Source organism: Oncorhynchus nerka, linkage group LG13 (genome assembly GCF_034236695.1).
Source record: "Oncorhynchus nerka isolate Pitt River linkage group LG13, Oner_Uvic_2.0, whole genome shotgun sequence".
Taxonomy (NCBI): Eukaryota; Metazoa; Chordata; class Actinopteri; order Salmoniformes; family Salmonidae; genus Oncorhynchus; species Oncorhynchus nerka.
This window is the reverse complement of record NC_088408.1, coordinates 69,821,384-70,090,988: the sequence shown is the minus strand read 5'-3', so window position 1 is coordinate 70,090,988 and position 269,605 is coordinate 69,821,384. Positions and strand designations below refer to the sequence as shown.

Here is a 269,605-nt window from a genome sequence, read left to right as displayed (position 1 = left end):
AGAGCCGGAAGGCGGGCTGCCTTCTGAGAATTCGTAGGCGATCAAATAAACCCCCACTGCCTTCCATTCTACTAGCAAACGTGCAATCTTTGGAAAATAAAATCAATCACTACCAACGGGACATTCAAAACTGTAATATCTTAAGCTTCACGGAGTCGTGGCTGAACGACGACATTGTCAGCGTACAGCTGGCTGGTTATACGCTGTATCGGCAGGATAGAACAGCGGCGTCTGGTAAGACAAGGGGCAGGGACTATGTATTTTTGTAAATAACAGCTGGTGCATGATATCTAAGGAAGTCTCAAGGTTTTGCTCGCCTGTGGTAGTTTTTTTCATGATAAGCTGTATCGTTTAGGTTGTGGCCAAGAGTTTTACCTAGAGAGTATTTTTTTGTAGCTGTCTGCATACCATTACAGACTGAAGCTGGCACTAAGACCGCACTCAATGAGCTGTATTCCGTCATAAGCTGTCAACGCTGATATGAATGATTCGGGAGACAGGCGCAGGAATGCGTAATAGTTTTCTATTATACCAAAATTACAGCGTGACATGTAAGGGCATGGGGACGAAGACCAAACAAACACTATACAAAACACGGGGTTTAAACCTAAACAAAAGAGCAAGGAGTACCTCGAATAAATAACACAAGCGCACAATGAGTAACACGGGACGAGACCCGTAATCACCTGAGCAATCCACAATGGCATGAAAGCCAAAACACACAGCACAGGTACTCAAACGCACCAACGGATATGAGAACAATAATCAACAGGACAATGGTAAACCAAGGACACACTTTTATAATTACTAATCACTGGGAATAGAGGCCAGGTATGCGTAATGAAAGTTCCGGAGGGATCCGTGACATAAACAAACAGGAAAACGCTCACCCAGACGGGGACTAATGCAGGGAAACTTAAATCTGTCTTAACAAATTCCTATCAGCATGTTAAACATGCAACCAGAGGGGGGAAAAAAACTGTACCACCTTTACTCCACACACAGAGACGCATACAAAGCTCTCCCTCGCCCTCCATTTAGCAAATCTGACCATAATTCTATCCTCCTGATTCCTGCTTACAAGCCAAAACTAAAGCAGGAAGCAGCAGTGACTAGATCAATAAAAAAGTGGTCAGATAAAGCAGATGCTAAGCTACAGGACTGCTTTTCTAGCACAGACTAGAATATGTTCCGTCATTCCTCCGATGGCATTGAGGAGTACACCACATCAGTCATTGGCTTCATCAATAAGTGCATCGATGATGTCGTCCCCACAGTCACCATACGCCATGGATTACAGGCAACATCCACACTGAGCTAAAGCCTCGAGCTGCCGATTTCAAGGAGCGGGACTCTAACCCGGAAGCTTATAAGAAATCCCGCCATGCCCACAGACAAACCATCACACATGCAAAACATCAATACAGGACTAGGATCGAATCGTAATAAACCGGCTCTGACGCTCGTCGGATTAGGCAGGGCTTGCAAACCATTACAGACTACAAAGGGAAGCACAGCCGAGAGCTGCCCAGTGACACGAGCCTACCAGACGAGCTAAACTACTTCTATGTTCTCTTTGAGGGAAATAACACTGAAACATGCATGAGAGCACCAGCTGTTCCCGGAAGACTGTGTGATCACGCTCTCCGCAGCCGATGTGAGTAAGACCTTTAAACAGGTCAACATTCACAAGGCCGCAGGGCCAGACGGAATACCAGGACGTGTACTGCGAGCATACGCTGACCAACTGGCAAGTGTCTTCACTGACATTTTCAACCTCTCCCTGTCCGAGTCTATAATACCAACATGTTTCAAGCAGACCACCGTAGTGTTCTTGGGCACAGGGACTAAGATAACCTGCCTAAATGACTACCAACCCGTAGCACTCACATCTGTAGCCATGAAGTGCTTTGAACGGCTGGTCATGGCTCACATCAACACCATTATCCCAGAAACCCTAGACCTACTCCAATTTGAATATTGCCCTCACATATCCACAGATGATGCAATCTCTTGCACTCCACACTGCCCTTTCCCACCTGGACAAAAGGAACACCTATGTGAGAAGGCTATTAATTGACTACAGCTCAGCCTTCAACACCATAGTGCCCTCAAAGCTTATCAATAAGCTAAGGACCCTGGGACTAAACACCTCCCTCTGCAACTGTATCCTGGACTTCCTGACGGTGGTGGTAAGGGTAGGTAACAACACATCCGCAATGCTGATCCTCAACACATGGGCCCCTCAGGGGTGCGTGCTCAATCCCCCCCTGTACTCCCTGCTCACTCATGACTGCACGGCCAGGCATGACTCCAACACCATCATTAAGTTTGCAGATGACACAACAGTTGTAGGCCTGATTACCGACAACGACGAGACAGCCCGAAGGGAGGAGGTCAGAAACCTGGCCATCTGGTGCCAGGACAACAACCTCTCCCTCAACATGATCAAGACAAAGGAGATGATTGTGGACTACAGGGAAAAGAGGACCGAGCACACCCCCATTCTCATCGACGGGGCTGTAGTGGAGCAGGTTGAGAGCTTCAAGTTCCTTGGTGTCCACATCACCAACAAACTAACATCGTCCAAGCACACCAAGACAGTTGTGAAGAGGACACGACAAAACCTACTCCCCCTCAGGAAACTGAAAAGTTTTGGCATGGGTCCTCAGATCCTCAAAGGTTTTACAGCTGCACCATCGAGAGCATGGTTGCATCACTGCCTGGTATGGCAACTGCTTGGCCTCTGACCGCAATGCACTACAGAAGGTAGTGTGTACGACCCAGTACATCACTTGGGATACCAGGCGGTGTCAGAGGAAGGCCCTAAAAATGGTCCAAAACTCCAACCACCCTGGTCATAGACTGTTCCCTCTGCTACCCCACGGCAAGCGGTACTGGAGTGCCAAGTCTAGGTTCAAGAGGCTTCTAAACAGCTTCTACCTCCAAGCAATAAGACTCCTGAACATCTAATCAAATGGCTACCCAGACTATTACATCGCTTCTCTCTCTGTTATCATCTATGCATAGTCACTTTAATAACTCTACCTACATGTACATATTACCTCGACTAACCAGTGCCCCCCACACATTGACTCTGTACCGGTACCCCATTGTATATAGTCTCGCTATTGTTACTTTACTGCTGCTCTTTAATTACTTGTTACTTTTTATTTCTTATTCATATATATATATTTTTTTAACTGCGTTGTTGGTTTGGGGCTTGTAAGTAAGCATTTCACTGTAAGGTCTACAGCTGTTGTATTCGGCGAATGTGACTAGTAAAATTTGATTTGTGAATTGTTAGATATTACTGCACTGTTGGAGCTAGAAACAAGCATTTCACTACACCCGCAATAACATCTGCTAAACATTTGTACAGTATGTGACCAATACATTTGATTTGATTTGAATTCTACAGCTGTGGAACGTGTTTGTTTTAAATTCCCGAAGCTATGGGCAAACTAAGTAAGAGTACATTCAGTTGTATTCATGCAAGACAATTGACAATGAGACAATGCATGTAATATCCTGTTGACAACTGAATAGGTTGGTCATATTCTTATCTCCAATAAAAAAAATGTAACATTCAATGTGTTTCTGTGTCTGCCACCCTGCTCATACTACACAAACACACAAACCAGATAATCACCACTATGGGCTATCTTGTTGATGTAATTGAAAGTACCGGCATTGAACATACTCCACATAGTGTACAGGGTATTATCCTTTATGAAATAGATTTGGTACTAAAATGGGTAAATCTAATCCACTTCTGAATATAAAACTATTGTAAAAGATGAATACTGTTCACTTTCAATTTAACAAGACAATTGATCTCTCAGATTTACACAGGTTGCAACTGAATGTGTAAAATATCAAATGAAGATAAAGAACAATGGTTTTAATAGATTTTGTAAACATGGAACAAAACCTTAGTGTGGGATACAGTTACAACACAATTATTATATTTCGGACTAATCATGGACATTCAGACTATAGGTTTAGCTGGATAGGGTCTTTCAGGGTCTTTTTTTAGGGGATATAGAAAAGTAGAGCAGGCTGTAGCCAGAACTGGCTTGCTCACACCCTCGCTCCAGCGCCTGCGTCAATCTCTTCCACATGACCTCAAACTGCACCATTTTGTTTCTCTCCGTTGCCCAGACACTTTCAACATGTTGGTAATAAAGCATTTGACCTTTCCATTGTGTTAATAATGGAGGATTGGTTGATTTCCAGTTAAGTATGTTTTTTTCAAAATGATTGACGAGAAATGCATCGTACAACCCATTGGGTACCTCACTGTACCCTCATTTGCCATGTCTTGAAATATGCAGATATACAGATTAAAAGTTGCTTGTAGGAATCTAGAACAGGTTTTCACACAGGCAGAATGGCCCTGGTCTGAGACTTCTCAGAGGGCTTTCAGCAGTCTGTAATGTATATTATGCTGTTTTAACACCATCTACAGTGGGAGGATGTAACCTAGTCTAGATGAGACTAGCAACACAGTTTGTAAAATAACCTTGGCCTAGAGATAATTGTATAGCTTTGAAACAACCAGACACTGTTAGAGGTGATTTCTGAAGGGACAAATATACCCTGCCTATTCCCCTCCCCAATATCCCAATTTGAGCCACACATGAAAGAGGAACCTACATGCCAAGTATATAGCATATATTGTGTTCCCTACAGGTTATAGAGAAGAGCAGAAGCGCTGAAGACCCCAGTCGTATAGTAGTCATCCTTGCCCTTTTTTCAAATAATGCACAATTTCTTTCAGAAAACTGTAAATTAAAAAACTATTTGGTATCCACATTTGGTTTGCAGCTGGAAAAAAAAATCTGAATAATTTACCAAATCTTAGCTTATTCCACAAAGAAATCCTAAAATGGCCCAGACAATATTATAGGCACCTTCTAGAAGTAGTTACAAATAATTAGATTTCAAGCAGCTGATTGTCCTTTACTTTGGAATTGAACTCGCATGTGGTGGTTGCAGGTGCCTGCAATATGAAAAGCATGCATTCAACCAGTTTGAATAGAGAAACGGACTCATTCTCCTGTTTTGCGTCACTGTGTATACTGCAATGAGCATGGAGAAAAGAAAGAAAACCAGAGTATTATCTGAGGTGGTCAGACACAAGATTGTAGCCAAGCATGGACAATCTAAAGGCTTCAAGTCAATCTCCAGAGACCTTGATGTTCCTGTATCCACCATGTCATGACGTTGGCCTGGGGGTAGGTTTATGACAGTCATAAATACCTCTTCCCCCCTTTTTCCTCTCTCTACCCTATTGATGTTACATTTGCAAACCCCTTGGTTAACATAGAGATTCTGGTAACATCAGAAGGTGGAGGGAAATGAACTATATTCTGGTAATCCGACCAATTGAACATATGCGGTGGTACTTAATGAATATGATGTCAGTTCGGTTGTCATCTGAGACATTCTCATCGATGATAGGATGACAAACTCTACAGTGGAATGTCTACACATTAGAGTTATCGGATTCACATGGAATTGTTGTTCAATTTAAATGTTTGAATATAAAATTATTGGTGAAGAGATGAAACATAATTTTAGCTTCCAAATGAGAGATTTGGGTTTTCATAAGATTATGGCTCTGCTCAATCAGTGGCCTGCCCCTGTGAAGGGACATGGGTTGTAAAACTTTTCAAACACGCCCTCCTCTCCCGTCCTATATAAAGCCTTGACGACAATATAACCTCCTGTTCCGAGGATGTGAGGACGACGGTCCGATGTCAGAATGGTCCAGATAATAACTACAGAACGAAGCCAACATCAGCGTGAGCTTTGGTTGCGAATGGTATGAACTTTGAACTCTTATTCACTACAGAAGTGATACCTCCTAGCCGTTGAGTTAGCAACAGCAGCTGCAAACGAGGGTTAGGAAGGAACAGTCAGAGTATCCCATCTATCACACAATGATGTTACTACAACGTATCCAATTGACCACCAGAGACATTCTTCAAAGGACAAAGGACTCGGTTTGGCAACACGGCCTTCCATCTACTGAAGCGCAGCTCAGAGTAAATATTTATTGCATTTTCCTTTTCCAAATGGGCGGTAATTTAGAATGCATAAGATACTGTATTTACGATAGCACAGCTTCTTCCGTTGTTACTCAGTCTTCCCGCTCTTTCACTCAAACCCAGCCCTTTTCTTTTGTTTAACTAGTTGCTCCTACCCTCTACTTTTTTGAACATTTTGTTAAAAATCGCGCAACATTTCAGCGCCCTGCTACTCATGCCAGGAATATAGTACGTTCATATGGTTAGAATGTGTGTATAGGAAACCCTCGGACGTTTTTAAAACTGGTTAAATCACGACTGTGGCTATTACATAACGTGCGTTACATCGGAAAGCGCAGGAAAACCTGATCACAGAAAATGGAAATAAATATCCTTGCGCCACTTCCAGCAATTGTTAACAGTGAGCCGAATTAGATAAGACCGAGCATTCAACTCCCACAGTATCCCCATGTAGTCGAGTATCTTGTGAATTTAATCCTCTTTGATTCTTGGTTGAACCGAAAGAGGGGCACGACGTACCTCCGGTCTCCGCCCAGATCATTCCGGAAGAGCTCTCTCCTGAAATTTTTTCCAAGACGACAGCTAATGATATGTACATCGCCTACGGATGATTTTTATCGCTTATTAACGTTTACTAATACCTAAAGTAGCATTACAAACGTATTTGAAGTGTTTTGTGAAAGTTTATCGTCTACTTTTTGAATTTTAAAAATGACGTTACGTTGTGAAATCGCTGTTTTTTCGTTTATCACACAGTCTACATATAACGATATCTTGGCTTTATATGGCCCGATTTAATCGAAATAAAGACCCAATAGTGTTTATGGGACATCTAGGAGTGCCAACAAAGAAGATGGTGAAAGGTAATGACTGTTTTCTATTTTATTGTGCGGTTTGTGTAACGCCGAAATGCTAATTATTTTGTTTACGTCCCCTGCTGTGCTTTTCTGTTGTAGTGTATTGGTGCATGCTATCAGATAATAGCTTCTCATGCTGTCGCCGAAAAGCATTTTAAAAATCGGACTTGTTGCCTGGATTCACAACGAGTGTAGCTTTAATTTGATACCCTGCATGTGTATTTTAATGAACTTTTGAGTTTTAACTAATACTATTAGCATTTAGCGTAGCGCATTTGCATTTCCAGAGCTCTAGTTGGGACGCAAGCGTCCCAGGTAGAGGTAAGAGGTTAACAAGCTGTCATATCTGTTCCGCCCGCTAGGGACGTTTTCCTTTATGAAGTAATTTGTAATCAAGTTATGATTAATTATGTGTATGTGGAATTCTGTGTGATTAGTTAGGTATTTAGTAAATAAATAATTATACCCAATTTTGTATTGCTGATTCAACTTGTTAGCCAGGGTTCGTGAAGATAACCAAGAATTTACAACTTTCAGATGAGACTGAATTAAGGTGACGATTAATATTGACTGCTATTGATGTAAAATATTACTAGGTCTTTAAGAGTTTATTCGGAAGATAACAGCTCTATAAATATTATTTTGTGGTGCCCCGACTCTCTAGTTAATTACATTTACATGATTAGCTCAATCAGGTAATATTAATTACCGAGAAATTATTTTATAGAATAGCATGTCATATCACTTAATCCGGCATAGCCAAAGACACAACAACCATTTGTAATGTTATCAAGAAGTTTAAGGCCCATGCCACTGTAGCCAACCACCCTGGACATGGCCGCAAGAGAACACTTGATAGAAGATTGCAGCGAAGGATTTGAATGGTGGAGAAAACACCTTGATCACCTGCCACACAGATTCAAGCTGACCTTCAGACACAAGGTACAACAGTTTCAACTCGCACCTTCTGTCGCCAACTCAATGAAAGGGGGTTATTTGGTAGGAGACCCAGGAGGACCCCACTGCTGAGAGAGAGACATAAGAAAGCCTGACTGCAATTTGCCAAAACACACCTGAACATGCCAAACACACCTGAGACCAAATGATAGCTTTTTCGTAAAACATCTCTATGTTTACAGAAAACTAATTGAAGCCTTCAAAAGAAAAGAACACCTTCCCTACAGTCAAACATGGAGGTTCAGTGATGTTTTGGGGTTGCTTTGCTGCCTCTGGCACTGGATGCTTTGAACGTGTGCATGGCATCGTGAAATCAGGAGAATACCAAGGCTTTTTGGAGCGCAATGTCGGACCCAATGTCAGAAAGCTTGGTCTCTGTCGAAGGTCATGGGTCTTCCAGCAGGACAATGGCCCCAAACACACTTCAAAAAGCACACAGGAATGGTTCAAGACAAAACGCTAGACTTTACTTAAGTGGCCAGCAATGAGTCCATATCTAAATCCCATTTAAAACTTGTGGAGAGATCTGAAAACCGCAGTTGAAGAGAAGGCACCCTTAAAATATGGAAAAAACTGGAGCAGTTTGCACAAGAGTGGGCCAAACTGCCAGTACAGAGGTGCAGGAAGCTCACTGATGGATATAGGAAGAGCTTGATTGCAGTTGTTGACCAAAGGCTGTACTACCGAATATTAAGTAAAATGTCAATAATTTTGTCAATGTCATTTCTGTTTATGTACTGATTTAAATTAATAGATTAAGTTCTGGATCAAAAACAAAGTTTCTGTAATATTAACAGTCAAATAAAGAATTGTGAAGACCAAATACACTATATATACAAAGTATGTGGACACCCCTTCAAGTGACTGGATTTGGCTATTTCAGCCACACCTGTTTCTGACAGGTGTTTAAAATCGAGCACACAGCCATGCAATGTCCATAAAACAGTGGCAGTAGAATGGCCTTACTGAAGAGCTCAGTGACTTTCATCGTGGCACCGTCATAGGATGCCACCTTTCCAACAAGTCAGTTCTTCAAATTTCTGCCCTGCTAGAGCTTCTCCAGTCAACTGTAAGTGCTGTTATTGTGAAGTGGAAATGTCTAGGAGCAACAATGGCTCAGCTGCAAAGTGGTAGGCCACACAAGCTCACAGAACGGGCCTGCCGAGTGCTGAAGGAGCATAGCGTGTAAAAATAACCTGTCCTCGGTTGCAACACTTACTACCAAGTTCCAAACAGCCTCTGGAAGCAACATCAGCACAATAACTGTTCGTCGGGAGCTTCATGAAATGGGTTTCCATGGCCGAGCAGTCGCACACAAGCCTAAGATCACCATGCGAATCTGCATTTGGCGAATGCCAGCAGAACACTATCTGCCCTAATGCACAGTAAAGTTTGTGGAGGAGGAATGGGGATGAATTGTAGCAACTGTACAACTGTACCTACCTACAGATTATGGACTATTTACTCTTGTAGTATTTCTCCAGTAGGTTTCCTCAAGGAGAAAGCCTCCATAAACCAGAAACACTATAGTAAATAATACAGGCACGTCTGCAAAACCCTACAGTTCACAAAAACACTACTTGAATTACTACAGTATATATTTTTACATTTGAGTTATTTAGCAGACATTCTTATCCAGAGTAACTTTCATTAGGGAGTACATACATTTTCATATTTGTTCATGCTGGTCCCCCATGGGAATCAAACCCACAACCCTGGAGTTGCAAGTGCAATGCTCTACCAACTAAGCCACATATGACCACATTTATTTTACTACAGTATTTATACTATAGTTAACTGTAAACACTACTATACATATTACAGTATTCATTGTAGTGTTTAAAAAAAAAACTGTGAAATACTACAGTGAATACTATTTTTTTTTTTATCATTTTGGGCCAGATCTAACAACTTGTAATTAATCTTGTAAATGTTCTAACCTAAATTGATAATATTGCAGGAGGATGAGCAGCATGATGCTTCTAGTCCTGATGGCTCCACAGAGAGAGAGAGATATGTGGTAGAACAGTGGAGGTACACAGATCACTGTCATCACTGGACTAGCTTTTCTGTCAGAGGGTCCAATGAGAGAGGAGGCAACAAGGCAACCCACTGGAAGCCCTGTGGAAGCAGTAACTAGGCAACCACAGCTACATTCCAAGGTCTATCTCTCAGTCCCACTCTCATGATCAAAGAGAGGGAAAGGTCAGATGGAGAGGCCACAGCTTAAATATGAAGGCAACCATGGACACTGCACTTTACCAATACGATTAGATCACAATATGACAAGAGTCGTAATTCACCTGTTTATTTTTATTTACTAGCTTCATGTATTATTTTTCATTATGCTGACTGCAAACTTTATTTCCCTTGTAGATGGAGACATTATCAGTATACAAATACGTGTGTTGAAAGCACAGGTGGTACCCACTGCTGTTACCAGCAGGTGTTCTAGAGGAGCTGGAAACATCACCAATAGACAACAGCACCACATAAATTAATCAACAGGTTTGCACGGCTCTGATGTTCATTTTAGTCAAAAAAACGTGGTACATAATGCATTGTTTAATCTGCCAGTTAAATTAGAAAATAGAATACAGGTGAGAAAATAGCAGATCTATATAGACAGTGGTGAGATGCTGTGGCACAGTGGTTTGGGGTGGGGATGAATGTCATAGAAAATGTCATATGAGCCTTTTCACTTGAGCCACTGTGCTGTTTCTTACTTGGTATTCATTAGTCAAATTACAATAAAGTACATCGTTATAGACGTGAGAATGTAGGCTGTGCAAATGGCATAAGAGAAAGTTACCACTTTTCTTTCCATATTCAGTCTCATTTTTGCAGTCTCATTTTTGCAGGGGGTGGGTGATCATTGGATGGCTCAGTCATTCTTACCTGTGGAGATCCATAAATGAAGGCCAAGACCTGCTATTACAATCAAATGCCACCCCCGTGGGGAAATGAGACTCATCAAGTGGCAGCTGCAGCTTTCTAGAACAGCTCATTTCAACTGTCATTACCCCTAACAATACAACAACACAAAGAGACAAGACAATTTGGACTAATCGATTAGGTTTATTAAGATTTTGTGTTTGCGGAGACGTAGATGAGTCTTTCTGCTACCGCAGTCTTGAGATGAGTGTGATCTCTGAAAATGATTTCTGTGGCAGGTGGACGGAAAGCAAAGGTTCTCTTACAAATGTCCCTGTGTTCCATTCATCATAAACCATCTATTGGATACACTCTTTCCCAAGCAACTAAAGCCATCAGAGCAGCCAGGGCATAAGGGCATCAGGAAATGCCTAATAAAAAGATATGGCATTAGGACAACTCTACAGCAAGACCGATTACCTGGTAAATATTGACTGAGCCAATATGCGAGTGTGACCCCAAATGACTGTCTCCATGTTTCAATGCAGTCACACGTTTTTGCATGTATAATACCAGGATTAGAATTCAAGAGGCAGAGCTGCTTTATGACCTCTTCAATTGCCAAAGACAAAGGAGAATACACTTCAAATACAGTGCCTCTATTTGTCTTACACAGACGTTAGGTTACACACAGGCCAATGTGACTTTACTATGTTACCACAGGAGATATTATTGAGAATTCATTAACATTTGAGATTAAGGCCTGTGACTGGACGATCCCCTGCTGTTTCAGACTTAAGGATGGGTGGGCTAGTGCAGGCCTCCTACATCCCATTCCTCGTGTGTTTACGTATTTCTCATGCTGGGTACCTGCTTCAAAAAGGAAAACAGACGGTGTGGTTATGTTTCATTGCTTTACTTGGTTTCAAAATACCCACACAACCCTGTCATTTAACATACACACACTTGCCATAACTATCCTTGACAGTCCGTACAAAACGTCTTCATCTCAGCAAACTGTTTACAGGGCAAATGCAGATCAGGCTAATTTGGTAAGTATCCATAGTGGCCCCGATAAGTGATAAGAAAAACAATCCCAAAAATGTATATAGATTTCTATTTCTGGGACTCTTGAATAAGTATGTCAAACTCAACTCTGTAATCATATATCACTGAAGAGCACAGAATGTGGTTGCTTTCTCATCTGTGAATGATGCATAATTTATGAATAATCTTAAAAGCATATGTTGTCTCATGAGAATTGTTTAGGTGAAGGATTGACAGTGTAAGGAGGAGGAACAGAATGCTTGAGAATCGTAAAATAGTATTCTAATATTCTTGACTGTATTTGTGAGTGACACGGAGAGGAAATAGAATAGAAATAGATACCAAATAGAAATGGATACAGTATACAGGTTTTGGGCACAGTTTTACTGCTTGGTCACAAATAGTCATTAACATCCTGCATACATTTATTTTAATTTAGAAAACACTTATCTCCAGCACCCCCAACATTATTATTAAATAGAATAATAAGGTTGGGTGGAACAGATTTACAGATACTTCATATTCTTGTAGTTCTGTATTACAATGAAGTGCTAATAAGATAGCTTGAAGTGCTAGTAGAAGTGATGATGGTGACCCTAAACAGACATTCTAACCTTAGAGGAAGTGCAAGTTGGTCAGCAACACAGCTGAACTGTTCAGAGGTAACATAACATAGCGTTGTCCGGGTTAGGGAGGGTTTGGCCGGTAGGGATATCCTTGTCTCATCGTGCACCAGCGCACCAGCGACTCCAAGGTTGCCAGGTGCACGGTGTTTCTCCGACACATTGGTGCGGCTGGCTTCCGGGTTGGATGCGCGCTGTGTTAAGAAGCAGTGCGGCTTGGTTGGGTTGTGTATCGGAGGGGTAAAAAAACAACAACAAACGAAAAAAAGAAAAAAACTTCAATCATTCCCTGCCATGTACACTATATATACAAAAGTATGTGGACATCCCTTAAAATGAGTGGATTTGGATATTTCAGCCACACCCATTGCTGACAGGTGTATAAAATCGAGCACACAGTCATGCAATCTCCATAGACAAACATTGGCAGTAGAATGGACTTACTGAAGAGCTCACTGACTTTCAACGTGTCACTGTCATAGGATGCCACCTTTCCAACAAGTCAGTTTGTCAACTGAGCTGTCCCGGTCAACTGTAAGTGCTGTTAATGTGAAGTGGAAACATCGAGGAGCAACAACGTCTCAGGGGCAAAGTGGTAGGCCACACAAGCACACAGAAAGGGGCCGCCAAGTGCTGAAGCGCATAGCTCGTAAAAATCGTCTGTCCTCGGTTGCAATACTCATTACCGAGTTCCAAACTACCTCTAGAAGCAACGTCAGCACAAGAACTATTCGGGTTTCGTGGCCGAGCAGCCGCACACAAGCCTAAGATCACCATGCGCAATGCCAAGCGTCGGCTCGAGTGGTGTAAAGCTCGACGCTTTTGGACTCTGGAGCAGTGGAAACAGTGTTCTCTGGAGTGATGAATCACGCTTCACCATCTGGCGGACTAATCTGGGTTTGGCAGATGCCAGGACAATGCTACCTGCCCCAATGCATAGTGCCATCTGTAAGGTTTGCTGGAGGAGGAATAATGGTCTGGGGCTGTGTTTTATGGTTCGGGCTAGGCCCCTTAGTTCCAGTGAAGGGAAATCTTAACACTACAGGATAGAATGACATTCTAGACAATTCTGTGCATCCAACTTTGTGGCAACAGTTTGGGGAACTGAAATGGCCGTTTCCTGTTTCAGCATAACAATGCCCCCGTGCACAAAGCGAGGTCCATACAGAAATGGATTGTTGAGATCGGTGTGGAAGAACTTGACTGGCCTGCACAGAGCCCTGACCTCAACCAAATCGACCACCTTTGCGATGAATTGGACCGCGGACTGCGGGCCTAATCGTCCAACATCAGTGCCCGACCTCACTCATGCTCTTGTGGCTGAATGGAAGTCCCCACAGCAATGTTCCAAGATCTAATAGAAAGCCTTCCCAGAAGAGTGGAGGCTGTTATAACAGCAAAGGGTGGGTCAACTCCATATTAATGCCCATGATTTTGGAATGAGATGTTCGACGAGCAGGTGTCCACATACTTTTGGTCATGTAGTTTATCATCTCCATTACCTGAATCTATAAAGACTTAAACTGAACTGCATCTCTGCCTCCGCCTGCTCTTTACCTTGAGTCCCACAGTAGATGGGCATCACCATAACCCTCACCTAAAACTTAATCACTTACGATCTTGTAACTGAGGAATATTGTGTGACAAGCTCGAAACCAAACCAAGTTTTGGTCAATGTTTCACTTGGCACCCCTATTAGGGAGTACATGCAGGAAATGTATAAAGCACCCCTCGGTCATTTTCAGGTGAGAGGACATTGGGGAAAGTGTGTGCAGGAGCTATAGTGTGAAAGGCTGTCATCAAGGCAAAGGGTGGCTACTTTGAAGAATCTCAAGTATAAAATATATAACACTTTTTTGGTTACTACATGATTCCATTTGTTCATAGTTTTGATGTCTTCACTATTATTATACAATGTAGAAAATAGTATGAATAAAGAAAATTAGTAGCTGTGTCCAAACTTTTGACTGGTACTGCAGAGTTAAATGGCGGTGCAATTTTGTTTCGCCCCATTTCCCTTTTCTTTGTGAACAAATGTGCAATGCATTTTCCAAACTGTGAAAGGCAACAATATGCAACATAGCATCTTAGTCTGCCGGAAAGCCACACGAAGAAGTTCCGGTGAGAGCGTTGTACCTGGAAGGTCCTTTGTGTGTGTGTGTAAGCTGCACGGCGTCGTTTGCTGTTGGTTTATTTCTGTGGCCAACCACTTTGACCATGCTGTCTTGAAATGTTTGGGGTGTGGTCGATTTGTTCTGAATGGTACGTGTTGAGTTGAACCATTAGTGAGTTTATTCATGTGTGACAATATTCAAGATGTTTATTATGTAAAGCCACTGCAATAATCTCCTTTTGTTTTCAGTTGGTTTGTTTGGAGAGGCTATTCTGGTTTGAGGTCCAAGCAGTTTATTGGCAGCTCCCTCCTCCAATAAGGTGACTGTCTTTAAGTAAAGTAATTTGTATTTCTGGATTTCACAAGACTGGGCAGGGGCGCAGTCATGGGTGGGCCTGAGAGGGCATAGGCCCACCCACTTGGGAGCCAGGCACACCCACTGGCGGAGCCAGGCCCAGCCAATCAGAATGAGTTTTTTCCCCCACTAAAGGGCTTTATTGCATACAGAAATACTCCTTAGTTTCATCAGCTGTCCGGATGGGTGGTCTCACAGGTGAAGAAGCCGGATGTTGAGGTCCTGGGCTGGCATGGTTACATGTGTTGTGAACAAATTTGTGCACAGCATTTGAGAAAAATAAGCTTTTTGTGCATTTGGAACATTTCTGGGATATTTTATTTCAGCTCAAGAAACATGGGACAAACACTTTAGATGTTGCATTTATATTTATGTAAATGCAGTAGTTAACTGTTTATTTTCTACCATCAGAAGTACAGTATTGTTTGTCACTGTTTTTGGTCATTTTGTGAAATTGGTCAGCTGAATTTCCGTGAAAGCACGTTTGTATTTAAGAAAGCTATCTAGTGGAAGTAACAGATCTAAGTCATTTTGGTGTACTCTTGTTAATGCGTGTTATTTATCTGTGTCAAACAAGCAGCTAATCCTCTAAGTTTGAATAAACATTGTTTGTTTTGATATCTGCCTCTGTACTGTTTCCCTTTAAAGCTACAATTTCTAACTTTTTGGGATACCTGACCAAATTCACATAGAAATGTCAGTTATAGATATTTCATTTCCATTGAAAGCAAGTCTAAGAAGCGGTAGAGTGCTATTTCTATGCTTCCAAAGTTTAGTTTTCCATCTTTTCATTTCGGTTTTGTACACCAGCTTTAAACAGCTGAATATACTATATCTTTGGTTATGGAAAATATATCTCACAGAGGTTTAGATGGTACAATGATTCACTACACAATGACTGCTTGTTCTGTAACAAACTAAAAATGAGGTGATCTATTAGAATTTTTGCATCCAGGAGAGGTTGCATTGCTTGTTGGCAACCTTGTTATTTACAAAGTTTTTGGAACAGATTCCTGTTGGAACGTTCCACAAATTAAACCCACCCACCAGGAAACGTCGGAATGTTTCTGCATAGTGCATCTTTAAGAGTGTTGGGCCAATAACCAAAAGGTCACTGGTTTGAATCCCCAAGCCAGCTATATGAAAAATCTGATGTGCCCTTGAGCAAGGCACCTAACCCTAAATGCTCCTGTAAATGTAAAAAATTCTAAAGTAAGCACTACATTATCAAGAGAGACTGTAGTATACTAAATCATTCTATAGTAAGCACTTCATGATTGAGGGGGATACTACAGGGTATAGTATAAAATTATCCAGTATACTACACAGTACTATAGTAAGTACTACACAATTGAGGGATAATACAGTGTATAGTATTCAAGTATACAACACAATTCCAAAGTAAGCACTACATGATTGAGGGATACTACCGTATTGTATTCTAGTATACTACACACTTCTAAAGTAAGTACTACACATAATAAAGTTTGTAGTATTCTACTGTATACTACAAACAGTCTATAGTAAGCACTACATGATAGTAGTATCCCTCAATGTAGAGTATAGAATTCCATAGTAAGTACTTTTTTTATGTGGGACTTTTAAGCACAACCACTCTCTCTCTGGGATGTGGATATAATTGACTAAACTGCTGTAAAACCTGTATTTGGTAAAGGAGCTGTATTTTGTAAATGATTCACACTCTAAATCATGGTGAAATACCTTGGAATAATAAGAGTGCTAATAAACATTTTACATTACTTTGTTATATCTAAGAGCACCTGGAGAATGGAAAACTCATGAAATGCAATACAATATAACTTTTTTATTAACATTTTATTTAACTTTTGTATAGCTACTGTAACATCTATTGGTATTGTAACTTTTCATTGTAAAAGATTATCGCTGTAGAAAGGAATACAGAGAATGTAGAACACTTCATCTTGCTTCTAAAAGCTCATTGCTAACTACGCAGTAGATAGAGAACGTTCTTTGCACATTGGATAACATTATGCAGAGGCTAAGAGCCATATATTTCAATTGACATGTTTTCATAATAGGAAAACAGAAACGCAGCTATCTTACAAATGTTTAGACAAAATATGGCCTGATATTTGCACTACTGTATATGGCAAACTGGACTTCATTTTACACTACAAATCTAGTAATAACTAAATATTGCACACATTCATGAATGAGTTCCAGTTTGATCATTTTGAATAAACATTCTTGCAACTGCCAAAAGGTAATGGATGAAAATCTGTTTACGAGAGTAGATTAGAGGGAGAACAGATGGAAATGTTGAATGATTGATTCCAAATTAATATTATAAACCAATTGTCCCACATGGCAATGCAAGAGACATATCGAGTTCAATGCAGACAATGCATCTAAACATGGCACTAGGTATATTACTGTGCATACAAAGACTCAGTGGACCTCAGTGAGAGAGCAAGGATATACAGTAGGATATTGTTCCATGTGCTGCATTCATAAAGTACAGTGTATTAATTTACTGCTCTCTTTCTTTTGTTATATGGTGCTTGATATATGGTTGTTGGATAGCACATTTTATTATCAAAGTCAGCTGCTTAGACAGTAATATATTTAGCAGTAAACCTTAGTGGGTAGAATGTCCGTGACGGGCACTCTGCTTTAAATCAGTAGTTCTCAATGTCAGTCCTTGTCAGTCTTTCCTTGTTGAAATTCTATAACTCTGTTCTGTTACATTGGTATGTTTACAAACCAATTCTGAAGACTTCATTAACATGATGTGATCTTAGCCAAATCATTTGCCATTGTAAAGATCACATTATTCATATCTATGAAGGAAATTATTGACAAATTATTTTGGAAAACTATCCCATTAAACCCTCATCAATATCACAAATTAACCATTGGAAGTGGTTGGCACTTGGCATCCCTTAACATGCATATTCCATGAGTCTCGGAATGAGGGAAGGAATTACACAAGGAGGGCTGGAAGGATAGTGTGAGCTGGATAATGAAAGCAAATTCTGTAAAAACATTGAGAAAAACACAATCTCAAAATGACACATTATTCTAACATCCTACTGAGCACAAACTGATGGAATCAACGTTGTTTCCACATAATTTCAACCCCCCAAAATCTGTGATGCCATTGAATCAACGTGGAAAATTTGCTTGGAATTTTAAAAGGTCATCAACGTAAGAGCATTTAGTAAATTATTCAACCAATTTTTTACCTAAATCCAATGACATGGTGATTTTTTTTGTTGATTTCACATTGAATTCACGTTAGTTGACAACTCAACAAAATGTAAGTCAAAACTAGACATTGAACTGATGTCTGTACCCAGTGGGATGGCTTTGTGAGTGGACCCCTAGAATTCCTTAAATTATAATGTGCTGCAACGCAAGTTTAAATATTACAACACATCTGGTTACACTATAGCTCTGGTATTCAGACGTTTTTCACAGGGCACATTTTATTTGCCAAAAAGTCTGTAAATTTAGATTTTTACATCAACAAATCACCTTCAATTCATTAGATTTCCCTCTCGCTTATCAAACTTTAGACAACAAATAAAATACTGTGTTTCTAAATAAAGTTCCGTACAATATTATGTACTCATATTTTTTTTATGCCAAAAACAATCCCCCACAACCCCCTCCCAACTTTACATATTCTATAGAGACCTAAATAATACATTGAAATATTGTGTTGGTGTAAATCCACATATTTTACTCCACAGTGTTTGCACTGGAGAAGACCTTTGCACCTTCATAAACTCATCGACTTCCTCTAAGGCCGGGGGGTGTCAAACTCATTCAATGGAGGGCCTAGTGTCTGCTGTTTTTTCTTTTTTTCCATTCAATTAAGCCCTAGACAACCAGGTGACTGGAGTTCCTTACTAATTAATGACCTTAATTAATCAATCAAGTACAAGGGAGGAGCGAAAACATGCAGACACTCAGCCCTCCACGGAATGAGTTTGACACGTGCTCTAAATTGTATAAACACATACAGTGCCATCAGAAAGTATTCATAATCCTTGACTTACTCCACATTTTTTTGTATTACAGCCTAAATTCAAAATGGAATAAAAATGTTAAAATCTCACCCATCTAAACACAATACCCAATAATGACAAAGTGATTTTTATTGAAAATGAAATACAGAATACAGTGTCTTTCTGGGTAAGTCTCAAACACCTGGATTGTGCAACATTTGCCCGTTATTATTTTCAAAATTCTTCATGCTCTGTCAAATTGGTTGATGATCATTGCTAGACAACCATTTGTAGGTCTTGCCATACGTTTTCAAGCAGATTTAGGTCAAACTGTAACTCGGCCACTATGGAACATTTACTGTCGTCTTGGTAAGCAACTCCAGTGTAAATTTGGCCTTGTGTTTTAGGTTATTGTCCTGCTGAATGGTGAATTAGTCTCCCATTGTCTGGTGGAAAGCAGACTGAAGCAGGTTTTCCTCCATGATTTTGCCTGTGCTTAGCTCCATTCAGTTTATTTTTTATCCTGAAATACTCCCCAGTCCTTAACGATGACAAGCATAACAATAACATGATGCAGCCACCACTATGCTTACAAATATGGAGAGTGGTACTCAGTAATATGTTTGGGTCAAATCCAAACCAATACAATACTTTGTATTCAGGACAAAAAGTTAATTGCTTTGCCACAATTTTTGCAGTATTACTTTAGTGCCTTGTTACAAACAGGATGCATGTTTTGGATTTTTTTCTTTCTGTACAGGCTTCCTTCTTTTCAATTAGGTCAGAATTGTGGAGTAACTATAATGTTGTTGATCCATCCTCAGTTTTCAGCCATTAAACTCTAACTGTTTTAAAGTCATAATTGGACTCATGGTGAAATCCCTGAGCCGTTTCCTTCCTCTCTGGCAAATTAGTTAGGAAGGACACCTGTAGGTTTGAAGTCATTAAAAACATGTTAAACACTTTATATTACTTGTTAAGCAATTGTTTACTCTTTTCACTCCTATTTTGGATTACCATAACAAAGGGATTGAATACTTATTGACTCAAGGCATTTCATCTTTTCATTTTTAATTAATTAGTAACATTTTTGAAAAAACATCATTCTACTTTCATATTATGGAGTAGGCCAGTGACCAAAAAAAATCTACATTTAATCAATTTAAAATTCAGGCTGTAACACCACACTCCTTGACTTTTTCCACGTTTTGTTGTTTTACAGCCTGAATTTTAAAATGGATTAGATTTTTTTAATCACTGGCCATGTTTTGTTAATACTTTCTGAATGCACTGTATCTAATTGAGGACACTGTAAAATCTATTTTAGGTCACAGTGTTCTTACTTTTCCATTTCTCTCCATGCCCACCGAAGAGACCAACCATTGATTGTTAAGACACAAAACAATCCCCTGTGACTAATTTGAACAACTCCAGCCATGTCAACCCTTGCTCCAGCATTAAGCTCAACAAGTCAACCTTCAATGGATGCGGCGCAGGTCCTAATCCAGGCACTTGTCATCTCCCGTCTGGATTACTGCAACTCGCTGTTGGCTGGGCTCCCTGCCTGTGCCATTAAACCCCTACAACTCATCCAGAACGCCGCAGCCCTTCTGGTGTTCAACCTTCCCAAGTTCTCTCACGTCACCCCGCTCCTCCGCTCTCTCCACTGGCTTCCAGTTGAAGCTCGCATCCACTACAAGACCATGGTGCTTGCCTACGGAGCTGTGAGGGGAACAGCACCTCACTACCTCCAGGCTCTGATCAGGCCCTACACCCAAACAAGGGCACTGCGTTCATCCACCTCTGGCCTGCTCGCCTCCCTACCACTGAGGAAGTACAGTTCCCGCTCAGCCCAGTCAAAACTGTTCGCTGCTCTGGCCCCCCAATGGTGGAACAAACTCCCTCACGACGCCAGGACAGCGGAGTCAATCACCACCTTCCGGAGACACCTGAAACCCCACCTCTTTAAGGAATACCTAGGATAGGATAAAGTAATCCTTCTCCCCCCCCCTTAAAAGACCTAGATGCACTATTGTAAAGTGGCTGTTCCACTGGATGTCATAAGGTGAAAGCACCAATTTGTAAGTCGCTCTGGATAAGAGCGTCTGCTAAATGACTTAAATGTAAATGTAATGTAATGGATGGTTAAGACAATGGGGATTGAAGTTCTATACTTTCTCTCTCCTTTTCTGAATGGGTCAGGACTGTACATTCATGCTAATTGATCCTTTGCTCAAGGTTGACCCCTTGGTGACCTCTGTGCTGACAATAGAAAGAGGGAAGCTCTCATAACTCTCTGGTGACCCCCAGCAGCGGCAGTGGTATAGGGTAGATTTTAGCTCTTTCTGGAAGTTACTGTTGAGAAAGCCGTAGATTATGGGATTGACACAGGTGGAGGCCATGGCTGTGAGGTGGCAGGCAGAGAAGATTATGTCATGCTGGCAGGATGGGATGGCCTGGTGGTTCCAGTCAAACAAGGTATTGAAGATGTTGAGCGGGAGCCAGCAGAGGGCAAACACTACCACAATGGAGGCCAACATGGCATTGATCCTCTTTGACCCCTTGGCTTTCTTCTGACAGTTGTCCCTGGCTCGCTCCACCATGTATTTTCTCTGTCGGAGACGCAGGAAGATGCGCAGGTAGCAGACCAGGATGAGGATGAGGGGAAGGCAGTACTGGAAGAGCAGCAGGGAGGTGGTGTAGGCCAGTCGGTTGTGCTCTGAGGGCCATCGCTCCATACAGATGAAGTGGTCAGTGAAGAGATTGAACGGGAGGCTCATGTTCTGGAAAGGACTGTTGTCGAGGACGTTGAAGAAGAGGAAAGGAAGAGAGATGAAGCAGGCCACTAACCAGGTGAAGGCTACAGCCAGGTAGGAGTGGCGCACCATGGGCTTCCATCCAGTGGGGTGGATGATGAGTTGGTGGCGCTCCATGGCTATGAGGACAAGGGTGAAGATGGAAACCGTGACAGAGATGCACTGGACAAAGGGTGTGACCTTACAGAGTGCCTCCCCCAGGATCCAGCGGTCCATCAGGGTGTAGATGATGGTTACAGGCAGGCACACAATGCACATGAGGATGTCAGAGATGGACAGGTTGGCGATGAAGATGTTGGTGACATTCCGCATCTCCTTCTGCCGTGTGATGACAAACACCAGGCAGGTGTTACCGATAAGGCCAACCGCGACCAGTGCGCTGTAGGCAACTATCAGGAAGGTGGTGCCACTCCAGAAGGAGGTGCACTCGTCTGTGTCGCCCCAAGGCATCTCTTTCCACCAGGAGTGATGACTGCTATTGTTCACATGGGACACCTCCATGCTAGAAGTCCAAACTTGTTTTTTTAGACTGGGATCCAAATGTATTAGTATGTTTCCCTTCCACTTCAATATATTGTCTGATGTCTTTATTGTATGTTTGAGTTTGCGGTGGTTTTAATCATACCGGTACTCTTAGTAATGGCTGGAACATTGATTGCAGTCTTTTTGCCGTCTGAAAGAGAACACAACAATCAAAAGATTAAATCCTTCACCAAGCTGATTTCCCAAATGCGAATGAAGCTATTTAATAACCCTAGGAGAAATAAATTACTTGTCTTTGCAACCATGTTAATTCCTGTTCTGAAAACTGCTGGCTGCAGTAAAACAATATTAAAATGTAATATAATCTTTGCTTTCTATAATATCAGGTTCAATGGTTTCCACTTTGGTGCATACACAATGTAAATTGAAATATAAGAGAGTGAGTAGATACGCCAATATATTTGAAATTGTTCAAAACAAAACTTAGCCTTGGCTATCATTGCAGTATTCATTCGTGTTTGTTTTGGCTCTTAAAGTGCTTGTGTAAGCACTAAAATCCATTTCTTAGAGTAGACTATTGCAAAACAGAGGAGAATGATGTGAGAGGTTCAAGATGCGGTGACTGAAAAACATGCAGATGTACAGTATATCTCTGTCTACTTGAGTACTAGCAATTATAACTAAGGATGCATTAACAGCGTATCATCAAGCAAGCAGCATGGAGGAATGCTGAAATGTGTTATTATCAAAAGGCCTCATGATATACAGTAAATCATCTCAACCCCCAGAGCAAAGACAAGGCCTTCCACAGGCGGTACATTTCCGTGACAATAACCGTGTCAATGACTTGCCATCAGAATAAAACATAAGACATTTAAATGAGAAGATACTTAAAGGATATAATCCTGCTGGGTAGCATATACACAATGGATATACAGCATTTCTTCCTCTTTCACAATCACAATTTAGCTAATTAACACTGGAGTGATAGATGAGCAGATGATGATATGCAAGTAGGAATACTGGTATGCAAAAGAGCAGAAAAGTAAATAAAAACAATTTGGGGATGAGGTAGGTAGATTGGGTGGGCTATTTACAGCTGCAGCGATCGGTTAGCTGCTCAGATAGCTGATGTTTAAAGTTAGTGAGGGAAATATAAGTTACAGGGATGTTCAGCCCAAGGCTACAACATTGCTCCTGAGAGCAATTGAATTTGATTAATTTCACGTCTTGGGAGCTAGCAATTCAGGATAAGATCAGCATTCCATTCCAAAATCAACCCATGTTCTTTTACTGCAACAATATCAATTGCATATTTCAAAGCACAGCAACCTCTTGATTTTAATTGAAATAAGATATGGTCATTATTATTATGCTTATCCTCATTGACACTCTTATTACAAAGTGACATTTCCCAAGCATCCATTGTGGATAAATGCACCTTTTGATGTTAAAAAGGCTGTTTCAACACCCCTTTTCTAGTAGTTTGTTGCCCAACATCCCTTATTTTCACCATAGTGGTACCTACAAGTCACCCAACTTTCTCAGCCAATCACGGCTTAGCTATTCCAATTCACTGCCCCTCTATGTCAGAGTGAGCATCCCTAAATTTTCCTACGGCTTGACTATTTGTGTGTGTGCGTGTGTTCAAATACAAAGCCTTGTCTCATACACTAGATATAACATCAGTGGTGTAAAGTACATAAGTAAAAATACTTTAAAGTACTACTTAAGTTGTTTTCTTTTTGGTATGTGTATTTTCTCCCCTCTTTCTCCCCAATTTCATGGTATCCAATTGGTAGTTACAGTCTTGTCCCATTGCTGCAACTCCTGTACGGACTCGGGAAAGGTGAAAGTCGAAAGCCGTGCGTCCTCCGAAACACAACCCAGCCATCCCGTACTGCTTCTTGACACAATGCCCACTTAACACGGAAGCCAGCCACACCAATGCGTCAGAGGAAACACCGTACACCTGGCGATTGTGCCCGTGTGCATTGCACCCGGGCCTGCCACAGGAGTCACTAGAGTGTGATGGGACAAGAACATTCCTGCCGGCTAAACCCTCCTCTAACCCGGACGACGCAGGTCCATTTGTGCACCGCCCCATGGGTCTCCCGGTCGCCAGCTGCAACAGAGCCTGAACTTGAACCAGAATCTCTAGTCTAGCCTTAGACCACTGCAGCACTCGGGAGGCGCACTGCTTCACTACATTCCGAAAGAAATGTTCTATTTACTCCATACATTTTCTCTGACACCCAAAAGTATTCGTTACATTTTGAATGCTTAGCAGGACAGGAAAATTGTCAAATTCACACCCTTATCAGGAGAACATCCCTGGTCATTCCTACAGTCTCTGATCTGGCGGACTCACTAAACACATGCGTCATTTGTATATGTCTGAGTGTTGGAGTGAGACCCTGGCTATCTGTAAATAAAAAATAAATTAAAATGGTGCCCATCTGGTCTGCTTAATATAACGATTTTGAAATTATTTATACTTTTACTTTTGATACTTAAGTACATTTTAGCAATTACATTTACTTTTGATACTTAATGGACCATTATATCTGGAATAAACCTGCTCTAAAGACTTCTGGACAGACTTATGGCGGCTGAACCTTATCCACTGGCACCTATTGCCCATTATTTATGGTCCTCCCGTACCAGCCCTTTGAATTTAATTAGCTCATGAAAAATATTATCTCATGTTAATGTATCTGCTTTTATTTGAGCTCAACAGATGGATTGCTATTCAGTGAGAAATTAAGTTATTTATTGATCTAAATGAAGTAGCCTTGAAAAAACCACTTCCACCTGGGGTTTAACCAGGGTTGTTTCTAATGATTATGTTGACAGTCACACTGTAGATTCTGTGATGCTATATAACCCTGATTGAAATTGAATTCCCAAATGGATGGTGGTTCGTGTAGGAAGTGTTGGTCCCACGTTTCATGAGCTAAAATAAAAGATCACAGAAATGTCCATATGCACAAAAAGTTTATTTCTCTCAGATTTTGTGCAAAAATGTGTTTACATCCCTGTTAGGGACCATTTGTCCTTTGCCAATATAATCCATCCACCTGACAGGTGTGGTATATCAAGATGCTGACTAAGCAGCATAATTATTACACAGGTGCACCTTGTGCCACTCTAAAATGTGCAGTTTTGTCATACAACACAATGCCACAGACATCTCAAGTTTTGAGGGAGTGTGCAATTGGCTTGCTGACTGCAGGAATGTCCACCAGAGCTGTTACCAGAGAATTTAATGTTCATTTCTTTACCATAAGCCACCTACAACAATGTTTTAGAGAATTTGGCAGTACGTCCAACATGCCTTACACAGACCATGTGCAACCACACTACCTCCACATCTGTCTTTTTCACCTGCGGGATCATCTGAGACCAGCCACATGGACAGCTGATGAAACTGGGTTTGCACAACCAAAGAATTTCTGCACAAACTGTCAGAAACCGTCTCAGGGAAGCTCATCTGTATGCTCATCGTCATCACTAGGGTCTTGACCTTACTGCAGTTTGGCGTCGTAACCGACTTCAGTGGGCAAACGCTCACCTTTGATGGCCTCTGGCACGCTGGAAAAGTGTGCTCTTCATGGATGAATCCAGGTTTCAACTCTATTTGGTAGATGGCAGACAATGTGTATGGCGACGTGTAGGCGAGCGGTTTGTTGATGTCAATGTTGTGAACAGAGTGCCTCATGGTGGCGGTGGGGTTATGGTATGGGCAGGAATAAGCTACAGACAATGACCACAATTGCATTTTATCATTGGCAATATGAATGCACAGAGATATCGTGATGAGATCCTGACGCCCATTGTCGTGCCATTCATCCGCCCCCATCACCTCATGTTTCAGTATGATAATGCATATTCCCATGTCTCAAGGATCTGTACACAATTCCTGGAAGTTAAAAATATCCCAGTTCTTCCATGGCCCGCAAACTCACCAGACATGTCACCCACTGAGCCTGCTTGGGATGCTCTGGATCAACGTGTATGACAGCGTGTTCCAGTTCCTGCCAATATCCAGCAACTTCGCACAGCCATTGAAGAGGAGAGGGGCAACATTCCAAAGGCCACAATCAACAGCCTGATCAACTCTATGCAAAAGAGATGTGTCGCGCTGCATGAGGCAAATGGTTACACCAAATCCTGACTGATTTTCTGATCCCACGCCCCTACCTATTTTTTACATTATCTGTGACCAACAGATGAATATCTGAATTCCCAGTCATGTGAAATCCACAGATTAGGGCCTAGCGAACTCATTTCAAATGACAGATTTCTTTACATGAACTGTAACTCAGTCAAATCTTTGAAATTGTTGCATGTTGCGTTTTATATTTTTGTTCAGTGTAGTAAGGAGGGGATGGTGAGTTCATCTCAGCCTATGCCTCCCTCCAGTCCCTCGACTTCTTGGCACTGACGGAAACATGGATCACCACAGATAACACTCCTGTGTTATCTCCTACTGCTCTCTCTTCGTCCGCCCACGTGTTCTCGCACACCCCGAGAGCTTCTGGTCAGCGGGGTGGTGGCACCGTGATCCTCATCTCTCCCAAGTGGTCATTATCTCTTTCTCCCCTTACCCATCTGTCTATCGCCTCCTTTGAATTCCATGCTGTCACAGTTACCAGCCCTTTCAAGCTTAACATCCTTATCATTTATCGCCCTCCAGGTTCCCTCGGAGAGTTCATCAATGAGCTTGATGCCTTGATAAGCTCCTTTCCTGAGGATGGCTCACCTCTCACAGTTCTGGGCGACTTTAACCTCCCCACGTCTACCTTTGACTCATTCCTCTCTGCCTCCTTCTTTCCACTCCTCTCCTCTTTTGACCTCACCCTCTCACCTTCCCCCTCTACTCACAAGGCAGGCAATACGCTCGACCTCATCTTTACTAGATGCTGTTCTTCCACTAACCTCACTGCAACTCCCCTCCAAGTCTCCGACCACTACCTTGTATCCTTTTCCCTCTTGCTCTCATCCAACACTTCCCACACTGCCCCTACTCGGATGGTATCGCACCGTCCCAATCTTCGCTCTCTCTCCCCAGCTACTCTCTCCTCTTCCATCCTATCATCTCTTCCCTCTGCTCAAACCTTCTCCAACCTATCTCCTGATTCTGCCTCCTCAACCCTCCTCTCCTCCCTTTCTGCATCCCTTGATTCTCTATGTCCCCTATCCTCCAGGCCGGCTCGGTCCTCCCCTCCTGCTCCGTGGCTCGACGACTCATTGCGAGTTCACAGAACAGGGCTCCGGGCAGCCGAGCGGAAATGGAGGAAAACTCGCCTCCCTGCGGACCTGGCATCCTTTCACTCCCTCCTCTCTACATTTTCCTCTTCTGTCTCTGCTGCTAAAGCCACTTTCTACCACTCTAAAGTCCAAGCATCTGCCTCTAACCCTAGGAAGCTCTTTGCCACCTTCTCCTCCCTCCTGAATCCTCCTCCCCCTCCCCCTCCTCCCTCTCTGCAGATGACTTCGTCAACCATTTTGAAAAGAAGGTCGACGACATCCGATCCTCGTTTGCTAAGTCAAACGACACCGCTGGTTCTGCTCACACTGCCCTACCCTGTGCTCTGACCTCTTTCTCCCTCTCTCTCCAGATGAAATCTCGCGTCTTGTGACGGCCGGCCGCCCAACAACCTGCCCGCTTGACCCTATTCCCTCCTCTCTTCTCCAGACCATTTCCGGAGACCTTCTCCCTTACCTCACCTCGCTCATCAACTCATCCCTGACCGCTGGCTACGTCCCTTCTGTCTTCAAGAGAGCGAGAGTTGCACCCCTTCTGAAAAAACCTACACTCGATCCCTCCGATGTCAACAACTACAGACCAGTATCCCTTCTTTCTTTTCTCTCCAAAACTCTTGAACGTGCCGTCCTTGGCCAGCTCTCCCGCTATCTCTCTCAGAATGACCTTCTTGATCCAAATCAGTCAGGTTTCAAGACTAGACATTCAACTGAGACTGCTCTTCTCTGTATCACGGAGGCCCTCCGCACTGCTAAAGCTAACTCTCTCTCCTCTGCTCTCATCCTTCTAGACCTATCGGCTGCCTTCGATACTGTGAACCATCAGATCCTCCTCTCCATCCTCTCCGAGTTGGGCATCTCCGGCGCGGCCCACGCTTGGATTGCGTCCTACCTGACAGGTCGCTCCTACCAGGTGGCGTGGCGAGAATCTGTCTCCTCACCACGCGCTCTCACCACTGGCGTCCCCCAGGGCTCTGTTCTAGGCCCTCTCCTATTCTCGCTATACACCAAGTCACTTGGCTCTGTCATAACCTCACATGGTCTCTCCTATCATTGCTATGCAGACGACACACAATTAATCTTCTCCTTTCCCCCTTCTGATGACCAGGTGGCGAATCGCATCTCTGCATGTCTGGCAGACATATCAGTGTGGATGACGGATCACCACCTCAAGCTGAACCTCGGCAAGACGGAGCTGCTCTTCCTCCCGGGAAGGACTGCCCGTTCCATGATCTCGCCATCACGGTTGACAACTCCATTGTGTCCTCCTCCCAGAGCGCTAAGAACCTTGGCGTGATCCTGGACAACACCCTGTCGTTCTCAACTAACATCAAGGCGGTGGCCCGTTCTTGTAGGTTCATGCTCTACAACATCCGCAGAGTACGACCCTGCCTCACACAGGAAGCAGCGCAGGTCCTAATCCAGGCACTTGTCATCTCCCGTCTGGATTACTGCAACTCGCTGTTGGCTGGGCTCCCTGCCTGTGACATTAAACCCCTACAACTCATCCAGAACGCCGCAGCCCATCTGGTGTTCAACCTTCCCAAGTTCTCTCACGTCACCCCGCTCCTCCGCTCTCTCCACTGGCTTCCAGTTGAAGCTCGCATCCGCTACAAGACCATGGTGCTTGCCTACGGAGCTGTGAGGGGAACGGCACCTCAGTACCTCCAGGCTCTGATCAGGCCCTACACCCAAACAAGGGCACTGCGTTCATCCACCTCTGGCCTGCTCGCCTCCCTACCACTGAGGAAGTACAGTTCCCGCGCAGCCCAGTCAAAACTGTTCGCTGCTCTGGCCCCCAATGGTGGAACAAACTGCCTCACGACGCCAGGACAGCGGAGTCAATCACCACCTTCCGGAGACACCTGAAACCCCACCTCTTTCAGGAATACCTAGGATAGGATAAAGTAATCCTTCTCACCCCCCCCCCCTTAAAAGATTTAGATGCACTATTGTAAAGTGGCTGTTCCACTGGATGTCTTAAGGTGAACGCACCAATTTGTAAGTCGCTCTGGATAAGAGCGTCTGCTAAATGACTTTGTAAATGTAAATGTAAATGTAATGGTGTGGGTGACTGACTGGTGTCTGTGGGGGGTGGGTATTGTGTATTGTAGTTAGCATGATCTATTGACACGAGGGGTGGGTTGATATAGTACCTTGTTTGAGTGTGTGTTGGTTGGGACAGTAGTCAAATGACATACACTGACTAGTGTGATGACCTTGACAGAAGCTTTAGTAGTACAGATCCTGTAGACTCAACATCATCTGACCCGGAGGAGAAAAAGACTGCATGGGGCTGGCAAGAGCCAATGTGAAGTTCTGCCACACCAGCTGCCATTGTCGAACACAAGATGAGGTTCACTAGCTGAAGAACATTGAGGACCTGCCTTGAACATTCAGCCAACCCAACACCCATTGTGAGTTAGACTGATGTTGTAGTATAATATAGAATGCCTAGTATGCTTACAACTGCATTGTGGTATATATGTACATATACACACTTTTTTTTTTGAATATATCTTTATTATTCCCGCAAACCCTACCACCCCTCCCTCAATTGGAATAACTAATAAACAATAACACTTAGGCTTCTACCTTCAGTTTATACATATTATACACATTTTACAGACACAATCTATTTGACAATAGTTATATTTTGTTTGTTTTTAGTCCTTCCTCTATTTCTGATGTCCATCCAGTTTGATTTTTATTTGTAACTGTGCTATTTAACCATTTCTAAACCTATACACATTTTACAGACCCTGTATGTTTTGCATTGGTTATCTTGTTGTTATTAGTCCCACCCTTCAGCTCCATTCAACCCCTCCCATCTATCTCTTAACACCATCCATTTTGGATTTCTATTTGCTATATATTTTTCAACTGTGCTGTGATGCTTCACAAAAGTACTGAACCTTTCTATTCTCATAGCTTCTACAGATTGTGAATTAAAGAAACATTTTAGCTAAAATAATTATTATATTATTGATTGATTGACTATGACTTTTCAAATCACCCAGTATGGCTATCTGCAGAGTTAGTTCTAGATAAATGTTGCAATTCTTCATTCATTCTTGGACCTGTGACCAAAAACGCGCTACGTATGGGCAGTACCAAAATAAATTATCTAATGACTTTGCCACCTTGCAGGAACATCTGCAGAGCTTGGGAAGATTGTATCCCCCATATTTATAACCTTCTACCGGTTGAAAGAATTTTGAATAATAATTTAAATTGAAAAATGTGAAGTTTTGAATCTGGCATTGTTATGTGTGTTAATTCATAAAGCATGTGCCATGGAATCGGTACATCGAAAATCTCTTCCCAACTATTTTGCAATTTATATGGCACAGCTGTCAATTTTTTAGTCCTTAAATTAAATTGGTATATGTTTTATTTATCACAATTTTCTTTTACCATTAATTGTCTTAAATGTAGGGCCGACAGACAAGTTCCTTACTTCCCCCCGTCTACTTGCCTCTTCCATTTCTGTGGTGATGCTGCAATTAGTTAGTTGTAATTTTGGTAGACCAGACATTTAAACTGAAATTGCAACCAACTTTCTAAGGCTTGTTTAAAAAATATCTATATTTTCGAGATTATTTTGTTTTCAAATAACCGAAAGTAAGCAGTTGTAATCTGAATAAAGGGAAAAAGGCCATTCTTGAACATGGGTTGAGACATTCTTACTAATTTACTAGATAACCATTTCAGATTTAAGTATAACTTTTGTATTACTGATGCATTTAGTTCGAGGTCTAATGCTTTAATATTTAATCATTTCTTCCCTCCGAATTCATATTTGTTATATAAATAGGCCCTTTTAATTTTGTCTGGTATGCCATTTCACATCAAATTGAATATTTTTTTGTTCATATAATATAAAAAGCAGGTCACTAGGTGTAGGCAAAACCATAAGCAAATAGGTAAACTGTGATATGACTAAAGAGTTAATCAGCGTTATTTTTCCACAAATAGACAGGTATTTTCCTTTCCATGTAAGCAAGATCTTATCTATTTCTATAAAAATGTATTAGAGTGAGATCATTTCTTTCTTTTGGGATTTGCATACAGAGTATGTCCACATCCCCGTCAGACCATTTTATTGGTAAACTACATGGTAATGTAAAAGTTGCATTTTTGAGTGATCCAATGCATAATATATATATATTTTACCTTTATTTAACTAGGCAAGTCAGTTAAGAACAAATTCTTATTTTCAATCACGGCCTAGGAACAGTGGGTTAACTGCCTTGTTCAGGGACAGAGCGACAGATTTTTACCTTGTCAGCTCAGGGATTTGATCTTGCAACCTTACAGTTACTAGTCCAACGTTCTAACTACTAGGCTACCTGACACCCCATAGTACACTCATCATAATTTGGTTTTAATCTAGCCTCTATGAGGCTGTGGAGGGATTCTAATTGTGGTTTTAAAAGAAAACATGAATCATCAGCGTACAATGACACATTTGTTTTTAAGCCACGGATTTCTAATCCCTTAATATTATTGTTGGATCTAATTTTAACAGCTAATATTTTGAATGCAATAATAAATATATATGCCGATAGTGGACAACCTTGTTTTACTCCTCTTGACAGTTTAAAACTTTCTGAGATGTAGCCATTATTTACTATTTTACACCTAGGGCTACTATACATAACTTTAACCCATTTTATAAGAGATTCTCCAAAATTAAAATATTCTAGGCATTTATATATGAACTCCAGTCGTACTTTATCAAAAGTCTTTTCAAAATCAGCTATGAAAACCAGGCCTGGTTTCCCCGATATTTTATAGTATTCTATTGTTTCCAGTACTTGTCTTATATTATCTCCAATGTGTCGTCCATGTAAAAAAACTGTCTGACGAGGATGAATAATATCTGACAATACCTTTTTAATTCTATCCGCCAAGTATTTAGCTAGGATTTTTGCATCACAACACTGAAGTGTAAGAGGCCTCCAATTGAGGTTAAAACATGTTAATAATGGTCCTCTGAGTATATAAAAACATTGGTATACTTCTACTAGTATGCCATCCAGCCCTGGAGTTTTCCCAGCCTTAAAGGCTTTAATTGCATCAAGAAGTTCCTCCTCTGTAATTTGGCCTTCACATGAGTCTTTCTGTTCAGATGTTCATTTTACATTATTAATAGGAAAATAATCCATACAATTAGCTTCGGTTAGTGGAGATGGAGGAGACTGAAACAAAACATATTCTTAAAGTTCTTCCTTTACTTCCTCTTTCAAAATATCATTTGGTGAACCGTGTGTGACCCCATCATTTGTAACATGTTTCAATACATTTTGTTTGGTAGCATTTCTATGTTGAAGATTGAAAAATAATTTGGTATATTCGTCCCCATATTCCATCCAGTTTGCTTTATTTTTATAATATATTACGCTGGATCTTTCTTGAATAAGTTTCTCCATTTGTTGTTTTTCCTCTAACTTATTCTGTGCCTCTATGGTACAGTTTTTATTTATATCTAACTGTGCTGTTAGTCCTTCAATTTCCTTTGTTAATATGGATTATTTTGATCTAAATTGCTTTTGTTTTATTGATGAGTACTGAATTGCATGGCCTCTAAAGGCACATTTAAAAGGGTCTAATACGGGGATCTGCTGTACCTATGTTATGTCGGAAAAAGTCAGTTATAAATTCTTCTGTCCTAGATATATATATATATATATATATATATATATAAATAAGTTATCATCCAGTAGGCTTTGATTACATTTCCAATATCCTCGCCTATGTGGAAATTCTGCAAGAGTAATATAAACTCAGCAAAAAAAGAAACGTCCCTTTTCAGGACCCTGTCTTTCAAAGATAATTTGTAAAAATCCAAATAACTTCACAGATATTCATTGTAAAGGGTTTAAACACTGTTTCACATGGTTCAATGAACCATAAACAATTGACGAACATGCACCTGTGGAACTGTCGTTAAGACACCAACAACTTACAGACGGTAGGAAAGGTCACAGTAATAAAAACTTAGGACACTAAAGAGGCCTTTCTACTGATTCTGAAAAACACCAAAAGAAAGATGCCCAGGGTCCCTGCTCATCTGTGTGAACATGTCTTAGGCATGCTGCAAGGAGGCATGAGGACTGCAGATGTGGCCAGGGCAATAAATCAAAATGTCCGTGCTGTGAGATGCCTAAGACAGCGCTACAGGGAGACAGGACGGACAGCTGATTGTCCTCACAGTGGCAGACCACATGTAACAACACCTGCACAGGATCGGTACATTCGAACATCACACCGCGGGACAGGTATAGGATGGCAACAGCAACTGCCCGAGTTACACCAGGAACGCACAATCCCTCCATCAGTGCTCAGACTGTCTCAATAGGCTGAGAGAGGCTAGACTGAGGGCTTTTGGGCATGTTGTAAGGCAGGTCCTCACCAGACATCACTGAAAACAACGTCACCTATGGGCACAAACCCACCATCGCTGGACCAGACAGGACTGGCAAAAAGTGCGCTTCACTGACGAGTCGCTGTTTTTTCTCACCAGGGCTGATGGTCGGAATCGCGTTTATCGTCGAAGGAATGAGCGTTACATCGAGGCCTGTACTCTGGAGCGGGATCGATTTGGAGGTGGAGGGTCCGTTATGGTCTGGGGCGGTGTGGCACAACATCATCGGACTGAGCTTGTGGTTATTGCAGGCAATCTCAACTCTGTGCGTTACAGGGAAGACATCCTCCTCCCTCATGTGGTACCCTTCCAGCAGGCTAATCCTGACATGACCTTCCAGCATGACAATACCACCAGCCATACTACTCGTTCTGTGCATGATTTCCTGCAAGACAGGAATGTTAGTGTTCTGCCATGGCCAGCAAAGAGCCCGGATCTCAATCCCATTGAGAACGTCTGGGACCTGTTGGATCGGAGTGTGAGGGCTAGGGCCATTCCCCCCAGAAATGTTTGGGAACTTGCAGGCGCCTTGGTGGAAGAGTGGCATAACATCTCACAGCAAGAACTGGCAAATCTGGTGCAGTCCATGAGGAGGAGATGCACTGCAGAACTTAATGCAGCTGGTGGCCACACCAGATACTGACTGTTACTTTTGCCCCCCCCCCCTTTTGTTCAGGGGCACATTATTCAATTTCTGTGAGTCACATGTCTGTGGAACTTGTTCAGTTTATGTCTCAGTTGTTGAATCTTGTTATGTTCATACAAATATTTACACAGGTTAAGTTTGCTGAAAATAACACAGTTCACAGTGAGAGGACGTTTCTTTATTTTCGGAGTTTACATGCCAATTATGTGACGATCCGACCGCATTCTGTCCCCTATCAACACTTTTTTTTTTTTTACTTTTGGTGCCAGCGAGAATGACATAAGAAAGTAATCAAGATGACTAGCTTGATTAAGCCTCCGCCATGTATATCTCACTAGGTCATGGTATTTAAGCCTCCATATATCCACTAATTCCAATATATCTATGACATTCATGATTTCCTTAAGTGCCTGAGTGTGATAGTTTGCAGTGTGATTTCCTTTACGGTCCATAGGGGTTTTTAAAACCATATTAAAATCCCCCACCATAATAATATAGTCTAGTGTTGCTTGTAGAGTTGATACATTCTCATATATACTTTCAAAGAAGCTTGGATCCTCATTATTTGGAATGTATAGGTTAATAAGCCCAATCTGTTTATTGTCCAATAACATATTTAATATAATAATAATAATATCTGTTAGGACATTTTGCACATTGGGATCAAAATTACTGTTAATTAAAATCATCACCCCTTTTGAATTTCTTTGCCCATGGGAGAAATATAATTTGTCCCCCCCAGTCCCTTTTCCACAAAACTTCATCTAAAATTGTTGAATGAGTTTCCTGTGAACAATAGATATTAAATCGCTTCTCTTATAGCCAGGTAAATACTGATCGTCTTTTCTTGTTATCTGCCAAGCCATTACAATTATAACTGGCTATACTTATTTCACCACTTACCATAATGAGACACAAGTTTCAATTCTATTTATCAAAATGTATGTTTGTAAACGTACCATTAAAAAGTAACATGATGATTGCCTATATATCTGTACCATGATATTTGCATTGCTACTAAGTAAACCTCCAATTGGTCCCCACTATTCCACCTGCTAAAACCCCTCCTCATCCCAAGTTGGGTTGTGATCCCAATGCCCGGCAGACCACCCCCAACCCCCCAGATCCCATAGCCCCGAAGAGACCGGGACCCATCCTTCGAAAAGAGCACAGAGTGCCACCCACAGAACAGGAGGAGATCAACCGCCAAATGCATTTCCATCGCCCTCACCTCGATTTGTATTATATATAGCCATTAAAAAAAAATATATATATATATATATATATATATTTTTTAAATCCTGTTTATCTTATTTTCCATAATTAGCTATTAATATATTGTAGTAATGTAGGCAATTTATGCAAAGGATTTTTACCTCTCACCAGTCTCGCCATTACCAAAATGACATTATGGCAAGCAATTATTATATTAGCAATCAATTATTGGGAATCATCCTGTATTGTCCCTAACATCTTTTATTCCCTCACAACAGTTGTGGGATACACACACACACACACACACACACACACACACACACACACACACACACACACACACACACACACACACACACACACACACTCATACACAGTCAACCCCTTTCCCCAACAACAACCATAGACTCAGATTCTCAACAGTTGCACCACTTTGCAGTTCTGGAACTAGCTAGCCAACTATACAAGTAACACAATCACTTCAGACTGAAGCTGGAAAGACAGCAAGATGGCATGTCAATAGAAAAACTGTTGTACATATATATATGTATATATATATATCCATAGAAATTGTGCTGATTCACGAATTCGACTGGCTGAGAAAAGACGACTGTCTGTCTTATCTCGACTCCTTCATTACTATGGGACACAGTGGGGATCGAATTTCAATATTGCAACATTGTTGCAAACGTTGAAGATAATGTTTTATATGCTTTTCACAGTGGAGATTAAGTTTCTAAATTGAATAGCTGGGCAGTGGATCTGCCCAGAGAAGTAGTAGTAGTAAGTGTGTATCTAGGTAAAGACATAAACAATGGCATTTTTTATTAATGTACTGGCCATGTGTATGTTGTCTAGTATATCATGGGCTGGATAGGCTCTAACAATGGAAATTCCAAACCCCCCGTTGTATAAAAAAGGGACTTTACTATGTACATATTCAGCCACTTCCTGCAACATTGTAATGCATTTGCCAACACATGATGCCATACAGTCCCATAAATGTGTGTTGAATCTTGAAATTGGCATTCTCAACTAAATTTTATTATAGCCTGACTATAGATACCCAAAGAGCGGATATCTCATTGAACTAAAGCAAATACAGACAGGGGGTAATGAGGGGTGTCATGATGCAGATTAAGTTCTTTGAACCGTTTAGCTTAGACACACAGAGTGAGTTAGCCTGCATCATACTCAATACAGAGTTGAACATCAATAGGGAATATTATTGTTTTTGAGGCATTAATTAACGCATTAGTTCAGTAATGGCCTTTTTCACTGTTTCCTAATGTAATATATCCCAACAAATATAACAATAGCCTATTATATAGGTCCTCAAAGCAATTGTTTTAGCCAATCGGTATAGGCTAAGCATAGCCAATAGTTTATTGTTTGACCGAATATGAGAATAAAAGTAGAAAACGTTTGCTGAACGTTTCTCTACATCTCACTGAGATTTTCCTTGGCCCCCATTGACTATTCGTAAGCTATAGTCTACAGTTCCGTCTCATCTGCCAAATGATGCAGACGCACAAGGAACGTCTCCTTTTGAACATTGAAGGCACAAACAGTGTGACAGTATAATAAATTATCACCCCACTCCAAGTGTAATCTAAATAGAGGGGGGAAGACATTGGCTATTGTCTAATTTAGCAACTTATTAACTGTAATTCAATAAAGGGCTTCAACATCTTCTGAGCCTATAACAAATAGCTTCTCCCAACCATGATACATGCGCTTAGTCCCTTCGACTACACATCTGCCCACAGCTGGAGAAAACCATCTGAAGACCTAACTTCGGTCTCTTTACTTTGCCATTCACATGGTTTAATAAATCATTCCTGGCGTAATTACAATGCTATAAAAATAATAATGCATTGCCAATAGGATATTCTAAGCTTACCTTTTATTGTATCCCCCTTTCCCGAACTTCACACTCAAGGTCCGGTTTGCAGGAGGAATGAATATTGAGAATCTCCACAGAAGAGATTTTATCAAGCATGCACAGGAAGGTAGGAGGTGGCTTGTCGATATCAAACATAACATGGTGATCTCTCGTAAAGCGTTAAAGCGACCATACAGTGAGAACTAAACAAAGGATCTGATTTCTAGTGAAATAATTTGCCCATCTGATAGGCTGACGTAGAAGTTCATTCTCTGTGATAATGTGACACTTAGTTTTATGTATAAAAAAAAACAGGACACACCATGGTCAGGATCATTTGTGAGCAGACACTAAAAATATATGGTCTGTATCTTTTTAAAGTGAATACTATAGACACAGCAAAATGAAAGCATCTATAGCAACATCATGTCATGAAAGTTGAGTCTCCTCTCCTCATTCAAAGCTAAGCAATAGCATGGATATATCGTGAATGAGTTAGAGGCTAGGAAAAAAAGTATAGGAAAAAGTGTAGGCTATCACACACTCTCAACTGGTGAAAGTCATCACATCCCAGAAAGTTTTGTAAGAAGGTGAGTGATGAAAAGAGTCCCTTTGTGGCCATTCTATAAGGAATTCTGACCTCTGTTTAAATCAAATGTTATTTGTCACATGCTTGTAAACAACAGGTGTAGATTAACAGTGAAATGCTCCCAACAATGCAGAGAAAGAAAAATATTTAAAAACACATAAAAAATAATAACACAAGTAATATACACAATGAGTAATCATACATGGGGTACCAGTACCAAGTTGATGTGCAGGGGTATGAGGTAATTGAGGTAGATAGTAGTGGTAAAGTGACTAGGCAACAGGATAGATAATAAACAGTAGCAGCATTGATGAGTCAAATTAGTGCAAAAATGGTCAATGCAGATAGTCAGGCTAGCTATTTGGTTAACTATTTAGTAGTTTTATGGCTTGAGGGTAGAAGCTGTTCAAGGTCCTGTTGGTTCCAGACATGGTGCATCGGTACCGCTTGCCATGTGGAGGCAGAGAAAAGAAGCATTGTATGTGTGTGGAACATATTCATTCCTTAGTGATGTGTTGACCAAGGAAGTTGGAGCTCTCAACCCACTCCACTATAGCCCTGTCAATGTGGATGGGGAATCCGTTACCTGTCATCCACAATCAACTCCTTTGTCTTGCTGACATTGAGGGAGAGGTTGCTGTACCGGCACCACACTGCCAGGTCACTGACCTCCTCCCTATAGGCTGTCTTATTGTCGTTGGTGATCAGGCCTTACACCGTTGTGTTGTAAGCAAAGAGAATGATTGTGTTGGAGATGTGTATGGCCACACAGTCGTGGGTGAACAGGGAGTACAGGAGGTGACTATGCACGCACCTCTGAGGGAACCCCATGTTGAGGGTCAGCGTGGCTGAGGTTTTGTTACCTACCCTCACCACCTGGGGCAGCCCGTCAGTAGGTCCAGGATCCAGTTGCAGAGGGAGGTGTTTAGTTTCAGGGTCCTGAGCTTAGTGATGAGCTTTGGTGGGCACTATGGTGTTGAACTCTGAGTTGTGGTCAATGAACAGCATTCTCACAAAGGTGTTCATCTTGACCAGGTGTGAGAGGGCAGTGTGGAGTACAATAGAGATTGCTTCATGTGTAGATCTGTTGGGGCGGTACACAAATTGGAGAGGGTTCATGGTGCCTGGGATGATGTTGATGTGAGCTATGACCAGCCTTTCAAAGCATTTCATGGCTACAGATTTGAGTGCTACAGGGTGGTAGTCAATTAGACAGATTACCTTGGTGTTCTTCGGCACAAGGACTGTGGTGGTCTGCTTGAAACAAGTTCACTATATAATACAGTTGAAGTCGGAAGTTTACATACACTTAGGTTGGAGTCATTAAAACTATTGTTATTGTTAACAAACTATAGTTTTGGCAAGTCGGTTATGACATCTACTTTGTGCATGTCACAAGTAATTTTTCCAACAATTGTTTACAGAGAGATTATTTCACTTATAATTCACTGTATCGATTTTCCAGTGGGTGAGAAGTTTACATACACTAAGTTGACTTTGCCTTTAAACAGCTTGGAAAATTCCAGAAAATGATGTCATGGCTTTAGAAGCATCTGATAGGCTAATTGACATCATTTGAGTCAATTGGAGGTGTACCTGTGGATGTATTTCAAGGCCTACCTGCAAACTCAGTGCCTCTTTGCTTGACATCGTGGGAAAATCAAAATACACTGCTCAAAAAAATAAAGGGAACACTAAAACAACACATCCTAGATCTGAATGAATGAAATACTTTTTTCTTTACATAGTTGAATGTGCTGACAACAAAATCACACAAATGTATCAATGGAAATCAAATTTATCAACCCATGGAGGTCTGGATTTGGAGTCATACTCAAAATTCAAGTGGAAAACCACACTACAGGCTGATCCAACTTTGATGTAATGTCCTTAAAACAAGTCAAAATGAGGCTCAGTAGTGTGTGTGGCCTCCATGTGCCTGTATGACCTCCCTACCACGCCTGGGCATGCTCCTGATGAGGTGGCGGATGGTCTCCTGAGGGATCTCCTCCCAGACCTGGACTAAAGCATCCGCCAACTCCTGGACAGTCTGTGGTGCAACGTGGCGTTGGTGGATGGAGCGAGACATGATGTCCCAGATGTGCTCAATTGGATTCAGGTCTGGGGAACGGACGGGCCAGTCCATAGCATCAATGCCTTCCTCTTGCAGGAACTGCTGACACACTCCAGCCACATGAGGTCTAGCATTGTCTTGCATTAGGAGGAACCCAGGGCCAACCGCACCAGAATATGGTCTCACAAGGGGTCTGAGGATCTCATCTCGGTACCTAATGGCAGTCAGGCTACCTCTGGCGAGCACATGGAGGGCTGTGCGGCCCCCCAAAGAAATGCCACCCCACACCATGACTGACCCACCGCCAAACCGGTCAAGCTGGAGGATGTTGCAGGCAGCAGAACATTCTCCACGGCGTCTCCAGACTCTGTCACGTCTGTCACATGTGCTCAGTCTGAACCTGCTTTCATCTGTGAAGAGCACAAGGCGCCAGTGGCGAATTTGCCAAACTTGGTGTTCTCTGGCAAATGCCAAACGTCCTGCACGGTGTTGGGCTGTAAGCACAACCCCCACCTGTGGACGTCAGGCCCTCATACCACCCTCATGGTGTCTGTTTCCGACCGTTTGAGCAGACACATGCACATTTTTGGCCAGCTGGAGGTCATTTTGCAGGGCTCTGGCAGTGCTCCTCCTGCTCCTCCTTGCACAAAGGCGGAGGTAGCGGTCCTGCTGCTGGGTTGTTGCCCTCCTACGGCCTCCTCCACATCTCCTGATGTACTGGCCTGTCTCCTGGTAGCGCCTCCATGCTCTGGACACTACGCTGACAGACACAGCAAACCTTCTTGCCACAGCTCGCATTGATGTGCCATCCTAGATGAGCTGCACTACCTGTGTGGGTTGTAGACTCCGTCTCATGCACCGCCAGCATTCAAAAGTGACAAAAACATCAGCCAGGAAGCATAGGAACTGAGAAGTGGTCTGTGGTCACCACCTGCAGAAACACTCCTTTATTGGGGGTGTCTTGCTAATTGCCTATAATTTCCACCTGTTGTCTATTCAATTTGCACAACAGCATGTGAAATTTATTGTCAATCAGTGTTGCTTCCTAAGTGGACAGTTTGATTTCACAGAAGTGTGATTGACTTGGAGTTACATTGTGTTGTTTAAGTGTTCCCTTTATTTTTTTGAGCAGTGTAAATCAGCCAAGACCTAAAAAGTCTGGTTCATCCTTGGGAGCAATTTCCAAATGCCTGAGGGTACCACGTTCATCTGTACAAACAATAGTACGCAAGTATAAACACCATGGGACCACGCAGCTGTCATACCGCTCAGGAAGGAGACACGTTCTGTCTCCTAGAGATGAACGACTCTGCTCATCTATCACTCCAGTGTTCATTTTCTAAATTGTAATTACTTCGCAACTATGGCCTATTTATTGCCTTACCTCCTCACGCCATTTGTACACACTGTATATACATTTTTTTTAAATGTTATTGACTGTACGCTTGTTTATTCCATGTGTAAATTCTGTGTTGTTGTTTGTGTCACACTGCTTTGCTTTATCTTGACCAGGTCTCAATTGTAAATGAGAACTTGTTCTCAACTAGCTTACCTGATTAAATAAAAGTGAAAAAAAATAAACAAACATTGGCAGTAAAATGGCCTTACTGAGTAGCTCAGTGAGTTCTAACGCTTACTTCCATAGGATGCCACCTTTCCAACATGTCAGTTCGTCAAACGTCTTCCCTACTAGAGCTGCCCTGGTCAACTGTAAGTGCTATATTTGCGAAATGAAGACTAGGAGCAATAACGACTCAGCTGCGAAGTGGTAGGCCACACATGCTCACAGAACGGGATTGCCGATCGCTGAAGCACGTAGCACGTAAAAATCGTCTGTCCTCGGTTGCAACACTCATTACCGAGTTCCAAACTGCCTCTGGAAGCAACATCAGCACAAGAACTGTTCGTCTGGAGCTTCATGAAATGGGTTCCGTGGCCAAGCAGCCGCACACAAGCCTAAGACCACCATACGCAAAGCCAAGCATCGGCTGGAGTGGTGTAAAGCTCACCGCTATTGGACTCTGGAACAGTGTAAATGCGTTCTCTGGAGTGTTGAATCAAGCTTCACCATCTGGCAGTCTGACGGACGAATCTGGGTTTGGCGGATGCCAGGAGAATGCTACCTGCCCCAATGCATAGTGCCAACTGTAAAATTTGGTGGAGGAGGAATAATGGTCTCGGGCTATTTTTCATGGTTCAGGCTAGGCCCCTTATTTTCAGTGAAGACAAATCTTAACACTACAGCATACAATGACATTCTAAGCGATTTTGTGCTTCAACTTTATGGCAACAGTTTGGAGAAGGCCCTTTCCTATTCAGCATGACAATGCCCCCATGCACAAAGCGAGGTCCATACAGAAATGGTTTGTTGAGGTCAGTGTGGAAGAACCTTTGGGATGAATTGAAACGCTGACTGCGAGCTAGACCTAATCACTCAACATTAGTGCCTGACCTCACTTGTCCCCGCAGTAATGTCCAAACATCACAATGCAATGCTCTCTATGGGCGTTAGGTAGCTAGCTAGCAAACAGAGCTACACACAATAATACCAAAGACAATATCAGCAAGTAACGTAGCTAGTTAGCTGTCAAATCGCCTAAACAAACTACACTATCAATTTAGGAGTCTAAAATCTCAACTTGCAGATCGATGTGCCTCACAAAGTGGAGTTTAACATTCACAACGGCAGATATACTTTTGAGGAGATGTGAAACATTGCCCATGCTACATCACGCTTTCCTTCAAGGAGTGAATGGGAGTCTATTGGGCGCTAGCTCATAAACCCAACATGAGCACAAATTTCGTCAACAAGAAGTAAAACATTACAAATCTTTTCTGAGATGTTTTAATTAACTTGCTATCTGTAGTGTCGCATAGCTTTGGAATCGTGACATTACGTACTTTCAAGGAAAATAGGCACGTTTCTTGACATACATACTGACTTTGAGAAGGAATTGCTTGAAGATTAGCTTAGCAACCGCATGACGCAGGATGACAACATGAACGCGATTGGTCAACAGTCTGCTGGGTGGGGCGTTTATCTGTTCCTTCATTCATTGGATCCCTATCTCATTTTTATAATACATCTAGCAATGACACCATGCAATGCACCCTGGACTAAAGAGGCAGACAAATATGACAAATGTGCTAGACCCTCCATTAAATTATACATTTCTTGAGGTAGGAATATGGCAAAAATATGATCAATGGCTCATTCGAGAGAAGACATCCTCCTGAGTTATGACATTGGCCGGTATTGAAATCTAACATGTATGATAGATGTTTTCGTGATCTAAAAGTCGTATTCCTATTACCTTCCAGTGTAGTGAAAGAGACTTTATCATGGTGCTATGTCCTACCGGACGGATTTCTGCCTGCTTGTACGCCAATAACTCAAATACACATGAAAAAATGAAATGACCCAGGGAATGACTCAGATGCGCAACAACAATATAACATTCAAAATGGGTGATCCTTCCATTAATAAAAGGGGCTGACGAGGTAAACTCCTCAATGTTATCGTCTGAATCCCGGAAGCTTAGCTTAACATCTGCTTCATCGCACCACTTATGTATTGAGCACGTCACTGGTACTTCCTGTTTTGAGTTTTTGCTTATAAGCAGGAATCAGGATGATAGAGTTATGGTCATATTTTCCAAAGGGTGTTATGTCCGTCGTCGGAATGAGACCAAAGCGCAGCGTGGAAAGTGTACATCTTTCTTTATTTTAGATGAACACCAAAAAAACAACAAAAGATCAACAAACGTAAAGTTCTGCAGGGCTAATACAGCTACTGTGCAAAAACAAGATCCCACAAACTCAGGTGGAAAACAGGCTGCCTAAGTATGATTCCCAATCAGAGACAACGATAGACAGACAGCTGCCTCTGATTGGAAACTATACCCGGCCAACAAAGAAATAGAAAACTAGAATGCCCACCCAAATCACACCCTGACCTAACCAAATAGAGAAATAAACAGGCTCTCTAAGGTCAGGGCGTGACAAAGGGAGAGCGAGTGAGAGCCTTGTATGCGTTTCTGTGTGTGGAGTAAAGCTGATCTAGAGTTTTGTTGCCTCTAGTTGCACAGGTGACATGCTGGTAAAAATTTGGTAAAACTGATTTCAGTTTCCCTGCATTCGAATTACAGACCTCGATAAGGGGCACTTCTGTATCTGCCTTTTCTTGTTCACTTATGGCCCTATACAGCTTGTTGAGTGGAGTCTTAGTGCCAGCATCAGTTTGTGGTTGTAAATAGACAGCTACGAAATATATAGATAAAAACTCTCTTTGTAAGTATATATAGTATGATATGCAGCTCATCACGAGGTATTCTAACTCAGCCGAGCAAAAACTTGAGAAGTCCTTAAAAGCTTTTACTGCAATGGGCTAAATCAGGGGCACACAGATATTTTCTTGGTAGTCTTAAAAAAATCTACTTTGATACAAAAGTATAAACCTCACATACATGGTTATGGGCTTATCAAAAAGAAGACACCTGTACCATATCAGATATAGAGTTTAAATGTATTCAATTTTGTTCTCTAGTGACTCTAGTTCCCATAGCATAGCTTACTATATCCATCCCTCCAATTCCACCAGTTTCCCCGTGTTTTCCCAAAGGTCAATTAAACTGGTAAGAAAATATTGCAGATTGTCAATCCTCCTCAATGCTAAAACGGTAGGAGGCTAGGTTAGGATTTGAGAATTACAGCTACCATGCCCACCTATATAGCCTACTGGTGTCAAACTATGTGTCTCACATCCTTCAACCTTGAAACAGCATCACAAGACATGTGGACAGATCATACAGGCCTTCACAAAGAAAACAATTTAATAAGTATTTTGTACTTATTAGCCAGAAGATGACATGTTCACACTCTCCCCACGCACTTCCCCTATAGAGAGATGTGAAGAGAAGGAGGGACCTCCTGCATAAGTCAGACTGAGTGTGCCTGAAAACCAGACAGACAGAACATCCAAAGAGCCCTCTATGGACATTAACACACAGCATGGTGTTCGCATAGAGCGTAGATGCAGGTGTCATCTTCCTGAACAATTAAGTAATACCAGCACATCTCTCACATTTAGGTTCCTGTTTAAGAACTGCATTAAAATACAAGAACAAGGCTGTTGTCACTGGTGCAAAGTAAAAAATGGACAATATTTTCAATATTTAGTATACAACATATTTGAAATGAGATATCAAAAATGTAAGTGTCCCAAACGGAACAAATTATTTTCTTTGAACATTGGGAAGAGAGAGTGTGCATGCTCCTTTGCTGATAGAAAGCAGATGGACTTGGGGAGTTGTCAATGTTGTCCCAATGAGCAAGCACTAATACTCTCCAGCAATGAACTGTAGAGGTGTGTACTGTGCAGGACTACGGCTCTTCTCCCCTGCACAATCTCCACACCTGTCACTCATATGGCCATCCCTCTATCCACACCCATTTTTAAATGGCCTTTCTGTGAGGAAAGACAGACATGAAGGAGCATTATTTCAGAATAAATTAAAGTACATGTTTTTCTGGGTTAAGATCATAGTCTGAAACAGTGACTGTATGTACCGTTCTCTAAAATTGACTAGAGCTTGAATGTAAAAGGTAATGAAAGGATAATAATTACACAGTAAGAGAACATTGACACATTGAAGACTCGTGTTCAATGTGATTTCAGGACATGATCCACTTCTAATCCACAAGAGATGGGTGTGGCAGGGCTTGCAAACTATTGCGGATTACAAAGGGAAACCCAGCCGCAAGCGGCCAAGCAACACGAGCCCACCAGATGAGCTAAATGCCTTTACGCTCGCTTCGAGGCATGCAACACTGGATCACGCATGAGAGAGCACCAGCTGTGACTGTGTGATCTCACTCTCCGTAGCCGAAGTGAGTAAGAACTTTGAACAGGTTAACATTCGTAAGGCCGCGGGGCCAGACGGAATACCAGGATGCATACTCAGAGCATGCGCTGACCAGCTGGCAAGTGTCTTCTCTGACGTTTTGCATGTACATTTTAGTCATTTAGCCGACGCTCTTATCCAGAGTGACTTAAAGGAGCAATTAGTACTAAGTGCCTTGCCAAGAGCACATCAACAGATTTTCCCCCGGCTCGGGGATTCACATTTTCAACCTATCCCTGACCTGATCTGTAATACCATCTGTAACACCAATTGTGCCCAAGGACACCAAGGTAACCTGCCTAAATTACTATTGCCCCATCCTTTGAAAGGCTGGTTTTGGCTCGTGTTAACACCATCATCCCAGACACCCTGGACCCACTGCAATTTGTATACCGCCCCAACAGATCCACAGATGAGGCAATCTCTTTTACACTCCACACTGCCCTCACCCACCAGGACAAAACAAATACCCATAGTGCCTTCAGAAAGTATTCATATCCCTTGATTTATTCCACATTTTATTGTGTTACAGCCTGAATTCAAAATTGATTAAATTTAGGGTTTTTCTCACCCATCTACATTTACATTTACATTTAAGTCATTTAGCAGACGCTCTTACCCCATAATGACAAAGTGAAAACATGTTTTTAGTCATTTAAGAAAATGTATTGAAAATGAAATACAGAAATATCCAATTTACATAAGTATTTACCTGACAGGTGGTGCCTTAATTGGGGAGAATGGGCTCGTGGTACTGTCTGGAGCGGAATCAGTGGAATGGTAACAAATACATCAAACATATGGTTTCCAGGTGTTTGATGCCATTCCATTTGCTCTTTTACGGCCATTATTATGAGCCTTCCTCTCCAGCAACTGAGTTAGGAAGAACGCCTACGTCTTTGTAGTGACTAGGTATATTGATACACCATCCAAAGTGGAATTAATAACTTCACCGTGCTCAAAGGGATATTCAATGTCTGCTTTAAAAATATGTATATTTAAAAAAACTCTACTACTCTGTGCCCTTTTTGCGAGAAAAACCTTTGTAGTTAAATCTGTGTTTGAAATTCACTGCTCGACTGAGGGACCTTACAGATAATTGTATGTGTGGGGTACAGAGATGAAGTAATCATTCACTAATCATGTTAAACACTGTTTGATAAGCACATTTATACTACTGAACTTATTTAGGCTTTCCATAACAAAGGGGTTGAATACTTACTGACTCAAGACATTTCATCTTTTCTTTTTTTATTAATTTGTAAACACATCTTCCACGCTGACCATCAAAACAGGACCCCCCCAGGGGTTTGTTCTTAGTCCCCTCCTGTTCTCCCTGTTCACCCACGACTGTGTGGCCGTGCACAACTCCAACACCATCATCAAGTTTGCTGACGACACGGCGATGGTAGGACTGATCACCGACGACAATGAGGCAGACTATAGGGAGGAGTTCAGAGGCCTGGCAGTGTGGTGCCAGGACAAAAACCTCTCCCTCAACATGAGCAAGACAAAGGAGCTGATCATGGACTACAAGAAAGGGAGTGCCGAGCACACATCAGTGGGGCTGTAGTGAAGCGGGTCTAGAGTTTCATGTTCACACACACCCACACAGTTGTGAAGAGTGCACGACAGAGCCTCTTCCCCCTCAAGAGGCTTAAGAGATTTGACATAGGCCCTCAGATCCTCAAAAAGTTATACAGATGCACCATTGAGAGCATCTTGACTGGCTGCATCACCTCTTGGTATGGCAATAGCAAAGCACCTGAGGGTGGTGAGTGCGGCCAACTACATCACTGGGGCCGAGTTCCCTTCCATCCAGGACCTCTATACCAGGCGGTGTCAGAGGAAGGCCCAGAACATTTTCAGACGCCAGCCACCCAAGCCATAGACTGTTCTCTCTGCTAATGCAAGGCAAGCGGTACCAGTGCACCAAGTCTGGGACCAACAGGACCCTGAACAACTTCTACGCCCAAGCCGTAAGACTGTTAAAAGAAGACTTCTAAATAGCTAGTCAAATGGCTACCCAGGCGTTACCTTCTTAAATTGACACCGCAACACACACACACACACACACACACACACACACACACACACACACACACACACACACACACACACACACACACACACACACACACACACACACACACACACACACACACACTTTCACACTCACCACATAAGCTGCTGCTATTGTGTATTATCTATCCTGTTGCCTAGTCACTTTACCCCTAACTATATGTACATAGCTACCTCAATTAACCCGTAGCCCTGCACATTGCCTCGGTATTGGTACTTCCTGTATATAGCCATGTTATTTTGACTCATTATTGTTATTTGTTATTCACTGTGTATTTATTCCTCGTGTCACTATTTATATATCTGTTTTATCTTTAACTCTGCATTGTTGGAAAAGGACCCGTAAGTTTAGTCGACTTCTTTTTTTTACTCTTGACAAACCAATGTGGATCTGGAACATATCATACAGAAGTGAACAAAGAAAGGACAGTCTGTTTTCAACACAGTTATCATCTCATCTGTAATGAAAGGGGGAATGGTATCATTCATGAAAGAGGCCATTTGTATTAAAATATTACAACCTCAGCCTCGGTATCAGCATGTCCTTGTAGAGAATAATACTGACAATTAGATAATGAGAAGAGTATTCTGTCTTCTGTCATGGTAGAAACTGGGAAGGACAGGAGAAGGGTGGATATTCTTTGTCAAGCATGAAAGCATGAAATGATGAAAAACTGCAAGTAGGTCTTTGTACAGAGAAACTTTCCGATATCTATGAAAAAGACAAGGTTATGTTAGATTTGATGAGCAGAAGTATACACACTTGATAACAACCTGCCCAGTTGATCATCTATGTTGATTATCATTGATAATGTATCGAAAGTGGTACTAAATGTGCTCAGAAATGTACTCCACAAAATGGGCAATAGTCACACTGTTTTAATAATGTCAGCATCAACAACCAACTGTTCTGGAACAAATCACCTCTCCAGGGATGAGGTAATATTTGGCGGAGACACATATTACATAAATAAATCGTTGGACATGAGATTGTTGAAAATAATTATGTGTCGCTGGCAGTGTAAATGAATATTTTTTTATCCTTGAATATCAGCCCTGCTATTTACAGTTGAAGTCGGAAGTTTACATACACCTCAGCCAAATACATTTAAACTCAGTTTTCACAATTCCTGACATTTAATCCTAGTACAAATCCCCTGTTTTAGGTCAATTATGATCACCACTTTATTTTAAGAATGTGAAATGTCAGAACAATAGTAGAGAGAATGATTTATTTCAGATTTTATTGCTTTCATCACATTCCCAGTGTGACTGAAGTTTACATACACTCAATGTTTTAGGTAGCATTGCCTTTAAATTGTTTAACTTGTGTCAGACGTTTTGGGTAGCCTTCCACAAGCTTCCCACAATAAGTTGGGGGAATTTGGGCCCATTTCTCCTGACAGAGCTGATGTAACTGAGTCAGGTTTGAAGGCCTCCTTGCTCACACACACTTTTTCAGTTCTGCCCACACATTTTCTATGGGATTGAGGTCAGGGCTTTGTGATGGCCACTCCAATACCATGACTGTGTTGTCCTTCAGCCATTTTGTCACAACTTTGGAAGTATGCTTGGGGTCATTGTCCATTTGGAAGACCCTTTTGCGACCAAGCTTCAACTTCCTGACTGATGTCTTGAGATGTTGCTTCAATATATCCACATACATTTTCATACCTCATGATGCCATCTATTTTGTGCACCAGTCCCTCCTGCAGCAAAGCAACCCCACAACATGATGCTGTCACCCCCGTGCTTCACGGTTGGGTTGGTGTTCTTCGGCTTGCAAGCCTCCCCCTTATTCCTCCAAAAATAACGATGGTCATTATGGCCAAACAGTTCTATCAGACCAGAGAACAGTTCTCCAAAAAGTATGATCTTTGTTCCCATGTGCAGTTGCAAACTGTAGTCTGACCTTTTTATGGTGGTTTTGGAGAAGTGGCTTCTTCCTTGCTGAGCTGCCTTTCAGGTTATGTCGATGTAGGAGTTATTTTACTGTGGATATAGATGCTTTTGTACCCGTTTCCTCCAGCATCTTCACAAGGTCCTTTGCTGTTGTTCTGGGATTGATTTGCACTTTTTGCACCAAAGTACGTTCATCTCTAGGAGACAGAACACGTCTCCTTCCTGAGCGGTATGACGGCTGAGTGGTCCCATGGTGTTTATACTTGCGTACTATTGTTTGTACAGATGAACGTGGTACCTTCAGGTGTTTGGAAATTTAACCATAGGATGAACCAGACTTGTGGAGGTCTACAAATTTTTGTGGAGGTCTTGGCTCATTTTCCCATGATGTCAAGCAATGAGGCACTGAGTTTGAAGGTAGGCCTTGAAATACATATACAGGTACACCTCCAATTGACTCAAATTATGTAAATTATCCTATCAGAAGCTTCTAAAGCCATGACATCATTTTCTGAAATTTCCCATGCTGTTTAAAGGCACAGTCAACTTAGTGTATGTAAACTTCTGACCCACTGGAATTGTGATACAGTGAATTATAAGCGAAATATTCTGTCTGTAAACAATTGTTGGAAAAATTACTTGTGTCATGCACAAAGTAGATGTCCTAACTGACTTGCCAAAACTATAGTTTGTTAACAAGAAATTTGTGGAGTGGTTGTAAAAAGAGTTTTAATGACTACAAGTGTATGTAAACTTCTGACTTCAACTGTATCTTCAAGAAATATCATTCTCTTTACGTGCTGAATTATTCTGTTATCATTAGATGCTTCATTACTGGTATTGCTTGTTTCTCTGTAGAGCTCCTCGCTATATGAGACACATTGCAGTTCCCACCAAGTGGGTTATCCTTATTGGCACCATGTGTAGGGTGTTTGCCTTTTACGGCAGTGACCCAGGTTCGCTTCCTTTCCCTGCCGTTTGCTACACTAGTGTCAGAAGTGGGATTGTAGCCATGAGGCCGTTGGAATGCAAGCCCTGGACGTGTGAGGGGACTGAGTAGTCAAAGCATGGGGACATGCAGTCCTTTTCGGAGGGGGCAGTGTAGTGATCCTCACTGCATGAGCTACGTTACATCTCTCACCCATATATTACATTTACATGACATTTGTCATTTAGCGTATCTTACCCAGAGTGACTTAGAGTTAGTCCCGAGTGGTGCAGCGTTCTAAGGCACTGCATCTCCGTGCTAGAGGTGTCACTACAGACACCCTGGTTTGAATCCAGGCTCTATCACAACCGGCTGTGATTGGGAGTCCCATAGGGTGGCACACAATTGGCCCATTATCTTCTGGGTTTGGCCGGTGTAGGCCATCATTGTAAATAAGAATTTGTTCTTAATTGACTTACCTGGTTAAATAAATAATTAGCCCGTTCATTGTAGGATAGCAAATGAAGAATGCTGTTGTAAGTATAAGTTTGACAAAATGTACAGTTCATTTGGAAAGTATACAGACCACTTTACTGTTTCCACATTTTGATAGCCTTACTCTAAAATTGATTAAATTGTTCCCACGTCAATCTAAACAAAATACCCCATGATGACAAAGCAAAAACAGGTTTTTAGAAATGTTAGCAAATGTATTCCAAATAAAACACTGAAATATCACATTTGCATAAGTATTCAGACCCTTTACTCAGTACTTTGTTGAAGCACCTTTGGCAGCAACTACAGCCTCGAGTCTTCTTTGGTATGACACTACAAGCTTGACACATCTGTATTAGAGGAGTTTCTCCCATTCTCTGCAGATCTGCTCAAGCTCTGTCAGGTTGGATGGGGAGCGTTGCTGCACAGCTATTTTCAGGTCTCTCCAGAGATGTTCGATTGGGTACAAGTCTGGGCTCTGGCTGGGCCACTCAAGGACATTCAGATACCTCTCCCAAAGCCACTCCTGCATTGTTTTGGCTGTCTACTTAGGGTTGTTGTACTGTTGGAAGGTGAACTTTCGACCCAGTCTGAGGTCTTAAGTGCTCTGGAGCAGGTTTTCATCAAGGATCTCTCTGTACTTTGCTCCATTAATCTTTCCCTCGATCCTGACTAGTCTCCCTGTCCCTGCCACTGAACAACATCCCCACAGCATGATGCTGCCACCAGCATGCTTCACCGTAGGGATGGTGCCAGGTTTCCTTCAAACGTGATGCTTGGCCTTCAGGCCAAAGTATTCAATCTTGGTTTCATCAGACCAGAGAATCTTGTTTCTCATGGTCTGAGAGTCTTTAGGTACCTTTTGGCAAGTGGACATTCATGTGCCTTTTACTGAGGAGTGCTCTATCTGCTTGGTGGAGTGCTTGCAGAGATGGTTGTCCTTCTGGAAATTTCTCCCACCTCCACAGAGGAACTCTGAAGCTCTGTCAGAGTGACCATCGGGTTCTTGGTCACCTCCCTGACAAAGGCCCTTCTCAACCAGATTGCTCATTTTGGCCCTGGTCGGCCAAAGAATGATGGAAGCCACTGTGTTCTTATGGACCTTCAATGCTACAGATTTTTTTTAGTACCCTTTCCTAGTTCTGTGCCTCGACACAATCCTGTCTCGGAGCTCTACAGACAATTTCTCCAACCTCATGGCTTGATTTTTGCTCAGACATGCATTGTCAACTGTGGTTCCTTATATTGACAGGTGCCTTTCCAAATCATGTCCAATCAATTGAATTTACCACAGGTGGACTCCAATCAAGTTGTAGAAACATCTCAAGGATGATCATTGGAAACAAGTTTAACCTGAGAGATTTTGAGCCTCATAGCAAAGGGTCTGAATACTTATGTAATTAAGTTATTTTTTTATTCTGTTTTTTATTTGTAATACATTTTCTAAAAAAAATCTAGAAATCTGATTTCACTTTGTCATTATGTGTGTGTAAATTGATGAGGAACATTTTTTGTTTAATCCGTTTTAGAATAAGGCTGTAATATAACAAAATGTGGAAAAAGTCAAGGGGTTTGAATACTTTCCGAATGCATTGTATATACAAAAAAGAATTGGACTGACTGAGATGTCTTATTTAATGCCAATTATGTACCAAAACTATTTATTTAGAGGGAAAGATCAGCACAATATGGTATATCCCCTGAAACAGCAGCACATGAATCCTCAGTTGAAGTGATCCTTGACTCCAGTGTTGTGGCGCAATCCTATAATTCCCCTGAGGCTGTAAATTACCCTGGCCTAGAACGGAGGCCAAAATGCCTCTGGCTCTCGGGGATGACAAATAGCTCCCTCCATCCAACAGATCACGCCTGACATTGAGCTCACTCTGATGCTCCTTTGTTCTAATAGGCCTTTTTGGAACACATGAGATGTATTTCTCCAACTGCTTCTGATGATAAGGATGAAATAAAACAATAAATGTATTGTAGCATTGGAGGGCCCACTCTGTCTAACTAACTGTATTGGTAAGGAGAATAAGGAGACAGTCAAGCCTGCCAGGGCTCGACATCCAGTGTCTCATACCAAGTTAAAACCCTTCTGTCCACTCACTCACTGAAAGCCATGTCCAAGTGGATTAGAACAGGGCAACTCAACCCCCCATGATCTTCCTGAAGCAGCTGGACAACCCTCCATTAACTCCTTGTGATCCCTGAATCGTTACAATATATAACTTGGAGTTACTTAGGCTAGTGGTTAAGAGTGTGGGCCAGTAACTGAAAGGGAGTTGGTTCGACTCCCCAACGTTGAAAAATCTGCTGTTGTGCTCCTGAGTAAGGCATTTAACTGCCAACAACTGCTCCCGGGGCACAGATGATGTTAGTTAGGTGTGGCAGCCCCTGCACCTCTTTAATTCAGAGGGGTTAGGTTAAATGTAGAAGATACATTTCAGTTGAATGCATTCAGTTGTGCAACTGAATAGGTTTGAGTTTGAGTTTATTTTATTTTTACAGTGCAGGGACAGGGACAGTGCAGTTATCAACATTTCAGTAAAAGTGCCGGTTTTAGCCAGCCGGCTAATTTTCACCAGCAGTCCCTGGGCAGGTTGTTAAAAACAATTACAATATAGACAATCATTGAGCAGTGAGCACACACAGAGCAACATAGGACAAGCAAGACATAGCCTACAGACAGAGCAACATAGAACAAAAAGCAGCAAGACAAAATTCATAAAAGCAACAAAGTGTTTCCACACCTCACAAGCTACAGACAACAGACAACATGGAAAGCGGCAATACACAGCTAGGGATTTTGTTCACAAATCTGATTGACCTTTAGCCATGTATTCATACATTTTGTGAAAGTGTGATAGGTGGTGCAGTTATGTGTGTCTGATGGCAGTGTATTCCAGACATGGGAAGCTCTCACAGAGAAAGCGGATTTACTAAAGGTGCTTTTCCTTAAGGGAACTATACAGTCACATCTCATGGCAGACCTTGTGGATCTGCTGCAATATGTTTGGGTTTTCTGTTTAACAAAAATACTGAGTGGAGGGGGAGCCAGGCCATTTAGTATCTTGAATACAAGACATGCGTCGGTGTATTGCACAAGATGTTACCAACTCAGGAGCTCATGCTTTCTGAGGATGTAACAGTGATGATGGCTATTGGGCTTCCTATCAAGCACTTTGAGAGCCTGTTTGTAGACAGACTGAATAGGTTTTAATGTTGTACAGCAAGCTTGGGCCCAACTAGTCAAGCAGTATGTTAAGTGGGGGAGTATCATAGATTTGAAGTACAGTTTTGCTTCCTCTGTAGTCAAGCAATTTCTTATAAATCGGAAATGAGCTAGGTTGAATTTGGTTATCTGAATGACCTTTTTCACATGCTTTTTAAAAGAGGTTGGAATCAAGTATGATGCCAAGGTACTTAAAATCAGATACCACCCAGAGCTTCTCCCCTGACACAGACATCTGGCTTAGTAGCATCTGTTGCCCTCTTTGTGAAGAACATGCAAACAGTTTTTTTCACATTGAGATGCAAACACGAGTCACTGAGACACTTTGTAACCTGGACCATTACAGTAGAGAGTTCTTGTGCAGCTTGTTGTTTGCTCTTTGCATGCACATATATCACTGTATCATCTGCATACATTTGAACGTCAGACCCAGTACAGACAGAAGGCAGATCATTAATGTACAGGCTGAACAGGAGGGGCCCCAGTATTGACCCTTGGGGCACGCCCACATCATAGCTAAGAGTGGGTGACAGCTCATTGCTCACTCTGACACACTGAGTTCTGCCTTCAAGGTATGATTTCATCCATCTCAAGGCATCGGGGGGGAAAGTTGAACTTGTACAATTTTGTGATGAGAATCTCATGGTTAACAGTATCAAAAGCCTTCCTTAGGTCCAGAAACACAGCCCCAACAGGTATGTATCCCCTTTCCTAAACTATCATTGTAATGGAGCAGTGACCGTTTGATCACACCCCAAATGTTGTCAATATCACCCAAATAATGTAGTTTCTTACCCAGCATTGCATCATTATGTCTCCTGTCTATACATAAAGTAACACATAATGCAGAAAAGAAGAGAAATCAACACAAAATATTAGCATAAACAGTAAACAGTTTTGTATTACATAGTTTTATTTAATATAGAGCCTGTTATCCCCCTAAGGTCGACATCCGCGCACCTGCAGAAATCAAATTAGCATAATAAAAAAATCCCCATTAAAATCTGTCAGCTTAGGCTGAAGATCAGTTTTTTTGCATTGGATGCTGCTGTCTCAATCCACAGCATTCACCTATGTAACACTTCCGCTTCTCCAGTGAAAGGTGACAGAGCTAGAGCGGTGTTTGTCAGACCATGAGATATCCTGAAAATTGGTCTTCTCACAAAATCGTCTGAACGGTTTGGCCCCTCTATGGAAAAATGAGACACCCACAAACACGATGGTGTTCTCCGTTTTGCTCTACCACCCCCACAAGCGTCTTGGGACTCGTCTGAAGTAGGTACAGCCGAACTGCCAACTGTCTGTAGTGTCCAAACCGTTTGGGCTACACACTAATATGACCCCTCTGTGTAAAGGTGAGACTCTCATGAACACGTACGTACATGTCGGTTTCACTCTAGGATTGCTCACAGGCCTCACAAGACTCGTCTGAAGGTCCCCCAGTACCAGTCCAAAAAATGTATGGAAGTATATATTGAGACTGTTTAGTAAAAAAAAGAAAGGGGTTAAATACATGTACAAATACATATATAAAAATGATCATAATTTCTTTCTTATATCTAAGAACAAGCTTCCTTTTGAGACTCTGTTGTTCCATCTGTTCTTCAATGTGTTTGTATGGGCTAAGGTAAAAAATAATTGTTCATCAAATATTGTTTTACTATATTTTTGGGACACTTCAAGGGGTCTTAAAATTCAAAATCAAATAGCAAAATGATCCTTGGTATGACCTTATTAAAACATGTCCAACAATTCTGGCTTAGACAGGGCATAGACTCTTATGGCCCTTTAAGGCTGTCATTTTGTTTTTCTGTAATTAAATAAAACATTCAGAGCCCATGGTATTGAGGGGACCAAGGGAGAGGAAGGGGGAGAGAGAGGGAAGGAGAGAGAGAAAGAGATATAAAGAGGGAGGGAGAACGAGAGAGAGTACAAACTACGATAGGGTTAATTAAAACACAATTACATTAGAGAATGAAATCAATCTATCATGCATTAGATCTGCTGATCATACACAACTAATTCATATAAATGTTCCACATCTCCTTCCTGTTATTTTTAGAACACTACATAAGTATTCCATGCAGCTCCAGTCAAGTAAAGTTGCATCCACAGTTCAGTGGCTCAATGGACAACCATCTGGCCTCATTGTTGGTCATATATATTTCATCTGAATCCTTGTCCCCTTTATGTTCAATAGCCTGATTTTCTGTTTTTTAATTAGGTGATGTGTACTGCAAAAATTACACCATCCCAACACCAAATTGAGGTGATAGATTTCACAACTGAAAATAGACCAGTTCTTGGGAAAAGAGGGGTGAGAATTGGCAGGAAGCAGATGGTATCATCCACTATGATGGAGCAGGAGTGGACAAGTTAGTATTGATTCTCAGCAGCCTAGTTTAATTTGAGGCCAGATCCACAGACACATGGCAGATATGACCAGCTGGATGCTGAGGTTCCTGTGCACAGTAATAACCTTGGTAATATCCAAATTAAAAGCTTATTCAATTTGGTACCTGATGATTTGAAAGAAGTAATCTATTTTCATAAGTCATAATCATTGTTAGTCTGTAGCAGCACATGGGCTTGATAACAGGGGATAGTTGCTAATGGTTACATTGTCAGTGAGATTACTGGTCCAAAAATAATGACTTAGAAAATTAGAGAGAATTACATTGTTGGTCCAAATAGGGATTTGGGAGTATTATTGCTGTATAAAACAATCCAACAGAGAAAACATGAAAGACAGGGCTTTCGAGACTGCCACCGAGACTGGCAGTCATTGTCTTCACAGTTTCCCTGACCCCACCCCGTTATGTACCTTTTCTTCTACAGACAGATGTAGACCCAGAGTCCAAATCCCTTTCAGACTCCTGTTGCTTTGGAGAAGAGCAGTGTTGCAGGCAGGCAGCCCTAAGTAATTCATTTAACACTTCCACTGGGAAATGTAATTTTCCTGCCACCACATGGTCGCTGCATGCGGAAATTTACTAAAGGAGAACTCATCAGCCACCACATATGACAGCGCCTGTCTCTCAGGGAAGTCATAAACTGGCACAACAATTACAATATGGAAAAGGCTGGTAGGGGGACGTGGAAGCCTAGCTCAGGGAAAGAGCAGGACAACACAGAGATAAAAACAATAGCAACAGTGTTATCAGGTAACCTGGCACATTAATGGCACAATGGGCTCTATTTCCAGCTGGCGCTAAGAAGGTGCAAGTGTCAAACACACGTTAGTTTGTAATTTCGTAATGTAAAAACTGGCGCACTGACATTTTACAGCCCTAAAGCCAGGTTTGTCAATTTATTTGTGTAACATCAGCCCGCTTGGGCTGAGGTGGGAGGGGTGGCAATATTTGAGGTGTGCCCTTAAAAACAAGCACAAAAGTGACAATTTCATGCAGTGCTGATGGGGAAAAAAGCAGGTCATGTAACTGACAGTTAGACTTACAGGTTATGTCGTTGTCTTTTGTTTGAATTGTTTATGTGTCCGCTGTGCGGGGGAAATTATAATACAAGCGGAACTACGTAGCTAATACTGTTGTAACGGGGATCCTTATTGTAGCAACACACTTTTGGAGGGAAGGCAATCCTGCGCTGCGTTAGCTAAGTTTTCATGTCATCGGGTGTAGTTCATAAAGGTTGAAGAGTGTATGTTAGGATGAAGTGAGAACTCAATGCTCTTCACGAGCAAGAGAGAAAGAAGAATCTCATCCAGCTGTAAAACGTCTACAAGATTCCCAAATCCTGGTAGACCCTGTCATCTGCCAGATAAGAGTTTTGCACCTACCTGCAAACTAAGAAGAAAATCTCCACATAAGGAAGCATCGTGAGGCAACATAAGGTCAAGACCAACAGGAAAGTCAGACACGCAAGTACAAGTCAAGGTGTTTGAAGGTGGTCCTAGCCTTGTGAACAGCTAATAAGAGACTTTAAGATTACAATTCGTAAGGACTGGAGATAGTTGTCTATTTCATAAAGACTCTGGTATTATGCATTTGCTCTTTCTATCTTAATGTATCACTGGTATGTGTATTACTGAAAAATATTATTTGATACTTACTAAAAAATATATAGTCACAAACATTAAGGGTCAGCGTACACCTATTAATTCTATTTTCACCTGTAAGTTAATAGTGTAATTGTTTGGTAAGGTGTTTGTTCAAGCCTTTGTTACAAGCATTATACATGTTTATACCACATACTGAGTTTTAAATTACAGGGAATTAGAGTATAAATTACCTACTCACTTATCCAAACCTTAGCTAGAATTGATTTGACTTGATTTAGAATGTCAGAAAGAGGTAGTTTCACTAAAGGTGATAGAGATGGGGTGGGTCAAGTTGAGCAGCTGCAGCAACACCTCGCAAACTTCGAGCCTTCATCAGAACAAACAGAACAGCAGGAAGAGGCCCAGACTGGTGTGGAGTCACTTCGGCCAGTGAATGATGATACAGAGGCTGCTAATGAGATAGCACAACAAGAGCCACGAAAAGGTGAGAGGGTCCGCAGGTTAACTGAAAAGGGCAGAGAACTGCGCGACGAAAGGTGGAGACAGCTCGAACATCGTTTCAGGGTCAGCTATGAGAAGTGGAAGGCTCTGGTAAAGGAAGCAAAACTGTCACTGACAGGCTGTTGCTCTGAAGACCTACTAGAAGACCTCTTAAACAAGATTAGCCATACCTCTACAGAGCTAAACCTTGTCTATGTAAATTTGCGTCAAATCGACATTCCCGACAACGATATACGACGCAGAGTTGATACTTGTGAAGCAGTTACAATGTCTATTATCAAGACTGTAAGGTGTCATTTAAAAGGCAGGGAAGAAGGTCAAAGTAACCAGATAGAGTTGCACTGGAAGGACAGCAATTCCTTGTGCATGTCTGAACTCTCACATAAGTCAAGTCTCAACTATCAGCCCTCAAGTGCTTCCTCCCAGTCTCAAAGCAACTCAAAGGTCAACTCCAGACGCTCAAGCGTGTCATCTGTTAAGAGACAAGAGGCTGCGGCGGAAGTTGCTGCTAACCAAGCAGCTTTAGAAGTATTGGTTAAGCAAGAACGCCAACTAGAAGAGCTTCAGCGACTCGAAGATGAAGATAAGAAGAGGACAGCGGAGCAAGAAGCTGAGGCTGTGAAACGCAGCTTAGAAGAAGCTAGGCTGCGAGTCAAGTTAGAGGTAGAAAATGCTGCCAGACGAAGGACACTAGAAGACAAGCGTAGAGAGTTAGAGCGCCTAGAAGTGCTCAAGAAACTAAATGCTGCCAAGGCGCGAATGCAAGTGTATGAGCAAGATGAAAACTCAGAGGACGAGAAGAGAGAACTACTCTCTAACTGCAAATCTGTGAAAGAAGTCATGCACAGAAGTGGCTCATTTCACAGTCTCTCACCACAACATGTTGTGACAAGCACACAGCAAGAAGATGGCACCAAGACCATGTTCAGGTTACTAGCGGAATCAATCAGTGAAAGCCGCCTCCCCATACCAGAACCAGTAACATTCAATGGAGAACCACTCTCGTTCACTGACTGGAAGGTCTCTTTTCAGACTCTGATAGACAGGAAGAACATACCAGCAACTGAGAAGATATATTACTTGAGAAAATATATTGGTGGGCCTGCCAAGAAAGCCATCGAAAGTTACTTTATGTTAGGAACAGAGTCAGCCTACTATGCTGCATGGACCATTCTTGAAGAAAGGTACGGAAACAAATTCCTCATCGCCAAGTTCTTCAGAGATAAGCTCAATGCATGGCCTAAGATAGGATCCAAGGACAGTCTTGAACTTAGAGACCTTGTAGACTTTCTTCGCAGCTGTGAGGCTGCTATGTCTCAGAATAAGGGCCTGGAGGTGCTTAATGACTGTAATGAAAACCAAAAGATCCTCGCTAAACTTCCAGATTGGCTAACTTCAAGATGGAATAGAAAGGTCATAGACATCTTAGAAGAAACTGAGATCTTTCCAAGCTTCAGTCAGTTTGTGAAGTTTCTCACGAGAGAAGCAAAGATCGCTTGCAATCCTGTGACATCCCTTCATGCTTTGAAACCAAGCGAAGATGGAAAACCTAAGACGCCAAGGATTCAAAACCCCGGAGCAAGGGTATTAGCAACTAACTCTGATGAGAAAGATACTGTTACTAGTTGTGTCTTCTGTGAGAAGTCAGGTCACAGTCTCCACAAATGCTAGAAGTTCATGGATAAGCCCACCGCAGAGCGACAGAAGTTTGTTCAAGAGAATAAATTGTGCTTTGGCTGTTTAAGGCCTGGGCATCGCTCAAAAGATTGTGATAACAGGAACACCTGCGACACGTGTCAGAGGAGGCATCCATCCTGCCTGCACGAAGATCGTACTAAAGAAAGGTTATGGGATAGGAAGACCTCACAAGATAAGGGGACAAGAGCGTCAAGTGAGGCCATATCTAACAGAGTCGTAAGGGACATTAACAACACTCACACCTCCACAATCATTCCAGTATGGGTGTCAACCACAAGTGAGCCAGATCGTGAAGTTCTTGTGTATGCACTTCTTGACACCCAGAGCGACACCACTTTTATCCTTGAAGAGACAACAAAGGCTCTCAATACAAGGAAGGAGCCAGTCCAACTGAAACTCTCTACAATGGCTTCAAGGAATACCATTGTGCCCTGCCAGAAGCTGTCTGGTTTGCAGGTCAGAGGGCTTTACTTGGAGAAGAAAATCCCTCTGCCAACGACCTACTCGAGAGAGTTTATTCCTGCAAACAGAGATCATATTCCTACTCCAGAGACTGCAAGAGCATGGTCTCATCTTGAACACATTGCAGAGGAGATTGCTCCTCAACAGAGCTGTGATGTCGGTCTCTTAATTGGCTACAACTGCTCCCAGGCTCTCCTTCCAAGAGAAATTGTGTCTGGTAAGGGAAATCAGCCTTTTGCTCAGAGAACAGATCTTGGCTGGAGCATAGTCGGCTATGGAAATCCATGTATCGACTATGGCGACCCTATTGAGTGAGTCATCGGGTTATCGTTAGACAGGTGATGCCAAGCCTCCAATCTTCTTCCAACCTCACAAATCAAGTACACTATGTTTGTAGAACACGTGTAAGAGAGGTAATCACAACACTGGACATTATCAAGACGCTTGAATCTGACTTCAACGAGAGAGCTGCAGAAGAGGACCTCATATCTCAAGAGGATATCCGGTTCCTGAAGAAAATGAAAGAGGGCATCAGACGTAAGGACAATGGACATTATGAGATGCCGCTGCCGTTTAAGGAAGAAAGACCCAATCTGCCGAACAATAAAACATGTGCAGTTCACCGACTCAAGTGCCTGGAAAGGAGGCTAAGGAGAGACAAGCAGTACTACAAGGACTACACAGCATTCATGGAAGAGACTATAGCTTGTGGAGATGCTGAGAAGGTCTCTAAAGAGGAAATTAACAAGCATCCAGCATGGTACATCCCGCACCATGGGGTTTATCACCCACAAAAGCCTGGGAAGATACGAGTCGTCTTTGACTGCTCAGCTAAGTTTCGAGAGACGTCCTTGAATGATCATCTCCTTACCGGTCCAGAGTTGACAAACACATTGCTGGGCGTCCTTTGTCGTTTTCGTAAGGGGCCAGTTGCAATCATGTGTGACGTAGAGCGCATGTTCCACCAGTTTCATGTGAAAGCAGAAGACCAAGATTATCTACGGTTCCTTTGGTGGGAGAACGGAGATCTAGAGTCTCAACCCTCAGTGTATCGTATGGAGGTCCACTTGTTCGGCGCAGCTTCATCTCCTGGTTGCGCCAACTATGGTCTCAAACATCTTGCTGCCGAAGGACGAGGAAGCTTCAGCGAGAAGTCTATCCAGTTCATAGAAAGGAACTTTGATGTTGATGATGGGTTGACGAGCGTATTGTCTGAAGCTGAAGCGGCCCAGCTGGTGAAAGAAGCAAGAGAGCTTTGCAGCATCGGCAAACTTCGGTTGCACAAGTTTATCTCTAACAGCAAGGAAGTTATAGCCACAATTCCCAAGGAAGAACGTGCCAAGGGTGCCAAAGACCTGGATATGGCTCTGGGTGAACCACACATGGAGAGAGCGCTTGGTGTACTGTGGTGTGTCGCATCAGACGAGTTCCAGTTTAGAGTAGTTGTCAAGGAACGCCCACTCACAAGAAGAGGAGTGTTGTCTACAGTAGCCTCTGTATATGATCCGCTTGGGTTTGTGGCACCCTTTGTCCTGGCGGGGAAGCAGATCTTGCAGCGGATGTGTCGTGACAAAATCGACTGGGATGACCCCCTCCCAGATGACCTACGTTCCCAGTGGGAATTCTGGCTCCAAGGTCTACAAAACTTGTCTGAGGTAAGGATCCAACGAAGCTACTTGCCATCAAGTTTCAAGGAGGTGCAGAGTTATGAGCTCCATCACTTCTCTGACGCTAGTACCTCAGGTTATGGAGAGTGCTCATACCTCAGAACAATCAGCACCGCAGGAGAAGTTCATTGCTCCCTAGTTATGGGGAAGTCGAGAGTCGCCCCCTCCAAGGTTACGACCATACCACGACTGGAACTTTCAGCAGCGGTGGTAGCTGTTCGAACAAGTGACATGCTCAAAAAGGAGCTAGAGATACAAGGTCTACAGGAATACTTCTGGACCGACTCGAAGGTAGTTCTTGGCTACATCAACAATGAAGCCAGAAGATTCCACGTCTTTGTAGCTAACCGTATTCAACGCATTAAGCAAAGCACAGATCCCGAACAATGGAGATATGTGACCTCTGAAGAGAATCCTGCGGATCATGCTTCCAGAGGTCTCACATCAGAACAGCTCATGGCTTCCAACTGGTTCACAGGTCCAGACTTTCTTTGGCATGAAGAACTTCCCAAAGGACAAGTCAAGGGGGAAGAGTTCTCAGACAATGATCCAGAGCTGAAATCCCTGGTCCATGATACCCAAGCAAAGGAAGAAAGATCATTACTAGATCACCTTCATAAGTTCTCAGACTGGGCAAGAGTGGTAAAAGCTATTGCCAGGCTCAAACGACATGTCAAGGAAGCCATAGGCTTAAAATTGAGGTCCAGTGAAGCTACAAGCATAGAAGAAAGGAGAGAGGCAGAGCTCACCATTATAAAGATGGTTCAAGAAGCAGCCTTCTCCCATGAGATACACAACCTCAGGCACCAGAAAGACATCAAGACCAAAGATAAAGCAAGCAAGTTGCATAAATTGAGTCCATTTCTGGATGAGCAAGGTATCCTCAGGGTGGGAGGTCGCTTGGCTCATGCAACTCTTCATTCCCATGTGAAGCATCCCGCAATCCTGCCAAGAGATAGCCACTTGTCAGTGCTGCTCGTCAAGCACTATCATGAAAGAGTACGACACCAAGGACGTGGAATGACGATCAATGAGCTGCGATCCAACGGTATATGGATCCTAGGATGCAGCAATGCAGTTTCCTCTCACATCTACAAATGTGTGAAATGCAGGAAATTCAGAAGATGTACAGAAGGGCAAAGGATGGCAGATCTTCCGAAGGAACGCATGGAGACCGCGCCTCCCTTCACATACTGCGGGATGGACTGCTTTGGACCTTTCTATGCCAAGGATGGAAGGAGAGAGTTAAAGCGTTATGGGCTCCTATTCACTTGCATGGGCTCCCGAGCAGTTCACATTGAAATGCTTGACGACTTAACCACCGACGCTTTTATCAATTCCCTGCGTTCATTCATTGCCATACGTGGTAATGTTCGTCAAATCAGATGTGATCAAGGCAGCAACTTCATTGACGCAAGACGCGAGTTTGTGGACGCCCTGAAAGAAATGGATCAAACACGACTGAAGGAACTTGGATGCGAGTTTATCATGAACACCCCATCTTCAAGTCACATGGGTGGTGTTTGGGAAAGGCAAATCCGCACGATACGAAGTGTCTTAACATCCACTCTTGATCAGTCAGACGGAAGACTCGACACCGCTTCTCCGCGTACCTTTCTCTATGAAGTCATGGCGATTTTAAATAGTAGGCCCCTAACTACGGAATATCTGAATGATCCATTAGGTCCAGAACCTCTCACGCCAAATCACATCTTAACAATGAAGTCCACAGTTATCTTACCGCCACCTGGACAGTTCATCAAGGAAGATCTTTATCTCCGCAAGAGATGGCGCAGAGTACAATTTTTAGCCAATGAATTCTGGACAAGGTGGAAGAAAGAGTACCTCCTAAACCTCCAACACAGACAGAAATGGAGTAAAGACAGAAGAAACGCAAGGATTAATGACATTGTCATTTTGCAAGATGATACTGCACCACGCAACCAGTGGAAATTGGCAAAGGTTACAGAAGTGTACCCGGGACAGGATGGCCGGGTGAGAAGATTCAAGTTACTGATCAGCGACTCAACCCTAGATGAGAGAGGTAAACGCATCACCAAACCCACCTATCTGGAGAGGCCCATCCATAAGACAGTCACCCTCCTGGAAGCCGATCAAGAAACCTGCAGACCCCTTTCACAGAAATCACCGGTGATTGGTGGGAGTGTAACTGACAGTTAGACTTACAGGTTATGTCGTTGTCTTTTGTTTGAATTGTTTATGTGTCCGCTGTGCGGGGGAAATGATAATACAAGCGGAACTACGTAGCTAATACTGTTGTAACGGGGATCCTTATTGTAGCAACACACTTTTGGAGGGAAGGCAATCCTGCGCTGCGTTAGCTAAGTTTTCATGTCATCGGGTGTAGTTCATAAAGGTTGAAGAGTGTATGTTAGGATGAAGTGTGAATTCATGCCAGGAATAATAAGTGTGAAGTTTGATTTCCTCCCTTCTGTAATAAGCAGCCAATGAGGTATTTGTTCCTTTATTCATGTGTTTAATCTGAACCCGTTATAACGCCGGTTAAACTGTTATGTATGTAAGCACTTCAGAGTTATACCAAGCTAATAAGTCACTCGTAAGATAAGCTTGTAAGAGTGTGCTTAACTGTATTTTTCATTTACTTTATAGTTCTCACGGAAGGTGATAATTCTGACTAAAACTACAGAATAAAGCCGCCAGTTAAAATCAAGGAACGGTTGTGCTCGTGGTTACTGAAGGGAGCTACAGGTCATAATGGTAACACAGTTGATTTTAACAGCGGGAGCACAGCCTATCCAGTCATGATGCAAAGCGCCCACATAAGGAGAAATTTGCCTTTTGTGCCAGTGAACCGTAATATTTAGAAACATAAAAAACTGTTTTGTTTAATTTGATTCAAAACAAGCAATAGCCTCACCTCCCCTTAATCAAGGCTGGTTTAGCAGCATCGTAGGTGTCTTTATCCTGGCCATTAGCCAAGTAGCATATGAATACAGGCGTTTTAAATGGTGTACTGAGAGTGCTTTGAAATATTTGAAATTTTGCCCTCTTGCTTTTTCATTATTCACAAATCACATACCTGCATACTTCATACAGCGCCCCTCATCCGATTTCCAAAGACACACTACTCTAAAGGCCAAACTATTCATTCCTCCTATAATGCCATTTCAACTGCAGATTTTTTGGGGAGAATCTGCCTTGAAATAGGCAAAGATACAATTGACCTATTATTTTGTATAGAGTTGAATGTTATATGTAAAGACATTTAGGCCTACATGTGCACACTGTGCCATGGAACGAGAGGAGCGATTTATGATATCATGATTCTGACCCCATCCTATTTAGAAATATTGTCGTTTTAAAAAACAGATGGCCTGTTTTCCGTTTCATATCAAGCCCTCCATAGGCTACCCTTACCCTAGGCTACTAAGGCTGGTTCCATGAGTACGGTGCAATTGCGGCCCACAATTTGGGGAGGAGGCGGGGGACGATACCAACATGCAGGAACGCCCCTAATTGCGGGCCGCAATCACACACCATTGGGTTCAACAGCAATCGGTTATTGCATTTTTATGTTGGCCTTGCAAAGTAGCATATCCATAGAAGGGTGTTTATGCTAGAGATATCTGTTTTTTTGCATGGTCTGCATCTCAGTCCACCGCATCCACCTATGTCGCAGTTCCATATCTGCTGAGACATCCAGAAAATCGGTCTTCTCACAAAAACTTCTGTAGCATCCAAACCGTTTTGGTTACAAACTGATATGACCCTACTGTAGAAAGAGGAGACTCCCACAATCCCCACAATGTCACGGGACTCATCTAAAAGTAATCCATACAAATGAATGGAAGTATGGGGTTAAATATGTTTTCGACTTGTTTCGACTCAGCCACGAGCATCAGTGAGGTTGGGCGATTAAGCCTGGCTCGCAGTCTGCGTTCCAATTCATCCCAAAGGTGTTCGATCAAATAAAATAAAAGGTTATTTGTCACATGCGCTGAATACAACAGTATTCAGTGATATGTTTAATCAACAGTGCAGTTCAAGAAATAGTTACGAAAATATTTATTAAGTAAACTAAAGTGAAAATGAATAAATAAAATCAAAACGTAACACAAGAAAATTACATAACAATAACAGGGCTATATACAGTGCCTTGCGAAAGTATTCGGCCCCCTTGAACTTTGCGACCTTTTGCCACATTTCAGGCTTCAAACATAAAGATATAAAACTGTATTTTTTTGTGAAGAATCAACAACAAGTGGGACACAATCATGAAGTGGAACGACATTTATTGGATATTTCAAACTTTTTTAACAAATCAAAAACTGAAAAATTGGGCGTGCAAAATTATTCAGCCCCTTTACTTTCAATGCAGCAAACTCTCTCCAGAAGTTCAGTGAGGATCTCTGAATGATCCAATGTTGACCTAAATGACTAATGATGATAAATACAATCCACCTGTGTGTAATCAAGTCTCCGTATAAATGCACCTGCACTGTGATAGTCTCAGAGGTCCGTTAAAAGCGCAGAGAGCATCATGAAGAACAAGGAACACACCAGGCAGGTCCGAGATACTGTTGTGAAGAAGTTTAAAGCCGGATTTGGATACAAAAAGATTTCCCAAACTTTAAACATCCCAAGGAGCACTGTGCAAGCGATAATATTGAAATGGAAGGAGTATCAGACCACTGCAAATCTACCAAGACCTGGCCGTCCCTCTAAACTTTCAGCTCATACAAGGAGAAGACTGATCATAGATGCAGCCAAGAGGCCCATGATCACTCTGGATGAACTGCAGAGATCTACAGCTGAGGTGGGAGACTCTGTCCATAGGACAACAATCAGTCGTATATTGCACAAATCTGGCCTTTATGGAAGAGTGGCAAGAAGAAAGCCATTTCTTAAAGATATCCATAAGAAGTGTTGTTTAAAGTTTGCCACAAGCCACCTGGGAGACACACCAAACATGTGGAAGAAGGTGCTCTGGTCAGATGAAACCAAAATTGAACTTTTTGGCAACAATGCAAAACGTTATGTTTGGCATAAAAGCAACACAGCTCATCACCCTGAACACACCATCCCCACTGTCAAACATGGTGGTGGCAGCATCATGGTTTGGGCCTGCTTTTCTTCAGCAGGGACAGGGAAGATGGTTAAAATTGATGGGAAGATGGATGGAGCCAAATACAGGACCATTCTGGAAGAAAACCTGATGGAGTCTGCAAAAGACCTGAGACTGGGACGGAGATTTGTCTTCCAACAAGACAATGATCCAAAACATAAAGCAAAACCTACAATGGAATGGTTCAAAAATAAACATATCCAGGTGTTAGAATGGCCAAGTCAAAGTCCAGACCTGAATCCAATCGAGAATATGTGGAAAGAACTGAAAACTGCTGTTCACAAATGCTCTCCATCCAACCTCACTGAGCTCGAGCTGTTTTGCAATAAGGAATGGGAAAAAATGTCAGTCTCTCGATGTGCAAAACTGATAGAGACATACCCCAAGCGACTTACAGACTTATGTTTGAAGCCTGAAATGTGGCAAAAGGTCGCAAAGTTCAAGGGGGCCGAATACTTTCGCAAGGCACTGTATATAGGTGGTACCGGTACCGAGTCAATGTGCAATGTACAGGTTAGTCAAGGTAATTCGTAAAGTGACTACGCATGGATAGTAAACAGCGAGTATCAGCAGTGTAAAAACAAAGGGGGGTCAATGTTAATAGTACTGGTGGATTAATTGTTCAGCAGTCTTATGGCTTGGGGGTAGAAGCTGTTAAGGAGCCTTTTGGTCCTATACTTGGCGCTCCTGGGCCGTACGCACCACCCTCTGTAGCTCCTTACGGCCAGATTCAGAGCACTTGCCATACCAGGCGGTGTGCAGGCCAGTCAAGTTATTCCACACCGATCTCGACAAGCCATTTCTGTATGAACCTCGCTTTGTGCACAGGGGCATTGACATGCTGAAACAGGAAAGTCATTCCCCAAACTGTTACCACAAAGTTGGAGGCACAGAATCATCTAGAATGTCATTGTATGCTGTAGCGTTAAGATTTGCCTTTATTGGAACTAAGGGGCCTAGCCCGAACCATGAAAAACAGCCCCAGACCAATAATCCTCCATAAAATATTAGTTAGCACTCTGCATTGGGGCAGGTAGCGATTTCCTGGCAAACGCCAAACCGAGATTTGTCTGATGGATGGTGACGCATGATTCATCACGCCACAGAATGCGTTTCCACTGCTCCAATGGAGGCAAGCTTTACATCACTCTAGACGACGCTTGGCATTGCGCATGGTGATCTTAGGCTTGTGTGCGGCTGCTCGGTCATGGAAACCCATTTCATAAAGCTCCTGACGAGTCTTGTGCTGACATTGCTTCTAGAGGGAGTTTAGAACCAAGACAAACCATTTTTACACTCTACGCACTTAAGCACTCAGTGGTCCCGTTCTGCCTACCACTTCATGGCTGAGCCTTTGTTGTAGACATTTCCACTTCACAATAACAGCACTTACAGTTGACCATGGCAGATCTAGCAGGGCAGAAATGTGACGAACTGACTTGTTGGGAAGGTGGCATCCTATGATGAGGCCACGTTGAAAGTCAGTGAGCTCTTCAGTAAGGCCATTCTACTGCCAATGTTTGACTATGGAGATTGCATGGCTGTCTGCTGGATTTTATACACCTGTCAGCAACGGGTGTGGCTGAAATAGCCAAATCCATTCATTTGAAGGGGTGTCCATGTACCATTATATAGTGTATGTACTAGAGGTCGACCGATTATGATTTTTCAACGCCGATACCGATACCGATTATTGGAGGGCCAAAAAGGTTGATACCGATTAATCGCCCGATTTAAAAAAAAAATACAACAATACTGAATGAACACATCTTTCAACTTAATATAATACATCAATAAAATCAATTTAGCCTCAAGTAAATAATGAAACATGTTCAATTTAAATAATGCAAAAACAAAGTGTTGGAGAAGAAAGTAAAAGTGCAATATGTGCCATGTAAGAAAGCTAACGTTTAAGTTCTTTGCTCAGAACATGAGAACGTATGAAAGCTAGTGGTTCCTTTTAACATGAGTCTTCAATATTCCCAGGTAAGAAGTTTTAGGTTGTAGTTATTATAGGAATTATAGACTATTTCTCTCTATACCATTTGTATTTCATATACCTTTGACTATTGGATGTTCTTATAGGCACTTTAGTATTGCCAGTGTAACAGTATAGCTTCCGTCCCTCTCCTCGCCCCTACCTGGGCTTGAACCAGGAACATATCGACAACAGTCACCCTCGAAGCAGCGTTACCCATGCAGAGCAAGGGGAATAACTACTCCAAGTCTCTGAGAGCGAGTGACGTTTGAAACGCTATTAGTGCGCACCCTACTAACTAGCTAGCTATGTCACATCGGTTACACCAGCCTAATCTCGGGAGTTGAATTGAAGCACAGCAAAGAGCTGCTGGCAAAACGTATGAAAGTGCTGTTTGAATGAATGCTTACGAGCCTGCTGGTGCCTACCATCGCTCAGTCAGACTGCTCTATCAAATCATAGACTTAATTATAACATAATAACACACAGAAATACGATTCTTAGGTCATTAATATGGTCGAATCCGGAAACTATCATCTCGAAAACAAGACGTTTATTCTTTCAGTGAAATACGGATCCGTTCCGTATTCTATCTAACGGGTGGCATCCATAAATCTAAATATTCCTGTTACATTGCACAACCTTCAATGTTATGTCATAATTACGTACAATTCTGGCAAATTAGGTGGCCCAAACTGTTGCATATACCCTGACTCTGCGTGCAATGAAGGCAAGAGAAGTGACACAATTTCACCTGGTTAATATTGCCTGCTAACCTGGATTTATTTTAGCTAAATATGCAGGTTTAAAAATACATACTTCTGTGTGTTGATTTTAAGAAAGGCATTGGTGTTTATGGGTAGGTACACGTTAGAGCAACAACAGTCCTTTTTCGCGAATGCGCACTGCATCGATTATATGCAACGCAGGACACGCTAGATAAACTAGTAATATCATCAACCGTGTGTAGTTAACTAATGATTATGATTGATTGATTGTTTTTTATAAGATAAGTTTAATTCTAGCTAGCAACTTACCTTGGCTTACTGCATTCGCGTAACAGGCAGGCTCCTCGTGGAGTGCAATGAGAGGCAGGTGGTAAGAGCGTTGGACTAGTTGACTGTAAGGTTGCAAGATTGAATCCCCGAGCTGACAAGGTAAAAATCTGTCGTTCTGCCCCTGAACAAGGCAGTTAACCCATCGTTCCTAGGCTGTCATTGAAAATAAGAATGTGTTCTTAACTGACTTGCCTAGTTAAATAAAGATTAAATAAAGGTGTAAACAATTTTTTATTTTTAAATGGCCAAATCGGTGTCCAAAAATACCGATTTCCGATTGTCATGAAAACTTGAAATTGGCCCTAATTAATTGGCCATTCCGATTAATCGGTCGACCTCTAGTATGTATCCATTGATTCTTGAAGAATATAAGCTTGTTTTATGCCAATGTTTGTCAACAAAGTAAATGTAAACAAACACTCTAGCCTCAAAACATGGTTAAAATTATAATGTCGATATCATGGATGCAGCCCCATCCCTCTGTTTTTTTGCCCCTTTAAATGATTTGGTCCAATAATGCAGTACCAAAGGTAGACCTAGGCTATATTTAGCTTATTAAGGACGTGCCTCACACATACAATACCATTTTTGGGAGCCATTTTTGGGAGCCTAGTTTTTTTTTATTAAGGAGAAGCGTGATGCATTTTATGAAGGCAAGGCGTGGCTCGTTGAAGCCAATTACAACAATGTTGACTGCCAACACTCCAAACATTATTGAGCAAACGCTGGATTTTTTTGTTGAACTGTTGTTATTACGCTTTACTGTAGCCTATGCTATTTAATCAACAGTAGTATCAATCCACAATGGATCAGGATGGACCATGCCCATGGCCGAATCGGAGTATATGATAAAGCAAAGACAATCAATAACCTACAGAACTTACATGCAGTATTAAGGCATGAAGTGTATTGATTGGCCAGTGAGTGGCCAAGCCCTCATCACACCTACCTGTTTATTCATCAAAACCTAGCCCTTTCAACCGCCACCGGCTATTGCACTCATAATTCCAGCTGTGAAAAGAGCAAAAATATTTCTGACACTCCCCAGACCTATAGTGCTACAGCCAACGATTAGATTTAAAATTGGGTTAGGTTTGTTAAAGTAGTGTCAAAACCTTGTCTTCTTCCTGACTTGACAATCTGATTATCTTCTATGAAATACTACAAGAGGGGAGTGAGTAGACAATCCCACAAACTTCCTCAGACGTGAATATATTCACCATGAGCCATCAAGCTTGTTGTTGTTGGAAGAAGTGTTTGTGCATTCTTACATTCGATGGCTCTGATCTTTACAGTTGCCCCTCTCCTGGCTTTGACTCTGCCGTGAGTCATGGAAATGTCCTAGCCTTTCCAAAGCTGACACTAACCTCTGCTACTGACCTCTAAGCTAACCAAAGGAGCACACACAGCAGAGAGACTAAGACAGCAGTACTGTTATTTCTATCATCTGGAGCCTGTGAGCTGCCATAGTTCTGCATGATGGCTTGTGTCAAAAACACTCAGGTCAGACATTGTTTCAAATATTTACTTAAACTGACTCTTTGTGAATTTAGTTTAAAGAGATAAGTAATTCCAATAGTTTAAACACGGAACAAAAAACTGTAAACGTTTTTTTAAACAGATACCATAGCTATTTCCAGAAGAATACCCGTGATAAACAGAAGTTGCTTTTACACAATGATTTATGACAATGACAAATGTAGCAAATGCATCTGTCCAAATCAAGACTGATATGGCCCAGTAAAAGAGGAGGAAAAGCCCACAGTTTATAACTTGGAGGGAGAGAATTATGTATTACTCGGAGAAAGCCAGCTGAGACAGAGTAGGCTTCATCAAACACCGGTCCTCTGAGCTGTTGTATTATAGGATGTCGTTGTGGAGGAGAATTGATTGCACATTCATAATCACCGAGCAGTCATACTTCAGTCTCTACCCAACCATTCCTCTGATTTACACCACCACAGGGAAGAAAATTGGTCCATTGTAAAGCATATTGGGCTCTGTTTATTCATTCCAATCATTCCACTTCGTGAAACAAATGAGCACTAGACTAGGCCTATTTGCTAAAATCATCAGTGGACCAGGTCAATGACTTTCAAATATGGATCCTCAGCACAGGAGGTTGGTGGCACCTTAATTGGGGAGAACAGGCTCGTAATGGCTGGAGCAGAATAAGTGGAATGGTATCAAATACATGAAACACATGGTTTCCATGTGTTTGATGCCATTCCATTGACTCTATTTCAGCCATTATTATGAGCCGTCCTCCCCCCAACAGCCTCCACTGATCTTCAGATACACAAGACGTTACAACATTTAAAAGTAGAGATGGTTGGCGGGGGTTCAGTGACTGATTGATACTGAACATGGGTTCTAATGTACAGTAATAGTGGGTCCTTATGCCAACTCTCCTGTACATGGGTGACTAGTTTGCATGGAAACCATCTTATATGGCTTGAAGACTGTCTGTGAATGGCAGTGCTGGTACCCACCTGTCCTGTGCTAATCAGTTGTATTGTCCACAGATCTGCCAGTTCCTCAGACTTCACAGTCATCCTGAAATATAGTAGCACCGTGTTGTAGAGGAAAGCACGGTTGGTTCACCCGCCTTTCAACAAGCCTTAGGAATACGCCTCATTACTTTCTATTGTATGTTTAACTGGCAGGTGATGCTGCAGACTCCTCTACTATGTTCTCCAGAACTCGTAAAGTCTTGAGGACCTGATGATAGCAATACAATACTATTTTGACAGACAATCATTATGTGAAATTTATCATTTTCTTTGCATGCCGTAGTTGCCTATTATGAATAGATTAACTTTCTGGGGTGTTTTCTCAGACACAGATTAATCCTAATCCTGGACTAAAAAGCGGGATCAATGGTGATTCTCCATTAAAAATGCTTTTTTGTCCTGGATTAGGCTTAATCTGTGTCCTGGAAACCATCCCTTTATTTCCAGAATTTACACTTAGTGAACAGTGACAGACACTTCACAGATTTACAGTCTCTATAGCGCTATTATATTCTTATACCAGAACTTTGTTAAATAATCCAATCTGATTGGCTGAAGGGCATTCTATACAGTAGGTGTTCATTATCCACATGGTTGCAAGAGATAAGCTCTGGAGTAGTTCCAGCAGAAAAGGATGAACATTTTGCAAAGCAATTGGCAGTTAATAGCTCAAACAGTGTCTTATTTTGTTGGAAAGCATCTGCCAAATAAATAGCCTTGAAGTTGAATGTAATTGATTTCTGGCTCACTGTTCCTATAGCTTTCACTTGTACAGTTATTTTCCAACAACAACTGCATCTGTACACAAGCTGAACTGCCCTTCCTAACAACTGATTATATTTTTACCAGCTTGGTTGGACTGTACTCTCATTAATGAATCTGCCAGACATGTGACCTTGAGACAGGGCCGACAACAACAACCTGTCCACATTCTCACAAGTCAAATAAAACAATAAGACGAGAGAGAAGCCAAACGCCATGATAACATTAGAGTCCTCTCCTCGGTCTAGTAGTCTGACTTTCAGAATGACTTTATTTTGCTGAACTGTTTTACACAGCCATGCCAGGACCAATGTCAACCTATATAATTCTAAAGTAATTATTCAAGCACTGTTCAATCAACCACCTGTGAGGCAGGCAGATCCATCCAGTGGAGCTGCATCAGCTTCACCTTTCAGTTTCAATGCAATCAGCATAACATAATTTATTAATGTGACATGGATTTCTGTGGGCCAACTCAAGCCATCTCGAATCTATGAATAACATCTACCACATTGCCTGTGGGTCTATTGGCTGGAATATTGGTTGACAGGATACTTTGCAATGCCCTCTGTTACCTCTGGCCTCTCTTCCTACAACTATAGATGGTGACACAGAAGACTGTGTCAAGCTGTTACAGTGAGAGGATGAGAGGTGGGAAGGAAATTGATCAAATGAGACAGAGAACCAACCAGTGTGCTGATAAGATTGAAGACCACCAACAATTGAAGACCACCAATGTGTATGGTGTTGTGTACCATGCTGTACAAAAATAAAATTAAGGTGTCATTATTTCAAACCAGTGAGCATTTAATAATCATAACTGTTTACATGTAGCATACAATGTTTGTGCTTCCTGATACAGCAAACCTTTGGATTGCCATCCATCTTTGTAAACCACAGAGCGTAGTCAGAGGCTGAACATAATGAGCCAACATTTCACAATCAGGATGAATGGAGCAATGGTTATCTTTGGAAAATACATTATGAATGTCTCTTTGTGAAACATCATTTGTTCTAATTTCACTGCAAGATAACCTGACAATTGACACACAGACAAACAGATTACAATTGCCTCATGTTGACAAAATCATGTACCCTTCTGTCATTGGTGATTCTGTTCCTGATTAAACAATGGTTTAATTTTACCAGTGTACTAACTCTCTCGCATAGCACACAAGAATAGGACATAGGACGGAGTATAAATAGCATTATGTCTGGGAAAGCAATGGCATAATCAAGGCCATGGGAAAGTGAATGGTAATACAACTGATAAGAGCTGTGATTACATTGATACATGCTTAAACTACGAATAAAGTAAGCATAGGGACATGTGCTAAAGAAAGAAATATACCAGATGAGGACTGTTTGAGGGCTAGAACTAAATGATGGATCATGCCAAATCAGTTGGAAAATGTCTGTCTCACATGTCAGGAAACAATGTAAACTGTATGCAAATGAAAGCTTCCCCAGAAGATGAATGAGATTGTAAAACCAAAGCAATAATACCTTGATACAACAGGACAAGCAGCCTTAGGAAACATCTGTATGAGCTTGTGCAGAGTTGAGCTCTCATTATCAAGCTAGAACAACCTACAATGTCTAAACAGTTTGATAAAATCTTTCTGAAATTAAAAGTATTTATTTACATTTGTGATCCAACATACACTATGACTAATACATGCAGTATTGATATTGCACTTATGAATTCAGATTGTGTATAGGCAATATTGTTAATCATTATCATTATAAACATTGCATTGACTGACCATGACCACTGACTGACCATTTGAATAAAACATAAATAAATCTCTCTCCAGTTACATTGATCAGTAAAATGGAGATTACAGAGCATATCTTTCATGAGACATTGAGGATGTGACATATATAGATTGAACCTTTAGCTCTGTGGGAACTTGATGAGATCTCAAGGGATATAGTCTGGACTCTGGATGTGAAATAGAAATGGCAACTTCTGTCTTGAATCCAATGGAGGCAGCTGGGAACATTGGTATTCATAACACAGTAAACATGGATGTGAATATCATTCGCCATACAAAGTTGCCAGGTTGATTACAGTCCACAATAACTGTACCACCATATTTGCTGTAAGCAACGGGTTCTTTCTTTGGAAATGATCTAGCTAAATGTCCGTTTTTCTCTTTCTTTAAATTACATTTGTAACAAAAACATGAGATAAATCCACAAGTTCACTCCAACAGACTTTCATCATGTGATCATAAAAAGCATGTCATTCTGTGAACATTTCTGTGGAAATTCTCCAGTAAATGGGTAGAATCTCAAAAATTCCCTGTCTAAAATAGAGCCATTGGGTGCGTTCGAGCGGATCACTTTTGTCAAGACGTTGACCATCGTCGGTCGCCACCTTTCAGAGTGTGTTGCATTATGGACAAAGAAAATGGGTCCGACCTCCGACTACTCGTCGACTGTATGAACTTTATAAAAATCATGTGATCAAAGGTCATGCAGATTCTGATGAAGTCACCTTCAAGTCGCTACAATGCAGCCATTAGCTGCATTATGGGATGCACTATTTGTCAACCAATCATTAGAGTGTTTTTTTAGGGACGGGCATTCCAAGTCTTTTCGATGAGCTGGATCTTTTGGATACGTTCACCTAGAAGAGTAGTTAATTTGGCTCCTAAACGGGTCTTCGTTCAGTAGTGCATAGAAATGGATGGAAAAAAACATGAAAAATGAGTCGCTCTCCTCACTACCTATTGTTCCTGCAGTGAGGAATTAACATCTTCACAGAAAGTTTTTCTAACTTATCCACAGATAATCGTCCGGAGTTCAAAAAGCAGTAGTAGCTGTATGGAAATCAGGCAGCCAAATTAATGGCTCTTTTCCGGATGTGGACCAAAAAGATCCATTCAAAATGAGCAGTTGGTTTTTGTTTGAAGCATGTGAACTTGGCCAAAAACGTGACTGAAACAGGAACAAACTTTGTCCGGATTCTGAAGCTACAAGGTATACAAATCATCTCTAACCAATAAATTGTACACACATTGTTTTCAGTTTGTGAGTGTGTGGTATGGGGTGATGGAAAAGTTTGTCGACATTTATAAAGAAGCACTTTTATCAACAAGGTTGACACTGCCGTGCTGATTTGAGGTTTGCTGTTGGAAAATCACTAGCGTCCCACTTTCGGCAGTCACAGATGCAGCTCCCCTGACTGACTTCACTGACAATTTGTGTCTAAGCTTAATGCTCGAACACACCCATTGACATAAACACAGGGTTGATAGAGAGGACATTTGTTTGAGGAAAGAGCGTCCTCTTCTGGTAAGTCAACTAATGGGCATACGTCACATTTATTCCGCATCTGCCACATACAAGAAGTATATTTCCTGTAGTCTATCCGTTCTTTTATATCTCAGTGAGACAATCACATATTGTGTCGCTTAATTTACATTTCAGACAAGCCTACTCACATTACATAATACCCTGTATAGTGCACAGGTGACAGTCTCCCCTCCTCAGTTTCTTTCACAACATTAGCACGAATCACTGTGAAATCCAGCACAATAGGTACGCTATGCATTATTTCTGTAAAACAAACATTTAAGATAGTCATGCTTTATCATCCACTGACATTAGTGCGCGCAGAAATAATATTGTAGACGGAAATGACCTCACACGAAATGGGCGCATGAATAACTGAAAGAAACAGTAAACACGGCTGGCTAGCTAGGTATTTTTTATTGTATTTTTCCCCTAGTTATTTAACCACATTGTTCAAATGGTAATATTGCTTTAGTTTCAACTAAAGTGAAAGTGAAAACAACGTAACTATTTTTCAAACGATTTGCAATGGCAGAAGAATGATATCGCAGAGCTGTGTTAATGTTAGCTAGCTAACTTAGCTTGCTGCTACGTTCGAAACGTCTGTTTTTTGAGAGTTCTGCTACACAGCGTGCTTGTGTAATAATGACTCATGAACTAGCTAGGTAGTATACAGTATATAACTAGACCATCTTTGGGTAGCTGTACCATTTGTCACGTGATGTCTGTTTATGCTAGTGTTGTGATGGGTATCGGAGAGGAATATCGTAGGAATTCAATATAGCTAGTCATATAAGAAGTAAATCCTGTTATTCACTAGCTAGATAACTAGCTATTAACCTGGTGGTCTGTCACACTACTATTACCAGTGTAGTTCGTGATTTACATTCGTCTTGCTAGATCTTCAGATATGATTATAAATGGAAGAAGTATCTAGCATGATGATGTGTGCATGGGGTGTTAGCTAGCTAGTTATGCAACTGTAGCTACATGATCGTGTTTATTTTTCCCTTTCATGTTTCATCTCACCCAACCACATCAGCATGTGAAACATCATGGGAAGAGTGAGTATTAGCTAGTACTAGTGTGCCTAATGTGAGACAAGGAATAATCAGCAATGGCCGATGATGGGGAGCTGAACCAAATGGGGAGCCCCACCAGCTCATCTGGCCAATGTGGCCGCCAGACATATCGAAGTTGTGCCCATTCCCGCAGCCTGTTGGATGGGCTGTTTGGCTTGAGGCAGGGTGGCATCCTGTTTGACGTAGTACTCATGGTGGAGGGCAAGCCCATCCAAGCCCATCGTATCCTCCTGGCTGCCGCATGTGACTACTTCAGGTAGGCCTGTCTGCCTGACACTACTTTCCATCTGCAAGACTTTAGGCAGTTCTCGCTTTGGGGAGAGGCTATTTCTCCCCTAACCCTGCCTGTGTTTTCTCCAGAGGGATGTTTGCTGGAGGTCTCAGAGAGACGCAGCTGACAGAGATTCCAGTGCATGGGGTGACCTACACTGCCATGACCAAACTTCTGGACTTCATCTACACATCGGAGCTTGAGCTAGACCTGGACAACGTGCAGGAGGTCCTGGTTGCTGCCACTCTTGTACAGGTATGTTCTTTTTTTGTGTGTCCTTTGGATCAAAGTCATATGTCTTGGGCTGTATCCCCCGGTGATCTTTGGATTTAATATTTTGTAGATTGAGGAGGTTATTGGCTTTTGCTGTGACTTCCTCTTTTCCTGGCTGGATGACAGCAACATCTTGGAAGTTGACAAGCTGGCTGATGTGTATGGGCTGCAGCAGCTGGGGGCCAAGGTGCACTCCTACATCCTGAGGAACATTCAGACGTTCTCTCGCACAGAGGTGTACCGCCAGCTTCCCCCAGAGAAGGTCCTCAGTGTGCTGAGCAGTGACGAGCTGGAGGTCAGCTCAGAGAACGAGGTGTACGAGGCAGCTTTGCACTACCACTACAGCCCAGAGCAGGTGGAGACAGACCAGGTGTCCCTCCAGGTAAGGCCAGCTGGTTAGTCAGCCACTCGCTTTGAGACATTTGAGGCTGTTTGCCCATGGTACTGCCGTATATCAGAAGCAGTAAAAGAATGCATGCCCTCCGCTGGCCATTTTGTACTACATGAAAATCCAATAACTTTGAAAGCTGTTTCACGTTTGGCCACCAGGCTTGTATAGATACATGGCTGGTGAATGGCACCATGATATCAGAGAGGAACAAACTCAGATGGGCCTTTGTGTAGGGATGTGTGGAACAGACTGTTCTGCACCATTACTCATTCTCCCCCTCCCCCAGGACAATCTGAGGATGCTCGAGGCAGTGCGTTTCTGCCTCATGGACAAACAGGTATTGCAGAGACTGTTTGGGCGGCTAAATCAGTGTCCACTGAAGGACTTTGTGGCAGCTGCACTGCGTTACCACGAGCAGGAGCTTTGGCAGCCCATCCTGCAGGGCCCCCTCACCCAGCCCCGTTCCAACTTCAACTGCATCCTTGGCTTCGGAGGTATGTTCTCCTCTGGCTCACTGACTGAGAGCGAAGAATTGTTCCAGGTCTATCACCCTAGCTGGGGTGAGTGGAGGACACTCACGGCTGCTCAAGCCCCCCGCATGTCCAACCAAGGTATCGCTGTGCTGAACAACTTTGTCTATCTGATTGGGGGAGACAAGAACACCAGTGGCTTTCGTGCAGAGACTCGCTGCTGGAGGTGAGACACAATAGCATAGGCAGATCCACTCTAACAGAGTATCGATCTGATCATTAGGTCTGCTGTCATGATCTACTGTGTGATTCTCTTAACTATCTACCATACAGAGCATAATGCAGTGTCTAACAATGAAAGAAGCTACTGTATAGAAGTAAAACTGTATTCTACCCTACTTAGCAAAAAGGCAGTAACTGCTCATAGCGTGGAGAAAAATGCTTTAATTTACCTTAGTTTCACAGTAACTTTACTGCTAAAATGACCCCCATTTTCTCCAAAACAAAATACAATAGAGGCAGGATACTTGTCCACATGATTAAGCATGTATTTAAAGTAGCAAAAATGACACTCAATTTCAACCAAATTAGCAGTTACTGCCTTTTTGCTTGGTAGGGCAGTATTGGGGCGGCAGGTAGCCTAGTGGTTAGAGTGTTGGGCCAGTAACTGAAGGTTGCGAGATTGAATCCCCAAGCTGACAAGGTAAAAGTCTGTCATTCTGCCCCTGAACAAGGCAGTTAACCCAATGCCGTCATTGTAAATAATAATTTGTTCTTAACTGACCTGTCTAGTTAAATAAATAAAAAAATATGCATTGCTATTATAAAAGAGTAGGTTACATGCATAACAACAGACAGGTGTCAGCTCAAAATGCCATCTGACTGATAAGTTGTTCTGTGTTGAGTTCCCATGTAATTGAATTTGAACTCTAATTTGCTCAAAAAGGTCTGTTTACTGCTGACTTAATTTTTCCTTGGAACAGTCAGAAGTCTTGTTTTTCTTTGGATTTAAATCACTGCAGTTGAAACTTTGCAATAATTTTGCATGACAAATATCACAAAAATGCACGTTCAAAATATTACTAATTGCCAATTAATTAGCATTCCCCTTTTTGCCATTAATTAGCATGTCCTCCTTTTGACATTTGACATGAATTAATGAAAAGACATGATATTTGATCTCAAGCACTCAGTCTCCTCCTCTTAGATATGACCCTCGCCACAACATCTGGTGCTCCATCAAGCCCCTGCAGCGGCAGCATGCAGACCACTGTGTGTGTGTGCTGGACGGACACATCTACGCTATTGGGGGGCGCGACTACAGCAATGAACTGGAGTGTGTAGAACGCTACGACCCACACACCAACACCTGGGAATATGTGGCAGCCCTCAAGAGAGAGGTATGATCACGTCATGAAGAGCATTGTCCATAAGAGGGTGCTAGATATTCACTGATATCTATTTGTCAGTGTATCAAAGTATGGAGGGAGAAGGGGATTTATGAGGAACCTTCCCTTGAGTTAAACAACAAATAGGACCAATTCACAATTTGTGAGAATAATCAAATAAATATGGATTTCCTCCCTGAATGAGCTATTCTTGATATTCCGTGGCCCTTTGTTCTTATTTTTTTAATGTTGAATACTAGTCTAATCTTCCCTCTAGGTGTATGCACACGCCGGAGCAGTCTTGGATGGCAAGATGTACGTCACTTGTGGGCGGCGGGGAATGGCGTACCTGAGAGAGACATACTGTTATGACCCCCAGCACAACCAGTGGGCAGAGTGTGCAGAGGGGCCGGTGGAGCGGGCATGGCATGGTATGGCTGCTGTCAATGGACGGGTCTATGTCATTGGTGGCAGCAATGATGAGCGCGGGTACCGCCGAGATGTTCTCCAGGTACCGTACCTCCACTTACCAATGGTATTCAAAGTGACTGAGCAACAATTTGTAATGCAACAAAGGCTTGAGGTGTGAGATGTAAAGTAATGTACTAAGTTACTGGTCTCTTATCCAGGTGGCATGCTACAGCCCAGCAGATAACTCTTGGTCTGTGATGACTCCTCTACCAGCTGGTCATGGGGAGCCTGGTGTGGCAGTACTTGGCAGCCTCATCTACATACTAGGTGGGCGCTCTCATGACAAGAGCAACCGTATGAAATACGTGCACGTGTATAACACAGAGGCAGACCTCTGGGAGAGTGGGACAGCATTCGAGGACCGTATCTCCGGCCTGGCAGCCTGCGTGGTGCTCCTCTCCCGTGCTGTGATTGATCAAGCCAAGAACTGGGAGCAGCGCACCAAGGCATCCTGGGAGGAGGTGGATTTGGACAACTCTGAGGACTGACTGACTGACGTGGTACTGACTGTGGAGGAGGAGACTAGAGCAGTGTTCAGAGGTGGCATTGAACTGAATCTGAGGGGAATCTGTTATTTGCTGAATCTTTTATTTTGCATGCAAGGCTGAATGAATCCTTGTGGTATTTCCCTAGCTTGTTTGATACAGTGGTGATGGGAGGGTAGTCTCTCCCTGCATGTTGACCACGCTGAGTGCCTCTGAACCAAAGTGTTAACCAAAACCTTTTGCCTTTTTCTCTTGTGTTGTTGCTCCAACATCTGTACTTCTGTAGGCCTTCTCCAGTCTTTGCAGCTTGCCCTCACTTTGACCTGAAGACGTTTCTGCGTGTGTGTCTGCCAGATTGACAGATTAAGGTGACTTTACCACTTTGGTCTATCACTGCTGTTCCCCCTTTACTTTATACAAAGAGGAGAAGAAAGAAATGGCCTTTTTTTGGAACACTTCCTCCACAAAATCATACAAATGTTTCACAGCTCTTCAACTTAACATTACAACCAGTTCAAATGAGGCACAGAGGGATATTCATTGACTATGCAATAATTTTATGAGGAGTACTCAAATGATCACAGTTAACAAAATCTATAATCTCATATTTAGTTTGACATTTTAGACCAAATAATAACCTTTGCTTTTACAATATCATTAGATATATAATATTTCATTTGTTTAATGTTGCACTTGTGAAGGAAACAGGCCATTAATTTGCCAGCTTGGAAACCGAAACTGTTTGTCTAGTTCTGTTGAGCCGGATTCATGGTTTATGTTCCAATATTGGCCCTTATAACCACGGGTTATTACTATGATATCATGAGAATGGCATTTACTCATCATGAACTTAAAATGAATAATGATTAATTTGTCTTATTTCCACACTGTGCCTTGTTTTCTCTGTTACACTTAAGACGGGGTTTCCTGTTTGGTTAGAAATGGGCCTTTAATAATGTGCCTCTTCTATCACAGTTTATCAAATTGTTGTTGAGGAAAGAAGTCACTAATTGTTGACAGTGGATTTGAATAAAGATGTAGTAAACATGTGATTATACTACAGTTGGTACACATGAAATCATCCAGAATATTTTACCCTGCATCTCCGTAATAAAAACAAGATCATATTCTAAACCCCAAGACAACCGTTTGCCTATATATGTGACTTTTTACAGAGCAGCAAATAATTGTTCAGAGTGATTTAGTGAATAATTACTACTAATTCATGTAGTAATCATTTATTTATTTGCAATTTCCTTTATGTCCAAAGGAATTCTTCTATATACTGAGATTTACATGGTATTGACCAGGCCTGAGTGGTTGTCTGTCCTCTCAAGGTGGTTGTTGTTGCCTATGTCCTTCATCCCTCCCAGTCTCAGCTAGTTCCTCTCCATTTGGTCCTATAGCCCATTGACTTTATGAAGCTTGACTGCTGCTTTCTTCTCCAAGGCTGTTTCATCTGCAAACCCCCATCATCCCCCAGTCAGTTCCCCCCTCTTTATTTCACACTGTCATGCCAGTCCCTGGTGTGTCGTTTTGGTCTGCTGATGTGCCTTCTTGTTTTGGACATCCAGTTCAGCTCGCACAAACTGCTACGTTTTCATGGTGTCCATAAACAGCAATCTATTCATTCTGACACCACTGACCACCTGGGGAATAATGAAGACACATGTCACATATTTGGCATTGTCAGAGAGAGCTGAGGCCTTTACACACTTTAGAGTTAAGGTCGATTTAGAGCTCTTTGCTTGTCCATTATTAGAGCTATTAAAATGCTGACATTTCCTGGGTGGTGCTATCTTGAACAGTTTATGCAGAGTGGAATGTTGGATGTGAGTGTCTTGGGGGTTGTTACATAAGATAAGTGTTTGTGCTCTGAGCTCTGTCCTGTCCTACTGCTGGTGATGAAAAAGGAAGGTTGGGACAGACCTGGGGAGGCAGCTCTGCACTTGAAAAGGGTCCTGCTGACCATTTGACATCTGTCAGGGGAGGAAGTGGGCCGGGCCTAAGTCCAACCCCCAGAACATCACACTCCTCCACCCAGTTAGGTCATGTTGAGGAGCATACATGGATGTAAACTATCTATCAGCACTAACATCAGCCTGTCTTCTGATTATCTCAGTCGACTATACAGCATGTGTTCTGTATGACCGTTCATTGATATCTGTTTGGCTGTAGAAATGAGCACAGTATTTAGATTATAGTCCAATAAGACAAATGCCCTATCAGTTATTTAACATCACAGATGTTGCTTGCTATTCTAATATTATTTGTAAAATGAGAACACTGGGGGAGTAATTCTTTGTGGTGATTTGGGTCACAGTTATGCAACACTGGGTCACTTTGTTTTCCACTGCACTCCCTATGAACTCTGGTAATTGAACCTAAAACATTGTGTATTTTGACTTCCAAGTTAATTTTCATCATGTTAAATCAATTTAGTATATTGAAGAGGTGTTCTTAAATCAGTATTTTTTTAAAAATTCCAGTAGCGGTACATAGCTGTACTTATGTCTGTGGTACTGCTGATAGCCCTGTCCTGACAAAAAAAAAACACAAACAGGATATTGGGGGAGTTAAACTTTAAAAAAAAATCTTCTTCCTGTATTCTCCTGTCAGCCATAGCCCAAACCATTTCCCACCCTCAAGTACCAACAGTCTGCTGACTCAGCATCTCCTCCTAGAACAAAGAATGGGGAATGGAATATGCTCCTGGCATATCTCTACTAGACTAGAGAATAGATCAAATAATGTTGCAATTCACTCCACAAAGTGCTCTCACTTGGATTGGATCTCATTTGATAGCTGGGGCCCCAGCGATCTATGACTGTCCAGGATATTTTAATTTCATTACAGTGATCTTCTCTGCCACTACATTTCCGCCACATCAACTAATCACTAATGACTGGGATGACTCTACTGTGACATGACTCACTGAGATGGGAGATCAATTCTAAAGTTAAATTGGGACCTTTATACAGAACGTCCTCTATTCTTCTCCCGACACTAACACTGTCAGATAGGGTAAACAACGTGTGCATCATGTATCAGCTGGGTAGAGTGAGTTCATCAGGAGAGGAGGGCGGGAGAAAGGGAGCCAAAGATTTTCCTCACTAATGTCACAAAGAGCCTACTAATGAATTGAGCTGAGTAAAAGCCCTTGGCAGCATTGTCCCCTGGAGGACGACTCCCACCCTCCCTCCCGGGCTTTACGGCAGTCATTAGCAGCTGACATCCGTGAAAAGGGGCCATCAGGCTGCTCTGTGCTTGCTGCTGTGAAAGGAAGCCAACTGCCCCCAATTTTCATGCTCTTAACGCTCGTTCAGAGGGAGAAAGATGACTGTGGCATGTTTTATTATGCAAGTGGGTAAATCTCAGCAGGTGAAGTCACTCCCCTGGCCAAAGGCACAATAGTGCAGGGTCTTTAATGCATGCTGAGCCAAAGGAAACGGGAGTGTGGTCCTCGTTAGGTCAACAAAGGTAAAATACAAACACCAGAGTAGGAAGTGTTGCTATGTGATTTTCAAAAGTGCAAAGGCACAGATGAACAATGTTATGGAGTGTGGATAACAGTTTACCATCTTTAATTCTATATCCTATCAACCTGGACTTGCATTAGGTCATCTATTTTGACCTCGAAATCTGACAGCAATAATCAAATCCGAGAGAACTGAACTCATAGAAAACAGCCAGTGGAAAGTCCTGATATCCCAAGAAGGGAGATTGATCAAGGCCCAAATTCAGTTCAAGGCTCGTTCAGAGGGAGAAAGCGCTATGACATACTTTTTTTTTAAAGGTAATTTATGCTTTAGCCGACCTGCGCAGAGTTTACCATTAATGTGATCTCCACAAACGTTAAGGAAAATGCCTTTAAAAGTTGCGTTGACTGCTGTATTGTCATGCACTATAATGCACCAGGCTCCCAAGAAATTAATGCTTCATTAGCTTTGAAGAAAACAGTGAAAAACAGTTAGAACTTTTTTTTTATTCCATACAGATGACATTAACATATCAGTAAAGCAATTTATTACACACAAAATGTTTTTATTTTTTACAAAAATATTTACCAGGGAGAAACTAAATCCAAACACGAAATAAATAGACAATTCAGCAATAAACATACATTTCACTGGGAGGAACGCATACATTTTTCAGGCCTTAGGCCTAAAGACAGTTGTGATATCAAACCAGTCCACACCACTACTCTGGTAAGTCATTCTGAAGTATATTGTCTCTGTTCCACTCCGTTATTCTCTCTGCTGGTTGGCATTTCTCCTGACCCAGGTCCTTCTCTTTCAGCCCCAGCATACTGTAGTATGGCCGTGAGCTCTGGATCAGCAGTCAGGGTGTGGTGTTGGACTTGGGACAGAAGAAACACAGGTATGACGGCATAGTAGCATTTATGAGGTCTCGCTGAGTCACTTGTGAGACTGCAGTCCTTCTCTTTTGGGAGAAACTGAGGAGCTGCTTTCACCAGCACGAGTAAGAGAATAGTGGGTACTGGCTCCACTCAGCCACATTGCCATGGTGATATCCATGGTGCACAGCCGGGGTACTGTAGTCAGAGGGCAGGTGGTGAGGGGGAGGGTACTGGACGGGGCTGGGCCCGCTCCACTGGCCCAGGGTCTGCTCGGTGCTGTAAGGGGTGTAAATGTGGTGGCTGAGGACCCCTGGCTTGCCTGCCTGGGCCATGTTGAGCACCCCTGTGTAGTCCTGGTGATGTCCTGCAGAGGGCTGGGTGCCACAGGGAGATGGTCCGATCTCATGGGTAGAGGGCTTGGAGGCCTCATGCTCTGGGACTGTGGCTACATCAGAGACTCTGGACTCAAAGCTGGCGCGTCCAGAACCCCCGTTGCTGCTGCCAACGCTGGAGGAGGGAGATGGAGACTTCCCGTATTCATGGAACCTGAGGACAGAAGAGAAGGCAGGGTGGTGGTCAGTGTTATCTGCTTTGATGACAATGTAGAAGTGAGATATACAGCAGAATGAACATGAAAGATAGCATGCTGTGGTGCCTACCTGTAAGGCTGGTATGAAGCTGGGGCTGGTACTAGCTGCTCTGCATTGTACATTTCTCTGGCGTCAGGTCCAGGGGGTGAATCTGTCCGGACGTGGTGGCCATGCTCCCTCTCAGGCCCCCAGGGGGAGTAGCGTTCCTCTTTCACCACTTCCTCCTCTTTGGTTTTGGGGAGTTCTGCTTGCTCTCCTTCGTATCCTTCAAATGATGACCTGGGGAAGTCTGAAAAACACACATGACATCAGACCCACTAAGCTCAGGGAAGAACTATTTCTACATGAAGGGATGAGTAATTTGGTCACCAAGTGGTGAAATCCAATACCAGGAGGACTGTCCTCATCTGACTCTCTGCTTAGACAATCAATTTTCTTTGCTTTATTCTCTGGGCAGGCTGGGTTTCTGTTAGCGCGCCTGCAGCGGGAAAGATAATAGGGCCGATCATTAGTGAACTTATATTCAAGACAAGCATATAATAGAACAATAGTTATAGTAACTATTCTACCTTTTCGTATTAGTTCCTTCGTCTCTAAAGCCTTTCGCAAATGGGTTGTGGTCGATTTTCAGCTTGGTTATCTAGGGGAGAAAGAGTTGCTTTAAACACCTAGTGCCTTGTTACCAGATGCTTGCTTGGGGAAATAAAGGGTAGTGCCCTGCTCTGCCAGTGACTGCAGTGAGACTGACCTTAGTGTTCTGGTAAGCAGTGACGGAGGTGAAGGAGGTCTCGGGGAAGGTAAAGGTCTGGAATACACTCCAGCGTACACTGTACATGTCGTCTGCCTGGACAATGTGGAAGCGCGGGTGGTAGCGATGCATGGAGTGCAAAATGATCTGATAGAGATGCACAGTTAGTTTAGTCACTGGAACAATGACAACGCTTAATATCATCAAAGTTAAATAATTTGCCAATGCTCATAGAAGAAGTCTATATCTATTATTACAGAGCTTGACAATGCCTTCTTACATGGCCATGTTGGTCTAGGGTGTTGTTGGTAAGCTTGAGCTTGAGGAAGGACACGGTCTGTTTCATCCAGTGGCTCCCAGGGGCTGGAGAGTCTGGATGCAGGTACGTCCGGCAAGGGGGCTGTGGCTCTGCTTTCCCAGCCACTTCCCATTTCTCTTTATTCCACTGGAAGGAGACCAAGAAATTGAGTAAAAACAAACTTTGTTTATCTGTCATACAAGGAGGGTGAGGTGATTTTCAGAGGATCCCTGCCTAACTTTAAGGAGGCTAAAAGAGAGAGTGATAGTTTGGCTTGCACCACCCACAGAGAGAAGGGGGCAAACAGCAGGGGATAGAACAACAGGAAGAGATAATGCCCTGTGATGTCCAATGTCAGAGGGGTGATGAGTAGAGGCTGGAGTGGAGCTGGATCTCGTCTGGAGATGCTGGCCATTAGAGAAAAGCTATCGCTAATGTCAAGATTGTTTTTTACAAGCCGGGGTTGTGTCATTTCTAAATGTAAAATTCTCCATGATTTCAATGATTTTGCTCATGAAAGACAATGGATATGTATTAAAGTGCAAACATGCTAAAGGTTCTTACCTTATACCTGAAACCATCCACAGGAACCATGTCAACCAGCAAGATGTACTTGGAACAAGGCATCAGCCCAGAAAGGTTGATTTTACAGTGTGGAAACATTCTCCTGTAAAATACAAGGATAATCATTATCATGACAGTCCACACAAAAAAATGCTACTTCTTGAAGCAATTTCGATCAAGTACATTGTAATTGATCATGGCAGATAGAATTGGAAGCTGTGGTTATCTTACCTGCCCGGTTTAGTGATAATCATCTCTGTTCCAATTTCATGGAAAGACTTCCAGAGTTCTGGGTCCTCCAGAGTCATCCTGATGTTGCCTTGGTGATAGGCGTCGGGACCACCGGGAATAGAGGAGGAGGGTGGAGCAATAAAGTTGGACTTCATGTCTAAGATGTAGATGTGGAAACCATCATTAAGACACAGCCATAAACCAAAACTGATGGATGACTAGCTGATCAAGATGAGAACTGAATAGGCCGGGATAAAGAGGAGCATTTCATATACACAGAGTAGACTAAGAATACAACCCGAACTATTGATATAGGCAATGAGAGCTTATGACTTGAATGTGTGATGTCCCAAGGGAGGTTTGATGACAAAAAGAGCTTCAGGACCAACACTCACCTCTGATGGACTGCATTCTTTAGACGAGTTGGTGCAACAAGAGGTGCGCCAAAAATATAATGTATCAGTAAACTGGTTCAGTGATATCCAAAGTAGTTCACAGTCCCTCCTTGGTGCTGCACATCTGTCTTGGGCTTTCAGTATATTCCACTGGTGCCGGAAGCATAAATTGAGGGGTGGTAGGTCCAATAGTGTTCTAACAGCAATCACTTCGGGCACTCTAGAACTGTTCAACTGGAGGACAAGGTGTCCCTGACTTTTAAGGAGATCCCAGGGGTGGGAGTGGCCAGGAGAGAGAGCCATTCCCAGGCTTTGAAGTGGCACAATGATGAGTCAATGTCCCACTGTGATTGGAGGGTTGTGGAAATCAAAGAGACTTAACAGGGCCTTGATACCGTCTCCACAGGAAGGGGGACGGAGGAAATGCATCTTTATTAACTGCTAAGAGACTTTTAAACAAATATGGACAGGCTTCCCCACTGGAGAACGGGGCCTGCAGCGGCACCAAAATCTGTGTAAATATCATTCACACAGACGTAATCACACACAGAAAGTCCATTTAGTGTCCTCATGCAATGTGATAAAATAGCCATTATAATTCATTTGACACAGTTAATACAAGTTCAGGGAAGTGAGATCAACCCTCACAAAATATAACATTTGAGTCGGGGTTGCAAAGCTACTGATACAATTAGGGTTGCAAAGCTACTGATTTTCCAGAATTATCAATAATAACAATAATTACTTCATTTTGGTATTAAACAGAAAATCTATGGCAATCTAACGTAACTTTGCTAGTTTATAATTGAATAACTTTTATTAAAACTTTTTTAAATATATCCATATATAGTATTCCTTTTTGTAACTGTGTCCATATTGTCCATCAGTTTCTAGTAGATAGACCATATGGTTCAAGAGAAAATAACCTTATTATTAAAAAAGCATCTAATCAACAAATATTATTTTGTGCACTATTGAAATTTTATGTGCACAATTTAAAAAAATTTTTTAACCTTTATTTAACTAGGCAAGTCAGTTAAGAACAAATTCTTATTTTACAATAATGGCCTACCCCGGCCAAACCCTCCCCTAACCCGGACGATGCTGAGCCAATTGTACGCCGCCCTATGGGACTCCTGATCATGGCCAGTTGTGATACAGCCCGGGATCGAACGAGGGTCTGTAGTGATGCCTCTTGCACTGAGATACTGTGCCTTAGACTGCTGCGCCACTCAGGAGCCGCCCAAAACATAAAAAGGACATAAAAATCATTGAAAGATACCAAAATGGTAGTTTACTGGTAAACTTCGAAAGTTTCCAGGACTATATATATATACCCTCCCTTTGCAACCCGTGTCACATTCCTTAATTCATGTTTTTGCCAAACGCCAGCCCAGACACTTTGTTTACTATAATGCTGAGGGATGGGGCTGGAGAAATGTAACCATTCTCAAATTCATAGATGGAGCTATGGAGTGACAGTTCATGAGATCAACATGATAGTTTTGAACATATTTGGAGCTATATATTGCTTGTTAACAGATACATTGTTTACAAACAATGGAGTAACCTTGTATTTTGGGTTTTGATGGGGTAAGACAGTTATATTCTTCCAAAATTAATGGGTATATATCATTGATTGAAATTACCATTGAACAGCAGTAACTATTGCTGAATGTAGCTTTAATTCCTTTTTTTATGATTACCAAAATAGTATGTTGAATGAACTTGTTCACTTTGAACTTGTGTGCTTCTGACAATAAAATGTAAGAAATGCTATCCCATCTTGAGTCACTCTTCCAACACAGTTATAACATAACTGTAAAATATACACGTGTCATATGTATATCATTTGCACTATTGGTTGAAACAATGACTTAATCTTGCCCAAACAGGGTCTCTGCCATGTCTCATTCTCCATCTGAGAAAGTGAGGAGTGTGTGAGGGACCAATAAACCTATAATGGTGTAATAACTTACAATAATACCGGTGTCTTTCTGTAGGTGAGTCTTACCTGGGGGTGAGCCAGGTTGGGTGTTGGGGCTGGAGGCAGTGCCCTGGGGTTGTGTATTGATCTGTCTAGACAGGACAATGCTCCGATAGATAATCTCATTAGGGCAGTTTCCCTTGTAGGCCACAGTTTCTCCATGCGGAGAGGCACTGTATGGGCCAGCAATTAACAGTCAGTTAGCACCACAGGGCCAAGGCACCACAGCTTGAAAGAGACAGAGGCAGAGACAGAAGGAAGGCTGGGCACAACCTCCCCTCCATTCCAAAGGAGCCCTCCCTCCCACACTCGCCATCTTCCAGGCAAATCCGCAAGCGTCCATTGGCTATGTGTCCTGCATTCACCTGTATTTGCCTCTGTTACCACAGGCTAAACAAATGCTAAACAGAGAACCATTCGCAGTACTTCAGCAGGGTTCCTCCTCATCTCCACTTCCTCTGGCACTTAAAGTTCCTCAAATACCCTCAATAGATCTACAAACAGGTCTTACTCAGCTTTGTTCTACAAAACCAAGCAGTTTTCATACAGTCCCTATACAATTAGTCAGTCTCTCATTGTATGCTTATGTGGGCATATTGCATACAGTTCCTCCAGGGGTAGTATTGTATGGTCCAAGTTTCCATAGTATTATTGTGAGCCCAATTGTCTTTGTAATTTGCGTCTGTGAATCTGTATAAGCCTATCACAGGAGGTTGGTGGCACCTTATTTGGGGAGGACGGGCTCGTGGTAATGGCTGGAACAGAATCAGTGGAATGGTATCAAACACATAGTTTGTGTTTGATGCCATTCCATTTACTCTGTTCCAGCCATTATTATGAGCTGTCCTCCCTCAGCAGCCTCTACTGAAGCCTAAGTTATCATGTGGGAGACCATACTGTAAGTATGGAACCCCATTTGTGAGAAATACTAGAATAGTTCTAAATTGATCTTGATACCTTAAAAGGTCCATAAAGTTAGCCCTTTGGAAATGGCTGTATTAAACCAGGCAACTAGAGAAACATCCCTCTAAGGAATAGCAGTTAAACAGGCCACAGGAGAGGTTTACAACTAGAAAGCCTGGGCTGTGAGAATATTGACTGGCTATTTTAAAGAGCTTAAGTTGAGTCAATGTATATTTCTCCCTTTACTCCAACAGAACCACTCAGAGAGACCAGCATTGGATTTTCACAGCACAGGTCCTCACGTTGACTCTAAAAGGCTATTTTGGAGGGGGAAAAGACAGATGTCACATGCATAACTGGTTCCACCAATCCCCCTGCATAGAGGGCCAGCCTGCTAGTAGCACTCTGAGCTTTAGGAAGTGTGATGTGGTTTCAGTCTCCTTAAATGTGAAACCAATTGTTGCTGAGGAGTTATTAATCACAGGTTCAATGTTGCTCTCCTCACTTTGCACTTCTGAGGACAAATGCATATTCGCGGGGCCTCTTGTGCCGTCTCCCTGGCGAGAGCTTTCCAGCAGGGGCTTCCTACCAGTCACCCAGCATCAGTCCTCTCAGAGCCGTGTCATGAGAATTCAAAACAAGGATGGCTCAGCTATTTGTGTGATTACAAGAGTGTGTCTTATTTCAGGAAATGGAGAAGGGACCAATTTTGACGTGGCATATTTTAGGTAATCATGGTTTAAAGGCTTACAGGGAAGTCTAATGTGAGCATGTCACTTTCAGAGCTAAGGTGTACATTTCAGTGGTGGCGGTGTCAATTCCATTATGCAGTGAAGATGGAGGTGATAGCCAGGTGTGATAGCCAGGCTGTTGTCCGTGGCAGAGGATACAGGCCAGTCAGGGTGGCAGGTGAGGGTTTACTATTATATTTGACAGATGCTGCTGTTTGCTATATTTAGACGTGGGTAACACATCAGGGGAATTGTGGCCTTGAAGACAATGACTGAGTTAAGAACTAGTGTAGCTAACTATAATCACAGTGAAGTGACCCAAATAGTTGTTATTCAATCTCTTTGAATGTTTTTAATGAGTCAACACTGAAGCACTGGGTTGTAGATCTATGACAAAATATGTCAAACAACATAAATATTCCCTTTATTCTCAACATAACGTATGAAAAGAAGAATAAAGACCACCCCTAACATGATCTCTACACTGGATGTAACAAAGTTGTAGAAAGTAATACCATTGCCATAACAGACATGGGATAGAGATTCAGAGAAGGCAAACAGTAATTTACAGTATATAAAAATGAACTCAAATCAAATTTTATTTGTCACATGTGCCAAATGCAACAGGTGTAGGTAGACCTTGCAGTTAAATGCTTACTCACAGGCCCTTAAACAACAATGCAGCTAAGAAAAACACCTACAATTAAAAACATTTAAAGTAAAGAATTAAAGAGCAGCAGTAAAATAACAATAGCGAGGCTATATTCAGGGGGTACCGGAATAGAGTCAATGTGCGGGGGCACCGGTTAGTCGAGGTAATATGTACATGTAGGTAGAGTTATTAAAGTGACTCTGCTCACTCACCAAGTTTGTGTCAATAGAGCTAATGTTTCTTGAATGTTCTCCAAGTCCGATGAGCCTACTAGGGCCCAACCTCCCTGCAAAGCATTGGTCCTCAGAGCGGTCTATGGCGGGGCCGCTGGCCAGGCCACTCTGTCTGCTCACTGATAACCTTTACCACTGATGCTCTACCTCCCAGGTGTCAGTCTCTGGCCATTTGTTTTAACTGTGCAGATCCCCTTGTGCTGAATAGTTAACAGCTGCCAATACACAGCCGGGCCCAAGGATCAGACGGCTATCCTCCAGCCCAATAAAGAGCCCCTGCAGTGGGCCGACGAGAAATCTCACACCTTTGGCCCACATTAACTATGCAGCATGCCCTTTTGATGCCTTAATTGGTTACTTTGAGGGTTTGTATAGGTAGCAGTCGCTGGCTAAAGACAACCTGATGTCAGTGGTGCTCCAATCCCTTCTGATTCAGCCTACCGGTACATCACCTCAAACACTGGAAAGACTCACCTTTGTTAAACCTGACATCAGGGCTATTAGTTTTGTCATTTTGTGATTGTTGGCTGACAACTTCATCTCAAGTGCAGTTTGTTTCAGCTATAAACAACAACTATGATGTTCTTAATCAGTGAATCTTAAAGATGATTGCACAATAACACAGGATACATTCTGAAAGGATTAAATTGATCTAACATAGTGACCACTTTTTCTCTGCAAAACACTGAGCACAGAAGAAAACTGTCAGTGAGGCACTTCGGAATTAGTTTAAATGCAATGTTTGTGACTTACATTTGCATTCTTTAGATGAATACTCTAGATAATATAGTCAGGCCCATAATTAGTCACCCTTGATATATTGTATGCTCATAACATTTGGTAAATGATATATTATAATAATACAATTGCTCAAAGAGATTTTGCTTCTGTTTTTCAACGCCAAACCCACCACTACTGTGTATGGCACCACTAGCTGTATTGTCATGTCATCTGAGCATAGCACCGGTTCCAATCCAAGTGCCAATGTCGTTAATCAAACTCCAGGTGGTGCTATGGTCAGATTACATGAAAAACACGCTTTTTTTGGCCACGTACACACACCAGTAGTGGGTTTGACGTCGAAAAACGGAAGCATATGCAGAAAAGTACCTCATATGGTAAAATATGGTGGTGCATCTTTGATGTTATGGGGATATTTTGCTTCTACTGGTCCTGGGGTCTTTGTTAAGGTCAACAACATCATGAACTCTACCAAGTACCAGGACATTTTAGCTCAAACATGGTTGCTTCTGCGAGGAGGCTGAAAATTGACCGCAAGTGAATCTTCCAGCAAGACAATAACCCCAAACACACATCAAAATCCACAAAGAAATGGTTAATTGACCATAAAAATCTAAATTTTGCAAAGGCCATCTGTCTCCGGACTTGAACCCCATTGGAAACCATGAACCCCATTGGAAACGAGTGGCGCAGCAGTCTAAGGCACTGCATCTCAGCGCAAGAGGCGTCACTACAGTTCCTGGTTTGAATCCAGGCTGTATCACATCCGGGCGTGATTGGGAGTCCCATAGGGCGACGCACAATAGGTTAAATAAATAAAAAACGTTTCAGAAAAAGGCTGTCGTTTTCCTTGTAGGGTGCTAGAGTACTGAAAACAATATACTTTTAAACAAAATCTCATTCTCTGAGCAATTGTATTAATATAAAATAATATTTATTTTTAAAAAATTGAGCATGCAATATAGCTCAAAATTTGTATTATTTATTTTAATATTTTTTGCTCATCTTTATCAATGGTGACAATTATGGATCGGGCTATAGGTAGGTACAGTTGAAGTCAGAAGTTTACATACACTTAGGTTGGAGTCATAAGGTTGGAGTTTTTCAACAGCTCCACAAATTTCTTGTTAACAAACTATACTTTTGGCAAGTCGGTTAGGACATCTACTTTGTGCATGACACAAGTAATTTTTCCAACAATTGTTTACAGACAGGTTATTTCACTAACAATTCACTGTATCACAATTCCAGTGGGTCAGAAGTTTACATACACTAAATTGACCTATTTTAAACAGCTTGGAAAATTCCAGAAAATGATGTCATGGCTCTGGAAGCTTCTGATAGGCTAATTGACAATTTGAGTCAATTGGAGGTGTGCCATGGGAAAATCAAAAGAAATCCGCTAAGACCTCTTTTTAGACCACAAGTCTGGTTCATACTTGGGAGCAATTTCCAAATGCCTGAAGGTACCACGTTCATCTGTACAGACAATAGTACGCAAGTATAAACACCATGGAGCCACGCAGCCGCCATACCGCTCAGGAAGGAGACGCGTTCTGTCTCCTAGAGATGAACGTACTTTGGTGCGAAAAGTGCAAATCAATCCCAGAACAACAGCAAAGGACCTTGTGAAGATGCTGGAAGAAACAGGTACAAAAGTATCTATATCCACAGTAAAATGAGTCCTATGTCAACACAATCTGAAAGGCCGCTCAGCAATGAAGAAGCCACTGCTCCAAAACCGCCATAAAAAAGCCACTGCACATGGGGACAAAGATAGTACTTTGTGGAGAAATGTCCTCTGGTCTGATGAAACAAAAATAACTGTTTGGCCATAATGACCATCGTTATGTTTGGAGGAAAAGGGGGAGGCTTGCAAGCCGAACAACACCATCCCACCCGTGAAGCACGGGGGTAGCAGCATCATGTTGTGGGGGTGCTCTACTGCAGGAGGGACTGGTGCACTTCACAAAATAGTTGGCATCATGAGGGGGGAAATTATGTGGATATATTGAAGCAACATCTCAAGACATCAGTCAGGAAGTTGAAGCTTGGTCGCAATTGGGTCTTCCAAATGGACAATGACCCCAAGCATACGTCCAAAGTTGTGGGAAAATGGCTTAATAACAACAAAGTCAAGGTATTGGAGTGGCCATCACAAAGCCCTGACCGCAATCCTGTAGAAAATTTGTGGGCAGAACTGAAAAAGTGTTTGGGAGCAATGAGGTCTACAAACCTGTCTCAGTTACACCAGCTCTGTCAGGAGGAATGGGCCAAAATTCACCCAACTTATTTTATTATTATTTTACCTTTATTTATACAGTTTTTTCTCATTGAGAATCTCTTTTCCAAGAGAGACCTGGTCCAATAGCAGCAGGGGGAACAACGTTTCAGACAAAACAACTTACATACACTAACACAACATTAAACAAAACTATAAGCACACATACAATACAACAAAAACATTGTACATTAAAAGCACGAAAGTCTTGACTAAAAACAGCTGGCCTAAAAACAATTACACTCTTCTATGATATATATATACGTCGATCAAGTGTTTAAACTCCACCAACGAAACTAGATCATCAAATTTTAAAATGTTCAGGAGAGAATTCCAGGATCACGGAGCTAAGTAACTAAAACTATTTCTACCATGACCTGTTCCAATTATTGGTACTGTTAGAAGCATAAGAGAATGGGACCGTAATTCATATTTATTTACCAACCTGACTAAAAAAGAACAGAGATAAAATGGCATTTCACCCAATATGGTCTTATAAATCAGTGTATACCAGTGTTTAAGCCTACTCAAGGTCAATGACGACCAGCCAACTGTAATGAACCTGAGGGCTGCATGTTATCACTAAAATGTAAAACCGCCAGTAATGTACATTGTACATTGAGGCCTTCCTGGCCTCAAAAGAAAAACAAGCCGTATGCCGGTAATAAACACCTATTTTCAGCTTGAGCTTCCTTATCAAGTTCTCTACATACACAGTGAAGCTCAGCTTATCAACCCACACCCCCAAATATTTGTACACTTTAACCTGCTCTATAGTATGTCCAGCCAATGTAGCAATGGCATGATTAGTAACATGCCTGGCATTTGAAAATACCATGCATTTTGTTTTACCCGAATTTAGAACCAGCTTTAAATCATACAGATTCTGTTGTACGATATTAAATGCTCTTTGGTCATTTTCAAAGGCTTAAGATAAACTACTACCACTTTAATAAAGAACAGTATCATCTGCATAAAAATTAACATCCGCTGTTTCAATAAGATCCCCAATGTTGTTGATATACAAAATGAACAACAGTGGGCCCCAAATATATATCCAAACCCTGCGGAACACCTTATTGTGGGAAGCTTGTGGAAGGCTACCCGATATGTTTGACCCAAGTTAATCAATTTAAAGGCAACGCTACCAATTACTAATTGAGTGTATGTGAACTTCTGACCCACTGGGAATGTGATGAAAGAAATAAAAGCTTAAATAAAGCATTCTCTCTACTATTCTGACATTTCACATTCTTAAAAGAAAGTGGTGATCCTAACTGACCTAAGACAGGGAATTTTCACTAGGATTAAATGTCAGGAATTGTGAAAAACTGAGTTTAAATGTAGGTGGCTAAGGTGTATGTAAACTTCCGACTTCAACTGTAGTTAACTTCTTCCTGTTGACAGACAGACTGAACTGAACAAATCACTTACCAACCCCCTCTGCCCTATCAAGGCTTGGAGAAGAGAGATCTCCAAACTACAACCTAGTGGATGGGGGATCACACATTTGGTCCACCTCATAAGAAAACAAACCTCAAATGTAGCTTTCCTGACAAAGGGGCAAATGACAAACTCACAGCACTTCATAAGAAACTTCTGGAAGTTGCTAATGAAGGCTAATGACTTCCCTCGTGTCAGAGACTTCACACTGAAGTGTACGAGCCCTTTGACTAAAATGTCAGAGAGACAGGGTGGTCTCAACTAGAGGAGATTATGGAGATAGAAAACATGATTGATACACAGGGGACATGTTGGTGGAAAGAGTGACACTTTGCCACAGGTTGTTTTGTTTAGGTCAAACTTCACTGGAATTGTAGTCTGTAGAACTAAATGACATTGAGGTTGTCTTGCCAATTGGTCTAAACTACTGTATACATACAGCTTTTGCAACCAATACATAACCATTACAGCTGCCAGAGGTTGAAGTTCAAACTAAATATGAAAACAAACAGAAAATGTAGGTAATTGAAATAAGAGTTAAAGAGCAAAGACCTGGTATGAGTGTATCAAGTATATTTTTGTTGTGACATCTTTAATGTGGCAAGTCAATATGTAGAGAACAACAACTCCCCAGCCTGAGCTAAGGTTGAAGAGCAGAAGAAAAGCCTTGAACCCAAAGTCACCTTTCAGCCATTCTATATTCCCATAAGAAGCTCAGCAGTAGAAATACAAAACAGTATTTTACACCAAAAAATACAAACATCCATTTACAGATAGTCAAGCAAGACTTGTTTGGGCGGTGTCCTTTACAATTATTAATTCATAATTTCCTCCTTTTTAAAAAGTCTTGTTTTGACAATAAACATACAGTACATATCCTTTTTATAGAAAACAATCTGTAAAAAACATTATATTGTCTTCTGTACAACTGACTAGCTATCCCCATTCAGAGTTTACTTTGAATTTAAACCTATTTACCAAAACTGATCCATCGGGAAGGCATTTTGCCTGAATTAGGAACATCCACACCTTCCCTTACAATGCCAGTGAATTCAGTTAATAAACTGAAGCACAACTGATTAAGTTAAATTGAATTTGTTTCCTAAATTGACTAGAATGGATATGTACTTGTGTACTACCCCAATGCTAAATAAAAACACCCAAACCCTATAAGAGTTGCCTCATTGGAAAATATGTTTTAAGTGTGATGTACAAAAGCTAATTCAGGCTAATCCAAAACATCTCTCTGTCTATTATCCTGAGCAATGCTGGTGACAAGACCTCTTCCTGGTAAAGACTCCTCCAAGCTACAAATCCACACAGAAACAAAGGACAAAATCAAACGAGACTTGAAATAATACAGTGGAGTACAAAAATAGAACAAACAAAAGACATCACACGTGGAAGTGTAAACATATCCATTCTGCTACAGGTTATTAACTTTGGAGAAGTAGGTTCCTCAACATTGCGTTAGGAGGCCCATATAAAAGCCTGGTTTGCAGCTGATGGTCCTCAGTAAATCGTAGTGTCCATGAAAATACAGGTTACATACAAATGTGGGTTTCTTGCAGTTTAGGTTCTTATATCAATGTGTATGGACAAAAGTTGGCTGGCAACAGTTGTATGTTGCCATGGCACATATCATGTTGAAGTACCTCAGTGTGGGATGTTGCATCCCACCAACAAGGATGTAGCTGCAGTTGAAATATAGTAAAAGCAGGCAGAATTTTTGACCCCATTATATATGAAAGATGCATAAATCACAGCCAAGGATGCCAATTGCATTGAAGGCTAAGAATTTGTCTGCATAGCAACAATCCACAAATTCTGACCATTTAACTTACAGTAAGTGTTGATCATCATTCTACACCCTTTCCCATTTTCATGTGAAAGGCTATGGAGACCGGTGTGATGAGTGTAAAATGGCACTTTGCTAAATTGTTGTTGAACTAAAAACATCCCCAGTCATCCACAGTTGGACTTTTCCCATTCAATACAAGATAGACCAACTGCATCAACACAGAGACACTAGCTGCAGTGACATGTACCATTCCATTGTTTCAAGACAAGGTGGAAGGGTTGGCGGTAGTCAGGTCTAGCTCAAATGAGCAGCCTGGGTTTGTTCACTCTTGTAGCTGTGAGAAGGGGACAAGTGGGTGGGGGGGCACAGCTGGTCAGTAGCTCAGATGTCCATGTAATCATCCTCCTCATCTCTCATCTGATTCACTCTCCAGAGAGGACTCCTGGCTGGAGGTCTCCTGCACCTCCAGGGCTGGCTGGCTCAGCGTCTCCTTCACTGTGGCCGCCGACTGGGAGGACAGGATCACGTTCTGGACAGGAACAGGGGACAAAGACAAGGAGGGGTTTAGTCTGACTGAAAGACAGTTTAACAGACAGGGTGAAAAGATAGAAAGTGGCCAGAGATCGATCAATTGATGGAATTGATAGATAGAGCGATAGAAGGGGAAAGAGAGAGGAAGCGGGAAAGTACCTTGAGTCTCTGCTTGGTTTCCTCGGAGATACTTCCTTTGGGGGAGAGCAGGGTGGGTGTAGGCGGGGTGACGGTAATTTCCGGGGGGAACTTGGTGACGGTGGAGGGGATGAAGAGCTTTGGCATGTTGGGGGGGATGCGGGAGCGCACACGACTGGGGTCCAACATCTTAGACTGCTCACTGCCGCCATACAGCTGCTGGTCTGAACATTAGAGATATAGAAAAAAAATGTATTTGACCTTTATTTAACCAGGTAGGCTAGTTGAGAACAAGTTCTCATTTCCAACTGCGACCTGGCCAAGATAAAGCATAGCAGTGTGAACAGACAACAACACAGAGTTACACATGGAGTAAACAATAAAGTCAATAACACAGTAGAGAAATAAAATAGTCTATATACAGTGTGTGCAAAAGGCATGGGAAGGTAGGCAATAAATAGGCCATAGGAGCGAATAATTAAAATTTAGAAGATTAACACTGGAGTGATAAATGATCAGATGATGATGTGCAAGTAGAGATACCGGTGTGCAAAAGAGCAGAAAAGTACATAAATAAAAACAGTATGGGGATGAGGTAGGTAAATTGGGTGGGCTATTTACAGATGGACTATGTACAGCTGCAGCAATCGGTTGCTCTGCTCAGATAGCAGATGTTTAAAGTTGGTGAGGAAAATAAAAGTCTCCAACTTCAGCGATTTTTGCAATGCGTTCCAGTCACAGGCAGTAGAGAACTGGAAGGAAAGGCGGCCAAATGAGGTGTTGGCTTTAGGGATGATCAGTGAGATACACCTGATGGAGCGCGTGCTACGGGTGGGTGTTGCCATCGTGACCAGTGAACTGAGATAAGGCGGAGCTTTACCTAGCATGGACTTGTAGATGACCTGGAGCCAGTGGGTCTGGCGACGAATATGTAGCGAGGGCCAGCCGACTAGAGCATACAGGTCGCAGTGGTGGGTGGTATAAGGTGCTTTAGTAACAAAACGGATGGCACTGTGATAAACTGCATCTATTGGAAGCTATTGGAAGCTATTTTGTAGATGACATCGCCGAAGTCGAGGATAGGTAGGACAGTCAGTTTTACTAGGGTAAGTTTGGCGGCGTGAGTGAAGGAGGTTTTGTTGCAAAATAGAAAGCCGACTCTAGATTTGATTTTGGATTGGAGATGTTTGATATGAGTCTGGAAGGAGAATTTACAGTCTAGCCAGACACCTAGGTACTTATAGATGTCCACATATTCTAGGTAGGAACCATCCAGGGTGGTGATGCTGGTCGGGCGTGCGGGTGCAGACAGCGAACGGTTGAAAAGCAAGCATTTGGTTTTACTAGCATTTAAGAGCAGTTGGAGGCCACGGAAGGAGTGTTGTATGGCATTGAAGCTCGTTTGGTTGGCCGAGGTTGGATTAGCCAGGAGGAAGGCATGGCCAGCTGTTGAAAAATGCTTGTTGAAGTTTTCGATTATCATGGATTTATCGGTGGTGACCGTGTTACCTAGCCTCAGTGCAGTGGGCAGCTGGGAGGAGGTGCCCTTGTTCTCCATGGACTTTACAGTGTCCCAGAACTTTTTGGAGTTAGAGCTACAGGATGCAAATTTCTGCTTGAAAAAGCTGGCCTTTGCTTTCCTGACTGACTGCGTGTATTGGTTCCTGACTTCCCTGAACATTATGAGAACTTCTAACAAGGATCCTGTCCTCCACTTACTAGAATTCTTACTTTCCCGCTTGGTATTTCCTGGTTGTAAATGTTCTTACCTAAGCAGGTTTGTGTGGTACTACAGGAAGCAGGCTCGTCATGGGGCCAGCCTGCAGCCTCCTGCCCTGTGGACACAGTGGCCAGCTTCATCTGTTGGCACAGATGAGACTCCTGCTGTCTGTAGGACAGTCCTTCTGCAGGCTCCTCAAGTTCATCTGGAGAAACAACCACGTCACATGACCTGGCTGGGTCACAATCCATACATCATCCAAACACACCAGCATAGAGAAGAAAGACAAGATGACAGGCTCTCACTCATACTTCTGAGGTTAGCGGAATAATCCATTTCAGACTGATTTAATATGCAGTGCACTATACTATAACAACAATGTTTGTAATGACCAACATTAACATGAGCTTACTGGAACATAAATGTAATTTCTATACACAGACAAACACTGGTTTCAAATATTGTTCCAGGCTGCCATAACAGACCCCGCAATGAAAGCTGGAGGCAGATAGGATATATGAGGGAGGGTAATGCCTCAGCCTGCCTGCCTGTGAGAATAACATCCCCATGTAGCAACGTACAATAGCGCTAGCAGCACTGACAACAAATACAATAATCCCACTCCCTCTCTACCCAACCTCTTCATTCAGGTTGCCTGGGAAACCATTGGTAGATTGCAGTGCCAAGCTGCCCAATGCTGAGCACTGATCTCCTTAACCTCATGTATGTGTGTGCGCGTGTGTGTGTGTGGATGATATCCTCCTTGAATCCTTAAAGATTTCATGTACTCAACAATCAGGATTGTAAACTAAAGAGGCTTGACACAGTTGTGTCATACAGAAACAATGCATCATCAGGAGAACAGTGTTCAAATTTAAAGACAGATCATTATTTTATACACTTCCATCTGCAAGTGTCAACTGATGTACTATTACCAGGGAGACATAAGTGACTTACTAAAACAGAAACCATTCAATCAGTTCATAGTGTACAGTAGTTACGTAACACAGCTCTGAGTGGGCAAGTGTGCCCCCTGCTGGCTGTCTATATAATTACAGCGAGAGAGCAGCTTTGACAGTCATTTATCCTTCTCCCCTAGAGCAGCAGGTACCACGCAGGGAATCAAACTGCAGATACAGCACAGTGAACACAACCAGTTTGCAGCAAAATTACTGCGGGTGTTACAAATCAATTCACATTACACTATATTCTCCAAAGAGGAACTACACAATTGTAATTCAAATGTTTGATGACCATGTCCTCTTTGTAGCAGCATACTTTAAACTGCTTTAGAGTCTGTTTTCAAACAGAACAGGCAGTTTCACTGCTGTGCATTGTGAAATGTACTGAGATGAGGAGGGATGAAACCGACCTGTTTGGGGGTTGAAGGCCATAGTTGAAGCAGGGTGGATGGGCAGGGGGGCTCTCCTGTGCTCGGGCTGCTCGTGGGAGCCGCTGGCTGGAGGTCTGGGCACCTTGCCCAGGGGCTCGTACTGGAGTTTGGCTTGGCTGTCCTGGATCTGGATGGACAGAGGGTGGCAGGCAGTGTGGCTGAGCAAGACCGGGGTTGGCAGAGAGGCAGGGAAGAAGATGTCGCGGTTATCCTTAGTGTACTTGGGTGTTGTCGGGGCATCACCGGCAGACTGAGAAAGATAAAGACAGAGTGTGGTAATAAGGAGGAGCGCCTGACCTTGAGTGCCCATCTGCAGTAGAATCTTCTTTCCCCTGTACAGATACTGTAGATAGAACACTGAGAACTGCATATCTGCTTCCCTGGAGGGAAAAATGTCCCAGACAGAACCACCGTAGAAATCGGTTGAGTCAACATAGCTGATACCATCTCACTGTTTACAGTTAGATGATACTATTACGCTGGCTTTATGCTAGAGCAGTGTCCTGTGGAGGTCTTACTTCTCTGTGTTGCCAGAAGACACCGACCCTACCGGGTCTGAACACAATCATGGTTGCTTTAAGACACAGTGGAGCCGGTGCGAGATATGGGTCTGAAAACGTACCTCAATGCAGGGATGGGATATGCCACTTTACTCCAAATTGTACCTTCGAGGCATCAATGTAGATAAAGGTAACATTTGGAGTACAGTGGCATATCCCATCCCTGCACTGAAGTACGTTTTCCGACCCATATCTCATGCCGGCTCCAAGGTGTCTTAAAGTAACCATGATTGCGTTCTGTCCCCAGTGCAGCTCAGTGTAAATGGTCGGTATCTTCTGGCATGTTTTGAGGACCAATCAAACACAAGAGCTGCACAAACAACTGCTGTCATGGCAACCAGGAAGAACACAGCCAATGGCAAACGGTATGAATACAGATTCTGTTCAGTTTCCCCTCTGAAAGAGGAGAGCATTGGACTGAATACCATCTCTTCTTTTAAAAGTACCCGAATAGGAGGGAGACATTGGATAACTGGGAAGGAGGAATTAGAGGCAGGGCACTGATAATGATATACAGAAGTATATAATAGTATCATGACTTATTTCCAAGTTATGGCAATGTGACTACCAAGCACAGCCATAGCTACATATCAAGTTGAAGGCCGACCGGACTAAATTATCCTTATCACTGCGATTTTAAAATAATCAGTTCAAGGACATACACGAGTGTACAAAACATTAGGAACACCTGCCCTTTCTATGACATACAGTTTCCCATGTGTATCAAGAATGGTCAACCACCCAAAGGACGTCCAGACAATTTGACAACTGTGGGAAACATGGGAGTCAACATGGGCCAGCACCCTGTTGAGTGAGTCCATGCCCCAAGGAATTGAGGCTGTTCTGATGGCAAAATGGGGGTACAACAATGCAATATTAGGTGGGTGTTCCTAATGTTTTGTACACTCAGTGTACATCTGGTGTATTTTTAAAATTATTATATATATATATATATATATTCTACACATCTGGTGTATTAAAAGCAATTAAATTGTTTATGACACAATACATACACACAAACGACAGCATGCAGACGCATTCAAACATCCACATCACCACCACTGCCCAGACCTGCCTGCTCCACACCCACATCTCCAGTGCCTGCATCACTCTCTGCCACATGGCCACAAACTGCACCATTTAGTGTCTCTCCATCGCCCACGCATTTTCAACATTTAGATAATAAGCCCAGCATTTCCAGACGGGAGATGACAAGTGCCGGATTGCTTCCTGTTGATTTCAGTCCACATCACCACCACTGCCCAGATCTACATCCAGTTGTTTGCCACATCAAGATGATTGACGCATTTTCAAAATTTAGATAATAAAGCATTTATCATCCAACCCAAGATGATTGGGTGGGGTATCTCACTGCACCCTCATATTACATGTCTTGAAATACGCAGACAGACTGATTAAAAGGAACATTTACATTGTGATACTTCTGACAGCCAACTTTCTAGCTCCGCCCATAACTTTTGGACTTTATAACATTCCCAGTAGACATGGATTATTGAGTCATTGCTAGTTTTACACTTAAGACATGGCTGCCATTGTGCTGTAGAATTTGTGAATTTTGTCTCTTGAAAAATCAATTATATACATGAGTTTATACTGGATTAAGTGTGAATTTTCAATAACTGTAGTTTGTAAGTTATGTTCCAACATTCCCTCCATCTTCTGCCAATATCAGTTATTTTTTGTCTTGGTTCCAATAGTTTATATTTTTTAGAAGAGATTGTCAGTTGGATAGGCTCTCTGCAAGGTTTTGTATATCTTTTCTATTACATGAATATCCTTTTTCTGACTCAAATATGATTCCCTTAAGATTGCTCTGATGTCGAAGAGATTTCACATCGAAGTTGTGATATAAAACGTTTAAGTTGCATGTACTTGAAAATATGTACATTGGTCAGTCCAAAATTGATTTTTAATTCTGTAATTGAAATAAATGTATTTCCTATTACCAAGTCATTTACTGTTTCTATGCCTTTAGTTTTCCATGTGTACCAATTTATCGGTGAATTCTGAAAAGCTATCCAAAGATTGTTCCATAGGGTTGTGCTTTTAGGGAGTAATATTGGTTCCTGTAGAATAATGTGTCATTTTCTTCCATATTGTTATAGTGTTGTTAACTATTAAGCTGTTAATGTTTTTAGCTTTATCCTTTGAAAATCGACATGTGAAAAAATTCTGGGGATGAGCATGTGCATGTTGCTCCTCTCTTTAGTGCAAGTAAAAGCCTTAGCGAGCTGATACAATTCCAAGTCTGGAAGGTTAAAACCACCCTCAGACTTAGGAATATGTCAAACTTTCCTTTTTATTTTATGAGTTTTATTTGCCAATATTAAGTCTTATGACGAGTATACTTTTTAAAGAATGTCTTCGGTGGGGTAATACCAAGAACAAATATAAAATCTTTTCGATCCAAGCCATTCTGAAGAGCTTTATTTGTACCTGTAAGATTTATGGGAAGATTGTTCCATTTAATTAGATCTGCTTTCATATTGTTGAGTAATGCGATAAAGTTATCTTTATATATTTGTTGTCACTTATTAAGCATCCAAAGTATTTCATATTTTTGTGGTCCATTTAAAGGATTGCTGTAGATGAGCTATTATTTTTCTTATTACCATTATTTAGTTTTATTCCACGTAAATGTAATATCTTTTTGTATTCAGATGTATTTATTTTTTTTAGCAAGGGGGCATCGAGTTTTCAATATTGGTCAGGTATATCAGGAGATCATGTGCAAATAAGTTTAGTTAAAATTCATGTTTACCAATACCTGTTACATTTGGATCCTCTCTAATTCTTTCTGCAATCGGTTAAATTGCCAGTGCAAACAGGAGGGGTCAGAGAGGACAACCCTGTCTTGTATCCCTTTTTAAAGCAATTTCAGTTGTATTATTTGTGTATATTTCTTCTTTAGGACATGTATATAATATGTTTTATTTATTTATTATTTCAGCTGGAAAGTTGAAAATGTCATAATTTTTGAATAGAAAAGGCCATTCAAGCCTTTTCGGCATCAACAGCCATTATTGATAAATCTATATCTCGTTTCTTAGCATATTGTATTAAGCTGAAACATGTTCTTGTATTCGTTTGGGTCCATTTTTAAAATACACTTTTTGAACTATATGTATCAGGTTTTTTTATATTTTTATTTCACCTTTATTTAACCAGGTTGGCCAGTTGAGGACAAGTTCTCATTTACAACTGCCACTTGGCCAATATAAAGCAACGTGTTGCGACAAAAACAAACGTACAGTCAAAAACACAAAACAAAAGAAAAATAGAAACATCTATGTAGTGTGTGCAAATGTAGAAGAGGCAGGTTGCAGGAGAGCATGTTCAGTCCATAGATGGAAAATGAGATAAAAAATATATATGATGAAAATTATATATACAAGGGACGGACAAGACAATCAAAACAGACATCCCACTGCTACGCCATCTTGGAGGTCTGGTAAGACTTTTGCCATTGTATTACTTATCAGCTTTTCATTGTGACAATTTATTAAACTGGGTCTGTAAGCAGCAGGGGACTCTCCAGATGTTCCTGGTTTTATTATAACTGAAATAACTGTTTGATACATGGAACCAGGAAGCACTGAACTGAGTGACATGTGTGCTGTCATTTGTGTAAATAGGGGCACTACTTTGTCCCAAAATATTAAATAGAATTCTATGGGAAAGCTGTCCAATTCCTGGGGCTTTTTTCCCACGCAAATCTTTTAACAGTGTCTAATATTTGTCTTTGGGTGATTTCCGTTATTCTTTTTTGTCAGCTGATAATTTCTTCAGGGTTGTTGAGTCTAAGGCGGCTGTAGGATCAGTCAAACGGTTGTTTAATTCTGATTCATATAGATTTTCATAGAACCTTTTAAAATGGTCAATACTCATGTATACTGTGTGATTATAGGTGCAAACTACTAGACGATGGAAACTGCATAAAGCAAGCTGTGCCGTATTTGTTCTATTGTCCAATTGCAGTTGTTCCCCCCTTTTAGTCTTAAATTCATATGAACAAGTACAGTACAGGGTTTCTGTAATTCGACGGGTCATTCATCCTCCATAGGGTCTCAGGTTGGAAAACCTCATAGCCCACTGAGTGTTTATCAGACTTATCAGAATTGAACATACAGTTCAATACAGTTGATTTTACCTTCATTTAAGTAGACAAGTCAGTTAAGAACAAATTCTTATTTACAATGACGGCCTAGGAACAGTGGGTTAACTGCCTTGTTCTGGGAAGGACGACAGATTTTTTACCTTATCAGCTCGGGGATTCGATCTTACAACCTTTCGGTTACTAGTCTAACCACTAGGCTACCTGCCGCCCCAGTTCACATCATTGCCCTACTATGTAAACAGAGGACATTCTGAAAAGGAAAATGAATAACTTAAGTGGGGTAAGGAAATGTTCAGCCTATAACTAGTTGGTTATAAATTACACATACCATTTGATTAGCTAGATGATCTCGAGTTGATAGCAAGCTAGCTGGTAATTAGCTGGCTGGCTTTCTATGGGCTGAACAATGCTAGGTAACATTAGTTACTACTTTTTATTTTCTTTAGTTGCTACTTGCTAGCCGCAAGATCGTAATGTTTAACAGGATGCAGTTGTCTAATATGTCACTCGTTTTAGTATAGACAGGTTGTTATGTTTTGAAAATGTGTGTGATGATTTGTGTGCTCTATTCATGTTAGCAGCAAACGATGCCCAAACTCCGAAGGTTTGTGCTAGCTACTGTGTGTTTACTGCTAGCTACTGTGTGCTGGCTTGAAGCGGAAGGGCTGGAGCAGTCCTATGTAAAACAATAGATCCTGATTCATTCAGTCTTGAAGTCTGAGGACACAGTCTCTTCATTATCGTCACTTCTTGCCGACACATCAAAGCAGCTGTTCCAGAACTCAAGTCAAGGACGTATAGAGGCTAGTGTTAACAAGACTATGCAGTACCGCGGTCGACCTTGAACTGCCGTGGCTTCAATGATAGGGGACAGGGGCCCTTTTATTTATTTTATTTCACCTTTATTTAAGGCCCTGACCTCAAGGGGGCCCCCATTGATTTTGTTAGTCACTCTCACTCAGATATCATATTAACATAGCATAAGTCATGGCAAAATGTGTAGAATTGCAGGAAATTAGCTGTAAAACTTCAACAACAAAAAGTTTTGTAAAGCAAACTTGTGTTTACCTTTTGTTAATAAAATACCTTTTCTGCAAACAGATCCCTCTGTACTTATTAATAGTTTTTAATCCCAGTGCAGAGTTAATGTGTAGCAGATAATTGTAGAGCTAACAGGCTGTGTTTGTTGATCAACTGTGGTGAATGAAGCAACCAATGTGATAATGGCTGCAGTACTTATTGCTTTTTTCCCTGTTTTCCAAATAGCATTTTATAGATTTTAAATTGTTTAGAAATGCAGTAAATGAGCATTCAATTTTCCTAAAAGCCCAGAACTCATTAAAACTCAGACACTGGCTACAAGGTTGCCACAAAACAACCGCACTGCTAAAGCTAACTCTCTCTCCTCTGCTCTCATCCTTCTAGACCTATCGGCTGCCTTCGATACTGTGAACCATCAGATCCTCCTCTCCACCCTCTCCGAGTTGGGCATCTCCGGCGCGGCCCACGCTTGGATTGCGTCCTACCTGACAGGTCGCTCCTACCAGGTGGCGTGGCGAGAATCTGTCTCCTCACCACGCGCTCTCACCACTGGCGTCCCCCAGGGCTCTGTTCTAGGCCCTCTCCTATTCTCGCTATACACCAAGTCACTTGGCTCTGTCATAACCTCACATGGTCTCCTATCATTGCTATGCAGACGACACACAATTAATCTTCTCCTTTCCCCCTTCTGATGACCAGGTGGCGAATCGCATCTCTGCATGTCTGGCAGACATATCAGTGTGGATGACGGATCACCACCTCAAGCTGGACCTCGGCAAGACGGAGCTGCTCTTCCTCCCGGGGAAGGACTGCCCGTTCCATGATCTCGCCATCACGGTTGTGTCCTCCTCCCAGAGCGCTAAGAACCTTGGCGTGATCCTGGACAACACCCTGTCGTTCTCAACTAACATCAAGGCAGTGGCCCGTTCCTGTAGGTTCATGCTCTACAACATCCGCAGAGTACGACCCTGCCTCACACAGGAAGCGGCGCAGGTCCTAGCACTTGTCCAGGCACTTGTCATCTCCCGTCTGGATTACTGCAACTCGCTGTTGGCTGGGCTCCCTGCCTGTGCCATTAAACCCCTACAACTCATCCAGAACGCCGCAGCCCGTCTGGTGTTCAACCTTCCCAAGTTCTCTCACGTCACCCCGCTCCTCCGCTCTCTCCACTGGCTTCCAGTTGAAGCTCGCATCCGCTACAATACCATGGTGCTTGCCTACGGAGCTGTGAGGGGAACGGCACCTCAGTACCTCCAGGCTCTGATCAGGCCCTACACCCAAACAAGGGCACTGCGTTCATCCACCTCTGGCCTGCTCGCCTCCCTACCACTGACGAAGTACAGTTCCCGCTCAGCCCAGTCAAAACTGTTCGCTGCTCTGGCCCCCCAATGGTGGAACAAACTCCCTCACGACGCCAGGACAGCGGAGTCAATCACCACCTTCCGGAGACACCTGAAACCCCACCTCTTTAAGGAATACCTAGGATAGGATAAAGTAATCCTTCTCACCCCCCTTAAAAGATTTAGATGCACTATTGTAAAGTGGCTGTTCCACTGGATGTCATAAGGTGAACGCACCAATTTGTAAGTCGCTCTGGATAAGAGCGTCTGCTAAATGACTTAAATGTAAATGTCTGGATAAGTCAGCTGATCTACTGATAACATAGCTCACCACAATGGTATTTGCTTCTCAGGATCCCACCTCAGGGATTTCTAGTCAAATCCTGCTCTGAGTCATTAATAACGAGGCTCCCTGGGGGATTCACACAGGCTTCAACAAACAAACCAACCAACCCCCCAAACTCCAACTGCAATAGACCCACCACACAGCACAGCACAGCTCAACACAGACCAACAGCAGCAGCTCCTACAGGTTTCCACCGCTAGCTGTGAAGCTTCTTATTTCAGGAATTATACATAAAAGCATTAGAACACAATAAAGACCCTTTTCTCTGAGAAACAGTACCTGAGAGCACTGCAGCAGACTCTGTGTAGCCTAGTTCGTATCCACCATTCGTTGTGTATCATATGAAGACTGCTTACAGCCAGACTGGTCTCAAAGTCAGATTCAGACCATGGATGGTCCCTTCTGCAATTACTGAGATGGGGTTTGAAAGCAGCTTATCAGTTCTGTGTAGGTCATCTCCTGTTCTGATCATCTTTTTATTATTATCACATTTTAATGAAATTGCCTCTAAATAAGTTCAAGGCTGTCATTGTTTCTTTGAGAGCCAAAGCTCCATATTGTTCCTTGACTTAGTCTGTGAATGCAGCAGGTGGCACTGAAGTGTTTGAGATGTGACCGGACTTTTTGATAAGGAGGGCGTAACTCTGAGTAGAGTACCAATGAGACAATGGTCAGAGGTACAGGTGAGGGAAAACAATGGACGGACACAAAATAGACCCTCACAAAATAGTGCAAATAAGTCTAAAGTAAATTAATGGGGGAAACAGCAAGATATTATGATGAATCCTCTCAAAACACGACTAGCAGATCCTCCCACCCACACGAGTAACGCCCAGGTCCCTGCAGGGGAGTTACTTAGCCTTATGCCAACCTCTCCCCAGGTGTGAACTCTGACTCAACAAAGAGCCTAGATGTACAATAACAACTTCTGTACTTTAAAGGTGCTATACATATATTTTTTTATTTATTGTAATTTCATAAAATGTCAATATATCTGCAGTTAACTCGGGCTCTCGAGTGGCGCAGTGGTGTCAGACACTGCATCTCAGTGCAAGAGGTGTCACTTTAGTCCCTGGTTTGAATCCAGGCTGTATCGTATCTGGCCGTGATTGGGAGTCCCATAGGTGGGCGCACAACTGGTCCAGCGTTGGCCGGGGTAGGCCGTCATTGTAAATAATCATTTGTTCTTAACTGACTTGCCTAGTTAAATAAATGAATTAAAAATAGTGGAATGATTGTGTTCCACAGTATTACTTACCCGCCAGGGTTGTGATATTCGCCAATTGATTTCTCTGGCCGGAGCGGCATTTGAAAACACTATTCAGTGTAGGGAATCATTGAACCATCTAAGTTGCTGTGAAATATTTAGCAATTCACCTAGCAATAGGTTGCATTCCAACCAAATCTTATCCTATTTCCCCGTAACATGTTGGAGACTTGCGCTTGACCCTTTATTTTCGGTTTTGGTCCATCAGCTTCAAATATATTTATTGGTTATTGGAAATATATTTCACAGAGATGTAGATGGTACAAGGATTCCCTACATTATTCAGCGCTTGTTTTCTCACAAACTAAAATTGAGCGAACAGCGTAGCATTTTAGCAACCAGGAAAAGACCAAGCGAATGCCACTAGATAATACAGCCAAAGTCAGAACAGCTTTCCCATTTTGACAAGAGATGACTCTCCAGCGGGAGAAATCAATAGGCAAATATCACAGCCAATCACAACACTGGGGGGTTAGTAATACTGTGAAATATCATTCCACTATTACTGCAGATAGATATTTTATGAAATTACAATGCAGAAATAAAAATAAATCCTGGGTAGCACCTTTAAAAATGACATAAAATGAACACCCCCACCTGCCAAATGTGGGAAGATTTTGGCATTGGCGGGTAAAATATTTTACCAGCCACGTTGGCGGTTGGTCAGGGCTTCACACTTAGAGCATTTGTGAATAAAAATAGTAAAGTATGATCACATTTATAGTAAAATAAATGGAGAAGCTGTTCTCAAAAGTAAGACGTTTTGTTTTATAGCTGGTGAATTAATCACACAGTCAAAGAACTACGAATCCTATATAGCCCTGTATCCCCCTTTCCCTTCCCCCTTACGCTGCAACACTGCCTGCATGGGGTCTATACTCAGGTGAAGAAATAAGTGAAAGATACAATTTTAGAAGTGCACAAGCATAAAAGTTGGTCTAATTTACTTGAAACGGAAGTCTACTACAGTGAGACTTTGTCCTTGTGTTTCTTGGCTATTTACACTGTTTTGTTTACCAGCTAGGTTGTTTTTCTATGTTTGAGTTTCAACTGCTAGGGAAGAGAAGACAACGCTTCTACTAGTCCTGTGGTCACCAACCTAGTCGATCGCCAAACATTTATGTAAAAACGATAATGCCCTGTGTCCTATATTTTTTTATTCGTCTCGAGCTGTTGGCATTAGGTACACCCAATTCATGCGCCGGATAGCAAACTGTTGCCATTTTGAACCATTTCAAGTGTCTGAAGGTACAAACTCTGCCTTCCCTGCGTGCCCAGAGAGCAAATCAAGTGCACAATAGGTTTACCGCTGGCCAATCGGATGGTTCAGATCACCGTGTCTGCAGTAATTTAGAAGGCATAAAAGAAAGCAACAGAAAAATGTATACTGTGAGATTTCAAAACCATCACTAGAGAGAAATTGTCAAGGAATCCAGAAGATATCTGCTGTTTTTATTTATTTATTTAACAATGCATCGGCAGGGCAATTCAAGCAAGCCAATATGCGGTGATAATATATTGGGTCTATCGCTTACTGGACAATCTTCATTGCTACAGTACTGTTTTTAAATGGTTAATGTTCCATAGTCTTGTGTTTAAAACAAATCTGAGTGGTAGATCTTGGCTTGCAATTTGACTCAGAAAAGGTCGGTGACAGGCACAAACATGACTAGTCACGCTACCACGGTAACTTCCCGCCCTTTTTTTAATGTCTTTTTTATTTAACAAGGCAGTTGAGAACAAATTCTTATTTACAATGACGGCCTAGGAACAGAGGGTTAACTGCCTTGTTCAGGGGCAGAACGACAGATTATTACCTTGTCAGCTCGAGGATTCGCTCTAGCAACCTTAGGGTTAATAGTCCAAAGCTCTAACCTCGAGGCTACCTGCCGCCCCTAAACAGGCAGGTGAACATTTTTGGCTCATCTGTGATATTTTGGACACTAGTTACTTCTTACTAGTAATACATTTAATTGTTTTAGAAACATGTTGATCAGTTTGTGTATTTTGGCTGGTACAAAATCTGTGTCTGGTAGATATTGAAATCTATTGGGTTTTCCTTTGAATTAAGACCTAGACAGCCAGGTGAGGGGAGTTCTTTACTAATTCATGACTTAATTAATCAATCAAGTACAAGGGAGGAGCGAAAACCTGCCTCCGTGGAATGGGTTTGACACGTGATCTAGGGCAAGTTTTCCCAAACTCGGTCCTGGGCCCCCTCCCTGGGTGCACGTTTTGTTTTTTGCCCTAGCACTACACAGCTGATTCAAATAGTCAAAGCTTGATAATGAGTTGGTTAATTTAATCAGCTGTGTAGTGCTAGGGAATAAGAAAAAAAGTGCACCCAGCAGGGGCCCCCAGGACTGAGTTTGGGAAACCCTGACCTAGGGGATGCTAGGCTACGTTGTAGGAATCTTCCGTCTCAGGTGTGAACAGGTGACAGGGAGTAGGTTGCAGTGAGCAGAGGATCACCCAGAAGTCATCTTCTGCTCTTCTGTATTATCCCTTCCAAATCATAACCACTAGAATAGTGACTAGACCTTGAATACAAACGATAATGTCAATCAGGTCGAAACATGGAGAAGTGAGAAGAAACCCATGGGTAACCTGGATGTGGTGTGATAAATGGGACAAACTGATTACAGCGGACCTCATGCACACTTATGAAACCCTCCTGCTTGGATCCAGCATCAAAATCTGATCTACATCATGACTTGTAATGCACATGCATACACTGAGCTTTTATAAGGCCATGAGTCATGACCACAATCCTCATCTGTATAAATTATGCTAAATAACTGTCAATTGCGAGCTATGGTAGCCTACCCATCGTTTTCTCCCTCCAGTATAGTGTACTGTGGTTTAAGTCACCACGACAACAGGATGAGAGATGCGGAGGCAGGGCTGTGGGGGGGCATAAATCAGTCACAGACAGCAAAATAACTGATGATTTTATAAAGAATGTGAGAGATGAACACAAAGCTCAGCTGTGATGATTATAGGTTAGGGTAAGCATCACACTCACACAAAGCTATTATAATGGCCTTTTTTCTAGTTTCACGTTGGATATAACTTGCATTTTAATGAATTGAAAATCACTGTTGTGTCTAGAGTTTCTGCATCTGGCGACAGAAGAAACTTGTGTTAAACTTTCCCCATAGAATGTAGCATTGCCTTTCATGTGCAAATAAGCAATGCTGTGCATACCAATGAAATACACAGTTCAAACCAATAAACATTTCTGCAAAGTGTGAAGACGAAGAGGACAAAAGGGAATATTCTTAATGCACAGGTACAGAGAAGACTTCAAAAGCCCTGGGATCTACCCGGCTAGTCCTGTGGCTGAGAACACTGCTCATCTTACTACAGACAGAGACTGTATGTTAATGGGCCACACGGTCTCACGTTGTGAAAAGGGAGAAGAATGTCAGTGAGTCCATTAGGAAACTCAATACTCTGATCTAGTTGACTTCTTCTGCAGTCAGTCACTGCTGCGCTGCTCACCCATGTAGCTCTGCAGGCATCAAAATCAAACAGCACAGCACCCAAATAATAAGGGCAAACAGAACTAGCACAACTCCCCAGCTAGTTATCTCCCTCAGTTAGGCTACAGTGGTAAACAAGGTTACAGTGAAAGGGTCCAAACAACTGTCGCCTTGTGTCATCAAATCTTCTTTGTTATTACCACAGACGTCTTTCCTATATAGCAAGTCACTAGCAGTCAGACATTCCCAGGAGTGCATGATTAGGTTTGGCTAAAGTAATTGAAACTCAACTGACACATATGCAAACGGGTGCTTTGAAAACAATGGAAAGTTGTCAAAAGATAAGTTACAGCAGGCTTAGGGGAAAAGAGTGAAATGGCATGGAATGTGCAATGCAAACAGAGGAGAGGAAAATACATGCGTTAACATCTAGATAAATAAACAAACATGCATCAAAATGATTAAGTATCTCTTTAAAAACGGTTTGTTTCCAGATAACAAAGAGGTGATAGAACAGAATATGTGATGATTAACAATCACTGAATCAATGCTGTTCCAATACTTATTGAGTAGCGTACTGTATCATTCCCCCAGGGCATCTATCCATGGCTGGCAATTAGAGCTGCACAATTCAGCAAATTCACATCGAAATTGCAGTATTGACAACTGCAATATTTAAGGTTGAGTGGTATCCAGATGTTCATCTTAGTAAGGCAAGATGGCGTCGACAGAGATAGTCGCCTCGCTTCGCGTTCTTAGGAAACTATGCAGTATTTTTATTTGTTACATATTACTGTACGGTCGGAATTTGAAGCACAAGCATTTCACCACACTCGCATTAACATCTGCTAACCATGTGTATGTGACCAATAAAATTTGATACTATCATACCGTTTCTGTACCATACTGGGGTAAACAGTATTACCCAATGTGCACACAAGGGGTGATATGTTTTGATGCAAAAAAAAAAATTTATCTTGATACAGGAGGTATTGAATGTCTTTGCTGTAACCATTTTAATTTCAACATCTAGCCACTTAGCTAGCAAGTTAGCAAACCAAATGCATAGCTGTAGCCCTGAGATGGATATAATCTTAGATTTCTTATATACAAAAAAAATAAAAATGCAACATGCATCAATTTCAAAGATTTTACTGAGTTACAGTTCATATAAGGAAATCAGACAATTTAAATAAATTCATTAGGCCCTGATCTATGGATTTTACATGACTGAGAATACAGATATTCATCTGTTTGTCACAGATACCTTAAATAAAAAGTAGGGGCGTGAATCAGAAAACCAGTCAATATCTGGTGTGACCACCATTTGCCTCATGCAGCGTGATATCTCCTTCACATAGAGTTGATCAGGCTGTTTGTGGCATGTGGAATGTTATCCCACTCCTCTTCAATGTCTGTGTGAAGTTGCTGGATATTGGTGGGAACTGGAACACACGGTTATATGCGTATGCTGAAATGGGTGACATGTCGGATGAATACAGTGCATTTGGAAAGTATTCAGACCCCTTAACATTTTCCACATTTTGTTACCTTACAGCCTTTTTCAAAAAAAAATAAATTAATGTTTTCTCCTAATCAATCTACACACCATAACGGCAAAGCGAAAAGAGTTCATATTTTTTTGCTCATTTATTTGAAATAAAAAACAGAAATACCTTATTTACACAAGTAATCAGACCCTTTGCTTATGAGACGCGAAATTGAGCTTAGGCGCATCCTGTTTCCATCAATCATACTATTATCCCAGTCTGCTGTTCCCACATGCTTCAAGAGGGCCACCATTGTCCTAATCCCAAGAAAGCTAAGTCAAGGACCATATCACCTCCACCCTACCTGACACCCTAGACCCACTCCAATTTGCTTACCGCCCAAATAGGTCCACAGACGATGCAATCTCAACCACATTGCACACTGCCCTAACCCATCTGGACAAGAGGAATACCTATGTGAGAATGCTGTTCATCGACTACAGCTCAGCATTTAACACCATAGTACCCGCCAAACTCGTCATCAAGCTCGAGACCCTGGGTCTCGACCCCGCCCTGTGCAACTGGGTACTGGACTTCCTGACGGGCCGCCCCCAGGTGGTGAGGGTAGGTAACAACATCTCCACCCCGCTGATCCTCAACACTGGGGCCCCACAAGGGTGCGTTCTGAGCCCTCTCCTGTACTCCCTGTTCACCCACGACTATGTGGCCAGGCACGCCTCCAACTCAATCATCAAGTTTGCGGACGACACTACAGTGGTCGGCTTGATTACCAAAAACGACGAGACGGCCTACAGGGAGGAGGTGAGGGCCCTCGGAGTGTGGTGTCAGGAAAATAACCTCACACTCAACAAAACAAAGGAGATGATCGTGGACTTCAGGAAACAGCAGAGGGAACACCCCCCTATCCACATCGATGGGACAGTAGTGGAGAGGGTAGTAAGTTTTAAGTTCCTCGGCGTACACATCACGGACAAACTGAATTGGTCCACCCACACAGACAGCATCGTGAAGAAGGCGCAGCAGTGCCTCTTCAACCTCAGGAGGCTGAAGAAATTCAGCTTGTCACCAAAAGCACTCAAACTTCTACAGATACACAATCGAGAGCATCCTGTCGGGCAGTATCACCGCCTGGTACGGCAACTGCTCCGCCCACAACCGGCTCTCCAAAGGGTAGTGAGGTCTGCACAACGCATCACCGGGGGCAAACTACCTGCCCTCCAGGACACCTACACCACCCGATGTCACAGGAAGGCCATAAAGATCATCAAGGACAACAACCACCCGAGCCACTGCCTGTTCACCCCGCTATCATCCAGAAGGCGAGGTCAGTACAGGTGCATCATAGCAGGGACCGAGAGACTGAAAAACAGCTTCTATCTCAAGGCCATCAGACTGTTAAACAGTCACCACTAACATTGAGTGGCTGCTGCCAACACACTGACTCAACTCCAGCCACTTTAATAATGGGAATTGATGGAAACTGATGTAAAATATATCACTAGCCACTTTAAACAATGCTACTTAATATAATGTTTACATACCCTACATTACTCATCTCATATGTATATACTGTACTCGATACCATCCACTGCATCTTGCCTATGCCATTCTGTACCATCACTAATTCATATATCTTTATGTACATATTCTTTATCCCTTTACACTTGTGTGTATAAGGTAGTAGTTTTGGAATTGTTAGGTTAGATTACTCGTTGGTTATTACTGCATTGTCGGAACTAGAAGCACAAGCATTTCGCTACACTCGCATTAACATCTGTTAACCATGTGTATGTGACAAATACATTTGATTTGATTTGAGTCCACCTGTGGTGAATTTAGTTGATTGGACATGATTTGGAAAGGCACACACCTGTCTATATAAGGTCCCACAGTTGACAGTGCATGTCAGAGCAAGCCATGAGGTAAAAGGAATTGTCCGTAGAGCTCAGAGACAGGATTGTATCGAGGCACAGATCTGGGGAAGGGTACCAAAAAATGTCTGCAGCATTGAAGGTCCCCAAGAACACAGTGGCCTCCGTCATTCTTATATGACCAACTGGCAAGTGTTTTCACTGACATTGTCAATCTCTTCCTGTCTGAGTCTGTAATACCAACATGTTTCAAGCAGACCACCATAGTCCCTGTGCCCAAGAACACTAAGGTAACCTGCCTAAATGACTACTGACCTGTAGCACTCACATCTGTAGCCAGGAAGTGCTTTGAAAGGCTGGTCATGGCTCACATGATTACCATTATCCCATAAACCCTAGACCCACTCCAAGTTGCATACCACACCAACAGATCCACAGATGATGCAATCTCTATTGCACTCCAAACTTCCCTTTCCCACCTGGACAAAAGGAACACCTTTGTGAGAATGCTATTCATTGACTACAGCTCAGTGTTCAACACCATAGTACCCTCAAAGCTCATCAATAAGCTAAGGACCCTGGGACTAAACACTTCCCTCTGCAACTGGATCCTGGACTTCCTGATGGGCCGCCCCCAGGTGGTAAGGGTAGGTAACAACATCCGCCACGCTGATCCGCAACACGGGGCCCCTCAGGGGTGCGTGCTCAGTCCCCTCCTTTACTCCCTGTTCACTCATGACTGCACGGCCAGGCATGACTCCATCATTAGGTTTGCCGATGACACAACAGTGGTAGGCCTGATCACCGACGAGACTTATTCTTATTTGTTATTCTTTTCTCATACTTTTGGGGGGATTTTCTTAAACTTAATTGTTGGTTAAGGGCTTGTAAGCATTTTACTGTATTCGGTGCACGTGACAAATAAAATTAGATTTTATTTAAATGTCAGAAGTTTGGAACCACCAAGACTCTTCCAAGAGCTGGCGCCCGGTAAAACTGAGCAATCAGGGGAGAAGGGCCTTGGTCAGGGAGGTAACCAAAAACCCGATGGTCAATCTGACAGAGCTCCAGAGTTTGTCCGTGGAGATGGGAGAACCTTCCAGAAGGACAACCATCTCTGCAGCACTCCACCAAATCAGGCCTTTATGGTAGAGTGTCCAGACGGAGCCACTCCTCAGTAAAAGGCACATCAAGGCCCGATTTTTCTCCAAAAGGCACCTAAAGAGTCACAGACCATGAGAAACATGATTTTCTGGTCTTATGAAACCAAGATTGAACTCTTTGGCCTGAATGCCAAGCGTTACATCTGGAGGAAACCTGGCACCATCCCTGTGGGGATGTTTTTCAGCGGCAGGGACTGGGAGACTAGTCAGGATCGAGGGAAAGATGAACAGAGCAAAGTACAGAGAGATCCTTGATGACACGTGCTCCAGAGCGCCCATGACCTTAGACTGGGGCGAAGGTTGAGAGGATCTGCAGAGAAAAATGGGAGAAACTCCCCAAATACAGGTGTGCCAAGCTTGTAACGTCATCTTCAAGAAGACATGAGGCTGTAATCTCTGCCAAAGGTGCTTCAACAAAGTACTGAGTAAAGGGTCTGAATACTTGTGTAAAGGTTACATTTCAGTTTATGAGGTACTGTGTGTAGATTGATGAGGAAAACCTTTTTTTAAATACATTTTAGAATACGGCTGTAACATAAACAAATGTGGAAAAATTCAAGGGGTTTGGATACTTTCCGAACGCACCGTATATGCAGGTCAGGAAGAACTGGGACATTTTCAGCTTCCAGGAATTGTGTACAGATCCTTGCAACATGGGGCCGTGCATGATCACGCTGAAACATGAGTTGATGACGGCGGATAAATGGCACGACAATGGGCTTCAGGATCTATTCCAGGTATCTTTGTGCATTCAAATCACCATCGATAAAACTCAAATGTGTTCGTTGTCCTTAGCTTGCGCCTGCACATACCATAACACTACCATAAGGGACTTTGTTCACAACGTTGACATCAGAAAACTACTCGCCCACAAGACACCATACACATGGTCTGCGGTTGTGAGGCCGGTTGGATGTACTGCCAAATTCTCTTAAACGATTTGAGGCGGCTTATAGTAGAGAAATGAATATTAAATTATTTGGCAACAGCTCTGGTGAAAGTTCCTGCAGTCAACATGCCAATTGCACGCTCCCTCAAAACTTGAGACATCTGTGGCAGTGTGTTGCGTGACAAAACTGCACATCCCTATTAGTGAGCATTTCTCCGTTGTCAAGATAATCCATCCAATTGACAGGTGTGGCATATTTTACATTTACATTTAAGTCATTTAGCAGACGCTCTTATCCAGAGCGACTTACAAATTGCATATCAAGACGCTGATTAAACAGCATGAGTATCACACAGGTGCACCTTGTGCTGGGGACAACAAAATGCCACAGGATGTCTCATGTTTTGAGGGAGCGTGCAACTGGCATGCTGACTGCAAGAATGTCAACCAGAGCTCTTACCAGAGAATTTAATGTTCATTTCTCTCCAAAGTCGCCCCCTGGCTCCCCAGTTGGTGGGGCTAACACCCAAGTGGGTAGGCTGCGTCTCTGCCCAGTCATGTGGAATCCATAGATTAGGGCCTAATGCATGCATTTCTATTGACTGATTTCCTTAAATGAACTGTAACTCAGTAAAATCTTAGAAAATTGTTGCATGTTGCGTATATTTTTGTTCAGTGTAGTTTTACAGACAAAAAATACCTGTGTGTTGGAGTGGTGTGGGTGTACCCCAACAACAGATAGGTGTGACCGTATAATGCTCATAAAAAAATATGAACGCTAGTAGACCACTGAATGGCCAGATAATTTAGATCTTAACATCTCGTGGATGGGAAAGACAAGAGGCAATGAACCTGAAGTTTAACTTGAATTGTGTGACTTCTCCACACATCCCTCGAATAGCTTCAATCAAAGCCCAGATGTATAAATGAGGTCCTGGCTTTGGAAGACATCTCCAGTCAGATGAACAGATGAGAATATGATATCTGGGGCAGATCTATTTGTGCAAAGTGCTTTGATTCAACTCCTGGGATGTGATATACACTCAGTGGCTAGTTTATTAGGTACACCCATCTAGTACCGGGTCGTACCCCTCTTTGCCTCCAGAACAGCCTGCATTCTTTGTAGCATGAATTCTACAATGTGTGGCGTTCAAATGCTGCTCAATTGGTATCAAGGGACCTAACATGTGCCAGGAAAACACTCACCACACCATTCCACTACAGCCACCAGCCTGTACCATTGACACCAGGCAGGATGGGTCCATGGACTCTTGCTGCTTACACTAGATCTGGACTCTGCCATCAGCATGACGCAACAGGATCCGGGAATTTGTTGAACCAGGCAATGTTTTTCCACTCAAATTGTCCAGTGTTGGTAAGTGTGTGCCCACTAGAGCCGCTTCTTCTTGTTTTTAGTTGATAGGAGTGGAACCTGTTGTGGTCGTCTGCTGCAATCACCCATCCGTGACAAGGACCGACGAGTTGTGTGTTCCGAAATGCTGTTCTGAACACAATTGTTGTACTGCGCAGTTTTTGGCCCGCCTATTAGCATGCACGATTCTTGCCATTCTCCTTCAACCTCTCTCATCATCAAACTGTTTTCACCCACAGGACTGCCACTGACTGGATTATTTTTGTCTGTCACACCATTCTCAGTAAACCCTAGACACTGTCGTGCGTGAAAAGCCCAGAAGGCCGGCTGTTTCTGAGATCCTAGAACCGGCGCGCCTGGCACTGACAATCATACCATGCTCAAAGTTGCTTAGGTCACTCGTTTCGTTCATTCTAACGTTCAATCGAACAGTAACTGAATGCCTCAATGCCTGCTTTATATAGCAAGCCACGGCCACACTGTCTGTTGGAGCAAACCATTTTCGTGAACGGGGTGGTATACCTAATAAACTGGCCACTGAGTGTACGTACCACAGGAGGTTGGTGGCACCTTATTTGGGGAGGACAGGCATCAAACACATAGTTTGCAAGTGTTTTGATGCCATTCCATTTGCTCCGTTCCAGCCAATATTATGAGCCGTCCTCCCCTCGGCAGTCTCCACTGGTATGTACATATTGCATGTTTACATTTGTGAGTGTTGTATTTGTATGGGGTCCATGTAGGTGTAGGGTATATGTATGAAATGTAATGTACTTTGTGTTGATGTGTATGTGCACTGTGTTTGTGGACCAGGTCATCCCCCATACCTGTCGTTGTGCTGACGTGGCCATCTGTATCTGGCAGAACTTCACGGCTTGGTCCAGCGCCACGTCCTCATCCACCTGTCCACACCATGCGGGAAGAGAAGAGAACAGAGACAATCAGAGCAGAGCAACACACCGTTTACACAGCCACCTTAGCACCGCTGATGCTGCTCTGGGTAGCTAACAGATATGGAAAAAGGCCTTTCTCAGAGTGAATGTGGCCGTGGCAACAGGAGACGGCGGCCCTCAATAGGCCTCTCTCTGTGAAGGCTGGCTGCTCTCTATCTGCCAGACTGTAGATGTCTGTGTGAGAGTCAGGAAGCTGATGCTGCACAGGAGAAGCACACATGAAAGCTAGTCTCCATGTTCACCTCTCCCTCAGACACTCTACACCATTATGTGGTGGTGTGGTGGTAAACGCTGTTTGGTTCTGCATTGACCACACGCTGTAGGTGGAACCCTCTAGATTGTAATATGCTGCTGCCACAGGAAATGGCCTGTGGAATGAGTCTAGGGCTGTGACAGTCATGACATTTTGTCAGGCAGTAACTGTCATGCAAATAACTGCCAGTCTCACGGTCATTGACGTTAATTAACATAAACCAGTTTAGCGTTGCTGGGCGTCCACCCTTAGCCTACAAGCCACTGAAGAAGACCTTTGGAACATCTACAATTTAAGAAGTCGAAAAAAATCTATAATTAATACAGCCTACACCATCAATAAATCCATTGTTCCTTTTAGGCAGGTCTAAAGAAACAACCTATGACAGGAAGAACATTTGACCCATTTCAGAAGAACAGAACAGCATATTCTGAGTAATCCTTACGTTAAGCCCTGATCTGGCTATGCCATATGGCTGAGGGCTAGACTAGTTAATTTACACTAGTTAATTACAATATTTGCTTATAATTCCTGTGGCATTTTATAGTACGAAGACTACAATTGAAGATAGCTGAATAAAATAGAAAGGATATTTTTCCCAAAAATGATTTCTGAGGGACATATTTACATTTACATTTAAGTCATTTAGCAGACGCTCTTATCCAGAGCGACTTACAAATTGGACACATGCGGCAATTGTGTTGAGCGGTTAACAAATATATATGCTATATGCTTAATTTAGTTATTTATGCAACTTCAGTTGTGATACAAACCTTAGGATATATTAGAAATTAAAACATGTAGCCTAAGGCTGCATGATGTGACTAATGACAATTTGAAAAAAAGTTGCATGAAAGGAATGTGCTCGCTTTGCTCTGTTTCTTGCACAGGCTGCACACACTTCATCAGTCTCTCATTCACAATTTGACAAGTACATCAGACTCATCTGAATTAATTCTGGCCTTTACATATAGCCTACTAATATGTGTGGAATTGTTTTTGATTAATGTCATCCATAGCCTGCACTTAAATAGTGAATGGAGGTTACGTTTTTTAATATGCCAGGTAGGCTACACCGGTTGTAAAGTGGATGAATGTGCTTCATTTTAAGAATTGAGAAATAAATATGGCAGCACGCGAAAGCTGGAATCCTCTTTTAAATAATGTCCAGTCAAAACTCTTTTCATACTCGATTACGCAATGGCTGGGCTTATAAGAACAGTGTCACTGGGCTCTGTGCTCTCCAACCCTGTTCCAGGGACCCTGGGCCTATAGGCTATGCTTAGAGTTATTTGGCCACTTTAGGTGTCATAAGACAAACGTATCAACATATATTAGGCCTTTGCTACATGATGCATGAGAGTTTTAAAAAATGCATTGATATAGTGATAATATTCTTACCCATCAGACTATTCTCGATTTAATCGTGTTTTTACAAACAGTGCATTAGGAAAGTTCTCAGACCTCAACTTTATCCACATTTTGTTACGTTACATTACAGCCTTATTCGGAAATGGATTAAATAGTTTATTATTCCCTTATTAATCTACACACAATACCGCATAATGACAATGTAAAACAGGTTTAGACATTTTTGCAAATGTATTAAAAATAAACTTAAGTACTCAGACCCTTTACGCAGTACTTTGTTGAAGCATGTTTGGCAGCGATTTCAGCCTCATGTCTTCTTGAGTATGACGCTACAAGCTTGGCACACCTGTATTTGGGGAGTTTCTTCAATTCTTCTCTCCACATCCTCTCAAGCCCTGTCAGGTTGGATGGGGAGTATTGCTGCACAGCAATTTTCAGGTCTTTCCAGAGATGTTCAATTGGGTTCAAGTCCAGGCTCTGGCTGGGCCACTCAAGGACATTCAGAAACTTGTCCAGAAGCCACTCCTGTGTTGTCTTGGCTGTGTGCTTAGGGTCGTTGTCCCGTTGGAAGGTGAACCTTCGCCCCAGTCTGAGGTCCTCTGGAGCAGGTTTCTATCAAGCATCTCTGTACTTTGCTCTGTTCAGCTTTCCCTCAATCCTGACTAGCCTCACAGTCCCTGCCTCCGAAAAACATCACAGGATGATGCTGCCACCACCATGCTTCACTGTAGGGATGGTGGCAGATTTCCTCCAGACGTGACGCTTGGCATTCAGGCCAAAGAGTTCAATCTTGGTTTCATCAGACCAGATAATATGGTGTTTGTTTGGAAATGTTTCTCATGGTCAGAGTCCTTTAGGTGCCTTTTGGGACACTCCAAGTGGGCTGTCATGTTCCTTTAACTGAGGAGTGGCTTCCGTCTGGCCACTCTACCATAAAGACATGATTTGGTGGAGTGCTGCAGAGACGGTTGTCCGACTGGAAGTTTCTCCCATCTCCACACAGGATCTCTGGAGCTCTGTCAGAGTGACCATCGGGTTCTTGGTCACCTCCCTGACCAAGGCCCTTCTTCCCCGATTGCTCAGTTTGGTCGGGCGGCCAACTCTAGAAACAGTCTTGGTGGTTCCAGGGTTCTTCCATTTACGAATGATGGAGCCCACTGTGTTCTTGGGGACCTTCAATGCTGCAGAACTGTTTTGGTACCCTTCCCCAGATCTGTGCCACAACACAATCCTGTCTCAGAGCTCTAAGGACAATTCCTTGGAGCTCATGGCTTTGTTTTTGCTCTGACATGCACTGTTGACTGTGGGACCTTATATAGACAGATGTGTGACTTTCAAAATCATGTCCAATCAACTGAACTTACCACAGGTGGACTCCAATCAAGTTGTAGAAACATCAAGGATGATCAATGGAAACAGGATGCTCAATTTAAAGTCTCATAGCCAAGGGTCTGAATACATACGTAAATAAGGTACAGTTGAAGTCTACATACACGCAAGTTTTAGTCATTAAAACTAGATTTTCAGCCACTCCACAAATTTCCTGTCAACAAAAAATATAATTTTGGCAAGTCGGTTAGGACATTTATTTTGTGCATGACACAAGTCATTTTCCATAAATTGTTTACAGACAGATTATTTCACCACTCCAGTTGGTCAGAAGTTTGCATACACTCAGTTGACTGTGCCTTTAAACTGCTTGATACAATTATGTAATGGCTTCAGAAGCTTCTGTTAGGCTAATTGACATAATTTGAGTCAATTGGAGGTATACCTGGGGATGTATTTCAAGGCCTACCTTCAAATGCAGTGCCTCTTTGCTTGACATCATGTGAAAATCTAAAGAAATCAGCCAAGACCTCCACAAGTCTGGTTCATCCTTGGGAGCAATTTCCAAGCGCTTGAAGGTACCACACCACGTTCATCTGTACAAACAATAGTATGCAAGTATAAACACCATGGGAGCACACAGCCTTCATACCACTCAGGAAGGAGACACGTTCTGTCTCCTAGAGATGAACGTATTTAGGTGCGAAAAGTGCAAATCAATCCCAGAAACAGCAAAGGACCTTGTGAAGATACTGGAGGAAACTGGTACAAAAGTACCTATTTCCACAGTAAAACGAGTCCTATATCGACATAACCTGAAAGGCCGCTCAACAAGGAAGAAGCCACTGCTCCAAAACCACCAGAAAAAAGCCAGACTATGGTTTGCAACTGCACATGGGGACAAAGATCATACTTTTTGGAGAAATGTCCTCTGGTCTGATGAAACAAAAATAGAACTGTTGGCCATAATGACCATCATTATGTTTGGAGGAAAAAGTGTGTGCGAGCAAGGAGGCCTACAAACCTGACTCAGTTACACCAGCTCTGTCAGGAGGAATGGGCCAAAATTCCCCCAACTTATTGTGGGAAGCTTGTGGAAGACTACCCTTAAACGTTTGACCCAAGTTAAACAATTCAAAGTCAACGCTTCCAAATGCTAATTGAGTATGTAAAACCTTAGACCCACTGTGTACGTGATGAAATAAATAAATAATTCTCTACTATTTTGACATTTCACATTCTGAAAATAAAGTGGTGATCCTAACTGACCTAAGACAGGGAATTTTTACTAGGATTTAATGTCAGGAATTGTTCAAAACTGAGCTTAAATGTATTTGGCTAAGGCGTATGTAAACGTCCAACTTCAGCTGTATCTGTAAAAAAAAAAAAAAGAGTATAAATTAGCAACATAAAAAAAGATATGTTTTGCTTTGTCTTTGTGGGGTACAGTGCATAGATTGACGAGGAAAAATTCATTTAATCCATTTTAGAATCGGCTGTAACGTAACAAAATGTGGAAAAATGTAGCACGCTATTCCCGCGGTTCATTTTCATGCCAGCCAAGTAGGCTACTCAGGTTGTGAACCAATGTTCTTAATATTAGGAAAGTTGAGAAATAAATATACTAGACCTAGCCTATAGAAAGCTCATGGGATCCTCTTTTTAATAGAGGCCATCAAAACTTGCGCAATTGCATAGGTTATAGAAATGTTACGCAATATGGGCTTGTAGGAACACTTCTTTAATTCCATGCATCAATGACTTGGCAGACCTGGGAGCCAAATACTGGGAGGACTGCAAGAGGCAGCACTCTGAGACAGAGGTTGGTTACACTGGAGAGCTGTCGTTTTGGATGCGTTTTAGAGGAAGCCCCCCCCCTCCCCCCTTAGCGTGGTAGAGTGGAGGAGTGGGCTATTCGAGAACTTTTCTAGCATAACAGACCTATGAGGGCTTGCCTGAGCACAAACATGTCAGATTAAAGCTGAGCCAAAGCTAACAAACTTTTGACACAACCTGCCAACTGCTCTTGCTCTGTACTTTATATTCATGGCTATTGGCTACATCACTGAACTGTAAAACAGATCCAATGGCATGAAACAAAACTGCTGTGCTGCGCAAAAGCCTTGTGGAATTGGGTTAGAAGCTAACTTTTAAGAGATGGCTTGTATTTGGAAAGTGAGAAGCAAGGTGACGAATTTGGCACTAATACTGTAATTTCGCTTCCCTAAAAACATGTTAGGGAAAAGCATGTAGTGTCACTGACTCAACTGTACTAAGAAAGTTGTGTCAAGGCTTGCTCACTTTGTTCAGGAGATATGTAAGCCCTATTAGAGTGTGTCAGAACACTGTCATGTTACCCCTTTCCAGCCACAGGGGGAAAAAAGTAATTTCCCTTGATCGCAAAACATGGGAAGCAAATCTCAGCCAAAGTCTCAGCACACTTTCCAATGGTTTCAATATTATTAACTTGCAAAATAGCATCCGTCAGTGTGCGTGTGAGAAAGAAGAGAGAGAAGTGACACTGAAAGAAGCTAAATAGAGCGAGGGATGTAGTAGCTAGCCATCTCCCTCTCGTCAGCTTAGTCGTAGCCCCTCCATCCTCTGTGGCCTCCCACTCCAGCTCCATCTCTGTGGCTTGACACATAGCCAATGTCATACCAGGTTCCCCACGGTCAGCATTGATCACTAGCTATGCGTCTAGAGGCTGATGAGAGCTGTGCTCAAACAACACCCTCAATGCCAGCCAACAGAAAAGGAGAAGTTGGCTCAGATGCAATACACAAAGTAACTAATCCCTCTATTATTTGATCAGTTCTGCTATGCAAGTGGAAGAAATTATTAAATTAAATCAACTCAACATTCCGGTTACAGTGCTGCAATAGAAATGTCCCTTTTTTCTCAGTCTATCAAACGGAATCTCAAGAACTAGTAGGGTACCTACTTAATACAACAGTGTCAGTTCTTGGAAACAGAAGTCCAAACTGAATCAGAAGTTTACGTTTAGCTTCAGAGTCAGTGAGCGGGCAAGACCATGACTGGTTCTACACAAGCAGTGCCAGTGCACTAGAAAGGGTCCCAATCACAAAGCACAAAATCATTTTGCTGTCTTGACCAACCATAGTAAATAAAATGCACAACCTTCACCTTTCAAACAGGTAACAGTTGTCTCAGAAAAACAGGAAACCAGTAATTTAGTCAGTGAGCAATAAATCTGTGTTGTCTGCTGGTAAGACAGAAATAATAAATGGGTCATTCTCTCTGTCTGAATCCACGAAAGCCATTACTGGGCCACGTAATACAGAAGACCTTTCATCGGAAATGATCAATTCCATCACTGTTGGAAAATAAGACATTTAGAATAATTGACATTTAGAATAATAAACACTTTGTACAGTTCCCTATAAGCTAGGTCAGGATTTACAAAATGTAATGAAAACACCAATTAAATTTAGGGTGAGATGTCCTAATGCTTATAATGACTTATTTTGCATTTTTAGTCACTTCGCAAACGAGAGAGCAAATACAGAGCAATTTACAGGAGCAATTATGGTTAAGTGCCTTGCTCAAGGGCACAGGCAGATTTTTCACCTAGTCGGCTTGGGGATTCAAACCAGCGACAGGCCCAATGCTCTTAACCGCTAGGCTGCCTGCTGCCCTTTTATGATTATACTTATGCTTATGAGCTGTAAATATTAATAGTGCTATTTGTGTTAATATCTTAGTTAATACATGTAGCACTGGGAAGATGATTAGGCTAAAAGTGGTCTCGTGTGCTATTTGGTTCCTTATGAAAGTATTTTATAGCAGTTGCATGAGTAGGGAAAGTCCCCTCTGTGTTTCAGGTCTCTTTGCTAAATCAATATCAAAAGGGATTTCCCAAAACCATTTCCTTTTTCAGTGAGTATATATTATGTGTGCATGACATGGCACAGTTATAAATCAATTGTTGATGGGAGAGAGAAATGTGGCTGTAAACGTGACGGTAAACAGGGGAGTTTGCGACAATTACTCATAAAAGTACAGCATACCTGCTTGATGAGCATGTATGTCTCTGACATGATCTTCTCAATGCGCCCCAGGTCGTAGGTCATGACGTTCTGGCCCTGCTGCCACACCCGGTAGGCATCCAGCAGAAGAGTTTCGCCTGACTCCGCGTCATCCAGGAGCTTCCTCTTCCTGCTGGGCCTGCATAGCGCCCCCTGAGCTAGTCCCTGCTCTGCTCCGCTGGCTAACACTGGGCCCTTAGCTACCGGGCACTGGAGCTGCTGCTGCTGCTGTCTGGAGCTGATGCTCAGGTCCTCCAGAGAAAGCTCCGGTGCGCGGCTGCTCTCAACCACTTTCTCCCCAGGCACCAGGACAGTTCTGGGAGACTCTGTGTATGGTTGTCTGCCCTGTGAGTCTGTGGTCTTGGAGAGACGCCCCCAGTGGCCAGCATCCAGCTCCATGGGCTCCTCTGGCCCTGCTCTGGCCCACTCACCCACAGCAGCCTCCACCTTCCCAGATGGAGTTCTCTGCTGCTGATCCCCCCTGTTTCTGTCTGTGGCCAGCAGGGCTGGCTGTGTCTGAGGGGTCTCCCGGGACCCAGAGTCAGGGCCTGGGGCAGTGACCTGGGGTTCCTCAGTGAGCTCAGGCTTCTTATGCAGTGCATGACTGCTGTCCTCTGCACTGGGCCTGTTGGACGTGTCCGCGGTTGTCATTTCCCCCATGGAGGGCGCAGGCACTTCGGAAGGCTGCTCTGACACCTGAGAAAGAACAGAGCCCGTCACAACACAAGTAAGAGCATGCTGAAACTATAAACTACGGAGCTGCTTTCAGCTCCTCTCCAAGTGTGTAGAGTGCTTTGGTTGCAAACCCCTGTGAGTTTGTTCAGATTGTCCTCCAGGAATTTTACAGCTAGGAAAAATGCTCTCTGGGCCAAAACCTGATGATCCACATCCCGCAAATACTTCCTTTAAGACATGAGAGAGAGAAAGGTAAGAGAAGAGTAACAAATTCACACAAAAAACACTAGAAAAAATGGTTGCCATGAAAAACAGAGAAACATGGTTGAGTCATGAGAGATCCTTACTTTCCCTGGTCAGGGGTTCCCTGGAGCATGAAAGAGAATTTTATCAGTGTGTCGTGGTCCTTCAGCTGAGACAGCACCTCCAGCAAGAGGACGATGGATCGGTTCATATGAGATGCAAAACTGCCAGGGCGATCAATCTCATCCACTGGAATATGCCAGATGCCCTGAAGCAGGAAGGAGGGGAAGAAGAGGGGGAGGAGGAAAAGGAGGAGTCGAAGAGGCAACAGTTCACTAACACTGTTTGGTAGCGTGTCATGGAGACCGGCTTATGTATGACCTCACCTGTCAGGCTAACTAGAGTTCTGTTTCAAAACATATTTTCCACTAACACACTCACAAGGCCAACAGATCCCTGACATGAGCTTTTCAATGTGCCCCACTGGTGGGTTTTCAGTTTAATTAAAAAAGTGCAAAAGCTCAACTGAAAAGTGGATGTACCTGATATTTATTTTTACATACATGGGATTTATTTTACACAGACTGATAGTGAAGGAGGGCAAGAGAAAAGGAGAGAGGGAGAGAAGTGTGACAGTATATTGTTTTAGGCAATATATTAACCACCATACCTCTCCATGTATGAGCATATTACCCAAGATCTGCAGTGCAAGTTTCAAGATAATGATTTTATTTCACCTTTATTTGATCAGGTAGGCCAGTTGAGAACAAGTTCTCATTTACAACTGCGACCTGGCCAAGATAAAGCAAAGCGACACAAACAACAGAGTTACACAAACAAAGGTACAGTCAATAACACAATAGACAAATCTATGTACAGTGTGTGCAAATGTAGAAGAGTAGGGAGGTAAGGCAATAAATAGGTCATAGAGGCGAAATAATTACAATTTAGCATTAACACTCGAGTGATAGATGTGCAGATGAGGATGTGCAAGTAGAAATACTGGGGGTGCAAAAGAGCAAGAGGATAAATAACAATGTGGGGATGAGGTAGTTGGGTGTGCTATTTACAGACTGGCTGTGTACAGGTACAGTGATCGGTAAGCTGCTCTGACAGCTGATGCTTAAAGTTAGAGAGGGAGATATACGACATTTTGCAATTTGTTCCAGTCATTGACAGCAGTGAACTGTAAGGAAAGGTGGCCAAAGTAAGTGTTGGCTTTGGGGGTGACCAGTGAAATATACCTGCTGGAGTGCGTGCTACGGGTGGATGTTGCTATGGTGACCAGTGAGCTGAGATCAGACGGGGCTTTACCTAGCAGAGACTTATAGATGACCTGGAACCAGTGAGTTTGGTGACGAATATGTGGTGAGGGCCAGCCAACAAGAGCATACAGGTAGTAGTGGTGGGTAGTATATGGGGCTTTGGTGACAAAACGGACGGCACTGTGATAGACTGCATCCAGTTTGTTGAGTAGAGTGTTGGAGGCTATTTTGTAAATGACATCGCCGAAGTCAAGGATCGGTAGGATAGTCAGTTTTACGAGAGTATGTTTGGCAGCATAACACAGTGTCCAAAGAAGGGCCAGATGTATACAGAATGGTGTCGTCTGCGTAGAGGTGGATCAGAGAATCACCAGCAGCAAGAGCAACATCATTGAAATATACAGAGAAAAGAATCAGCCCGAGAATTGAACCCTGTGGCACCCCCATAAAGACTGCCAAAGGTCCGGACAACAGGCCCTCCCGATTTGACACACTGAACTTTATGTGAGAAGTAGTTGGTGAACCAGACGAGGCAGTCATTTGAGAAACGAAGGCTGTTGAGTCTGCCGATAAGAATACGGTGATTGACAGAGTCGAAAGCCTCGGCCAGGTCGATGAAGACGGCTGCACAGTACGTCTTTTATCGATGGTGGTTATGATATCGTTTAGGACCTTGAGCGTGGCTGAGGTGCACCCATGACCAGCTCAGAAACCAGATTGCCTAATGGAGAAGGTACGGTGGGATTCGAAATGTTCGGTGATCTGTTAACTTGGCATTCAAAGATTTTAGAAAGGCAGGGCAGGATGGATATAGGTCTATAACAGTTTGGGGTGATGCGCTGTTGGCCGGGGTAGTCAGGTGGAAAGCATGGCCAGCCGTAGAAAAATGCTTATTGAAATGATCGATTATCGTAGATTTATCAGTGGTGACAATGTTTCCTAGCCTCAGTGCAGTGGGCAGCTGGGAGGAGGTGCTCTTACTCTCCATGGACTTTACAGTCTCCCAAAACTTTTGGGAATTAGTGCTACAGGATGAAAATGTCTGTTTTAAAAAAGCTAGCCTTAGCTTTCCTAACTGACTGAATATATTGGTTCCTGACTTCCCTGAAAAGTTGCATATCGCGGAGGCTATTTGATGCTAATGCAGAACGCCACAGGATGTTTTTGTGCTGGTCAAGGGCAGTCAAGTCTGGGGTGAACCAAGGGCTATATCTATTCTTAATTCTACATTTTTTGAATGGGGCATGCTTATTTAAGATTGCGAGGAAAGCACTTTTGAATTAGTGCTGGTGAGAGGAAAGTAATGGCAACAGCTAAATGCGTGCTCATTTTACTCACGCAACACAGAGAACACTGATCATGTGCATGGGTCCTTCAATAAACACATTTTTTAACATACAGAATTATGAAGCAAACATTCTGGCCAGCTGGTAGAGGACCATGTTTAAATATCCTTTAGGACCAGGGGTGAAAATAATGCGATTCATTCCACTTTCACCCCTGCTAAGGTCTATAGGTAACGGCATGCACAAACCTGAATAAACTCTGGGTTTAGGTGTTATTACAGAGAAACAACAGGTTCTTTCATGTATTCACTGGACACGGGCTGGTAAATTAAATATTTTGTGCTGCACATCGACCTGAGACGTACCCCACACCAGTGTGTCGCCAGTGGTTTATGTTAATGTAAGCCCTAGTGTAATGATTATGTTTCCACGTCAGGAGTGTGACACTAGACTTGGAGCGAGCAGAATCTACAACCTCTGCATCATCAAGACAGTTGCTTCGTGAGAAGGTGTTAAAGATCACAGTTATCCATTGTTATGTAAATGAAAACTGAAAAGTACCAAGTGCCTTGATCCGCTGGAGCCATGGCCCAGTGAGACACGGCTGTCAGCGGTGTAAATCTCAAATGGAAACTCGCCACAGTATTTCTTTGTGTGTATGTAGCATGTGCACAGCTTAATGCTACTGCAGACTCCTTCAGGCACTGGGCTGCTAATAGGGCTGACACCAGCAAACAATTAACAGGGGGAAAAAATGGGCAAACCCACAGGAAAGAAAGAGAAAAAGGAGGTGAAAAGGCAACTGTGGAATTGGAAAATGGGAGCCCTAATGAGAAAACGGAAAGAGTTGCTGTAGGGAGAGACAGTGCCTGAAGAGTGGAGGTGGGGGTGGACTGGGGACTGACCTCAGGCAGGCATAACAGATCCCGCCCCAGGCAAGCAGCCTCATTAGCGGTGTGTTCTGTCTGGGTTCAGGTTGGTTCAGGGAACCAGAGAGCAGCAGCACATCAAACACACATTGACTTTTTCATTTCAATATCTCTGAAGGATTGGTAAGTCTTCAGAGCACGAGGAGTATCACAGGTAACGATCAATCAGATCTGAACACACGTTATCATTTGACAGCATATGTGACGACCAAAAAACCCAGTGCACACGTCATCCCAGCAGGTGTGTACAGGCAAGGTTCGGTGCTCCACAGCAGAGCTGACTATGTGAGCTGAGCGCTGATTATGTTCTATGTGCAATTTAAAAAAATACTTTGTAATGAGCAGCTTAGAGGTGTATACGAAAGGGAGGAGAAGCTGGACATATCATGATGAAATAAAAATACATGATATGCCTCCACAGAAGCAACTGGCCCGCCCCAACACCTGAGAGCCTCTTCCTACCAAACAGGTCCACATTGTCTGTTGACATTTTCACAGCCTTTGGTGAGAAGCCAGGCAGGAAAGAAATGCTAAACATAACAGACTTAAGAAATGAAATTGCATTCCTGAGTCATCTGCCTCGTGCAGTCAAGAGACAAAAGCCATTTATCAATATTAATGAACATCCTTCAATAATGATCAGGACAATCTGGAAGAAATAGGACAGGCGATGTGATACGTTTGTAGATCAGAGCTCTGCTGGATGGATGTATGTGGACACCTCTTCAAATTAGCGGATTCGACTAATTCAGTCACACCCGTTGCTAACAGGTGCATTAAAATTGAGCACAGACATAAAATCTCCATTTATAAACATTGGCAGTAGAATGGCCCGTACGGAAAAGCTCAGTGACTTTCAATGTGGCACCGTCATAGGATGCTCCCGAGTGGCGCAGCAGTCTAAGGTACTGCATCTCAGTGCTAGAGGCGTCACTACAGACCCTGGTTCGATTTCAGGCTGTATCACAACCGGCCGTGATTGGGAGTCCCATAGGGCGATACACAATTGGCCCAGCATTGTCCGGGTTAGGGCTTGGCCTTCATTGTAAATAAGAATTTGTTCTTAACTGACTGGCCTAATTAAAGGTTAAATAAAAAATAAAAATGACACCTTTCCAACAAGTCAGTTTGTCAAATTTCTGCCTGGCTAGAGCTTCCCCGGTCAACTGCAGGTGCTGTTATTGCGAAGTGGAAGCGTCTAGGAGCAACAATAGCTCAGCCGCAAAATGGTAGGCCACACAAGCTCACAGAACAGGTGCTGAAGTGCGTTGCGCATAAAAATGGTCTGTCCTTGATTGCAACACTCACTACTGAGTTCCAAACTGTCTCTGGAAGCAACATCAGCACAAGAACTGTTTGTCGGGAGCTTCATGAAATGAGTTTCCATTGCCAAGCAGCCGTACACAAGCCTAAGATCACCGTGTGCAATGTCAAGCATCGGCTAGAGTGGTGTAAAGCTCGCCATTGGACTCTGTGGAGCAGTGGAAATGTGTTCTCTGGAGTGATGAATTATGTTTCACCATCTGGCAGTTCGATGAACGAATCTGGGTTTGGCGGATGCCAGGAGAACCCCACCTGCCCGAATGCATAGTGCCAACTGTAAAGTTGGGTGGAGAAGGAATAATGGTCTGGTGCCGTTTTTCATGGTTAGGGCTATGCCCCTTAGTTCCAGTGAAGGGAAATCTAAACGCTACAGCATACAATGACATTCTAGACAATTCTGTGCTTCCAAAATTGTGGCACCAGCTTTCAGCATGACAATGCCCCCGTGCACAAAGCAAGGTTCCTACACAAATGGTTTTGAGCCCGGTGTTGAAGAACTTAACTGGCCTGCACAGAGTCCTGACCTCAACCCCATCGAACACCTTTGGGATGAATTGGAACGCCGACTGTGAGCCAAGCCTAATCTCCTGACATCCATGCACAACCTCTTTAATGCTTGTGGCTGAATAGAAGCAAGTCCCTGCAGCAATGTTCCAACATCTAGTGGAAATCCTCCCCAGAAGAATGGAGGCTGATCTAGCAGCAAAGGAGGGTAAGAACTCCATATTAATGCCCATGATTTTGGAATGAGACAAGTGTCCACATACACTACATGGCCAAAAGTATGTTATTTGGGCTGGGAATTGCCAGGGACCTCACGATACGATATCACAATACTTAGGTGGCGATACGATATGCATTGTGATTCTCACGATACCATATGTATACAAGAGACAATGAAAAATCAAGTTTTGATTAGTCAGGGGGAACAAAAGCACTGAAAACATGTTGGCTCACTATTTAAAAAGATGAGAATGAAAAATACCTGAGTTTTGGCGCAGGTACAGCCAACTAGCAGTAGCTAACGCTACAAAACGCTACAAATCGATACTTGGGAGTCAAATACCCATATAATATATGTTACTGTATTGATTTCCCCTCCATCACTATATGGTATGTAGTTCAATCATGTAGAGCTTTAAAAGGGGATGTTGCACAATATATTTCCACAAATCTAAAAACATATTAATGATATTCAATATAAATGGTCTTTATGCAAAAGTTTATATAAATCAATATATTCTACACTTCTATTTTCACAATTTGAATTACATTTATCAAAAACTCATATACCAACAATACATTGCTGCTTTGATGTCAAAGAGGGAACGGCCTGGTGGTAGTGGGTGTGACTGCAATACTGTTTACCGGCATGCATGTTTGGCCGAAATGCGAGAAGATGGGAAGAATGTGTGACTGCTTCTTGAAGATGAGGCGGGCAGACTGGGTCAGGGGAACCCATGGCGTTTCAGTTATATGCAGGGTTCACTTTGTCCCAAACGATTAAGATGGCTACCAACAGTGGAAGTGGCTCCAACATGGCTATGGTCCAAACGTGAAGTAGACAGCCCTCTGCCCTCAACCCCCCTTGAAGGACGTTTTACATCGTCACATCAGTGTACCTTAAATGTCCCTTGCCAAAGTGAGGGAGAGTGATGATCGGAGAGGCAATGTCCTTGGTGGAAATCTTGAAGTTGAGCCTAAAAACAACCAACCTAAAGCTATTGATGTACCTAGCAAGCTAACGTAGTCATCACTCCTGTCAGGTATCTAGCTACAGCCATAGCTGCCTAGCTAGTTTCATAGTTCAGTCATTTATTCCAATACATTTCCCAAATCCCCCAAAATGTGTTTATGAAGCTACCTAGCTACGTTTTATAGGCTCCTCACTATCAGTCTGAGCCACTGAGCGTCATATTCACATTTGCCACTGCTAAAATCATTGTCATTTAAAAAAAGAATTGCTAGCATGTTGATAAAATGTTACACTTTGTGGCCACCGGAGTTGGACACGTTACTACAGTTTGCATTGAATTGTGGGTCTTACCAAATCCGCAAGTGATCAATGTTGCTCATTCGCTCCCTTGAGCTAAATCAAGGGCAGAGGGGGCAACATTTGTGAATTTGACTGCCAATTAAGATGGCAATCAAACTGCATCCGGTTTCGACTGGGATTCCCCCGAGGGAGAGAGCTGATGGGGTAAAAATAACGAGATTGAATCACAGCCCATGAAGCGGAGGTTAAAAACCTGTTCTGTTCCCACAGTCAATGTAGGCTCCAAGTCCAGTGACAGCACTGGTGTTACTACAGCACGAGGGCGGGCGGCTTCGGTGAATCAGGCAGGTAGGTACTAGTGCCCAAAGACTTTTGTCATGTTGCTAGTAGATTATAATTATTTATTTTTTAAACATAGCCAGCTATCTACGTTCACCTGGCCATGCAAAACCAACTGGCGCACTCACACAGAGCTAGCATGGTGTTTGGGGATGGAATAAGCTAGCTAGATAGCAAGCTACAAAAACTCCAACAGAATACTAAACCAAATAAAATGGTCAAATACCAATTATATTAAATGTCATTGTTTAATTCAAGTTACGTTTTTATTTTGGCTGAACTGCCTGATCTTTATTGGCCGATATAACTTGCAGAATATCATAATAGCCCATGTTTGTGTTAACCATTATAACTGGATTTACTGCTGCAAGTAGTAGCACTAGCGGTTAGCATGTGGCTAGCTCTAAATACCATCGGCCAACAACAGAGTTTTAGCCAGTTTGGTTATAGACATTTAATTTCTTACTATGGATGGCAACGGTTTATCTTGATTTTGTTTAACAGTACGAGAAATGCTCATGTGCTGAACTGCTAATAAGTAATGTGTTCCAACGCTGATAAGGGTTAGCTAGTAGAGTTAAGCCAGGGGTGTGAAAGCGGCTATGCTAATACAGAATAAATAAATCCCAGGATATGGTCAGATGAGTTAAAAAAAAAAATACAAAAAAAACCTCAGACTTAATATGTGGGTTTTCACCATCTTGTAGACATTGTCTTCACTCCTGCTCGTGTAGTGCTCCTCTTTACATCACATTTACAAACAAAAAAAATATACCTGACCACACATGACTTCCGGGGCCGACAGAGATGCAGTATTTAGTTTTTTCCCCGTGTTATTTCTTACATTGGTACCCCAGGTAATCTTAGGTATTATTACATACAGTCGGGAGGAACTACTGGATATAAGAGCAACGTCAACTCACCATCATTACGACCAGGAATACGACTTTCCCAAAGCGGATACTGTGTTTTGCACACCACCCAGGAAAACAACGACGACGTAAAAGGGGCAGACGAAGCGGTCTTCTGGTCAGGCTCCGGAGATAGGCACATTGCAAACCGCTCCCGAGCATAGTACTCGCCAATGTCCAGTCTCTTGACAACAAGGTTGATGAAATCCGAGCAAGGGTTGCATTCCATTGAGACATAAGAGACTAACGTTCTTTGCTTCACGGAAACATGGCTCACTCGAGACAAGCTATCGGAGTCGGTACAGCCAGCTGGTTTCTTCACGCATCGCACCGACAGAAACAAGCATCTTTCCGGTAAGAAGAGGGGCGGGGGGTATGCCTTATGATTAACGAGACGTGCTGTGATCATAACAACATACAGGAACTCAAGTCCTTCTGTTCACCTGACTTAGAATTCCTCACAATCAAATGTCGACCGCATAATCTACCAAGAGAATTCTCTTTGATTATAATCACAGCCGCATATATTCCCCCCCAAGCAGACAAATCGATGACCCTGAACAAACGTTATTTGACTGGAAACCACATATCCTGAGGCTGCATTCATTGTAGCTGGGGATTTTAACAAGGCTAATCTGAAAACAAGACTCCCTAAATTCTATCAGCATATCGATTGTGCTACCAGGGCTGGTAAAACCCTGGATCATTGTTATTCTAACTTCCACGACGCATATAATTCCTCTCCAGGCCTCCTTTCGGAAAAGCTGACCACGACTCCATTTTGTTGCTCCCTGCCTATAGACAGAGACTAAAACAGGAAGCTCCCGCGCTCAGTTCTGTTCAACGCTGGTCCGACCAATCTGATTCCACGCTTCAAGATTGCTTCGATCACGTGGATTGGGATATGTTCCGCATTGCGTCAAACAACATTGATGAATACGCTGATTCGGTGAGCGAGTTTATTAGCAAGTGCATCGGTGATGTTGTACCCACAGCAACTATTAAAACATTCCCTAACCAGAAACCGTGGATTGATGGCAGCATTAGCGCGAACCACTGCTTTTTACCAGGGCAAGGTGACGGGAAACATGACCGAATACAAACAGTGTAGATATTCCCTCCGCAAGGCAATCAAACAAGCTAAGTGTCAGTATAGAGACAAAGTAGAGTCACAATTCAAAGGCTCAGACACAAGAGGTATGTGGCAGGGTCTACAGCCAATCACAGATTACAAAAAGAAAACCAACCCCGTCGTGGATGAGGATGTCTTGCTCCCAGACAGACTAAACAACTTCTTTGCTCGCTTTGAGGACAATACAGTGCCACTGACACGGCCCACTACCAAAACCTGCGGACTCTCCTTCACTGCAGCAGATGTGAGTAAAACATTTAAACGTGTTAACCCTTGCAGGGCTGCAGGCCCAGACGGCATCCACAGCTGCGTCCTCAGAGCATGCGCAGACCAGCTGGCTGGTGTGTTTACGGACATAATCCATCCTTATCCCAGTCTGCTGTTCCCACATGCTTCAAGAGGGCCACCATTGTCCCTGTTCCCAAGAAAGCTAAGGTAACTGAGCTAAACGACTACCGCCCCATAGCACTCACTTCCGTCATCATGAAGTGCTTTGAGAGACTAGTCAAGGACCATATCACCTCCACCCGACCTGACACCCTAGACCCACTCCAATTTGCTTACCGCCCCAATAGGTCCACAGACGACACAATCACAACCACTGCACACTGCCCTAACCCATCTGGACAAGAGGAATACCTATGTGAGAATGCTGTTCATCGACTACAGCTCGGCATTTAACACCATAGTACCCTTCAAACTCGTCATCAAGCTCGAGACCCTGTAGAGCTGGGTACTGGACTTCCTGACGGGCCGCCCCCAGGTGGTGAGGGTAGGTAACAACATCTCCACCCCGCTGATCCTCAACACTGGGGCCCCACAAGGGTGCGTTCTGAGCCCTCTCCTGTACTCCCTGTTTACCCACAACTGCGTGGCCATGCACGCCTCCAACTCAATCATCAAGTTTGCAGACGACACGACAGTGGTAGGCTTGATTACAAACAACGACGAGACAGCCTACAGGGAGGAGGTGAGGGCCCACGGAGTGTGGTGTCAGGAAAATAACCTCACACTCAACGTCAACAAAACAAAGGAGATGATCGTGGACTTCAGGAAACAGCAGAGGGAGCACCCCCCTATCCACATCGACGGGACAGTAGTGGAGAGGGTAGTAAGTTAAGTTCCTCGGCGTACACATCACGGACAAACTGAATTGGTCCACCCACACAGACAACGTGGTGAAGGCGCAGCAGCGCCTCTTCAACCTCAGGAGGCTGAAGAAATTTGGCGGGCTGTATCACCGCCTGGTACGGCAACTGCTCCACCCACAACCGTAAGGCTCTCCAGAGGGTAGTGAGGTCTGCACAACGCATCACCGGGGGCAAACTACCTGCCCTCCAGGACACCTACACCACCCGATGTCACAGGAAGGCCATACAGATCATCAAGGACAACAACCACCCGAGCCACTGCCTGTTCACCCCGCTATCATCCAGAAGGCGAGGTCAGTAAAGGTGCATCAAAGCAGGGACCGAGACTGAAAAACAGCTTCTATCTCAAGGCCATCAGACTGTTAAACAGCCACCACTAACATTGAGTGGCTGCTGCCAACATACTGACTCAACCCCAGACACTTTAATATTGGAGAAATTGATGTAAAGAATGTATCACTAGCCACTTTAAACAATGCCACTTAATAATGTTTACATACCCTACATTACTCATCTCATATGTATATACTGTACTCGATACCATCTACTGCATCTTGCTTATGCCGTTCTGTACCATCACTCATTCATATATATTTATGTACATATTCTTCATCCCTTTATACTTGTGTGTATAAGGTAGTTGTGAAATTGGTAGGTTAGATTACTCGGTTATTACTGCATTGTCGGAACTAGAAGCACAAGCATTTTGCTACACTCGCATTAACATCTGCTAACCATGTGTATGTGACAAAAATTGATTTGACATTTCTCCAAAAATACAAATGTAAAGTGCTAAGTTGTATTGGGACTTTTAGTTAGAAGGATCAAACAAATCAGGATGTTTAACAGCAACCTAAGTCTGGAATCTTCCTTTAAACGTTCAATGCACAGCTTACCAAATGCATCCAAACAAGACTAGGAGTAGTATGGCTGGTGAGGGGGTGATCTGGGCTCTGCTCACTTCGATAAACAGATCTAAGGGAGGTGTGGGGGGGGGGGGGTCCCCCATGGGCACAATAAATCTGTTTAGGCAGATGTGAAGCCATGGCTTTGCACAGATTATGCTGTAGCACAACAGATATAGCAGATATACATGACTTTACCATCAATGATTTTGAAGCATATTTTTTAGGGAGGGAAAATTTTAGCTTTGGCTTGGAACATAAAGTTAATGTGTCACTCAGGCATCAAGAGTGGGGTAGAATTTCAAGTTAGAGAAAAATATCCATCTTAAAATAATGTATTTCTCCTATAGACTTCTTAAAATGTGACGTTTCAGGAAGCATTTGATTTTTTTTAATCAAAATGTGGCTTTGGGCAGAAATGCATTCTGGAACATGTGAACTTTCATGCGACTTAATAACAAACTTGTTTGCCATCTGTAAATACAAATAATATTGTGAAATGACGAGCCTATTTGGTTTAGTCATGGAAAAAGACAGGAACCTTCCCCCTAACCATGACTGGCTGAGATAATGGATGGGCTGGACATGCCGAGAGAGGAGTTGGGATTGGTCTGCCATGTAGCGTGCTTCTCAAATCACATTTTATTGGTCACATACACATGGTTAGCAGATGTTATTGCGAGTGTAGAGAAATGTTTCTGTTCAGCATGAGCTGCTCGGTATGTGTAGATAATACTTGCTATCGCAGCTTTTTTGAAAGATATAACGTTAGCCATGTAGAACTGCAAAAATTAGGCTACTGCTCACAACAACATTGCTGCCCTGAATTTAGCATGCGCTATCGACAAATATCAGTGGGAAAAAGTTGTGATGGACTACTTTCTGCACAAGGTCAGTGTCAACTCAAGTGACTTGACACAACGTGGGCCAAACAAGCTGTACAAGTAAAATGGAGTTAAAGGGGTTCCAGTCTGCCATGAAGCATTCATCCACATATCCAATATTTTCTTTACCAAAAAACCCGATACCGATATTTACAATTTCAGCGGCCTTTTAAACACTCTAGTACAGTTAAATAGTTGACACACACACACCAAAAAGTTATTTTGTTGGCATTTACATATGTCCTCATTGCCAGTAAAACATAATCAAAACCTATTTCTTTCACTTAATTGCTGTGCAGTTTCGTTGTTCATTTGTTCAGTCGTTTCATTCTCAACCAGGATTTCATCATACATGTCAAACAGTGAAGTTTCAGCTCTATCTATCCGTGGCCTCTTCTGTCGTGGGTCCTCTTCGGTGCGCACTGTCACGGTGTCCATTTCCATCTTGTCCAGCTGTGTCTAACATTTCACGTAAACCCTGTTTCGTGTCGGCATCAAAGTAGCGGTCCTTGTACCTAGCACAGAGCATTGTGGCGACACAGTAAAGAGTCTCAGAGAGAATGCCACCGAATCGCTTGTTCACAGCCACAAGTAGAGTACTTTTGCAAGTTATTAACCCCACGGTCTGTGTCGGCAGTTTTGTTGAACAGGCGTTTCAATGCCACGACAGAGGGTATTATGTCTGCTGCAGACGCAGTTGATGAGCTTATTTCGCGAGTCAGTTGTTCAAATGGCGCTAGGAGTGTGTTCATGTTTCCAAGTTTCAAACATGTTCTCAAATGACATTGAAATGGCAGCAGCGGTATGAGAACCAGCACATTCTTGAGCAATACGGCTTTCCTCAGTACGAAATCCTCATCGACCCACTGTGCTGTCAGACTCAGCATGCTTATGGGGCTGAAATTGTTGGTCCAAATGTCAGTCGTGAAGCTAATAGCAGTGATGCCCATAGCAAGTAGCTCATGGATGTACATTTCAACAATACTGTGCAACTCCGGTAGGGCAACATCTGAAAAACAGCGCCTACTTGGTAGTGTGTACCGGGGCTCGAGGTGCTCGACCAGTCGGCGAAAGCCCACATCATCAACGACAAAGAACGGTTGATTGTCAAGAGCAATGAATGCCATTATCTTGCCGTTAATGGATTTCGCTTTTGAGTTGTCTCTTGTTTTGCTGTTTTTTCTGCTTTTGTTTTAAGTAGTCGCTGAACGTCTGGGGGTGATGCACTTTCAAATGAGTAATTAGGTTTGTGGTATTGAAAGATTTCACTTTCTCCCCTCCTTGGGAAATAATAGCAGCACAAACGTTGCACATGGCCTTTTTGCTATCTTCAGTTGAAACTTAATAATAGATCCACACCGCAGACATTGTGGGCTAGGTTAGGAATGCTGTGTTGCACGTGTAGCGCTGTATTTTGTTTTGCCGTTATTACGTCATCTAGCTACGTTATATAGATATGCACGCCAGCTTTGACATCAGTTTTGCACATCGACTTTAAACTAGACACCGATGCCAGCATTTTTAGCTAATATTGGCCGATTCTGATATCCTTACCGAAATATCATGCTTCCCTAGTTTTAATAAAATCAACTATATACATTGAGCTTGTTTGATGCTTTAAGTGTTACTGTTTGATGAAATAAGACAAATTACTCAGAGGGAGCCAGAGATCAAGATGACCATAAGAGAAAAACCTGACCTAACCATTCTCCTTACATTACAATCCTGACGTTGCTGGTAATAGGCTACATGAGGAGTCTGTAACCTTTCTCATGTGGAATCTTACCATTTCTACCGATCCATCTTACCATTTCTACCGATCTGCGTGCCAGTTATGGTTTTCATAAGCACATTTGTGGAATAGTTTCAATTAATTTATAATAATAATGTCTTCATATCATTGTCACATGGTTAATCAAAATTCTATCCAAATCGAAAAACCTAAAAACGAACTTCTATTAACATTTCCAACAATGTAAAAATAGCCTACATAAATCCAACAAATAAAAACCATTGCAGCCAGCAGGTAGAAAATATCCTGATAAAAATAAATATCCTATAAATCACATTGGCTACACATGGCCTGTCTGCAACGGACTTGAAATATTGTATCAACTATTAACTTGGGTCCAGCCCAAAGCTCACGCTAGAGAACTTTATTGTATAAAAAATTATTTCTGGGCCCTCAGGAGTTTCCCGTACCAGTGAGCTTGTGACAGATACAACTTTAGGCTATTTGCGCAAGAGATAAGAAGCAGTGCTTAAGATGGGCAGGAGCTCACTGGAGCTGAGTACCGGCATCTCAAATGTTCTACCGTTTGAGCTCCTGTTCCTCTTATAGAATATTAGCTCAAAAGTATTATGGATTCCTGCACCTAAATATAAATACTACCAGCACCCAAAATGAGTACCTGAACCTATTTCAGTCCAAGCCAAGCACTAATAAGAAATGAAATCAGGTAGGCCTATTTTATTATGTTTCCACTGGATCAGACCATGACATTTGTCCTTTTCAAGGGAAGTGGTTATCGAAAGGGAGAGAGCCGGAAAGATTTTACAAATAAATTGAGGAACTGTCATTCTCAATGGATGTAAAAATAGACCATTTGTTTGCCATTGGAGGTGAAGAAAACATTACTTTAGTGGTGGTGCATTAAGCCAATACAGAAATACTTTAGTCCTACTTCTATGCGTAATCAGGTGCGCAAGGAATCATTTTGCAACATGAGACATAATCGAGGTGGTCGGTCACAAATGGTTAACAATATTCCTAAAATGGTAACCAGTAACACTTGTTTGTGTGCCTGTTGATGTTGATGAATCCTCCTTGGTAGAAGTGAAAACAAATATTTGACTCAAATGAATTACATCCAGTTTCAAAAATGACATGCCGCACCGCTGATTATCAACATTACATTTTTCTTCTTCTAATGGAAGTCAAGATTTGCTACTTATTTGTTGCTCTCTGCAGCAATTGTTTACAAGCTGTTCAGGGGTAAATGTTATTGTTCTCACGGTCTGTGTGAGAGATGGAGATGCGTTTACACCCCTGGCCCACGCACAACACAAGCTCTATCACAGGGAATTCACAATGTATCATTTGGTCAGGCATTAAACATCGCAACATAATAATGACTGCATCAATTATTCAGGCAGACATGAAAGAATTTGCCTTCTGCTTATGTTTTGTCCCTAGCAGCCAACCTTGGAGCTAGAATCCTTAGTTACTACATCATATAATTAATATATATATATACATACATACTGTCATGACGTTGGCCTGGGAGTAGGTTTCATGACAGTCATAAATACCTCTTTCCCCCTTTTTCCTCTCTCTACCCTACTGATCTTACATTTGCAAAACCCTTGGTTAACATATATAGTCTGGGAACATCAGAAGGTGGGGGGAAATGAACTATATTCTGGTCATCCAACCAATTGAACATATGCGGTGGTACTTAATGAATATGATGTCAATTCGGTTGTCATCTGAGACATTCTCATCAATGATAAGATGACAAACTCTACAGTGGAAAGTCTACACATCAGAGTTATTGGATTCACATGGAATTGTTCAATTTAAAATTATTATTATTATTATTAGTGATGGGATGAAATGTGATTTTAGCTTCTAAAATGTGAAATTTGGGTTTTCAATAGATGGGGCTCTGCTCAATCAGTGGCCCGCCCCTGTGAAGGGACATGGGCTATAAAACTTTTCAAACACGCCCTCCTCTCCCTTCCTATAAAGCCTTGACGACAATATAACCTCCTGTTCCGAGGACATGAGGACGACGGTCCGATGTCAGAATGGTTCAGATAATAACTACAGAACGAAGCCAACATCAGCGTGAACTTTGGTTGCAAATGGTATGAACTTTGAACTCTTATTCACTACAGAAGTGATACCTCCTAGCCATTGAGTTAGCAACAGCAGATGCAAATGAGGGTTAGGAAGGAACAGACAGAGTATCCCGTCTACCACACAACGACGTTACTACAATGTATTCAATTTACCAGCAGGGACATTCTTCAAAGAACAAAGGACTCGGTTTGGCAACACGGCCTTCCATCTACAACCAACCTACCGAAGCGGAGCTCAGAGTAAATATTTATTGCATTTTCCTTTTCCAAATGGGCGGTAATTTAGAATGCATAAGATATAAGAATGCATAAGTCTTCCCGCTCTTTCACTCAAACCCAGCCCCTTTTATTTTGTGTAACCAGCTGTCATATCTGTTCCGCCCGCTAGGGCCATTTTCCTTTGACGTAATTTGTAATCAAGTTATGATTTAATTGTGTGTATGTGTAATTCTGTGTGATTAGTTAGGTATTTAGTAAATAAATAATTAAACCCAATTTTGTATTGCTGATTCAACTTGTTAGCCAGGGTTCGTGCAGATAACCAAGAATTTACAACTTTCAGATGAGACTGAATTAAGATGACGATTAATATGGACTACTATTGATGTAAAATATTACTCGGTCTTTAAGAGTTTATTCGGAAGATAACAGCTCTATAAATATTATTTTGTGGTGCCCCGACTGACTCTCTAGTTAATTACATTTACATGATTAGCTCAATCAGGTAATATTAATTACTGAGAAATTATTTTCTAGAATAGCATGTCATATCACTTAATCCGGGCATAGCCAAAGACACACTAATTCTTGAAGAATATAACTTATAAATGCCTCATGAGCTTAGTTCAACTGTTGTACCCCATCATAACCCAAAATATAAGCTTGTTTTACTCCAATGTTTGCAAACAAAGTAAATGTAAACAAACACTGTATAGCCTCAAAACATGGTTAAAACTATAATTTTGCTATCGTGGATGGTCAGTCCTTGCATACATAGTCAGTCCTTCCATCCCTCAGCTTTTGACCAAAAACACAGGCAGGGTGACCGCTTTGTTAGTGCGTCAATTCCAGATTTAAAATTCCAGATTTAAGAATATAGATAAAACAAGAAAATTAAAGACAGACCGTTAAAGGTCTATTCTCCCTTGATGCTAGGAGTCCTAGCATGCATAGATCAGCTTGGCCCACACCACCCCTCCTTTCAGATGGAACCGCTCTAACCCTCCATGCATGGGACTCTCAATCCACAATACGTTATAGTGTAGCAGGTAGCCTATCAAATAACACCACCACTGTGATGCAAGAGACCATATTCATCTCCATAGTGGGACCATGCTTTTCAGAGTTGTCCGGGATTGATCATGTTTCCTGGGGAGGCTAGTTATCCCTCATGTGGGTTACATTACCATGGGTTACACTACCAATCAATTTAGTCAGTAAAAGCCTAATAGTCTAATTCATAACACTCTCAATAAATATTACAACCAACTTCCCTACTGTTCAGTCATTTTTGCAATCATTGTCCGCCCCCCCCCCCCCCCACGATAAAATCGGGGAGGGGACTGTGGATCCATCTCCGTACACTAGCACGTTCGTCACAAGCAATATCTAAGATTTTGACTAAATTTGGCATAGAGACCCGGCATTTACAAAATTACACTGATTGGCCAAATTGTGGCGCATTAAATGCCATAGAGACCCGGCATTTATAAAATTACACTGATTGGCCAGCTTGTGGCGCAATAACAAGCAATGGAGAATGCTAACTTTGAAAGGTCACGCCCCTAACACCGTTTGACCTAAAGACATGACATTATGTACATAGGTCCCTCTCTTCACAAGGAACACATTTGCCTCAAGGACCCATAATAAGGTGGATTTTCAGCCATTTAAAATGCTACTCTGGCAACGAATGACCAACCTGCACGAAATTTGCTACATGGTCATCAATGGACAAAGGTCTCAATGCAATATTTTCCAGACTAGTACCTAAAACAACATGGCCGCTATTGACCAATAAACATTCACGTTGGAGCCTCCCGGGTGGCGCAGTGGTTAAGGGCAATGTACTGCAGCGCTAGCTGCGCCACCAGAGACTCTGGGTTCGCGCCCAGGCTCTGTCGTAACCGGCCGCGACCGGGAGGTCCGTGGGGCGTCGTCCGGGTTAGGGAGGGTTTGGCCGGTAGGGAAATCCTTGTCTCATTGCGCACCAGCGACTCCTGTGGCGGGCAGTGCGCGCTAACCAAGGTTGCCAGGCGCACGGTGTTTCCTCCGACACAGAGGTGCGGCTGGCTTCCGGGTTGGATGGCGCTGTGTTAAGAAGCAGTGCGGCTTGGTTGGGTTGTGTATCGGAGGACGCATGACTTTCAACCTTCGTCTATCCCGAGCCCGTACGGGAGTTGTAGCGATGAGACAAGATAGTAGCTACTAAAAAACAATTGGATACCACGAAATTGGGAAGGAAAAGTACATTTAAAAAAATTAAAAAACATTCACGTTGGAGTGTTCTGGCACATAAATGCATATAAAACCGGTAAAGGATATTGTTATAGTAACACAATTTGGTACATGTTGCAAACACTGTCAAGACAACATGTGCAAGAACATTGACCACCCAGTGGCGCGATAACAGGCACATGTTGATCTCTCTTGATCTGTTTGACTCAGAGTGATGAAATTTGGCACATGCTCAGGGATAGGAGTCTAGCTAACCTACACAATATCTCAGACCCACTGGCCTGATTTTGAGGGAAATTTGGGTGAATGAATGAGTCTTGCCATAGAGAGCCGCCATTTACAAAATTACACTGATTGGCCTAAGGAGGGTGCTGCATTATACGTGGGGGACGACATATTTGTTGCCTTGTTAGGCTTTTATTTTCTGCTTGTTGAGTACCTCCCCTCCACTCACTCCCTCCCTCCCCCCCAGCTCCCCTCACTCCCCCTAGCCAAGCCATAACTCATTAATCCCCTCCACATGCCTACTTTATGTCAGAACACATCACCTCAGGCTCAAACAAACATCTCACATCGTTAGCTCCTATCAAACCTTTACACCCTGCAGAACAGCAAAACCAACAGTTAAGGGGAAACACTGAAATAGCAACAGGAAATTACTTTTACTACGCACTTTCTTACAATGAGTTTTCCATTTAACTCCAATATTTATTTTTTCACTCTCTCTCTGTACAACACCATGCTATTCTTGAGAAAAGACATGCGTAGAGTAAGCAATCTCTGTTGCAAGCAGGGGGCTCAACACAACTCTTCCTCCTTCTCCATAGGCCAACTCAAATGACTCACACCCCCCCCCATGCCTTGTAGAATTACTACACTAACTCCACAAATGGTGGAATTCCACTCACATAAACAAGATTATACAACCATGTGCGTTTTCCCCAGTAAACAGAGAGTGAGAAAGAAAAAGAGAGCGAGAGAAAGGCACGAAACGAGAGAGAGAGAGAGAGAGAGAGAGACACTCACCATCACCAACGAAAGCTACTCCACTCGTGTCTGTGTGTATTCTTTTGGATGGTTTCCTGCTGGCTGTAGCAGCACCAGAGCCCCTGGCAGCACCCCCCACCCCCCACCCACAGAGCAACTCACACTCAGATAGCGGGGGGTGGATTGCAGGCAGGCGCTGGGGCTGCGAAAGCTGCAGGAGAGAAGAGCTGCGCACGGCAGAGCTGGAGAAGGAGGAGAGGAGGGGGGCAGCCGCCTGGACGAGGAGAGGAGAAACGGTGCTGGCGTCAGGGCCCAGAGACTCAGCATGCCAGTGACAGACGGGCTGACTCGCTCCTCTCTCTTTTTCAAACCATGCCATCTCAAAACAAAAACACCCACGCACTCTCTCTCCCCTGACCCCAGCCTGCTCGGGTTCTTTCCCTCCACTCGCACTCTATACACATCCTAGTGCCCACCCCTTTAGACTGTACCCATCCAATCAGAGACAGGTTGACTTACTCCCACCCATAAGCACACACCCACACAATACACAAACAGAAGGGAGAGAGAGCACTGAGGAAAGAGAGCAAGAGCAACAGGGAGAGGGAGGAAGAGCGCTAGTGAGAGCAGCAACAAGGAGGGGTAGAGCACGATCACGCAACAGCAAGAGAGCAACAGGAAAAGAGAGCGAGGAAGAGTAAGATGGAACTGTAGGCGGGAGGATAGAGAAGGAGTTGTAGGCGGGAGGATAGAGAAGGAGTTGTAGGTGGGAGGATAGGAAGGATAGGCGGGAGGATAGAGAAGGAGTTGTAGGCGGGAGGATAGAGAAGGAGTTGTAGGCGGGAGGATAGAGAAGGAGTTGTAGGCGGGAGGATAGAGAAGGAGTTGTAGGCGGGAGGATAGAGAAGGAGTTGTAGGCGGGAGGATAGAGAAGGAGTTGTAGGCGGGAGGATAGAGAAGGAGTTGTAGGCGGGAGGATAGAGAAGGAGTTGTAGGCGGGAGGATAGAGAAGGAGTAAGTAAAAAGAGGAATGAGTGTGTAGGCCAATACAAATGACTTTACACATCTGCAGGACTAAAAAGAAAGCATGCCTGCAGCAGGAGGCCAGTGTAACACAGTAGCACACGGACAACAAGCCTCGCCTCCTTCCCTTCCTCTCTTTATCTCCTGCTGGCCCACAAACATGCTATGCAAACTAGTGATGTGCCGTTCATAGAGAACAAAAATGACATGTTTAAGAACGGATTATGGATGGCATGGTGCAAGAATGAACGCATGTAATTGATTATTTAATGTTATGATATCATGGATACATATTTGTACAACCAAAACATACACACAGACTTTGCTCAACAAACTAACTCGAGAACTAATTGTTTTGGGGTGCTGCAGTTTGAACGATATTGTGCTCATCACCCTCACTGCAGTCAAGCAATGCATTCCCGCCAAAAGTTGTTAACAATCTAGTCCGGTTGCAGCCACAACTAGATGCCATTTCAAGATGTATCAAGAAATAGTCTTAGTTGTATGCCTAGAAATCAATCAAATGTACATTGTTTGAAGCACACTTCTACAAGTCAGTCACAAATGACAGCTCCATTAAGCCCCTTATGGTGACCAGCATGTGAACAAGAGGTTTGTAGAATCAAGACGTTTTCAGTTCAACCTTCGCTGGTAAGGGGTCCTGTGTGCTCTGGGCATTACGGAATCAACTGAACAAAATTTGTCAAAAGATTTTTGACAAAACGAGTCGAAAATATCAGAGTCAGTAAAAAGAGAGTCGAACTTTCATCACTAACGCAAACACCTTCCTGCTTCCTGTTGTTAGTGTTAAAAAACAAACATAAAAATCTGCTGACATGAGCTCTCCAGCAGGGAGGGTAGACAGACGGTACTGCAGAGGAGTAACTGCTACAACGCCAGATAGGACCTCAGAGAAACCACATCAAAATAGTCCATATATTACAACATATTCCCCGGCCTTCACACTCCTCCCCTCCCCTGCCTGCCTGCTCATACCAACTAGTTATCCTAGGCTAACAAAACATACCCAATTAACACTATAGTTTATACAAGTACTGGGCTCAAGAACACGTTGTTTTATAGCCACAAACACACTTAGCTAGCATCTCAGCGCAATGAAGACAACAGTTTAAAGTGAGGATAAAAGACACTAGAAAACAATGTAATTCCTCTGAATTAGGATCCAGTAAGATGACATCCATTTTGTCTGGAGCTTGCAGTAGAGTGCATGTGTGGGCGGATGAATATGTAAGCACATACGTGTGGGGGCAACACCATGCCTTAGCAAGCACACTGTGACTCTGCAGGATCACAGAGCAAATCAGAGCAGTAAGCCCTGCACAGTACAGCAGAGCACAGCCTGAGGGAGCAGACCAGAGGACTGACACCTTTATTACTGAGCAATTCCACAATAACAGAGTGATGCTGAAACTCAGATTCTTCCCTTTAAAATGCATGCCAAACAGTAACCAATGATGGCAAAGTTAAAAAAACCATAAAACTCTACGCACAAGGAAAATTGTTAATAAGTAGTCCTTGTGCATAGAGTTGTATGGTTTAACTTTGGAATCATTGTATTTTGTTGGGCATGCATTTTAAAAGGGAAAAATCTGAGTCGGGATTGTGTCTAGGCACAGATCTGGGGAAGGGTACCAAAAAAATGTGTGCAGCATTGAAGCTCCCCAAGAACACGTTACCCTACATCATTGTAAAATGAAAAAGAAGTTTGGAACCACCAAGACTTCCTAGAGCTGGCCGTCTCTGCAGCACTCCACCAATCAGGCCTTTACGGTAGAGTGGCCAGACGGAAGCCAGTGGTGCCAGGAAAATAACCTCACACTCAACGTCAACAAAACAGAAGGAGATGATTGTGGACTTCAGGAAACAGCAGAGGGAACACCCCCCTATCCACATCGACGGGACAGTAGTGGAGAGGGTAGTAAGTTTTAAGTTCCTCGGCGTACACATCACGGACAAACTGAATTGGTCCACCCACACAGACAGCGTTGTGAAGAAGGCGCAGCAGCTCCTCTTCAACCTCAGGTGGCTGAAGAAATTTGGCTTGTCACCAAAAGCACTCACAAACTTCTACAGATGCACAATCGAGAGCATCCTGTCGGGCTGTATCACCGCCTGGTACGGCAACTGCTCCGCCCACAACCGTAAGGCTCTCCAGAGGGTAGTGAGGTCTGCACAACGCATCACCGGGGGCAAACTACCTGCCCCCCAGGACACCTACACCACCCGATGTCACAGGAAGGCCATAAAGATCATCAAGGACAACATCCACCCGAGCCACTGCCTGTTCACCCCGCTATCATCCAGAAGGCGAGGTCAGTACAGGTGCATCAAAGCAGGGACCGAGAGACTGAAAAACAGCTTCTATCTCAAGGCCATCAGACTGTTAAACAGCCACCACTAACAATGAGTGGCTGCTGCCTACATACTGACTCAACTCCAGCTCAATTTAAAAAATGGAAAATGATGGAAATGTATGTAAAAAAATGTATCACTAGCCATTTTAAACAATGCCACTTAATATAATGTTTACATACCCTACATTACTCATCTCATATGTCTATGTATATACTGTACTCTATATCATCTACTGCATCTTTATGTATATTTGTATCACTAGCCACTTTAAACTATGCCACTTAGTTTACATACCCTACATTACCCATCTCATATACTGTACTCGATACCATCTACTGCATCTTGCCTATGCCGTTCTGTACCATCACTCATTCATATCTTTATGTACATATTCTTTATCCCTTTACACTTGTGTGTATAAGATAGTAGTTGTGGAATTGTTAGGTTAGATGACTCTTTGGTTATTACTGCATTGTCGGAACTAGAAGCACAAGCATTTTGCTACACTCACATTAACATCTGCTAACCATGTGTATGTGACAAATAACATTTGATTTGAGTCAAAAGGCACATGGGGCCACGTTCCAACAGGACAAAGACCCTAAGCACACAGCCAAGACAAGAGTGGCTTCGGAACAAGTCTGGGGGGGGCGATTTGATCAATTTTATAATAAGGCTGTAACAAAATGTGGAAAAAGTCAAGGGGTCTGAATACTTTCAGAATGCACTGTAGGTTATATCTACAGGTACCTGACAAAATAAAGGAAACATCAACAGTGTCTTAATAAGGCGTTGGGCCACCACAAGCCAGAACAGCTTCAATGCTCCTTGGCATAGATTCTACAAGTTGCTGCAACTCTATTGGAGAAATCAGACACCATTCTTCTACAAGAAATTCCATCATATGGTGTTTTGTTGATGGTGGTGGAAAACGCTGTCTCAGGCACCACTCCAGAATGTCCTATATGAGTTTTCGATTGGGTTGCGATCTGGTACCTGAGACGGACATTCACTGACCACTCGAGCCAAGTGGATGGGGCCATTATCATCCTATGAGGGCATAGACATGGTAGCCAAAATAATATCCTGCCCAGCATTTTTATACTTGAACCTAAGCATGATGGTATGTTAAGTGCTTAATTACCTGTGTGGAAGCACCTGTTTTCAATACACTTTGTATTCCTCATTTACATTATTTTGGCAGTTACCTGTATATCTATGCCATATCTAATCCATCATATTATTGTCCATCTACAGCTGTGTTTCCACTGGGGATTCATTGTCATGGTTGATTTATTTGTAGCCTAATATGTTTCAATGTACAAAGAAGACGTGGAAATTAGAGTGGAAATCACACAATCCAACACAAGTAGAAAAAATGTCACGATTGATTGAAACGCTCAACTAGAAACAAATTATTCTCTTCTATGTTCATATCCCTACAATTAAACTTGTTCAGTTATGGCATTAAAGCATTATTCGATTAACAACATTTGGAATTGGTGCAACAGGATTATTGTGCTGACATGATCAGTTATTAGAAGGCTTACCAGTCAAACAGAAACCTTGGCATTGATCAGCGCAATAAGTTATGCAACAGTCACTCCCAACTGAGCTGGAACGTGTCAAAACAACAGATCATGGGTTAGGCGACACTTAATGGTGGCCCAGTTGATAACACACCAGCTGAACCCAGAGGAAAACTAGGCCAGTCAGACCTACATTACACTATAGGACAGAGTGACCTACAGAAAACTAATTTCAGGTGGCCTGGCCACCCACTGAAGACCAAGTCCCATCATGTAAGCTTACCATCTCATGTCTGATCTAGCCACACTGTACTGTAGGCCTATGCTATCATTTCCCATCCAGTCATTTGGCCATTCTGTCACTGAGGGACCACAGAACAGCAATGACTGTCCCCTCTGTCTGCCATACAAAAGGCACAACACATATTACCGACAATGATTGATCTGTTGGTCAGGCTCGAGGTTCAGTGATACCACTGGGCAGGCCATGTCAGACAGCAGCTGTAGGGTGGCTCGCCTGCTTATTTTCATGATTGAGGAGTGTCTGGCAAATTGAGCACCCCCCCACCCACACAGTTCCCAAAGACAAGAGTGTGGCACCCTGAGCAGCGTGGCTTTCAGAATCTTATTTTGGCTACAATTAGTATTTTAGGGTGAGGTTTATTGTGCCCTTTAATAAAGAGTCTGACTGTCAGTGACTAACACTCGGTTTGTCAGGCAGGGTAGCTTGCTGAGTCCAGATGGAGCCAGGGCTGTGCTGCATGCTCCCTCCATCAGCCTAAGCATGGCTTTCACACACTGTTCTCAACAGCTTTATGGAGAGGATACCACAGCCGAGGTCCCTCCTACTACACCAGCTCAACGCAAGATACCAAAATAAGACTAAACCCTAATTTAACATAACACGTAACTCTTTAGACTTCACAGTAAACATTGCATGTGTGTCAATAGGATCTTGCATGAAAGTTCAAATTGGACATGCAGATTTAAAAATAGGATTCGGACCAAAATGTCTTCCTCTCCCATAATAAGGCTTCGACGTGACAAAAATCTAACATGACGAAAATGTAGCTACCACATATCCATTTCATGATGCACACTTTAGAGAAGCACTAATAGCTGCTTCCACGGGGCTGTCATTCAAGTCAATTTGAAAGGAGGTTCAGTGTCTTCAGAAAATATTCATACTCCTTGACTCATTCCACATCTTGTTGTGTGTTACAGCCTGAATTCAAACATGGTTAAATAGATGTTTTTCCCCTCACCCATCTACACACAATGACAAAGTGAAAACATGTTTTTAGACATTTTAGCAAATGTATTGAAAATGAAATATAGACATATCTAATTTACATAAGTATTCACACCCCTGAGTCAATACTTTGGCAGTGATTACAGCTGTAAGTCTCTAAGAGCTTTCCACAACTGGATTGTGCAACATTTGCTCATTATTATTTTCAAAATTCTTAAAGTTCTGTCAAATTGCTTGTTGATCATTGCTAGACAACCAGTTTCAGGCCTTGCAATAGCTTTTCAAGTACACTGAACACGACATGTAAAGTGTTGGTCCCATGTTTCATTTCATGAGCTGGAATAAAACATCCCAGAAATGTTCCACTCGCACAAAAAGCATATTTCTCTAAAATGTTGTGCACAAACTTGTTTTCATCCCTGGAAGTGAGCATCTTTCCTTATATTAAGAAGCTGATTAAAAAGCATGATCATTACACAGGTGCACCTTGTGCTGGGGACAATAAAAGGCCACTAAAATGTACAGTTTTGTCACACAACACAATGCCACAGAAGTCTCAAGTTGAGGGAGCGTGCAATTGGCATGCAGACTGCAGGAATGTCCACCAGAGCTGTTGCCAGAGAATTTAATGTTAATTTATATACCATAAGCCGCTTCCAACATCATTTTAGAGAATTTGGCAGTATGTCCAACCGGCCTCACAACCGCAAACCATTTGTAACGACGCCAGCCCAGGACCTCCACATCCAGCTTCTTTATCTGCGACTTCAGTGGGAAAATGCGCACTTTCGATGGCCACTGGCATGCTGGAAAGGTGTGCTCTTCACAGATGAGCAGATGTGTGGGAGAGGAGTTTGCCGATGGCAACGCTGTGAACAGTGCCCCATGGTGGCGGTAGGGTTATGACATGGGCAGGCATAAACTACGGACAACGAACACAATTGCATTTTATCAATGGCAATTTGAATGCACAGAGATACCATGACGAGATCATGAGGCCCACTGTCGTGCCATCACCTCATGTTTCTGAATGATAATGCACAGCCACATGTCACAATGACCTGTACACAATTCCTGGAAGATGAAAATGTCCCAGTTCTTCCATGGTTTGCATACTCACCAGACATGTCACCCATTGAGCATGTTTGGGATTCTCTGGGTCGATCTGTACGACAGCGTGTTCCAGTTCCTGCCAAAATCCAGCAACTTCGCACAGCCATTGAAGAGGAGTGGGACAACATTCCACAGGCCACAATCAACAACCTTATCAACTCTATGCCAAGGAGATGTGTTGCGCTGCATGAGGGAAATGGTGGTCACTGGTTAAAAAATAATGTTAAACACTATTATTGCACAGAGTCCATGCAACTTATTATGTGACTTGTTTAGCAAATGTTCACTGCTGAACTTAAGGCTTGCCATAACAAAGATGTCAAATACTTATTGACTCAAGATATTTTAGCTTTTCATTGTTAATTAATTTGTAAAAATGTCCAAAAACCTAATTCCACTTTGGCAAAAACACTCAATTTAATCAATTCAGGCTGTAACAACAAAATTAGGAAAAAGGGGTGTGAATACTTTGAAGGCACTGTAAATTACTGGTGTGGGGAAGAGATGACCACAGTCATCTCTTCTACAGATCCTCCAGACCTAATCATCCTACCAGGCACACAATAGAGCAAGCCCTCCCTCCACATGGGCTTACATTCATGACAGTGCTACCTAGGATTCCACAATTAGGCTAAAAGCAACCGTACCACAGCATGCTAAAAAAATATATGTTAAACTTGCTGCATGGATCACGGGGAATAAAAAGAGTTGCAGTATGGGGAATGATCTTATAGGACTACAACAAATGTAATGAGATGGTGGACACGGAGTATGTCTTTCCCAAAAGTACACTTTTTATTTTCAAGATTTAAACAACTGATGCGATGTTAGAATGTCTCAGTTCTCCCTCCATTGTTTTAGCCATTAATAAGGGTCTCTTGGTGCAGTATGTTATTGCTATAAGTCGAGGAGGAAGTCTATTGGATGACATGCCAAATGAATGCGGAACTTACATTTACATTTCATTTAAGTCATTTAGCAGACGCTCTTATCCAGAGCGACTTACAAATTGGTGCATTCACCTTATGACCTCCAGTGGAACAGTAGTGCATCTAAATCTTTTCAGGGGGAGGGGGGGTGAGAGGGATTACTTTATCCTATCCTAGGTATTCCTTAAAGAGGTGGGGTTTCAGGTGTCTCCGGAAGGTGGTGATTGACTCCGCTGTCCTGGCGTCGTGAGGGAGTTTGTTCCACCATTGGGGGGCCAGAGCAGCGAACAGTTTTGACTGGGCTGAGCGGGAACTGTACTTCCTCAGTGGTAGGGAGGCGAGCAGGCCAGAGGTGGATGAACGCAGTGCCCTTGTTTGGGTGTAGGGCCTGATCAGAGCCTGGAGGTACTGAGGTGCCGTTCCCCTCACAGCTCCGTAGGCAAGCACCATGGTCTTGTAACTTGAACTCTAAACATTTCCTTCCAATCATTTACTTCTGATTTGATGTGAAATTGTTTGAAATTGCTGTTATTCACTTTTGAGTTCTTGTAAAGTAAGGTCACAACAAATCTACCAAGTTTCAAAAGCGGGAATAATTCACATTTATTCCTAGAGTTCCGGGAAATAGTGCAAAAAATCAGAAGTGCCCATTTAAAGCGTTTAAAACCAAGATATGGTCACTACGCCAGGGTTCTCCCAAAATAAGATTGTCGCTGCGCCACATTGCCATCTTGGCAGCTCTCCACTATGTAAAAAGACTTCACAGCAAGTGAAACTGATATTTAGTAATGATAGCCAATGACATTGTTGTGAATTGAAAAACAGGCAGTGTCACTCAGAGCGTTATCATGTTCCTCAATTAATTCAGCACATTTCAGCAGTAGGCCATCTCAAAACACCCCGAGTAGGCCATAGCGTTGTCGAATCATACAGACTTTGCAACGGCAATAAAACAAAAGTCAAATGACCAAAATTACTAAGCTTGCTAGATAACCTCCAACAAATGACAGAATATCTCCTATTTGGCTAAATTGAGTTGATTATACAGATAGCAGGTCAGCTCATGAATAACAGGGACATGGAGAGGAAATAGTTTAAATAGCAAGGTATCTTAACGGGGACCAACTCTGTATAAAAAAAACAACAACGTCCATATATCTTCTCTCATATTGTTTGTTGATCACACATTTTCTACCAAAGCTCTCATATGGGAAGCAATACAAGACAGCGCAGAAGAGAGAATACAGTAGACGGCACACGTCAAACATGTGATTTATGACCCTATTTTATATGCCCATATATGGACATCCTGCAGGACATCCTGTCAGGAAGTTCTCACGCTCTCTAGGGAGTGCCCATATATGTACATCCTGTCAGGAAGTTCTCACGCTTTAGAGTGTTTATTTAACCAGATATTGACAGCTTTAAAGGAACAGATGCACTATGATTGATGTGTAGGGACCTCGTTGAACTGGGGAATGTGTTTTAACATTTCAAAGAGTATGGCCCCCCCCAGTTGTACTGACATTAGGGCTGTTGTCTATGAAACAGGAATGTCCGGGTTTATTGGGGGCAGCCGCATTATAAATAAGAGCTGAACACTACAAGGGACCTCGATAAACCCCAGAAAATACTATACAAGAAATTAAAATAAACCCAGAACATTAACAAATTAAACATGTCTCCTAGGCCAATTGTAGGTGTACTTTGTGCCTCGTGTCAAGAACACAATGACAAAAACATTGAAGACATTCTGTGTGATGCCCCTGATTGTTTTAATGAAGTGCAGGATATGAGTGATGGACATATGGGTTACATTTTCCAACCCGAGGATTCAACTGTGAAGATTTTCACAGACAGCGGCCACAGTCCCCTTTATCAAACAAAACCTGGGAGTTTTTCTCCTGCGCTGCATATGAGAGAATGGCTTAAGATACGGCTGGCGCTATGCCAGATCGAACACGCCCTGAGTGGGACAACCCTGCCCGGGTACGCGCTGGAAGAGGAAGTGTGCAGGCGAGATGATTTGAAAGCCATAAGAATCTCTTCAGTGGCATATAGTCCAGACTCCAAAGTGACAATTAGCATGTGCCCAATTCAATAGTTCCAATGCTACAAAATCGGTTAGTTCGTATGTATTTTCCAAAGCCTGCAAGGATGTGAACCATCTTGTGCCTGTCTTTAGCTTTAAGTGGAGCTGGCCATGATAAAACAGCTGGACAATCTTTTCCAACATCGTGAACAATTACGCCGCTGGGCGCTTCTATCCTTAAGATAGACCCTGGGTCTAAAGGCAAGACGTTCGATCTATCCAGGTAAAGAAAACATACTGAACCTGGAGTGTGCTGGACATCGTGCAGGGAAGAGACACGTTCGGGAAGATGGGGAATTAGACACAGACAGGTGTCTGGGTTAACCATATAGCCTCCCCCTTTTCGGTAAGAAAGGAATAGTACAATTGTTTAACTAATTATAACACGTTTAAAAGGTCTGTACTAAATAATTTAATTAAATAAAGGGTTTTAAAATTGTATCTCACCTTTAACGAATGGAATCTCAGTTTCTCTCTCAGTCTGTCTCAGAGAAAGGCTTTCTGGGAAAGGTGTGTGTTTCAAAACAATGTTTTCTTTCTGCAGTTGTTTTAAAACAATGTTTTTTTATATATATGAAGTCTTTCCTACAACAGACAGTTATAAATATAATCATTTAAAGGATATTAAAGTCTAGTATTGTAATAATTATACACTGCTCAAAAAAATAAAGGGAACACTAAAATAACACATCCTAGATCTGAATGAATGAAATATTCTTATTAAATACTTTTTGCTTTACATAGTTGAATGTGCTGACAACAAAATAACACAAAAATGATCAATGGAAATCAAATTTATCAACCCACGGAGGTCTGGATTTGGAGTCACACTCAAAATTTAAGTGGAAAAACACACTACAGGCTGATCCAACTTTGATATAATGTCCTTAAAACAAGTCAAAATGAGGCTCAGTAGTGTGTGTGGCCTCCACGTGCCTGTATGACCTCCCTAAAACGCCTGGGCATGCTCCTGATGAGGTGGCGGATGGTCTCCTGAGGGATCTCCTCCCAGACCTGGACTAAAGCATCTGCCAACTCCTGGACAGTCTGTGGTGCAACGTGGCGTTGGTGGATGGAGCGAGACATGATGTCCCAGATATGCTCAATTGGATTCAGGTCTGGGGAACAGGCGGGCCAGTCCATAGCATCAATGCCTTCCTCTTGCAGGAACTGCTGACACACTCCAGCCACATGAGGTCTAGAATTGTCTTGCATTAGGAGGAACCTAGGGCCAACCGCACCAGCATATGGTCTCACAAGGGGTCTGAGGATCTCATCTCGGTACCTAATGGCAGTCAGGCTACCTCTGGCGAGCACATGGAGGGCTGTGCGGCCCCCCAAAGAAATGCCACCCCACACCATGACTGACCCACCGCCAAACCGGTCATGCTGGAGGATGTTGCAGGCAGCAGAACGTTCTCCGCGGCGTCTCCAGACTGTCACGTCTGTCACGTGCTCAGTGTGAACCTGCTTTCATCTGTGAAGAGCACAGGGCGCCAGTGGCGAATTTGCCAATCTTGGTGTTCTCTGGCAAATGCCAAACGTCCTGCACAGTGTTGGGCTGTAAGCCCAACTCCCACCTGTGGACGTCAGGCCCTCCTACCACCCTCATGGAGTCTGTTTCTGACCGTTTGAGCAGACACATGCACATTTGTGGCCTGCTGGAGGTAATTTTGCAGGGCTCTGGCAGTGCTCCTCCTGCGCCTCCTTGCACAAAGGCGGAGGTAGCGGTCCTGCTGCTGGGTTGTTGCCCTCCTACGGCTTCCTCCACATCTCCTGATGTACTGGCCTGTCTCCTGGTAGCGCCTCCATGCTCTGGACACTACGCTGACAGACACAGCAAACCTTCTTGCCACTCGCATTGATGTTCCATCCTGGATGAGCTGCACTACCTGAGACACTTGTGTGGGTTGTAGACTCCGTCTCATGCTACCACTAGAGTGAAAGCACCGCCAGTATTCAAAAGTGACCAAAACATCAGCCAGGAAGCATAGGAACTGAGAAGTGGTCTGTGGTCACCACCTGCAGAACCACTCTTTTATTGGGGGTGTCTTGCTAATTGCCTATAATTTCCACCTGTTGTCTATTCCATTTGCAAAACAGAATCTGAAATTTATTGTCAATCAGTGTTGCTTCCTAAGTGGACAGTTTGATTTCATAGAAGTGTGATTGACTTGGAGTTACATTGTGTTGTTTAAGTGTTCCCTTTATTTTTTTGAGCAATGTATATAGTTTGTATAACAAAGTTATTTTGTATGTGTATAAAAACATTCTGGCATGGATAATTTTATTTAATTTTTTTACATTTTAACATGTTTAAAAAGGTCTGTACTAAATATGTAGAATTAAATAAAGGGTTAAATATAGGGTTTTAAAAATGCATCTCACCTTTTTTCTCTAAGTGTGTGTGTCTTAGAACGGCTTCAGGAAAGACGTGTGTGTGCGTGTTTCAAAACATTGGGATTTTCGGGGTGTGTGTGTCTCGACAATTGTGCTTGAAACAATTCAAAATTAGGGATCATTTGCACATAAGCCTCTCAAAAACAGACGTCGGTCGGTTCCCCGATGATGTTGGGGGATCAAAAGTCAATCCAACCAACCAGCAAAGAATAGGTCTAGACACCTCTAAGGTTTAAAAACAATGTGTTTTTCCCAAAACAATACCAACACTAGGGGGTCATTTGCACATAGGTTGTCTCCACACAACAACAAAAAACAGTCAACAAACAAACAATCACCCAGGTCTGTAAATTCATTCCATACATTTGCTCCGTTCGGACACAGCTGCTCATCTGAAAGTTATTTTCCAGCCTTTCTGCAAGCCTATACACATGGAGAACTTTGAAGGTGAGGATTTGGAATTCATAGATTAGATTTTGTGTGCGTTAGGTAGTTTGTGGGAAATGTTTGACATTACTGCACTGTTTGGAACTCTCCAATATTAAACCGTTGTTATATATGGTTTTTACAGATATTCTAAAAGGGGTGGACATTGAATTTTCAGGTATGTTTTTATGTCTATTGTATATATATATTTATTTTAATGTTAAAATGTATATAATTCGTATAAATATATTTAAATATTATTTAAAAAACGTCTATAGGATACCCAACATTTATACAGCTGCTACCGGGAAGAATTGATTTGGATCATCCAACATTAGACGAGGAAACAGAGGTGTAAACAGCGCCCGGTTCTTCTTTACGCAGCCCGTCACCATCAAGCTATTTTCGACGTAAGTCCAAAAATAAAATGCGTAATAATATTTATACATGGAAACAAAAAAAAGTGTACACTATTTTAAAAAGCTAATCTTGTGTTTACAGCGGACAGAACCCCAACAAGAATACCTGAAGCATTATTGACTACCTCTGAACGACTTCGGGGGCGCTGAAACAGATTATATTCTACCGTTCAATACAAACGGCTTTACCAGAACTCCAAACAACCCAAGAAGCGCCGTTTTAACACAGCTACACCCCCCCTGGAACCTCCAGCCAATCGCTACATAATCTAGCATTTATGGCGCATCGCAATACACAAGTGCCAAGGCCCGAGAAGGGCGACTGGTCTGAAAACGATTGGATTCAAGAACATGCTCTCTATGGATACGGTATGACCCTATTATACATTTTTTTCTTAGTTATACATTTTTTGATAGAATATGTTAAAACAATGTCAAATAAATGTTTTTTTTTCAGACTCCAACGATGGCTATACAAACCCTGCAGAATCTACAAAGCCAGAGGACATTGGGATAGGACCCGTGTTATCCAGGCTTCCTCAGAACAGCAAGCGCCAAAAAAACAAATGACCTCTTAACTATATATTGTTAATATATTAATATATCTGAAATGTTTATATAATATATTTTATTTTTAATACCCTATTTTGTATATATTTTTCATCCAGACTCCTCCCAGGCGTATACCAACACAGAAGGCCCAATATGTCAAGAGGAATTCGGCATACTCTCTCGTTTTACCCAATGGTGCCGCAGATCTTGAACAATTTATAGCCCTGCTGGAACGACTTGCTCAATCTAATTTATCCATCATAGCTGATAGGACCCTAGAGCTCATTGTACAAATCGTACGTCAACCCCTAGGTGGAGGGGGTCAGAGAAGGAAACCGACGACAATTCAAGTCATACTCTAGCTGGTCCATTCAATGGTTGGAGTACTTGGCCCAGGATAAAAACATTTTTATTCAACATGCTTTGAATAGTGGGGAGAAGGCTGTTGGGCCGTATCACGTAGATGTATATACATAGATCGACGGTGTTGAGACCGTGTTTGAGTACAACGGTTGTTTCTTCCACGGTTGCTTTGTGCCCCGGGCCATGTGACTTTTGGGGATATGTACAAGGAGTTCCAAGACAAATTGGAATCTTTACAGGATACTTATGGGTTGAAAGTGAATGTGATGTGGGAGCATGAGTGGACAGAACTCAAAAAGTCTGATCCTCATGTTCAAGCCTTCCTTTCCAGCTTTGACACACCAGAACCCTTGGAACCCCGACAGGCATTGTATGGAGGTCGTACCAATGCTTTGACATTACGGTATGTAGCGTAACCCTATGAGACAATAGGATGTAGATTTTACATCCCTTTATCCTCATGTAATGAGTTCCTCTTGCTATCCTATGGGTCATCCTGAAATTATTCACTGTGACTGACTTACCCAAAAACTATTTGTCTGATTAAATCAGCGGTTTACCTCAGAGAATACAGTAGACCGCACACGTCAAACGTGTGATTTATGACCCTACTTGATGGGTCAGGTGTGTATGCCCATATATGGGCATCCTGCAGGACATCCTCCCTTCCATTCTCACGGTAGGGGGAGGGTGTTTATTTAACCTGATCGCTTCAAAGGAACAGATGCACTGTCATGATGATTGATGTGTAGGGATCTCGTTGAACTGGGGGATGTGTTTGAACATTTCAAAGAGTATGGCCCCCACCCTGTTGTAATGACCTTAGGGCTGTTGTCTATGAAACAGGAATGTCCGGAGTTATTGTGGGCGAAGACGCATTATAAATAAACCCCAGAACACCAAACAAGCGACCACGATAAACCACTAAAGAAATTAAACATGGATTTTGTGATCAGTGACACACACGTGATGACCGTAACAACGGAAGCAGGGCCTCGGTTGAAACCTAGAGAAAGGTCCGATTATAAAGCATCAATATACGATGCACCAAAAAAGAGGTTTCTAAACATGTATAGAACTCAAATACCGCCCACAACTGCGCTGAAAGATCAAGTGATGACTAATGGACAGTTATGGGGTTCTGTTTGATTATCCGGCCTGTAGAGTGAAACTATATACTGTAGCCGAAGGAGAAGAATATACAGACCAGACTTTAGGAGAGGACTACAGGCTTGAAGACTGGCAGGTGTTTCGCCAGGTGGTGTGTCCCGAACAGAGTTATCAAAGGGGTATAGCTTGTTCACGGGCTACGAGACCCGATGGGAAGGTGCCCCTGACTCCTCAGGAAGAATATTTCATAGGGTGAAAATACAAAGAAAGAATGGACTTCCATGTGGGTGCGTGGAGTTCTATATCAGCAACGACGAAATCCGCAACGAAAACAGTGATGGTGGCCTGAGTGGGGATTTTAGGTTGCATATGCTTATTCCTTTTAAAAGTTGGGATATAATGGAATTGAAAATGTTAGAGTTAGTGGATGCTCTTTTTGTACAGTGCCAAAAATGGCAGAGCATTGTTCAGCTAAGGAAGTGCATGATATATACGAATCCTAAGGATTATGATTCAAAGGAACCCCAAGAAGTTTCATCCTCAGAAGGGTCAGCCCCCGAAGAAAACTAAGTAAGGGCTGCTACGTTAACCACGCCCCGATACCAAAGGCATGGTTCAACAATAAAAGGGGTGACCATAAAGCCACTGGTTCATCATTTCAGCATATACCATGGATATTCATATACCATCGATACGTCATGTGTACCAGACCCTAAGAACTCTATGCCTCACAGCCCTCCATTCTACTCCCCCTAGGCAAGCCCCCCCGACATGTACACCGCCTGAGGATGTCTTTGATGTGGTGGTCAGTACTATTTTTGTGGACACCATCAAGGCCTCTGTAGCTGCATTTTTAGATGTGGTTATTGGAGAGTATATAAGAGAACAATGCCACGGTTGTGAGATCAGTCATCCCAGCCAACGACGACCTCCGTGTTTATATGCCCCACCCCGGTACTACTTCTTCAACCACTTTGAGGAGCTGGTGAAAAGACTGGTCCTGCTGCTTTATACCATCGATGGTCAGAGCCCTGGAGTCTATGGGTCTTGTGCCATCTATTCCCAGAGTTTACAGGGTAACCGAGGCTTTCCTACATGAACTGAAGGAGGTGATCTACATCCACGAGAAACTCAAAGAAATCCGGCACACACTGGTGGACGACAACAAATACAAGGAAGCTTTGGTGGCTGATGTGGTGACTTTCTGGCTCAATAAACCAAGAGAACGAGTAATAATTAATATTTTTTATTTAGATGTAAAGCAATGGGTAACTATATGCATATGATGTTAGAGAATAAATACATTTTTTCTTTTGAGAGAACTTACAAATGTTAGGGCAGCAAATTATTGAAAACAGAGTGAACAATTTATCATTCTACATAACCCACAATACATGGGCTACTGCAGTGTGTGCTAAAAATGGAGCAAATCATGAATCATGTAAGATACGAGCGAGAGTCTACAATGGACACAACTGGATGATTCTGAAGAACTAGAAACATCCTTGTCTAAGATTTTACTTTATTTGTTTGAAACACCATTTAATTGTAACATGTGTCATATGTTGCTTATATAACAGATGTGTGTGTTTTAAAAATTCAGAGACACAAGCCTGTAAATGTAAACCAAGTACACAAGGTGTTGCATGCATGGGTCGTTGAGAAAACGGGCACTAATATCCTGCTGCGTATCCTGACTTGTCTGCATATGTAATACTTGATATTTGCAAAAATAAAATTCAAAATGTCGTTATTTAAAAAGGGGCTCATTAATGTTATTGTACATCAGAGAGGCAAGAAGGATGGCGGAGCAGATTTTGAAAAACATGTATTATACCCCCTCTAACCCAGGGTCTTATGGGGGGAAGGAGCGGTTCCATAGAGCTATAGACGAAGAAACAGGTAGCAGGTTAGGCGCTGCTCAAGTGAATGAATGGCGAGCAGAGCAGGATGCTCACACTCTGCATAAACCTGTGCGAAAACACTTCCTACCCATCCCTTGTCCCAGTTTCAGGCAGATCTGTGTGACATGCAGGCCCTTGCAGATAAATATGGAAATCGCTACATGCTAACGGTTATAGACATTTTCTCTAAAATAGCATTTGTAAGGGTCTTTAAAAAAAATTATTGGGGCAGAGCTGACCCGGGCCTTTGACTATCTTAAAGGAAGGAGGAGCACCCAAGAATGTCAGTCTGCACTGAGTTTTTCTTTTTAATAATACTTTTCAGAAACTCGTGAAAAAGCACAATATCGTACATTTTACTACAGGTTCGGATTTGAAAGCTTCAGTTGTGGAACGCTTTAAAATAACTTTGAAGGAGAGGATGTGGAAATACTTTACAGCTCACAACACGCATAGATATATCGATATAGTTCAAGATTTAGTAAAGGGTTACAACTACCATAAGAGTATGCGGATGAAACCCTCCGAGGTCTTTAAAAATCTGTATGGTTTGTTCCCCTTCATCGTAAGAAAATAATTGATTTTAAATTCATAGTGGGGGACTTGGTAGGTATATCCAAGTTGAGGGGTGTTTGACAAATAATATGAGCAAGGTTACAGCGATGAGTTGTTCAGTTACCGAATGTCTACCACATATACCCCCTGTCTACAAGTTTACATTTACATTTAAGTCATTTAGCAGACGCTCTTATCCAGAGCGACTTACAAATTGGTGCATTCACCTTATGACATCCAGTGGAACAGCCACTTTACAATAGTGCATCTAAATCTTTTAAGGGGGGGGGTGAGAAGGATTACTTTATCCTATCCTAGGTATTCCTTAAAGAGGTGGGGTTTCAGGTGTCTCCGGAAGGTGGTGATTGACTCCGCTGTCCTGGCGTCGTGAGGGAGTTTGTTCCACCATTGGGGGGCCAGAGCAGCGAACAGTTTAAAAAAAAGATTATGATGGGGAGCTTATAGCTTATGAGAAGGAACTACAGAAGGTACACTTGGGTAAAGACAACGGCTTTCACGTGGAGGAGATTCAGGAATCAAAAGAGAGAAAATGTTTTTTTTAATATTTAAAAAAATGGGTGTTGGTCCGTTGGAAAAACTGGCCCCAAAAGTTCAACAGTTGGGTATTAGAGGATGAGGTGGTGGAGGCAGTGGGGGTCAACTTAAACCCTCCTGCATGATAAAAACGCCATCATTCGAGTGTACACAGGAGTGCATCATGGAACACAATGGATTCTACTCGACTCTCTGCGTCTGCACATATATATACACACATACATGCATGTATGAATAACCAAAGTTCAAATTATACAAACAATTTTCCATAGCCTATAGTTATCAGAGACCTGGAAAGTAGGTCTCAGCGAGATTACATACCCCCATAGTTGGTATAATATTAAGGATAAGGACCGTGATTGTTATTGCAAAAGGATATCGGAACCTCAGCCTGATTTTGCCAAGCTATCGGTCATTGTTTAAAAACAATATTAACAAACAAACAAACTAACAACCAGGACTAGTGCATAGTAATGTTAGCCAGGTGAGCCAGCCAGGGTAGTAGAAACTTGATGGCGGAGCTGGCTTGGTGAACTGTGGAACTTACAATGAACAGGTTTGTCTTGTTCCCCTCATAGAAAAGTCCTCGTGCTGGCATATGCTTCAGCTGTTGCCATGGGACACTGCATCCTAGCAACACATCACGTGGCCACCGCAGATTCTGCGAAAACACAAAAAAATTATCAGGAAACGTGGGGGATGCCCCTCAAGAGGAAGACCACAAACCACAAACACGAGACAAAGAAAAAGGTGAAAATGTTACATCATACCACAAGCTTCATTGAATCAATCATTTTCAGATGCATCATCCACTACAGTACCTAACATCACTGCATTGTTACCTTGTTCTGTCATAGCAGCTCCAATGGCCATTAACTGTAGTTTAACAGTACAAGGGGACTGTAGCTGAAGTCAATTTGTTGACATGCAAGGGGTACTCCTTTTAAATCAGCACTGATGTTTTTATTAGATAGTGGAGAGGTTGGGTTAGGCAGAGGAATGGCCATTCAGATAAGACATAGAACATATCGCTGACAAGACATTTCCACCACTGCCTTTTTGAAAAGCCAACTCTAGCCACTGAGCTGTAAAAACCCAGTGCCAAATGATCGGAGATTACAGGCCCTCCTGCCAATCCCTGACTTCCTTAATGAGTCTCACACTGACGGTCCCAGCCCATGCAGGTTTAGCCTAACTGTTTCTGGGAGCTAAAGACATGCAGAGGCTTTATAAGGGTGCAGTTCACCCTCATACAACTATGATTCTCCCACAGTGTTGTTTTCTGTGTTTCAATAATGTATCATATCAATAAAGTTGGTCCAGGCATTTGGCATCTCTCCTGGACCAGCTATCAGGAAAGCTCAGCAGACATCTGTTTCAGCAGGAAAGGCCTTGTACATGAAATTCCATACCAAAGTCAAGTGTTGTGGACAGATGTAAATTATCATATTTAATGACAAATCTATGAAAGCCATCTGAATTGTTTTTAAAGGTTCTGCATAAAGGAATCAGAGGTAGGCTATTTAACTTCTCAACTATCCATCCACCACACATTCCTGTTACAATAGGGCAATTCAACGTAACAGGGTGATGCTGAGACTCAGATTTTTCACTTTAAAATATAAACCAAACAAAAACCAATGATTGCAAAGTTTAAAAAAATAAAATGACTCTGCATCACTTTGTTACCATGTAATTTGCCCAATAATAACCCATAACATGAATTTAGTATTCGCTGAGAAACGTACGATTACATTAGCTTGTAATTCAAACCCCAGAAGAAGTAGGATTTGTAGTGAAGAACAAACAGGGTTGTCACTTATTAACCAAGAGGGCTATAGACCTGAACAGCCACAATGCTGCCTCTGGTCTGTAACGCTGAGCCGTAGGTAGTTACTTGACAATTTAGCAGAACAGCTCAACTCCTTGTTTTTCATTCAGCTCCAAAAGGAAATGTAATACAGAACCAATTATTTCACTTCCCTTTAGGACATACTCACGTCTTAAAACAGGTGCAAGCTCTGCGATTGAGATTCTTAATCCATTTTTGTCAAGCCTAAAACACTGGGGCAGTAAACTACAGCCAGTCAGGGGCCCAGGTCAGTCCAGCTGACTGAAAGAATCCTAATCTAAATATGAAAAGCATGCTGAGAACAGCTACATAACGGTCTCAATAGGTGAATAAAGAGAACAGCAACAGTTCACTAGTCTGTTATCAATGACCAAAACTCTGCCCTGGAAATTGGTTAACCCAACCTCATTGAATTGGGATCAGCAGTCCCATAGGAGGGTCTGACTGGCAAAGTGCTGACTGTAGGGCGTCACGACACTAAACAGTCTAGCTGTGCCAAACCTGGCTGAGAGAGCACTGTGCTGCTGCCACCCACGCACACCTCTGCACACAGAGCCTTGTGTCCAATGCACACTCTGCTGTTTCAGCACCTACTGTACTATACGGTCACATTAACCCCACAGTCCCACAGGCAAACTAGCACAATTGATAAGAGGAAGTCAGAGTCCAAGCCAAACAAACTACAGACATGCAATTCTTAGAAAAACACCATCTATTTGAATACCAATATACCATACCTGAGGAAATGGTGTAAACTAGATTCATGTTTTCAGATCTGAGGGTTTTAAATGTCAAAGTTAATTGCAGGAAATGCCACTGATGATAAGAGTAGGGGCAAATATTCCTGTCAAAACATTCTGTGAATGAATGTTAGCGAACCATATATGATATGGAGGGAGGGTGGACAAACTAACCTGTTGGGCCCAGCTGTTGATGGAGAAGGTCAGACGGTAGAGGCTCTTGTCGTGCTGAGGGCCTTGGGCACCATCAACCACCTTTGGTCAGGTGGATGGAACAGGCAGTGGATGAGAGTAGGGCTCCATGGTTGGCTTTAGCGCATCAGCCTCAGGTACTGTCACTGACATGGAGTCTACTACTTCTTGGTCTTCCAGCGAGATTTACGGTCCCGTCCTCGTTGCTTTTTTCCAACCACGTGAACTTGAGGAATTCAGGGTTTAAAGAGATTTTCAAACATTAACATGATCCAGTCTCAATATGTCCTACCCTCTCTAAAACACAACATTTGACTTCCACAATATCACTAAAGAACATCCCATTTAGGAAATAATAAAGGGTAGAATGCATTTCCATTACTGCATTTCAGGATAAAACAAACAAAATTCACCTATGTCTTCAACTGTAGGCTGGCCCTCCTTGATGGGGGTGATGTTCTCAGATGAAGAGGCACTGCCCTTCCCAGACTGAAGCTTAACATGGCTACTGTCCTGGGAGCTGGCGGGGTCTGTGAAGGCCTCCTGGGTGGAGTTGGAGTCCGACAGCGTCACCACCACGCTGTCCTGACTGCGCTCTGCCAGGAGTCAAACACAGGTCATGTGGCCAACTCTGAGCCTGGCCTGGGTGCCAGTCACACCCATGGACCATCCTCTGGGTTCTCAAGGGATGAATCACAAAGCGGTTAAGGTTACCATTCAGGAATAAAATAGGTATGTAGATCCCATGAAAGGGGGTAAGTGTGCATAGCAGTGTAAAATCTCTATACACACCAGGATCATCAGCAGGAGAGCAATTATAGTAATCGTACAAACATAAAAAGCACTAGACCTTAGTCAGCACCCAAGCCAATGAAAAACTAGGCGCCTGCCTTCTTCCCAAGCACATTGTGCAACCTCAGCAAGAAGCTGAAGTCTTCTGCAGACAATAATCAAATTAGCAGGAGGGAAACACAGTTCTATGAAAGGAGCTCTGGGGACTTGTTAAAGGCCTCCTGTAATTACAGGCCAAAAATGTAGCCGATAGAGGTGTTGCAAGAAGGATTGCCCCTTAAAAAGAAGTGTGGGGTAGTGACGAAGTTGTGAACATTGTGGAACTCATTCCGGGACACCTTTACATTGAATAATTGTTTCCCCTAAAATTGTGCATATCAATAATGTCCTGAAGATGGATTTAAGAGCAGTTTGTGGGAGGGACTTAATTTCAGTACAATTCAGGGATGCCAGCTACATTGGACACCTTTGAAGGCAGTAATCATGTCACGTTCTGGGGTGACTTAAAAGATATCGGGAGTTTGTTTTAAAACACAAAAAAAAGCTCCATTCCTGATTTGATAATAGTACTCCTCGTAATTGCTGAGAGATTGCTTACTGTTAGCATGACGTGTTTCAAACAGGCATTAAGCAAGAAGGGCTTGGCACCCACTGGCAAACCTGCCTGCACATGGTGGTTCATTTCTGCCATCTAGCTCAAAGGATGTGTGCCAATGAGGTGCCAACCACATTCTGACTGATTTGGCATTATATCATCATATCAACTGAACACAATTTCAATAGAAAACACTAACTATGGCATAGCTTTCAAATACAATCAAATAGGTTTAGATCTTTGTTGCAAACGTTAGCCAACACCAAAACACAAGTCAAATAGTAGCCCACGGTCCAAGTCACACCATTCAATGGATTGTTTGAGAGAGGACTGAATTTGTCCAGTGACAGCATTATTCCTTGGGATCTACATGCATATAAACGACTAAGCAGGTGGCAGAAACAAGCAGGCAGGAAAGAATGACAGAAACGGGCAACATGGGCAATATGGCTGCAGTATTCAGCCATTCAAGCTACAGGGCAACATGGCTGCAGTATTCAGCCATTCAAGCTACAGGGCAATATGGCTGCAGTATTCAGACATTCAAGCTACAGGGCAACATGGCTGCAGTATTCAGACATTCAAGCTACAGGGCAACATGGCTGCAGTATTCAGACATTCAAGCTACAGGGCAACATGGCTGCAGTATTCAGACATTCAAGCTACAGGGCAACATGGCTGCAGTATTCAGCCATTCAAGCTACAGGGCAACATGGCTGCAGTATTCAGCCATTCAAGCTACAGGGCAACATGGCTGCAGTATTCAGCCATTCAAGCTACAGGGCAACATGGCTGCAGTATTCAGCCATTCAAGCTACAGGGCAACATGGCTGCAGTATTCAGCCATTCAAGCTACAGGGCAACATGGCTGCAGTATTCAGCCATTCAAGCTACAGGGCAACATGGCTGCAGTATTCAGCCATTCAAGCTACAGGGCAATATGGCTGCAGTATTCAGACATTCAAGCTACAGGGCAACATGGGCAATATGGCTGCAGTATTCAGACATTCAAGCTACAGGGCAACATGGGCAATATGGCTGCAGTATTTAGACATTCAAGCTACAGGGCAACATGGGCAACATGGCTGCAGTATTTAGACATTCAAGCTACAGGGCAACATGGCTGCAGTATTCAGCCATTCAAGCTACAGGGCAATATGGCTGCAGTATTCAGCCATTCAAGCTACAGGGCAATATGGCTGCAGTATTCAGACATTCAAGCTACAGGGCAATATGGCTGCAGTATTCAGACATTCAAGCTACAGGGCAACATGGGCAATATGGCTGCAGTATTCAGACATTCAAGCTACAGGGCAATATGGCTGCAGTATTCAGCCATTCAAGCTACAGGGCAATATGGCTGCAGTATTCAGACATTCAAGCTACAGGGCAACATGGGCAATATGGCTGCAGTATTCAGACATTCAAGCTACAGGGCAACATGGCTGCAGTATTCAGACATTCAAGCTACAGGGCAATATGGCTGCAGTATTCAGACATTCAAGCTACAGGGCAACATGGCTGCAGTATTCAGACATTCAAGCTACAGGGCAACATGGCTGCAGTATTCAGACATTCAAGCTACAGGGCAACATGGCTGCAGTATTCAGACATTCAAGCTACAGGGCAACATGGCTGCAGTATTCAGACATTCAAGCTACAGGGCAACATGGCTGCAGTATTCAGACATTCAAGCTACAGGGCAACATGGCTGCAGTATTCAGACATTCAAGCTACAGGGCAACATGGCTGCAGTATTCAGACATTCAAGCTACAGGGCATAGGGGGGAAACAACATGCTAAAGGATGTTTTTACAGTATAGTGCAAAGATATTTTGCAAAGCCATTTGTAATGAATGGTCAGTTTACATTCAATATACACAACCAACAGCATTTATTTAATGACATTGTTTCACTTGTGGCAAATATTTGTGTTTACCCTTGACGTCTTTGCAACAATGTAAACAATACACAATGCTGATGTGAATATCATTTCAGTTATGGGACATGCTGGAGAAAAGGTAACCGGAGCCAATTGTACATTCCTGTATGTAGCCCTAAGTTTCTATAAGGGAAAAGCTACTAAGAATACTGCTTCATACATTGCATTTCAGCTTTTTTCAGGAACATATTAGGCAAATCGGTCCTCATTTCCTACTAAGTATGAACTGACACACACAAACACACTTTTTTTGTACAGTGTTGTTACGATTGCTTCCCCTCTAAAATATGCTCTTAAAATTGGTTCATAAATTTAAACGTAGGTTTAGTGCACTTAGATGTGGCACATTTTTAAAAGATGCAGAATACACACTGTGGTGAAGGAGACAATCAGCTCACCAACAACAATTGGGGGTTAAGAGTAAACTGCTTGTGTCCGTCATCACACTACTGTCATGCAATGTTAAGTGTTCAAATGTAGAGCAAAGTTGCATCAGTGCATTAACTGATATCATATTGTGTTGGTAATTCATTTTGAAAAGCTACCTCTTTTATAGTGAAGGATTTTTAACCATGCTCTTATATTGTCTGTCAATATCGTCTATATTTGGACAGTATAGGTCTAGTAAAGTAGAATCATTTAAATGACTCTTTACAAGGTGAGTGATTCACCCCACTCTAGCATTTTAAAACAGGACATTAATGTGTACTCTAAATGCAGCCCCTTCTCCACCCCTCCCTACTGTTCCAACTGACAGGTAACACTCAGCAGCACTAGACTTTGGTTTAGTAATGAATCTGCACACAGTGAGAGGCATATTACAGAAACCAGTTAATGTGTCAGAATAGCTACCAAACGTTCCTTGACACATAATATTTATATCAAGACAAGCTTAGGACAAGTAAACTGCCTCCCTCTATAAGTGTCCTGTCAGTGTGACAAAATCTTAAATTCAGCTCAGTCGTTTCAAGTGAACCTGTAGTGAGATGTCATTGCCAGGACAATGCAGCAACTGTTCCCTGGGATCAGGTAAAACCTCTCAATGGAAGCCTGGCTGTGTCTTGCCTGTGGCTCTGTGTTGGTCATATGAGTCTAGAGTCAACACACTAAAAGCCTGCTGTGTCCAGAACAGAGCTCTCTTTCACTGGCCATTACCCCCTCTAGAAGACAGCACACCTTACAGAGAACATATCGATATCCAAGTCTAAAGCGATAGCCAGCAAGCTTGCATTCTTTCATAAAAATAATTGCCCTGCTATGATTTGATTAGTAAGAAGTCATCAGAAAAACCCGATGAAATCAAAAGTTAAAAAAGGTCCAGCGCATCCGGTTTTATCTCAATATCAAATCATTTCTGGGTAACAATTAAGTATCTTACTGTTCAATTCAAATGAGAAACAAAAATAGCTTTGTAGCAAAGAGCAATTTCTCAATCAAGAATGCTGCTAGGACTGTCTGGGAGTGATCTGAAATGGGAGGGGAAAATTGAAAGTGAACTATTATTGGCAGAGAGGTTTGGAACTCTTCCTTATTGGCAGGACACCAAAATAGGCTGAAATTGCAGGCTCTTTTTAAACAACTCTCACACTAAAAAGGAAAATATCACATTATTATTCCCACCTCATGGTGCTCCCGAGTGGCGCAGCGGTCTAAGGCACTGCATCCCAGTGTTAGAGCCGTCACTACAGACCCTGGTTCGATTCCAGGCTGTACAACCAGCCGTGATTGGGAGTCCCATAGGGCGGCGCACAATTGGCCCAGCGTCGTCCCGATTTGGCCGGGGTATGCAGTCATTGTAAATAAGAATTAACTGACTTGCCTAGTTAAATAAAGGTTAAATAAAATAAATAATTTAAAAAATAGTGGAAATAGATATATATAAAAAACAGGAAAATCAAGTTGACTGCATTGGTCTTTAAAATTAGAAGCTAAAACCAAAACTTTATCAAATCAAAAGCCAAGAAGATCTATTCTCAATCTAAATGGCTTCATAAGAGGTGATGAGAACCGTCACTCTCCTCACCCCAACCTGGGCTTGAACCAGGGGCCCTCCGCACACAGCAACAACAGTCATCATCTAAGCATTGTTACCTATCGCTCCACAGCCCTTGCAGAGCAAGGGAAACAACTACTTCAAGGTCTCAGAGCAAATGACATCACTGATTGCAGTGCTAACTAGCTAGCCATTTCACACTGGTTACACATGGATACAAGCTCTGCTGAAGTTACAATAGAAAACAATGTCATCAAAAGGCAAGGGAAATGATAAAGGAAAAGAGGGTGACCAGCACAAACTTCTACATATTAACACACACAGGCCAGGACGCCTTCTGCCAAACTCTACCTTCACACCTCTGTTTGCCTAATCTAAATGCCATTGCATTTTTATAGAGCAGTAAAACAATATCCAAATAACCTGAGATACCATATTGCCCAATTCCCCAAGACATCCCAATCACCCAGTGCTAATTGAGTCATCACTGGAACCAGAGCCATTATCATCATAGTGACTATCCTCATAACAAACACTACTCCCCAGCCCGGTGAAGAATAGGCCCAACCCCAGAGAACCAGAGTCTAGGACTGGGACTGTACCATCAGCTCCTCCTCATACTGTTTCCTCGTCTGCTGCAGCCGGAGGGTGTTACGTTTGGTCTGCTGCAGCCGGAGGGTGTTACGTTTGGTCTGCTGCAGCCGGAGGGTGTTACGTTTGGTCTGCTGCAGCCGGAGGGTGTTACGTTTGGTCTGCTGCAGCCGGAGGGTGTTACGTTTGGTCTGCTGCAGCCGGAGGGTGTTACGTTTGGTCTGCTGCAGCCGGAGGGTGTTACGTTTGGTCTGCTGCAGCCGGAGGGTGTTACGTTTGGTCTGCTGCAGCCGGAGGGTGTTACGTTTGGTGTAATTGTGGTCGACCAGAGTGGCCGTGTAAGGTGGGGACGTCAGACCTGCAGCGTTGGAGGGGAGGGAGGCCCCATGAACATCCATCACACACAGCAGTGGGAGTCCTCGTCCATCATGGAGAGGGGCTTCTCCCTGAGGTGAGAGGGGGGGTGGGGACAAAACAAAAGGTTGGGCCAGAGGGGGAGAATTATGTTTTTCCTTTTGGTTTGTAGTCGAGTCACAGAATGAGTTTTATAAGACAGAGCATAGATCCCAGGCTAAGGTTGAGGTCCCTTCTCTTCTCTTCCCCCCCTGGCAAAGGGTCCAGTGGCCACCTCAGCCAGGATGTTGAAGAAGATCATGCTCCAGGTCTGGTTCCTCAGACTCCAGCAGCTTGAGGAGAGTGGCGCTCAGATGGAAGTACAGCTAGGGGGAGAGAGATGCCAGAGAGACACACAGCTTTAATAACAGAGTTATACTCTATATATATATATATATATCTATTATTGAACAAAAGACTAGACCTAGAAACCCTTGGGTTTAAAACAAGTGTACCTCCAAGGCCTCCATAGACAAGTCAGGGGAATTGTGGTAGTGTATCTGGCAGCTCCCTTGTGCAGATAATGTGCATGGGAAGAGAAAGAGACGAGAGCATCAGATCTTCATCTGATGGCTGTTAATAACACAGGATGAAAAGCTGGTTGCCATGGTCAATATCTTTCAATGGTCAAATGTCAGCCTTTAATGTACTGGAAAAACAAACAGATACATAGTGATTCTAGTGTAAGGTATAGAATGGAAGTACTGGGTCTGGAGAGGTGAATACGCAGTGAAGGTAACAGGGAAACACAGACAGAGCTGCTTCATCGGACCTCTGACTTCCTAGTTTCCCTATAACTCACATCCCCTTCCCCCTCTTCCACTGTACTGACCTCCATGAAGATTTCTGCTCGGTTGAGCCCTAGGGCTCCCCTGTCTGTATAAATCTAGTCTGCAAGGCAGACCAATGAATCACTCGAGTCCACAGACTGTTTCCCCTGCTGTGCACCTGTTTGTAGAGCTGGATGTATTCCCGGGGTGGCTGCTTGCGTTTCTCAGCTATCTTCCCCAGCATGTAGTGAATGAACCACACTTCCTCATCCCTATCCCCTCCCCCCGAGACATCCCCTGGAAACACGTCTCCAGCATGGTCTCTCTCCTCCATCTGAAATACACACACACAAACCGCTATTGTCAACAGTGATCAATTTACTGAACAATGAATTCACACACAGCATGACTAGAAGTGACGTCCATGAAGTTTAGAAAAGTAGAACACAAAACACAATATATATATATATATATATATATATATATGAGTATTCTGTACACTGGTTGTCCACTGCACCGGTTTGATGACATTGGAGGGAAGCTCAGTCCTCCACTGTTTGAGTTGGCGCGAGGTGAAGGAGTACACGGCGTAGGACATGGTGCTGTACTCGATCCACAGAGCCAGGTTGGTGCTGTCCATCTCCAGGGCCCTCTTAAAGCAGTTGAACACAGCCATGGAGTGCTTCCACATGGGGCCATCGCTCTTCAGTTCGTTGCAGTTTATCTTGTCCTGGATGGGGCCATCGCTCTTCAGTTCAATAGAGTTTAACTTGTCCAGGACACACACACAGCATTGAGCATGCCAAGGAAATGTCATTATCATCATGACATGAAATTCACTTGTGTAAGGTAAAATACTTAAAGCAACTCAAGGTAATATGAGTATCTTAAAAAGCACAACCACAATTACATTTGACTTGTTTTTTCCTGACCTGTTTGGACTCACAGATGTCATGCATATAGAACTTAACGGCCTTGGACTGTTCTCAAAGAACTAGTCAGCCAGGAGGGAGAAGATCTCGACAACAGGGGGTGCTGGAGCGCCCCTCTCAGGAAGGCAATGTACCGGCTCCTGGGTGGGAACACAAAGACTGGATGATCTACTATGCTGCTACTGTCAGGTCTGACAGCAGTCTTACAGATTCAACTAGAATCTGATACATATAGAGATCCTCTCTAATCCTGATTTGAGATGATAGGTCCTGACAAGTACTCCCAAGTCTCCCATTTAGATCAATGTGTGATTTATAAAGGTTTCAGCTATTGTGCAGGTGCATTCAATTTGTAAATCAGACATGTAAATGGCAAAATAAAAGGAAAAAAGGGATCCAAAGCATATTGAAAGCAGGTGCTTCCAAACAGCTGTGGTTCCCGAGTTAATTAAGCAATTAACATCCCATAATGCTTAGGGCCATGTATAAAGAAATGCCCAGTTGCCCATTATTTTGGCTACCGTGGGTAGAAGAGATCTCAGTGCGGGATCTCAAAAGGAGCATAGGGGGTTTAAAGTGTGTAGGTGTCAGTCAGTCACCAGATCTCAAACCAACTGAACACTGGAAGATTCTGGAGTGGCACCTGTGACAGTGTTTTCCACCACCATCAACAAAAGACCAAATTATGTAATTTCTTGTGGAAGAATGGTGTCACATCCCTCCCAATAGAGTTCCAGATACGAGTAGAATCTATGCCAAGGTGCATTGAAGCTGTTGTGGCGGCTTGTAGTGGCCCAACGCCTTATTAAGACACTGTTGGTATTTCCTTTATTTTGGCAGTTACCTATATATTTCAATGCATAATGACTTGTACAGTGTCATCACCTATAATGAATGGTCATGACGTGATGTATAGGCCTAAACAGCAGGGTTGTGGTCAATTCCAATAAATTCACTCATGAAGTGGAGAATTTACATTGAAATCAATTCAAATTTCAACAATCTTTAAGTTACAGAATTGGAATGAGACTTGAGTGTTTGAATTGGAATTGAAATAGTAAAAAAAAGTCCTCTCTGGAATTCAATATTTGTACAGTTCACAGTCAATGGAATTAATGCACAAAAACAGACCACTGGATATGTTTAAAAATCATTTAAATTTATATTACTATATTTCTAGTATCACTAGGCTATCTAAACAGTGACATAATCTGCCTGAAAGCCTGAGGAAATTTGGATTTGTGGATAATATTGAATTGGGAATTGAATTCTTGGAATTCAGAGTGACCTGGAATTTAAATTGAATTTACAGGTAGAGGGAATTTAATTCTAATAGAATTTACGGAATTAACCCCAACTCTGCTAAACTGTTCTACGTGACAACATGTAAAGTCAGGCTGTGGCTACGTCCAGTCAATTAGCATTTGACTCATAAATGCCCCACACTGACCTTTAAAGGTGGTGAGGGTAGGTAGCAACACATCTGCCACGCTGATTCTCAACACTGGAGCCCCCCAGGGGTGCGTGCTCAATCCCCTCCTGTACTCCCTGTTCAGCCACGACTGCATGGCCAGGCACGACTCCAACACCATCATTACGTTTGCATAGGACACAACAGTGGTAGGCCTGATCACCGACAACGACGAGACAGCTGCAACATCGAGAGCATCCTGATTGGTTGCGTCACTGCCTGGTACGGCAATTGCTCGGACTCCGACCGCAAGGCACTACGGAGTGTAGTGCGTACGGCCCAGTACATCACTGGGGATAAGTTGCCTGCCATCCAGGACCTCCACACCAGGCGGTGTCAGAGGAAAGCCCTACAAATTGTCAAAGACCGTTCTCTCTACTACCACATGGCAAGCGGTACCAGAGTGCCAAGTCTAGGACCAAAAGGCTTCAACAGTTTTTACCCCCAATAAGACTCCTGAACAGGTAATCAAATGGCTACCCAAACTATCTGCATTGTGTGCCCCCCCAACCCCTCTTTTACACTGCTGCTATTCTCTGTTTATCTTATATGCATAGTCACTTTAACTATACATTCATGCACATACTACCTCAATTGGCCTGACCAACCAGTGCTAACATTGGCTAACCAGGCTATCTGCATTGTGTCCCACAACCCGCCAACCCCTCTTTATGCTACTGCTACTCTCTGTTCATCATATATGCATAGTCACTTTAACCATATCTACACGTACATACTACCTCTAAGTACCTCAAAGGCTTAAAGTACTGGAACATGAAGAGGGCGTGGCTCCAAAGGAGTTCCACCTGCCCTCCTTAGAAAAACACAGTTAGTTATGATGATAAGCAAAACATTTATTCTACCGTTAAAAAAAATCCCTGTTACTAACGCACGCATACACACTTTTTAAAACTCACCACCAAAGAGTTTGCCCTAAGATTCAACTCTTCCTAAGTGAAACCCTGGTGATTCCCTCTAGCATGATAAGGGACTAACAGCACAGGCTGGTATATTATGATGCAGAGGCAGTAAGATAATTAATCTCATTCAAACTCCCTGAAAGTGAATCAATTGCTTTCTTCCTCCTGTATTGACCTGCTCGAGTGGAGTTCCTGGGTCGTATGACTCAGTGGACCAACCAGTAGTTAATTAGTCGGGGGACTGCATTCATTAACTAATGAACCTTGTCCCTTTGGAACAGAGTCTATTCATCATGCAATTACTGCATATCACAGTTACACTACAAGCCAAACCCAGTGAGTAAACAACCCAATGTGGAATTGACCGCCACCTAGTGGCCAGTTGAACACATTACATGATCTCTGTTAGCTAATCCTCAGATATGTGAACGGCATTGAAAGATTGACAGTCAGTAATATAACATTAAGAGGGCTGGGTGTTTGACCTGTTGAGCAGAGTGCTCCTCCAGATAACGGGCCATGATCTTCTTGCTGGGGTAAGCCTACAGGCAGTAGAAGCACTGCTCAACGCCCATCTCATCTTTGTAGGGATGAGTATCCTCCACTTGAGGGAGACTCCTCTTTCTCCAGAACACGAACCTGAACCATGAACATGAATACAACAATGAGGTTAGTTCTATCCTGATTAATCTTTGACAAATACTTTGAAAGATATTAGAAACTAATTCAAACCATATCATAGGAAAACAAAAACAGAGAATGTCCACACAATCTCAGCTCTGTTGACCGACTCACATAGCACCTGAACAGAGCTCCATCTGAGTTGCAGCACCAGGAGCGGCGGCCAGGTTGAGCAGCATCAGGGAGGAGGGCAGAATGGGGGTGTTAGAGCAATCTAAAGAGAGTCACAGGAAACAGCAAGACATTTTAGGGCTTCCAGCATAGATTTAAATAGGGCATTATAGCAGTTATGAACAGAATGGACTTCACCACCACCACCACACACACACAAAAGTATTTGAACACCCCTTCAAATTAGTTGATTCAGCTATTTAAGCCACACCCATTACTGACAGATATTTTTTTTAAATCAAACACACAGCCATGCAATCTCCAGAGACAAACATTTGCAGTAGAATGGCCTTACCGGAGAACTCCGTGACTTTCTAACAAGCCACCTTTCCAACAAGTCAGTTTGTCAAATGTATGTCCTGCTAGAGCTGCACTGGTCCACTGTAAGTGCTGTTATTGTGAAGTGGAAACATCTAGGAGCAGTAATGGCTAAACCACAAAGCGGTAGGCCACACAAGCTCACAGAACGGGACCAGCGAGTGATGAAGCACGTAGCTCTTAAAAATCATCTGTCGTCAGGTTGCAACACTCACTACGAATTCCAAACTACCTCTGGAAGCAACATCAGCGCAATAACTGTTCATCGGGAGCTTCATGAAATGGGTTTCTATGGCCGAGCAGCCGCACACAAGCCTAAGATCACCATACACAATGCCAAGCGTCAGCTGGAGTGGTGTAAAGCTCGCCGCCATTGGACTCTGGAGCAGTGGAAACGTGTTCTCTGGAGTGATAAAGTGCATTGGAGAGGTTGTACCCACTGTGAATATTAAAACCTACCCTAACCAGAAACCATGGATAGACGGAATTCGCGCAAAACAAACTGCGAACCACCGTGTTTAACCACGGAAAGTTATTCCCTCCGGGAATAGGCAATCAAACAAGCAAAATGTCTGTAAAGGGACAAAGTGGAGTCGCAATTCAACGGCCCAGACACGAGACGCATGTGGCAAGGTCTACAGGCAATTAAGGACTACATAAAGAAAACCAGCCACGTCAGACACAGACGTCTTGCTTCCAGACAAACTAAACACCTTCTTTGCCCGTTTTGAGGATAATAGTGCCACCGACGCGGCCCACTACCAAGGACTGCGGGTCCCCCCTCTCCTGTCAACAAAACAAAGGAGATAATCGTGGACTTCAGGAAACAGCAGAGGGATCACCCCCCCCCCCCACCCTATCCACATCGATGGGACAGCAGTGGAGAAAGTTTTAAGTTTTAAGTTCCTCGGCGTACACATCACAGACAAACTGAAATGGTCCACCCACACAGACAGTGTGGAGAAGAAGGTGCAACATTGCCTATTCAACCTCAGGAGGTTGAAGAAATTTGGCTTGTCACCTAAAACCCTCAAACTTTTACAGATGCACAACAGTCGTGGCCTGGTATGGCAACTACACCACCCTCACCTGCAAGGCTCCTCAGAGGGTGGTGCGGTCTGCACAACAAATCACCGGGGGCAAACTACCTGCCCTCCAGGACACCTACAGCACCCGATGTCACAGGAAGGCTAAAAAGATCATCAAGGACAACAATCACCCAAGCCACTGCCTGTTTACCCCGCTACCATCCAGAAGGCGAGGTCAGTACAGGTGCATCAAAGCTGGGACCGAGAGACTGAAAAACAGCTTCTATCTCAAGGCCATCAGACTGTTAAACAGCCACCACTAACACAGAGATGCTGCTGCCTACATACTGACTCAAATCATTGGCCACTTTAGTAAATGGATCACTAGTCACTTTATACAATGCACTCTAAATAATTCCACTTCAATACTGTTTACACATCTTACATTACTCATTTCATATGTATGTATATACTGTATTTTACACCATCTATTGCATCTTTTGCCTATGCCGCTCGGTCATCCATATATTTATATGTACATATTCTTATTCCATCCCTTTAGATGTGTGTATTAGGTAGTTGTGGAATTGTTAGATTACTTGTTAGATATTTTTATTTTATTTCACCTTTATTTAACCAGGTAGGCTAGTTGAGAACAAGTTCTCATTTGCAACTGCGACCTGGCCAAGATAAAGCATAGCAGTGTGAACAGACAACACAGAGTTACACATGGAGTAAACAATTAACAAGTCAATAACACAGTAGAAAAAAAAATGGGCAGTCTATATACAATGTGTGCAAAAGGCATGAGGAGGTAGGCGAATAATACAATTTTGCAGATTAACACTAGGGTGATAAATGATCAGATGGTCATGTACAGGTAGAGATATTGGTGTGCAAAAGAGCAGAAAAGTAAATAAATAAATAAAAAAAACAGTATAAAAACAGTATGGGAATGAGGTAGGTGAAAATGGGTGGGCTATTTACCAATAGACAATGTGGGCAGCTGGGAGGAGGTGCTCTTGTTCTCCATGGACTTCACAGTGTCCCAGAACTTTTTGGAGTTGGAGCTACAGGATGCAAACTTCTGCCTGAAGAAGCTGGCCTTAGCTTTCCTGACTGACTGCGTGTATTGATTCCTGACTTCCCTGAACAGTTGCATATCACGGGGGCTATTCGATGCTATTGCAGTCCGCCACAGGATGTTTTTGTGCTGGTCGAGGGCAGTCAGGTCTGGAGTGAACCAAGGGCTGTATCTGTTCTTGGTTCTGCATTTTTTGAACGGAGCATGCTTATCTAAAATGGTGAGGAAGTTACTTTTAAAGAATGACCAGGCATCCTCAACTGACGGGATGAGGTCAATGTCCTTCCAGGATACCCGGGCCAGGTCGATTAGAAAGGCCTGCTCACAGAAGTGTTTTAGGGAGCGTTTGACAGTGATGAGGGGTGGTCGTTTGACTGCGGCTCCGTGGCGGATACAGGCAATGAGGCAGTGATCGCTGAGATCCTGGTAAAAGGTTTATAATGGTCTGGGGCTGTTTTTCATGGTTCGGACTAGGCCCCTTGGTTCCAGTGAAGGGAAATCTTAACCCGACAGCATACAATGACATTGTAGACGATTCTGTGCTTCCAACTTTGTGGCAACAGTTTGGGGAAGGCCTTTCCTGTTTCAGCATGACAATGCCCCTGTGCACAAAGCGAGGTTCATACAGAAATGGTTTGTGGAGATTGGTGAAGAACAACTTGACTAGCCTGCACAGAGCCTTAACCTCAACCCCAAAGAACACCTTTGGGAAGAATTGGAATTCCGACTGTGAGCCAGGCTAATCGCTCAACATCAGTGCCCGAACTCACTAATGCTCGTGGCTGAATGGAAGCAAGTCCCTGTAGCAATGTTCAAACATCTAGTGGAAAACCTTCCCAGAAGAGTGGAGGCTGTTATGTCAGCAAAGGCGGGACCAACTCCATATTAATGCCCATGATTTTGGAATGAGATGTTCGATGAGCACATACTTTTGGTCATGTAATGTACCTTCATCATCCCCTAGGAATATATGTGCTGGCGAAGCAGGCAGTTGAAGGCAGCCTCCTCGTGCTTGATGATGTGGTGCAGGAGAATCCAGGGCAGGGCTGAGCTGGACACAGCACACATTTATATATCATTTTCTGTTTCCAAACACACTTTGTCTCTACCAGGTATATTAGTGTGAGTGTTGACCCGGATGAGGTTGTTGGCCAGCCGGGCCATGCTGGTGTAGTGGTTGACGTTGCTCAGGGTCCTCTGTGAAGCAGACCTAGAAGCCTCCCAGCAGCGTTGTGATGGTAGAGAACCACTCCTCCTTTGCCGTGTGAGAGCTGACTGGGACAGAGTTGAGCTGCTGCAGGGCTTCATTCAGGGCAACCTCGGTGCACTCCAGACACTGACGGTAGTCATTCAGTTTCAACAGGGAGTTCTGGGGCAGACGCCAGGAAAAGAGGAAAAATGTAATCATGGTACATATTTGTACATTTAATACTGCTTTCCTACGTCGGTACTACACTGATTAGTTGTGACAACCATGCCTCAAAGAGAAAGACTTGTTGAAACTAAAAGAACCATATAAAGACAAATACTAAAGTACATCTACAAAATTATCTATTGCTGTATTAATCCAGAAGGTAAACTGCAGCAGCTGGACAAACTCCAGAGCCTTGACCCGCCCAGCGCCATCGCTGAGGGTGGGCTGCAGCAGCCACACCACAGACTCATAGTCCCTAGACTCAGACGCTGGATCTCCGCCAGGGACTGACAATGCGCCAGAGACACCATCTTCTTATCAATCTGTCCATGCAATGGGGAGAAGGGAACACTTTCTGATGAACCAGACAACACAAAACCACAGGGGAACTACATGCTCTCATGGGATGGTTGAGGGCCAAGTGCATGTTACTCAAATAGACTATTTGTGCTATAGTTTTACTGTTCAGCTCTTCCACTGACCTCCTCCACCGAGATGGCTGCATCTGCACACAGGTTGGGCAGGTAGATGGTGTACCTTTCCTCCTCTGTGGTCCGTGCGTGAATCTCTGATGCATGCCTGCACACACACACACATCATAGCTCTCCAGGGCCTGGTCCAGGTCTCCCTGTGAGATGACACAAGCACACAAAGCACGTCTTAGGTTATGGATTACACATGTCAATAGCAAATGTAGATCAGATTGATTTGTCTTAATCATTTAAACTAATATGTGAGATGTATGAGGAAAGAGGTCAACTCAGTATCATACTAGAAACAAATATTCAAGTGTTATGGTAAATAGTCAAGGAAACATGGGTAAATTATGTTGCAGGATGAATGTGAAGGTTACTTGCAGGGCCAAGAAGCATGCCTTGAGCAAGGAAACACGCACCACCACAGCCACCCAGTTCTCCTCAAACAGGTTCCTCAGCTATAACAGGTCCCCCTCAGAGTGCTGCCCTGGGAACTCTGCATCACACCCAACACTGCTCTGGCCCCCACTGCACTTTCTTGGGGACCCTTCACAATAAAAACACAGAAAGGAATATACCAATATGGTTCATGCAAAAGAAAGAAACCAAAAGAAAACTGTATTTCATAAAGAATACCAAAGTACACCAATGTGTTTGACACTTACCACTCTTGCCTTTGATGTGAGACCACTGCTCCAGCTGAAGCTCCAGACATGATAGGCTCATCAGCTACATTTCCTGCATAAAACACCAATCAAAAGTCTTTTACCGGCAGCTTGACATTCGCATTAGGTGGAATGTAAAAAACACAGGCAGAGATGTAAGTTTCTCAATTAAAAACACTGTCAATAAAGTAATATATCAAAAGAGTCAGAATAGATGTCCTATACCCATTTGTGTTGATTACTGCAGTTGCGGAGTAGAGGGTTGGGCAGGCCACTACTGTGCTTCCTCCAACGATGATACACCTCCTGCACCACTGCAGTCAGCCCACAGTCAGTCCACTCCTCCATGAACCTCTGACCCACCGCTTTCAGATAGCACATCGTCATCTCTAATATCCCACCGTTGCTCATATTATTGAGCAGGAAGTTGTGGATATCCTGTTGTTCTGGGGATGAGGAAAGAGTAAGACAATGTAAATCCCATGAGATGTTTGACATCCGACTCTGCATTTCAGTCAGGGAATTGTGTAAATGTTGCAGATGGGGATCTGTGAAACTCACTCCACCTGCGCTGCTGAATAGCTATCTTTTCAGAGGGATGAATGTGTAAGACGCCACAGGAGTGCGAGTACATGATGCAGTTTGTGAGGCAGAGGTCCTGGGTTCGAGCCTCAGTATAAACCGAATCAGGAGGAAGCTGTACTCACTAAGCAAGCAGCGTGACGTCATTTACATAAGACATGTACCTGATTCCATGTATTCAGTAGTCTGAAAGGCATGCAGCTTGCGCCATGGAGCAGCTGGAAGTCCTGCTTGATTTCACGCTGGGCCTCCAGGTTACTCAGGCTCTCATCATTTTCCTCAAGGTCAAACTTCTTCAGTCTGAGTGGAACGGAAGAGCCTAGACAGTAGAAGTAGGGCCGTACCACTTCAGTAACATTTGCACGGAGTCCCTCTTCAAAAAAGGCTGCTCTTCAAAGCTTTGCTGATGAAATACAAACAGCCTGGAAAATATTGTGATAGATAATTAGGTAACACTTTACTTGGATAGTCCGGAAAGTCCATCTATAGATGCTCTACAGATGGTCATACTATCAACAAACTATATGTTTATAAGCAACTACTTACCTAAGGTTAGGTTTAGAATAAGGGTTTAGGGAAAAGGCGTCCACATGCTTCCCAGACGAAACAGTTCAGAAGAGTTTGTGCATATATTATGAGGTGGCGTTTTTTTGCTCGTTTTGGACTTTGGTAAGGGTTGTTCGGCCAAGCCGTTTTTTCCTGAGGCAAACTGAAGTCGGTAGCAGAAGTCTGCGCCCCTTCGTCGGTGATTTGTCGAGAGACGACTCATTTTCATCCACATTTTTTCATTAAGAAATACTGCTCCAAACACATTTGTTAGATATAAAATTGCATGACCAAGATCTCCTCTGCAAAAACGTGAGTTCTCTGTAATAATGACAATTACAATAACACTGAATGAACAATGAACACTTATTTTAACTAACTATAATACATAAATCAATTCTATTTGGTTTCAAATAAATAATGAAACATGTTCAATTTGGTTTAAATAATGCAAAAAAACAGCATTTGAGAAGAAAGTAAAAGTGCAATATGTGCCATGTAAAAAAGCTGACGTTTAAATTCCTTGCTCAGAACATGAGAACATATAAAAGCTGGTGGTTCAATATTACCAGTTCTTCAATATTCCCAGTTAATAAGTTTTAGGCTGTAGTTATTATGACGAGGACTATTTCTCTCTATACCATTTGTATTTCATATACCTTCGACTATTGGATGTTCTTATAGGCACTTTAGTATTGCCAGCCTAATCTCGGGAGTTGATAGGCTTGAAGTCAAACAGCAATGTGCTTCAAGCATTGCTAAGAGCTGCTGGCAAAGTGCTGTTTGAATGAATGCTTACGCGCCTGCTTCTGCCTACCACCGCTCAGTCAGACTGCTCTATCAAATCATTGACTGTATTATAATATAATAAACACACAGAAATACGAGCTTTTGACTCATTAATATGGTCAAATCCAGAAACTATCATTTCGAAAACAAAACGTTTATTCTTTCAGTGAAATACGGAACCGTTCCGTATTTTATCAAATGGGTGGCAACCCTAAGTCTAAATATTGCTGTTACATTGCACAACCTTCAATGTTAATGTCATAATTATGTAAAATTCTGGCAAATTAATAACGGCCTTTGTTAGGAAGAAATGGTCGCATATACCCTGACTCAGTTTGCACTGAACGCAAGAGAAGTGACAATTTTCCTAGTTAATATTGCCTGCTAACTTTAATTTATTTTAACTAAATATGCAGGTTTAAAAATATATACTTTGTGTATTGATTTTAAGAAAGGCATTGATGTTTATGGTTCGGAACATTTGTGCAACGATTGTGCTTTTTTCACGAATGCGATTTTGTTAAATCATCACCCTTTTAGCGAAGTTGAAGTAGGCTGTGATTCGATGATAAATTAACAAGCACCACATTGATTATGCAACACAGGACAAGCTAGTTAAACTAGTAATATCATCAACCATGTGTAGTTAACTAGTGATTATGTGAAGATTGATAGTTTATAAAGATAGGTTTAATGCTAGCTAGCAATTTACCTTGGCTCCTTGCAGCCACAAGGTCCTTTTGACGCCGCACTCGCCTGCCACGCAGTCGATTACATTGGCCAAAATCTGCGCCCAAAAAGGCGGATGACGATTGTTATGAAAACTTGAAATCGTCCCTAATTAATCGTCATGGTACAAGATGAAATGGTCGACCTCTAATAGAGAGTTAGTTGAAATATTACTGATAGTCTGTAGAGCAAATAAAGTGTTACCGATAACATCATTAGTTCATCATTGGGCTCCCGAGTGGCGCAGCGGTCTAAGGCACTGTATCTCAGTGCCAGAGGTTTCACTACAGACCCTGGTTCGATTCCAGGCTGTATCACCACCGGACGTGATTTGGAGTCCCACAGGGCGGTTCACAATTGGCCCAGCGTCGTCCAGGTTAGGCCGTCATTGTAAATAATAATATGTTCTTAACTGACTTGTGTCGTTAAATAAATAAAACACAATAAAACAACACCTTTACATAGTGACAGTGGACAGATATACAGAAGAACGACACTGTAGTCACTGAGTATGCAGACAACAGTAATGAAGTTGTCCAGACAGGGCCAGTGGTCGGGGTTACATTGCAGACCCTCCTCAAAGGCATGCCGCGCCAATGGAATGCGCAGCAGTCGCACAGCCACCTGGCCAATCTTGTACCATATAAGTCGGAGCTCTAGGAAGATGGCCGAGTTTCCAACTTGGAATTCCGAGTTGAATGACCTTTCAAATCAAGTTTTCCCAGTCAGAGCTCGTTTTTCCAAGTTCCCAGTTGTCTTGAACACACTGAAGTCGGTTGCCGCAATTCCAAGTTGTCTTGAATGTGGCACAAGTCTACATAAATCTCCCATTAGATGCCATCTTAACCAACTTCCTGGGCTTCAAATGCGCTATTGATGTCGCGTTCAACTCATGTTGGAAACTGTGTGCGAGTTCAAATTAATGTAAGTTATTTGCGTAGAGCTTCCTATTGGCTGATTCTGGTACCTCCCAAATGGGAAACTCGGGATCCAACTCTTCCAACTTGGTTAACAAGTCGAATTTTCAGAGTTTCCGACACGACATGAACGCAGCATTATTATTCATATACCGTAGGAATGAATGGTGTCACGTGATCGATGGCTTTGTCCATTCATTTATACAGTCATTGTGATAACCGCGTTCAAATCTCAGACTTCTGACTTCAGTGCATTCAAGACAACTGGGAACTGAAGAAAAAGAAACAGCTCATCCAACTTGGAATTCCAAGTCGGAAACTCTGGTATCTTTCTAGAGCTCCGACTTGAAGATCACTGATGTCATGATTTGACCCCCCCAAAAAAATGTGTGCTTACATGACATCTGGGAACTCTGAAAAAAACAAGGGCAAATCATGACGTCAGTGATCTTCAGGTCGGAAAGTCTGAGCTCTAGAAACAGGCCAGAGTTCCCGAGTTGGAATTCCAAGTTGGGTGACCATTCAAAACGATTTTTCCCGGTCGGACCTCATTTTCTTCAGAGTTCACAGTTGTCTTGAACGCACTGAAGTCAGGAAATTCCGAGTTCCCAGTTGTTTTGAACACGGCATTTCCAGACAAATGGGAATTCAGGAAAACCTTTGGTCATATCATTATGTCAGTGATCTTCAGGTCAGAAAGTAGGAGCTCTAAAAAGGAAGTGTGCGTTTCCAACTTGGAATTCCGAATAGGATGACCATAAAAAAAAATAAAAGCACCCAAACATAATATATGATATACCGTTCATTGCACACCATGGGTGCACGCTCTCTGCTCTCTTTCCGTCATTTCGTTCAGACCCCGCTGCACGTTGGCTTGCAAAACGAGTTTACCCAAAACAGAGACGGGTATCTCTGCCCCATCGTTACCAGCTAGTTAACACAGCCACAAAGTCAAAACCTAATTGTACAATTTCTCTTCAACATATATGTGTACGTGCGTGTCTTATCGTGCGTAGTCTGTGTCGGTGTGTGTGTCTCTTCACAGTCCCCGTTGTTCCATAAGGTGTAGTATTTTTATCTGTTTAATATATATATATATATATATATACTTCTACTACTTGCACCTGATGTGGAATATAGTTCCATGTAGCCATGGCTCTATGTAGTACTGTGCGCCTCCCTTAGTCTGTTCTTGACCTTGGGATTGTGAAGAGACCTTTGGTGGCATGTCTTGTGGGGTATGCATGGGTGTCTGAGCTGTGTGCTAGTAGTTTAAACAGACACCTTGGTACATTCAGCTCGTCAACACTTCTTTCAAAAACAAGTAGTGATGAAGTCAATATGTCCTCCACTTTAAGCCATGAGAGATTTACATGCATAGTATTAATGTTAGCTCTCCGTGTACATTTAAGGGCAGGCCGTGCTGCCCTGTTCTGAGCCAATTGCAATTTTTTTTGATGTCCCTCTTTGTGGCACCTGACCACATGACTGAACAATAGTCCAGATGTGACAAAACTAGGGCCTGTAGGACCTGCCTTGTTGATAGTGTTGTTAAAAAGGCAGAGCAGCACTTTATTATGGACAGACTTCTCCCCATCTTAGCTACTGTAGTATGTGTTCACCATGACAGTTTACAATCCTGGCGTTATTACCAGTGGTGTAACGTTTTTTTGGTCATCTGTACTATACACTACTATTTATATTGTACTTTTTACTCCATACATTTTCCCTGACACCCAAAGTACTTGTTACAGTTCGAATGCGTAGCAGGTTAGGAAAATGGTCCAATTCACACACATATCAAGAGAGCATCCCTGGTCATCCCTAATGCCTCTGATCTGGTGGACTCAATAAACACAAATGCTTAATTTGTAAATGATGGCTGAGCGTTGGACTGTGCCCCTGGCTATCCATAACTTAAAATAGCAAGAAAACCTTGCCGTCTGGTTTGCTCAATAAAAGGAATGTGAAATGATTTATACTTTTAATTTTGATACTTAAGTAAGCTATATTTACTCAAGTAGTATTTTACTGTGTGACTATCATTTTACTTGAGTAATGTTCTATTAAGGTATCTTTACTTTACTCAAGTATGACAATTGGGTACTTTTCCCACCACTGGTTATAATTTAGGTAGTGTGAAGTGTAGCACAGATCATTTTCTACCAACCTTTACTTCACTATACAAAGTATGTCTTCTAATCTTTCATGGCTAGTTGCAGGTGGTTCTTTTGAATTTAGAACATTTTCTGTTATTAAATTAAAATAACATTTTTGCTCTATGAAGTAGTCAAACAATGTGTAAGCCGCCATCTTGTCTATTTCAAATCTTTTCATAGATTGAGAACGGTGAATGTCATTCAACGTGACGCTTGATTTCCGAGTTGCACTCATGACATGCAGCATTTTGGGGTGGACACCCTCCTGTCTCAATCAATAAGATATTAAGATTTGAAAAAGACAAGATGGCGGCGTACACATTGTTGGATTACTTCATGGAGCAAAACATGTATTTAATTACATTGAGCTGAGCCCAGCTCAATGCTGATTGGTTAATTGTTTTATATATTTTTTTATCAAGGGTGGCCAAAAACTTGCTGGCATCAATCAATCAAATGCTACGGCCTCAAGATGTTATACTCTTTTGGTTCAGACAGCATCAGATACACGGGCTACACATACTAGGACAGAGGTGCGCTGTTTCCCTCGCTCAGATGATTTCTCAGGTGAGATTCAGCCACTTGCTAATTGGCGTAAAATTACGAAAACAAAGAGAGAGACGAAAGAGAAATTAATGTTTTGTATTTTTTTATTGGTCAAATATTTGGGGAGGCCTGGCTTCCCTTGGCACCCATGAATACACGCCACTGTTGGTCAGCTTGTTAGTCTTGAATGATGCATGCCAAGATATACCAGAGATAAGGGCTGTTTGTGGTTGATTTGCATCAAACGGGGTTCACCAAGATGAACAAAATCGCAAACCGCTTTTTTGTTCAAGCCCTAAATAACTGTTGTCCGCTAATGTAAGGCGTGCGTACCGGCGGTAGAGAAGTCAGGCGCAGGAGAGCAAAGACTGTGTTACAACGGCGCAGTTTAATGATAAAAACAATATATACAATGGGACAAAAACCCCAGACATAACGTGCCCCAGGTCGCAATTGTAAATGAGAACTTGTTCTCAACTTGCCTACCTGGTAAAATAAAAAAAACAAGCACTTACAATAAACAATACCGGACAAGGACATGTGGGGAACAGAGAGTTAAATACAGAACATGTAATTGATGGAATTGAAACCAGGTGTGTGGGAAGACAAGACAAGACAAAACAAATGGAAAATGAAAGGTGGATTGGCGATAGCTAGAAGACAGGTGACGTCGACTGCCGAACGTTGCCCGAACAAAGAGAGGGACCGACTTCGGAGGAAGTCGTGACAGCTAATCGTGATAACCTCTTTGCATCTGCCAATTTATTGGCTGTCCAGTATCCAGATGACCTTTCCCCAGAGCTTCCTATACAGTTAATTTATTTCCGTAATGTGTTGAGGAAGGCAACAGAACTGCTGTATTTGAAGCACCACTCCGTTCTGCCCAGTTTCCCTTATGTTGCTATGGCAATCGAGTAGTTTTTACCATCCCTGTAACTGTCGCTTCTGCGGGAAGATCATTTTCTACACTAAAACTCATAAAGAACTATAGAAGCATTAAAGCCGATTCATGGTCAATCTGGCATCTGTATTGGCCGTACAGCATTTACTGCGATGTGGCCTCTGCAGAAGTAAGAGCATTCATACTAATTGCATGTTGCAGAGCTGTTGTGAAAGAAGTGAGTTTGTGCTTATACAGGACATACTGCCCCCAACTACAGTCAACCAATTATGTCAATGCGTAGCTATACAGAGCATTTGTAACAGAATTTGGGAGGGGCACGGCGATGTGGTACCGAGCTTGATTTGGCCAACACAAGCCTCTGGAGGCTCCGTAATTGGGCCACACCCTCCTATGGAGCCTCTGGACCACATTTCCGGATCAAGCATAAATTGTTTTTTAGGCTCTTGGTCTAATATGTGCTTTTAAATACCTGAGTAAGCTCAACTCATTGCACTGGCGCCGTCATAGCCTTGACCACGGCATTTGTTCACCGATATCCCCTTACTTTCAATCAGTTTATTTTTTTAACACCTAACTTCCTAGTACATATGGAAATTAATCAGCTTTATGAAAGAGTTTTCAGGGTGTTACTGTCAAAATGATTTATAAAAAATAAAATATCATTGCATTCACAACTCTAGCCTGCCTTCAGAAAGCTTCCCCAAGCTGTGACCACTGTGTGTAGAGATTGTTTGGCGTGTTTGAGAGGTGGCATGGTATATCTTGTGCCTATTCTGAGTACCCAGATACAGGAAAATCCATGTTGTTTTTATGAATAACACATTTTCACAAAAATATAATTACATTCACAACTTTAAATTGTCTTCATAAAGCTTCCTCAATACATTAACTTTAAATAGATATTAGTAAGAAGTCTGTGAAAGCTGGTATGATACAGTATATCTAGTCTAGTCTGAGTAGCCAAAATTCATGTTTTTAGATGATTAAACCATTTGCACACGAATACTATTGCTTTCACAACTTTACATTTTGTTCAAAAGACTTCCCCATCCTGTGACCATCATGTAGAGATTGTTTTGGAGTCTGTGAGAGGTGTTATATCTAGACTAGAGTCTGAGTAGCCAGACAAGTGGGATTTTCCTCTGTGACACCAGTGTAGCAAATTCAGGCGAGCCCAAATAGGTTTTAACCCAGAAACGTGCACCTGTGAGTCCAGTAATGCTGTCATTATAAAGCCTGCACTAAGGACTACATTTTATGACAAAGGTTTTTAATACTGATACAAATGTTGAGCAAAATATACATTGATACAAGAATGAGGTTTTCTGCAATGCTCTGGACACTTACCCAGCTATATGGGAGTGGCAAAATGGTGCAGTGCTGAGTCATTGTTGGCAAAAGTACTTGCTCCCTCAATTGCCAGCGCTGTAGTTTCAAGCCTGCACTGCAGTCACCTGATGCACTGCTATAGTTTGTTTTTAGGGCTAAAAGTAACATTTCCTACTCATCCTGTTTCAGAAAGACAGACATGCTTCACAGCAAAATGTATGTTTTGTCGTTACAGACTGACCTCATTGCCTTCCCTCTCTCTCCACTGGTTATCCCCGCCCCTTACATATGTCTCTTTTCCTCTCACCCTATCTCTAAATCCCTTTCTTAACAGCTCAGACTTGGCTGGCTGGCGCTGTCATTAATCCCTGCTGTCAGTGCTTTAAAAGGTTTGCGTCACAGTCATTACAGCTCTATAAAAGCCACGGTGATGCAGATCCCACTGTGCAGTCGACCCAGCAACTCCATCAAACATAGAGCTGCCTGTTTCACGAGTCATGAGTTCCATTGGTTACGACCCTTACTTTCCTTCCTCTTCCCACAAGAGGAGGGTGACGCTGCGCAGTGGAGGGTATGGAGGCAGTGCAGGAGGGATGGCATCCAGGTCGGTGTATTCCAGCCTCTCTGCCCCCCTCTCATCCCATGGGTCATCCCGGCTGCATTACCCAACATACAGCCGTAGCTCCTCCATGCTGCTATCTGCCTCTGGCTCTGCTGCCACTGCTGAACTGGACATCAGCCAGGCGGTGCAGGTCAGCACTGAGTTCAAGGCCGTGCGGACGCAGGAGAAAGCCCAGCTGCAGGAGCTGAATGACCGCTTTGCCAGTTTTATCGAGCGCGTCCACGAGCTGGAACAGCAGAACAGGCTGCTGGATGCTGAACTGCTGATCCTCAGGCAGAAGCATGGCGAGCCCTCCCACCTCAGGTCCCTGTATGAGCACGAGATCCGCCAGCTCCGTGCTGCTGTGGAGGAGGCCCGCGATGAGAAACAGGCTGCTCAGAACCACAGGGACCAGATGGAGGAGGTGCTGCAGAGTCTACAGGGCCGTTATGAAGAGGAGGTAGTCAGCAGAGAAGAGGTAGAAAGCCGTCTGATGGATGCAAGGAAGAGGGCGGATGAGGCTGCTTTGGGCCGTGTTGAGCTGGAGAAGAGGACAGAGACACTACTGGATGAGTTGGCCTTCCTGAAACGTCTCCATGAGGGGGAGATAGCGGAGCTGCAGGCCCAGGTGCAGTACAATGCCCAGGTGTCAGTGGAGATGGAAGTGGCCAAGCCAGACCTGTCCTCAGCCCTCCGAGACATCCGTGTCCAGTATGAAAAACTGGCACACCGCAACCTCCAGTCAGCCGAGGAATGGTTCCGCAGCAAGGTGAGTGTGATGACAGAAGGCACCACCCGCAACACAGACAACGTTCGCAGTGCCAAAGACGAGGCCGGGGAGTACCGGCGCCTGATCAAAACACGGAACCTGGAGATTGAAGCATGCCGTGGGATGAACCAGTCCCTGGAGAATCAGCTACAAGAGGTGGAGGAGAAACAGAGTGCTGAGATTGCAGCCCTACAGGTCAGTGTCAGTGCCAGAGCAGCATGAATGAAAAATCTAACCTGTCTAAATATCTGCATCAGCATAAGTAGTGTAGCAGACTCTGCTGAGCCTAATCCTTCAGACAAATGCACACAATGAATATTCTACAGAAATGCTGCGTAATGCATCATTTACATCAACAAAGTAAGTTTTGGCCTATAGAATACGTTGTTTGGTCATGATGTTTGGAAAAACCTTTACATACATCAGATATATTCCACAATCAACACCTCATTAATCATATTAATGATATCTCCAAAATAGGAATCAATTGGCCAGCTGGAGGACGAGTTGAGGACAACTAAGAATGAAATGGCCAGGTACCTGAAGGACTATCAAGACCTCTTGAACGTTAAGATGGCTCTGGACATCGAGATAGCAGCTTACAGGTCTGTAACTCATAACATTAGACCTGCATGTTGTGTCTACTTCGCAGAGAGGAACTTCCTGCAGAAGTTTATAATTGTACCATTACTATATGATCATAGATTGGATTATATGTGTTTTACAGTACAACAAATTTAACTGAGTGCCAACCAGGGCCATCTCTTGTGATCTATGTATCTATTCTGTTTCCAGGAAGCTGCTTGAAGGTGAGGAGAATCGCTTCAGTGCTGGAGGACCAGGGGAAATGTCCAGTGTCTACTCCCAAAGCCTGAGTGTTGCCCCATCCTACAACCGCCCCATGTTCTTCATGCAGTCCAGCCTGAGCTCTGCTGCCCCCTACCTACGCATGTACAGCTCATCATTCTCCTCTGCGGATGAGATTATAGCTGCCAGTCAAGCACAGCCTGCTGAGTCAAGTCCTCAGGAAGAAGAGGGGGAAGAAGAGGAGAAGGGAGTCGAGGAATCAGAGGAAGAGGAAGAAGAGCAAAAAGCAGGTCAGTGTTGTCTAGAGTTTGAATTAATGTGATTTCACTTCTTTTTTTAAAAGGTTTTGAATTGTCAAGTTCATTGCCTACAGCGGTTAACAACAAATCACATTGTCTCTACAGGTGATAATGGAGATCTGGAGAAAGAGGAAGCAGGGGAGCCTAAAGAAAATGGAGAAGATGAAAGCCAAGAAGGAGGAGATGGAGTGGAGGATGGAGCCACTGAAACAGAAGAAGGGGATGATAAGGGAGAAGAGGAAGAAAGCAAACAGGAAGTAGAAGTGGCAGAAGAAAAAGAGAAGCCAAAAGACCAAAATATTTAAATCAAGAATGAATGACACATTGATTGTTCCCTATCGAGGTGCTCTATAAATAGATCAGTTCAGTACAATCAATCAGGAAACCACTGTATATACAGCAGAGGCCTTTATGTTTGAGTTCAAATAAACAGTATGGCTGTACACTGAGTGAAGCAGAGCATGAGAGTGTATGCATGTGTGTGCCTGCAAGGTGCTCTTCAGAACAATAAAAAGCAAATACCTGTATATGAAATACATCAAAATAAATTCAATATGATTGCTTAATTATTGGGTGCGAGAAACAAGAGAGAGCATGTGTGGAGTTTTGTGAGCAAATACTGTATTGTATTAGCCTGTGAAATATTTGTTTGAAAAACCTATGTGCTTTTCTGTCACCACAATATGCCTATAAGAACACCATTGTGTTCAATACTTGATTTGAAATGCCTTAGACCAAATCTTCTTCGTGGGATCCATGATGTACAGTACTGAACACAAATAAAGACATGAAACATGAATTATGGCACGACTCAATTCACTACACTTATGAAGTTACTACTCATTTTCATGACTGGCCAGATGAGTCAGCAATAAGTGTATGGAGTGTATAGATAATAGCATTGGCGAATCAGGATGTTCTTTTAGAATAAAAGGGACGTGTATTAGAACAACTGTTTCAATTATAGGTTGGTTGATAGATGATGTAATTTCTCCACAATGTACCTACGACCTGTATGTGTCATCTGAGAGACGCCCTCTTAGATGGCCCTTTGACAGACAATGAAAAAACGTTGGAAATTGCTGGTAGTTTCCCACCTTGGTAGATTGTAAAACAATAAAGAACACCTGGCAAAGATAGAATTAAAGACATTTCGGTATTTATTTTTTCAAATTGACGGATAGTAAGTAGAGAGCAGGAGCCTTTGTGTGTGTGTGTGTGTGTGTGTCCTCATAAGGTCCTGTGTTTTTCCTGCTGGCTCACTCTCCTTTACATCACTGGCCATAATTCAGAAGTTTTATGACTCAGCTAAGTTGGTGCTGCACCAAAGAATCTGGCCAAATGTCTACTGATGGAGGATGCCAGCAAAAAGCAATTCCATTAGAGAAACAAGAGAGGAAAATCCTACTGCATTAAATCTTGACAGAGGACGGTCCTGTTTTATTCCAGACACTCTTTTTGCACCACACTGGTGGCGGAAATGCACAGCCATTCATACACATACAGGAGCACTGTATGAATGCTAAATGATTACATACATACCATGGGCTATATGTGACTTGTTGCTATTCATATCAAGTTGAATTTTGTGGCTGTGTATCCCCAAGAAGGAGAACACTTGTTCTTTCAAGGATATCAGTTTTACTTGACAGGGACACAGAGAGGGTCTTAATTTCTGCAGTGGCTATAAATCTTCTGACTGTTTGGCTAAAGTTCCCTCTCTTTAGTGTCACTGTTATTCTGAGATGACATATGGTTTATTTACCATCATCACTCTCTCTTCACATTTTTATTCATTTTATTCTCCAAAACAGTCACAGAGACTTTTATTCCTTTGTAATATATGGCATAACCCACACTATGCTATTTACACCAACAATTGGACTACAATGCTACAGAGCTCTCAAAAGTTAAACTTAACAGCAGAACTGATGTCCTCTATGTTTGACCTTTGGCCCTGTTACATACAGTATTAGAAAGCCATCTCCCCAAAATCTGCAGCTGCCACCTCCCTCTTTTCCCCTCTGTAGTTTATTTGTCCTCAGCTCACCCTATCCTCTGCAGCTCCTCCCTCCAACCTTCCCTTTCTTCCTGAAACAAAAGAGTGAATGAGGAGACAGCATGCGTATCAAATTGATACCAGCACATATTCTCTGTATAAAAAAAGACAACAAAAAAGTGAAGTTAACAAGTTGGACTTAATGTGTATGTCATATAGCTACAAGGGTAATGTCCCAAAGCAAACATAACAACTCAAATCATCACCTGATTTGCTGTTGGGAAAACAATGTAAATATCAAAGTGTTGTACTGTGTATATACTGTACTACTCATAAGTATTTTAGCCTCCTTGGTTCACTGGAGAAATGCAGAAACATCCATGGGAGAAGGGATCATATAAGGGATCCCTGGTGAACTCATGATCTCATCTTTGAATAGATGGTTGGAGGACAAGAGTTGTTTATGATCGTCCTCTGATGCAGAGGCTCTACTCATCGCCACCTTGTTGACGAGTAAGGAACACACCAAACAGATCAAATCAAAATGTATTGGTCATGTGCGCCGAATACAACAGTGAAATACTTACTTACAGGCTCTAACCAATAGTGCGAAAAAAAGGTGTGTGTGTGTGTGTGTGTGTGTGTAAAGAAAGTAAAGAAATAAAACAACAGTAAAAAGACACTTGAAAATAACAGTAGCAGGGCTATATACAGACACAGGTTAGTCAGGCTTATTGAGGTAGTATGTACATGTAGGTATGGTGAAAGTGACTATGCATACATGATGAACAAAGAGTAGCAGTGGCGTAAAGAGGGATTGGCGGGTTGCGGGACACAATGCAGATAGCCTGGTTAGCGAATGTGCGGGAGCACTGGTTGGTCAGACCAATTGAGGTAGTATATACATGAATGTATAGTTAAAGTGACTATGCATATAAGATAAACAGAGAGTAGCAGCAGCATAAAAGAGGGGTTGGTTGGGGCACAATGCAAATAGTCTGGGTAACCATTTGGTTACCTGTTCAGGAGTCTTATGGCTTGGGGGTAAAAACGGTTGAGAAGCCTTTTGGTTCTAGACTTGGCACTCCGGTACCGCTTGCCATGTGGTAGTAGAGAGAACAGTCTATGACTGGGGTGACTGGGATCTTTGACAATGTTTAGGGCCTTCTTCTGACACCGCCTGGTGTAGAGGTCCTGGATGGCAGGCAGCTTATCCCCAGTGATGTACTGGGCCGTACACACCACCCTCTGAAGTGCCTTATGGTCGGAGGCCGAGCAATTGCCATACCAGGCAGTGATGCAACCGGTCAGGATGCCCTCAATGTTGCAGCTGTAGAACCTTTTGAGGATCTCAGGACCCATGCCAAATCTTTTTAGTTTTCTGAGGGGGAATAGGCTTTGTCGTGCCCTCTTCACAACTGTCTTGGTGTGTTTGGACCATTCTAGTATGTTGTTGATGTGGACATCAAGGAACTTGAAGCTCTCAACCTGCTCCGCTACAGCCCTGTCGATGAGAATGGGGGCGTGCTCGGTGCTCCTTTTCTTGTAGTCCACAATAATCTCCTTAGTCTTGGTTAGGTTGAGGGAGAAGTTGTTATTCTGGCACCAGAGGTCTCTTACCTCCTCCCTATAGGCTGTCTTGTCGTTGTCGGTGATCAGGCCTACCACTGTTTTGTCGTATGCAAACTTAATGATGGTGTTGGAGTCATGCCTGGCCATGCAATCATGGGTGAACAGGGAGTACAGGAGGGGACTGAGCACGCACCCCTGGGGAGATCCAGTGTTGAGGATCAGCGTGGCAGATGTGTTGCTACCTACCCTCACCACCTGGGGGCGGCCCGTCAGGAAGTCCAGGATCCAGTTGCAGATGGAGGTGTTTAGTCCCAGGTTCCTTAGCTTAGTGATGAGCTTTGAGGGTACTATGGTGTTGAATGCTGAGCTGTAGTCAATGAATAGCATTCTCACAATGGTGTTCCTTTTGTCCAGGTGGGAAAGGGCAGTGTGGAGTGCAATAGAGATTGCATCATCTGTGGATCTGTTCGGGTGGTATGCAAATTGAAGTGGGTCTAGGGTTTATGGGATAATGGTGTTGATGTGAGCCCTTACCAGCCTTTCAAAGCACTTCATGGCTACGGATGTGAGTGCTACGGGTCTGTAGTCATTTAGGCATGTTGCCTTTGTGTCCTTGGGCACAGGGACTATGGTGGTCTGCTTGAAACATGTTGGTATTACAGACTCAATCAGGGACATGTTGAAAATGTCAGTGAAGGCACCTGCCAGTTGGTCAGCACATGCCCGGTGCACACATCCTGGTAATCTATCTGGCCCCGCAGCCTTGTGTATGTTGACCTGTTTTAAAGGTCTTACTCACGTGGGCTATGGAGAGCATGATCACACAGTCATCCAGAACAGCTGATGTTCTCATGCATGCCTCAGTGTTGCTAGCCTCGAAGCGAACATAGAAGTGATTTAGCTCAGTGTTTGTAGCTCAGGCAGCCTTTACATCCCAGCACATCTTGCGGTTGGGCCTCTGACATGGAAAGAGAAGGGAAAACATGCTGCTTAAGACATACTGTAGTAGGACAACAGTTGACTTTTTCTCAAAATAACCATTAATCCATTTGGTAGACTGAATATGAAAACACCAGTATTTGAGTACTATTTATCTCTGCTCATAGTCATGCTTTCTCTCTAGGAGTGTATGATGCAATCTCATCTAACTAGAGCATTAGGTGAGAACAGGATGAAGAGGTTACAGGCAGTTCTGCTAATTAGAGTGTAGGGAGGACAAGACACACATGCCAGTCTGCTTGACTGATTCATCGACCCTATCGACACCAAACTGAGATGTTATGCTTATATAATGCTTACATAAAGCTTGCACCTGAGGTGATAGACTGTTCATGAAACAATCATACACAATGGTCTCTTGAGCCTAAATCTGTCTCTCATCAGCATTATTGAGATTTTAGGAATATCCCCTAATAATACCATGACTCAAGCACAGGAATGTTCTCTAAATAGAAGGTGTTTGACATAGAGATTGATAGAGAACTCTAGTGCCCAAAAGCATGTTTCAGCATGGGCAGCGCCATTGTGGACTTTCCCCATTTGAAGTAGTCAATTCCTAAAGGTTAAGGAAGAATCACATAATTCCATGCAGGTCATCAGGAGGGATCAGCCAATGAATTATACTTGTGAGTAAACATTCCATAACTGCAGGTGGCAGGAAATCGTCAAACTTGGCTTTATACCTTTTCAAACAGTATACTGCAGGTGGCAGTATACTCATCACTGTCAAACGATCCCTAAAACACTTCAGCGAGCAGGCCTTTCTAATCGACCTGGCCCGGGTATCCTGGAATGACATTGACCTCATCCCGTCAGTAAAGGATGCCTGGTTATTCTTTAAAGGTGCCTTCCTCACCATCTTAAATAAGAATGCTCTATTCAATGTTTGTTTTTTACCAGGAATAGATATAGCCCTTGGTTCACTCCAGACCTGTCTGCCCTTGACCAGCACAAAAACATCCTGTGGCGTTCTGCATTAGCATCGAATAGCCCCCGTGATATGCAACTTTTCAGGGAAGTTAGGAACAAATATACACAGGCAGTTAGGAAAGCTAAGGCTAGCTTTTTCAAACAGAAATTTGCATCCTGTAGCACAAACTCAAAAAAGTTCTGGGATACTGCAAAGTCCATGGAGAATAAGAGAACCTCTTCCCCGCTGCCCACTGCACTGAGGCTAGGAAACACTGACACTACCTATAAATCCACAATAATTGAGAATGTCAACAATTTCTCTATGGCTGGCCATGCTTTCCACCTGGCTAACCCTACCCCACTTCTCCTTCACCCAAATCCAGATAGCTGTTAGATGTTCTGAAAGAGCTGCAAAATCTGGGCTCCTACAAATCAGCCGGGCTAGACAATCTGGACCCTCTCTTTCTAAAATTATCTGCTGAACTTGTTGGAACCCCTATTACTAGCCTGTTCAACCTCTCTTTCGTATCGTCTGAGATTCACATAGATTGGAAAGCTGCCGCAGTCATCCCCTCTTCAAAGGGAGAGACACTCTAGAGTCTAGAGTCTAGACCCAAACTGCTACAGGCCTATATCTATTCTACCCTGCCTATCTAAGGTCTTTGAAAGCCAAGTTAACAAACAGATTACCAACCATTTCGAATCTCACCGTACCTTCTCCGCTATGCAATCTGGTTTCAGAGCTGGTCATGGGTGCACCTCAGCCACGCTCAAGGTTCTAAAAGATATCAAACTGCCATCGAAAAGAGACATTACTGTGCAGTCGTATTCATCAAACTGGCTAAGGCTTTCAACTCTGTCAATCACAACATTCTTATTGGCAGACTCAATAGCCTTGGTTTCTCAAATGATTGCCTCGCTTGGTTTACCAACTACTTCTCTGATAGAGTTCAGTATGTCAAATCGGAGGGCCTGTTGTCCGGACCTCTGGCAGTCTCTATGGGGGTGCCACAGGGTTCAATTCTTGGGCCGACTCTCTTCTCTGTATACATCAATGATGTTGCTCTTGCTGCTGGTGATTCTTTGATCCACCTCTACGCAGACGACACCATTCTGTATACCTCTGGCCCTTCGTTGGACACTGTGTTAACTAACCTCCAGATGAGCTTCAATGCCATACAACACTCCTTCCGTGGCCTCTGAAGCTGGAGACTCTTACCTCCCTCACTAGCTTTAAGCACCAGCTGTCAGAGCAGCTCACAGATCACTGCACCTGTAAATAGCCCACCCAATCTACCTCATCCCCACACTGTATTTATTTATTTATTTTGCTCCTTTGCACCCCAGTATCTCAACTTGCACATTCATCTTCTGCACATCCTACCATTTCAGTGTTTAATTGCTATATTGGAATTACTTTGCCACCATGGCCTATTTATTGCCTTACCTCTCTTATCCTACCTCATTTGCACATGCTGTACATTCTACTGTATTATTGATTGTATGCTTGTTTATTCCATGTATAACTCTGTGTTGTTGTATGTGTCAAACTGCTTTGCTTTATCTTGGTCAGGTCGCAGTTGCAAATGAGAACTTGTTCTCAACTAGCCTACCTGGTTAAATAAAGGTGAAATAAATAAAATAAAAAATAAAAGTTGTAGTAGAAGAAAATTGACTACTTAAAAATAGAAATGGCCTCACATATGCCATAGCAGAACCGATACAATGAAGAGTCCTTTATGATTCTCTATGGTGTTTGATAGTAGTTGTATACCACTTCCTGAGTTGTTGTTTTGCCGTTCAAGAAAAGTTATGTTGTAATAACAAAAGTCTGTCACATGATGGCAATATTGTGTTCCTTATTCACAGCTTGCAGAATTCCTTTTCATTTGACTGGTCTCTATGTCAAAGGATTTAAAAAAAAATATTAATACATTAAAGTAATCCATTTGTGGTTGAGATTATATTTGTGGAAGGTTATAACACGGCAAAAGTGTAAACCTGAATATGACTAGAGATCTTTACTCCATGCAAAGTAAGGCCTACAGTGAATCATAAACCTAAGAATACACAAATCACAAAAATGCTCGGATCAAACAAAACCATGTCAAATTATTCAAAAGTATTTAAGTACATAAACCGCTCAATATATACCCAAGTAAGTGGTCAAATCTTTTAATCACTTACAGGTGTAGGATCTTAATTTGACCAGTTTCTCAAAACAGGGAAATAATCCTTCAGTAACTGGAAATGTGAATTATTGTGTGGATTAGAATTCATAGTAATTTGTTGTAGGGGTTGATACATGTTTAGTTAGAGCAAATAAACTGAAATTTTAAAGAGAAAATTACACATTTTAGAAGCCTTTTTAAACCTTGAATGCAGTACGAGTTTGCATTTTCCCGCTGTGCAGAACATTTCCTGCAACAATGAGGTGATTAAATTATGATCCTGCACCTGTAGATGAAGCAGACAATGAGCAAGTAATTCAAAGAGAACAACATTCCCCAACATAAATAAACCTAAATGCTGTACTAATATACAATAACTGTCCCTAATACCTATATATTTATATGGTAGACGGTACAGTGTGTACAGTGTAATTACATTGTAGGTACCTTATCTGTATCTGATTTGTGTAGTTACATGTTAAAATGTTTATATGCATTAGCTACAGTAAACATTATTTTAACACCCAATTATTGTTTAAGATTATTTTTCTTTTGTTGTGACTTATTTTTGCAAATTCTTTGTATTGTGCATGCCACAAACATGGATAGCAGTTGTAAGTGCTATGCAAATGTATACCAAAACTGTACCAATCATTTCTCTACCACCAATCCGTTTTGGGAGAATCTACTTTTGAGGGCTGACTACTAAAGCCCTCTGCAGTTACCCTACTGTTTCGATGGGGGATATGACATTTTGCAGAATCAAATCAAGATATATTTTGTGATGGTTAGCAGAAACCAAATACTGTATAATGCAAAAAATGTCATAGCAATTGTCCTGGCCGAACCCGTGTGAAATTTACATGGGAACAATGACAGAGCAAAACGCACAGAGAAATCACCATAAAAATAGTGAGAGCTAAATCAAGCTGTCAAGGGGGAAAACTATGCAAATATTGGCTAATGGTTATTGACAGCAACATTTGGTTGTGCAGTGCTATCAGCAACACATTATGTGAAGACAAAAGGCTAAGTAGAATAACAGGCCGGATCCACTAAACAGCTGCATCGGTGAGGAGGGGGAGGGTGGGGCCCATTGTCTTACGGGGAGGCTGGGGCCCATTCATAAATAAAATATCACAATCAATGCATGTATTGATGCAAACTTACACAGATAAATGCATGAATGGTAACCTCAGACAGACTCATCCTCTAAAATACAAACACTGTGTGCACCTGCTGATGATCAAGTAGGCTACTGCAATCATTTTCCTCATGTTATTTAAAACACACACACACACGCACATCCTCTGACAGTGTCCACTGAGGCCTACATCGTTAACAAGAGGTCGATTCCTTACATTCCTGACCTTGAGGACACAAAGCAGTCAATGGTTGAATCACTTAAAATCAAAAAAGTAAAAATCATTTGAATCAAATAACATATGGTAACGTTAGGCCTATTGTAAAAAATAAATAAAAAGTCACCAGAATATGCTCTATATCAGGGAGGAAGGTAGTCTAGGGTTTAAGAGTGTTGGGCCAGTAACCGAAAGGTTGCTGTTTTGAATCCCCAAGCCAACTGGGTTAAAACGCTGTCAATGTGCCCTTGAGCAATGCACTGAACCCTAAATTGTTCCTGTAAGTCACTCGGGATAAGAGTGTCTGAAGGATGATTTTTGTTTGAGCGGACTGGAACATAATTATTATATTTTTTTACACTGCAAATTGACCACAACTAAGCACAAAAATAGATTGCATTTGAAAATAACAACAATGTCATACCTTGATTACATTGAGACATGATCACATATTATTTTTATTCGTGGGAATACTAGGGAAAAGACTTCCTAAACTAAACACATTTTTAACAGGTGATTTAAATAATAATAACAACATCCCCAAAATTCCTTGCAGTCCAGTTTTGGCCCATAGGCCGCCGATGGCTGACAAATATTATAGTACACTCATTGTCTGCATGGGTCTATACATGATACCTCTGCATTGTTACAGACCATTGCTCTCTCATGTCAGTCTAACTTTATCTCGTGACAAAAATGTTGCTCCGACAACGAAAAATGTTTTATACTTACTTCTGATTGTGGCTATCATACCTTATCTCAGTAATGTGCCCAGTTTTATTTTGCACAATGGACTCTCATGGTGAAAGGTATGGTGTCCTAATGTACACTATACACGGTGTAGTGTAAGTGAGTTTCTCTAATCACTTATTTGAAGTTTGGTTCTATTGTTACATTGTCGTTATGTTACATTTGCCACATTTGTTCAATTGAGTGATCTTTAGCCTACGCAACGAGGCGCGGCAACGCTTGCTGCTGGGTTCAATTGCATAGCCCTAGTTTTCTCCCCTCCCCCTTTTGAAGTCATGATGGCGAAACTGTAGTGTTCAGGACGAGAAGTGTCCCACCCGCACAGCAGTTCATCTATTTATTTATTTATCATTTTTACCGCAATGACCCGCTGGATTCCAACTAAAAAAGAGAAATATGGCGTTGGTAAGTTAGACAACTATGTCGTCTTGTTTACAATTGGGTTGTAATTCACACAGCAGTCTATTTACTAGTTGGCCAAGGCAATTAAACTTGGAAGTTATGTAGCTAGGAATCTTTAGGAAAAGGCGAAGTTAAGCTACTTTGACTGTCACACATGTAGTTTAGGAATCCCTGAAAGAAAGGGAATGTTGATTCGATGTGAATACGTTTGGTCAGGGTGTGCTCTCTACGTCCATACAGTAACAATCCGTAAATCGAGTGGTTTGATTCGAAAATGAGCCTTGCTTTACACGTCGTGCTAAAACTTTATTGCTGTCCATATACTGAAGCATACATGTAAGCCTATAGTTGGAAATGTGTAAGACATTGTGATTTTAGCCTATCATATATCATGAAAACAACCTAGGCGCATAGCCTACATGAGTCACTTTAGTTTAGGCATGCTGTGTGGAACGTTATGTGAATACACGCCCTCAAGGTAAATCAAAACTAATGGGGAACCATTTCAGAGAGTATGATGACGTCAGTAGGCCTATAATATCGCAATTGGGTACCTGTTGTTTTTGTATTTAACCAGTAAAAGTCCATTCAGATGGTCTCTTTTGCAAGCGAGACCAGGGCTGCGTTCAGTACGTTTTTACGTTCTGGATCGTTCAATTGAACATAAACGGTGCTGTAATGTACGACCAGTTGGAAAACGAGGAGGGGTTGGTTGGGGAACGGTATCAGCATGGCCACTGCCCTTTAAAAACGTCACTCATTGTTTCAAGCCACACCCACCCACACGTACCTCAAAAAAGTCTGTGTTCACGAACGTACAAGAAAGTTTTGTGGAAACGCACCTCTGGCCATGAAGGCAGCAGCAATCAAATCAAATTGTATTGATCGCACACTCATATTTATCAGATGTTATTGCGGGTGTAGCGAATTGCTTGTGTTCCTAGCTCCAATAGTGCAGTAATATCTAACAATACACATATCAAAAAGTAAAATCGTGGAATTAAGAAATATATACATATTAGGATGAGCAATGTCGGAGTGGCATTGACTAAAATACAGTAGAATAGAATACAGTATATACATATGAAATGAGTAAAGCATTATGTAAACATTATTATGTCAATGTATACAGGGCAGCAGCCTCTCAGGTGCAGGGTTGAGTAACCGGGTGGTAGCCGGCTAGTGATGGCTATTTATTAGTCTGATGGCCTTGAGATAGAAGCTGCTTTTCAGTCTCTCTGTCCCAGATTTAATGCACCTGTACTGAACTCGCCTTCCGGATGATAACGGGGTGAACAGGCTGCGGCTCGGGTGGTTGTCCTTGATGATTTTTTTTGCTCTTCCTGTGACATCGGGGGCTGTAGGTGTCCTGGAGGGCAGGCAGTGTGCCCCCGGTGATTTGTTGTGCAGACCGTTGCCTTACCAGGATGCTCTCAATTATGCATCTGTAAAAGTTTGTGAGGGTCTTAGGGGCAAAGCCACATTTCTTCAGCCTCCTGCGGTTGAAGAGGCGCTATTGCGCCTTCTTCACCACACTGTCTGTGTGGACCATTTCAGTTTGTCTGTGATGTGTATGCTGAGGAACTTGACGCTTTCCACTTTCTCCACTGCTGTCCCATCGATGTGGATAGGGGCGTGCTCACTCTGCTTTTTGCTGAAGTCCACGATCAGCTCCTTCGTTTTGTTGACGTTGAGGGAGAGGTTATTTTCCTGGCACCACTCCGCAAGGGCCCTCACCTCCTCCCTGTAGGCTGTCTCGTCATTGTGGGTAATCAGGTCTACTATGGTTGTGTCGTCTGCAAACTTGATGATTGAGTGTGGCCACACAGTCATGGGAGTACAGGAGGGGTCTGAGTACCCACCCTTAAGGGGCCCCTGTGTTGAGGATCAGTTAAGTGGAGGTGTTGTGTCCTACCTTCCCCACCTGGGGGCAGCCCATCAGGAAGTCCAGGACCCAGTTGCACAGGGTGGGGTTTAGACACAGGGCTCGAGCTTAATGATGAGCTTGGAGGGTACTATGGTGTTGAAGACTGAGCTATAGTCAATGAACAGCATTCTTACATAGGTATTCCTCTTGTCCAGGTGGGATAAGGCAGTGTGCAGTGCAATGGCGATTGCATTGTCTGTGGATCTATTGGGGCAGTAAACAAGTTGAAGTGGGTCTAGGGTGTCAGGTAAAGTAGAGGTGATATGATCCTTAACTAGCCTCAAAGCACTTCACAGAAGTGAGTGCTACGGCGTGATAGTCATTTAGCTCAGTTACCTTAGCTTTCTTGGGTACAGGAACAATGGTGGCTCTCTTGAAGCATGTGGGGACAGCAGACTGGGATAGGGAGAGATTGAATATGTCTGTAAACACTCCAGCCAGCTGGTCTGCACGTGCTCTGAGGAAGCAGTTAGGGACGCCATCTGGGCCGGCAGCCTTGCGAGGGTTAACACGTTTAAATGTCTTACTCACGTCGGCCACGGAGAAGGAGAACCCACAGTCCTTGGGAGCGGGCCGCGTCGATGGCACTGCATTATCCTCAAGTGGGCGAAGAAAGTGTTTAGTTTGTCTGGGAGCAAGACCTTGGTGTCAGCGATGTGGCTGGTTTTCCCTTTGTAATCTGTGATTATCTGTAGACCCTCTCACATACATCTCGTGTCTGAGCTGTTGAATTGCAACTCCACTTTGTCTCTGTACTGACGGTTTGCCTGTTTGATTGCCTTACAGAGGGAATAACTACACTGTTTGTATTCAACCATATTCCCAATCACCTTGCCATGGTTAAATGCGGTGGTTCGCGCTTTCAGTTTAGTGTGAATGCTGCCGTCTATCCACGGTTTCTGGTTTGGGTAGGTTTTAATAGTCATGGTGGGAACAATATCCGTCAATACACTTCCTGGTGAACTCAGTCACTGTGTCTGTGTATACATCAATGTTATTATCCGAGGCTACCCTAGTCCGCGTGATCAAAACCATCTTGAAGCATGAATTCCGATTGGTCAGACCAGCGTTGAATAGGCCTTAGCACAGGTACTACCTGTTTGAGTTTCTGCCTATAGGAAGGGAGGAGCAAAATGAAGTTGTGATCTGCCAAAGGGAGGGCGGGGGAGGGCCTTGTAGGCATCCCGGAAGAGAGAATAGCAGTGGTTGAGTGTTTTCCCTGTGCGAGAACTACAGTCAATGTGTTGATAGAACTTCGGTAGCGTTTTCCTCTAATTTGTTTTGTTAAAATCCCCAGCTACAATAAATGTTGCCTCATATGTGGTTTCCAGGATATGTGGTTTCCAGTTTGCATAAAGTCCAGTGTAGTTCCTTGAGGGCCATCGTGGTATCGGCTTGAGGGGGAATATACACGGCTGTGACTATAACCAAAGAGAATTCTCTTGGGAGGTAATATGGTCTGCATTTGATTGTGAGGTATTCTATGTCGGGTGAACAAAAGCACTTGAGTTTCTATACGTTATCACAATCACACCGCCCTTCTTCTTCCAGGAAAGTTCTTTATTCCTGTCTGTGTGATGTACTAAGAACACAGCTGGCTGTATGGACGGGGACAGTATATCCAGAGAGAGCCATGATTCTGTGAAACAGAGTACATTACAGTCCCTGATGTCTCTCTGGAAGGAGATCCCCGCCCTGAGCTCGTCTACTTTATTGTCCAGAGACTGAACATTAGCGAGTAATATACTCTGAAGCAGTGGATGGTGTGCACGCCTCCTGAGTCGGACTAGAAGTCCACTCCGAATACCTCTTCTCCGCCAGTGGCGTCTTGGAGCAGCCTCTGGGATAAGTTAAATTGCCCTAGGGGGTGAGAACAAAATATCAAATTTGGGAAAGTCATATTCCTGGTCATTGTGCTGGTGAGTTAACGCTGCTCTGATATCCGAAAGTTATTTTGGCTGTATGTAATAACACACAAAACGTTCTGGGCTAATAGTGTAAGAAATAACACACACAAAAACAAAATACTGCAAAGTTGCATAGGAGCTAGAAGCAAAGCTGCCATGTCTGTCGGCGCCATCTTTCAATCAACATTACACAATTTAAAAATGATATAATACAATCACAACAGCAACAACTCGATCCAACCTACAGGAAATATTAACACTCATCCTGAACAGAGTCTTGCACCATTTTTTTAAACACATTGAGGCTATGTTATTTGGTTGATATCACTGTATCAAGCAATAACACCATTCATAGATAAAAAATACATTTAAAAAAGTTACGTGGAAATGAATCACAATTTCATGTGGTTGTTTTTCCTTCATTGTTTACACAACATTGAGATGTGTAAATATAATAGGCCTACAGATTTCTGAATTTAGCAGGACAGAAAATAACCACAATCTCATAGAATGATTTAGGTCTCATGTACAGAATGTTAATTTTGTTCTGACACTAATTTGGGTTTCAACTTTGTTTGAACATGGATATTGGCATCATTCTAAAAAATAACAATATTCTAGTAAGGAATGCCCTTGACTTAGCTTGCCAACCCCCAAAGTAGATAGCATACCTCTGTGGAATGTTGTGTTCAAGTTCTTGTTCATCTTTTGCTATGTTTGGTAAAGACCACAGACATGTCATTGTCAAAGGGGGACTGCAGTCATACTTTGTATTGTTGCTGTTCCACTACATCCCCCCCATTTTGAATATGACAGATGACTCCATGCAACTGTGTATTGGTTTGCTCTTATTCGGGTAGATACCGTTTGAAACAGACACTACCTTTTAGTTGTGTTTGTGTAATGCTGATACAATCAGAACATCCATGAAGCTTGTTGTGTGTCAATTGCTGCTAAACCCTAGTAATATTTGAAAATAAGACATACCCCTCACTTATGGACTAGCCTAATGTCTGTGATACAATGTATTTCAAATGTAGTCGACCAATGTGTAATCGTCAAGATGGCAGTGATAGTGTAGAGGATGTCATTGCTATAAAATGAAAAGATTGACAATTTATTGATATAAATGCACTATCATCACTCATCAGAGCACACATGAATTCCATACAAACAAAGAGGTATAATGGGTTTGCACTCAAAAAGATGTTACATAAAGCTTACGTTATTATTCAATGTTTTAAATTATTTTCACTGCATCAGGGATAGTGTACATAGACGTTTTGGCTTTCCAGCCTTCTTCAGTGTGTCGGTACAATAAAAAATGTCTAAAGAGCATTTGCAAAGAACAGCAGATGGGCAGCAGTGCTTCTAATCAGGGTTGTCACTCATCTACCAATCAGGGATGTGGCATTTCTGGTCTACCTGTATATAAATTAGTCACAAAGAAATACAGAATTATAGGGTACGGGAGGGTGCACGAAGGGCAACTCCCAAATCAATCGCCCCAGGTTTCCGCTCACCAAAATACATTATATCAATTAATGAGATAGTCCACCACAAAGGACATCAGGCAAAGTCGTTCATAAATATGTGGGGCCAACTCATAAACAATACTTCAAATCTGATATGGACAGTGTTCTTCTATAACAGTCTGAATGTGGCTTCTAAGTCTTTGTTTAAACCGTGTGGAAAAATAGATTTTAATTTATATATCCACATGGCTTCGCTTTTAGAGTAATTTGTTGTCATTGTCACCTCTTCTACGTGGTGGATGAACTTTTTAGATCCCGCAGAAACGCAATTCTTTAATGGAATGATTTTGCTCCATGAAGTGTCTTGCAACTGGCGAGTTGATATCTTGACGTCTAATAGTGGATTTATGTTCTCCAAGATGTACTTTCAAGGTGCGGGATGTTTTTCCAATATAAATCTTATTACAAGAAGACTATAACATATAAATAACTAATTTTAGTAGTGCAAGTTCTACATGATTTTATCTCAAGTCTGAGGGCATACTAAATGAGAACATTTCCTTATGGTGCTACAAGAGGTACAAGCTCTGCAGGGGAAACATCCTTTTATGAAGGCCTCTTTTCTCTCTCTGACCACATCTGATCAAACCAATATGTTTGATAGATGTCTTGATCGTTTATAATTGAATAAAGGTGGATTCTGGAAGGCAGAATTTAAATATGAGTCTGATGATAATATGTGCCAGTGTTTCTTGACAATAGACTTGATGCCATTATGGCTATCATTGAAAGTAAGTATATAGTTTACAGAAAACAGTTTATTCTGTTTTTTGTTGGAATTTGTTAAGTAACTGGCTTCTGTTCAAGCTTTTAACTTGTTTTTTAGCTTAATCGAGCCAGGTATCGGGATAACCTCTCAAACGAAAATACTCAAGGAGAGAATTTGATTGTCTATCATATTCTTCCTCTGTCACAAATGCGACTCAGTCTATGACGTTGGCTTACTGGTAAACCTCTTTTTAGGGGAAGAGGGTGATAACTATCAGCTGTCAATATAATATTTTTATCTGTAGGTTTTCTGTGAACTGTAGTACTTAGAGATTGTCCCTTTAACAAGTACATCTAAGAAATGTATAGAGTTAATGTTATTTTCCATAATGAAGGAAATTGATTGTACTCTAGAGTAATTGTAGTTAAGATATTCATTTAATTTTGGAACCTGTCCAGATCATAAGGCAATCGTCTATATAGAGGATCCAATATTTAACATGATCTTTAAGGATTATTTACATAAATAAAATGCCATTTGAATTTCCTGACATGCATTTCAATCTGATTTGGTCAGATTATAGAGAGCCGGTAGGATTTTGACAAGGGGGTGTGTGTGTGTGTTTATATGTAACCTCAGCCAGGGATGTCACAGGTTGAGATGCAAAACAGTGTGAAGGAGCTGCACTGGTGAGCAGTGCTGAGGCACAGACAGTAGCGCTTAGCGGTAACAGTAGTGCTGCATCACAACATGCTTGGCGTGATTTTTAACCACGGGCAGATCTCTGCTGTTGCCAGGCATTTCTCTGGACACAGTCAGAACGATGTCAAGTTGGTGTCACTCTGCATGACCAGAGGGAGATGTCATTTCTTTGCTATTTTTTCTTTGCTATTGTTTCTGAGTTGGCAGAGGGAGTTTTAAAGTTGAACTGACAGCGTTTTAGCAACATGAAATGTTATTCAAGTCTGTTTATATACACCCCCAGGAAGAATGACACTTTTAAAAACATTTTCTGACAAGCGAGCACTTAGATATGGTAATTTTCACTTTTTCATAAATTCTTAGAACGTCTGGGAATTACGTATACTAAAGCATTTGTGAAAATTCTATGGAGGGAAAGCGTAAATAAAACCGAAAAAAGCCCATCTGTCTCATTCAGGACCGGAGTCTACTCAGACCCGTGCACCATAGCCAACCAGAGCTACAGTAGGCCTTTATGCAAACAAGTCATTTACCACACAGACCTGCCATCATTCACTTTGAACTGGACTGTGTGCTTACAGGCAGTTACAACAGCACGAATTTAGATCATTAGAACACATTCCCAAAAGCTACAACATACACCTGGATGGATTTCTGCAAATATGTCAATACCACGGAAGTCCTCTTACTTTTGGGACCATTGCAGTCATATTTATCAAACAGCCATAAAAAATAAAATAAACTGCTAACTGGCTGTAGTTGGCTAGCTACTTCCAGACACAAGACTATTTTACTCGCCCTAGCAGAGCTGGTTAGGCTGTTTACATGTTATCTAGAGCATTCTTGACTAACTATTAATTTTTTTGCCTACATTTACTGACACCGGTCATATTCAGCAAGTGTTGTGCGTTCGTAAATTCATCAGTTATTCCAGTTATTCTACGCTCTGGCACACTGATGAGGGTGCTCTGAAATCAGAGTAGATAGTCAGTGAATTTGCGTACGCAGAGAGATGCTAGCTGGATACGTCTTTCAAGTTATTGCTAGCTAACCAAATGACACCTGCATCTCTAGCTGTGTATAGTCGCCGAAAGACAAGGTGATAAACTTAGTCACTCACCCACTCCTCCTAGCAGTTGGTTAGCTAACGTAAGGCTCCGTGTTTTTAGCTTGCTACATAAATAGATACGCTAGCCTATTAGCCACGTTATGACTGACTTGTGATCATTGCTCTTGTTAGTTTGATTCTATTGACATTCACAGGTTTAGTTACATTCGTCCGTTTTTGTCCAAAATATTGAGTCATTGAAACTGAATCAGTGCATAGGGAATGGAGGCAGCAAACAATGTACCAGGCCAGCTGTGACTTACAACCAGATGGCAATATTTTTGTTGGACTACCAAGAAATGTAGTGGTGAATTATATTAATAATGCATTGAACTGCATCAATCCGTTCTACCAACATTGCCTTAGTGTACATGGAATGTTGAGTCAAATAGAACCCGTTTTTAAAACCTCTAAAGTTGGTTTTGTAGCATAAACTGGGAATTGTATCTTTTTTACTGATATTATGATTGCCTGTTTGTTATCTACAAAGTAGTTAAAACGCTGTCAGTTCCACTTGAACTACGAACAAGGAAATGTTTTGATGAGGTTTGATGCTATGCTGAATTATATTATTTACATCCTCAATAGGCCTTAATGGCACCACTCTGCTACAACATGACTAAGGCCTATCCGATCTAATTTGTATTGGCCTATGTAATGGTGATGAGCGATCTCAAATAATCTCAATGTTGACAAAGCCATACACAGCCAGGTGGATGTTTTTTCTTGTCTTGTTGATGATCTAGTCTGGATCCTTATTGTTAGTTGATATTAGGTTAGTTGTACCACTGCATTATCACTGTACAACTGCATGAAAAAATGAAAAAAGCGGTATTTGTACAAGGTCTTTCAAAAGAACATAGAAGATAAAGATCATCATAGTGGATATATAACTGTTCCAGATCTACATATTACATTAGTTCTCACAGAACAAAGAGCAGTGATGAAGAATAGGTAAATTTATCTTAATCTATGCCGACTCTGACATTGCTCATCCAAATATTTTATACATTCTTAATTCCTTTACTTTAGATTTTTGTGTATTGTTGTGCAATTGTTAGATATTACTTGTTAGATATTACTGCACTGTTGGAGCTAGAAACACAAGCATTTTGCTACACCAGCAATAACATCTGCTAAACACATGTATGTGACCAATACAATTTGATTTGATTTGAAGGGGAACTGCAAACAATTAATTGGGAAGGATACTTATGGGAAGGGAAGGATGCTTAAGGAAAGAAGGTATTCAGAGGTGTGCTGAGCTGAGCCAGTTGAAGCGTGCAGTGAGATCTAGCCTCCGGCAACAAGGATTATCACCATGCAAGTCAGGACAGAGCTCCTCACATTGTTCCTGTTATAGAGGGTAGATAATGCCGAGTACTAGGCTTTGAAAGTGTGTCTGCAAGTCATGACAAGGAAGTGTGTGTGCTCGGAGAGAGAGTCAGCGGGAGAGCAAGAGAGCATACTGTGCTTTGTGATTTGTCTCCCACTCGTGTCCTTCGGAAAAGAGGAGGAAGAGGGAACCGTCTCCAGGAAGACACTTAAGTTAACAAACTGAGGAGAATAGAGGGCAGGGCACTCTGCTGACCCAGTTGGCTGCAATATGCCCTGTATAAAGTGACCTTTAACCGTCAGTCTCCTTTGTGATTTAGAAATAAATAATACATGATGTTAAGCCCCTCCTCTCACGCCACCTCCCTCAGTGTGGATGTTGTAATAAACCTGCAGGGGAAAAATTCCACTTACTCCACCCAACACACAGCCTCAAGGAATGAAAAAGAACAGGAATAATGTTAATCATCTCTTTATTTAAAACGTGAGTTCAGGTTGAGTCCTAAAATCCTAATCATGAATACATGCACATACTGTACACTACCAGTCAAAAGGTTTTGAAAACCTACTCATTCAAGGTTTTTTCTTTATTCTTACTAATTTCTACATTGTAGATTAATAGTGAAGACATCAACACTATGAAATAATACATATGGAATCATGTAGAAACCAAAAAAGTGTTAAACAAATCAAAATATATTTTATATTTGAGATTCTTCAAAGTAGCCACCCTTTGCCTTGATGGCAGCTTTGCACACTCTTGGCATTCTCTCAACCATCTTCATGAGGTAGTCACCTGGAATGCATTTCAATTAACAGGTGTGCCTTCTTAAAAGTACATTTGTGGAATTTCTTTCCTTCTTAATGTGTTTGAGCCAATCAGTTGTGTTGTGACCAAGGTGGTGGCGGATACAGAATATAGCCCTATATGGTAAAATACTGTATTATGGCGAGAACAGCTCAAATAAGCAAAGATAAACGACAGTCCATCATTACTTTAAGACATGAAGGTCAATAAATTTGGAAAATTTCAAGAACTTTGAAAGTTTCTTCAAGTGCAGTCGGGCAAACCATCAAGCGCAAGCTCTATGATGAAACTGGCCCTCATGAGGACCGCCACAGGAAAGGCAGACCCAGAGTTACTTCTGCTGCAGAGGATAAGTTCATTAGAGTTACCAGTCTCAGAAATTGCAGCCCAAATAAATGCTTCACAGAGTTCAAGTAATAGACACATCTCAACATCAACTGTTCAGAGGAGACTGTGAATCAGGCCATCATGGCCGAATTTCTGCAAAGAAACCACTGTTAAAGGACTCCAATACTAAGAAGATACTTGCTTGGGTCAAGAAACACGAGCAATGGACATTAGACCAATGGATATTTGTCATTTGGAGTCCAAATTGAAGATTTTTGGTTCCAACCGCCATGTCTTTGTGAGATGCAGTGTGGATGAATGGATGATCTCCGCATGTTTATTTCCCACTGTGAAGCATGGAGGAGGAGGTGTTATGGTGTGGGGGTTCTTTGCTGGTGACACTGTCTGTGATTTCATTAGAATTCGAGGCACACTTAACCAGCATGGCTACCACAGCATTCTGCATCGATACGCTATCCCATCTGGTTTGCACTTAGTGGGACTACCATTTGTTTTTCAATAGGACAATGACCCAACACACCTCCAGGCTGTGTAAGGGCTATTTGACCAAGAAGGAGAGTGATGGAGTGCTGCATCAGATGACCTGGCCTCCAAAATCCCCCGATCTCAACCAATTGAGATGGTTTGGGGCTGAGTCGGACCGCAGAGTGAAGGAAAAGCAGCCAACAAGTGCTCAGCATATGTGGGAACTCCTTCAAGACTGTTGGGAAATCATTGCAGGTGAAGCTGGTTGAGAGAATGACAAGAGTGTGCAAAGCTGTCATCAAGGCAAAGGGTGGCTATTTGAAGAATCTCAAATATAAAATATATTTTGATTTGTTTAACACTTTTTTGGTTTCTACATGATTCCATATGTGTTATTTCATAGTTTTGATGTCTTCACTATTATTCTACAATGTAGAAAATAGTTTTAAAAAATAAAGAAAAACCCTTAAAAAGGTGTTCTAAAACTTCTGACCGGTAGTGTACATTTATTAGGATATAATTTAGAGTAAAATGAAGTTCAAAGCAATTGAGGGCCCTTTTATTAACTGCATTTCCAGTATACAGCCAATACCGAATTTCACGTACACCATGAGAATGCACCTGTAAATTCTTTCAATGCATAAAAAAAGTTTACTCTAATTCAAGCATGCTTTTTCACAGCGCAAGAAATACCCGACTACCCATGTACCTTTTATCAGATATGACTTGGGAAAAGGCCAAAGTCGATAAGCTTTTCTTGGCTCTTCATATAATTTTTCTGTCTCCACTTCCTTTATCTTGAGCTTGCTGGGGATTGTCATTTTGTGTTTGTATGTTGGTTCACGTAGTAAGACTGTCTCTCTTTTCGCCCCCGCCTGTCAATTCTCTCAGCAATTTATAATTATGACTCCAGAGGCGAGCAGGAGCTGTCTCTCCAGGTGGGAGACACTGTACATATACTCGAGACATTTGAAGGTGAGCATGAACAGTCTAGCCTCACTCACATACAACAAGCTGTTACACGTTAAGGAACAGTTTGCAACACTCTGGAACTTTGTAAAACATTGAACCAAGGCTGTGCTCAATACCAGACATGCATGGAAAATGATCAGCGATGTTTAATGAAATGCTCTTGAAAGATGAAACAGTCAATATTAGCATCTGGATTGAGTTTGCCCTCTTCTCATTAATCTTATCTTATCTATTGTATTTATTCCTATATCTCTGTCATGTCTCTTTATCCATCTATCAATCTCTAATCTCCCCAGGCTGGTACAGAGGGTACACATTACGGGACAAATCACGGAAGGTATGGCAACAACCGTACATCCGTTCATAGTGTTTCATTGAAATGAGAAAATAGTTTGAAGAAGAGGTTTATGTTTCATCTCACAGGGCATTTTCCCAGCCTCGTACATCCACCTGAAGGAGGCGAAAGTTGAAGGGACAGGGTAAGGTGTCACTCATTTCATGTCATGTTATTAGAAATGCATTGTATTTGGGATATCTGGTTATTTCTTTCCTTCCCCCTTCAGCCAACAGGAAATAGTTATCCCAGGAGACCTACCACTGGTACTGGAACTCGGTGCCACTCTGAGGGAATGGGCACAAATATGGTACAAGCTGTATGTGGTACGTGGTAAATATTAGTTTCTTATCAATCTCCCTACTTGCATTTTATTCACATTACCCTTATACTGTTATCCAACTCTGACATTCACTCTGTTTGGAAAAGTGTGATTATGTAAGTATGGGAGGCTGTGATGATGAATATGACTGTTTGTTTGACAGAACAACAAGACCACTCTCTTCAGGGGCGTACAGCAGATGGCCTACAGCCTCATCGAGTATCGATCTCAGATAGTGTCAGGAACATTACCCAAGGATGACCTTGTGGAGCTCAGGAAGAAAGTCACAGCTAAGATTGATTATGGAAACCGGTATGAATTGTACTCTAATTCCACTGTGACATAAACGTGCTTGTAAAGTCATTGTGCTAAGAATATGCCCTTGTAAATCTGTCTAAAACTATATGAGATTCTTTCTGTACAGGATTCTGGGTTTGGACTTGGTGGTGCGAGATGACGCGGGGAACACTCTGGACCCGGACTGCACCAGCACAGTCAGTCTGTTCAGGGCCTTTGAGACTGCATCCCGCAGTATAGATGACAGAATACAGGAGGAGAAGGCATGGGCTAGCTGTTGTTTTTCTCTCTCATTTGTCTCTCTGACTAATACTGGTTGCCCTGCCAGTGCATTGTGTGTTCGCTCATATAGTGTCTGTGCTCCTCTGTAGACCCGGCTGCAGAACCTGGAGATGAGGCGCCAGTCCCTGTTCAGCACGGTGCACACCTACAGTCTCTTCGTGAACCTCAAGAACTTTGTGTGTAACATCGGGGAGGATGCAGAGCTGCTTATGTCACTCTATGACCCTGACCAGTCTGAGTTCATCAGGTCAGATATCAATGTATTCAATTCATTGCATTATAGTAAACCAGATAACATCACGGCCAATACCATTTTCTGACACCATAAAGAAGCTTTTGTCCCGTAATCATGTGTATTCCATGTCGCATATATGCAGATATTGCATAACATTGTATCACCCTTTTGATATATTTGTGTATCTTGTCAAACACCGAAAAAAGGTTGTTACAGAGTGGCTATAGTGAGGTAAGTGATTTGGGATTCCTGATTTGTTTATGTCTGCAGTGAGAACTTCCTGGTGCGCTGGGACAGCATGGGCATGCCCAAAGAGATTGAGAAACTCAACAACCTGCCTGCCCTTTTCACGGTAACAGATGAAACCCTCCCTTCTACTTTCTGTCTTTTTTCTCTGTTGTAAATGTAATAAACTAGTAGCCATGTGGCCTGACAGATGGGTAGTGACAGTCCTTGGATGGGGCATGCTATGCCATGCCATTTATTTCCTCAGACAGGCTCTGAACTGCTCACATTAAGCTTTATGTAAGCAGATTTGCATAAGATATTGAATATTTTCTGCCAAGAAACTTTAATTGTACTTGCATTATGTAGTTCTTATCTTTGCATTAAAATTCTCTCCTCCAATCTGGTCAGGATCTGAGCAGCAGTGACCTGATTAGGCCACGTCTCTTCCTCGTCTGTCAGATTATCAGAGTGGGCAGCATGGAGCTCAAGGAGGGCAAGAAACACACTGGAGGGTTAAGGAGACCATTTGGTGTGGCTGGTGAGATGTCTTTTAATGCTTCACTATATTTGTTTGCTCACATTCACACATTCAATGGAATTCAATTCATCTGAGATCAGAACACTTCCCATACTCCGAGTTTGAGTGAATGGGTAAATTGACAGCCTAAATAAAAAGTTACAGTAGGAATCCCTGTCCTTGATAAAAGCCAGACACACCCTAAGCACACCTGCACCTGCTTACATTCCTGACCCCTAAAACACTTCCAGGTTGTGTGCCTCGCCAAAGAAGTCAGGGAAATGTTTTTAACAGCCCTCTTTGTTTTGAGTGAAGGATTACATGTCTGTGTTGGATGAGAAATGGTTTCCTCGGGTGTCACAACAAATGGACTGAACCCAGAATCATTGGGAACAATAGAGAGCTCTCATTTACCTCAGCTATTTCCTAAGAAATGACACATTTTGAGAGAAAGAGGAATGCCGACTGAACCATCTATTGCAACACAAAGCTCAATGTCACGCAGACCGGCCTACTGGAATCCTACCTATGCTGTTTTTGTGGAATTCTCTTGTTCTCATTGCTTCTCTGGTACATTGCAACAGGTGTGTGAGGGCCCTATAACTCGTTTTCAAACACAAACAACATTGTGGCTCTTCTCTGTAGTTTACTTAATCAGAGTGAAATACCTCTGCTGTAAAACAGCTCGAGCTGGGAAATCAAATACCAAAGATATTAAAGTGAGGCCATGCTAGCAGCAGCAGTGGCAATAACTAGATAATTGAATTGATATCAGCTTATTATATTAGCCATGGCCCCCTATCACCACAGCATTCACAACGTCATCGTCTCTGTCCACAGTGATGGACATCACAGATATCGCCCATGGAAAAGCAGACGATGAGGAGAAGCAGCATTTCATCCCCTTTCAGCAGTGAGTGTTTTAAAATCTCCAACAGCCTCTGCTCATTTTCACCCTGTGTTAGTGGTCCCCACTCCCCAGTCCATTTAAAATCAACCTGCTCTTATACCATTATAGTCAAATGACAAATGGCTTGAACTCTGTTAGGATACAGCATTATGCTTTCTATTGCTATACCATACTGTAGATCAAGTCTAAGTTTGTTGTGCAGTGTTAACAAAAATGCAACTGGAGACTGTTTACTATTCCTTCTTGGTCACATGCACTTTTATATTTTGTGGATTTTCACCTCCCGTATCTTAATATGCTTTTCGTTGCTCTATGTTTGTGATCAATCCACGTGTCAGTCCCACTTTTACAATCTATTTCTCCCCCTCTCCTATTCCTTCCCATTTCTCTCAGGATAGCTATGGAGACCTACATCCGTCAGAGGCAGCTCATCATTTCTCCTCTCCTCCCATCCCGGGTCATTGGAGAGAACGAGCCTCTCACCGCCGTCTTCAACAAAGTCATTAACACCCGGGAGGTCAACCACAAGGGCCAGGGTAAAGAGAGACCCTCACTGACATGATGTGGCAACAACTCACCAAGTTTGCCCAGAATATAGCAGAGTAGAACAGAATATGAAATACAAAGGAATATAACTCGTAAGGGGCTTTTGAAATATGGGTCTCGGTTATAAATAGGACCATTACAGGTTGTGTGTATCGATTCTGAACATTCTGTTACTGTGTCTGTCTTACTAACTTTGTCTTCATTGACGGGCCCTGTTGGGTTCTCAGGACTGTTTGTGACACTGAAGCTGCTTCCTGGTGACCTGTCCCAGGTCAGGAAGGACTACCCTCACTTTGTTGATCGCACCACCGCCATCGTCAGAAAGATGGGCTTCCCTGAGATCATCCTCCCAGGTGCCATAAGTTTACATTTTCATCTTTTGTAGCTGAATTGTCTGAAACAATGGGTTGCAAACTTTGTAGCTGCCTTTACAGCAGTGACAGGCAATAGATCATTGTTTAGTATTAACCAACTAATTCTCCTCTAGGGTATGTGAGGAACGATATCTATGTGACCTTGCTGCAGGGGGAGTTTGACCGCGGTAAAAAAACGTCACCCAAAAATGTCGAGGTGATGTTGAGTGTTCTAGATAACGATGGCAATCTCATGGAGGTAAGGGTGCCGTTAACATTTATATGTGCTTCCACCTTTCTTTCTTTAACAATTTTGACCTCAAGTATTGCATGTCGGTCATGTAGGTTGGTTGACTGTAAGACATTGTAGTTCAGGGTTTATTATAAAATGACCCCAATTAATGTTTACATGGGATGTATAAAATGTTCTTATCTGCAAAACAAGTATCCTATGTTTGACTGAAGCTCATTCCATCCCCTTGAATAGAAAGCAATATTTCCTGGAGCTGGATATGATGGGATCACAGAATACAAGTCTGTAATTTACTACCAGGTCAAGCAGCCGAGCTGGAATGAAACAGTCAAGGTACAGTTCACTTACCAGCATCCCAGGTGTTTCTGTCAGGACTCTCCTCATGGTGGCTCAAGTTCAGCAATTACTTTTCCAAATGAATTTGGCTCTATAACAATAAAACCTTTAGAGGAGATATTGCCAAGGATTGTTTCACGCATACAAAATGCTAGACAGACACCAGATATGACTTTCTCTATCTATAATCTTGTCATGATACACTCCTCTCCTCATCCTTTTCTTCTCCCCCTACAAGGTGACTATTCCTATTGAAGATGTGGGTCGCTGTCATCTCAGGGTGATGTTTCGACACAGATCATCTCAGGACTGTGAGTGCCTCACATTTCTAAAACACTCGACAGCCGGGCAGCCTGCCCTAACCCTCTGGGAGCTGGTCAGCATGAGTATAAATGTGTTCCTCAGAGTTGGTTGATTGGGTCCCCACTGACACGACTGTGTTTCCTTTAGCTAGAGACAAATCAGAGAAGCCGTTTGGCATGGCGTTCGTCCGCCTGATGAAAGGAGACGGAACCACGCTGAGAGACGGCAGACATGACCTCATCGTCTACAAGGTGGGACCAGCACACCATTCTATTACTGTCACTAGGGTTGTTAAGGGAGGGTATACTACTGGAAACGTTTGAAGTTTACAAGCAAGCTACCAGAGTTTTGGTATCTTTCAAGGATTTTATGTAATCTATCACAAGACATCTCGTGGCCCTTTTGGTTACTTCAAATTATCACAGGTGTCTGTAATTGTCTCTGGCCCTCTTGTGGCTTTATCACATATGAAATAATTAAATAAGATGATATAAAAAATGTATAACGGCAAAGCTGTAAAACATTCGCCTAAATTTAAACTTAAAATGAAATTTGAATACCATTGGTGTTTAATATGAGGGTTTCAGCCTGATATATTAAGAGCGTTGGGCCAGTAACCGAAAGGTCGATGGTTCGAATCCTCGAGCTGGCAAGGTGGAATAATCTGCCGTTCTGCCCTTGAGCAAGGCAGTTAACCCTAACAACAAGTGCTGCCCGGGCGACCATGATGTGGATGTCGATTAAGGCAGCCCCCCGCCCCTCTCTGATTCAGACGGGTTGGGTTAAATGCAGAAGACACATTTCAGTTGAAGGCATTCAGTTGTGCAACTGACTAGGTATCCCCTTTCCCTATAAAGATTTCAGTAACATTGGTAAATTACCAGTAGCGTTGCAACCCTAACTGTCACAGACCCTGTATGATGTAGACATCTTGGTGGAACCAGAAGGTTCTGATACATTTGACTACAGTTGGAGATCTTTCTTTCCCTGTAGGGATTATTTTTCATTATCGATTAAATAGTGAAGTAATTATATTTTATATAAAATACAAAGCTCCCTGGTCAATGAATATCAAATTACATATCAATGAATATGTTTTAGTATTATATATATTTTTTCTCTTAGGTTGACGCAAAGAAGTCTGAGGATGCAAAAACATACCTGACTCTGCCAGGCTCCTGGGCTGAAGTGGAGGAGAAGGAGAGGCAGACAGGGAAAACCTTTAACCATTCAGGAGTCATCCCACTCACCAAGGACAGCTTCCAGATTGGCACTCTCACCTGCTCCACTAAACTCACCCAGAATGGTACTGTTGTAGGACACAATCATCTCTAATCTATGAGCACCATGGTGGAAATGGATATGAAACAATATATTAAGTATCAAACCGCCTCTAACAAATAGAACCAAACTCGGCTCGTAATACAAATCAGAGTGGTGTTGACATACTCATTCAAGTTTATATTAAATCCAAGGGTCAGTAAAAGTGATATGCTGCTGTTCCTCTGCTGTTTTCCAGTGGATCTCCTGGGCCTGTTGAACTGGAGGTCCAACCCTGAAGAGCTGGACCAGAACCTGCAGCGCCTGATGGAGGTTGAGGGGGGGGAAATTGTCAAGGTGAGTCTGACTGCTCCAGAGTTAGCATTCTTAACTGGCTTTACATACAAGGACACCCTAGCCTAATGCATTTGTCTTTTGTGGTCTTAGTTTCTACAGGACACACTTGATGCCCTCTTCAGTATCATGATGGAGACTTCAGAGGAGGAGACTTATGACACTCTGCTGTTTAATGCTCTGGTGAGTTCTGTACTCGTGGGTTACTTACTTGCATTAAGTTATCAGGATTAATGGCATCTGTCATTAATATACCAAAAGACAATTGTATATTAGAAATTATTAATGTTACACTATTTTCAAGCGGGATTCTATATTACACTGGTTCCTGACTGTGCTCTGCATTTCTTCTAGGTGTTCATAATCACACTGATTGGAGACATCAAGTTCCAGCACTTTAACCCAGTACTGGAGACATACATCAACAAGCACTTCAGTGCCACTCTGGCTTACATGTGAGTCGAGCTCTCTCCTTTCTCACATTTTCATCTCTATGCCGTTCATTTTTCCTTCCTCCTGTTTTGACACCTCACCACCCATTCAGAATTCATTTATATGTAATTACTGGTGTGCCTGAGTTCCCTATTCCATTTATTTTTCAGGAAGCTGACCAAGGTTCTGAATTACTATGTGGGCCATGCAGATGAGCCTGTCCTAACCGAGAGACTGTACTCAGCCCTCAAAGCCCTCAAGTACCTGTTCAGGTTCATTGTGCAGTCCCGGGTCCTCTACCTCAGGTATCATAGCCGTGACCTTCCTTCCTCATACATACTAGTACATTTGCGAGACAATATTAGTTTGTTTGTGAAATGAGCAATGTCCTTATTTTGTTTACTCAGATTCTATGGGACCAGTGAGGATGCTTTCTTCAACTCCATACGGACACTCTTCCTGTCCTTCAACACACTCATGGACAGACCGCTGGATGAGGGAGTGAAGATAAAGGTGAGTTGGTTTAGGGGAGAGAAACTGGGATTGGCACTTACATGGTACTTCATCTTCTTTAATGTACACTTTGTTAGCATAGCATAGCCTGGTAATGCAACATTTACTGTGTTATTCTGATAATTGTCAGCTGTTCAAACCAGATTACCCGTTCTATGTTTATGGAAGCCTTATGCTGGCTTCGTGAAAGATAGTTGAAGTCAAGTTTTACTTGATAAACTGCAGAAGAATGTGAATTAAAACACTTTCGAGCTGACTAGAGCTGTAAAACACAGAAGCCTTATCCAGTGATATTTCCCCCGTGTTCTTTTTTAATGACTTTTGAGACCTTCGTCTTTTTCAGGGGGCGATACTAAAATACCTTCCCACCATCATTAATGACATCAAGAACGTCTTTGATCCTGTGGAGCTCAGGTAACTCCTTGTAATGACTTTTCAACTGTTGAATCTGCAGAAATTATACTTTTTCCTGAATATAAAATGTCCTTGTCTCTTTCTGAATTTCATCCTGTCTCTCTCACTAGTGTTCTTTTGACTAAGTTCATTGAGAGCATCCCTGACTCTCAGCTGGTGCGCCAGAAACTTGGTTGCATGTGTAAGATGGTGGAGAGTGACCTTTTCAAACAGTCAGGTACTGTAGCGCCTCTCTGGCTCAAACATAACTTTAGAATGATCTCTATTTAAAAACAGAACCACAGGATGACACATTTGAATAGGCTCTATTCCTCTTTGACCCCACAGAGTGTCGAGATGTCCTCTTGCCGCTGGTGACAGACCAGCTGAGTGGGCAGCTGGATGACCACTCCAATAAACCAGACCACGAGGCTTGTGTTCAGCTGCTCAGCACTGTGCTGGACAACCTGGACCGCAAGAATGTGGTGAGTGGCTACTGGCTATAGCACACCTCTATCTCTGCCATTAGACACATTGAAATCCGTGACATCCATAACTCTTAACTGGATTGGTTTTGATACATTCATTTTTGATCTGACCTGTTTGTGTCCCAGGGTCCAACCCGGGGCCATGTCCAGCTGATAATGGAGCGGCTGCTTCGCAGGGTCAATCGCACTGTCATCAGCATGAGCAGAACCTCCACTCTCATTGTAAGACTCATACTCAGTACTCTTGACAGTTCTTCATCTAACTCAAAAGAAAAAGTCAAGTTATTTTCAATTGTTCATTTGGAAATGATTTATTTTAAGTTTCCATGTACAAGGCACAGTCCTGAAAAGCTGCTTCTATGCATCCTATAAATAACTTAGTCGGCAGTTATAAGCATACAACAATGAATGATAGCTTATAATTAACTTCAAAGCATAAAACATGTTATATGTGGGAACCTAAAGTAGTTTTACAACTAAGGTGACTGATGCTCTGTTATCTCAATGGCAGGGTCATTACCTAGCCTGCATGACCGCCATCTTGAAGCAGATGGATGACATGCACTACGCCCACTACATCAGCACCTTCAAGACCAGACAAGACATCATTGTAAGTGGGCCGGCACACCTCCCCTGCCCTGGGCATAACTCTTCCTGAATCATCCAGTCGATAGCTGGCATTCAACCACTGGTGCTTGTAACTGCTTCTGAAGTGATTATTGTTTATAGACATTTCATGGGACTGACTTGGAACATTGTGAGGATCTTCCTGTCCTTGCATCTTTACTGAACTGTGTGGGTCTAATATGAGAAATGCAAGGGGACTGCTGTGCATAGTTCAGCATGTTACTAATCGGTCAGAAACAGAACCCCACACGTTTGTGCAGACATGAGATGCATACATCTAGGTACTTCCACTACAGGCAAGGTAACTGTTCTCTCCCGGGCCCACTACAGGACTTCCTGATGGAGACATTCATCATGTTTAAGGACCTGATGGGGAACGTTTTCCCCTCTGACTGGATGACCATGAACCTCCTGCAGATTGGTGTGTTTCTGCGGGCCATCAACCAGTACTCTGAGGTCCTCAACATGTACTTCATGGACCAGACCCACTTTGAGCTGCAGGTGGGTCTCCAGTCGCCACCTTCTGATGGGGTGGACAAAATACATCCGTGTCTCTCTGCTAATGTAAACTTATTTAGGTCAATCATTGTCCCAATGTCTGTGTAAAAACTATCATATTTTATTTTTAGCTCTGGAACAACTACTTCCACTTGACTGTTGCATTCCTTACCCACAAGTCATTGCAACTGGAATCCTTCTCTCAAGAAAAACGGAATAAAATACTGAACAAGTATGTTTTCTTTGGTTCAATTAGTTTAAATACAAATTCCCTTAAACTATTAATACAAAATCAACATTTCCACAGAGAACTGAATTTTATGTATAAGAAATAGTGCTGTAAGTTCGTGTGCATATGCTCTACAGTATATAGTATAATTCTATGTTGTGGTTACAGGTATGGAGACATGAGGAAGAGCATTGGCTTTAAGATCCGAGATATGTGGTATAATCTTGGTAAGCACTGTCCGGGGGTTGTTATCTCTGTAAGACAGAAATTCAACAAATAAAGACATCTATATAATGGCCTGTTCAGTGGCAAAAGGCTTTGAGGACAATGTTTTATTGCCTAGTTTCATGGTGGTGGCCTGCTTTTTGTTTACCGCTTTATGAGTTTACTGTCCTTTGGCTCTCCATTTTCATGCAAACCACTTACTGCCCTTTCAAATTATGTTGCTTCTGACTTTATGCATCCCTCAGGCCCCCACAAGATGAAGTTCATCCCGGCCATGGTGGGGCCCATCCTAAAGGCTACCCTGGTGCCTGAGCCAGAGCTGAGGAAAGCCACCATCCCCATCTTCTTTGACATGATGCAGTGTGAGCACAACTTCAATCCCAGCCGCACCTTTAACATGGTGAGATAGCTGCCCACGGTAGTGCTTCCTGCCTGGCTTTACAGTATCACTGTACACAGAGGTTCCCAGCTTTATTTGGCTGAGCAGATTTTTTTTGTCTTTCTGTACCTGTAGTTTGAGAATGAACTGATCACCAAGTTGGATCAGGAGGTAGAGGGAGGCCGTGGGGATGAACAGTACAAAATCCTGCTGGAGAAAACGTAAGCACCCTGACAATAAACCTGTGAATCATTCAGAGGCGAATTCCTTTTTCTTATTAGTCATACCTCATGATTTCATAGTCGAGACCTAAATATGGACTATATAACTCCCTTATTCATTGACATTTTGCATTGTTGGTATTGTGTAGACTACTGGAGCACTGCCGGAGGCACAGATACCTGTCTCAGTCAGGGGAGGAGCTGGCTCTGCTGCTCAGCAGTCTGCTGGAGAAGCTACTGGCCTACCGCACCATCACACATGACGAGAGCCCTGAGCTCCGCATGAGCTGCACCGTTAACGTCCTGGTATGCCCTTACAGTACATCACTAAGAGACAGGAGAGCCTACCAGGTGCTAACTAACACCTCAGACTGGTTTATGTGGAACTCAAACTCTAATCAGAAAATATTGAGCCACACTCGCCACCTCAGAAGAATATTATATCAAGATGTTATGTTTCTACATTGAACCAAGTGATTTTAACCCCAAAAATATTATCAAACAATTGTACAGAAGCTGAGTTTTGCTGCTGTTTTTATTCTGGTTGTGACAGAACTTCTACAAGGAGAAGAAGCGGGAAGACATTTACATTCGGTGAGACCGATGATTCAATGTATACTCTTCTTTGGATCCCATTCTGTTAGCTATCACTCTGGAGAAACAGGAAACGGTCTCTGCACACTTCCAGTCAGATGCAAATGTATTTTAATTATAGCTGAGCTTTCGGGTCAGCCGACCTTCTTCAGAGCAAGGTCGACTGACCGAAAGCTCAGCTATAGTTCAAATAAATGTACATCTGACTGGAAGTGTGCGGAGACTATATTTTCTTTGTTTCTCCAGTTTTGCATTTTACCTCCAGCACCTTTACAAATCAGCTTTGGGTGTGCGGTAGATTCTACCTACTATCTGTTAGATATCACTCTAAAATACTGACCTCGTCCTCAGGTATCTGTACAAGCTAAGGGATTTGCACCTTGTCTGTGAGAACTACACGGAGGCAGCATACACCCTGTTACTTCACGCCGAACTCCTCGAGGTCTCAGTCAAATTAACATTCAATTCGACTTTCAATGAAAACAACAGTCTTTGGCTTATTTCCCTAAAATTCCAGTTAACATACTATAACATACATTACTAGAAAACTAAATGCACTTTGTGTATTGTATATATTGCCCTCCTCAGTGGTCTGACAAGCCCTGTGCCCCACATCTGATCCCCGGTCATGGCAAACATGTCTGGACCCAGCAGGAGCTCAAAGAGAGACTCTTCCAGGAGATCATCTGTAACCTGGACAAGGGCAAAGTGAGTTCCCACCCTCACCCAGTGACCCTATTAGGAAGCATGATGTACATATGTGGTCAAATATATTGTCACCCTTCCACTTTGCAATGGAGCAGAATGTTCTGTTTTCTCTTTTCAAAAATTGTTGAATGGCTATTTTTACCTTGTAAAGTAGATAATGTTGGGACTTTTTATGAAATGCTTTGGTTCTGTGCTGTTGTGAATCAAACAAATACATGTATGAACAACAAAAGTTTTTTTTTATTTCAACTTATTCGAGAAGAAATTGGGAACCGTGCAAGGGTGCCAGTATATTTCACAGCATATGTAGTCAGAGATCATATGCTACTTACCCCTGAACATACCATATGAGCTACTGTCAGAAATATTTGTGTCTGTTTCATTTGCTGCAAAAGAAGCTGAGGGCCATATTCAATCAAACATGGTTACCAGATTTCTGGGTTAGGCTAAACATTTCTCCTGTTCACCACAGTACATCAACGATTAAACCTGCTGTTAGGGTTTGATTGAAAAGAGGTGTTAGTGATGGACAGATGGTGATGTCTAAACCATGTTCACATCCCGTGTCTTTTTACCAACTGCTGCATTTATTTGTTCAGATGTGGGAGAAAGCCATTGAGATGGGTAAACAGCTGGCAAAGATGCACGAGAACCAGATGTTCGACTTCATGGAGCTGAGCCAGCTGCTGGTAAGAGGACTTTATCATTTGCTATCGTGTTTTAGTCTGAGATTTAATCAAAATATTGTCACCACTAAATATAAATTGTCCCTAAAGCAAACAGTAAAACCAAAAATGATTATCCTCTTAGTTTTTACACGTAAAAAAAAAATGCTTGTGAAGGTTCCACTTACAATGCCAGAAAGGGATAGCCCACTGCGAATTTAGTGTGAGGCCTTTTCAATAGGACTAGTTCAACTGCTGTACTAATAGGCTTTTCAGTGCCCACAAAGACTAGGAGTTAATTATGCCAATAAATTGTTCACGATACATTGTCAATGGCTAGGACGACCATGTCTTGTCTAAGACAGAAAGTCATTTCAGCTAGCTCAATCCAAATGACAGTGATAGTTGAAGAAAAAAAACAACCCATTACTGCAGAAACAATTTGAGGAAATGGGGAAGATATCAGAGTTGCTGCCACACTTGTGTCAAACCTTTTTATCCAATAGTCCCACTCATTGCCGGTTAACATACTGGCATCTGCCATTAGGAAGTAACATTCAGTTAATTATGCAGTGATACTCTATTTTAAGTCATGTTTTTGTAAATACTGTGTCATCGTGGTATTCAACAGTCCTTATCTGCAGTGGAGTTGTACAAAAACGTTGTTTTACTACACTGCTATGAATCTATGTTCATTATGGATCCTGTTCATTTTTGACACTTAACTAAATTAAGTGCACAGGGAACTGGTTAGCTTCTACAGTATTTTAAGTGTTTCCTGTTGTATGTTATCTTTGTTCCCGATTGTGGCTCTGTTAATTTAGCTCATTGTCACTACAGCCTCTATACTCTCCCTACTGTTGTACACAGAAACAGCAAGCCCAGTTCTATGAGAATATAATGCATGCCATGCGGCCTCAGCCAGAGTACTTTGCTGTGGGATACTATGGCCTTGGATTCCCCACTTTCCTCAGGGTAAGATTATTACGTATTTTCAGAAATCCAGCCTCCATAGCACATTTCAAGTTCTGTCTCATTTGCCTGAGATATTTATATTTATGTGCCTTTTATTCATTTTATTTATGGAACTCTCCATAAAATTAAATGATAGTCAATATTAAAAATGTTTCACGGTGATGATGTAGCATGCAGGCGACACTAGTTATCAGTTCCATAAAGCAGTGGGGGATTCTATGGATTGAACACCTTCCATGATCTTGTCAGGTTAGAATAGCCTTCATTTGGCAGACGCACGTCTATTTCTACAGTGCAGTGGCACGTTCCTGTCGATCACAGTCCATCTTTGACATCTTCTGTAGCATGTCATTCAATAACAACGTTCAAATTAAATCCTATTGTTCACATTTAATTTGCTACCGTATATGGAGGCTCACCATATCTGTGAACGGATTTGCTCATACAGAACAAAGTGTTCATCTACCGTGGTAAGGAGTACGAGTGGCTGGAGGACTTCAGTCTGAAGCTGCTGTCGCAGTTCCCCAACGCAGCCAGGATGACCAGCACAGCGCCCCCTGGGGACAACATCTGTAACTCCCAAGGACAGCGTATCCTTTAGGCCTGTTGCAGCATGCCCTCACGCTCCCAGCTATGAATGCTATTTAAATGTTAATTGGTGTTAATGCTTCTAGTCAGGACATTATTCAGTTGATGTATTTCCCATTTCTAGGTAAGTCTTATTATACCTTTCTCAAGGACAATTTTGAGCCAGTAATCCACTGGCCCCCGTCTCCGTTTCCCCCTACAGCACTAAAAAGGTTTTCGTTTTCTAATAATACACAGTCCTATCCTTACCTGCTCTTCACAGATATCCAGTGTTTTACAGTCAAGCCAGTCCTTACTGTGCCCGCCCAGTTCAAAGACAAGGGTGTTCCTGAGCAGATCCTGAAGTAAGGAACACAACAGCTTGTGGTTGAATACATTTTCTTAGTTCTTACTCATGCAACTCATTTGTTTGTCCCTCTTCCTCTCCCAGCTACTACAGAACCAATGAAGTGGACCAGTTTCAGTATTCCAGACCCTTCAGGAAAGGCGCAAAGGACCCCGACAATGAATTTGCAGTGAGTACCTGGCACACAGCTCAGACTCACCATGCTGCAGAGCCCTAACAAAGACTAATTCCTCCATTCAACGCACACACTCTAAACTCAGGAATGTAGCCCTTTTCCAATCAAATGCATTTTTATTTGTCACATGAAATGCTTACCTTCGAGCCCTTAACCAACAATGTAATTTAAGAAATAGAGTTAAGAAAATATTTACAAAAATGAACAATCTTTTTTTTTTTTAGTTACACAATAAAATAACAGTAACGAGGCTATATAAAGGGGGTACTGAGTCAATATGCGTGTAGGTAGGGATGAAGTGACTATGTATAGATAATAAACAGTGCATAGCAGCAGTGTAAAAACAAGGGGAGGGGAGGGGGGGGGGGGGGGCGGCAATGTAAATAGTCCGGGTGGCCATTTGATTAATTGTTCAGCAATCTTATGGTCTGTGGGTAGCAGCTGTCAAGGAGCCTTTTGGACCTAGACTCGCTCTGTTACCGCTTGCCGTGCTGTAGCAGAGAGAATAGTCTATGATTTGGGTGGCAGGTGACAATTTTTTGGGCCTTCCTCTGACACCGCCTAGTATATAGGTCCTGGATGGCAGGAAGCTTGGCCCCAGTGATGTACTGAGCCGTACGCACTAGCTCTCGATGGTGCAGCTGTTGAACTTTTTGAGGACCTGGGGACCCATGCCAAATTTTTTCAGTCTCCTGAGGGGGAAAGGTGTTGTTGTGTCCTCTTCACGATGTCTTGGTGTGTTTGGACTGTGATAGTTTTTGTGGATGTGGACACCAAGGAACTTGAAGCTCTCAACCTGCTCCACTACAGCCCCGTCGATGTGAATGGGGGTGTGTTCGGCCCTCCTTCTCCGGTAGTCCACAATCATCTCCTTTGTCTTGCTCATTTTGAGGGAGAGGTTGTTGTCCTGGCTCGACACTGCCAGGTCTCTGACCTTCTCCCTATAGGCTGTCTTACGTTTCCAGTGATCAGGCCTACCACTGTTGTGTCATGAGCAAACTGTTGGAGTCGTGCTTGGCCACGCAGTCGTGGCTGAACAGGGAATACAGGAGGGGACTAAGCACACACCCCTGAGGGGCCATGGTGTTGAGGATCAGCGTGGCAGATGTGTTGTTGCATAACCTTACCACCTGGGGGCGGCCCGTCAGGAAGTTCAGGATCCAGTTGCAGAGGGAGGTGTTTAGTCCGAGGGTCCTTAGCTTAGTGATGAGCTTTGAGGGCACTGTGGTGTTGAACGCTGATCTGTAGTCAATCAACAGCATTCTGACATAGGTGTTCCTTTTTGATTAGCAGTTGAAAACAAGAGGTTGTTGCTCAAAACATTTGTGTTGTTGACCATTCAGTCGTCATATTTTCCGCCTCATGTTACAGACCATGTGGATCGAGAGGACAACTTACATCACAACCTATCACTTCCCAGGGATTCTCAAATGGTTCGAAGTGAAGTCCATCTCTGTTGTAAGTGTCATCATCATTACTGATAGAAATCACAGTAATACAAACTTACTGGTGTTAATGTGCTGTATGTTTAATCTAAACACTGTTGAGGACTCCCTACCACCCATAGCAAATAGTTCCTACTCACCCAATTTGGTCTTTTACACTTTGATGTCTCCTCACCTCTCCTGGTTTTCCTACTGGTCAGGAGGAGATCAGCCCTCTGCAGAATGCTGTGGAGACCATGGAGATGGCCAATGAGAAGCTCAGTAACCTGGTGCAGCAGCAGGCCTGTGACAGCTCCACGTCCGTCCACCCACTCTCCATGATGCTCAATGGCATTGTTGACCCTGCCGTCATGGGTGGCTACTCCAACTACGAGAAGGTTTCACTTGACTATTACTACCTAGGAGCTTGAATCCTATACAATTTTGTTTCACATTTCATTGAAGATTTGTAACCTGATATTCTTATTTTCTAGGTCACTGTTATTTTAGTTAGTATTTAATGTGCATATGACATCTTCAAAAAATGCTAAACTTGTTTCCACCCCCTTTCTGTCTCTACAGGCATTCTTCACTGACACCTACATGCATGAACACCCAGACGACCTTGAGAGCATTGAGGTCCTCAAACATCTTATTGCCCTCCAGGTAAATTGTAATTCTCTCCTTGTTATTGAACCTGTACTTAGACATACAGTACCTGCTATAAGAACAGAGGCTCCCTCCTCCTCTCCCCTCAGATCCCTCTCCTGGCTGATGGCATCCGAATCCACGGAGAGAAATCCACGGAGCAGCTGAAGCCCTTACACAACCGCCTGCTCACCTGTTTCTCAGACCTGCGGGAGAGAGTGGAGAAGCATTACGGCGTCATAACCCTGGTCAGTTTCCAATGGCAAACTCTTATTTAATGTAAGATTGTGACAAATGTAGCTATTGGCTCCTCTGCCTCCCTATCAAACTTCCCTCATTCAAAGCAGAGTGTACATTATATTGCTGCAGGACCATAAATCTTGCTTAAGGCACTCTATTGTTGTTAGTGTTTTGCCTGTCATTCCGCTTAGCCCCTGCCAAGTTTCCTGATGATGTTTAATCCCATTTGTGTGTCCCAGCCCTGCTCTCTCACTGAAAGGAAGAAGAGTCGTGTGGGCTCTGTAGTGATGCCCTACATCCTGTCCTCCACCCTGCGCCGCATGTCCACTGTCTCCACCACCTCCTCAGGCCTCTCCAGCGGCTCCACCTCCTCTAACGGACCCTCCCGGCCCTCCTCCCAGGAGTCAGTCCCCCTCCTCCATCCTATCTCCTTCTCCCCCGGAGTCAGTCCCCCTCCTCCTTCCTCCCCCCTCCCCGGAGTCAGTCCCTCCACTCCCTCCATCCTCCCTCCCTCTTCCAAGGAGTCAGTCCCCCTCCACTCTCCCTCCTCCCTTCCTGTGTTTGTCTCCCTCTTGGGCTAGTGTAGTCTGGTGTAGTCTATTTGTGTTGCTATGTTTGTCAGGAATATTTGTCTGTGCTTTTCCACATCTCACAGTGTGACATTCTGAAGTGTTGCACATGCCAGTATAATCCTCTAACTGTACACCTCCCCCTTGTCTCTCTCTCTGTCCTGATATCCATCATCAGTTCACTGTTGTCCCGTGACACTGCCAACGATCGCCGGGCCTCGATGTTGTCCCGCTCTGAGGATGACAACCGGATTGGTCGAAAGAACCGAAAAGAATGGAGTGTGAGCAAGTCACAGGTTTTAGTGGAGAGACAGCCAGACATAGATGAGGTAGCTACAACTGTTTTTGGCTCATGCACTAAGGCACAAATGGCTAATACATTGACAGTAATTACTTGACTGTGATTTCAAGGAGGGCTGTATCTTTGTACTCTACTCCTTAGCAGACCCTTCCAGAGAAGCCGCAGAGACCCAAAAGTCTGCAGTTTGGGGATCGTCGCCTGACCCTATCTCTGTTCCAGGGTGTTTCCTCTCACCTCAGCCTTGACAACCCACTCAGCCCCCTGCCAGCCTCTCCTCAGACTCCTCACAGCTCCAGTATGTAGCTTAGTTACACACAAGGCATACCTACAAAGCTGCCTATCCTACACATCCTTAAAGAGATGCTTACAGCTTCACTCTGCACACAGACATATAGAACCCTGTGTAGGATATCTGACCTCTTGTCCATGTAGTTCACACACAAATAGTTTTAGCTGTAATGCATCCTAAAATGTGTGTGTTTTGTCACTCTCTCTCTCTGCAGCTTATTCATCTCTCCCCGGTGATAATGATGCCACCACTGACACTCCCGGAACACCCCCACCCATGCCACCAAAGAAACATCCCCATGAGATGTTTGACATCTCCCAAAACTCCCTTGAGGTATATCTTCACTGAAAACATCTATATTTTTTTGTAAAATGCACATTGTGAAACAGAATATTTTTAACATTATCATTTTTTCCCCGGTCTCTCCATAGTTCCACCCTCCTCTGCCTCAGAAAATTGACAGCAAGCCCCCTCCACCTCCTCCTAAAACCAGGAAGTCTATGTTCCCTGGCTCCTATGAGAATAATCCTCAGTGAGGATCCTCCACCCGGACAGCCCCTCTCATCTGGTTCAGAGACCTGCTGCCTGGGAAAAGGGTTTGGTTCACCTTGTGGTACTGTAGCACTTTATTACAGTACTATTTCAGGACCAGTACTTTTACCTGTTATGTACTTCAGAATTACATGTCAACAATTGATATTTCTGATACTTACTACGAGTTATTCCAACAAGCTGGGTACGTGTTGTGTGTGTGCCCTGTGAATCTCTAAGAAACAGAAGCATAATTGTTTCCATACTAAAGTAATTGAATGGTATGTTGTAAAATGGAGTGTGACAGATGTCTTTGTAAGCCGTGGTGCATTGGGTCACACGCCTTTTCATATTTTGAGGAGAGTCCATTTATAGTCTAGTTTCCTGGGAATGGGGAATTGGCTAAAGGTGGATTTAATTCATGATTTGGGAAGTGTATATATTTCTGAAAAAGCAATAATAACAATGACCTTAGCATATTTCCCAAGGGTCTTTGAGATGTTGTTGTATATAGTGTAGTATATATTTAGGGAATATCACTGCAAGGATAAGGAATGACCAAAGCTTCAATTTTGTCTTTTGTCATTATGTGTTGGAATCACACTGGACTATTCATAATTTCCAGTGCCTGTTTTGGGCATTCGTCAAGAAAAGCACAAGTGGTGACTGCATTTTCATGTTTTATTATGTGATATAGCTAGGTGAAAACATTTTTATTTTAGAATCACTATTGCTGATCAAGAGCAGGGAATTTATGGTCTGTGACTCAGAACTGATTTTCAACAGACTTTGATTCTATTGTTGTTGATTATATAGTCTAAATCTATGGTTGCGACCCTGGATGACTTTTTGGTTCCCTCGACCCAGTCATAGATCATAGGTTGTACATGCGTAGTAGTCCTTTTGGGGGGGAATTGAGATTTGTAATAAAAATGGCAACAAATTATAATACAACTGTTCCCCAAAAACGTTTGTGGACGATAGTCACATTGAATAACCTTGGCTAACTCATAAATACTGAGTAACTATGCATTACATATTTGTGTGATGAAAGCACACTAAGATAGTACCTCAATGATTTCAGAATCTTTAGAGACATGCACTGGAAGGAATTCATGTAAATTAGATTTTTTTAAATGGTATATTTTTGACGTTTTATAAAAAACAAATTATTGTATGTCTTGAACTCATGCTTTCTATACAAATCCGCTTGATATATTTAGCAAGTTTTAACACGGTATGGCACAAACTCAATAATCTGTTTAAAGTTGGCAGGTATTTTTTTCCTCCCAAGTCCTGGTGCATTTCATAGTTTCATTTTATTACGCTTTTATTGATTCATTGTTGTATTACTTTAACTTATTTGAAAGATTTCAAGTTAATTGGTATGTGTTCATCAAGCAACTTGAGTTGGACAGATAGAGACATGGTCATTTACATCGGTCTACTTTCAACAGTGAACATTTCAACTTGATTTATATATCAATGTATGCATTGTCTTTTATTATTCGGTTTCATATAGTTGTTATTTTCAAAACAATGCAATGCTCTCTTTGTCCTCTGAATTGCTCATCTATGCATGTAATCTTTCAGAATTTCAGAAATGACCTTTTCATGTATGTAGTGCAAGAATGAGTCAGTATTTTAGGTTAGACTATTTCCAGGGATCAAAGATATTTTAGAAGGGATCTAACCCTTTTTAAATGAGTTTTTCTAACAATGATCAGAACAGATATTTGTAAAGAGATTTAAAGCTTTATAGTAGCATGAAGAGATGTAATATATATATTTTTTACCAATAAAACTTGTAAATCCGACCAAACAAAAATAAAGAATTTAACAAACTGCTCTGTTGAAGGTATTGTTACAGAAGGCTAGACAACCAGTCTCTGTCCTCAGCAGAATCATTATCCTGTACTCATATCTATTGCCGGTGTCATCCCTTATCTCTTATCAAGGACATATCAGGCACTAGTTGGGACTTCATTATATATTTTTTGATTAATAATTATGCGATAATTGAGAGGATAATGAAGGACCTTGACGTCTGGTGAGATGGTATGACAGTGAGATTCTTTTCATTCTGTCACACAAAGCCTCATTTTAATTCTGGTAAATAGTGATGTGGAATGTGAGAATTTATGTCTGGCAGTAATTTCCTTGAGATACCAGAGGTTCTGCATGTAATTGTGCTTCAGTCATATTCATGCTTTATTTTTATGTTGTGTATTGAGAAAGAGAACATTCTTCATAGCGGTATTAAATGTATCAAGATCACAACATTGTTTCTTTACGTGGACTGTAGTATAACACAAGACTGTTCCCTATATGTGAAAGCAGTCTGTTTCTGTACAGTGGTGTTGCCTGGGCTGGGGAGGGAGAGGGCTGGGAAGTGTCATTTATTGCAGTAGGCCCTGTGTGATATGTAGATACTGGTCTTGGTAATCTGGCCTCCTAATGGCCTCTTCCTTCCTGTCAGATACTGGGGGGGACAGGATATCACTCTCCCTGCAGTCCCTGAGTCACATGACTAAAGAAGTGATGCTTCCAGGCTGCCCTGTGATATTCGCTCATCCATGGACGAGTTTCACGAGACCTGGTTTTTATTGTCAATATTGACCAATAGATAGAAGCCATTGACCAATAGATAGAAGTAGACTTAAATGAAAAGTCTGCCCAAAAACTAACTTGAGTTTGCATCATACAGGGATGATTTCTGTATTTTGAAAGTTACATATCTTGAAAACCTGATTGCTGACAAGCAAATCATTTTGGGACAAAATGAAACAAATAACAAAAAAATCGTTTTTTGGGGTGGAGTTTTCCTTTTAAGTGCAGTTGAGTGATCAGAAATACCCCTGTGTATCTCCATATTAGACTTCACTAGATGGTGCTAGAGGGAATGTAGCAATGGGGTATTGTCAGTGTTGCCGAATTATGAAAGATCATATGGCTGTCACATATTTGTCTTAATATTTTAGATTTGTGAGCAGAGGTTCTACAGAACATGTATTCATCCACTATACATGGCACAGATTTTCAGCAAAATATTTGTGTACACTTCAAATGCAGTTTGATTGGTGGAGTGTATTGTTTGGTTGTTATGCTAATGACCTGGTTATAGATGTCAGAACAATTTACTGAACCATTTTAATCCCGTTCGCTATGCTCTCAGAAAGACACAGGATAGTAGCTGTTGAGATCAGAGAAACAGGCTGTGGCAAAGGCCCCAAAATGACTAGCCATGATATTAATAAGGCCTGTAAATCTTAATATCTATAATGGCAAAAGACACGGGAGGTTATTTAAGCAATAAGGCCCGAATGGATGTGGTATTTGGCCAATATACCACGTCTAAGGGCTGTTCTTACAGAGTGCCTGGATACAGCCCTTTGCCGTGATATATTGGCAAAAATAGCACAAACCGCCGAGGTGCCTTATTGCTATTATAAACAGGTTTCTTTCGCCTCCATATTCTCTCATATACCATGGCTTTCAGCCAATCAGCATCCAGGGCTTGAACTACTCTGTTTATTATCATGACTTAATAACTACACCCATGATAAAAACGGCTTAATTAAACTGATAACAACATTAAACAGAGACAGGGCTATTATAAAATAACATGTGGATAAATAGTTTTTAAGCTATCATAGTTTTATGACTGGAAGAATAAGAAACGCATTTAACCTAATGATGAAGTGAAGTGGTCAGACAAGCAGATGGCTCTAAACCCATACTATCCAAACACGTTAAATGTACGCCAGCTCACTGCCTACCCTGGTCTGACCTCGGTGTTCAACTGTGAGCAGAGCTGGTTTTGCATTTGGTCTCTGGTACCTTCAGCCAGGACCGACAGGGAAACTCATCCAGGCAGACATTGTAAGAGTGGAGGAGAACCTTCCAGAAGTTCTTACCATAAGAACCAAGGCACTGAAAGTGATATAGAAGAGTAAAGAGAGCACAATGGCATTATCTTTCTTCACCGTTACCTGATAGTACATATAGAGCAACCAACAGTACCAGGGTCATGTTATCAACCGCATTTCAGAGTCCAGCTTAGGCGCGTGGAAACCATTGGTACTGGTCTTAATGTGCTGGAGATGGATGGCCAGGTGAACAAAGATGGATATGCAACACTTTAGCATCAGTACTCCCAGGATGATGTCAGAGAGGACTAGATAAATGGTGATCTGTATCATGCACGGGTTGTCATTAGACATGATGGCACCGCAGTTCTTGTTTTCATGTGTTATTCTCAGGGACGAGAACAGTCCACATGGGCAGACAGGTTCTGAGACCACACAGGGATGACCAGGACTACAGTGCTTCAGGATGGCCTTTGGATCTTGGTGTAGCAGCGGATGGGCTCAATCACCAACTCGGTGCTGTATTAGAAGATCAGGGAGGCGGTGGTCCACATGATGGTGAAGTTGGCAGACCTGTCCGTGGCCAGTCGGCAGTCTATGTTGCCCATGGTCATCCAGAGACTGCAGAGCAGCTGGTGGGCACAACTGGCCACAGACAGAGCTGTGCTGGTAGTCTCACGGGGTCAAGTGTTTGTTCTGCCTGTAGCTCTTTAGGCTCATCAGGAAGATGTACAGGTTGAAGAACATAGTGAGGACGGCTATCAGGCCAGTTATGGCTCAGATATGCACCTTATTGGCTCCTTGCATTGTGCTGTTGGTTCTCTAAACTATGTCCACCAGCTTATTTAGGTGCTCTAAGATAAAACCAGAAATGTTGATAGTACAATGTGATGAATACAGTAGAAGTCAGAAGTTTACGTACACTTAGGTTGGAGTCATTAAAACTCGTTTTTCAACCACTCCACAAATTTCTTGTTAACAAACTACAGTTTTGGCAAGTCGGTTAGGACATATACTTTGTGCATGACACCAGTAATTTCTCTAACAATTGTTTACAGACAGATTATTTCACTATAATTCACTATCATAATTCCAGTGGGTCAGAAGTTTACATACACTAAATTGACTGTGCCTTTAAACAGCTTGGAAAATTCCAGAAAATGATGTCATGGATTTAGAAGCTTCTGTTAGGCTAATTGACATCATTTGAGTCAATTGGAGGTGTACCTGTGGATGTATTTCAAGGCCTACCTTCAAAGTAAGTGCCTCTTTGCTTGACATCATGGGAAAATCAAAAGAAATCAGCCAAGACCCCACCTATCTCAGCTCGCTGGTCACCATAGCAGCACCCACCTGGAGCACGCACTCCAGCAGGTATATCTCTCTGGTCACCCCCAAAGCCAATTATTCCTTTGGCCGCCTCTCCTTCCAGTTCTCTGCAGCCAATGACTGGAACGAACTACAAAAATCTCTGAAACTGGAAACACTTATCTCCCTCACTAGATTTAAGCACCAGCTGTCAGAGCAGCTCACAGATTACTGCACCTGTACATAGCCCATCTATAATTTAGCCCAAACCACTACCTCTCCCTCTACTGTATTTATTTATTTTGCTCCTTTGCACCCCATTATTTCTATCTCTACCTTGCACATTCTTCCACTGAAAATCTACCATTCCAGTGTTTTACTTGCTATATTGTATTTACTTTGCACCATGGCCTTTTTTTTGTTGCCTTTTCCTCCCTTATCTCATCTCGTTTGCTCACATTGTATAGACTTATTTTTCTACTGTATTATTGACTGTTTTACTCCATGTGTAACTCTGTGTTGTTGTATGTGTCGAACTGCTTTGCTTAATCTTGGCCAGGTCGCAATTGTAAATGAGAACTTGTTCTCAATATGCCTACCTGGTTAAATAAAGGTGAAATAAAAGACTCAGAAAAGAAATTGTGGAACTCCACAAGTCTGGTTAATCCTTGGGAGCAATTTCCAAATGCCTGAAGGTACCACGTTCATCTGTACAAACAATAGTACGCAAGTATAAACACCATGGGACCACGTAGCAGTCATACTGCTCAGGAAGGAGACGTGTTCTGTCTCTTAGAGATGAACATACTTTGGTGCGAAAAGTGCAAATCAATCCCAGAACAACAGCAAAGGACCTTGAGAAGATGCTGGAAGAAACAGGTACAAAAGTATCTATATCCACAGTAAAACAAGTCCTATAACGACATAACCTGAAAGGCCGCTCCGCAAGGAAGAAGTCACTGCTCCAAAACCACCATAAAAAAGCCAGACTACGGTTTGCAACTGCACATGAGGACAAAGAATGTACTTTTTGGAGAAATGTCCTCTGGTCTGATGAAACAAAAATAAATATGTTTGGTCACAATGTCCATCCTTATGTTTGGAGGAAAAAGGGGGAGGCTTGCTAGCCGAAGAACACCATCCCAACTGTGAAGCACGGGGGTGGCAGCATCATGTTGTTGGGGTGCTTTGCTGCAGGCGGGACTGGTGCACTTCACAAAATGCATGGCATCATGAGGAAGGAAAAGTATGTGGATATATTGAAGCAACATCTCAAGACATCAGTCAGGAAGTTGAAGCTTGGTTGCAAATGGGTCTTCCAAATGGACAATGGCTTAAGGACAACAAAGTCAAGGTATTGGAGTGGCCATCACAAAGCCCTGACCTCAATCCTATAGAAACTTTGTGGGCAGAACTGAAAAAGCGTGTACGAGCAAGGAGGCCTACAAACCTGACTCAGTTACACCAGCTCAGTCAGGAGGAATGGGCCAAAATTCACCAAACTTATTGTGGGTAGACTTCCACAAGCTTCCCAAAACATTTGGCCCAAGTTAAACAATTTAAAGGCAATGCTACCAAATACTAATTGGGTGTATGTAAACTTCTGACCCACTGGGAATGTGATGACGACATTTCACATTCTTAAAATAAAGTGGTGATCCTAACTGACCTAAGACAGGGGATTTTTACTAGGATTAAATGTAAGGAATTATGAATAACTGAGTTTAAATGTATTTGGCTAAGGTATATGTAAACTTCCGACTTCACAGAATTTTAATATACAGTTGATGTTGAAGTGTTCAAGGTTGAGGTGGAATTAGTGCTGAAATGTTTCAAATACCATATTTTGCAAGCCTTTTTATTACGGCATAAAATGTACTTTCAGAATCTTACATTTAACTCACACATTTACCAGGGTTTTCATTTGAATCAAAGTAACACACAGCCAGGACTTTTTCTTTGTGGAGGAAATTTACTAATCGAAAATCAACTGGAAAACATTTCAAAGTCCATAAGGCTGAGGTAAGCACCTACACCATTGAATGTGGTTATTTTGGATATAACTTTACTTCAGACAAGGATCCCTTTGCATCTGATGTTTTCTCTTTGTTCTTTTACGACAACTTGAAACAATTCAATATCTTAGCAATGAAGATGAAAAATATTTGTTTTCAAAGTTTGGCTTTAAGAAGTAGCCTGAAGATGTTGACTAAGAATGGCATGAAGTTGAGGCACAGAACCTTTGATTTCAGAGTCTCCTGACTGGAATTTATAGAGGAGCATCGAACTCTATTCACAATACTATTTGAATTGGTGGTGATGGCAAAAGGCAGTGGTGGCAGTGCATTTCCATAGGCCTGGGGTGAAGATGTGTGCTCATTGGGGTGGGGCATTCCGACTCGAGTCAAGCGCTGGCAAATTAAACATAATTCCCTTTTTTCTGCACTTTTCTCTCTACGCGTATTCTGCCCTGCTATTCACCCGCTATTCATTTGGGGGGAGATCAAAGAAATGGTGCGGCGAAGGTGTCTATAGATACGCTATAGTCTGACCTTGATTCCCTAATAATTCCCCCACCTTTATATGCGAGGAAACCATGAATAAGGTCTAGCGAACCTACCAGTTCCAAGTGGGATAAGTATCTACTTTATTTCTTCCAATTGAATCTCCATGCACTGTAATGTATGCATTGAGAGCTGTTGATAAGGAGAAGGCGATTGTAAATACACATACTCAATTGTTTTAGATTATTCTTTCCCCTTGAGACGAATGTGAAACCAAACTGAAAATCATATAAACATGACATGTATTGCAGTCCCTTTTCCCAAGTGAAGTAGGCTATAAATAGTTGTGCCTTTATTCAGCATTTTTCTTGTATGCCCTCGTAATTTGCACGGATTAAATTTGGATACCCAGGCTTTTCTTAGTTTTACTTTACAATTTGTGTCATCTTAAATAGTAACCACTGTCAGTATTAGAACTGGTATTTTTTAGTGTTGGTTTCCTTCAATTTGTATCTTACATTTTGCATCATTCCATTCCGTCGACCTTTCTTTCCTCTATCATATAGAATAACGTTGTGCAATAATTGACATGAAGCCTATTTGAATCATTATGGAACTGACCACACGTAGCAGGTTAAACCTGGAGCACGACGACTGGACCATTGTCATACAGTTCTGTGATTAGTAAGAATTAGGGTAGATTTATAGGACTATTGTTTCACCCTTATTGTACACTTTGTTTTCACCTTCCAATATTTCATGCATTGATCTTGAATATGGCAACTTTCAGCATGAATTAAACCACTATTTTTGAGTCATCAGTATATTTTGTGCGTAAAGGCTCTCCAACCTTGTTTTTTATGATTCAGAAATACTTTCCTAACTCTAACAATTTCCTAAATAATCTACAAGATCAGAGTATTTTTAAATTTACCAGTTGGTGCTGAAACAGAGACGACTTTCTTTCATTGATCCCTATATTCTGACACGTTCTCTAATATAACCATAGACCACTTAAACTGGTAGGCTGCAAAACGTCCACTCACAGATGGCCAAAAACAATTGAAAGCCACGACCCCACTAGGCCACACTTCCAATATACATTTGCCAGTGTTCCTTGCCTTTTCCAATTAATTGTAGAGTTACCACCCATGCCTGTATTTGTTAGTGACAGAGACATGGTTTTTAATTTGTTCATGTTCAGTCCTCACCAAGTGAGTTCCTACTGGAGGTGATGTTAACATTCAAATTAAACTTGTTAGGACAATACATTAAAAATATCATAAGACCTTTGATGGCCAAGTTTTCCCATAACAGTGGTGTTAGGAACCTCCAGGTTTACAGGCCACATCAGGCCTACAAGTCATATTATGCTGGCTTGCAATGTGATGTGTAATTCCTATTGGAAGACAGCCTGAGTTAAGGAATCCAACATTTGGATTTTTTTTTATTCACCTGCCCTGCAACGTGCATTCAGAATGACTGTCAGGGTTAGGAACATTGGACTGGAATAGTTTAGAAAAATGTTATTTATATTTGATTGATTAGTCTTATGCTACACATGCAAAAGCACAGATATGAAAAACAATCCTAAAAAAATGTTTTGCCATAGAGCATGCTGGGAAATCTGATAACGATGACCATGGTTTTGATGGGAATGTTTTACTACCCACAAAGTAAAACAGACACAATCACACAACACTGGGGTTATTTTACACCATGTTAATTTAACTCCTGAATCAACACTAGGTAACACTGGTCAATTCGCTCTGTGTATATCCAGTGGAATTACTGAACCAGATGTATTGCAGAATGGCATGTTGACAAAACCACAGATACTGAACAAAACCTCGGGGTCCAGTTCCCATGCAAAAATCCTTCCTGGAGCTATGGCCAGAGATCTACACATCCGTTCCACAGGGTCGATTTACATGTGATAAAGGGGGCAATCTGCGTTTGGCTCACCTTCATGTTCTGTGTTTATTCAACACTGTACAGGGTTGGTGCTCTGGGTGTTGACTCCTAAAGCATTCTGCTTGGCAAGACCACAACGAAAACATGCCTAATTATTTATGGCAGGTCTGAATGTGGAATGAGGAGTCTAGACAGATCAATATTATACTATGATGGAAACCAAAAAAAAAAGGCAAAAACCCAGTGATCCTTGCATCCAAATCAATCATTGTAGACATTCCACTGTGCGAAGATTGAAAAAAATCCTTTGATCATAGAGTTTCTTCAAGCTTTTATTCTTTGAACTGTCTGCCTTCTGAGGCTAGTCAGTATGAAATCAGTCAAGTTTTAGATCAACATCAATATCTTAAATCACATGACTGGCACACAATGTCATTCCGTATTAACAATCATTGGCCTGGTGTATTGAGGGTGGGGTCATTAACTTTTCGATTGGTGACAAATGTACAGGATACAACTGATTCAGAATCAAGTGCTTGATTAAAAAAATATATATTTTCATTAAACTCAGAAAAGATTACAAACATTTTGGTTACTTGTCTGTTAGACAAAATAAGTCACATAGAATAAAAAACATACATCTGACCAGTGGTGGAAAAAGTACCCAAAGTAAAGATACCTTAATAGAAAATGACTCAAGTAAAAGTCACCCAGTAAAATGCTACTTGAGTAAGTCTAAAACATATTTGCTTAAGTATCAAAAGTAAATGTAATTGCTAAAATATAATTAAGTATCAAAAGTAAAAGTATACATTTTTTAAATTCTTATATTAAGCAAACTTTTTTTTACAGATAGCCAGGGATACGCTCCAACGCTACAATATAATTTACCAATGAAGCATGTGCTTAGTGAGTCCGCCAGATCAGAGGCAGTAGGGATGACCTGGGACGTTCTCTTGATAAGTGTGTGAATTAGACCATTTATTTCCTGCTAAGCATTCAAAATGTAACAAGTACTTTTTGGGTGTCAGAAAATGTATGGAGTAAGAAGTACATTATTTTCTTTTAGGAATGTAGTCAAATATAAATAGTGAAGTACAGATATCCCAAAAAACAACTTAAGTAGTACTTTCAAGTATTTTTACACCACTGCATCTGACATACACTTTAAATATCATCTCCTTCTCACTCATTCTCATTGGCAAAATCCTCAATTGAGCTTCACGTTACTAAAACATTATCCGTTGCACTATTGCACCAAGAGTTTTCAGGCTATTGCACAAAGTACAGGGTGGAAGTAGCATGGGAATGAGATTATACATATCCTGTAATGCCGGGTCTGCATGTGATATAGCTGTTTATACTGAAGGTTGGCAAAATATCTTAAAACTGACAATTTTTTAAGTATGAGGTTTCATGCTTATCCTTACCCCAACCCAAAACATTATTACACAGGGTAACCATTACTGCCGTCATATTTCAGCACAGGTGGCAAATGAGGGGCTTTCTGCTTGCTGGGGGCAGGCATGCCTATGCTACTGTTGGTGTAGAAGCTCCTATTGTCTGACTCTGTCCTCTTGGGCTGACCTTTTGTCACTGAGCTATAGACTGCCCCAGGGGGGGAGCGGAAGCCTAGGACCGAGCGGACCGAGCGGAAGCTGGAGTTCCTGCTGGCAGGTCGACTCTCTGGGGCTGGGGCATCCTCCCTGTTGGGCAGGGCCAGGCCATGGAAGAGTGGCACAGAACGGTAGGAGTTAAACACATTTTACAGTTTGTCTGCTGCATGTAATTCTTGGAAGGTATGGAATGTCATATTTCATACCTGATTTCATGGGCAACCTCCTTCTCATAGCGACGTTTGTGGCAGCAGCAGATCAGAAGCCATATGAGGAGCAGGAGGAGGAGCAACAGTAGCAGTGCACCAATCACAGCAGCTGCTATGATCCCTGCTTTGTTGGGAGCTAAAAAAGAAAGTCATGATATTCAGACACAGGTTCACACATATGCACCGTTCCTCACTTTCTCCCAATTAAACTTACGGTTGTATGCGTGCAGGGTGTATTTACACTGCTCTTTGCCCACAGGATTCGACACCACACACAGATAATTTCCCATGTAGCTCTCTGAGTGATTTCTTATCATCAACTCTCCAGTCTGAGAGTCTAAATGGAACACAAAGACAATCACTGTCAGCTACAAACCACACCTCACCTCAGTATATCAACATGCACAGTAGACCTATGGTTATGTGTGCCATGTCTTATCTAGAGACTTTAGTTCCGGTTTCCTACTTTGTGTTGCTGTAGGCGGGATGGCCCCTCCACTCTCTCTGATCCAGACATAGTTAAGGGGGGTGGATCCCACGGATAACTTGCATCGCAGGGAGACATCAGCTCCCTTCTCTTCAACGCCTTCAACCCAACACTTAGGCACTGATGGAGGGACTGGTGTAAGAGAAGAGGTTAAACTGTCTCAGGAAAACAACTTCATAAAGAGTGTGTAGAGTAAGTATACAGTACAAGTGAATACCATTTCCTTTGTTTTACTTAACATATGCATCTCTGCGACCAATGGCAAAATGGGCAATTGTGTAAATGTGTTGATTCCTTCTAAGTGCATTTCCACTACAAGAAAATTAGTATATTGATAACAAAAGGAGCACCAGGGTGTTCAAATTCCTTTTCAGTGATAAAGCAGATTTAAAAACAGAGGACACAGGACAGTGGAATGATGAAACTGGTCAAACAGAAACTAGTCTGGGAGGGGCGGCCTTCCTCACCCATCACCACCAGAGTGACTTTTCGCATGTCGACACCCGGCGCCTTCTTGACTTTGCACTGGTAGGTGGCTGTGTCTGAGGCTTTCACTGCAGAGATGGAGACGGAGGCGTCTCCCAACGCGGGGTCTCCTGTGAAGTCCATCCTCTTAGACAAGCTGGGGTCCCCGTAATGTAATTTCTGTCCTCCTGTATAAGATATGACCTGAGAGATAGAGATTTGCTTCAATGACAAAGCAACAAGTCTTGTTTTTCTACTGCAACAATGAGGAGAAGACTCTCCAAGACTAGTCTGCCAAAGATATGAGTGGATGTTAAGACTAACATATTCGTTTTACGACCCATGTTGCATCGCCAAACCCTCCCCTTAAAATTATTCATAACAAGACCCGCCTCTGTCTCCTGCTCTGTAGTCTCACCAGCTGGTCTTTCTGGGTCATGTCTGGATGGACACTCAACCACTCAATGTCCAGATCTCCTGTGTCAGAGGGGGCAGGGGTGTATGTGCACCCCAGCATGACTGTCTCCCCCTGGGCTCTTTGAATGGTTTGAGACCCTGTGGATGTTATCTGCATAGCCACTGTGATATCTTAGGGTTTAGAGAAACACACACATTCAGGATTGAAACTTAGACTAGTTTCAGACTAAAGTGACAAGTTCCTGCATTAACAGCATTGTGTTCTAACAACATCCTGTGACTAATTCAGCATACTGTACAGTGCCTTCAGTTACAGCCTGAATTTAAAATGGATTACAACATCTAAATGTTTGTCACTGGCCAACACACAATAAATACTCCATAATGTCAAAGTGTACTTTTTTTTTCAGATTTTTTTTTACAAATTAATAAAAAACTGAAATGTCTTGAGTTAATAAGTATTCAACCCTGTTGTTATGGCAAGCCTAAATAAGTTCAGGAGTACAATAATAGTCACATAAATTGCATGGACTCACTATGTGCAATAAGTGTTTAACATGATTTTTAATGACTACCTCATCTCTATACCCCACACATACAATAATCTGTAAGGTCCCTCAGTCGAGCAGTGAATTTCAAACACTGATTCAACCACAAAGACCAGGGAGATTTTCCAATGCCTCGCAAAGAAGGGCACCTATTGGTAGATGGGTAAAAATGTAAAAAAGCAGACATTGAATATCCCCTTGAGTATGGTGAAGTTATTAATTACACTTTGGATTGTGTATCAATGCACGCAGTCACTACGAAGATACAGGGGTCCTTCCTTACTCAGTTGCCGGTGAGGAAGGAAACCAATAGGATTTCACCATTTTATTTTTATTTCACCTTTATTTAACCAGGTAGGCAATTTGAGAACAAGTCCTCTGGACAAAACACTGGAATGGTAGATTTGCAGCGTGGCTGAGGTGCACCCATGACCATCTCTGAAACCAGATTGCATAGCGGAGAAGGTATGGTGGGATTCAAAATGGTCGGTAATCTGTTTGTTGACTTGGCTTTCAAAGACCTTAGAAAGGCAGGGTAGCATAGATATAAGTCTGTAGCAGTTTGGGTCAAGAGTGTCCCCACTTTGAAGAGGGGGATGACCGCAGCTGCTTTCCAATCTTTGGGAATCTCAGACGACACTGAGAAGAGGTTGAACAGGCTAGTAATCAGGGTTGCAACAATTTCGGCAGATAATTTTAGAAAGTAAGGGTCCAGATTGTCTAGTCCGGCTGATTTGTAGGGGTCCAGATTTTGCAGCTTTTTCAGAACATCAGCTGACTGGATTTGGGAGAAGGAGAAATGGGCATGAGGCAAATGGTGACTTCAAAACAGCTGTGATAGGAGAAAACTGAGGATGGATCAACAACATTGTAGTTACTACACAATACTAATATTAACCTAATTGACAGAGTGAGAAGGAATCCTGTACTGAAATATTTGTATTCTGAACATGCATTCTCTTTGCAACAAGGCTCTAAAGTAATACTGCAAAAAAATTGGAAAAGCAAATAACTTTTTGTCCTGAATACAAAGTGTTATGTTTGGGGCAAATCCAATAAAACACGGAGTTGCTTACCAAGAAGACGGTGAATGTTCCTGAGTGGCCGAGTTTCAGTTTTAACTTTAATCTACTTGAAAATCTATAGCAAGACCTGAAAATGGTTATCTAGCAATGATCAACAACCAATTTGACAGAGCTTGAAAAATTTGAAAGAATAAATGGGGAAATGTTGCACAATCCAGTTGTGGAAAGCTCTTAAAGATGTACCCATTAAGACTCACAGCTGTAATCTCTGCCAAAGGTGCTTCTACAAAGTATTGACTCAGGAGTGTGAATACCTACATTTCATAAAATGTGCAAACATTTCTAAAAACAGGTTTTCACTTCGCCATATGGGGTATTGTGTGTAGATAGGTGAGAAAACAAATATTTAATAAATTCAGGCTCTAACACAACAAAATGTGGAATAAGTCAAGGGGTATGAAAACTTGGAGGGTACTGTAGTTTCACTTCCACAACAGGGGTGTAATCATTATTCCAAACCGCAGAAAATGTGTTTCTATTAGACAAATTCAGGTCCCTGCCAGTTTCATTTGCTTCCATTTGTTTGTTTGATTCCTAGTGAATATCCACAATTGTTGGACATCTGTTAAGCAGTTTGTATAAGTATAATGTGATATATCGAACATGTAGGACAGACACCAGCTAATGGGTGAACAGAAGCAGACATTGTAATTCCCTGACCTGGGACACTGTCTGGGCTCCACCCGGCTACATCAGGTGACATAAACCTCGTGTAAGGATGTGCATATAGTCAATGGCTGTCACACAGGCACATTTTATATCCCCTGACAAAGATAAATGGACCTAGAAATGAATCAGTTTAAAAGTGGACTTTGTCTGGTGCAGAGTGGACTTAGAAGGGCCCAAAATAGTGGATGTCATAGGGCGACTAGGTTAGGATACATTGCATTACTCACCTGTATTCAGATAAACTGTTACCACAAACATCACAGCTAACTGTAGTCTTGAGCATGTAAGGCACTTTCCCAGAGTGACCATGTTGGTAAACCTGTATGGCACACCAAGAGAAATATGATTACAATGACTACCTGAGTCATTTGAATGTGTACTTCCTCATTGTGATTTTAATCTAGTTTCTAGGAAGCATTACTCAAACAGGTAGTCTTTTTTTCTCACCTTTATTTAACCAGGTAGGCAAGTTGAGAACAAGTTCTCATTTACAATTCCGACCTGGCCAAGATAAAGCAAAGCAGTTCGACACATACAACGACACAGAGTTACACATGGAGTAAAACAAACATACAGTCAATAATACAGTAGAAACAAGTCTATATACACGATGTGAGATAAGGGAGGTAAAGGCAACAAAAAAAAGGCCATGGTGGCAAAGTAAATACAATATAGCAAGTAAAACACTGGAATGGTAGATTTGCAGTGGAAGAATGTGTAAAGTAGAAATAAAAATGGGGTGCAAAGGAGCAAAATAAATAAATTAAATAAATAAATACATACAGTAGGGAAAGAGGTAGTTGTTTGGGCTAAATTAAAGGTGGGCTATGTACAGGTGCAGTAATCTGTGAGCTGCTCTGACAGTTGGTGCTTAAAGCTAGTGAGGGAAATAAGTGTTTATCATGCACTGAAATTACTGATAATGGGACACTTGTTTTCCCTTAACAATATACACTCACACTTTCCAAGGGATAGACAACCCTGCACAGAATTAAAATATATAAACCTGTTCTGATCCTCAACGATAACTACCTACTGTATTTTCACCAAGTTCTCCTCTCTAACTTAACGGCTGTTGCTGAGTGAGTCAGGAATTTGTACTTTAACCTATCAAGTACATCAGCACATATTCATAATATTCCTGAGCAGTATTTAATTCAACAATCACATAATGAATGAATCCAAATTACCTTTCTGCACAGAAATATTCCAAAGATAATGTAGTTTCCAAGAGGCCTGACAGAGTGAACCAGAACAAAACTTTTGCTTGCCTTCTCTTCAGTCGCTTTCACCTGAAACTCTGAAACAGGTGTAATAATTAGCCAAACAGCAAATACAATGAGAGTTTCTATTGGACCAATTCAGGTAGGTCCCTCCCCCGTTTTGTTCCATTTGCTTCTGTTTAAGAAACATTTTGCAACAGAATCGGAGTAATGAGTACCAGTCTCACACCCTTTTTAATTACATGCAGTCCATCTATTGCCTTAGGATAATTTAAACATTGTACTTTCTATGATTAGAAAATATTGGCTATAATAAGCAAAACACTAACAACTACATGGCTTCAAATATTGTCTCTGCTTCTGATCTGATAAAATATGTCCTTAAATGTAGATGCATTTGTATTGTTAATAATTATTGCATGACTAGAATTTTTGTTTTAATTCTCTCAGTAATATATTGTGCTGGGAAATTGAGTATGAAAATAAAAATATATGTTTTGGCTCTTATACTGGAAGCTGCTGTGTGTGGCGTATGCCTTTGGTGAGATTAATGATTACCAAACTGATAGTTGCCTCACCTCCTTGGCACTCCTACGAAACCACAGGGGTCTATTCATTACATCGATTGTGTTGCAAAACATTTCTTAAACGGAAGCAAACGGAATGAAATGGGGTGGAACTTACCTGAATTTGTCCAATAAAAACACTTCCGTTTGGTTATTAAACAATTAACGGTTTCTGTAATGAATACACCCCAGGCCTTTTCACAGAACCTCAACATACAATACCACAAAGCTACAACAATTACAGACTGATCAAGATTTGTGGAAATATTTAATATTTCAATATACTGTACCATAGTTAATTACATTTTCATTTCAATAGGTATGTAAATGAAGGTTGTCGGGCAAGCCACATGAAAAAATACTATAGTATACTATGGTATAAATACTATAGTATTCACTGTAGTGTTTTTGCGGACTACACTGTACTATTCACTGTAGTGTTTAGTATTTACTGTAGTATACTGTTGTATACTGTAATATATACTCTCGAAATTAATGTAGTGCTTTTTGTGGATTGTAGTATACTGTAGTTAAACTGTAGTGTTTTTGCGGACTGTAGTATACTGTAGTACTTACTGTAGTGTTTTTGCGGACATTACTAGTGCTCTTCCATGTCGTCCCTAGGATGGGTGCGTCACTTGAGTGGGTTGAGTCACAGACGTGATCTTCCTGTCTGGTTTTGTGCCCCTTCGGGCTCGTGCGATGGAGGAGATCTTTGTGGGCTATACTCAGCCTTGTCTCAGGCTAGTAACTTGGTGGTCTGTTGATATCCCTCTATTTGTGTGGGGGCTGTGCTTTGACAAAGTGTGTGGGGTTGTATCCTGCCTGGTTGGCTCTGTCCGGGGGTATCGCCAGACTGGTCTGGTCAGACTTGGCTCTGTCATAACCTCACATGGTCTCTCCTATCATTGCTATTCAGACGACACACAATTAATCTTCTCCTTTCCCCCTTCTGATGACCAGGTGGCAAATCGCATCTCTGCATGTCTGGCAGACATATCAGTGTGGATGACGGATCACCACCTCAAGCTGAACCTCGGCAAGACGGAGCTGCTCTTCCTCCCGGGGAAGGACTGCCCATTCCATGATCTCGCCATCACGGTTGACAACTCCATTGTGTCCTCCTCCCAGAGCGCTAAGAACCTTGGCGTGATCCTGGACAACACCCTGTCGTTCTCAACTAACATCAAGGCGGTGGCCCGTTCTTGTAGGTTCATGCTCTACAACATCCGCAGAGTACGACCCTGCCTCACACAGGAAGCAGCGCAGGTCCTAATCCAGGCACTTGTCATCTCCCGTCTGGATTACTGCAACTCGCTGTTGGCTGGGCTCCCTGCCTGTGCCATTAAACCCCTACAACTCATCCAGAACGCCGCAGCCCGTCTGGTGTTCAACCTTCCCAAGTTCTCTCACGTCACCCCGCTCCTCCGCTCTCTCCACTGGCTTCCAGTTGAAGCTCGCATCCGCTACAAGACCATGGTGCTTGCCTACGGAGCTGTGAGGGGAACGGCACCTCAGTACCTCCAGGCTCTGATCAGGCCCTACACCCAAACAAGGGCACTGCGTTCATCCACCTCTGGCCTGCTCGCCTCCCTACCACTGAGGAAGTACAGTTCCCGCGCAGCCCAGTCAAAACTGTTCGCTGCTCTGGCCCCCCAATGGTGGAACAAACTCCCTCACGACGCCAGGACAGCGGAGTCAATCACCACCTTCCGGAGACACCTGAAACCCCACCTCTTTCAGGAATACCTAGGATAGGATAAAGTAATCCTTCTCACCCCCCCTTAAAAGATTTAGATGCACTATTGTAAAGTGGCTGTTCCACTGGATGTCTTAAGGTGAACGCACCAATTTGTAAGTCGCTCTGGATAAGAGCGTCTGCTAAATGACTTAAATGTAATGTAAATGTAAATGTAATGGTCCACAGTGTCCCCCAACCCACCCATCTCAGTCTCCAGTATCCATGCTGCAATAGTCTATGTGCCGGGAGGCTAGGGTCAGTCTATTATATCTGGTGTAATTCTCCTGTCTTATCTGGTGTCCTGTGTGAATTTAAGTATGCTCCCTCTAATTCTCTCTCCCTCCCCTCCCGGAGGACCTGAGCCCTAGGATCATGCCTCCGGACTATCTGACCTGATGAGTCCTGGCTGTCCCCAGTCCACCTGGTCGTGCTGCTGCTCCAGTTTCAACTGGTCTGCCTGCAGCTAGGGAACCCTGACTTCTTCACCGGACGTGCTACCTTGTCCCAGACCTGCTGTTTTCTACTCTCTCTCTCTCTCTACTGCACCAGCTGTCTCGCACTGAATATTATATGACCCTGCTGGTCATCTATGAACTTTTTAACATCTTGAAGAACAATCTGGCCTTAAATGGCCATGTACTCTTATAATCTCCACCCGGCACAGCCAGAAGAGAACTGGCCACCCCTCAGAGCCTGGTTCCTCTCTAAGTGTCTTCCTAGGTTCCTGCCTTTCTAGCCACCGTGCTTCTACATCTGCATTGCTTCATGTTTGCGGTTTTAGGCTGGGTTTCTAATATATATATATTTTTTATATATATATATATATATATATATATATATATTTTAATCTTCTGCACATCTACCATTCCAGTGTCTAATTGCTATACTGTAATGTCTTCGCCACCATGGCCTATTTATTGCCTTACCTCCCTTATCTTACCTCATTTGCACTCACTGTATATAGATTTTTCTTTTTTTCTACTGTATTATTGACTGTATGTTTGTTTATTCCACGTGTAACTCTGTGTTGTTGCATGTGTCGAACTGCTGTGCTTTATCTTGGCCAGGTCACAGTTGTAAATGAGAACTTGTTCTCAACTAGCCTACCTGGTTAAATAAAGGTGAAATAAAAAACATTTAAAAAATATCGCACTTTGTGACATCTGCTGGTGTAAAAATTGCTTCATAAGTACATTTGATTTATTGCTGTATAACTTACTATAGTGTTTTTGTTTTATTATCTTTGACATAGAATACTTTCTCCTTGAGGAAACCTACTGGAGAAATACTAAAAGAGCAAATTTTCCATAACCTGTAGGTAGGTTGGTAGGTAGGACTGGGGTCTAAATGGATAGATCAGAGCTTCTGCTCTTTTCCATAACCTGTAGGTAGGTTGGTAGGTAGGACTGGGGTCTAAATGGATAGATCAGAGCTTCTGCTCTTTTCCATAACCTGTAGGTAGGTTGGTAGGTAGGACTGGGGTCTAAATTGATAGATCAGAGCTTCTGCTCTTTCCATAACCTGTAGGTAGGTTGGTAGGTAGGACTGAGGTCTAAATGGATAGATCAGAGCTTCTGCTCTTTTCCATAAACTGTAGGTAGGTTGGTAGGTAGGACTGGGGTCTAAATGGATAGATCAGAGCTTTTGCTCTTTTCCATAAACTGTAGGTAGGTTGGTAGGTAGGACTGGGGTCTAAATGGATAGATCAGAGCTTCTGCTCTTTTCCATAACCTGTATCGCCAATTTATTTTAAGTATGTCAGAATAATAGTAGAGAGATTGATTTATTTCAGCTTCTATTTCTTTCATCACATTCCCAGTGGGTCAGAAGTTTACATACACTCAATTAGTATTGCCTTTAAATTGTTTAACTTGGGTCAAACTTTTCGGGTAGCCTTCCACAAGCTTCCCACAATAAGTTGGGTGAATTTTGGCCCATTCCTCCTGACAGAGCTGGTGTAACTGAGTCAGGTTTGTAGGCCTCCTTGCTTACACACACTTTTTCAGTTCACACATTTTCTATAGGATTGAGGTCAGGGCTTTGTGATGGCAACTCCAAAACCTTGACTTTGTTGTCCTTAAGCCATTTTGCCACAACTTTGGAAGTCTGCTTGGGGTCATTGTCCATTTGGAAGACCCATTTGCAACCAAGCTTCAACTTCCTGACTGATGCCTTGAGATGTTGCTTCAATATATCTACATCATTTTCCATCCAAAGAATGCCATGTATTTTGTGAAGTGCACCAGTCCCTGAGGCAGCAAAGCACCCCCACAGCATGATGCTGCCACCCCCATGCTTCACGGTTGAGATGGTGTTCTTTGGCTTGCAAGCCTCCCCCTTTTTCCTTCAAACATAACGATGGTCATTATGGCCAAACAGTTCTATTTTTGCTTCATCAGACCAGAGGACATTTCTCCCAAAAGTACAATCTGTGTCCTCATGTGGGGTGGCAGGGTAGCCTAGTGGTTAGAGCGTTGGACTAGTAACCAAAAGGTTCAAGTTCAAATCCCCCAGCTGACAAGGTACAAATCTGTCATTCTGCCCCTGAACAGGCAGTTAACCCACTGTTCCTAGGCCGTCATTGAAAATAAGAATTTGTTCTTAACTGACTTGCCTAGTTAAAAAAAAAAAAATGTTTTTAAATGTGCAGTTGCAAACCGTAGTCTGGCTTTTTAATGGTGGTTTTGGAGCCGTGGCTTCTTCCTTGCTGAGCGGTCTTTCAGGTTATGTCAATATAGGACTTGTTTTACTGTGGATATAGATACTTTTGTACCTGTTTCCTACAGCATCTTCACAACGTCCTTTGCTGTTGTTCTGGGATTGATTTGCACTTTTCACACCAAAGTACGTTCATCTCTAGGAGACAGAACGTGTCTCCTTCCTGAGCGGTATGGCGGCTGCGTGGTCCCATGGTGTTTATACTTGCGTACTATTGTTTGTACAGATGAACATGGTACCTTCAGGCGTTTGGAAATTGCTCCCAATGATGAGCCAGATTTTCGGAGGTCAACAATTTTTTTTACAGAGGTCTTGGCTGATTTCTTTTGCTTTTCACATGATGTCAAGCAAAGAGGCACTGAATTTGAAGGTAGGCCTTGAAATACATCCACAAATACACCTCCAATTGACTCAAATCATGTCAATTATCCTATCAGAAGCTTCTAAAGCCATGACATAACCTTCTGGATTTTCCAAGCTGTTTAAAGGCACAGTCAACTTAGACTGCTGACCCACTGGAATTGTGATACATTGAATTATAAGTGAAATAGTCTGTCTGTAAACAATTGTTGGAGAAATTACTTGTGTCATGCACAAAGTAGATGTCCAAACCGACTTGCCAAAACTATAGTTTGTTTACAAGAAATTTGTGGAGTGGTTGAAAAACGAGATTTAATGACTCCAAGTGTATGTAAACTTCCGACTTCAACTGTAGTGGCTGACTTTATTGTACAATCATAGTCCCTTTAAAAAATATTTGTGTATATACAGTATGGATTTTTTTAGCTGACAAATAAAATCAATCCAAACTGTGCAGCGGCCAATTGTTGAATGGAAAGAGACATCTGTTACAAAACACCAAAGAGTTTAATGGCATTTGGAGCTTGTCAAGCCAAGCCTTCAAAACTGAGTACAAGGTAGGGAGGGATGTATTTTCTGTTTGTCGAGCTTGACATAGTCTATTTATTGTGGTGTTGGAAACGCAAACAGTACAAGGGGAGGGTCTTGTGAGAATATTTTTAACGTTGGGGCACCTTGAGTTGGACCAGCCCCTCCCCCCAGTACATTTTCATCTGTCCCTACGTGATATAATGTTGCATGGCTTTCAGAGACTGGCCTGCAACAGCCTCCACTCCTCACCAATCTCACAAATTGCACTTGGATGTTTAAAAAATTGCAAAAAAAAGACTCTCATGTGGCTGTCTTCGCTGTTTAAAGATGGATTGATGTGATTTGTGGCTCTGATGATGTTGGGTACAGGGTTGATTGATTACCATGCTGGTTGATGATGGGTGAATTAGGTAGAGAGAGGGGGATATAAGCCAATGGACTAAATTGGTCAGGGCTGAGGATAACGTAAAATTATGCAGCATCGATCTACAGGGAATGCATTTACTTGATCACACTTTGGCTTCAGAACAGGATATTGGCCATTAGGAATTCTCAAAGTACTTGCTAGAGCAATGCCGTCATATCTGTGCATATTAATTAGAATGAATAACAACAAAAATGTAGTAACTTATCAGATGCTGCATCAAACATGACTAGAATTTAGATTGGATTGAACACATCCCCGTAAACTCTCTCTCTGGTTCTTTTTCTCTATATGTACTACATGTGTCTCTCTCTTTAAATCACATTCTCTCCCTCTCTCTCTCTCTCTCTCTCTCTCACAGACACACACACGCACGCACGCACGCATGCACGCACACACACACACACACACACACACACACACACACACACTCTCCTCGCAACTTAGTGGAATAAGAGTTCAGAGCGCAAATCCTTATCAAAGTTTGTCTATGTTAGTGTACGCTTGTGTGTGTGTGTGTGTGTGTGTGTGTGTGTGTGTGTGTGTGTGTGTGTGTGTGTGTGTGTGTGTGTGTGTGTGTGTGTGTGTGTGTGTGTGTGTGTGTGTGTGTGTGTGTGTGTGTGTGTGTGTGTGTGTGTGTGTGTGTGTGCATGTTAATGACTCTCTCAATGACTCTCATGAGAGCAGGTGTTTAACTGCCCCAGTCTTTCCCCCTGGTGTAACATAGCTCTCGGACAACAGATTGTTGTGGGCTGAACAGCATGTGACAGGAGAGAATGAGCATAGAGGGAGGGCACAGCACTGGAACAGTTCAACACAGGACTTAAATTACTTATCAATACTTATCAATACTTTTAAAACTGAAGCACTATACAGCAAATGGGTGATAGTATTATAGTGCATGAGTGTGTGTGTGTTGCTGTATTGTTGCCTGCACTGTGTTTCTATGGCATGGAGACTCCTGTTCACAGCATCTGCCTGAACATCCTATCCTTTGTTAATTGTCCTAACAGGCCTAACAGATGAAAAGCAGCCAAAGTGAATTTGTCCACCAGCCAAGCCTCTGATAACACCATCTATCTTAGTACATTTTACAGGGGGGGCCCTAATGACACTGCATGGTAGCAAACAAGCCACCTTGACAGATGTCGAAATTACAAGTAAACAACCTAACAGGGGAAGCAAACAAATTACCAAACTGGAGAAGCCGGGGAGGCTGCAGAAACATGGGCCTTGCCAACAGCCATACCTAAATAGCATGGCAGAGTGAGTCACGGTGTGTCAATGTCAGAGAGGCAGTTAAGCACATATATTTGTCTTTTTAAGGTGGGACGTCACTGCGACGAGGAGGGAGCTCCTTGCCAGGGGGCTGCAGTCAATCACTGCCTCAATGGCTTACGTGACTAGAATTCTGCACACTCAGGCTTGCTCATATCTGTGTATTCAAACCCTCTCAATTAAATGTAACCTCTGGCAGCAATGATTTGTTTTCGAGATATTCCTTTTCCTGTGAGTTGCAAATTGGCATTATCAAGGGACCACTTTACTGCCCTAATTATAAGCTAGTCCCAGGAGTCTTTTTTTTTTTACCTACAATTAGGCTCTAATATACACAGAAGCAGCATCATTGTCTTGTAGGCTGTCTATCATCATCACTCTCACCTCAACCTTCTCCCTGTGGAGCTAATTCTCCTGCATGATGACAGTTGTCTCCTTTCCAGCCATGGTGACTCATTTTGTGCCCCCACACTGTGTGGTATCCATGTGGCCACATTATAAAACCAATTATCAGCAGCCAAGTACAAGCTCAGGGCTCCTTTGCCTCTCCGTGACTTCTTTATCTCAGAGGCACAGACAGCTGCAGCAAAGGGGAGCATTGCATATTAAACCCAGGACCAGCTGTACACAGCATAGTATGACAGGGACAGGAATGCTGAAGTAAACAACATGGAACAATAAGCCTCTATAGATGGTGGATTACTAGTCACTGCCCTAGACACACTAATCCTGATCATGTTGATATCCAGTTGGCTTTCACAATCACAAAGTATGTGTACTTCAGTATCAGTCATCATGTGTGCCTATTCAAGTCTTTTCATAAAGGTCACTGGATCTGATTTGAGGACTGATCATAAGCTTTAGAGTGGCATTCCCTGCCACAATGCAGGGGGGAAGTGGGAAATGAAGTCGTTCCTCCTCCACAGCCACTAAAATATCAGTCCTGATATTGATGTCTTAACTCCTCCTAACACGTTCTCCCCTTCATTCTAAGGTGTTCTCTTTAAATTATTTAAGTCTATTGTTCCCTCTCCCTGATGCTCCTGATTGAGGATAAGGAAGAGGGGGGGGTGAGTAGAGGAAAGAGGGTGAAGGCAGGGTATGTAGAGGAGAAGGAGAGTTTAGGCTTCTTCTGAACGATACAAACTATTTCGCAACATGTAATGCTTGTTGTTGATTGATGTATTTTGAAGTATAATCTCATTGCACCTATGTATTCAGGTATGCCAGGAGAATTTAACAAGATAGGAGAAGGTACAATGAATAAGGGGCTAAAATACAAATAGTGTTTATCTTTGCCAATAAATTGCTTCCTTTGTGTTTTAAGGACTGCATGGACATCGATTGAGTTGTTTTTATCTCATCAAATGAGATTACTCTGAGCTTTACCCAGAATATGTGCCAAGCCTTATCCTCCCCAGACAAGTCACGAAGGACAGAAATTGGAAAGTTGTGGTAATTTGGAATAAGTTAATGTCCCAAATCTTAAAAGACATACCATATGGACCACTCCATTCTCCTCTATGGATAGTTTTTCACTTCCCTGGCCTGGTTCTGCATCTATTCAGGATGGTTATATCTTACAGACCTCTAGTCTATTTGCCCTCTAAAAGTGTTTACCTCTCACAACTTCATCAATATTTATTTATTAAATCATCAAAGATGGCAGTGAACAAAATTGCAAGAACCTTACTATTGTTCATGCATTTTATGTTCCATCACTTTTTGTGTAAGAACAGTATTTCAACGTTCAACCGCATGGTTGTAAAAAGCAACACCCATCATAAGCATACAGTATGCAATATGTTCACAAGACATGATGACCTCTGACAAAAAAAGCTCTGCCTTGAAATGAGTTGCCAATATTTAGCTTTCTCTTCTTCTATTTCTACACACATCAAAATAAACACAAAAACAACACAAACATGCATTCACACACACACACACACACACACACACACACACACACACACACACACACACACACACACACACACACACACACACACACACAGCCTCCAGCTACAGTATTTCAGCTGAGATGGTGGACACCATAATCCAAGAGGGTATGCTTAGTCTGCCAAAGGCACTATAGTTTGGCAGAGAGGGAGGGTCCATGGAGATTGTAGTCTCCCAAGTCCTGCTAGGAGAAGAGAAGGGGAAGAATGTAAGCCACTTTCTGATAAACAACTTCACATGACTTTCTCGAACTGTTTTAAAGTCACATTTCCAAGATGCAAAATACCACAGATTTAAGGGAGTATTTTGAAAAGTGGACGGTTTATTAATCATGTAAAATGGTTGGCTCAGTAATAAGTACATTCCTCTACTTTTCATTTACAAAAGGCATTTTGTTTCCTATTTCTAGCTATAATGTTCTGGTTGTCATTGACCACTGACAACTAATGTGGGACATCTGGCAACAACTGAATATGAAAGTGGCTCTATGTTATTGAATGCAGCTCATGTTGCTTAACGTAGAACTGTTTATGCTCCAACACAAACTAAATAATTCACATGTATCCATAGTCTTCTTGTTATTGTAATTGAGAATGCAGAAATCTATTTTAATTCCAAACTAAATATGAAATATTTGAAACGGTATAAAACTGTCACTTGCTTTTCAGGGTGTCTAAAGGATTATAAAATGAGTATGTTTATTTTCTTTAATCTCTTTTGTGTATTCTCAATCTATTCTGTTGTGCTGTATAATTACTTTCAATGTGTAAACAACATACAGTGACAATGTACGACAAGATGAATAAAGGCAATTTTCATCAAGAGTAATTACAGTTTTGTAAATCAATTTATCATTTTGTTGAGTCTAGTCCTCCATGCTTGGTTGACAGGGCTTCCAAATGTGTAAATATTTACTGGGTGGATTTTAGATTTGTACCATTATGGCAATCCCAACAAAACAAACTAAAAGTAACTGAAATGTTACATAATTACAAATTAAGAATAATTTGAATAGAACAATGTTGAGTAAGGTGCCCTACTATTTTATAAAGTGTTACATCCATGTAAATAAAGGATATTACAGTGTAAAATTCTATATTATATAGAGCTTGCTTTAAACTTTGAGTACAGTGGCTTGCGAAAGTATTCACCCCCCTTGGCATTTTTCCTATTTTGTTGCCTTACAACCTGGAAATAAAATAAATTTTGGGGGGGATTTGTATCATTTCATTTACACAACATGCCTACCACTTTGAAGATGCAAAATATTTTTTCTTGTGAAACAAACAAGGAATAAGACAAAAAAATAGAAAACTTGAGCGTGCATGACTATTCACCCCCCCAAAGTCAACAGTTTGTAGAGCCACCTTTTGCAGAAATTACAGCTGCAAGTCGCTTGGGTATGTCTCTATTAGCTTGGCACATCTAGCCACTGGGATTTTTGCCCATTCTTCAAGGCAAAACTGCTCCAGCTCCTTCAAGTTGGATGGGTTCCACTGGTGTACAGCAATCTTTACAGCAATCTGGTGTACAGCAATCTACCACAGATTCTCAATTGGATTGAGGTCTAGCTCATTCCAACACATTTAAACCACTCGAGTGTTGCTTTAGCAGTATGTTTAGGGTCATTGTCCTGCTGGAAGGTGAACCTCCGTCCGAGTCTCAAATCTCTGGAAGACTGAAACAGGTTTCCCTCAAGAATCTCCCTGTATTTAGCCCCATCCATCATTCCAACAAATTCTGACCAGTTTCAAAGTCCCTGTCGATGAAAAACATCCCCACAGCATGTGGTATTTCACTGTGGGGATGGAGTTCTCGGGGTGATGAGAGGTGTCGGATTTGCGCCAGACATAGCATTTTCCTTGATGCCAAAAAGCTACATCTGACCAGAGTACCTTCTTTCATATGTTTGGGGAGTCTCCCACATGCCTTCTGGCGAACACCAAACGTGTTTGCTTATTTTTTTCTTTAAAACCTGTTAAGGCTGTTGCGAATTTTCGCAGCTTTTTGTTAAAAATTGCGCAACATTTCAGCGCCCTGCTATTCATGCCAGGAATATAGTATATGCATATGATTAGTATGTGTGGATAGAAAACACTCAGACGTTTCTAAAACTGTTTAAATCACGGCTGTGGCTATAACAGAACGGGCGTTTAATCGAAAAGTGCAGGGAAATCTGTTCACTGAAAATGGAAAAATATATCCTTCCGCGACTTCAAGGAATTGTTCAAAGTGAACCGAATTAAATAGAGCCGAGTTTACAGTGCCTACAGCTTCCACAGGGTGTCTAGAGTCATGTCATTTGATTCAGCTTTGATTCTTGGTCGAGCCCAATCAAGGGAACTCATTCCCTCCTGTCTCCGACCGGATGTTTGGTCGACCTCTCTTCAGACATGTTTTTCTACACGGAGAGCAAAAGAAATTACATCGCCTCCTGATGAATTTTATCGCTTATTAACGTGTACTAATACCTAAAGTTGCATTAGAACAGTATTTCGAAGTGTTTTGTGAAAGTTTATCGTCGACTTTTTGAATTTAAAAAAATTACGTTACGTTATGAAACGCTATTTTTTCTGTTTATCACACAGTATTCTTAGATCGATATCTAGGCTATATATACACCGATTTAATCGAAAAAAGACCCTAAATTATGTTTATGGGACATCTAGGAGTGCCAAGAAAGAAGCTCGTCAAAGGTAATGAATGTTTTATATTTTATTTCAGCGTTTTGGTTTGCGACGGCTAACGCAAAATCTGTCATGTTAGGTGACGTTGCAGTATTTTGAGGGTGCATGGTATCA

At 42.4% G+C, this 269,605-nt stretch overlaps 6 protein-coding genes and 1 pseudogene across 10 annotated transcripts; 3 read left to right on the top strand and 4 right to left on the bottom strand.

The window, feature by feature from the left end:
- Positions 1–20,892: 20,892 nt before the first annotated feature.
- Positions 20,893–37,848, bottom strand: LOC115140572 (neuropeptide Y receptor type 1-like). Its single transcript, XM_029678909.2, has 2 exons — positions 37,639–37,848; positions 20,893–22,366 (listed from the first exon to the last, which is right to left on the bottom strand). Exon 2 carries the CDS (start codon positions 22,192–22,194, stop codon positions 21,076–21,078), a length of 1,119 nt encoding a protein of 372 aa, XP_029534769.1. The 5' UTR covers positions 22,195–22,366; positions 37,639–37,848; the 3' UTR covers positions 20,893–21,075.
- A 39,236-nt stretch (positions 37,849–77,084) lies between these two features.
- Positions 77,085–83,860, top strand: klhl22 (kelch-like family member 22). 4 transcript variants are annotated; one of them, XM_029677988.2, is made up of 9 exons: positions 78,203–78,304; positions 78,938–79,233; positions 79,338–79,503; positions 79,592–79,903; positions 80,199–80,608; positions 81,590–81,782; positions 82,048–82,281; positions 82,400–82,508; positions 83,013–83,860. In XM_029677988.2, exons 2-9 carry the CDS (start codon positions 79,013–79,015, stop codon positions 83,051–83,053), a joined length of 1,686 nt encoding a protein of 561 aa, XP_029533848.1. In that variant the 5' UTR covers positions 78,203–78,304; positions 78,938–79,012; the 3' UTR covers positions 83,054–83,860. The 4 variants fall into 4 exon arrangements, with proteins under 4 accessions (XP_029533845.1, XP_029533846.1, XP_029533848.1 ...); XM_029677985.2 differs by lacking the exon at positions 78,203–78,304 and adding an exon at positions 77,085–77,580 and having other exon boundaries at positions 82,400–83,860; XM_029677986.2 differs by lacking the exon at positions 78,203–78,304 and adding an exon at positions 78,047–78,141 and having other exon boundaries at positions 82,400–83,860.
- A 3,336-nt stretch (positions 83,861–87,196) lies between these two features.
- tbx16 (T-box transcription factor 16) lies at positions 87,197–89,928 on the bottom strand. Its single transcript, XM_029679006.2, has 9 exons — positions 89,913–89,928; positions 89,518–89,674; positions 89,287–89,389; positions 88,705–88,869; positions 88,425–88,571; positions 88,246–88,316; positions 88,066–88,154; positions 87,746–87,965; positions 87,197–87,632 (listed from the first exon to the last, which is right to left on the bottom strand). Exons 1-9 carry the CDS (start codon positions 89,926–89,928, stop codon positions 87,197–87,199), a joined length of 1,404 nt encoding a protein of 467 aa, XP_029534866.1.
- Positions 89,929–99,439: 9,511 nt separating this feature from the next.
- On the bottom strand, positions 99,440–193,776 carry LOC115140004 (calcineurin-binding protein cabin-1-like; annotated as a pseudogene).
- Positions 193,777–197,364: 3,588 nt separating this feature from the next.
- LOC115140003 (neurofilament light polypeptide) lies at positions 197,365–201,142 on the top strand. The gene is made up of 4 exons (XM_029677975.2): positions 197,365–199,432; positions 199,718–199,842; positions 200,033–200,334; positions 200,449–201,142. Exons 1-4 carry the CDS (start codon positions 198,365–198,367, stop codon positions 200,646–200,648), a joined length of 1,695 nt encoding a protein of 564 aa, XP_029533835.1. The 5' UTR covers positions 197,365–198,364; the 3' UTR covers positions 200,649–201,142.
- A 9,228-nt stretch (positions 201,143–210,370) lies between these two features.
- Positions 210,371–241,865, top strand: LOC115140002 (dedicator of cytokinesis protein 5). 2 transcript variants are annotated; one of them, XM_029677974.2, is made up of 51 exons: positions 210,371–210,512; positions 222,245–222,328; positions 222,622–222,662; positions 222,749–222,804; positions 222,889–222,985; positions 223,145–223,293; positions 223,406–223,541; positions 223,650–223,807; positions 224,066–224,147; positions 224,432–224,561; positions 225,381–225,453; positions 225,844–225,986; positions 226,224–226,349; positions 226,484–226,608; positions 226,837–226,935; positions 227,177–227,249; positions 227,389–227,492; positions 228,367–228,547; positions 228,761–228,858; positions 228,949–229,038; positions 229,210–229,310; positions 229,458–229,592; positions 229,695–229,800; positions 230,144–230,214; positions 230,325–230,431; positions 230,542–230,678; positions 230,808–230,903; positions 231,193–231,291; positions 231,639–231,809; positions 231,938–232,038; positions 232,204–232,262; positions 232,506–232,660; positions 232,775–232,860; positions 233,010–233,166; positions 233,414–233,454; positions 233,806–233,896; positions 234,043–234,162; positions 234,762–234,851; positions 235,698–235,802; positions 236,251–236,392; positions 236,653–236,734; positions 236,821–236,905; positions 238,283–238,369; positions 238,557–238,733; positions 238,918–239,001; positions 239,094–239,231; positions 239,463–239,626; positions 239,971–240,121; positions 240,238–240,388; positions 240,597–240,715; positions 240,814–241,865. In XM_029677974.2, exons 1-51 carry the CDS (start codon positions 210,470–210,472, stop codon positions 240,916–240,918), a joined length of 5,601 nt encoding a protein of 1,866 aa, XP_029533834.1. In that variant the 5' UTR covers positions 210,371–210,469; the 3' UTR covers positions 240,919–241,865. The 2 variants fall into 2 exon arrangements, with proteins under 2 accessions (XP_029533834.1, XP_029533833.1); XM_029677973.2 differs by having other exon boundaries at positions 240,235–240,388.
- Positions 241,866–250,822: 8,957 nt separating this feature from the next.
- On the bottom strand, positions 250,823–257,227 carry LOC115140001 (coxsackievirus and adenovirus receptor homolog). Its single transcript, XM_029677972.2, has 9 exons — positions 257,195–257,227; positions 256,452–256,505; positions 256,232–256,323; positions 253,704–253,873; positions 253,288–253,489; positions 252,800–252,952; positions 252,548–252,670; positions 252,331–252,469; positions 250,823–252,214 (listed from the first exon to the last, which is right to left on the bottom strand). Exons 3-9 carry the CDS (start codon positions 256,311–256,313, stop codon positions 251,956–251,958), a joined length of 1,128 nt encoding a protein of 375 aa, XP_029533832.2. The 5' UTR covers positions 256,314–256,323; positions 256,452–256,505; positions 257,195–257,227; the 3' UTR covers positions 250,823–251,955.
- Positions 257,228–269,605: the final 12,378 nt, after the last annotated feature.

Excerpts from the sequence above, each read along its gene's own strand:
- LOC115140572 (XM_029678909.2), bottom strand. The coding sequence starts at position 22,194 with ATGGAGGTGTCCCATGTGAACAATAGCAGTCATCACTCCTGGTGGAAA.
- klhl22 (XM_029677985.2), top strand. The coding sequence starts at position 79,013 with ATGGCCGATGATGGGGAGCTGAACCAAATGGGGAGCCCCACCAGCTCA. Across the intron at positions 79,904-80,198 it reads CAGACCAGGTGTCCCTCCAG|GACAATCTGAGGATGCTCGA; the intron begins GTAAGGCCAGCT and ends CCCCTCCCCCAG. Across the intron at positions 80,609-81,589 it reads GCAGAGACTCGCTGCTGGAG|ATATGACCCTCGCCACAACA; the intron begins GTGAGACACAAT and ends TCCTCCTCTTAG.
- tbx16 (XM_029679006.2), bottom strand. Across the intron at positions 88,317-88,424 it reads CTGCTTACCAGAACACTAAG|ATAACCAAGCTGAAAATCGA; the intron begins GTCAGTCTCACT and ends TTTCTCCCCTAG. Across the intron at positions 88,155-88,245 it reads GAAGGAACTAATACGAAAAG|GCGCGCTAACAGAAACCCAG; the intron begins GTAGAATAGTTA and ends TTCCCGCTGCAG.
- LOC115140003 (XM_029677975.2), top strand. The coding sequence starts at position 198,365 with ATGAGTTCCATTGGTTACGACCCTTACTTTCCTTCCTCTTCCCACAAG. Across the intron at positions 199,433-199,717 it reads CTGAGATTGCAGCCCTACAG|GAATCAATTGGCCAGCTGGA; the intron begins GTCAGTGTCAGT and ends TCTCCAAAATAG. Across the intron at positions 199,843-200,032 it reads ATCGAGATAGCAGCTTACAG|GAAGCTGCTTGAAGGTGAGG; the intron begins GTCTGTAACTCA and ends TTCTGTTTCCAG.
- LOC115140002 (XM_029677973.2), top strand. The coding sequence starts at position 210,470 with ATGACCCGCTGGATTCCAACTAAAAAAGAGAAATATGGCGTTG. Across the intron at positions 210,513-222,244 it reads AAAAGAGAAATATGGCGTTG|CAATTTATAATTATGACTCC; the intron begins GTAAGTTAGACA and ends CAATTCTCTCAG. Across the intron at positions 222,663-222,748 it reads TACGGGACAAATCACGGAAG|GGCATTTTCCCAGCCTCGTA; the intron begins GTATGGCAACAA and ends TTCATCTCACAG.
- LOC115140001 (XM_029677972.2), bottom strand. The coding sequence starts at position 256,313 with ATGGTCACTCTGGGAAAGTGCCTTACATGCTCAAGACTACAGTTAGCT. Across the intron at positions 253,874-256,231 it reads AACAGTTTATCTGAATACAG|ATATCACAGTGGCTATGCAG; the intron begins GTGAGTAATGCA and ends CTAAACCCTAAG. Across the intron at positions 252,215-252,330 it reads GAGGTTGCCCATGAAATCAG|GGAGGATGCCCCAGCCCCAG; the intron begins GTATGAAATATG and ends CCTGCCCAACAG.